The 263,735-nt window shown below is 38.5% G+C and overlaps 1 protein-coding gene and 1 long non-coding RNA gene across 2 annotated transcripts; one reads left to right on the forward strand and one right to left on the reverse strand.

The window, feature by feature from the left end:
• Positions 1-5,497: 5,497 nt before the first annotated feature.
• Positions 5,498-9,088, forward strand: LOC135409542 (uncharacterized). Its single transcript, XR_010428256.1, has 2 exons — positions 5,498-7,168; positions 7,521-9,088. It is a non-coding gene; the product is annotated as an uncharacterized LOC135409542 (long non-coding RNA).
• Positions 9,089-83,262: 74,174 nt separating this feature from the next.
• Positions 83,263-233,277, reverse strand: GUCY1A2 (guanylate cyclase 1 soluble subunit alpha 2). The gene is made up of 8 exons (XM_064645213.1): positions 232,914-233,277; positions 220,558-220,619; positions 219,943-220,064; positions 205,879-206,597; positions 156,043-156,528; positions 143,370-143,513; positions 111,640-111,794; positions 83,263-100,870 (listed from the first exon to the last, which is right to left on the reverse strand). The coding sequence occupies exons 1-8, from the start codon at positions 233,166-233,168 to the stop codon at positions 100,663-100,665; spliced, it is 2,151 nt and encodes a 716-aa protein (XP_064501283.1). The 5' UTR covers positions 233,169-233,277; the 3' UTR covers positions 83,263-100,662.
• Between the last annotated feature and the right edge of the window lie 30,458 nt (positions 233,278-263,735).

The following is a 263,735-nucleotide window of genomic DNA, read 5'->3' on the forward strand; positions in this document are numbered from 1 at the left end:
TCTGTTGTGGAGTTTTGGAGACTTGGCGGGAAGCCAGCTCCAAACTTGCACACAAATTTATCTTATTCTCCTTCAGTCTTTGATTTCTTCTACACAGATATATTGAAATTATTTTTCTCTATGCAACCTATCAACTCTTAACTCCTATTTTTTCTACCTACCCAGTTCTTTCTCTTTGTCCGGTTTTGAGCAGGTAAGATGCAGGATGGGCAGAAGAATTTTGGGTCAATTTTCTCACTCTCTGCTCTCTCCGAGCGTTAGCAGAACTAAGTCTCATATGTCTACCATGAACAAATGAACATCTCTTTAGCTATGCTCTCTCACTTGCACTGTAATAGGAGCGGTTTCATAATGCATGAATGATTCAATATTAACTGGTCTAGAAGCTGACTGTAGTCTCAGTTCTCATGGCACAACTTTTGACAGAACAGTTGCTATTAGACCCCACATTCACAGAGACTGTGTTGCTGTGGTTTTGGGTACCCTCATTGCAGAGGAATTTGGACTGGATGATCTTTAAAGGTCCCTTCCAACTCAAACCATTTTATGATTCAATGATAATGTTGATTCATCTGAAATATCTACTGTTCTGGACAGAAGAGTCATATAAAATCATGTTACTCAGTTATTTTCTGCTACTCCAGATCTAAACAAAGAAACTGCCTCCAAATGGTTCTAGTATTCCTAAGGGTAGGCCAATGATTTTGACTTTAGTGCTGAGGGTTTTTTTAAAAAAACTAAGGCTTTAAGCATTCTCACAACCAGAAATGCTTTTGAATGTGCTCGTGAAGGAAAGGAACACAAGGCCCCAGATACTTCTTAGGACAATATTTGAGACCATAATGTGTGTCTGCTAAACTACCTGCCTTCAGTATCAGATCTCAACAACAGAAACAGGAGATCTAAATATCTCACTAGCAGAAACAGGAGTGCATGAAAAGGCAGATAGTGCATCTTTAAAACACCTAGACAGTGCTCCCAGTGAAGTCATTCCAACACGTGCTCAGATATGGAACATTAAAATATCATTGGCAGATCCAAATGTATTTTATCTTGGCCTTGAAGGTTCTTTTCCTTCACATCCCTAAGCAACTACAATGTTTTGAGAGCTCCAAAACTGAGCAAATAGAGAGATTAACCAAGGTTTTTTTACTTCTCTGCCTTCCCAGATATGCCAGGCTGGGTATATGCCCATGTGTGAGAGGCTACCAGCGCCCACGTATCCATGAGGGTCTGAGGTGAGTGGCACAGGCATTGGTTAGTGCTCTCTGCTGTGAGACAATCTGCACAACAATGAAAATACTGAGTCATGGCTTCTCAAACACCACCTCACATGCCCTGTTCCTGTTCCCGTGCAGAGAAGGTAGCAATTTTTTAAGAGAAGAAGTTAAGAACACCCTTATGAACTTCACTGAATATCTCACAAGCCATGAATGACCTGCAATTTTTCTAAGGAAATCATGTCAGGGACAAAGCTGTGTCTCTAATAAAGAGTGTGACTTAATGCACTAATAAAGAATCTTGAGAAAATACAAAATTAAGAAATCCAAAGCAACAGAAGAGGAAACAGGTGATATAACAATCAAAACCAAAAAAAAAGAAAGGTGAGAAGAAAGGGTTAATGTGTCAAAGTCTTCATTGGACTAAGGGATTGTTCCTGCTCTTACCCACTTTCTTTCCCAGAGTGGCTTGTGATGAGACTTATGTGTCCCCTCCAATGAGCTCTCTGTGTGTCACATGGAGATTAGATTACTCCTTCACTCAGCAACCTCATCCAGGCAGCTGCCATGGCCCACTACCCATAAAAAAGCCCTGTTTTCACTCTTGCTAGTGATGTTTCCCACGCTGGAGAGTAGTAGAGAAAGTGAACAGTAAAAAACTACTTGGAGTGTCTCTTTGGAGACAGTGGGCTATGTACAATGGTACATGGGCAAGAGAGATTCCTCTTACCTTCATGGGCTCAGGAAAGCTAAAAGATGTATGGAAGAGCAATTCAGAAATATCCTCACCTTCAGTAATCAAGGATCCCACTCCCACAGCCACAGAGGAAACTCTGCAGGGAGTTGCTGTACTTGCCATCTGCATGCTCCACATGCAGCTTTCAAACCTCTGCCACCTCCTCCTCAAGTCCACAGCAGGTTTGCTAGACTTAACTCTGTGTACAAAGTGTACTTCTTTTTCTGGTTCCTCTTCCAAATATCTTCATTAGTGGGACAAGAATCATCTCATTCTAACTTGCTCTTTGCAAAATTGAAATGCGACTTTAGCTGTATTTTTTTCATACTGAAATAAAGTTTATGTTTTTTTCAAAAGGAAAAATACATCAGCTCTAGCCACCTACTGAGCTGCCATATTTCATGCCTAGAGGACTCATCAAGCACCTGGTGATTTTTCAGAAAGACAAGGAAACCTACTTGTATTTTCATCAATTTTGAGTGAAAAAAATCCCAACCATAAACAGTTGAAAATCTGAGTCCCAAGAAAGAAAAAAAAACTATGAGAGAGTTTTAAAAATCCATGTTTCTTTAAGAGGCTGGTTTTAGACTCCTAAAGAAATTTTTAAGACAAATTCCAAACATTTCTCCTCACTCTAAAGGCAAGACATTGCAAACTATTACATCGCCTTAGTAAATTCACAGATGCTTTTGTTTGTGTTGTTAATGTTACTACTTAACAGGATTCACGTGAACTTCCAGGAAGCAGGTTTACATCTACTTCACTTATCAAGAGGAAAGAAACTGAATAAAACCCATCTTGCTTTACCTCATTCCTTCAGGTTTACAGCCAGGATATTATGCAGCTTTGTGGTTTCCAAGCTGTAGTGAAATTCAGAGCTAAAACCCACCAGCTATATCCAAGGAGACTTTTGGGAGCATCTTCAGCTCCTGTGGGAGCTGTTCTATCCCATTAAGCAGGATGCTTCAGCAGAGCTTCCATTCTCACCCAAAAGCTGTCCAAGTCTTCATACTTCAGTACCTGTTACAGGGGGGTTTTGTGCATGTAAAGATGTGTAATATCTGCAAGCATATTTTTAGTTCATTTTTACTTCAGTATTTCCTACAAGTTAAGCTTCACATTATTACTCACTAACTCATCAGTAAACTGATGCCTGATCAATTTACTGCTGGTGGGTAGGCTAGGTAATTCGTGAGAAAAATGGAGTCGCTCCTTTTTTAAATGACTTAAAGTAATTAATGCCCACTGGAGTATCCACTGCGTCTCTAGGTAGTGGTTCTGGTGGTAAGTAATCCTCCTTGTTAAAGATGTATATCTCATTTCCCCTCTAAATGCATTTGCTACAGTACCTAGCTATTTGAATATGTTATGTTTATATGGACAAGACTAAAACCCTCACAACTCTTTGTCCCCTTTTGCCCATTAAGATATTAGGAGATAGGCCGTAGTCACTGTTTGTTTTCCTTGCTTGATAACTAACGTTCTTCAGTTGCTCTCTAATGCAGCTCAATGTCAAAAAGTCAAGGCAGCAGAAATGGCTCTGAGTTACCAGGAGTCATTTTCCCCTCAGGCCAAGGAAGGGAACAGGTCCATCATGTGTTGTCTAATGGCTGTGCAGGTCTGTTCATTACACCAGGAAGATCAGTACTGCAGTGCTGCCCTCGGTTCTAGAGTCCCCTATCTGGAAAGGATGGGATGGATCACAGAGTGAGTAAGTGCTTGGGATTCTAAAGATATACCTGCAGTATTACATTTTCACATATTATGATCTTAAATTATAAGAAGGGTAAGAAATTATTTTATTGTGGTATAGTAGGAAAAGTGTTAAGGAAAAAGTTAATTGATAATGGTGTTAACTTTTTTCCTTTTCCCTGATGTGCAAAGAAATAACAAGAACCAGCATCTTGGAGCTGAAGTCATACACATTCAGCCTTGAAATCAGATGTAATTTCCTTGCAATTAAGTTAATTTCCAATTGGAGAGATTACATAGAGAAGAGATACATTTTCCATTGCATTGGAGTCTTTTAAATGAGATTAGATGTCTTGAACACAAAATTCTTTCATTTGGCTTCTGGGAAAAATATATATGCATAGATTACATATAAAGGAAACTAGATAAGGTATTTAGAACAACAGGTTCTGGTCTCAGAGTTGATAAGTACAAATAAATCATTCCATCCCATTTACAATTTTTTTAAGAGGATGGCAGAAACACAGCAAAGGCTGTGACACTGGAAGCAACATCCAAAAGGTTGCCAAGCAGTGTGGAGGAAGCAGTGCTTGCATCTATTAAGCTTTCTTTAATTTATCCCTAGTTCAGATTTCAGTGGTGTTGGAAATAGCTGTATAACAAAAATTGGTTTTGACTTCAGTGCTTGTGATACCATATTAGACTGAACTACTTTTTAAAGACAAATACTGTAATCCTTTACAATTTGTTTTCCTTGCTATAACTTCAGATGATAGACTTAAATTACTTTAATTGCTCAGCTGTGAATTCACATACTTTATTTTGTGAAATTTTTCATTTAAAATTTATGACTGTTTTAGAAAAATTACTGCATTCTTGATGCCTGTCTTTTACCTGACATTGCTGGTACATATTCTCAATTTTGTAAGGCTTTTTTTGTCTGGATTGGTTTATTTTTCTCAATTACATCTTATTGTGGGCATTCAGTAAGAGCAGGCTGTGAAAATTTTTGTAGCAGATCTGGTAGGTTTACTTTCAAATAAATTAGTTATAGAATGAACTGTGCAGTAGTGCAGTCCTCTGTACTGAGAACTGATCTATGAAAGCAGTGAAGTCAAATTTAATTGCTGTTTATGAAGAAAACTGATTTGTGCTCTTTCAGGGGTCTGAATTCCAGGGCCTTATTAGTAGTCAGTTTGTTTGCCCATGTGCCACACAACTGTAATATCTCTTTTACAAGTCCATTTTCCTCCTCAGCTAGTGTCAGAGACATGGAAGTCTCCAGTCCTTCTTGCTTCCCAGTGATCCCTAAATAGCAATGCACTGTGTAGGAAAAAACAATTTTGTGTCTCAGTTACCTAAATTTCATTGCAAGCTGTCTGAAAGGTTTTTAATTTCCTCCCTTCCTCCTCCTTGCTGAAAAGCATACTGTGGTAATATGCTATGTCCGTTCTACAAGTTAAAGTTTCCTACCGCTCCATTTCTTTGCTCCTTGAAAATCAGCCATACCGTCTTTGGCAGAATCATCTGTCTGTAAAGTAAAACATTTACAGCAAGCCCTCAATTTTCAAAATACTCTGCAGCCTTTTATCCACATCATATCCATTAAAATCAATTCCTGAATCAAAAAACATGCTCTTATTGTTAGGAAACCTCTCTCATTGAGTGATTGTTCTGGATACACCAGCTTGCTACGCTGAATCTGCTATTTGATGTATCAAAATCACCTGTAAATGATAATGCACTCACTGAATATGTTATTTTCCTCTCTACTTTCTGTCAACACAAAGTGTCTCTTATTTAGCTTCCTCTATGCCTTTTAAGACTCCTGCTAGTATGATATTATTTTATTTCTTACGCATTATAAATACCTATATTATATAATATATGAATTATGTAATATTCTACATATTTATTAAAAATATATGATGGTAGAAATCACAGACATGCACTCATATATATATGTATATATATCACATAAAAAAGCAGAAGGCTAGCTCTACTTTCTTGTGACCACTTAAAGGCTGTGAGCGCTCAGTGCAGTAGGAGATGTTTGGAGAAACATTGGTCTTTAGTGCCTCCAGTGTCAGCACTGAAATTTAACCACCTAAACACCAGATCCTGCACCTATGACAGAGTAACACCTGGTACAAGTACAAAATGGGAGGGGAGTGGTTGGAGAGCAGCCCTACAGAGAGAGATCTGGGTCAGCAGCAGATCTGCTGGTCAGCAGCAGCTCAGTGTGCGTCATCAGTGAGCCCTGGCAGCCAGGAGGGCAAACACCATTCCTAGGGTGCATCAAACATAGTATCACCAGCCAGGCAAAGGAGGGGATTGTCCCACTGTATTCAGCATTAGTGTAGCCTCATGTCAAGTACCATGTGCACTATAAGCAAATTAAAGGTTATAATGAAGGCCAAGAGCATTGAGTCTTATTTTATGACATAGTATAACCTCTGACAGAAAACTGCCATTTAGGTAGCATACCTATACTAGAAACTGACATTCTGAATGCAGTTATAATAGTTAAGTGAAATTCACACTTATTCCCAGATGTATCTGCAACCAAGGTATACAAATACTCTGATTTTTCTTTTTATTGACAAAAGCAGAAAAAAATATAATTATTTTTTTCTGAAAAGACGTAGTTGAAATTAAAGGCAAGGACAAAAAACTATTTCTTAGCTTTGGTAAAGGTATCAAATGGTAGGCTTTTTCCACGAGGAAAAATGTCCTTTATAATAGTATTAAAGGGTCTTAAGACACTGACAGCAGAAGCATCACTGATGTTCAGACAGACATCTCAGCAGAAATAGTTGCAAGAGATTGACTTACTGTAACAAGAAAGGCAACCTTCTGTCTTGAAGCTGTATTATCAAGGTCAGCCTTTTATCAATGTTCAAAAATTCAAGCATCTTGATGAAGTCCCCCCTTCCTTCCAAATCATGACACTATTTAAAAGATATTCTATGACATAAGACCAGCTACCTTAGGGCATATTAGCTATATGTCCCCCTCCCCCTGCCCAGTGATGTTTTGTGCATGGTTTGCCACAATTTCCCCCCATCCCTTCATCTGTGTTTCTTATTGTTCTTTCAAAGGCAGCATGGAGGAGACTGAAAATGATTTAAATTCATCCCTCTCCTCCTCCTCCCCACACCTCTTCCTTTATATACACTGGTGTGTAGATGAAAGTTACAGGCACTGTTTGCAAGACAGGAATTTACAGATTGACTGTAAGAAAGCCCCCCCTTCACCTGCATCCACACTGATACTCACTGGCCACAGCCTGAAACTAAGAAAACATTAGAAGTGCAAATACTGAAAGGAATAAGTCTGCTTTTTGTGTTTTGCCAGGCATAGATTCAAAGCAAAATGAATGTACGCTTCTGAAAGAACAATTGCTAAAATCAACAGTGAGAACTGAGAATCTGATTGACTTCAGTGAACCCTCAGTAATGCCCTTTCTGCTTAAAGATCTGCTATAAAAATAAGATCTCCTCAAATGCATAAAAATAAGGTACTTGCATTGTATTGACTTAAAGTTGCCTCAGAAATATTTCCTTTTGAATCTCAGTCCTGATTATAATTACACTATACTTTCACACTGCATTTATTTCTGGTATAGCAGCATTGCCATGACAACCCCAAATTATGTCAATATATATGCATGTTTGAGCTAATTCTTTATGAAAGAATTAAAAAGAGAAAAACTGAATCAAGAGCAGGGCTAGAGAGCACTGCCTGTGTCACACAGACTGTAGGAAATCCGTACAAATTCTAGAGCATTTTTCACTAGAGTTGCAATAAAAACCACAAAATTTTATTTCTTTGTATTTTTTTTTTAATTCCATCTTTCTTGTTTCATTTAGCTACAGTCCTAGAAGAGAGCTTGGCTGAAGTCAGCTGTATTACAACAGGTCTGGATTTCACTCATGGGGAACATAGCTTTTCCTTTACACTGAACAATCAAATTTGCCAAGCTTGTCTCTGGCAGCCAGACTTGACCAAGTGCAGTTGCTGCAGTACGGAAAGAAACAGTTCGAACTCAGCATTTATGGCTGTGCAGAGATCCAGAGACTGTCACAAGGAGATGAAGAGGAGCCCCCTTTCACCATTTTGTTCGTCTCCCTCCCCAAGTAGCTACTTCTGTCCCTGGAGTTGTCCACAATTCTCCACCGTAAACATCAAGACTGATAGACCATCCCTATCTCTTTGTGCTGACTATATGAAATTTTATGGACCATCAATGCTCTTAAGAGCACTCTGGAAATGGAATAGTATCATCATTCAACTCCTTGCAGGACCAGTTGTGAGAACAGTTTTGAGCAAAACTGGATGAAGCAGTAGTTTTAGTCTTAGTTTAGGTTTCTGGGGGCTATGCAGCAGTCTTGCAGACATTCATGACTCTTCAGAGACTAGAGGAAAAAATATAGATGATGATGATGATTAATAATAATAAATTAATAATAATTATATAGTCAAAATATTAAAAAGATTGCTTTTATTTCTCTGTGAAAATTGAAATGTTGACCTTTCCTTTAGTCTGATTTTGTAAAAGCCAGCTTTATTTGACTCAATAAAGTGACTAAACAGTAAGTAGAGTAGGGTAACTGTACACTAAAGTGGGAGGAAAAATCAAATGTCAGATAAGAATTGCCTGAGCAAAAGAATGTAAGACCATCTTTTAAGTCATGAAAGGAGTCAAAGTAAGGTTGCCAAGGAAACCTTAACTTTGCTTTTCCTACGTTTTTGTTTTTTTTTTTTTAATTGTGAACTTAGCCTCCTCATTGTGCCAAAATTAATGGGAATTTTGAGTCCTATCAATTAGTCTGTGGGTTTTGTCTTTCTTCTTTGTCTCTGTTCATTTGTCATATGATATATTAGAATCTGAACATACCTTTCTGAACATCATGTATGCTATGTACAGGGAAAATGATAAGGTTAAAGAAAAAAGACCTCTCAATAGTCATTTAAGGAAAGAGAGGCCCATAAAAAATGGAAGCACGGCGGCCTGTCTGTATGGCTTTGAATAACACCCTTCCCGAGATAAAACCATATTGATTGGACTGATTCTAGATAGCTGGCTTTGCAGCACCATCTGCATGCTGTGACAATCTATGATTCTAATTATTTGGAATTGTTATTCAGGCTGATAAATTGTATGAAGGATTTTGTTTTCCATCAAGTCATTCTTCATTCAGCACTGATAGCATCATAATTAAGTAGCAGTTGCTGGCTCTGAATGTGGATAATTCATAGGAATTATTTCTAATAAACAAACAACATAGAATGTATCAAAAACCATCCTTAAAACATAATCTCTTGCTCTGTGTGCTGGATCTATTCCCTCTGATACAACCCAATCAGACAAAAAGCAGAGGCGGTATTTGCACATTTCGGCTTTCCTGTTCTGTGAGCTTTGTTAGGAAGTGTTAAATGTATTAAGCTGAGATGCCTGCTCTTTATTAACAAAGAAATTATATGCTGTAGGAACACATGGAATGAAGATAACCAGGACACTGGGAAACACAAATGTGTTGGGGTCATACACTAGCAGTACTTATTAAGTAATCAATTTATCATGAACTGCATCATACACTGAAAGTCAGTGTTCACTTTGTGATTGAAGTATTTACAATAGTAAGAAGTATTTACAGTAGTAAGATTATTCAATACCAGCTACACAGGGGACCATTAATTCCATTCAGTTTCAAAGGGCACAACACACTAAATAACTGGGAAGTCCAGAACTGGCCAGTTGCCATCATTAAGGTTGTGGGCACAAGGAGTTTAAAAGTATAAAAGACCTTCTACATGCATTGTATCATAATAATTTCACACAGCTTTCAAGGGCCATTTAATGATCCTTCATTATGAGGTAAATATTGGTGTTTTGTATGAACCTCAATAGACAGGCACTATGAGATGGTGGAAAAGAATCCTTTTTTTTCTATAGCATCTATGAACTGTGGAATTGGATGGTAAATTTTTTCTGGAAGTGGTTTGTTTAAATAAAAGTGCAATTTAAGAGCAACATGAGCAATATTGTCTTTTATGAACTTTATAGAGATAGTAGATTTAGTGAATTTTTCAATCTTGAATACTTTCTGGCTTCAAAATTCTATCACTCACTAAGGAAAAGACAATATGCCTATGAAACTTGTATAGTCTAGGCTCCCGTAGCCTTTTAGCCTATGTAATGCTTCTAAATATTGCGTTAAGTATTCAGGTCAGTAGCACATAAGCATAGGCTGTTTCTGTCCTTGATTTGATCTACAAGGCAGTTCAGGCCAGTGAGTTGTATCCATATTTGTCATATTTACATTTATTCAGTTAATTCCACTGGAGAAAATGTTGACTGTATTTAGCCCTTCTATTTAAATTCAATCGAGCTAAATAATACTGGATATTATGTGGCTATATGGGTTCATACTGTCAGGCTATTAAATATAATGTATTGGATTATTAAACAGCTACAGCAAAGTGATTTGTAGCTTACCATTGCAAATTGTGTGCAATTTTCTTCCTACAGTTTATTAAAGGAGAGCACTCCTTTCTTTATGTACGTGTGTATCTTATTTTTCTGGTATTTTTGGACCTGGTGCTTATCTTCTCCCCTCCTCTGTTCTTAAAAAGATAAAAAAAGGGGGGGAGCTAGAGAAAAGAAGAGAAAATGTTTAACTTCTTTCTTCTTTGTGTCTTTTCCTCCATGCAGGTAGTTTGGGACTTTAAACCACAAACTGTCATTCACTAACCTTCATCTCATTAAGCAGGTTCTCAAAGGATTGCTTTGTTTTGCAGAACACATTCCATTTTCCACCTTCATTAGCAAACTGCTAAATATTTTACTTTGTCACAAGACTAGAATGTATAAACAGATGCATCTTCCTTTCTTTCTGACTCTGTCTCTTCAAAACATATTCTGATAATCCTCAAAGAAAACCTAGATTGATTTCATCAATTTATTACTGTCAGTTGGCTGAGAGGTAAGATACAGAGTAAGAAAAATAGAAAAGGAATTTTTTTAAAGGAAGAGGTTTTATGGGTATAAATATTGCATTTAGGGGGAAAAAGCAAACCACAGTGGCAGTTCACCATGGCTATAGTAGTGTTGGAGGTCTGCAAGTATTTCTCTGAAGCATCATGCAGAAGGTTCCTCTTCCCACCCCGTGGCTGTTGAACATACTACTTTGCAATGTGCCACCTTTCCTTGTAATACATAACATGTCCTGACAATTTTCAGTATTGCAGGCAAACAGATTTACTAGACTTACTTTACATACGAAATGAGATAATGAATTAAAACCCCAAACCATTTTCCATTTGAAAGTTAAGGGGAGTATTTTCATTTTTTTCAGCAGAATATAGATCAGGCTTTTTCTTTCAAACTAAAAAAGCTTTCTTCTCATTGAAAGACAAAATTTACCATATATAATGTGATTAATGCCAAAGTCTGTGTCTGCTGGAGGGGTTTCAGTATCTGTCAAAGCACAGTATTTCATTGAAAGGTAGGTGGGCCTGGTGGGCCTGGGTTGATGGTCTATTCTACCTCCCATTTACAGGCAGGACCCATTACCCACTCCTAGTCAGGTGGCACTGGGAAAAGTGCAGCATGTAAACACAGAATGGTTGAGTAAAATAAAATAACAAGAAAAATATCTTGTTTACATTTTGCAATAGGCCTCCAAATTTTAAGACTTGAGAGACAGCTAAAGGAATGTGGAAAATAAGGACAGTGCTTATGCATTTTTAATATTTTTAATACCCTGGGTTTCTCATAGCCATATGTCCTTCAAATGCACATCACTCACATTGTATGTCCAACTGCACATTGCCCTGCATTTTCAATGATTGTCCATCACTATCCATAAGTGACATTCCTGACACTTAGAACTGAGAGAAACAAGGTTCACTCTTTATCCCTCTCTTCATGCTTAACTAGCAGGTTTCTTAAGTTTCTTCTGGACATCTGAGAAACAGAGGTAGTTTCTGTGCTTGCAACCCAGGCAGCTTGACCTGACAAAGGGGAGTAGGATATTATTACTCTGTAAGGGCTGGAAGGCATTACTATGGGTCCCAAGCACAAACACAGTTAAACCACAGAAGATGAGGAGAATGAGCCATGTGAAGTAAATGTTTCCTTTTATTCCTTTATTAAGCAAGCTCTTGGGAAATTCCTTTTGATTGCTTGAGGCTGCCACTTGATTCAAGAAAGCCCACTGAGCCTTTTATTATCAGGTTCATTTTAACCAGCATTTTGCTTCAACAGTACTCCAAATGCTTTATTATCTATTTTTATTAAGCATTACAATGAGAAGGTAAAACTGATTACGCCTCTCCCATGCACTGCAGATTGGCTTGGGCTCGTGCATTGTAATGAGCTCATTCTGCCGGCCTCCCACAGTGGCCGCAGCTTTGCCAGTGAGTGGAGCAGGGGTTATAAACTTTTTGTTTTATTTTAGGTTGATTTGCACTGTTACTGAAAGCTGGAGTGATGATTGTTATAAAAAGGAGACAGGCACTCAGGAGATTAATACGCAAGTAGAAGTAAAATTTAGTAAACCTTAGATTACCATCCTAACAACATTTTTAGCAGGGGATTGGACACATTACTACTTGGAAATTTAAAAATGGTGGGGTAAACTCTTTACTGATAGTCTTAGCACCTGTGGCCTCCAGGATAAAACATGCTTTTACTGCAGGGAGAACCTGCTCCACAGTCACATCATGTCCCCTTATTCTACCATTTTCAAAGCAGTGAAAGAAAAAACCCCAAAAGCTTTTAATGAATGTGTTTGATAGTTGGAATAGTTTTCTGAAGGGTTTTGACAAGTTTTATCTACAAATCGTGTATCATTTTTTGCTCCTCATTGTTGATCAGCAAATCTTCAAACTAAGAGATTTAGGGATTTCCTAGCTGTAGCCCAGTCATATTCAGCTGGGAGCTGGCCTTCCCAGGCTGCAGGAAAAAGGATCACAGGTCTGTCTGCAAAGGTCTTACCCATGTGTCTGTGCACTACAGCCTGTAATGCAGTTCAGAGGGGGGGAAATTTGTTAAAATCTTTGTGAACAGGGAAATATCTTCTGTGAATGCAGAAAGAATGCACACAACTATGACACAGGCTGCACTGCTTGCTGTACTAGCAGCAGATGTCAAACTTTCTTCATCCCTCTTTTTGTAGAAATAAAAATGCTGCTTTCATGACTACAAGATTGTAATTTTTTTAAGCAGTCACAAGAGGGTTTTTACTTTGGCTTCTGCATTTTCTGTAGCTGATAATACAGTTCAGCTAAACTCTCATATATGCTTCGTAATGTTAGAAAAACATCTTTACAAAAGCCTTTTGATCAGTATAGAGTTTATTAAGTGATATCTTGCCACCATAGTGCTCATTGTTTTTCAGTGCATTGTGGATGGATCAAATTTTTGTAATAAATCATAATATCAGTTTACCAGGTTCATGCTTCATTTACATATATTCTTTGAAACTTTGCCTCCTAAAAGATTTAAGGGCAAAACTATTTTGGAAGTCTGAGGTAGATACACAGCTTTTAGACCACACATTTTTTTCATCAGTGTCTTAATAGATATGGCATGCCTGATTGGCCTTCATGTTAAACCTGTGCCTTGGTATCAATCAGTCTATTTGCTTCCCTTCTGTCCTTTGCTTTAGCTCATACCATTATTTTCATCTGCTGAGTGATATCAGTGTTTCAGTGCTGTATACTCAGATCACTATTTATCATCTCCAATTGCGTATATCTTCTTTCCATAAAATACAACTGCTCCCATTTGATCATGGCATCTCATTTAGTTTTGTATATTCAATTTATCACGTGCCATTTGCTTTTAATCACAGTTTGTGCTCCAGTCTAATACATTCTGAGTTTGTTTGGCTGCTCTTTGAGAGCTAGTTTTGAACACATTTTTTTCAAAACATTGTATGCTATACAATGCCTTTAATGTCCTTAAAAAATTCAATATAAAACAATGTATTTTAAAAGGCAGGCTCTTAACTTCCCTTCAGCTACGCCTCCTCCGGTCTGGTCTCAGTGAATATACCTACTGAAGTTGAATATGCAATATGAGGTAAAAGGCTAGACAAATGTCTCATATTTTGATACCAGGTATTTTCCTATTGTATTTTAGTAAGGAACAGTAGGAGCCTGTGTGTCTGACTGAATGGCTCTCATCTGTACTGGGGAGGGATAATGCTACTGGGAACATAATGAGACCTGGTCAATAGTAGGGGAATAATTACTGCTCCTGTTGGCTTCTGCTCACACCATTGTGACACTGCCTTCTCACCTGTGAGCAGTATAGGAAAGAAAAAACAAAGTTTCTGAGTTTAATGCATAGTTTGTTGCTGTTAACACATTAACACATAAGCTAAATTATTCTTCTCATTGTTTCTTCTGTAATGAGGGTTGGGATTCAACTGCCCACAGGTGACCTTTGGTTAATCTGGAGTTATTTTGGTCTTTCCTATCACAGAAATTAGTAATAGAGATGCAGTTGCCCAAATACCTGGGGCCATCCCGTGAAGTCACTCAGCACTCTCTGCTTCATCAGATAACCCTAACAGGACAGTCCTTGCTGCCATGGGAACCATGCTTTAGAAGGAACTCAAGGTATGGTAGCTTACACTTTTATTCGAATAAGTCTAGCACTGGAAAGCTCCAAATCGGTTCAACTTGTTGATGTATACTAAAGTGCTTTTCCTAAAAACTTTGAACATCTGCTGTTCTTGGTGGAAGGACCTAGACTAGGATATGTGCTGCACAGAATGCATTTTTTTCCAAAGTTAGGTTTATAGATAAAAAATGTTGTATGAAAGATAAAATTCTATAATAATTTCAGGCAAAAAGCTACAACAAAAATTTTTTCTGAATTATGGTGAAGTGTCACCTGAGACGCAACAGAGCTGCAGAACTGAGAAGAGGAAAAATGAGTATGAATAACAGGAAAATATGACCTATCAAACTATGGAAAATGTTAGTCCTGGTACTTCCATTAGGGAAATCAGATTTGACAAATAATCATTAGAACTATACTGTATAGATCAATCTTTCTCTGGCCTTGGGGGATGTGGTAAACCCCAGACCATGGCTACTGCTAGGGCTCTATAAGCAAGCTCTGTTTTCAATTCTCTTTTATTGCCTTTCTGAATTTCTAAACTAATATAATGGATGTGGGGAGAGCTGAATACTGATGGGGTTTGGTATTTCTGGTACTTCTTTCAACCTTTTGCATTTTGTCAACATTTTATATTGAGGTGGGAAACAGCAATATTATTTTATGTTAGCATGGTGCTTTCTAAACTGAAACATGCTGTGAGCTCTTCATAGGCATGCACCACAATTCCCTCCCTCTGAGGGAGATGCAGCAGCCTCTAGCACTGATGTGGGAAGCCACACATAAAGCTTCTACTCTGATATGCTGCACAGCAACAGGAGGTAGAAAAAAACTTGCTGCAGCCTGCGACAGTAGGATAGTTCAAAAGTATTGTTACAGTCTTGTAACAATACTGGCCGGGTTCCATCACCTCAAAGTTTAAAGGGACATTTATGTATGAATGTCTTCAGTCCTTAAGATACACCCTTTACTGCAGTACATGATAATCCATTTCTTTATTCTGTAGCTCAGCTGTCTACATGGACAGCTTATATATAATTTAGGAAGGTTTTTTTAAAACTTAGTTTATTGAAAGACCAATTGAGTCAATACGTCATAACAAGAACCTTGCAGGAAGCTCTGATCTTTCCTCTACAATAATGGTGGTGTTAAAGGGGAAGGGAAGCATCTGGATGAAAAATGACCTTTCCCACAGAGCTTAAAAACAATTATGATAAACACCACATAGGTATTGGATTTTGTAAATATTTGTTGACACAGCAACATTTACATAGGGTAAGATTTCAGTGAAAGGGCCTCATTAGGGCCTTATCGATCTGTGGAGTATGGTGGGTAGTCATGCTGGAGGAAAGAGGGAGTCCGAAAAGCCAACGGAAACATGAGGGTCTTTCAGTATGGCAAAGATCGGCTAGGATGGATGCCCCCTCTAGTGGATTTAGCATTTTACTATAGAGGAGAGGAAATCTGTCTTATAATACTATGCAGAGATAACAGAAATGCTTTGTGCATTATGAAGGGGGAAAAGTGTGAGAGAAAGAAGCAGTTCTAGGACATAGCTGAGTAACAGAGAAATGGAAAACATATTGTGGATGAGTTGTTTTCTCTTTGGTTACAAAAGAATGAAAAATAACCCCCCAAGCCCCTGACTATGTATCTTCTGTAACTCAGCTGTTGTCCTGAAATGTTTATCAGCACATGAATGAAATAATTTGGAAACAACTGGGAAATACTTGGTCTCTTGCAAGATTAGAAAGATTGCCAGAAGCCCTGAATGTCACTTCTTTGTTGTGTTGTTGAGAGAGCTGTTAATGTCAGCTTTCCAGCAGTTTCCCCTTCTCTCATGCTGAAAGGATAACTGCATTAAATATCCTACCGCTGCCTCTGTAGAAATACCATATTAGCCAGATTCTCTCTGGGAAATCTTACATCCAAAGGAACCATCCTGCACCTACTTCCTCTTATGTGTTTGCTAAGGTGCTGGAGGACATAGGGATATTGTTACATGCAGGCAAAGGCTAAACCAGGCACTGGGCAGGTCAGTCTGTGGAAACCTAGCAGTCATAAACTTTTCCTACAGCTTTCCCAAAAGACAAGGAAGCAGCAGTCAACAGCTGAGAACAAAATACCTCAGACTTTAACTCATCCCCAAGTACTTGCCTTATCCTCCAGCTTCATCCTTGTCAGTCTCCATTTGGATCTCACTTCTCTTTCCCCAGCTCTTTCTGGCTTTCAGTCCCATCATTCTAATTATCACAGAACCTCTGTCCAAGCAGTTACTCTTTCTACTAACAGTTTCCTGATGCCTTTATCCATCCACCTTTAATATCCTCTTGTCAACTCTTAAGTTTCTAAACCAAAATTCAGTTACCAGGCTGTCTGTTCTTTTTCTTACCTAGCACCACTTCTCCTGCGGCTATTGATAAGCTCTCTGCTGCATTTATGCAAAATTTCTGAAGAGTTTAGCAAACAGCTCTAGGTAGCATCAACTGAGTAGATACCTATTGCAGGTTTTGAAAACTGCAAAGTGTGGCCAAATGTGAGTTGATATTGGCCACACAAAGTGAATCACTTAACTGAATAAGGCACGCCTACTTTGAAGCTCAGAGTGAGAAACAATTTCAAAGCAAAGCTTACCTGAGTTGTTTTAGCAGAGCCTGGAACTATATTACTCCCACCCCTAGCCCCCAAAGTGTACTTCTGAAGAGTTCAGGTAAACTTCAATGCCAGACAGAAGCTTCCTTCAAAATTTCAGTTCCAGTAGCTGCAGAGCTGCAGAACTCTTATGTACTAGAAAATGTAGCAAGGAAATGATGGGAAGAGTTGCAGGCATTGAAGTAGTATCTCTGAAAAGTAACTGCTATTCCAGGCTGCTTAATCTTACACGACAGGAAAATATGAACACTCCTCCTGATATCTGTAAGTTTTTACATTAAGTCACAGAAAACATCATGCAAGTCACTTCCACTTCAAACAGTCTGGAAAATCTGTTTAGTGTGTTTTTGAATAAAATGTGGGCTGTGAGACTGTAAGGTCAGGTGTTGGTCCGTAGAACTCTGTTCTTTTCTATGTTAAAAAAAAATGCTTGATGTTAAGAACTTTGTAAGAAATGAAGAAGTTTGATGCCTCTTTATAATCTAAAAATTGTTTACTGTTGTGCTGGTTTATCGATCTTCCATTTTGGCAAATACATTTTGTTTTGCAGTGTGTTTTTATGATATTTTTGCTGTATTTAACCTGTCATTTTGATTGATCCCACATGACCAATCACTTGTGGGCTGTTAAGTGTTTTTTCTTCTTTATTTTACTTAAGAATGAGTTTATCACTCTAAGGCAGATGAAACAGTTCAGGAGAAAGAAGTAAAGAGTAAGTTTGAAAACTGAACTGGTTTAAAGGCCAGCATTCCCCATCCTTCCCATCTCCCTGGGAGGGTAAGCAGGAAGCAGCACAAGGGATCAGCATGTTGCCCATGGAGGCAGTGGTGGAGCTACTTTGGCACCAAGTATTTTCTCAAAGCTCAGTAAGGCCCCTATCTTATGGTTCTAGATCAGTGATTTTGCCTGTTCTCACTCCTTTTCTGCTTCCCCAGTCACATGTGAACTTGCCAGCTCCCAGCAACTACAGTAATCAAAGACCATTTCCCATGGGTATTAAACCAAAACTCACATTCTAAGTTTTAATGGATGTTATTTTTGAAAACTTCCAAATTGTGAGTTAAGTTAAAACATTTCTTTGGCTTTGAAGGACTCCACAATGATCATCCACTGCCAAGGCTGAGCACTGTTGGCCGCTGAGTACTTGGTCTCCCTGTTCGTAGCAGAAAGAATCAGAAGTTGAAGACTGGTGCTCTCAGAAGCTGCCAAGAAGGAAGGGTCTGTAAGGTATTGTGCAGAAATGCCAAGGGCAGCAGATCTGCAGTTATTATCTTAACAACAGGCTCTGTTATCCAATTATCCTTTAGCTCAAAGGGGAATTAATTTCTCCAATTTTTAAGGTTTCTCTCACAGGCAGAACAAAACATGAATTATATCTGTCTGGACTCTCACACAATGAGCCACATTGCCCCAGATTAATGACAAAATACCATTAGGTTGCCAATTAGAAGAAAATATTTTTGTGTGGTTACTGTGACCCTCTTCAGACAATCCTGTCAGATGCCAGTGTCTAACTCCACAATAACCAGGAGTCCCAAAGAGCAGATCCAAGACAGATATCCCTCACCAGACCACCCCTTCTCAGTCAGATTCTAAGGAGACTGAAACCTGGGTTAGCTGCTGTTCCCAGTCTGGCTTGGCTCACAGGTTCAGGCACAGGGTTCTGCTGGCACTCCTCTCCTGACTGCCTCCACAAGTGCCCTGCTAACCTGGATCTTCCTTTGGCCTTTTTGTCAAACTGATGCTTAATGTGGGGTCCAACAAGGCAGAGTTGAGTGAATCCAGCTCTAACTCTTTTCCGGTCGTCTTCTATGTGAATTACAGACCAGTATTCTGCATCCCCTACTGCACTTCAGAGAATTGAGTTCCTGGTAAAGCAGAGAAGGGTGAGAAAAGGGATTTTGTTCATGGAATGAAGCTTCTGTAGAAGGACTAGAGTGAGCAGGTTTTGAGGAAAAGAAAAGGAAATGTCCCCTAGAGCCTACCTAACAGCAAAATCTTCCTTTTCTAAAAATAAGTTTGCTCTTTCCTGAGGGATGCTTTTTCTACACTAGATATTCAGTCATGCTTCTGTGCTAACAATGACTTCCAAACACACTTTCTGAGGCATCAGAATAACCTCTTTTTACAGCTGTAGAAGAGTGGTCGTTTAATGGGTTCTCTTTAGACACAAGAGAGAGCAGGCATCTGCTGCATGCTAAAAGCAGCTTACAGGTGCTGGGGATGGACAGAGAAGAAAAGTCCCAGGGCAGATACTCAAAGAGAAACCTGCCACAAACTCATGGGTATGGTTGTCACTGTGTCTTACCATTTTCAGGTGGAAAAAATTTCCTCCCTAGACAATGAAAGGTCCAGAAACAGAAGTGGTCATACTGCTGATGCTCTGCTACATGTAGCTGTAGATACCATTTACAGTTTTTATGTCAAATTAATCTGCAGTGGCACTTAAGAATATCAGATACTGGCAGGCAAAGTCTGTAAACAACTTGTCTAATAACTCACAGTAGAAATGCTGCTTTCTGGAGGTGCAACCATGGCCCCATTAAGGGATCTTTGAAAGAACTTTTTTATTGATGGAAATTTTTCTCACTAGAAACTCAGTTCAGAGTCAAAGGAATGTTTCTTTGACTTTCCACAAAAGATCAGGAAGTGTTTGTTGTCTCTCTCCAGTGCAGTATAAGTAATTTTATCTCTATTTATTCCCTATTATTCTCTGTTGTGTGGGGGAGGTAGAGAGGTGCACCAATTTCTTTGGAGTTCTTGAAATACTTCCCAAAACTCCATGAAAAAAGCTGAACAGGAGTGTCAGCCTATTATTACTCTGTATATTGAAAAATCACTCAGTCTATCAATGTATGAAGACATATATATACTTATAAGATATGTATAAACTACCTTCTAATTTCTTCTCACAAATCCATTGTTTTTACTCTCTTAACTTAATGATAATGAGTTTCTATTCAGGACAGCTGGAGCAGAAAGCTTAGAAAATTCTAGTTGCATTTTGAAAAAAAAGTATGTGTGGAAAAAAAACCAAACCAAATGAACCAAAATGCCAGGTCCTCCCAAAAACCAAACATCTTAAGCTTAAGTATGTTTTATAAATTGTCTTTCTTTTTCTTTATTCTCAGAAAAAATTCTTTAAGTATAAAACTGAGTTGATGTCCTCTGCTGCCTTTCTAGTTATCTACCCAGCCATGGGGTTACTCCACCATTGCTCTAACCAGATGAAAATATTCTCTGCAGCCACCTGCTTGTGCTCTATTGAGTGTACTATGTCTAAGGAAGGACCACAGCACCTAGAGTTAGAAAATGCAGGACATAGTTATGTCCTTCTTCCCTGTGGTCAGTTTTCTTACCCTTATCCAGGGGAAAAAGTCCAGTCTCATGATTTCGTTAATTCGACCTCGGTCATTTTAAATAGTTCGACCTCTATTGACTGAATTATGGCTTATTGCCACTACCAAACAGTGTACTGAGTAAGGAGCATCAAAAGCCAGTAGAGAAGAGTCTTTTTCCTAAGGTACATAAATGAACCCCAATACAAATGGGTTTCTCATAACTCCCGCAAGCTGCCAGAGCAGCAGTACAAGAGGAAGACCTTCACACAGCCCTATACACTTGCTTTGTGCAGCAAAGCCACATCAACTCTATGCCATGGTAGACTCAGATGAAATTGCTTCCATGCCCATGATGGATATCCTTCATGGGTGAGGTGTTGAGAACCCCCAGCTGCATTAGGCTTCAGTGCTCAGTACAACCTGCCTTTAAGACAGGTTGAGTTTCAGTAGCATGAGTGGGGATGGCACTGTATGTAATTTTCCATTGTTAATAATGCCTCCTTTTACATATGCTTATGCTCTGGAACAAACGCCACAGAGCACAGCTATGCTTTTTACATTTTCAATAAAGAATTCAGATAATATCAACTTTCTTCCCATCACATAAGTTTCTCTAAGTTTTTAATAAGGAACTAAGACAAAACCCTTCCCTGTCAAAAATCCCACTTTGTCTAAATCAGCAGCTGAAATATCATGATCATGAAGTAACTTTTACAGCTTCATATGGTGATGCATCCCTCACCACATCCCATACCTCCCCCCTCCTGACCACACTATGGTCTCAGGAATGCTCATTAGGCCTCAGCTTTGATTAATTAATGGCACCTGGGCAGTTACCTCCCTTTGAACTTATTAGAAACTGTGCTCCCAGAACTTCTGTGGTCTAACGAGCTCATTTCTAATAAGTAGCCTTGAGACTTTATTTTTCTGTCTGAACAACAGATTGAGTGACATAATAATTTTGTTACTGAACTTTTTGAGGAAAATTCCAGTTCCAGACTGTGGCCAGGGTGGAAATTTACTGATAACTGAAGCCCAACATCTTAAGACCCTACAAACAGTCATGCTAAGTGAAGCTCTTTGAGCTCTTCTGGGGTGTCATGCTGGGAGTGAGACAACTCTTGGAGCTCTTCTGGGGTGTCATGCTGGGAGTGAGACAACTCTTGGAGCTCAGCAAATCTCTAGTTTGCTGTATTAGGAGGACTGTTGCTGAAAGCTGATGATGAAGCCTGGGCCAAAACCTCCACTTCTTGAAGCTCACCCCTTTGCCCATTGAAAAAAATGCAAAGGCTTCTGTATTATAAGTATTTCACTGAACTTGAGGGAAATTTTTCATAGGTATACCTTTGCACATACTTCTTTATGTCTGTGTACATGCATATTGTGAATGTTGCCTTTTTAGATTCATAATAAATTTTATAATTAAATATTAAAACTTAAGTTGAACTTATGGTTAAGTTAGACTTCTGGCTAAATTACTGTTATGCTTATGGAAAATTCTATTGAATAATTTTTTAAGTGTTAGTCAATTGATTAAGTAGTGTTATTATGGTGTTGACCGGATATTGTTATGATTAAGTGTTGCTAATTCCTTTAGACCTAAACCATTGAGACTAAGTTTAGCAAGGAGGTCTGTTCTGAACCTTGTGACTCAATGGGAGGGTCTCCCTTACTCTTTTCTCTCCTTACCCTTTTTAGTGCCTGGTCTCCTCATAAAGCATGCAAACTAAAACCAGATTAAAAGCTCTCTACAATGATTTATCTATATAGCAAGTAATAGAATGAGCATTGTCATTGAACTGCCTTGTGCTTCTGCAAATTTATATTAAACCTGTTTTTTGCTGATAACTCACAAGTGATTTTTTTAAGCAACCTAAACCACTTATTCACAACATCTCACTCCCAGAATATCATATTATATAGTCTTTACAAGGCTAAACAAGAACCCTGTAGAGTAGAGGCTTTTGGAGGCATGAATGTGAATAAATTTGCACAGGGGTTCCTATATAGCTCCTACTGGCTGGTCAGTAAGCATTGCCGTGTTTGAAGCCAACCCTGACTTGCCAAGTCTTCTTTCAGTGAGCAAAACCCAGAGTCTTCCCTTAGATCTGTCTTATTGTCATAACGAATTCTGGAAGTGGGCCAATCAATACCCAAGAGAGTGCTCCAGAAACAAATTTTCTTCCAAGATGTTTTGAGAAAGAGGGGAGCATGTGCTGTGTTTCTCCTCTTTACTAAACATGGCACAAAGTCACCTCTCTGAGACTCTTCGGGCTGGTGTGGAGAAGAACAAAGCACAGAAATAGCTTGTGACTGCTTTGCTCATCAGTCTGGTCCCCATAAATTTCATATATGTCTATTTATATGATCTGTTTTTCATTTTTATGTGTTTTCTATCTTTTCAACCTTTTGCCCATCCACACCATCCCAGTCCATGTAATGCTGGCTTTCAGCTAGGTTATAATCTGTAACGTTCAGCCCATGGAAGACTTCATTAATGGAAAACCCAGTCTAGAATAACCACTGCAGCATATTTTTCTCTTCTCTGCTTCTCTGAAGTTGTGAGCAGAATAACATGACAATCTTCAGGTAAGAGGAGAAAATTCATAATAGAGTTGTCCCAAAGCACTTGGCTAAATTTGCTCCCTCTTCATCTCCTGTGGGAACTGTTGGTTATTGACTCTTCCCTGGCCTTATGCACAGAAGCCCATGTCAGGAGAGGTGGAAGCAGAGCCATGCCTGCCTCCTGGATAGCCTTGATTTAGCATCCTAAGTACTCAAAAACATGGGAGAAATAATCAAATATTCTTGATGGGACAGAAGATCTAGTAAATTTTGGAACTTGTGGAGGCTTTGCAAATAAGGTCTGACAGGACACCAAAAATGATATGAATTTTCAAATCTGGCAACATCAAGGAGCTCCCTGAATACATGGATTGTATTTATGTCAGAATTTATAAACCTTGTCCAAGAAGATGACAACACCTTCAGTCCTGAGTTCTTACCTGAAAGCCAGCTATAAAATGATTTGTGAACTTTTTTGGGTTAATTTTGTTTTCAAAACTGACTGTTTTCACGCAAGTAGAAGCTGTTGGTATCCTCATGCTGTGTGACAGTTTCAGCTTTCTCTTTGCTGGTAAAAAACAAACCTTAGCTTTTCAAGGTAACAGATGCAAGTTTAGAACAAATGTAGCCAGAAGGTGAATAAAATGTTTCATTATTTATATACTCTTTGGGCTTATCAAAGAGTATAGTGGCATCATTGAGCTTCAGTTTTTCCATAAGATTTTTACTCAGTCTCTGAATATTTCTATTCCATCCTCTTTGCGCTGAAGCTATGAATGCTGCATCTAAAATTACACCACCTTTGAAAATAATTTTATGGGATTATTTCGTCCTTGTACAAGGTCCATTTCAGGGTTTAGTAGAAATGCTGACTTTGAAACAGGAAGGAGAAATAGTTATTTTTCTGAAAACATCTTTATTTTACCCCAGAGGACAGTGCTTTGAGAAACGAGAAACTTTTAGGGCTATTTAAGATAGCAAAAAGTCTTCCTATCCTTTCAAATTCTGCAGGCAGAAAAGGGATTTTTGTTGCTGTTATTCCTTTGGAGAATAGAAACACAGAAAATGAAGAGTAAACATCCAGATTCTCTATATTGGAGGTAAAAATGAAATCTTCAATCCATTCATCAAAGAGCTCTGAGTCCAAATTTCAAGGAAATCAGCCCTGCTCCATAGCAATTACCCTGAAAGTGGCACAGTGACACTTTTCTTCTAGCATTTACAATCATCCATTAGCATGTAATACATACAGTATGGGGCTAGATTTGCATATCATCAGGCAGTACAACAGGAAGCATGACATCTGCCATGCTGTTACATTTGTCTGTTCTTTCAGACATTCAGAGGCTATCTTGTCTTTTGAGGTCCTAGCCATGGACTAAATATGGGAGTATTCTTTCATGATCATTGTCTAAATGTTTTAAGACAAGCATGAATGTATGCATCTTCTGGACCAAACGTCAGTTCTTACACACTTTGTGCCCTAAAAAAAAAAAGTCATAGCAGTCATTCATGGGGCCTGTAGTGCAAGATTAAAAAGCTAAGATTAATCTTAAAATAAACAATTAAAATCCATTGCACATTAATTTCTTACTCTTATATTGGGTACTAAAGTTCTGAGAAGTGCTGCCAAACTCTGTGACCACTTGAGAATGTAGCAAGTATTGGACCAAAGAATTCTCTAAGATTTGGTACAAAATCCAAATGACATCTGATTTTTTTTTTTAATGAAAAGAAGGGGATTAAGACAGTTTCCACTTCCAATTCTGCTTTCAAGTCAAATTTCTACTAAAAATCTCATGAGATTTAATAACAGTTCTACTGCGACAGTAGTTGCTCTCACAGTTTGGTGTTATGAGACCTGCTCACTAAATTGTTTTGCTGTTGACAAATCCAAACTTTAGCTGTAACTTTCCAGAATTCTCCTCATCTCTACATGAAAGAGTAATATCACTAAGATATCCAATCATTGCAGCAGTTCTTATACTTCTTTCATTCCCATCCCTGTCATATTGCTTTTCTCTTCTATAGAAGATTGAAGTGTGATTGTTACTCAACCCTGTAGACTTTTATTCAGCACTTCCTGGCAAGAGGGACCTCTTTTATGTTTCCATATTGGAACTGACATTAAAAAAGAAATTAGAAAGAAAACAACTATTTGCAACTGTTTTCCTTGCCTGTTTTTCCTGAAACCTCAACAAGCTGAGGTGCAGCTCAGCTCTTGATGGTGAGCAAAAAGCTCAGTTAATAGTTTATTTAGGACTTTTCTTTATAAAGAATATTCTTCAAGACTAGCATAACTTCAATGGCTTGGACTTATCTCCTCTGGTCACCCAAAATACAGCCATCAGACCCAATAAATTTTTTGAGATTTTCAAAAATAGAGAGGCTGAGGTGGGAGGGGACCTCTGGATATCATCTAGCCCAACCCTCTGCTCAAGCATGGTTACCTTCTGTAGGTTGCTCTGGCCTGTGCTCTTGCATGTTTCCTTGGTATTTCCAAGGAGTAGGTCTGTGATTTTCTCCATAATTTATAGTAAGTGACAGGAATCTCCATAGGGAGGTTCCTCTAAGTGGGAGACAAATCCAACTGAAAGACTAGGAAGAGGAGATCCTGCATCTTGACAAGATACCCTCAAAGATCAAGGAGCCCAAAAACTGGACCCTTTCCTTTCTGACCCAGACTTATTTTTTCAAAAGTTTTTCACTGGTCTTGCTATGTAACAGGGCAAAGCAAAACTAATTACACTCATGGCAACTGACTTCGTTGGCTGGTGAGAGGATCTATTGGCTCTTGTTCCCATGAAGGGCTTGAGTTAGGCCATTGAAAAATAATGATGGATTTTGTTTATTTCTGAAGGTGAAAAGCATATAGCTTCATATGGGGTAGAAAAGCAGGAAAAGAGAGGAAAATTAAAGAGTATTTATTGATGATGTTTTTAAAATAAGAAACACCAGCACTCTCAGAGTTAATCTCCAGTCAACCAGAGAGAGAGTAAAACATCTTTCCAACTATTTATTTAAACTTGCAGGAGCTGCTCCTTCCTGCACCTCACTCTGCAGTGCACTCTCTGTGAGACGACCTCTATTACATCTCCTCCCTCCCACAATTGCAATCTCATTTAAAAGCTATTTAGCCATGCCTCTGCCTAGTTACTCAAGTCCATTTCCATTATCTGCAGCTACACTAGTTCTGCTACCCTCTGAGCTGCTTGCCTGAAACACAAACTAAAGAGATAGGTAGCTTTCTAAGGGTCAGCAAACACTTCTTATCATAATTAGACAATTTATTTAATGAATGTTGATGAATCCATCTATACATTGAGCAGCCTACAGAAGGTTTTGTAGGGAAAGTGCCTTCTTTCAACACAGTGTTAATAAATGGCGTTTGTATCAGGCTACTCTATGTGCCAAAGTCAGTAAAAGTGATATTTGTTCTTGGATTTTTCATATTGTTCCTACTTTCAATCTATTGTAAAAAAAATCCTCATCCCATTCTCTGTCCTTTGAATTTGTGTATTGATTGCTATTCTATTATTTGACATTATTTACTATGCGTGTATTGGCACTATGTGTCTGCTAGCACAGGCTGAAAGCAGCTTCCCATTTTATGTTTCTTTGTGGGGTTGATGGACATCCCTACGCTTATCTAAAATTTTACTCACAATATGGAATAGTGAAAATTCCTAAACCAAGATATGCTTTGCTCTTGAATTTGATCACGGTTATTCTTATGAAAGCTATTTGGAAATTTTTACAGTTTTCTGCTCTTACTGGTTTTATCTTGACTTAGCATGTGATTCAGGAGGTGAAATAATTTAGCCATGAAGACAGTTTTTCGATCTTAGCATCTGTCCTAGTTGATGTGCAGGGATAGAATATGCAAGAGAAGCCTCATCAGAAGTTTCTAACAGGCTCCAACTCATCACAATGTCTCCCATCCTGGAGAATGAATGAACAGAAGACTATGCAGAAATGAAATAGACAGTGGCTGGTAATGAGTGTCCTGAAAGGTAACTGCAGCTGTGCTGCTGACTGCCTATTGCAAGTGACATGCTGCAACATGCGTAGAGAGAAAACTAACATATTGTGTGGTAACTGGGAGAATTGAAGCTCACTGAAAATTATTTTCAAGAATGTTAATTTAAGGCTATTTGCAATTAAATACTTATGGTATAGCTTCCACTGTGTTTACTTGCCTAGTACTGACTGCTGGAAAGTGAGACTGTTTTCTGCTTCAACTTCAGCATCTGTAAGTTTCCCAATTTAGTCAAAAACGGCTACTCTAGGAAAAAGATAACTACAGGAGGATGGCTAAGCAAGTTAACAGGCATATGATTAGTTGTTCTCTTGAATTGCTTGTTTCTCTCCAGGAACTGTGGCAGTAGTGGCAGCAGTTTACTGCACCAGTAAAGTGAATAGTGTAGAATGCTGGCTTGAGCCCTGACTTGCTATCAGCCTTAATGTGGGTTCATTACTGCTGCAGTACCTCAAATTTTTTTACATTTATGGAAGGGAGAGGGAGTAATGACTGGTAGGAAATGGAAATGGATAGGAAGACAAGGCATGAAATATGACAAAAAGGTAACAGATGACTTTATTAAATGTGTACAGCGACAGCTACAAGGTTTTCTTTCCTTTAAAGGCCTCAAGCACTTCTATAGAATAGATAAAAATATAATAAAATAATTTTTAAAAGAGGCATTAGAAACTTCACCTATCTCCCTGTATCTGCAGATATTTACACTGACTAGTCTGGAGATTCTTTTTTGCAGATTTGTCAATAGCTTCTAGGGGTTAATGGAAATACATTGGAGTTTTGTCCTTTGAAGATAATCTGAAAATAAAAGTTGTATTTTTCATTTTTTGCCTTTTAAGTAGCAGAAGTTACTCTTAGTTTTCTGAGTTATCTGTGTTTTAGTGCCTCACCTGCCACATCTCTGCTGTTTTGAAAGAATAGTTTTAACAACAGTTGGAGCCAAGATCTTGCCAGAGTTGCCTCCTTTAGAGGAGATATCTCACCCTCTTCTCCTAAGGCTTCCAGTGTGTTACCCAGCTGCTAGTGTCACTTGCTGGAGAGTCAGTGATCATGGCCAGGGAAAGATAGAGCTCAATTTGTCTCCTCTTTAAGTAGATACCTGAAAAGGGGCAGGAGACAGCCTATGTCCTAGAAGTGTGATTTCCTCTCTATGAAGTGTGGTTCTGCTATTGCTAGCTGTGAAAAGACACCCAAGTATTTTTCCTTGAAGTGCTCTTCTTGTTCCAAGGTCAGGATATTTACTACAGTCTACCAATACTCTGAATTAGTTTTACTTTTGGAAAAGTTGAGCATACAAGATAACGCAGCAGCTCAGAGTTTTTTGCCTGCTGTCTCCAACTAAATTGGTTTTTTTTACCTCTGTTTGGAGGTGCCGGTGAAGTCTGAAGCTGTCTGGATTTGACACTAATTCTAGCATCTGAGACATTCCTGCCTGTGAAATCAAATTAGATTGCGTATATAATTTGTAACTGTCTTCCTGGAGATGGATTCTCATAAAAATTTGATGGTAGTCTTTGAAGTCACCAGGTATATATGACTAGAATAAAAGGAGTGGAGAAATTGGGCTTTTTTCACTTAGCATTACCATCTTAATCTAAAATGAAAGCAAACTTTGAAGAAGGAATGGACCAGATTCCAAGTACTTCTGGGCAAAAGCTACCATTACTATGAGATTGGAACATCATCATAGAAGGTATGGTCCTTTTATTGTGGTAGGCAGACAGGATCTAATGGGGGACCAAGGACTGTCTGTGTTTGGCACCGTTCAATACATACACAAAAATTATTTGCAAGGAATAGGCTGTCACTTAATATACTTTAGGCATTATTCTGTTAAAATATAAGACAGTATAGAATTTTAAATACAATTAATTTAATAGGTTGCCTCGTGACGGTTGCAAGTTATGTTTGGGAAGATATTATCCCCGTTTAGTTTGCTGGCCGACCAGTCTTGCTACACCTGAATGCTACTTCTTACTGCGACCTTTAAAAATCTGCAATCAGTGCTGTAATTGGAGATGATCAATTGGCAGAGAACAAGAGAATACTGATAAAGTGGTAGAGGATTTGAGGTCAAAGAGAGTCACCAGTTTCTTCTGAAAATGAAAAGAAAGGAAATGCAAGAATGTATAGGCCAATTAATGGTGCAATTAATAGGTAGATACATAGAGAAAAGAGTCTGAATACTTAACAGTAAACAAAACCATACAAAACTGGTATAATTTTTGTTCAACCAGCAACTCTAGTTGGTGATGGGAACATAATGACAATTTTCATTACATGTGATAGGTCATTAAGAGGTACCAAAGGCCAAATTCCACAGTGTTTTTTGTCATCACCCTTTTTGCTCCTGCAATACAAGTAAATTTTGAATAAATTTCTTTCATTACTCTAGACCTCATTAGCATGAAACACAGTTTTGGTAAGAATAATAGAGTGGGGCATTTAAATTTGATTGTGACCTTTCAGAGTCACTGCTTTACAAACTGATAGGTGTCCATTTAAAGCTGAGAGAGAATAAAAGCCATCTGGGTACTTAGCCTTGCATGACGGGTTACAAAAAAAGCCATCGTACTGTGATTGACAGACTGAGTTTCAGAGAAGCCTTGCAGAGGGTTCCCCAGGAAACAACTTCACATGCAGCACTGTTTCCAGCTCTCTGAAATGACCATCCCCAAAAAACAAATGTTCATTGATCATGACACTGAAAGAAATGGAAAATATTTTCAGAGAGGTTAAATTAGGGGATGAAATATGTTAGAAAAATGGGACCTGGTTTACTTTCTCCAGGAATCTAACAAGCTAAGGCAATACTGAGGATAAATGTACTGAAACTGTCCCTTTCACAGTTGTCGAGTTGCTGTCATACAACTGCAGCCAAAATATCCAACTTAATGAGCTCATGGGAGAAAACTAACCCTTATCTTAATTTTTGGTTTGGACACTCTCCTGCCTCCACCCCCCACCCTCCACCCCCATTCATTTCTGGATGTATTTCAAGTTTCTGACTCACTTTGTTATCTGTGGCACAGTAACTATCATGAGAACATCTTTTTGGGGCTTAATATAATCAGGAATGTTGATGTGACATTTGGGGTTTTTTTTTCAGACAATCCAATCTACTGTGATGAATAGTCTTGCAGCTGCTTTTAATTTCTTCAGATTTTTTTCAGTTTGCTTGTTTTTTTCTTTTAAATAAAAAATATTACTTCAACTAATATAATAATAGCATCAGACATATAAGTGCTTCAGCCCACCCTGGTGCCTGGGGTTATTCCCCCTGAGGTGCAATTCTTGGCATTTCTCTTTGTTGAACTTCATGAGGGCTCACCTCTTCAGGAACATAGTTGTCTAATTAACAGACCCAGCACCTTGTACAGAACTGGATGTAGAAGTATCTCAAAAACTGCTTTGGAGAGCAAGTGGCTGCTGAAAAACCAGACAAGCCAAGGGCATGGGCCACATCACAAACTGGAGAAATTATCTCTGGAGGATCAGGTAGGTTCAGAGGGAGGGTTTGGCCACCCAAGACTCTGGCTACAGGGGGTACCTGGTGCTTCTGGGACTGGAAGTAATGGAAACATCCTCTGGTTGAGGAACTGACTTGCCAGCTGAAGGAGCTGCCACAGGAGGTGAGCAGGTTTAGGAGGACTAACAGGATCTGCACAGAGACCTTTTAGAGCCAAGAGACTGAACCTGTGCCACACCAAAGGAGGGATGGCCAGAGGCTGTAATGGATTCAGGGGTGAATGACAGAGATGGAGGAGGCTGGAGACATGAGACTTGGCAAGAGAGGAAGGCTCCTATTCCATCTGCAGACTGGCAGGGACAGGTTCAATGCCCTGAAAGGTGACAGGGGGAACAAGCTCCATCATGAGAGGCTTCAGATTTGATCAAACTTGGACCAAACATGTGCACTAGGAAGAAGCAACAGGTGAGAGTGGTTGGGGATTTCCCTTTGTGGAGGACAGAAATGTTCATCTACCATTCATATATGTTATCTTATATGAGCCTAATACAACAAAATCTCTAATCAGACAGAGGAGCAAGACTGGATAGAAGAATTTTAGAGGAAACAGCAGTGATGTCTCAGGCATCTAGAGCAGGCTAAGGGCTGTGTTTATAGACTGTCTGGTTAGAATAAGGTATCTGTATTCCATTAATGTGAGTTTCATGCACCTAATATCCATTTTAAGACCCAATACCACTGGTCATAGTATGCTGTCATTATCTCTTTCCCACGTGTGGTCAAAGTTGGTCATGGTTGTCCTGTTGGTTGTGCTTCCTGAAAGGAGCAGTGTACTTCTCCAGCACACAAATGAAAAGATGTTCTCATAACCAGGCTATAACCTAAAGGTCATTTCATGTCCTCTTTCTTGGCTCTCCAATGCAAACCAGACAAATCTCATGAAACAACACAATGTATTTATTGGGTTTTTAGAGTTGAGGAATGTGACTTTGCTATCAGTGCAGCCACAAGCAGAATGTACACAAGCCCTGGGAACATCTTGGAGAAATTAATTTATCAAGGGAATATTGAAGTCATAACTACTCCCAGAGGAGTACCAGTCAACATTAAAGAGTTTGTACTGTGACTGGCTAGTACTGAGGATGGTGTTTAAGCTTTTCCTTTTCCATCCAAGTGCACAGAACTTTTAAACTAAACTGGATTTCATACATGCCACAGGAATATTTCATTTAACTTGCCTTTTTTAACTTCCCATTTCCATTCTTTCCTGGAATGCTGCACATTGTAATTGCATAGTTTCTCTGTAACCATGTAAGCTCCGTATACTTGAAATTTACTCAGATTATTTATCCCTTCATGGCACATACATTTCAGAGGATGGCATTAAGTATGAAAAACTGATAAACCCCTCTTCTGCACTCTCTGGACCCTATCCAGCTTTCTGTGAAGTGACTGGAAAGATTCCCGTCAGCTTTCAGGAAACCCGAACTCTTAAAAGATCTGTGAGGGAGGTGGACCACTCTGGGAATTGTTCTGCTCTTCTCATAGCAAATGCAAAGACAGATTTCTGTGTGAATGCTGAACATACTGTGCAGAGTCTGTGAGCCTCTTTGGGTCCATTGTTATTTATAATAGCTGTTGATTATACTTCATTTTTCTCCCTGAAGGTCCCAAAGGACAATGCAAACATCTGGTTGAACAGCAACCCCTAGATCAGCGACTGTTGCAATCCAGCTGCTACCAAACTAAGATGTGTCAACTGCTTAGCACTCGAAGGCAGGGAAAATTATAGCATCTTTAATCCTCAGACTTGCTGCTGTCTCCTGTGCATTTTGCAAAATTTCCAGTACATTTTCCGAGATTTCAGACATCAGATACCTCAGATGGAAGAGCATTTCTTAAAATCAAAATCTTAATAAATCATTGAAGAGTGGCTGCTGTCCATTAAGAACCTGGAATAAGGTACCTATCCATGGACAGCAATTTCATCACTGGTCATCACTAGAATGTCTGGGACATTCTAAAGAGAAAGAACTGATCCTGAAGTATGCACCCAGATGGACCTGCCCCTCCTTGTTGGGTTGGCCTTATGTCCACCATTCAAACTCTGATCTTTCATGCGACTCAGAATTTTACACAATGACTCTTGTATTCACCTTGGAGTCCTTGGTTGAGTCCTTGCTTTCAGGAAGCTGTCCTGTACTGCTTTCAGAAACCTGTCCCATATTGCTTTCAAGTATTCCAGTAAAAAAACCATCCCACAGTGGCTGATGCATTGTCCCAATAATTTATTATACTGCCTCTTAAAAGGCACAGCTCATTCTTGCATTAAATTTTGTTAATGTCTTCTTTCAACCATGAGTGCACTGAATACACAATTCTCAGACACTAAGTTTATGTACATAAATCTGCTCCAATAGTAAACTTTTGGCATCATGTTTTCTTTTTCTAGGAAAGAGATTACAAATCTGTTCTTTTCTGTTTTAATTTATAATCTATTCTTGGAGTCCTGTTGTTAAATGAATTTTAAACTTTAAAATAAAAGATTTTCTAGATTAACTTGTGGCCATGACTAAAGTTCCTTCCTTTCCTAACACATTTGAACAGATTTATGGCAACTTTGCTATGTCTTTATAAGTAAACTGAAGAGAGTCTGGCCTTGGCCTCGAGCACGTTTTATGATCATGTGTGCTGATAAATATTTAACACTCTGAATTGCATGAGTTTGGCTTGAGCAAACTGATTTCCCCCCAGAATAGATCAGGGAATATTGATATTTCAGAAATCCAAAGGTGACCAGGAGTAGGATGCCCACAGTGCATATTTGTTTTGAAAGTCACTGAGATGCACTCAGTGAGGCCTCCCCAGCTGGGTGTTCAGTGTTAGCTGTGCGAGTATAATCTGTCCTCTGAGGCAGAGGACAAGCAATGTCTTGTTATTTTAATCACATAATATAAACACAGCTTTTGTGCAAGCTCAAGCAGGCATTATGGAAGTAGTCATTAGGAAGAAATTCTTTACTGTGAGGGTGGTGAGGCTCTGGAACAAGTTGCCCAGTCAAGCTGTGGATGCTCCATCCCTGGAAGTGTTCAAGGCCAGGTTGGATGGAGCCCTGAGCTCCTAGTCTAGTGGAAGGTGTCCCTGTCCATGGCAGGGAGCTTAGAACTAGATGATCTTCAAGGTCCCTTTCAACCCAAACCATTCTATGAGTCTATGATTCCATGATTATGACAAACAACTACAGGGGTGTAGTAATAAAACACTATTAGACTTGTTCAGAAGGAAGGGAAGACTCTCGACACCTTCCCCAGCTTGCATGAGCACCTACAGCCCATCCAGAACAGCTGGGAAACACCTGGCTGGAGCTGTTGGATGGCTGGCAGATGCATAGATTATTTGTCCACTGAATGAGCAGTTATATGCCTCCAGGACAGATCAAGCTCCCTCCCTGCACACTTAGGGTGCTTCACACTTCTATCTGGGAAATCCCAGCTGTTTTTGTAGTAGCCATAGGGATGCATGCAATTGTTACCATCTATAATGCCTGTTGACAGGATGAGTCAAAACATCCATTCTGTTTCAGTGCTGTGTTTTATATATAACACCCTATTCAGCTGTGTGCAGGAGACATATCCACAGAGATATGTAGGCGCTTTACCATTTTTAGAATCCAGACTCCCTCAGTTTCACAGGAATAGGTACCTAAATGCCTCTGTATTGTGAGTAAAGAGGTCTAGAGGGAGAGTGGTTAATGTTTTTAAAACTCTTCCTACTGTCTCTTTGTTCTTTCTTTCCTAATTTCTATTGCATTCTTCTTACATGCAACATTATTTTTTTTCTGATTTTGAATGAGTATATATATATTACATTGCTGTTTTATAATATTATTGCTGTAGAGATTTATTGGGCAAGTAAGATTGCCCCTACACAATATGATGAAAATATAATACATTTTAGAATTCATCTGAGTCAGATTTAATTTCTTGACAAACTGTATATTTAAAAAAAAAGTTATTTCATAAAAATTAAACATAGTGCTTATTCAATCATCTGTTGCAACCATCTGCTGCTGATATATTATTTTGATTTATCATCCGGAGCTTGGCAGGACCCCATCCTGTCCCCAAGGAAGTCAACTGCAATTTTATTATTCCCTTCACTCAAAGCAGAATAGAAACTTCATTCAACTTACTACCCAAAGTGAATTATAATGTAATCTTCTTCCACTACTCTGCAGTTAAGAGTTTAAAATTTCTGCACCAATGGCATTGTCATATTGTAATTTTTAGCAAATTCTATTTAAACATAACAACCCTGTCACAAGCTTTTTTGCAGTTGTCTGTAGGTTAATGATATTTTAAATTCACAAGAAAATGTAGCAAGTACAAGTAGTTTGGAATGTACTGAGTTACAGACACTGGTCTCTTTAAGAGGCCACTTATTTGCCACATCAGCCACCAGGTTCATTAATTTTTCTCAAAGAGGTATACTAGGTTTACATTCATGCAGTCTCCCTGAAGTATATTAGTATATCTTTTGTATTTTCATATTATATAAACCATATTTTCATGTCTTATTATTGACAGCTGCACTCTAATATTAGAAACTAAAACCCTGTGTTTGCAAATGCAACCTGTCCAAATATTTCAGATAAGATGTTTCAAGACTAGCTATTATTTTTCTAATAAAACAGCAGAGGTATTTTCTATTTAAATATTTTAAAAATCCCTTATTCATATGCACATACCCTCTTTCTATATAAAGATTCTTTTTAAAACAAATGAAACAATACTTGAACTGTCCTTTATATATATGAAATACAGCTGTATTACAGGCATACATACATACACCCCTGCTGAACAGATTGTATCATTAAATACCTAAATAAATATTTTTATTTTGACAGCGATACATAATATTTTTCTTTAAGCACAAATATTAGGTGTTTCCTGGCTTCAGAGACAGCGTGTTGGAGATCTGTCTTGAAATTAGGCATTTTTAATCACAAATACAGTTTCAGCCATGAATATTGAACAGCTACAGGAGCCTGACCATTCCCAGAAATATTTATGGAAGCCACCAGGTTTAGCAGTGAAGAGGCAATGCTGTTAACTCCCATGCAAATTTCAAAGCACTGGGCCTAGGTAAAATTAAAGCTAAGTATAAAAAAAACCAAGCACATTAAAGTACTTCTCTGCCCTTTAAGATATTAAAAATTACTCAGACTTCAGTATGTCACACCTTCCTACAGCTGGAAAAATGAAGTTGACAGCTGTGTATAAATTAATGGTTATTCAAGAAGTTAGTGTAAGGTACACACAGATATTGGCTGTGGTTTATGCTCAGAAGTACAGAATGAGCAGAATGAAACTGAAGCACAGTCAGGGTATGTGGCTAAAGCTGATGTGGTCTCAAGTGACACCCCTGTGTCAAGTGTCAACCTTGGGGCAGATTATACTTATAATTGTGATTAAGTGATTATGATCAAATTATGGCTCTCATCTTGAATGAGTCGAATTCAGCAAGTTACTCTTAGTATTTGCAAAATCCTTGGAAAGAAGGTATCCTACAACAAAGATGCATCTAAGCTAGGATAAGAAGAGTCATTATCTAACAATGTGATTTGGGGATCTCATGGAAGCTGCTCAGTAACTGCATTTATCATGCTTAGCAAGACATTCAGTCTGCATGTCCAACTCCTTGGCCTCACCCTGTGCAAACTGTCTCTATAGGTGAAGTAATTGTAATGAAGTCCTTCTACTCTGAAAAAGAAAAACAAATGGGAGTAAAAATTATTATGATTTCTGAGCATGTTGATAAATCCAGATAAAGGTCACTGGGCAGAGGAAGGAACTGCTTTTTCATTCTATACAAGTCTTTCATCTCATGGTGTCTCTGTCCAAAAAAATGAGTTTTATTTATTTTTCCAAGCAAGTACTTTAAAATAAATAAGTTTGTTGGGAAAAAAAGCAACCAAACCTGCCTATTCTGTTCCATTGGAGCATATTTCTGACAACAGAGAGGAGAAGAAGGTGACTCAGAACAGTCAACATGGGTTTGCCAAGATAAATCATGTGGGACCAACATGATTGTCTTCTACAGTAACATAGCTGGGTTCATGAACAAGGAAAGAGTGGGGATACCATTTGCATCAACTTTGGCAAGATTTTTGGTAATGTCCCCCACAATGTTCTAGTATTCATGTTTGGACACCACAGTCAGGCCAGGTGGGTAACCAGACGAGTAAGAAGCTGGATAGTCAAGCTGATCAAAAGAAAAATACGCACTGCATCAAAAGTTAGAGAAAAGGTAGTAGGTTTCTTCTTCATGTCTTCTTTTATTTTCCTGCTGGAACATGAAGATGGTGACTGGAGCAGTAACTCTCTGAGGAGAGGCTGGAGGAGCTGGACTTGCATATCTTGGAGCTATGGATTTGCAGGGAACTTAACATCAGGTACCAGTGTCTCTGTGGAGGTCATCAAGGATATGTAGCTGGGCTCATCACAGTCATTCAGGGACACGTCTATGCAGGACAAGGGACAATGAGCATTAACTGAAGCAGGAGAAGTTCATCCTCAAGATAAGGAGAAACTTTTTTCCACAAAAGGACAGTCAGGCAGACTGCCATGTTTTGGAGTCTTGGAGATTTTCAAGTCTCAACTGGAAGAAGCTGGAGGGGCCTGGACTGGCCTTAGAGCTAAACCTGCTGTAAGCAGGAAGGTGGACCAGAGGCCTTCTGAGGTCCCTTCCTGCCTGAATTATTCTGTGATTCCATCATCCTCCACTATTCAGTATACAAAGCAATGCTAAAAGGATCTTTTCTCTGACTTGACACCATCATTCCACTGTTCTTCACAAATAGATGATGAAGAACAATTAAACATGAAGGTAATTTTTTTAATGTAATTTCTTCTCCTTGCTGGTTCCCTGATCCATGTATCTTATTCCACAGTGTTCTACCAAAATGCCGAAGAGTATATCAAGGAAATGTATTTTGGGTTAATCACTTTTTTGGGGAGTCTCAAGACAAAAGTTCATTCGTGCAACATGGTTTTCTTACACATCCTGCCAGGTGCTTGTTGTTTACCCTAAGAAACAGTGTTAGTAAGAATACCTTTAGAATATTGAGAATATTTTTAATTTCTCTCAAGAAAATAGTATGCATCTCTTCCAAACTGTTTGACAGCAACAGGTACAGATAAAAAGTCTTAATAAAATGTCGGATGATCATGTTACCAATAACAGGCTGAAAAGTAGATTTAAGGAATGTACACTTCTTCTGATACCTTTACTCAGAAGTTTTAAGCTTTTTTGAGATCTAATTACTCCACCCTTAAAACAAACAAACAAACAAAACCAGAAAGGAAAAATCCTTCAGGCTTAACACAGTCACTGGCCTGCTGCTTGTATTAAAAGTCTAATCAGAATTTAACAATTGTGAATGAAGAAGGATGGAAAGAATTGAAGCCTCAAATGCTATTTCAAATATTGGGAAAGGCTAGATGAATCTCAACTTTGGGCACATTAGGTAAATGAGACCTAGAGGCTGATTTTATCTAGAGAGCGGGAACTATAATAATTTCTAATGTAAGTGGATGTAACTTCATTTCCATAAATGAAGCCAGAGCTGTACTCTTCCCAATCACCCTCTATATCATAGGCTGTTTTAGATTAATGTGCTGCTTTTTATTTCCTGTTTTTCCTATGATCTTAGGAAAGTACTTCACCTTTATAGGTGAGATCCATTTCACCTAATGTTGTCTTTTAAAAGTTAGGCATCTATCATAAAATGTACTCATTGTATAGATAACAGAGATTATAAATTGTGCAATTGCTTCTTTTTCTCCTGCAGTAGCATGTAATTCACCCACTGGGATTGGTGGGGAGCAGCAAGGACTCAACCAAGTCACTGTGGACCCTCCAGTCTGACCTCCTGTCACCAGACACTCACACTTGAGGTTCCCGTGTGACCTGGCCTTGCTGCCAGTTGTTCCCTACACTGATGTTCCAGCTCTCAGCAAGAATGCTGAGCACTGACAATTAAATCTGTTTCTAGCTTCTTCTGTCTCTCAGCCCACAGGAGATGTTTTAACAGCTTTCCCACTACCTTGCTAGATAGATTCTCCTGCCCTCAGTGCTTAGACTCCAGCTTTTAGTCAGCAATGCAGTTATTAGTGTCACAAACCACCCTCTAACTCAGAGACTGCCTTTCTCTTCATGACTGTGCAATAACTAGCAATGTCAGATACAATCTTGTTTGCATTTAAGGAACATCAGAGATGTATGCTACACATATGTACCATAACATGTCAAACAGTTATCTCTCCAAAGCTTTATTTTAAATCTGTTTCAAGCATTTTTTTCTTTCATGTTGTTTTAGTGATTTATGATTCTAGACATATGAAAAATCAGATATATACAATGATTTTTTATAAACATTTTCTCATAAAAGACATTTTAAAGTATATATATAAAACAAGACAGTGTACCATTAGGCTATTAGCCTTTGTGCATTACAATTTGTACTTTTTAAGTGTACTTTCACACTAATTGAAGTTAATGATTGAATCTTCTGCTTTAATTACATGTGTCAGAAGTAATTTATCAACAGACAAGTAATTAATCTGTGCTTTAATAAGCAATATCTCATATGATCTATAGAAGAATTTTTAATCTGCTTTTCTGGCCCTTGGAAATCCAAAGGATATTTCAACGGAGATTGAGTGAGAACCATATTTTCTTAAGTTTTTCACTACAAGTTGGTTTTTGATGTAGCTTATTAAAAGGAAAGTGGTAAGAAATCAAGGCATTTTGATAAAAATCAGATATCTTTCCTCAAAAGACACACACACAAAAAGTATTTTAAACCTCTGAATACCCATCAAAATTCACAGAGGTTTCAAAAGAGGTATTTTACCTGCAAAACAAAAAAACAATGCTGTTTACTGTTACAGTAATTTTTATTTGCAGAAGTGAAATAAGAAAGTCATCTCTTCATATTTGAGAAGACTATTCCAAGCAATAGGTTGGACTGCTTCATTAATTCGGTTAATGATAGCTTTACATTGAAGATGAAAGGCATCCAATTAAAGCCAATAAAATGACAAAGTTTAGCAGGATTACAGTTTTCTTAACCAATAGCAAATAGGAATTTTGTATTGTAGAAGACTAATAAATTAAAGCTTGCTATAACACACATATGTCTTTAAAACAGATTTATATCCTAGAGAATTCAATAGAGTTGAGTAAAAAATAAGTGCAATGAATAAATCAGGGATAATGAGTAATACTCTGCCAGCCAGAAAATGCATTTCTTAGAACAGCGGCCTACTTGTTTGCTTAAATATTTCTGTGTCACCTTAAAAATAAAACCTTAGATTTGGCTGAGGGAGTATTTTAACAAAGCATTTCTAACACTCAGCCAAACTATAGAACGTTGTTTTATATCAGTTGCTTTCAAAAAGCACTTACAAAATATGCCTTCTGTGCATTTTCTTGTCAAAACACATTATTGAAATTTAAAGGACACTCACCATCTGACAATATATGAAAGAAAGGTGACGATGGAAAACATAATTTTGGAAATACAGATTTCAATTTTCTGGAAAAAATTGATGAGAGCCAATCAGACTGCAAAAATCATTGCTCTGATGTCCTCTTAACATACTGAGTTCTGTGCATAGTTTAATCATGTAATAGTCTTTTTTTTTCTGAGTGGTTAGATGATCGCCAATTTATTTATAATTGCTTACATGACCACTAAACATTTCATGAAGTTTAGCATGAACAGTTATTTACACTGAGAGAGGGATGGAAGTAATTCACTATTTTTCATAAACTAGTCCCATCTTTTAAAAATGCCAGTGACCAATCATAAGCAGAAATTCCATGCAATTGATAGAGCAAATCACAATCAGCAGGCAGCAAGTAGTCTCAATGAAACATTTTTTTTTTTAAAAAAGATTTCTATAGGTTGAACTTTGTCAGCAATATGTCATCACAGAAAACCCGCCAAAACACCACAAAACCAACAAACAAAACAAAAAACAACAACAAATCCCCACTAAAACCAAACCAAAGAAAAAACCCAAAACACACCCCAAACAAAACAATCCCAACAAATTTGAATTGATTTGGGTTTTTTAATGAATTATTCAATCAGCAGCATCTAAAATGTAAGGTGTACTCTGACCCCACCATTAAAATTAATCTACTTTTTATGGCCCTCACAGATTTCAAAAGGGTAATTCTGCCTAAAGAATTACTGCATAAAGTGTACATGTCGTGATACATATATAAATTGATGGGTATGGGTATATAAGTGGATGGATTTAGATGCAGATTTGGATATTCTCCTTATCAGATGAGTTAAAAATGGCCTCAGAAATTAACTTAATGGCAAATATTTGGGAAGAAAGATAGCAAATCCTTAACAGCAGATGGAAGGAAAAAGTTAACATTGTCGATGTATCAGGCATAATAAGATAATAGTTGTTTCATTCAGTCTGTTTCTAGCCAGCTGGAATTCTTTGTGCAGAGACTGCAGGTTCACTAGCATAGCACCACGCAGTTATAGCTTCCCTTTATTACTGTGAAAGAGGGACTCAGATCTACCCAAGCACAGAACTCTCTCTCCCTGCTGCCTTTGTTCACCTCCTCTGGAAAATCTCAGCATGAGATTTAATCCTTTAATACTTCTCGCACTCTATTTTACCTGCTCTTTTTTATGCATATTAAGTTTTCAACTACCTGTTATATTTGGTTTTTTTACTTCTCTATAGATATTCTTCCAATGTTATTTATATCTTGCCTTTAAATTTGTGTTTTTCTGCATCAACAAATTACTCTGGCATCATTCAGTATTATTGCTATTATATCGTTCAGTTACATTGTTTCGTGCAGTTAGCTTTGCAACTGCTACTGATTTGTACCTAGGATCATGGAATCACAGGATCATAGAAAGATTTGGGTAGAAAGGAAACTTAAAGATCAACTAGACTAGGTTGTTCTATGCATAGTTTTTCATGGTGTGCTAATAATTATTATCCACTTCCTGTTCTCAATATCAAAACTACTACAATAAAATAACCCCCAAGCAGTTCTAGAAAACATGTAACTTCTTTTTTTTATTCTTGCTGTTAGTGTACTTTGAGCTGCTGAGATGTTACTAAGGTGAATAAAAAAATGTGGTACAGCAAACACCCCAGTACTTTGCAATTGCTATACTTCAGTTAATGTAGTTTAAGTTAATTTACAGAGGTTATTTTTTTGCTAAAACTAACTTGTTTGGAAGCATTGTGCTTTTTGTTTAATGATGGATGAGTGGGTGAGTGTACAATCCCTGTAAGATCTGAAGTGCAACCAGAAAGTATCATCTTGAAGAAATAACCCTTTTACTATGAACATAATTGAGTTTAACTAGTTCCAAATTATCTGAAGGAAGGAATTCTAGAAGAGAAAAAAGCAAATTGTTGCTTTGGGCAAAGAAGTCCATTCATCCTGGCCAGACTTAGACATCATTAGTCGGTGCCAGACTTTTACATATTCTCATGTAATAAGCTTTGTTTTATATTAGGACACACTTTCTCTTTCAACAAAAATATCATTCAAAGTTGTATAAAAATATATACACAAACTGAATGCTTGTTGGTTTGTTTCCTTTATCTTTCCACCAGCTTCTAATTGACTTCACATCTTCAGCCACCGCTTCTCACTGAAACTCTCTGAATGTTACTTAAGGGAAGAATGTATGCTCTTTAAGGCCAGAAGGAATAAAAAAAATGCTGAGATGAGGAAAGAAAGTAGATTGTCACAAGCAAACTAGAAATAATGGAAAGGGAAAGAAAAGTAGCAGACAAGGGGTGTTGGGATCATAAATAGAAAGAGAGATTAGAACAAAATGAAAGTAAAAAATAATTTGGAATATGGATTTTAGTTGTCAGCTCAGATACAAATGTTGTGAGGCAAAGGCAAGTTAATTGAATGAGTGAGATGGGAAGAGAGTGAAAATGAGTTTTTCTGCTGCAGGAAGAAGGGAAGGAAAAGGATTATGGAGAAGGTTTACCATGTTGGAAACTGAGAGGCTGACTAAGTGAAAGGATGGACAAGGAGCTGGGACCTGAATAAGAATCCTGCGATGGTGAAGGGACCAGGAAACACCTGGGGCCAGGGGAAATGGTTGGGGTGCATTGGTGGAGGGACTGCACAGCAAAAGTGATGAGCTGGGAAAGGTATGGGGGTGAAAAGATCAATATATAGACAGTGGCAGCCAGAAGAGAGGTGATCAAGACTAGCTGACAAGGCAACCATACATATGTATTTAATTAATGCAAATTACAGTCTTATCCCTTCCACAAAGTGTAAGTTTTGATATTCTGGACCCTGATTTTGTTTGTGCCAAAGGTATCACCTGTCTTTTTTTTTTTTTAAAACTAGTTAAAATTTATTGAAAATTTCACATAACTAATGAGAGAAAATAGAAGGAATATAAATAAAGACTATTTCTCTTGCCTAGATATTGTTCTGCAATTCAGAGTTGGTTGCTCTGGTAACTTCAAAAGATACTTACTCCTCCTGAACTGCGAAACAAGCTGACTTGTAAAGCCACACAACCAAGTAGTTCAAGTAGATGGTGAGTGACCTCAGAAAACAGGAAAAGTGAAAGGATTACTGAAATTGTCTCATATTAGGGCTACAGCATCTGTCTTCCAAAGGAAATTTCTGAAGTACTTCTTTTATATCAGTCACCTAGCAGTTTTCCTCCTAAGTCTGTTATTTAGGTCAGGGAAAAACGGTCCTTCAACATCTTCTAGAAATGATCTTGTCTCAAATATCTGACACAATCTCATTGCAATTTCTCTGCATGGTACAAAATAGGGTTGTTTCCACATGTGTGAATAGAATAGAGTCTTCTTTTTGTGCTGAGATTATAGAAAAGCATAGCATAGAATAGGATAGCATGGCATAGTTTATCATAGAATAGAATAACATGACAGCATGGAATAGGATAGGATAGGATAGGATAGGATAGGATAGGATAGGATAGGATAGGATAGGATAGGATAGGATAGGATAGGATAGGATAGGATAGGATAGGATAGGATAGGATAGGATAGGTGTCGTGGTTTGGACCTTGTTTTCCCCCAGAGGCCAAGAGAAGTGGTAGACCCCAAGGGGTGGAAACCCTTGGAAGTTTTGAAGTTCTGCCCAATGGGCGCTCCTGCAGAAATGTCAACATCTCACAAACCAGACCGGAAGAGATGAGTTGTAGTTGTTGGAGAGGTGGCCATGTTGTGAGCCACGAGGTAGGGGCTCTAAGCCCTCTTGGGCCTCTGGCCCCCTCCCAGCCTCTGGCTGGGGGCTGCAGGGACCTGGAACAGCATAAAGCTGGGCTAGGTACCTGTAGTTATGCCGGGAGAATGTTTTCTCCATGGGCACAGAACAGCAGCTGGGACTGATCAGAGAAACGGTGGCAGAGAGCCAGAGATAAGACCTGAACTGAAGAAGCAGCAGAAACAACATGCAGCACCGGAGAGAAGACTCCTGGAAAGGGAGGAGAAGAAGAGAGCAGCAGAGAGACAGAGTTTGGGGTAAGAGACTGTACCAGATCCCCCAAAACTCCCTTGGAGACCCTCTTGGAGAAGAGGGACATAGACTCCTATTTTAGAGGAGCCTTGGAGTACAGCAGCACTGGAGAGAGAGGAGCTGAGAAGCTCAAGAGACGTCCCGGAGCTGGACCGGGACGGCCAGATGGAATGCGGGGGGAGTTGACCTTGGTTCTCCCCCCCCTTGCACTGCTGCCACGGTGGCAGCCTGAGAGGCAGTGGCACAAAGGCCCTGCAAGCAAGGAGCTGAGTCTCCTGAAGATACCAGACAGTCACGAAGACCCCCCTGTGTCTTCGTGATATGACGTGGTGATACGACCTTGTCTGGGGTTACGAAGCCCACGGAAGACCCCTCGGTTGAGGCGATGGGGCCGGGGGAGGTTGGATATCTCCCTCGTTGAGTGCTGGCAGAAAGCCAGCTATCAGCTGCTGCATGTGGAGAAGAGAGACAGAACCTGCTGCATTAGAAGATCCTGCTGCTTAAGGACTGGAAGGGATCTGTCCTTCTTTCCCTCCTGGACTTTTATTTGGAGGGGAGAAGAGATCTGGTCCATTGTAAATACTATATGTCATGGTAGAGATAGCTGTGATCATGTGTATAATGTGATGTTATATTTATTTGTACAGTCATTGTAATATATTCCCTTTCCCCCACTTTGAGTCTGGTGTGTTTTGTCTGGAAAAGCCCATCTCACATTGGGTTGAGATGTGGGAGGGGGGATGGAACTAGGGAATTGGATTTTGGGACTATCTCAAACCATGACAGTAGGATAGGATAGGATAGGATAGGATAGGATAGAAGTGTTTATATGTGTTTTGAAGAAGATAGATGACAAAATTTCTCACGTAGCTCCAGTGTGTTCATAAAAGTTATATCAAGGTAGAAAATATGCAGCACACTTTGATTTCATGTAAATGGATATTACAATCCTTGCTGACTATTCCCAATAAACTTCTTATCTATATGTTTGGAAACAGCTTATAGTTGCTGCCAATTCATGCCCAAAACCTCCCGGAAAGCTTATGCCACCAGTGTTTTCCTTCCAGCAGATTTCATACCAACAGGAAATTCTCTCATGAGTTCTGATAGAAAGGCCTCCCTCCACCTTTACCATACTATTGTACTAGCCTTTTTCATTATGATTTGTTAGCCCTTTCAGATCCTTTGCTTGCCATAGTCCACTCTCTTGTCACTTTTTGCCATCTGATATTTTGTGCATCATGCGTATTTACCTCCTAATGACTAGTAAAAATGCTGAGTATCACGAGAATTTATCTTTAGCCTTGCACACCTTCACTAGTTAAAAAACCCTCCATTTGATTAAAAAATTTTCATTTTCCATAAACTTCCATCTTTTGGTACCTTCTCATTAACATTTTGAACATTTAACACCTGGTTCATGATACTAAGCATTTTTAAAAACTATGTCAACTCAAACTTCAATAAGTTTACTAATTTTGCTCGGTTTTTACTGAATAAATCTAAAAATGCATCAAAAAATAGGTGAGCAGTTTGTTCAATAAGACTTATTTTCTGTAATTCCATGCCTGCTGCCATGCTTTATATTCCCCATACATAAGATGTAGTTTATTGAAAACCTTATCATATTTTTTCATTACTTCCATAACTTTGGCAGTAGCTCCAGCTAGCAGAAGAATCAGAGAGTATTTCAGGCTTGTGACTGTGGATGTGTAAGAAATAGCATTGCCTACATCAGATGACTGCAATGGATTAAATGTGTTAGATTTAATTTCTCCCACAGCTGATGGCTTGGCAGCAACAGAAGCACTATCAGGAGCCTTTGTATGAAAATGGAGTACACAGCAAGGATTGTGTCAAATCAACCAAATCTATTAAATACTTACGTGTAAATAAAACCATAGGGAAAAAGTGACCATCTGAAACGGCAATTTTACATGAAAAATATTTGCAACCTGAGTGTGAATAAAAACTGGAAAGATCATAAATGCTAATTCAGAAAAACTAGAGACTGATCAATCAATACCTATCTGTATACAGTTATATTTGGTCTGGCTGATGTAGAGTTAATTTTTGCTGGTAGGCCCCACAGTGCTGTGCTTTGCGTTGGTAGCTGGAAAGGAATGTGTAAAACACCGGTGTTCTGGCTGCTGCTGAGCAGTGCTGGCACAGCATCAAGACTGTCTCTCCAACAACCCCTCTCACCAGCAGACTTGGGGTGGCCAAGATCTTAAGAGGGGATATAGCTCGGAAAGCTGACCCAAACTGACTGAAGGGATATTCCACACCATAAGTTGTCTGCTCAGCAATAAAAGCAAAGAGAAAGGGGGAGGAGCAGGGAGGCATTCGTTATTACAATATTTGTCTTCTGGAGCAACCTCTATGCGTACTGAAGGCCCGCTTCCTGGGAAGTGGCTGGACATCACCTACTGATGGGAAGTAGAGAATAAACCTTTTGTTTTCCTCTTCTTCTGCATGTAGCCTTTGCTTTTTGCTTTATTAAACTGCCTTTATCTTGACCCATAAGATGTTTTTCCATCTCATTTTCTCCCTTACCATTCAGGTGAGGAGTGGAGTGAAAGAGTGGTGTGGTAGGTAGCTGGCATCCAGCCAGATTCAACTCACTGCAACAACCAAATGCTCAATAATGCACAACAGGGGAAATTCTTCTTTATATCTTTTCCCTGCCTGTTGCTGGATCCCTTTCTTCCTCACCACCAAACCACCACCTCTTCTGACCCAAGCATTCCAAAGCACTGCAGATACATCCCCAGAGGTGGGAGTAGTTATGGCATTTTGATAACCATAAGAGTAGAAAAGACATTCCTTTTAAGAACTTCTGATGGTCCCTGGATCAGGAGCAGCATACCAACGACCTGAAATATGCAATACTTTATTTGATCTAGTAAATACCTCCCTACAAGGAATGACCATTTTATTAATTCTTCCTCACTGCAGGCAGTTGCAGTACTTTTCTGGTGTTTACTTTATGCTTAGGCAGTTTATTAACATTAAGCTTTCTGGCATCTGACTTATTATAATTTTTGAGTTTAGTCACAAGTCTCCTTTATGTCTCAAGTTTGCATTGGCTTACAAAATGTTTTATTGAAGAATATTACTTTGAATAGAAAGCTGTACAAATTATTGATGATGAGCAATATTTCCCTGGAAAAGAAGAGCAAAAGAGAAATTACTGTACCTCATCATTGTCTACATTTCTCTTAGCTTGGAATTGCAGCTGGCATATGTATCTGATGATTTTAAATAAAAATCCACATTTAACTGTCTCACCAGAAATGTTTTGAAGTGGTCTGATTGTCTCAGAATGGTAGTTAGTTTACTTCTAGGTACTACTTTCCAGCTTCGGCTTGCCTTTTGACAACTTCCAGAATCTTAAAAAGCTTGAAGGAGTACTCCTCTTGGAAGAGGGAAGAAGAAAAGTTTCAAACCAAGGGGAAAAGATTGCTTCTGAAGACTTACTCTAGTTTTGTCACTTGGGCACCTTCAGGCATGGTTCTCTAATGGCTAACTCTAATCTGAGGGAACTTGGAGCATTTCCCATCTCTCTATGGCTGTGTGTTTTGATGACATCTATCATTCATATCACTGTGAGGTTTAGATATGCCCTATCAGGCAGAAGGGTACCAGTGATGCACTCATACACGCCACCCTATTTGTATGACTGGGTGCACCAGCACTGTAGGACATACATAGCCTTTAGACACTCTGTCAGACACATACAGCCTTTGAGGACATGTATACATTTCCCACTGACACCAGCATATTATCATTTCACCACAGTTAGCTTGATGGGATACCCAAGTATGAATGTGTTGTCAGCAGTGATTAAACATGTTTCACAAGTAGGTATTTGACTTGTATTTGACAGCAATTCCATGTCAGCCTACTGCTAGTGTTACTGTTGCTGCTCTGATGTCAGTGAGAACATCCTTAAATAAATTACACACTCAAATAATCCTTGGGGGCTTTCACAACACGATGCAATTTCTTAGAGTAATGTGATCTAACTGTTGCTGTGGGGTGTGTGACTCTTCCACAGACAAGACCAACCTGCTGCAGACCTAGCCCAGGGAATTATCTTTTCCTTGCAGAGGCTCACACTCTTCTCTGGACATTCCTTTTCAGCCTTTGCTGGCAACAAAAATAATGGTTGTTATATTGTCAACCATAAGGTCAACATTCAGAATTGCTGTAAATTATACTGCTGTAAACCAGTCCAAGTGAGTGTCAGATGTGTTATGATTGAAATTGAGCATTAGAGAAACAAAATGGCAGGACTGAAGAAAAGGAATTGAGCCAAGGATAAGGAGGCTGTTATGCTAGAGAACACTAGGGTATAAATCACTGAATAAAGAGTACAATACATAGTTAGAGATTTATATGTCTCCTGTCCAATCATTTGATTATTAATAAAGCAATAGGTGATGGTTATCAAGTAGAATCTTTTTCCCATCCAGCTTTTCTTCGTCTTCTCTTTCAAGGCAGAACTTTTACCTACCTGATAAACTTCATATTAAATTCCTTCTTTACCTCAACTGCTGACCTCTCTGTGTTTAATAGTAACTTTCTAATGTCCCTAAAAAAGCATTTATTGGCTTATATATGTGTTATGATGTAGTATTTGTCTATACAAAAGATAATAACAAAATTAAGTTTTCTCCAAAATAGCAAAGCAGGAGTATCGGGTATAGGTAGGTTCCCTCTGAAGAGTTTGTTCCAGAGCGAATTTTTTATCCCACTTCTTCAATAGCATCAAGGTAACCAAGACTGTGAGAGTGATTTTTATTTATCTTCCTCACTGTGTAGAATAATCAAAAAGTGCAGGTAATAAAAGCAGAGGGAGCTCTGGATGTCACATTAGACTGAAAAATGAAATTCAAATCTGCACCACAGTTTTGCCTTTTGTTCTGTGAATCTTGCAAGAGACCAAGTATTCTCTGGAGTGGATTAATTAAAATTTCAGAGCCACATGGGTGCACATTTGATATGTCACTTAGATACCCAGCTGTTGGCATATCGTACCCAGGATTTCCAGTAATGTTTGTTGTACTTCAAAAGGAAATAAAAAATCCTATTTTTAACACCTCCCATTACATGTTTAGCTTAGCTCAGTAGCCCAACCTTGGCAGCACTGCATGTTTGTTTTCCCCAATTCTGTCAAGTTATGATTAACAGAGTGAAATCCTGAGGAAAAAGCATCAAAAAAATCTGAATTAATATTTGACAGAATTTATATTTTTTTTCAGCACTGAGAGCTCATTCCAAGGTTATTTTATGCACAGAGCTGATCTTAATCTATGGGCTTTATTTCCCATTCTAGGTCATACAGACCATTTCCCTCGTGAATGTAAACAGAAGTGCTTGACACTACACAGGTTTACAATTTTTAATCAAGTAAAAATGGAAGGAATAAATCTTCCTTGAATATTATTGTATTTGTTGCATAAATTATATTATACATACCTAATTCTTGTTAATTAAAGTGTTTAATTAAAATAGATGTCTGATTATGTTTAGCTGTATACTTTCAAGAAGGAAAATTGTTGGTTTTTTCCAAGTGCCTTTCCTAAGGACTTCCTAGCTTCAGAAGTCATTTTATCAGTACCAAATGCAACATTGCTAAGGGAATTTCCATAGGAAGATTTCTTTGTTGATCTCATTTATACTGGCAAGCCTATCTTATGCCTTTTATGTATACAGCATTTATTGACCTTATCAAGAATCATGAAAAGCATAAGTTTATTCTCTTGTACTAATTCATGTCTGAGAAGGTGGATTTGCTAATATGCGTGCAGACATGTCAACACAAAACTCATATAGTGACTGTGCTTCCAAATTTTTCCTACAAAAAAATAAAAAAAAAAAGACACAGGTTTATTAAAGCTCCTTGAAGTCCAAATGATTCTCTCATTTTACCTGTAAAAGTGCAGTTAAAGGTTTGATCATCTCCCTTGACTTCACATGTTTCTTATAATGCTGTTAGATACGCTTACTTTAATGTTTTAACTGTGATATATAAATAGAAGGGGTTGAATCTTCTGCTGTCTTTAAATTCCTTTTGACCTTTAGGAAGTAAATGATCAAAACCAAAATTCTGACCAGAAACTTTTTCCACTGCAGATATGACCAAGGACATGGCAGAGGAGTTTTTCATCCTGTTAGTAGGACAAGTGCTTCATTTGAGAACATCAGAAACCTGTAGCTTTGAGGTTATGTCTGGGGTACTTCCATGCATGAGATTTTTGACTGAAGAAGTCAACATGAGTTATCTTTATTTTTAATTCTGATCACGCCTAGTCAGTTCAAGTGGCCACAAATACAGTTTTCCAGCCAGCAGGTGCTGAGTGTTATACTGAAATGTACCAGAGTGGGGAGAAATTGCTCTAAAATTTGCTTCAAAGTTGCCAAGGAAACTATCTGCCTTTTTTTTCTTTTTCTTATCTCCAAACCAGCAAGGAACTTCCTGTTTCGAAATACAGTAAGTGTTCATTGCCTTAGACTTCTTCCTCTTCAAACTTCTGCCTGAATTTTAGCAACTGGAGGTGATGGGTTAGCTTTCACAGTCCCCTCAGTTTCTCTTCAAGAAAAGGAGAATTTGTGGGTCATCTCAAGCTCTTTTAATAAGCTACAGATTTATGAGAGTCACAAAACTAGAGGCATGCCTCTGAGCAGAGCACTAGGGCTGCACTCTCACAGGGACATAGGTCCTGCAATGTCCGCTTCCTAGATATCACATACCACCTCCTAGGTATCACATGCTGGTCCCTTAGCCCTGGTTGTATTGTACTGATCAGAATAAGGAAATAGTAATTTAGGTCTTGCAGCAGACCTGCTTGGCACATTCATAACAGTGTGATCCAGGAGGGAAGGGTGATTCATGTGATGAATTTGTCCTATGAAAAACATAACTCTATATCTCAACAAGTATTCAACAGCAGGGGAAAAAACCCAGCCTTAGACTTTGTTGTCTATGTACTGGTCTAACAGATGTCCAGAGCTTCCATGCCTTTTTTTTCTCCCACTTGAAAATCTGTATAACCACTTTGTAACTTGTCAGGCGGTAAATTGTTTAGTTCAGTGGCTGGCCAAAATGAAATACTACTACTATTCAAGATTCCTAACTCCTATTAAAAATAATACGTTACTCTTTCTATTTTTAGTCATAGTCAGTAATTTTAAACGAGGACTACTGTACTAGACAAACAAAAGCTACTGTGCTAGAGACCAAGGGGAAAAGCCACAATGATAGTCCTTCCATGTAGAGTGCTGCAAGGTGATAAGGCCAGGGAGATGAAGAAATAGATAAATGTTGGACAGAAGATGGGAAGATTTACATAGATCAGTTGCAACAAAGAGTACAGATGTTGCATTCTACAGATGTGGTATTCCTTCCTTCTAAGAAACCATGCTTCTTCACATTGGCATGCCCCATCTTTCAGTAGTACCTTATGCCTACAGACTTGAAGAAATGCTAAATGCAACTTCCATATTATTTCACAAAGATTTTAGTTCTGATGAGTCTTAATTCATTAGAAAAATGCTGGCTTTCATTCCTCCTTCTGTCCCACTCTCACACACAAAATGATTCTCATTTCTGCAACTTAAAAGTAAAAAGTTGACTCCATGTAAGAAAAGATGGAAGCATTTTCTGAAGGTCGTTTTTGCTGCAAAACTGATGTAAACAACAAAGAAATGCAAATGAGCAAGCATATTCAGAAGTGTCTCCCAAGACTTCTGATCTTCTTTCCTGAAATTAAAGCAAAAAAAGCTTTTCTGAAAGGGAAGGTTATTCCTGACAATCCACAGCAGATATCATAGCCTGAACTGTTATTGTCCAGCTACATGAAAAATCAGGCACGGGTTCACATGTACTCTGTACAGCCTACAGTGAAGTCCAGAGGTGTGGTTCAGTTGCCATGGGGACAGAAACTTTGTCCAGGCACCCAGATATTCTCTGAGAAACACTAGAAGAGAAACATTGGGTCTGCACACTCCAATAATGTGAACAGAAGGACTCTGCTGGAGTTTGTCTGGAACAACTGTGCTCAGTTTGTCCACCAGATATCTCGCCTACCTCCATCGCATTATTACATGGCTGTCAGGCAAACAAGACAATCCTGAATGCTTTCTCACATAGCCCTAAAAGTGCAGGCCAAAGGTCTACTTCGATCTTTAGAGAGATTGATGTTTATATACTGTGGTAAGGGAGTGATTGGTGATGCAGGTACCAAGGATCCATGTTTGTATTTGGGAACATGCTAAGATGTGAAGTTCTGTCTGGACCAAAGACAGTGCACCGAAGTTAGTTCCTAACTCAAACTAGTTTATTTAGAGTTATACTCTTCTGGAATGGTAATCGTTAAAAACAGTGCTAAAACAATAATTAAACACTGGCAACTCAAATGCAGATATTAAGGTTAAGGGAAGCCACCTTTATGTTTCCGTCAGTTTGTCTCACCATACTGAGATTTTCTCAAATGAGTTTAATGAAAGCTCACTTTCTACACAAAAGACTTTGAGTTGTATGAATCATCATCACCTAGAAGATACATTCATACCATTACACTAAATTAAACAAAGAACAATGAACTATGTTAGACTTTGGGGACCACCGTATGTAGTGTCCTATTTTTGCAGATGAGAGTTTAGATGGGCTATTCTGTCTTAATATAAACTAGTGAAGAGATAGGCTGCAAGTTCCAACAAAAAGAAAAATTTTAAAATTCAAAAAAAAGGTAACATTATTATACAAGGAAAAAATCTCAGTAGCAATAATGATGCAGCTGCACTTGTTATCCAAGTATTACCCTGTGTGTACAGCACCCCTTTTCTTGGTGCTATGGTCATGCTACCATTGCCCCACACAGGTGGATGGTGTCAGTCCAAAGAGGGTGTAGAAGGTTTAGCAAGCTGTCAGCATCCGGAGTCCTTCACTAGGAGAAGTGATGATGGTTTCTCTTTCTTCACTCTAGGATCCACTTGGGGTATTTTCATATGATTGTTAACTCACCTCTACACTTTCTTTTTCTTCATTGGTCTACAGTATCATATTACAGGTGAATTTACTGTATAAGGTTCATTTTAGATATCTTACTCCTTCGTACTCTTTGTTTCTCCTAAACACAGTTTTGTCTTCATTGTTCTACATCTGCATTTCTTTAAATAACTGCTGGTGAGAAACCCTATTGCGCTAGAACCACAGGGTCTCTAGTGCAAAGCCTGTACCCCATCCCTTATCATTTCATGGTTGCAATACTTTCCACTGCATCCTGCAAACACATTTTTCCAGGTATCTGCTATCTGATGGACTGGAATTTCTCTACACCACATTATTAAGTCACAGGCTTGAGTATTTCATTCTACATGGAATGCCTACTTACTACTAAAATCTATATAAAAATTATAGTTGCACCATTTATAGACAAGCAACAGTAAAACAAGTCAGGCATAGTAGTTATCATTAGAGAAATTATTGTTGTAATTAAATGAACCCAAAACTGTAGGAGGGTCAAGAAAAATGTAAACAAACCTTGCCAGCTAATACAAACCCTGTAGCCTGTTACTAGTAATGGCAATACTGTATTACAAAACTGCTGGACTAGAGACAAGACAATCATGATGGGACTTCATTGTCGGTCTCAGAGATTTTTTTTATTTGGCATGCCAGATAATTGCGCTATTCTCTACTTCAACTGGTTTTTTTCCATTGATTCACTTGTTTGGGCTTTTTTTTACTTTCATGGCAATTTAGATATACATGTGCATAGATGTAAAATGAATACCTGAATAATGAAAGAGTTTTTGAAGTGGTAACAAATGAATCTATTGCCAATGAAAGAATTGCAGTGGTAAAGAATTTTGCTGCAGAGGTTTTAATTTTAGAATAATTCCTTTCATATTAAGCCCCACTGGAAATAATATTGAAATGAAAATGGAGTAATGGGTCTTGTAGAAAGATCTAGGGGGAAAACATAATTAAGTTAAGGACAAATTAGTGGTCCAGTTTTGATGAACACATGGACTTAATGTGATGAGCAAAGATCAGAGGCTTAACTCAGTGCTTTCATTTGAGAGTTAGAGAAAGGAAAGCTTCAAGCTACATTACATGCAAGTCAATCCAATCTGCTTATGGAAAAAAAAATTATCACATTCTGTCTGTTTCCCTGAAGGAATGGGTCTTGCAAGTGTTTAGTGTACACGTACATCTCAACCACAACACACAGAGAATGGAAAATGTAGATATATGCTTATTTATATAAGGAGGAAGAAGAGGAGTAGGGGGGAATTTTTGTCTCTGCTTCCAAGCCTTTGACCTGGAGGTGTGAAAGCCCAGTCTTTGTGGGCATGTCAAGAGGAACTAGGAAGAGCAGTAGATCTGCTGGGTTTAGGCAATGGCAATTTGCTCCTCATCTGTTGTTTCTAGTACTGACTGATAATGAGCTTAGATTTCAGTGCTTTCTTCTACCTGCAATAAAAATGCAGGTATTCAACCTATACCAGCATACTTAGAATTAAGCATAGAAGAACCTAAACACTTCCTATTCTCAAAAAAACCCCACCAAACCAAACAAAAATGAAAAGAAATCCGTGAAAAAACAACAAAACACCCAGGCTACACCAGATTGACTCAGGTCATGGTTATGTGAAGATTTAGGTTCCATAATGAAATATAGATGTGCTGCAACAAGTGTTTCCTACTAGATAATAAGCTCTCCAGCAGCCTCCTCCTTATTTGAGTTGCCATTTGTCCAAATAAATGATCAGAACCTCAGTTTTGTTACCACTGACAGAGTATGCTGTGGTCTTGTGTTTTCATAGTTATCCATGGGCCACAGAATCATTTTATTGTGGAAGGCAGTCCACAAGAATCATAGAGTGGTTTGGGTTGAAAACAATCTTAGAGATCATCTAGTTCTAAGCCCCCTGCCATGGGCAGGGACACCTTCCACCAGACCAGGAGCTCAGGACTCCATGCAGCCTGGCCTTGACCATTTCAGGGATGGAGCAACTTCTCTAGGAAATCTGTTCCAGTGTCCTGCCATCCTCAAAATCAGACTCATTAAGTACATTTTATCCTTGGCAAATCCATGCTGATTGTTTCCAGTTATCTTCCTGTCCTCCATGTGCCCAGCAGTGTCTTCCAGGAGGGCTCACTGTGATTTTCCCATGGACTGAAGCAAGGCAGAACAACCTGTAGTTCCTGAGGGTGATCTGTTGGCCCACTCTGAATATAAGTGCAATGTATGCCTTCCTCAGGTCACTGGAGACTCTTCTCCTATATATACGATCTTTCACGGATAATAGAAGATTTGCAAGGGCACTATCAGCTCAGTCAGCACCCTTGGATGCAGCCTACTGAGCTCAATGAACCCAATGCAGCCCAAGCCCTTGCAAGCATTCCCCGACCCAGTCTTTATCTGCCACTTGTCATACTCCTCCTCACTGAACCTCCTCACAGGAGAACTTGGATATGCTGAGGAAAAGAAAACAGTCAATGTTTCAGATTTTAAAAGGTTGGTTAAACATCTACTGTAATGTTGTTGTGTGTTCCACTAGACATTCCTCTTACTTGTGAAAACACTTAAGAAATCTTCAATAAACATCATCTTTTCAAGACAGTCAACTTTGTATGATGTTAGCTCATGCATACAAATCGTACAGATCTTTCACTGCCTAAGAACTAAGCCTGGCAGAGGAATAGATAATGAGTTTGGAAGAATAATTGCAAGGTGCAGGTACATCCATCAGTATCATCCATTTTCTTAGGCATGCATTTTGTAGCACAAGAAATCAGAATCATAGAATCACAGAATGGTTGAAATTGAAAGGCCTCTCTGCAGATGATCTAGTCCAGTCACCCTGCTCAAAGTAAGGTCACCAAGAGCAGGTTGCTCAGGTCTATGTCCAGTTGCTGCCTTTTGAATGTGTCCAAGGATGGAGACTTTACACCTCTCCGGAAAGCTTGTTTCAGTCCTTGATCACTCTTAGAGTAAAAAAGCTTTTTCTTATGTTTCAGTGAAAAAATCAGATTGAACTATTTTTAGTCTTACATGAGGGGATTCTTGTTATCTAATTTTACTCTGTGAGAGGTGAACATCAACTTAAGATTCATTTGACCTGTGATGGAATAAAATTAATCTTTCAAAATCCTTCTAACCACTGATTATGGAATGACATAGACAAATAAGTTTAAACATATAATTCAGAAGTCATGAATCCTACCAATTGTCAGTTTTCTTTCATAGAACCACACGAAGTCAAAAATTAAACAGAATAAAGATCTAAGGAAGAAAAATTCTACTTTTTCTGTAGTCCTCTGCTTTGAAAAGAATGATTTCCAGTAGCTAGGATTTTAAATATTCAGCTACTCTGCTTTTTTCTTTGCTTTCCTATGCTTTGCTTATCCTGTCTCCTCATGGAAGCTATCTTTATGTGATCTGCTGTGCTTTGGGAATACAATTTGTCCCACTCCACTTGCAACCTGCAAACCATTGGTTAACTTCAATTACAGTTAAACTGGGAGAGGCATCACATGATAGCCCAGAACCAACAAGTTTTGTGAAAATCAACAGATGGTTGATAATGAGAAAAGGAGATTAAGATTCAATGTTTATCCATTTTGAGAGTTAATAGACAATGGACCAACCTGCCATGAGTACCAGATGGCCAGTCAGTGCACCTGTAATTCCGTCCTAGCTACAGGACATGATCGTTTCTTGCTTTGAAAACAGAAATCAAACAGGGAACACAGTAGCAAGGGAATAATATTGGAGGAGGGGAAGCAAGAGAGATACTGGGCATGTGATAAACTAGATAGTATCATGGGAATTCCAGGAACACAGAGGACCTGAGGATACTGCAGAGGGAGCAAGTGGGGGAAGGATATGAGATATAATCTATGAGAAGTGAGTTTCAGTAGCTGTTAATCCACACAGACCTCATACAGTCAGGAACTGAAATGCAATTGGCCAGGCTTCAGCCTGACAGCAAATGCCCTAATAGTCAGTTTCTGCTCTCATTTATAGAGCTATAAAAGTAGAATAACTCCCCCATTTGTTATTTTATTCCTTGTTATCACAAGGTGACACATCTGTTTATATTTTCTGATGTGATGCCTGGTGATGGCAAATTGAAGTTCCCGTCAAATGACAATACTTTGCATATACTTAGAAGCATCTAAGAAACCAAGAATTTCACAATGTCATATCCCTAGCTTGTCAAATAGAAGACTACCATCTGATTAACATTTTAAGTGTCAGAGTTGCTTGGATGACACATTTAGCAAGACGCAAAATAACTTCAGCCATATGCTTTAAAATACCACAAGGGAGAAAAAAGAATTAAGCAGAAGCAGAAGCCTAGTCCATGGCCAAGACTAAAATTATGAGTGCCTACATTTAGGCCTCGAAATCTGTAACATTTTCTCAACTGAATCAGTTTTCAGAAGAGCTGGCAAATCCAGACTACTCCAGACTCTCACATCTGCAAATTTAATGCACGGAAAGCAATCTCATTTGGGATCAGAATCCTTCTTGAGAAAATTTGGCAGGTGTTGACACATATAATCTGGGTGTCACCTCTTTGCTTTTCATCAGGTGATAGAGAAAAGTCTTACGTTTTTTCCTAGCCTGAGAACCATTAAGTGGGAACACATCCAGTAAGAAGTAAATAAACTGAATTCTATTCACTAAAGTACAAAATCTGCCTAAAAGTCAGAGTTAGTTGGTCTTTGAGGATGTTATAGTAAACAACAACTGCTACTGTCAAAACAAACAATGTCCACTGCTTTCCCCTCATATACCAAGTTGTTAATTTCACTGTAGGAGATGATGGTGTTCCTAGAGCACAAATTATCCCGTATCTCCATGCTGACCACTCCCAGTCACCTTCCTGTCTTTCATATGTCTGGAAACAGGACTGAGATGAGGCTTGCCATTCTGTAGTTCCCAGTATTCTCCTTCTTGTCTTTCTTGAAGTGGGATTTGCTTTCTGCCCATTCCAAACATCCTCCCACGATCACCACAATCTTTCAAAGGTAATTGAGAGAAGTCTCACATCAGCCAGTTCCCACAGCACTTTTGGGTGTATTCCATCAGATCCCAGTGACTCGCATATGCCTAGTTTAAGTGTTCCCTAACCTAATTTCTTGCTTCAGACTTCCTCCTTGATTTCAGAGGATTGGGATTCCTGAAGGAAAATACTACCACTGAAGACCAAAGAAAAAGACGTTGAGTGGCTTGGTATTTTCCATGCCCCATTCAGCATCAGGCTTACATTTTCCTTTATCTTCCTTTTGCTCCTGAGGTACCTGTAGAAACTTTTTCACATTGACCTTCATGTACTTTACGGTTTGAACTCCAGGTGGGCTTGGGCTTTCCTAACTTTGTGAACTCTTGGACAGCGCCTCTGTATCCCTTATGGGTCACCTTTTCCTGCTTCCAAATCTTGTATACTTTCTTTTTTGTGTTTATGTGTTGTCAAGAGATTCCTGCTCATGCTAGACTTGTCTAGCTTGATGCCCAGTGTAATGTCATTTCCCCCTCCACCTCTATTCCTCCTGCTAGAGAAAGACATGGAGATTAAGCCATTTTTCCCAATAGTTTCAAGCAGCGAAGCAAAAAACAACTCATGGAGTCCTAATTCTCTAGGCTTTTAGCAATCCAGTCTTATATGATCAGCTTTATTGAGCTGTTTGGAAAATAAATGCATAAATCTCATCATGTACTCATGTAGGAAAATGTTCCAGTGTTTCAGTATAAGTCAAGTAGCATATTTGACAATGTTATTTCTGCAGACGTGTAATGCAACATGCTTTTTCAGGCATTTGAGCAATAGTATTTTTTACACCGTTCTTCAGATTTTTTAAAAGGTTGCACTTATTATTTTTCTTTCTGTTGTCACATATTTATGTCCTTAACTGTAATAGACATGTTGCATCGTATTACCAACATTTCACATTACTATTTAATAAACAGCGAAAAAAGAAATATCAACAGGATGATTATACTTTCACATTTCACTGTACCAGTGAGGAATAATCACACTGCAGCCCAATAAAATAGAACTGCTAAAATAGGGAATTGAAAATACAGGGTGACAGCCCAGAAAAAAAAAAGCTGTATTGCTTTTCTGCAGATAGTCCAGACATTTTTTTTCAAACAAAATAGAAATTTCTAGTTTTCTTAAAAAAAAATAAAAACAAAAATAGATGCATCATATATTTGAGAGGGGAAGTCAAATATATATAAGCAAAGTTCACCTTTAAGAAATAGCTGTTTGCATTCAAGCTGATACACTTCTGCTTTTTGGAGAAACAAAGTGAGTCCTGTGGTATTCAGGGGAAAAACAGAGACCAAGGGACAAACCAGTAAGAATTAGATTAAAAAGGAAAGAGAAAATGTGAAGGATGAAAAGATGAAAATAAGAAATGAGCAAGAAAGGACATAATTTATTCACCTGTGAAAGAAGACCTTGTGATTGACTGAAATGTCAGTAACGCCTTAAACATTGTCAATACCATAGAAAGACTTTTTGTCAAACTGCAACGAAGCAACTGCCTGTTTGCGACCACCAACCACCGAGGTACTGTCCCCTCCCAATCTCTCCTGACTGGAATTTGGACTGTAACTGGGAACTTGAGATAAGACTATTATCTAATCATCTCGAGCCTGAGGAGCAGTAAACAAGGCTCAGGAAAGAAGAATGTATCTGTGTAAAGTATCAGCCCTAGCTGGGCTCCAGGGGTGGTGGAAGAGCAGGGTTTTAGGTGTGTGATGGCGAAATCTCTCCGCACCAAACCAAAGGAGTAACCCCACAGCTTTGGGAAGACCACGTACACATGGGTCATTCATGTGAGAAGCAACTGAGAAGGGGTCATAAACCATCAAAGACCCCCAAAGTATCCCCTCAAGTCATTCCTGAGGCCTTCTACCACCAAAGGACTGCATGTGTTCCAAGTGACAGGCCAAATCTGGGATCTGTTGCAAGAGACTGCAAAGCTTCCTCCGCTCCCTGCCAGGGAGGTGCCTGGGCATCTCCTGAATGTATACTAATCCACTGGATTCTGTGTTTTTTGGGACCCTCAGCACCAAGAAGACCAGAAGAACCAGATCAACGGGTTCCACAGTGGTGATACCTTTTCTATTTTAATCTCTCTGTCACTTTCTTTCTACATCCTCCTCCTTTTTTGTATTTCTTTCTGTCTCTCTTTCTCTGTCTCACATTTACCATTAAATAAAACCCATACTATCGACTTTGGTATCTGGTCTGGTTTGCACCTTAATTCAGGCAGAGGCACTTCTAATAATTTTAATAACCGGATCGTAACAGGGATGAAGAGAGGCAAAGCAGGACATTTCCACAAATGTACATCTTGCCACCTCAAAAAAGTGACGACAGCAGACTGTTCAGATGAATTCAAGTGCAAAGAATTAATACAATTTTGCAAGTATGAAAGAAACATTTTGTTCCACTTTTTTTTTGTTGATTCTTTGGTTTCGCATTTACAGATCTACTTACAGCACTGATTTTAAAAAGTGATAGCTGCTTGAAACTGGGACTTTTCTGTAAAATCTACAAGCATTAATGAGTACAACAGCTTCCACTCTCTTCCTGGGACTTTCCAATGTTACCAAACTCCCCTTTAACTTATGCTCAGAAAAAAACAGTGTATACTGCAAGGAAAAGTGATTTTCAGAATATTTTATGTCAGCATGTCTATTTCATAAATAAATGTCAGACACATTGCAGGTTACTAAATTCAGACAGTTTCTCTGAAGATTTAGGTACCTAAATTTAGGTATCCGCATAAGCCAGAAATTTGGCCTTTGGTAGCCAGTGGAGATCTGGCCAGTACAGATGTGGACTCCAGAGAGCTATCTGTCTATTCTAAAAGCAAGCACCTACATTTGGACAGGCAAATATCTCTCTACACTCCATTAGCTGACAGGATTAAATCTCCCTTGATTATAATGGGAGCTTATATGCCTGACTCAGAGGTTAAAGATGTTAATAAGAATCTTTGCATTATAGCTAAAGAGAGAGCAGTCCTAATATGTGGAAGAACTGGAATATACTGAGCTGTTTTAATGGCTTTTCTAAAATGGACTTGCATTGTGTCACATATCTGCAGATGTCTGTACCTTTATCTAAATCCTACACTTAAATACAGAGGCAAAAGAGAATATTGCTCAATACTCCATTTAAAAAAATCATCTAAAAATTTAAAAATTAAATGAAAACTACATCTCTAATTCATTATGGCCATGATTAACAGTAATGACTTCTGGAGAAAGGAAAAGGGGAAAGGGAAAACGAACTGTGAAAAAGAAAGACCTTTCTAGATCTGGGGCCGTTATCAGAACTGGTAGGGCAGAATCATCCTTCTGTGTGGATTTTGGAGGAGGAAAGGGTGTTAATTCTCCAGTTTCATCCATTTTTTTATGTGTCTCCTAATGATTACTTAATACAAAGCTGTTGACACCACAAGATGCTGGTACCTGGCATCATTTTGCTGATTAGTCATGGATTTGACTGACAGCATAGCGTTAGACCTTAGCAAAAGCATACTTGTAAGTCAGACACAAAAAATACACACAATGACAGTCCAGATACAGATAACTTCAGAAGAGCTACTAAACAAATTCAGAATAATACATTTTTACCATGCTGTAGTGCCTTCTTCCTTAATTGTCATGCAGTGAATTTCTTTCAAGTTACTCTGAATCAACTAGAAGTCTTTTTTAAAGCAATCTCTGCTTCAAAGAACCTTCAATAAACTGCTGTAATTATTTTTCTAGCTGAAACAATTACCAAATAATTGAAAATTAATTTTTTTATGCCTTTCGTAGTTTCAATCATAAACTCATAAGTGCATTGTTAGTTCTGGCAGCTCATGATGTTCTCTCTCTAAAAGGGTTAGTGCTCCAGTAGGCACTAATCAGGTGTGAGCAATCAAGAATATTCACTTGTCAAAAAGAAAAATATATGAGTGTGGTGGGCTACAAGTATTTAGGACTGGTGTGAAAACATGAGGCTCTGAGTGTCAGTCTTTTCCCTGCCCCGTCACTGAGTGCTTTTTGAGTCAGGCCTGGCTTCATCAAAGGACATGCTGATCATCAGGGTTTTGCCACTGAGAGATACCTGACCAGGTATGTGAATGATATCAGAAGATGAGATACCATATGACAGTGAACACAGTACGTCACAGCTGTGAAATAATCATGGTGAATACTAAAAGAGAAATTGTTATTTGAGGGAAAGAACCTCCTGCTATATCAAGCTGAACAGTGTCAAGGTTTTTTCACTACTCAGAATACTTTTTTCTTTCCAGTTCAATCCTTAAGAAGTTTTGGAAGATTATTTCTAACATCTTTTGAGATACAGAAAAGAGATGAGGCAGCCACTCATCTGGGAAGTAAGATTTCATTGACAGTAAAAAAAAAAATTTAAAATGATACCTCAGTCTTGCAACAAATCTGCAGTAAGCCAGCTAATTACTTATTTAGGGTTTTTGTTTTTAATAAGAAGACAGCGAGATCAAGGTCCAGCTTGCATACCAAAGGTTTGAAAGTCAGTATGGTGGCAGAAGTCTCTCTTCTCAGAAATAAATCAGGCTGTTGGATTGTGTGGTTTATCCCATGAAAGTCAATAAATTATTCCCTGAAATGAGTTTCTTTCCTGGGTTCATGCAGGTCTGTCTCTGGCATCCAACTCAAAAATTCCTAAAGTATGACTCATTACTTCCCTTAGTAGAAGGTTACCTTTCCATATGCACAAAACAGTACCTTTTAATCCATGCTGCAAATATTTTTATAGGTGCTTGTATGGTAGGGAGTCTTAGGAGAAACTCAAAGTAGCTGAAGAGCCAAGAATTACAACAAAGTGGGCTGCAACTTTCTTATTTCCAGCAAAAAGAGGTTTTCACTCTTTCCCTGCTGTTTACAAGGTATCCAAGAGAAAACAGTGGGGCACTGGAGAGAGACTAGTTCAGAAGGCATCAACAGAAGGCACTAGAGGGAGGTGCCCACTAGTGCCTCCAGTAACTTTTGTCAGCCTCTGCTCCTGAGCCATCGAAAAGAGTCTTGATTGATCACAAAAGCAGCATCTTGCAGAGTTGTATAGTGCTAATGGACACAGCTTGCTGTGGGGCTGTTCTTCCGATGTGAGGACTACCCTTGTCATCTCCACTTTGTCTCTGGCATCCTACTCCCTTTGTCTCTGGTGCCTACTCCTCCTTGAAACTTCTATTACATGTCTGAAAATGGGCACAGTGCCACCCAACAAATGGGCATAAGTGTAGGCATTGGGGGAAACCTAGTATGTACAGATCTAAAGGCAGATTTCTCCTCCAAACAGGAAAGTTGTGTAGTGCTTCTGCATTCTTTGTTATCTAAAGTCATCTCTACTTTTAATATTAACAAATACTTTCCAGCACAGTCAGAGTGACTTTTGGGCTCTAGTATGGAAATACAAATCATTCCTGAAGGTGAGGAAAGAGATTGTGAGGAATGTCTCTGTGCAACAAAATTGATCTCTATAAAATATGGGATGTTGAGTGGGTTTAAAGTCCCTCCAGGGGATAAGTACACATGAAGTGGATGAAAAGGTATATCTGGTCATATGTGAAAAACTTGTCAGTTATCTCAAGATTTCATCTCCATTGTTATTATACATTCCACTAGTCTCCTTCTTGCTATATGATATAGCAGGAGGCTTGCTCCTTTCAGATCAAGTATGATATTAAACAGGTTTTTGCTTTTCATGGCTCAGAAGATGTAATCTAATTTATGCAATGCATGCAAAAGATAAACAATAATGTTATTTTCCAGTGACAACCCAATAAAATCTACACACAAGTTTTTTTCAATACAAACAGCCATTGCAGGGCATTTCATATATCTGCTACACTGATAACATTTCACTTATAATGAAATCTTTTCTAGGAAACTAATCTAAACTCTTTCCTTCTGTCCCTGGCCTTGCTTTCAGTTTTTCCTCAGAAGCTCATAGCACAGAAAGTCATTTTCCTGTTCACTGCTTACTGCCATCAGCCTTGGCTGTTTTATTGCTTTTTTTTATCTCCTTGTCTCAGTACCAGTATAAGATAGCTGCTTCAGAAACAATCACAGGTTCTACATGCCTTACAGGTTTTGTTTTCAGTTCAAGTGCCCTTTTTGTTCTGCTAGCTGTCTGCACTTCACAGCACACGTAGTCTCTTTCTCAGATGGATCTCTGTGATTTGATTTCCTCTGCTTTACTACTCTTCGTTGTAACTGGTCTAATCTAATGTCAAGTTCTCTTGGTGGTAAATTGATTCTGTCGGGCTGCCTTCAAGGGGTTTTGAAGAAGCAAGTATGAGTAAAAAGGGCAAGAGAAGAAGTCAGGACTTACAAATATTTGGATCCTAAATTGCTGTTTCAAAGCATTTTAAGGCAGAAGAGATGGAGCATCTTCTTAGAGAATAATCAAGACTCCATGCTAAGGTTTTAGTATTTGTATGCTTTCAACTCTGCCAGCTCAACTCTGAGGGCAAAGCAAAGACACTTTCCTATATTCCCTGACCTGCTATCAGAGCCCCACCCAGCTTCTTTGTCACTCCCCTTCATCATCAAGATAGGAAGAGAAAATAGACGAAAAAAGCTTGCAGGTCAATATAAAGACAGGGAGACACCTTACTGATTACTATCATAGGCAAAACAGACTCAATTTGGGGAAATCAACTTATTGCCATTTAATAACTATTCCTGCCAGCAAACCTGCTCCATCATGGAACCCTCTCTCCACAGGGCCACAGGTTCTGCCTGTGGAACCTACAAAAGGAACATACGAAAGGAACCTACTCCAGTGTGGCATCCTCCATGGGCTACAGGTGGATATATGCTCTACTGTAAATCTCCAAGGGGTAATTTCAAAACCTTTCCATGATTTTTTTCTAAAAAATACACAACTGGAGTTTTATGATCCTAAACCACCACATAGTACTACATAGAAAATCCTCATAACTGTTGCTATCAGATGTTTTAATTTTTTTTCTTTCCCTCCTTCTCTTAAGGTCATATTGATGGGCTTATGCTGTACAAGTCATAAACAGTTGAACACAATGCTTGAGAAATTTTTTTGCACTGAGTGCAAGACCTAAGTTGCACCTGACATTGCCTACATTTTCAGGACAACATTGTGGTTCTCCATGTACTCCAAGCCTCCTTCTGTACATGGAGGTTTTTTCCTGAAAGCCAGCTACATCATGCTTCCCAGAAAACTCACCACAGTGTTTACTGCAGCCAGATTCAGATGCACTGTATTAGTTCAAAGGGAACCCAGATTACCCCAGTCTGGAGTTTGGATTGAAGTTCTGCAGTGATATGCAGAGAGATCTGCATAGTGCTGCACACTGTCTTTTAGGCATTATCCCTATACACACAAGCTTGAATGTGGGAAATGGTGGCATGATATTTTTTCATCAGATCCTGCTTGCCAGTCTGAGAGGAAGGCTGAATTAATGCCATTGTCCTATTTTCAGCAATTAGTTAGTTCCATTATCAAGAAAAATACGTTGCTATATTGCCATATATTTCTACTTCCGTGGGTATTTTCATCTATGAACATGGAAGAAGGAAGAAAAGGAAGATTTTCCGTAAGTCTTCTCATATATTATTAGGTATATGGAGCCTCCACAACTAACAGGTGAGTTCTTCGTTTTTTCTATAGTGAATGACAGTCCTCAATCAAAAAAAAAAAAATAAACAAACATATATAGTTTTGTAAGATATACTTTGAAATTATATCCCAGTGTGCTAGCAATGCCTTTGAATGGGGCTGCTCATCATATGAATGTTTTTCAGAATTTTTATTAACACTACAGGTAAAATTCCAAATTTTAAAAAGCTTCACAAACTTACCTGGTTTTCTGTGTGTTGGGATGGGAGACAGAATGAAGGACAGATGCTTTTGTAGACAGCTCCTGAATTAATATCTTCTACATGATAATCTGAAAAGGCAGGGAACTAAGCTGGAAATTCATTTAACTTCTTTCATTTATTCCTTTCTCCATCTGTGATTTGTATTATTTGTGGGTGAATCCGTGGAAAATAGGAAATGAAAGAAGTTGGTAGGTCTGCTTGTTTTAGGAGGAATATAACATCCCTAGCACAAGAAGACCAAAATTGAAGTCGTACTAAGTACAAGAAAAAAAACTATTATCACAAAACAAGAATGATACAAAAGAACTGACAGAATTCTACCTACAGAATATGTCCACAAAATCCGAAACCTGATAAAGTTATTTAGCCTATTCAGAACATGAATATAGGACAAAGAACTTTACAATACAGGACAGACAAAACATAGACAAGTGGAATCTGAGGTTGGTAAGTATAAAAAATCCCTCCAAACTTCTTGTCCTTCAACAGTTGAATTAGAAATCTGTTGGCTTTACCACCTCAGGAAAGGAAACTGCATATCATTATAGATAAAACACTAGAAACTCTAATTAATGCATCACAGAGCTGGAAAAAAGCAAATGGTATGTTAGACTGCACACAAAAATGCACTGAGTAAGAATACTGCAAAAGTAATGCAATTGTGTTGCTAGTTACCCAACACTAGCCACAATTTTTTTGAGAAAAATTGCACAGAATTATAGAGGGCTTGAGAGAAGGGCATACTTATTAAAAACACAGAAAAAATACTTGAAGGGCGATTGAAAGGAGCAGAATTGTTACCTTTAGAAAGGAGATTAATGAGAGGAGATGAGAAATAACTATACTAAATAAAGGAATGTGATGGAAAAGGTAGATCAAAAATTTCTGTTTCCTCTGTCTCGCAATGCAAGAACAAGGAGATATGCTAGGAAACTCGAAAGCAGAATGAAAACTGATAAAATCCATCTCCTACAACAGATGAGTGTTGAGCAAATACATTGATAGAGGTGTAATTGAGGTCAAGGATTCTGCAAGGTTTAATGAAACATGAATGGTTACATGAAATAATGCCAGCAAGAATGTCAGAAAGAAGATAAAGCCTCAGTTTTCAGGGCTAAACCCAGTCTCTAGCTTCTAGGAACAGGTAGAAGTGTTTCAGTACCAGGCTTCTTTATTTTTCGTATAAACTGTTATTAGTAAGTTTCGCACAGTATGGCCAATGGAATTTCTCACATTAGTCTATTTTACAGTGTTGTTCTGATTGCATTTTAGGTCTGTTCACAGTAACATGACAGCATTGCAGATGGCGTAAAGGCCTGTCTCCAAAAAACAATTCAGTCAGCACTTCCATTTTCAAAATCCAGAGATGAGTCATTCCTCTCCCACAGGTAAATGTATGAACATCAAGCTCTACAACTTTCTGTATATATCCTCACAGTGAAAAAAAAAATTACGGCACGGTTCTTTTCTGTGTTGACAAAAGGCAGGTTTTAGCCCACCCTTAACCACTCTCCAGTTTAGCAAGTGCTCTGTCAAGCACATGTAAGTCAAAGTACCCAAATGGGTACAACAGTGCCACATCAAATTATGGTAAAAGGGATATAAAAAGTACAATTTGTAATTGAAGGAATGAGAAAAGGGTTCTTTGGAGACAGCAGGCATGCAGCAGTCAGCCATAGTTCTTAGAAGACCAAAGAATCACAGGATGATTCAATAATTTCATTAATGATGGGGCAGAATGTACCACCAGCAAGTTTTTTGGTGACACAAATCTGGGAGGAGGGTTGTGCTGTCTTTGAGAGAGACCTCAACGGGCTGGAGAAACAGGCGGCACAACCTCAAGAAGTTCAAAAAGGAGAAGTACAAAGTCCTTCACTTGGAAGGGAACAATCACATGGCCCCTGTACACACTGGGGAAAGCAGCTTTGCAGAAACCGCAGTGTAGGTTCTGGTGGACACAAGTCAGAATTTGATCCTTGCTGCAAAGAAGGCTGCATTAGACAAAATATTGCCAGGAAGCAAGTGATCCTTCCCCTTTTATTCAGCACTGGTAAGGCCAGACGTGTAGGACTGGACTTCTTAGTACAAGAAAGACATGGGTGTACCAGAGAGAGCCCACTGAAGGGCCTCTGACCAGATTAAGGAACTGGAGCATCTGACATATGGGAAAAGTCTATGAGAGACAGATATGTTTAGCCTGAAGACAAGGAGGCTCAGGGAAATCTTATCAAAGTGTATCAAGGTCAGCCACCTTGGAGATACTCAAAAGCCATCTGTATACAGTCAAGGGCAATTGGCTCTAGATGGCCTTGCTTGTTCACAGGGGTTGGACCAGATGACCTCCAGAGGTCCCTTGAAGCTCAACATTCAATGATTCTGTGACTTGTTACTGGCTCATATCCTGCTTGCTGCCCACTCACACTCCTGGGAGCCTTTCCCACAGAGCTGTTCCCCAAGCAGTGAGTCCCAGCCTGCATTACTGAAGAGGACTCTTCCTTCTCTGGTGCAGGGCTGCCATTTGGCTTTGGTGAATCTCATGAGATTCCCATTGGCCTGTTCCTCCAGGCTGTCCATGACCCTCTGGATAGAAGCCCTGACCATGTGCAAATTGTCTGGTTCCCCCACTCTGGTGACATCAGCAAACTTGATGAGAGTTCACTATCTAATCCTCCAGGTTATTGATAAAGATATTAAATCAGAGGAGTCCTAGGACAGACTCTATGACACTCCACCTGCAACCAGTCTCCAGGCAGAGAGGTTGCACCAACTAGTAGCTTCAGGTAAGCCTGACCACCCAGACCATTTACCTCTCTGCTGGTCCACCCACCCAGACTGCAATGTCCAAAGAGGAATACAAGAATATTGTAAAATGTTTCAAAAGTCTTACTATAGTCAAAGTAAGTAACTTCTCTCCCATTGTTCAAAAATCCAGTAATATTATCATGGAAAAATTTAGGTTGGTTAGGCCAAATTTACCCTTGGATATCTGTGCTGAAGGTGACTCTCATTCACCAACTTCTCTTCCTTGTTCCCAGAAATATGTTCAAATAGGACTTGCTTGATAATTTTCCCAGCTATCTAAGCGAGGTTGACCACCCTGTAGTTCCCTGAACTGCCTTTTGTTGAAGACAGGAGATCTTTCACCTTCTTCCAGATATCAGGGGCCTCTTTCACGATTCTACTATTTATTTCATAGTCTCTCTAGCCAAGACTCCCATTATCACATCTCAAATCACAAAATCATAGAATCATAGAATATCCTGAGTTGGAAGGGGCCCACAAGGATCAAGTCCAACTCCTGGCCCTGTGCAGGACACCACAAGAATGCCACCATGTGCCTGAGAGCATGTTTTCTAACCTCTGTATGGAGCCTAGGTGCAGATAAATCCAGTTTCAGTCTCAGACTTGGACAATGGTTTATGTCTAAAGGAAATAACTACATGGATTCCATTAGCAATAATTTAGCATGCTATCAGTTACTAACCGAGGATCTGTTGTGAATGAGGGGTCTCTCCACCTTGGATAAAGCAGGAGCTCTCAGTCTAAGGTAAGGAATCTTAAACCTTGTGAGGTATCAATTCATTCTGATTAGCAAATAGAGAGCTTTCCATCCACATTCACTTAATAGAAAATAGGAAGGACACTAGACAAAGAGCAGTTAATCCCCATTTGTAAAGAAATGGTTAGCCATTACTGTAGTTAACCCCATACTTGAGCATTTCCAGCTAAGTCTGGCATAGTGCTGCTGTCCTGGCTCCTGAGGTTTCTTTATTTTATCTGCCCAACCACACAGGGTATCTCTGTAAAGCTGAGAAATACGTTAGCAAATATCCTTAGTACCACAATGTTTTAAAATCCACACAAATATAACATCAGCAAGGATGACTGCCAAGCCACAAACCGGGGATAGGAAAACTCATATATCCCTTTCTATTTTTTTTCAGCTGTCAGAAACCTGCGGTGCACTTCCAGCTCTGGCTTTGCTGGTTGATCTGCCCATAAGTATGTCTTTTGTGGGTAGCTTTTCCAAACCCGCGTTCCTACGCATATTTTGCTCAAATGAGGACAAGCAGAAAGAAAACCGGTGCCCATTACTAAAAGATTTTAGTTGACTATGTTGCCAACCATTTGCCTTGGACTATATGAGAAAAATTATGTATTTGGTACTTAGCCAACATAGGAATGCTCTGCATTTTGCTCCAGATATGACCCATGTAGGTAAAAATCACAGTTAAAGAACACTGATCAGCCACAGTTGTTTGAAATCATTGGATTAAGTCAGGAAAGGAGCTGGGGGAAGTAGTGTATGTTCTTTGGATAAATAATATTTTGTCTTAACACAATATTACAGGAATTGTCTTTTTTGATTGAGAAAGCCTCTGAGGCAGATGAAATGCAGTGGTGATTCTGTAAATATAAGGTTGACTTGGTAACTGACCTTGTATTTCTCACCAAGCCACAAGAAGCTGTGGGAGAAACAGAAGAAAGATGACAGCAAACTCATCACTTTAAAGAAAATCTTCAAAAAGCTTTGAATATCTTTTTTCCTGAAGACATCAAAGTTCATTGAAATTCCTCATAAACGCTACAGCAGTTGCGAATAACCTGGACTAACACAGAGATGTGTCTCCAGTTCTCCCACTCGGCAGAGGAAATGTCAGCACAGCACTATCAGCTCTTATGAACCATTTTTTTACAGAAAAATCCTGTAAAGCTTCTTCATATTGATAAGACTGTCTGTAGATCAAAATTATGCAAACATATCATATAGGAAAATTTTCACAGTTGATTCTGTGCCAGTTCTGTCTCTTTCATTTCCTTCTTCTTCCAAATTAAAACCTATATGATTGTGTTTCTTTAAATCCAATATATTTCTTCCCTTAGCATTGTTCAAGTTGGTGAGGTTCTAGGACATTGGTGCAGTATGCCAGCCTTTATTGCTACTAATACAGAAACAAGTTAACCCAATTTATATCTATGGCACAACTGCTGATATGTATGTACTATTTTCATATAAACTTATTTTATCCACTATGGTTAGGCCTCCAACCTTTCTTCAGCTGAAGGAGTGACAAATTTTAGAGGACTAGCAGTTTCCTGAGAGCTAAGCATATGAATTTCACCCCGAGTGTATGAGAAGATACTGTGATGTTTAATGGGAGAAGAAATTATAAAGAATATGTCATTAATAGACTTACTAAGGAACTGTCTCTGCTGTAAAACTCTACAGCATTGCTTAACAATCTGTGAGGAACTAAAGCACCCACTATTATTTAGTAATGCTTTTAAAATTAATTATTTTAAGATTATTATTACATTTCTGAGAGATACCAGTTATTTTTAGGTCTCTACCATAATGACTTCATTGGTTTTCTACCTGTGAAGATAAGGCTTCTGCCACAGTGGTGCAGACACTGACAGAGAATATTTTTTAGATAAACTGGTTTATTGAGATCTCTACATAGGATAATAGTCAGAAGGGAAATTGAATCTCTCAGACAGGGTGAACAATTGCCGTCTCATTGGTGATGGGATTCTGTGGGGGTTATGGCAGCAGTGTCCTCAGCTAGATCAAGTGAGACACTCCAAACTGTACTCATGGGGATTATTTTCATGTCCAGCTGGGCTATGGTTCTACTCATAACACCCACACAAGCAAGGTGAATTGTTATTGATTTTCTTAAACTGTGCTGAAGGTTTTCCTGTCTTCAGTACATACTTTCCTACGTGATCATTCCTGCATCTGCAGAAGCAGTTTCTACCGACCATACAGGTGTCCTGTATCTGTATGATCTGGTCAATTCTTCTGCAGATATGTGCATGAATGGCCTCAGGGCATCTCTGGGATGGCTGGAGTCAACACCCCAGATGTTAACGCAGCAGGCAGAGGCAAAGCAGCAGTGTCTACCCGTTGGCCTGTGCACAGCAGCAGCTGCCCAGGGGGAGTCTGCAGGGATGTTCAGCGCCCCTTTAGAGCAGCTGTCAAAATTGGTCAGACATTTCATAGTGAAGCCAGTAGTTCAGCTGAGCACTTCGTCACACATTAGTCCACTGAACCAAACCAGTCCTGTGACTCATCTGTGCTGGGGAGTTTCTCAAGTCCCCAGGGAAAAAGTGACTAAGTGCACTCGGTGTGCACACAGGCAAATCCTTGCTATCAATGTTACAATTGCAGGGCAAGCTACAGTTTCATTTTTATGTCACACTTACAAGTTACATACTGTAACTCTCGCCATGGTAGATATAATTGGTAACCAGAACTTTAAAGGAAGGACTGAGATCGGTATCTGAGTCTTTTGTTAGACAGAATCTATTAAATTACTGATGCAATGGAAAATCAAGTAAATATTTCACTGTTTTAATGCCAGGGTAAAATGCCATTTACTTCCCTGCACAGTAAAATGCTGTTTCTTTCCCATCCACTTTTATTTGCCTGGTTTCCTTTTTTCTAGTTCAGGCATAATTTCACACTTGCAAAAATTTTGGAAGAACTAGAATTTTGCTTATCAATTTAAATAATAAAGGCATACCACCTGGAGAAAGGTGCAGACAGTCATTTCACAGGCCAAACTGAGAGCTCCTGGGATGTTTATGCTAGTGGAGATTTCCCTTTTGCAGCCTCCTGAGAAGCCTTGTGCTTTTAATAATAATGTTAAAAGATTCACAAAGCAAAAATCAAGTACATAAACCCCCACAACAGATAAGAGGAAGAGTACAAAGAATTTAATTCACTAGAGAAGTACAAACTGTGAGCACGTCCTTGATGAATATCGGGCAGTTTGAAGCGAAGGGCTCTTCTTATAAATCCTCCAAGGGTGATTGTGATGCCTCTTTCCTCCAGTAGTCTGGGTACTGTACAGAGGTGGTGCCCAGTCAGGCGCAGCATGGGTTACACACAAACCTTCCTTATTGGATCCTACCAAGCATCCTGGTAGCAGTTCTTCGGGAAGGCAGCCAGCATCCAGACATGGAAAACATGCTTTCCTTATTTCATGCCACTGGCAAGTAAGTCCTACTGGACACCCAGTGATGCTGATAGGCAATAGATAGTTGTCAGACTAGAGACTGAAAGGAGATAGATCACTCACTAACAGAGAATGATCAAGGCAGCCCTGTAATCTCTCTGAAGATTTAACATTACAGAGATACAAAGTCAGATATGTGCCATTATCTTCCCTTAACAGAAATAAGGATTATGTTGCTAGAAATGGGCTTTGCCTCAGGCTGAATATAGGGTGTATCTGTCTATCTCAGCTCTGGAAAATGCTATTGCTGTTGGTTAGAAGGCAACAAGGGGTTTGAAGCAGGAAAGTTATACTAGGAATCAGGGAAGAAAGGATGATCCAAAAAGCAGCTGTGCTCCCAGAGATCAGCTAACCTAACATTTGTCTAATAGCTTGCTGATATTATGCATTGTGTGCAAGACCATGCTCTTCAATTTCCAGCTGAACATGTTTGATGCAGTGCTGTTTCTCCAAGGATTGGTGCCATCCCAAAGAACTAAGTTTATTCCCCTAGATTCAGGGCTATTGTCAAAGGCTGTTAAACACCTAAGCAGCTTTGGACAGAAAAGTGTAGCCTTTGAGATACTTTCCTGTCTGTCAAATTGTAAAGCTGTCTAGACTGTCCCAGGAGAGGGGGTGGAAGTGCAAATCAGATATATGTGTAAATACAGAAGTGTAAATCAGATTCTATAAGCATGCCTATGTAATAGGGTATAGGGAAAAAATTGCCCATTATCAAGACGAAAACCCAAGGACCGTCTTGAAGCTCTGGTAATAAATGAATCTTTCCTTCTTTGGGATTAAATGAATGGCTGAAATCTTCTAGGACCTGTGTTCAACAGTTCCATGGCTTTGATACAATGCAGCTAATACTGTGCTGAAGTAGGATCATGACATGCAATACCAGCACAGCACACCACATGAGGATGGGTCACGCTATTGCAAAATAATTTATGCAAGGAGAAGCACTGGCTTCTCCATAATTACCATGGAGGTAATTATGTTTATTATCTGTGAGCCCATGGTGACAGCAAATGCGCCTGGCAATAGCTGTATCTCACCAACACAGTAGTCACCCACACTGCTAATGTACTCACGGTCATTTTACGAATTACAACAAAGTAGTATCTGAGGAAAGTTATTAAACCTGCTAATGTAACAGTGCGTGGTACATGGTTTTAATATCCCACTATTTATTATTTTAGTTCTTTGCGATAAAAAGCCTGAAACACCATTTCCCTACCAGGGCTTCTGGATGTGCCTGGGTTTACTGTGGTCCCACAGGGAAGGACAATTAAATGTTCCAATTTTAATAGCTGACAGACCTGAGTTCTGCACGCTGTCTTGAGATCACAGAATGATTGCATTTCTTTGCGGTTGTTCTGTTGTTTTGGGGTTTTTTTCAGTGATCCAGTGTCATCTTGCAGTTAAGATTATGCAGAAATTATCCAGCTGTACTACAGGCTTTGGATTATTGTGTTTATGCAGGTGCTTTCTAGAATAATGAACAGGAACCCGCAGAGGTCCATACTAGTGGCTTTAAGACAAACCTGGTTTTCTTTCTGTAAAGCCTTTGCTACTGAGAAAAGAAATATGGTCTTGATGATAAACTATTAGAGAAGGATTTATGTACAGAATTATGAAAATCAATTAAGTGATATGGATTCTTTTGGGGCAAGAATCAAAGAGGATGTCAAAGCATGTACTGTCTTTGGGCTGTGTTCATATCACCTGCTGCTGCAGCCACCCACCTGCCAAGGCTGCTGCTCTGCCTCCTGGCAATGAGTGGGCAGTGAACAGGCAGGGTAAGGAATTGCAAAGAGCCAAGATATGGTTCCATAAATTCCATACTGGTCTGCAGGCAAAGCCAGAGGGAAAAATGAGTCTGCTCCCAAGGCACTAACACTTCTTGGCAGATGCTAGCAAGTGAATTCATACTCTAGACCTTATTTTGCTTAAGATAATTTGCCAAATCATTTAGGCAAATCAGCTCTTTGGACAAAACTTGATAAAGTGGTGTATTAAATTCTACAGATCACAGGCAAAGCCTTTAAACTGATCGCCTCCTTGGCACCTCCTAACTTGAAATTCCATTTTGAAAGCAGCCAATTGTGATGGGAATTGTGTTGTTCTTTTTTTCTCTTGACATAGTGATGTGGTTTGCTTATCATTGTTCTGTTATCCATGCGAGATCCTGGCATATTATGCTTATATTTTTCACTGTCTGAAGCCATATATGTTTGAACCTTATTCTCTAGTTCTTTTTCCACTTCACCCAAGTACTTCCCTGAATCTCTTTTTTTCAGTTTCCGAGTATGCCAGTAAATGAATCTTTATCTTTTCACCACTGTGAAAATGAATTATCAATGGTAAACAGCCTTTGTAGCAGAAATGGTCAACAAACATGTAAAACTGAAAAAAAATGAAGTCATGAGTCATGCTCAGTAAATAATCAGGAAGCAAACATTGAAATAATAATATAAATAATGTATATATTCAGTGGAAGTTGCTACAGAGAAATCTGAAGAAAATTCAGCTCAACCAAATCAGGACCATGCACAGAAAAGAAAAGCTAAATTATGAACAGCATTTTTCTGTGTGAAATGGCAAATGAAGCTGCATTAAAAAATAATGAATCTGTACAAAAGATAAAAGCACTTTTCCTCACACCAGGAGGACAGTGTTCCCTGTATTTATGTCATCCTCCCCGTTACTTTTCCTCAGTCTGAGATGACTATGGAATAATCTTTATGCAGAACAGGCTTTTCCTCAATTACTGTCTGTACTTCTTGTAACCTGTTTGCTTTCTTAGCCTCTTCAGCAGGTTCTATTAAAATAGTTCTGAATAGTTCTGTATACTTTAACTTTGGGTAATTAGAGCCTTCTCTCCTCTTTTTTTTTTTCCCCAACTATTTTGTTTTCCTAGCCTTTACTTAATTTTTTTGCTTCTTATCACAGTTCTCCACCACATTTGTCCTTCTAAGACCATTTTCTTTAGGTCCACTTCTTCCATTTACACCACACCCTCTACTGAGGTGTCCAGGGAGGGAGGAGGAATTCTCAGCATGCCTAAAGTGCAAGCAGTGAGTCATTTCACTCATCTATTCATTCCTGAGATCCCACATTTTTCAAAATTGACTACACTGGAGCATAATTAAGGAATTAAGTTCCTAACTGTTCAGAGTGACACTGGAAATTGCAGCGCACAGATTAAAGAAGGAATGTATTTTCATGGCATTAATAATTTACATAAGGGAAGAAAATGAGCTATGATTAAGGCAGAGAAGTTCTCATGGGGCAGTGAGATGGGCAGCGAGCTGAGCTGCCCGAATTCGTTAACTCACAACCACTTTGATGTGATGTGTGATGATGAACAGTTGTTACGACAGAGATTTACTCCAGCAGCCAAGAAAGAGAGACAGCACTGTGTAAAACAGCAGCACTTACCCTTGCACCCTCCTCCTGGTTGTGCCTGCTGGGTGCTGTACAGGAATGGTGAACACTAATGCCACAATCCCTCTGGGTCCTTGTGACAGTAACACTTCAGCAAGGTGATGTGTGGGTTTGCCCAAAGCCCACTACGCAGTCTCCACCAGGCATGTCCCAGGTAGATGAGTAGTATGGGAAAACCTCTAGTGGGGTTTTATTTAACAATTTGCTGACAGTGAATTTACCGATGAACTAGTTAAGTTTTTATAAATTATGCTCAAACTAAATACACCATCCTTCTCTGACTAGTATATAATTGCCTCAAGAAAATGTAATTAAGAAAATATTGATTTACCACACACTTCCAATGTCACAGATCAGTTATGCCACTGACATTTACACAAGCTCCTTTTCACCTGGAGCATGCAGCAAATACTCAGCCAAGTAGTAATCTATATTACACTTCCTGGAGGTAATAATCTGCTATATACAATTAAAATGGATTAGGTCTTGATTTTCCAGAGTATTGGAGAAATTCATAGCTTTTTCTGAGACAGACAAGAATTTTCCTTGATTCTAATATAAAATAAATCCAAGCCTAAAGCAAAGAACAAGCCTTCCTTTTTCTACCAATAATTTTCTCTTCAGTGGTAGAAAAAATTGTCTTCCTCCCTTGGATGCCAGCACAGATATCAAGAGATTATTCTTTTCCCCTTATAAACTACACTCTTCAATGTTCAAGCTAATTTTAAACTCCCGCTTCTCCTGGAGTTCAAGATTATTACTGCTATTGATGGGATTTCAGCAGCAGATTTATATAACGGGCTACAATATTACTATTTCATGATTTAAACAGAAGCTCAGCATCTCCTGATAACAACTTTCTGAAAAATCCTCTACAGGTAACAGCAGCATCTCTTTTCTTCTTTTGCTCTTAGAAAGTGCTACTCAGCCTAGCTTATACTGTACCTCCCTCCATCTTCCATTTTTTGTTAGACTGCTATTTCAGATGGATTATACTAATTTCACTTTCAGGTCAGTTCTAGATTCTAGCTTGGATTTGTACTCATTTCACTTTCAGCTCAAGCTGAAAGCATTTCTAGCTTAAGCCTGATTTCATGCATGTCAGGAAGTTATCTTCCACACACTCCTGGTCTATTTCCTCTCTGCTGTGTTTAATTTCCAGATATATGAGATTTCCAGATATGTGAGAGGAAGATGTGGCTCTCAATCCAAACTAGGCACTCTTGCCTCAGATACCATATTTCTATTGTTGTAGAATCATAGAATACGCTGAGCTGGGAGGGACCCACAAGAAACACTGAGTCCAGCTCCTGACTCTGCACAGGACAACCTCAAGAGTCACACCATTGTCCAAGAACTTCTTGAACTCTGTCAGGCTTGGTACTGTGACTGTTTCAGTGCCCAGCCACCCTCTGGATGAAGAACCTGTTCCTAATGTCTAACCTAAACCTCCCCTGACACAGCTTCATGCCATTCTCTTAGGTCCTGTCACTGGTCATCAGAGAGAAGAAATCAGTGCCTGCACCTCAGCTTCCTCTCATGAAGAATATTTTCCCAGTGCATTCAGGATTTTTTAAGGCTTCTGTGCATTGGTAGGAGAGGTGGAGAAGCTCTAAATCCATTTGGAGAAAGAATCTATTAAAGTCTGAGGTAACTAGTACAAGATTTTGGAATTCTGATAATAGAGTGCTTAGTAATGCAAATGAAAAACCTCATTAACTTCTCAAACCCTCTGGCATCTTCAGACCTGAAAAAACTGGACTAGTCAGAAACTGCAAATACATATAACACTCATGAAAAAGAGGTGAGAAATGAAGCTTAGCACTTTGTCATATCCAGGTTAGCATTTCCCCAGGCAGGTACCTGTTACCTAAAAGACCGAGACTCCAGGCCAAATTAGGTAGGAGATAAGAGATAAGAAAGCAGAAGCTTCAATGAGCCTCCAGGCCCCAGGAATACAAACCATCGCATGTGCCTTCCAACCCACATGCTACAATTTTATAATGATGTCCATCCAATCCCCGCTCGTCCACCCCCCAGTTCTGCCCCATTCTGCTCCTCGGCACACCCCTTTGGGAATTGAGTCTGGGAGAGTTTGGGACCCCTCTTTCATCATCTTCATCCTCCTCTCCTCATGTTGAGCCCTTGGAGGACCTCCAAAGTTCCAGGCTTGAAGGTCGTTGTGCCCATGTTTACATTCCCTGGGGTGCAGGCGTTAAGGTGCTTTCTGCAATTTCATGTTGAAAAGACTAAACAGCTAACAGACTTTTGAGGGATTGATATGGGAAGGGGTTTGGTATGTGCAAACATTAGGTTACTGCTGTTACTTCTACTGGAAAATGCTGGTAAAAGATATAACACCATGAGAAACATAATACAGCTACATTTAAAATCTACATTCACTACATAACTACTTCTAAAGTCTGTAAAAATTAAAAAATCAAAAACTCTAAGGCATCATACCCAGAAGGAAAGGAAAAGTAAAGAAAGAAAGAAATATGCAACATTCAGTCCTAAAACTGGGAAGAAGTATTTATGGGTGTATTGGAACAAGGAAATGATATCAATAACAACCTGTATGACCTGCCCTATAACAACTCAGGTGTGTGACAAAAGGTCTGTGTCTTACCTGACACATCGTGAGGCCGCTGTTGCTGTGGAGGGACCATCTAAGGTTTATGAAACTCAGAGCTGAGCAGCCACATCCTGCCAATCACAGAACTTTGTGACAGGGAATTGTAGATTGGCAGTAACACAATCAAGAGCAGTTTTGGCTGAAGAGCATTGCATTCGGCTTTCCATACCACCACAAAGTGTGATAAACTCTCAGCTCTAGACAGGCAACTGAAATAAAAACAGGATTTGTTCTTTCAGTGCCACCATAGGACAAGCAGTCTATCTGGATTTGTGCACTATAGGATTATATTGATTTTTCTGAAAGTATTTGCAATAAGGCATATTATACAAGAATTAGCAGCCAGAGCAAGGGACAAGTATTTGTAGAAATCACTGGGATGGCAGGAAAAATGCGAACTATACAATACTATGTCTATTTCCATGGAAATAAAGAGATATTTTAAAGTACAAATTAAATAAATCAAATCATAATTCTGCTTTACTTGCTCATAAAAGTATTCAAATCATTATATCACCACTTTAAGCTTATTATTGAAACTTCTATTAATATATATCTGGAACATATGCAAAGCTTTATTTTATCATTTGTGAATGTATGCTAGTAAAAGAAATCATATACACTGATAGAAGAAGGCCCTGTGATCCTAATCTGCTTAGCTAGTTTTTCCTTCCAACAGTGTGATATTTTTATCTGTGAAATCAATTATCAACTCAGTATCATTTAATTAATTCAGCTGCCTGAATACAGGGCTGTTTTATGGCATCTAAGAGATCAATGTGGCATTGGTGAACATGGTCCAGGGCCTACAGAAGCTCTTTGGCCATGTCGGAGCTAGAGGCCAAACAAGGTGAACTAGGGCACCTCAAAGGCAGAAGAAGTCTGTGTTTAGGAAGCTGAACCAAGATGCCTTGCAGAAAAATGCGTGTTTAACTTCCTTTCCCACATTTTTAAGAAAAATCAGGAGTACAGGCAATGGCTGAAGATCCTTCACCTGTTCATTCTAGCCCCACATAAAACAGGAAAAACTAAAGACCACAACTTGGATCTGTCAAGAGATACACCAGTTGGTAACTCAGCCTCCTCTATCTCTTGGCTGTATTTAGCTGCATCACTTTGTGCCTCCTTAACCTGTTCAGCACTTTGAACATTTTTGATGGTGCTATATTCTCTATCCAAAGAGAGAATACTTTCATATTAGGAACATTTAAAATGTTTTATGTGTAAGTCCTTTAAAAGACGCATAGTCCACTGGAAAGGAAACAGGTTAATTAAATAATTATACTTTCCTTAGGCTTTACCTTTCTGTCAGTCACAAGAATGCAGTAATTTTCTGCATGCAAATAATTAGAGTTACATACAATATTCCAGATATGATCCCCTAAGTACCTTATGCAATGATGTTGATATTTCTCTGTACCTATCAGAAACAGTTCCCTCATGGTTATATTTGTTTTTTTTCAGATGACATTAGTGAGTATAATCATATACTTCTTGGTCAATACCCATCTGTCTCTTTTTCTTCTACTGTAATTTCTAAATTATGAGTTTTCAGTTATTAGAGGAATAACTGCAATTAATCCTGGCAGATATTACTTATCCTTTCATCCTACTTCTATTTTATGTAGGCTGAAGGCTGCTCCTTTCTCCTCTTACTTCATTTGGTTCCTGTTGTGTCGATAACTCCCTGTTTTGTGCCATAACAGGTATATTTTTTCCTCTGCACTAAGGTCTTTAATGAAAATACTGAATCAAAGTGGTCCTCAACTTCAGTTTCTGTTCCACTTAGCCTGTGCATCTCATACATGCCTACATCTTAGGAGGCTAGTAGAACAGAATTAAAGTATGTGGTCTGCTCATACATATACCATGTAGACCTACAGGAATAGCTTCTTTATTCAGTACTATAACCTATTTTTCTCTGTCTCTGTACTGAACTCAAGGAGGAATATTACACGTAAGAAAACTTAACAATCCTTTTTGCTTAAAGCTGTTATTGACGATTCTCAGACTACCTCCCACAATGCCTATGCTCCTGGTATTCAGGTAGAGTCAACACGCAGTGGAGTGTTTTTCACATCAAGATGATGAAAGATCTCCAAGTCTTTCTTGTAACATGATCTTGGCCTACTGTTGGGTCTTCTTTTCTTTCCTTGGTCCACGTATTCTTTTCTTTTTCCTAGGAATAGGGAAAGTGCTGTGAAAGTTCACATGAAACCTGTTTGGGCTGAGACATTTCAGCAGAAATCTTCCTTTTTGATTTGTCCCCTAATGAGGAATTGCCAGGTGGCTTTTCCTGTTCCAGGCAATATCTTTTTCAGTCTATAATCCTTACCTTGCATATTTGCTACCAGAAGACAGCCCACCTCTTTCCCCCCAGACCAACTCTGATGTCCAGACTGTATATGAACAGCAAGTTTCCCATGCATTACATTATCTCCCCCTGATGCTGGTCTGACATTCAAATTCTTTTCCTCTCATTCTTCCCCCAGCCTGCAGATCATCCTGGACTCTCTTCTTCCAATGTCTCCCAGATAAAAATATAAACCCAGACTTTTTCTTGAAACGTCCATCTACCCAGTAACTTTTCTGCAAAAATATCCATAGGAATGCTACACAAAGAGAGGATTAAAAAGTATTACAAGACCCCAGGCTGGGACACTCTCCCAACCCTGCAACAAAGGATTAGTGGCATCCTGAGCTGATGCGGTTCAACATGTTTCCAACCAGCTGATGAAGCTACCCTCCATCAGCTTTTCTAATTGTTCCTATTTTAGTCTCTTAAATGGCACTGAGAGCCACAATTGATTACACACTTTATAAAAAAAAAAAGTACTTTCCCTTGCATTACTTGTTTTTATTCTGCTGCCTGTAACCTCATCAAAATCCCTCTAATTCTGCCATTGTGAGAAACACAGATTAATAATTTTCTATCCCCTTTCACTATAGCATTTAGAGATCTTTTATCATAGTCATGTCTTTTCAAACCTGAGCAATTCTGAGGTTTCATAATTGTTGTACTTACCTGCAAAATTTTTTATTCCTATTGTATTCTTCTGTGCTGGAATTATCTGGACTGTATATGGGCATTAAGCTGAAGGCATTCTTTACATTTCTTCTGCTCTTTATATTTATACTGTCACATAAGCAAAATTTACTGGAGAAAGTGAGATCTCAAAATGTACTGTTATGTCAATAGAAGAGCAGCTCACCCATCTAAGAAGACTCAGAACTGTCTTTATCATAATTTCCTGGTTGACACACAGTATTCTCAAATATATTGTGGACCAGAATTTACTCCCACATACCAGACTTATTCAAATTCACATCTAAAAATTCCAAATAATTTTCTGGAATAACTGAAGACAGGAATAGGCAAATTATACATCTCCTTCTCAGAAAATGTTCACCAGGCTTAAAATCAGTTGTGGCAAGGGCAAAAATCCCTGAAATTCTAAGATATCTTAGGCTTTCCTTAACTTTAGCTTTAGACACATGAAATCCAAGCACAATTGGTACAAAAATGTAAAAATCAACCCCCCACCATCATTTTGAATTAATTGAAATTCCATTTTCTCCCAGTAGCATATTCCACTGAAAAATATTGCAACCAATTCTAGTTAATGGTCTTCTATATAAAAAGAGCAGAGCAAAATGGGTCATTTTCTCAGTTGGGGATACAGAAAAGATGAAGAAGGAATGAAAGAGTGGGAAATGCGAGCACCATTTGTACAACTGATGACACTACAGCATGCCAACTTCCCTTGTTCTTGTGTTGGTAGCAATGTGCTGAGATTTCACTGCAATATCACCTGTTTTCTCACTCTGCTCTCTAGGACTGAAATCTGTTTTTGCTCTGTTGTTCTACAGAACCAAGAACTGAACAATCACTGAAATCAGCTGTCATAGTTACTCAAACCAGATATTTTCTTTCCAACAATCTGTTAAATTTCTTAAGAAGCTCTGCCTCAAAATTCCGAAAGTTCAGTCAAGAACAAAGACTTCAGTAAGGTTTTTACATGGCAACATCCATCAAAACCAAAGCTTAAGTATCAAGAGATATACATGAAATGCGTTTTAAGCATCTAGCATTTTCTTGTAATGTATTTTACTGGTTTGTTTTTTAAAAATAAATTTGGATTTCGGTTATAAGGAAAGGTTTGAGATCTAGGAGCAAATAGTTCTTTTCCACAAATATCTTCACTGACTTTTTGGACTGTATTGCCTGAGTTGGTTTTAGTATATTTAAATTCTGCTCTCCATAGGTAAGCCATCAACAGAAAAAGAGAAAATTTCAATGATGCATTATGACTTTTAATAGACTTTTACATGATTTATTGATGTAAATATGCTGCAAATAAATGGTTGAACATTAAAGGACAAATAAATGTTTTTTCTTTAACAGACAATTTGGAAATGAACAGTATAAATAGAACATAGTCATCACCACTTTATGTCATTCCAATCTACTGTCAATTTCTTTTCATATACAAATTCAACTTTTTTTAATCTTGAATACCTAGAAATCTTGCATAATGAAACATGTTATTTACACTGTGTATGAGTCACAAATAATTACAAATAAAAAGTATACAAAATAACTAAAATGTATCATTACATGAAAAGCAAGGAAGATATAGTAGATGTTCTGATTAACTATAAATGCTTACATATTTGCACATATATTTCTAATCTGAAATTGCTAGATGATATATCTGATGATTTTGATCAGAAATACTAGTTTTATGGCTGCACTACTGGAGAGGAAGCAATATTTTCAGACATAATGAGCCACTTAAGAAACATTTACGGGTCTGCATAGGATGAAATGTAGTCATTTTAAAAAACAAAAATAAAATATTCGACATTGCAAAATATAAGCAATTTAATTCATGCCATACAGATACATTGTATATTAAACCAATACTGTCAGATGGCATTGCAAATAAACCATAACAGAGTAGTAACATTTTAAAAATAAGCAATTCACATGGCATTTGTATTATAAAGTGGCAGATGTACAATATTATTTACATTGCAAACCAAAGAGATAATAACCCCATGAAACTGCAGCAAACGAGTTGTTCAAAACATTGACCACAGACCTGATTCATAAAATACGTAAGCATGTGTGTAGAATGTATGGAAAAATAAATCCTTAGTTATTTGGAATGCTGCATTAGACACTGGGTGTGTGAGTCCCCACTATGACCACCCGATGAGGTATGGCCGCAGTGTCCCACCCCGGCTCACAGCATCTGCACTAGGCCTGGCATGAGGCCCCTGGTCCTTTGTTCACTGTTCACCTGAGCACACGTGGAACTGCAGCCTAAATGGCCCATGTAACTAAGCTTTAAATCCAAATGCATGTCAGGGAAAAGCACTGTCCTGTCCCTAGATGGAAAGAGCTACACATTAACGTACTGGACTGTGGTCCTGTTTACAGACTGTGCGTTACCCAGCAAAGGTAACTCTTGCAAAATCAGGCCAATGATAGTTTTGCACAGCAAGGAGTGTAGGATATGGTTACAGAGTTCTTTGCAGACTTTTAGCCCAAACAAGGACTCCTATTCTGGAAAACAGGAGCCACATCGTTTTGTTTTGCAAGGATTACCAGGAGGTAGGAAGTCTGCAATTGTTCAGAACACGGGGTTTCTGGCATGGCAGTACTAACCAGGAGTTTGACTGTGATGCAATAATTTGCTTTATTTGTGAAGGCTTAGGACCACCACTGATCAGTCCTGATTCACAATAACATTCAAAGTTCCTACCACAAAACCTTGCTGGAAAGAGAACCCTACTTGCCATGTCGCAGTAGGGTTTTTGGGTATTGACCATTTCAGCAACCAATTTTTAAACAGTGGTTATTAAAAAGGAATGTCACCTCCTGCCCCATGGCAGTATTATATTATATCTACTCAGTAAAAAATTTATCTATGGAAACAGAAATGCAGCTCCTATGAGATGGACGATCAGCGTTGACTACTGTGTTTGAATGGTGTTAGTTCCACATGTGGAACACGAAATTTGATAAATGAGCTCTGCCTCACAATTGACTTAATTTGTTTCTTTTTTTTAATTCTTATTTTCTTATAATTTCAGAGAGTTTCATGACACAAGAAAGAGTAGGTAATACAAATCCTGTACTCCTGCCAACATCTGAAATTCAAAATGCTGCAAATTTAATTTTTCCTTGAGATTTACCACACTGAAATGCATGACCACGTGTTCTGCACTAGCTGAGCAATGTGTCAACGTGTGTTGTGCCCATACACATCAGCTCTACAGCATAAGGTGAGCCCAGTGCATTTGAAAAGTTGGTCTGCCCCTAGCAGTAAACATAAAATATCCATACAAAACTTATCTCCTGATATAAACAATTGTTCTGCACATGTTTAATGTGGTCTTTTATCCAGGATTTGCAGGTATTGAGCAGCCCAAACAAAGCTACTGACATGGTTGAAGAGAGGTCAACAAATTCCAGACAGAAAAAAAAAAGTATCACAAAGGAGATAAACCATCTTCTCTGTCATGGGAAAACAAGACTGCAACAGATGCAGTCTTCACATATGAGAACTTGAATAATGCAAAGACACAGACTTAAGCTAATTATTTGCCTTTTTAAGCAAGGAGAGAAAAATAATAAATAGTCTGGGTGGTATTTTGGGCAGCTGGCGATGTAACTGAACTGGAGCGCTTCATATTGTCTTATTACAGTGCTTACAAAACCAAGCTCTGTCAATGACTTCCAGTGAATTAGCTACCTTTGTGACAACTGAAATCAGTCTGGATGGACTTGGCATCTGGGTGGACTTGGCGTCTGGATTGCATTTACTAAGGAATTCATACAAAGTAATCAAGTAACTTTTTTTACTTTGAAGCTGTCTTGGCTTCAAAAGAAAGATTGTGACAGACAAAATAAATATTTTATAAGCAGCTCTTACATATATCAGCAAATGTTAAAGAGGAAAAAAACCAATAACTTCCCTGTTGTAGCACTTTTATAACCATATACACACATTTTTTTGTGTAAAATTTCTCGATTTGTCTTAATATTCTGCCTTCTTTGATCACCTCTTCAGTGACTTAGCTCTGAAATAGAGGTATTCTGGTCACAATTAGGAAAAAAATGTTCTTCAGTGGAGTTTCTCTGGAGAACATTTTTATGGATATTGTGTTACTAATATGACAAAAAATAATTAAAGTGAGCTACCTACCAGAGGACAAGGTCAAATAAAGTGAGAACTGTCTTGAAGAAACCTTGTATGATTCTTTTTTTTAATCCAGATAATTGCTCCATTTCAGCACACTTCCACATAAAATGGGAAACAGAAATTAGAACAGTTTTTTATGAAGACTGGTGCCAGTGTCTGTGGCAAAGGTTTCATCAAATATATCCATTTTAATGACTCAAGAAACAGCGAAACTGAATAAGCAATGCAAGAGTTCCAGAACTTACTCAGTTGAACTTCAAAGGGTTTTTGTTGTTTTGCTGATCACTAGTAACTCATAAATGAAATATTGGATCTATTTCTTTATGAATCAGGTACTGCGCAAAGGTCATGCACTGAAATAGCTCATTACTTTTCCATTTCAAATGCATTAACGAGGAATCAGTAGGATGGAGCCCATCACAAGTTAACTAGAAGCATGAGAAAAGAGTGTTACTGTTCGTATTTAGATAACTGTTCATATTTAGACAAGGCAAAATTTTGCTTGGTCCTGTGAAGAACAAGAAAACCTGTATTTTGATTATAAACATTTATATGAATACTAGCCTAAAAGTAGAAGCATTGAAATAGATGAGAGTATATTGTATATTGCTTTTCTTATAGAGTGCACATTGTGTTTCTAATATGGTGACAAACAAGTAAAATCTTTTAGAACAAACTAAAAGGACCTCATTGTAACAAACACCATTATAGTAGGGCACACTATGAAAGCAAGATGACAAGTCACAACATAGTGCAGGCATGCTGTTAAAAGATAATCTGGAGTACTCTTAGAAGGCTGTTTTATCCTTCTGCTATCTGCTAACAACATACCTGCATGAGTTTTGTAAAGTTCTTTCTTCTTGTTTGAAGCCTTTGGTGGCTTTGAAAAAGGAAGGGTAAAAAAAGGCAAACTGTCCTCAGCTACACTTTGGAAGAATCATATCACCAAAGTCTACTCAAAAGGAGGCAAAAAGATAAAATTAAGAAGTATCAATAGAAGCAGAACAGAACAAGGCCATTTAACAAATTATTAGTTTCTTCTAAGGAAGGCCCAGACTATTGGCACTGTTTGCATTTGCTAGAAAAAAGAAGTGGCTTATCAGGAGGAGATTCAGGAAAGGCGTTCACTGATCTCTGTAAGCCTGCAAGATTTACAAATAGCATCTGCTTTTCTATTTCCCAGCAACATATGAAGAAAGACTCCTTGCTGTATGCAGGTCTGTGTAAACAGTTACTCACAAAGCAGTGATTTTAAAACAAGAAGAATAAACTTTAGATTACATTTTTTCCAGAAGCCCGTAAGGTCACAGCTATCAAGACACACATTGTTATAGGAAGAGCAGTACAAATGTTAAAGCTCTTAAGACCATATATAGTTCACTGCACACACAAATTTCCCATGGCCTACACATATGGCATATCAATTTTTTACATAGACTCATATTACCACGGAGGGATTAATACTGAATTTGGATGTGTTATACTGCTGCTGTGGCCTTGAATAACCTGCTCAATGACACAAAACAGGCTTGGTTGGTACATATATCATGCACTTCAACTGCTCACAGTTAAAGACACAAATGACAGAACCAAACTTCATTGGTTTTTGTTTGGTTTTTTTCAAGTAAGTAAGTCTTTGGTTGCTTTGGGGAAGCAATAATAACTGAAATAGCAACTTTCAACCAGAGGTACTTACTGGAACTTCCAGACCATTAAGTCTGCCAAATGACTCCCAGTAAAAAAACTGAAATGCAGCATGTGATAGTTTGTATGGACTCTGCTTCCATTGACAGGTGGATTCCTTAGCAGAACACCTAGTTACAGGACAAGTAACCAGATTCAATTTTGCAATTACTCCCTTGGTTTCAGTGTGGGAAGATCTTGGCTTGTATGCTTTCTGACCTTTTCTGTTCATGCCATCTCACAGCAAAACCTAAAAACATCTAACCTGCCACATCCCTTCCCAGTAGATTGCAGGCTGATGTTTTAAAATAATGTTCAGATTTACAGAGTACTAGAATTAATCTCTTAGCCCCTAAGTTGGCAGAAATGTCTAGAGACACCACCTTATCTCCTCTGTGTATTACTAAAATGTAAATAGCGTCATTAATTAGATTATCTTTTATCTGTAAGAAATTTTATACAAACAGCTTCGTTTCACAAACATCACAGTGCTCTAAACCTTGATAGAGCTTTAGTAGTCTTTAATGGCATCCAAGACTATTTTAATGCTAAGCATCCATTGTTGATAGCACAAGGTTGTAATCTTGTTAGTGCAGAATGCTTGTACATCTCTTCAGAGAAGCTTTATAAGACAACACTAAACCGGTATTACGGAATTACACAAAAAGCATTCGCACTGAGGGGAGATTTGGCATTCCACAGGAGTGCAGACTTTGAGGTGGTCACTCACATTTTAGGAGGACCAAATATTTTTATCCAGCTTCCAAAACAGGGAAGTTTGAAACAAGACAATGTGCAGCTCATAATTCTTCCTAAAATTCCCACTCCTAAAACGGAGCATCGTGAACTCAGGTGAACATCCATCTTCCTACAATTATCCAGGCTATCTTCACATGTCTGTCTCTGTTATTAAAGATGTTTTTGACCACCTTAGACATGACTGAGCCCTCAGATATTACTTTGGCAACACTGAAATTAAAGGGAAAAGTTGAAAGATACAACTCTAAGGCATCAAAGTTAATTGTTCTCTAGCATTACCTGTAGAGGAAATGAAGATGAGCCTGAATGAATTGCCAGTTAAATCACCAATTTCAGAATTACAGATGACTCCTGGAAAAAGTGTTTAAACAAGTGTCAGAAGTATGAGATTTTCCATTTTTTGTTTCATGAATTTCATGACTCCTGATTAGATGGGAGAGCCAGGATCACAGTGACAGACAACTGGAAATTTGTTATCAGTTCTTCTAGGCGAGATATTGCATGCAAAGTTCAATTTGCTCTCAAAGGCTTTGGAGAGAGACTGAACTATGACTTTATGAGCCTAGGCTCTGAAGTTCATGCCAATAACACTAGCTTGTTTTGCAAAAGTTTCTCCTTATCATGAATTTATCCCATTGAAATATATAAATATGAACCACTAGATAATTTTTAGTAATATTCGGTTCCTTCTTTAAAGTTGGCCACAGAGGCAGAGCAATGTGGCAAAAAGAATTAGGGAATTATATGTGGCTGTGAAACATGGGTTGGACTCTCCAGAATGGTGATCTGAAAATGCCTTAATATTTGTCTGTTACACCAGTAATTACACAAACAGAATACACATAGCCTCTTCAAAGCACCATGGGATTCTGCAAAGAAGAACTTTAGCAGAATTTTAGTAAACTGGGAAAGATTAATATCAAATCAAGAAGGAATGTGAAGTCAGTCCTAGAAGTGGAGCTCACCACAGTTACAATTCTCTTAAAATATTAACCCAAACAGTTACTATTCTCTTAAAATACATGGCTGAAAAATACCAGTGTCATTAATCTCTGGGCTCTAAAGTAATTGAAATTTAACAACTAAAGGGATGATGATGGCAATGCCTTTCACTGAAGTAAGAATAGATGCCAAAGATACATGATTTGTTCAGAGCAATCCCAAGGGTAGATGATAACATATCCATATCTCAAGACAGCTATCAGGGAATGTCCATATATTTTGTATTATTTATTCCTAACTATTTTTCTACATATTTAAGCAGTCATATCATGTTCTATAAAATAAAAAGTATGCCATAGAATGTGTACCTAATGCGTAGGATGTGCAATGCAGATAACTGCTGGTGCTGCTTATCCTGACATTTCTGTTTCACCACTGAACCTTAATGCCACGATAATAATGGTACACAGTGAATGCCAGATAAATGGCATTGATGCTAATTAAATCCCAAAACCAAGATTAGTCTTGACCTCTCTTACAATGATGACCAAAGGCTTCTGCAACAACAGAATTTGCAAAAAGGACTCTAGCTTATAAGAAATCTAAAAGAGAATGAGCATAAATACTTTGCAAATATTTTTCACAGATATTTGATTTGCTGACATACATTATTATTTATACCCTACACTTGTCAATGCCTCAGATCTGAAATGCAGAGATTTTATAACAGGTGTGCAGAAAAGACACATGCTACAGAAAGAATTTCTAAAGAAAGTGGTGAAGATTATTCCTGAACTTCTGAATACATAAGTAAAAAGAATTACTTAAGTCATAGTAGAAACTGTATGAAACTAGTACCAACCCTGTCTTCAGCTGAGACCCAACCTATACCTTGAAGAACTTTTCATCTTCACCAGACAGGCTGAGGTTCCCTATCTGCAGTGCACTGCTGCACCTTCAGGGTCATATGCAGAATTGTGGAATTGTTCTGCTATGGAAAAGAAGTAACTGAAGAAGAATGAAGAACTGGTTTGTTTTGTTTAGTTTGTTAAATCCAAGCAAGTAGCAATATAGCAAAACGAATTTTCAAAATCATGGCACAAAAGAGAATTCTTTAAAATGCAAATGTTTGAGGCAATAGAAAATAATTACCCACTTTTTAGTAAAGATGCTGAGGTTTAGAAACTTGCTTTCTCTGTAGCTCTGTTATTAGATTTGGGTATGGGGATTTTAGTTTTTATTTTTCAGTTGAATACATTTAGCAGTAAATTATGTCCCCCTCCCTCCTGCAAAGAAGATAGAAATGTCAAGCCAAATACTCTTCTTCTCCAGTATTCAAATAATGGCTTTAACATGACTTTCTTGAAGTACATGACTTTGAAAGGTCTGTGGCCAAACTGATTCAGCTGATAAAACAGAAACTGCAAGGTGGATTTATAAGGTGAATAAAACAGAATGAAGACTAAATACTGCTGTTCTCTGCTTTGTGATTCAGACTATTTTTAACGTAATTTTATGGGTAACTTGCTTTCAGTTGAGCATTTTTTGCTGCTTTTTCTCCAGATGTTACAATATTTTGATGTACCTTCACCTTTGTTACTGAATTAATCCTTCTCTGGCAAGCCCATAGTGTCTATTTTTGGCTCCATGAGCTACTAATCCAGTTTCTCTGACAACTGCAATTTGTCGGAAGAAATGAATAGCGTTATGTTTTCTCAGAGCTATGAGCCCGTTTGAGAAATTAGCTTCTTAGCTGACCTTCAAAGCAAGTGAGAATAATGTGTCTGCAATTCCACAGGGTTTGGATTTCATTATCATATCAGTGTGTATGAGATGGGACAACCTGCTGCACAACCCTGACTCTCTGTTTTGTTTTCCTGGTAATTATAGAAACTGTTTATCTGCAAGTTTTCTCAGCTCTTGAGGACAATACTATTTCTAATCCCTCTTCTCTAGAGAGTGACAGTTCACACTGCAGAGGACTGCATATTATTGATTCTTCCCAAGAAGTTTCCCACAGCCTCCATGACCATGATTGTGGTGAAAACCACCACAGATGTCTAAGGATCAGAATGGCACTTGTAAACAGAAGAGAGAAATATGGGAGCAGTATAGCAGAGTGGCAGCCCTGGATCTTTCCACTTGTCTGTTTCAGAGCCTGACACAAGATCCTGTCTGAGAATCTGGCTACTCCAAGTGCATAACAACACTAACACAATTTAGGGCAGGTCAGATAGAAGCTTTAATAAATATGATCATAGTGGGAGAATGTTCAGCCAGCACCTTGCCCTCTGCTCCCCTGTTCTTTATCCAGCGATTGCAGAGACCAACCTATATACTCTTTCAGGGTGGAAAAAATGGTGAGGAAGAATGATCATTTCAATGTTAAAAAAAAACAGATATCCATTCCTCATACCAATGGATTCCTTAAGTAGTTTGCTAACTGCCACCATTCCAAGAAGGAATCAAGCAGTAAATAACATGATGATTTGGAGAGATGGCTCTTTGTTTCTATTTCACATCTAGTTTTGCATTCAGTGGTGAAACTCACAAGGAATTCTTAGTCCAACCTCTAGAAAAGTCAAATAATACAAAAAAACAGGAGACTCTTTGCATTTAAACTTCTTAGACTTTCTTTTTCTGCCACAATTTTAGTATGCAACTAGAAATTCAACTATTATTAAAAAAAACCAAACAAAACCAAAACAAACAAACAAACAAAACCCTAAAAAAATTGTTCATTTCTTATGCAATTCCACTAAAAATCTAATGTTTATGGACTCTAAAATTCATCTTTATGCCTTGAGAGTTCATGGCATTATGTACAGTACTTTCTTGCACTATGTATGAATAATCTCTGGGTCATCCAGCTTCCAAATAGATGCACATCAGCTGCACTTCTATATACAGCTTCTCTCTTCTACACACATACTTTGCTTTCTTCAGACACTTTCTCTCTGTAAGATTCTTCCCTATACACTTGCAGGACCTACAAGAAGTTTCCAGAGAGGAATGCTTACACACTTAAACACGGACAAGTACGTAGGATTAACTTGGAGATGTAATAAGAAAGTAAATCTTAGAATCACCTGACACTCCCTCAGTGGATGAGTTAAATTGGATAGAATTGGCTAACAGTGCTTTCTCCCTTACAATCCCTCAGAATATTATAAAGGTCGGTAACAAGCCTCATCCCCACTGAAGATCAGAACATTCATACACTCACAGCAACTCATCTGGGAGCATCACCTTGAAAAAAGGTGTAAAAAACTGCATAGATTAGAAAAAATCCACATTTCATCATCTAGGTTAGCACTAAAAAAATGTACCTTTGCTGCTGGTTGGTATTTAGAATTTGCTTTCATACATTATCATGAACAACACTTCAAAGAAACATAAATGATACGGATTTATAATCCACATTTCCAAAACTTATTTAGGCACTCAGAACCTCAGAATCACTCAGCAAAGTTTGGTTCAACCTTCAGAAAGAGATTGTGTTTAAGCAGAGAAAGTGGGATTGAGAGGTATGTCCCTCGTGCGACTTTAAAAACTTTACCTTCTCCTTTTTAGCAAATGCAAATAATCTGAACTGGGCAGCCATGCTTTAAGTATACAGTTTCAGAATGATTTCAATCAACCAGAAGTGCCATAGAAACTTCTAAAATAAATATACCTGTCAGTAACTCTTTTTCTTTTCCATATGATCTGTTCTCTCATGGAATGGCTCACTTCTAAAAAAATCTCTTCTTGATAGTTATTTACTCCTAACCTTGCTCTTTTGCAATGAGTTCAGAAACTCTGATATTGATTTAACAGTATGGTCCAACCTCATTAAGGAAGGAAAAAATAACACCTTAGAGGTGTACTGGTAATAACAAATGCCAGAATTGATTAAACAGTATTTGCTCTCTCTGGGTATTAATCAGTTTTAGTATCTGTTTACTGTTGTGTATAAAGCAGAAGTCATCCATTATATATACCTGCCTGTTTTATTGCTCATATTTATCATTTCTGGGTATATCTTACATCTCTTACCGGTACTGTTTTTTCTAGGATGTGAGACCAGTCTTACTCAGTGGGCAGACTTTTAAAATGCTCTCTTTACAACCAAAATGCTTTTCTAATTCTGATCTACAGTTCTGATTTTGCTCTTCCTTATTTAAGTAGCAACATATATTTTTAGAAAACTAACAAAAAGACACCATCTTGTAAAATCAAATGATTCCACTACATGCTCTTCTTCTGTGAGGAAGAGGATAGAAGGACAAATACATGCCAGGGCATTATTCCACCATTTAATGTTCGGCTAGAAGGTGGTTTGTTAAGGTGATAGGTGTTGTACAAGACTCTACACAGAAGAGATTAGCATGGCTTTATTTATTGCTTCAAGTGTAGTCATTAGAGAGTATTGCTAAGGAATAACTACCTAGAAAATGAGTAGCTCAATGCGAGACCTTCTGCTAATGGAAAGTTAATTCTGGGCCTACAAATTTACAAAAGCACAAAAAATGTATGCTAATGATAACCTGGCAACTCTCTCTCTGCTCTTAGAATATATATAATTTATCACCATCTTTATTACAGGACAACTAACAAGGTTTATGCAGGCATTCTAGCATACAGTTCAGGTGAACTTGGCACAGAGGTTTTGCATAATTGGGCTAAGAGCTAGAGCTGAAAAGCTTTTCTAAATCACAATCCTAATGGTATCCAGTAGTTGTGATTGGCAATGCTGGCCTCATCTGTAAAGGGTTCAGACACTAGGAGTAGAGATGTGCAGACCTGCAGCAGCACATGTTCTTAACAGTCACCATGGTTACCATTTAAAACTTTATTTATTCTGGAATGTGCTTATCTATCCCTCTGACACTTAATTTGATTCGATTTATTTTGGCCAATGCAAAATGCGGGAAAGCAGCAAGACTAGATCTGAGAAACAGCACCTGGGCTGAAAAGAATGTAATTCAGTGGGATCGATCTCACTTGGCCATCTTAAAAAACAGATTTCTAGTCTAGATTTGCATCTGTGGTCACTGAGAAAGTTAAGCACGCTCAGGGATTCAGGCAGCATCATGCTGTATCTAGAGCAGATGGGACAAGTGCCTGAAACACATATCTGTCCCCCAGTCTTCAGAGGAAACTTGATTCTTGGAATGCCAAAGTGGGCCAGAGAGCTGAAGGCACTGCTGCAGCCAAGGTAGCCAGTGTGTTGCTCTTGATTCACTTTAAATCTGCTGCCTCCCTGGTAAACACTTGTTTCTCTGAAATTCTGTCTTATCTTTTTGTCCAAAATAAAACATGTTCTGTCTTACTTTACCTTTGGAAACTAAAGTCCCTGGAGCAAACAGCTGGTTTAACATCTGCCTCCACTGATCCTTTTGCTAAGGCTGCCAGCAAAGTTGCCACTTTGCATCACATGCTATATTGGCCTCTTTAATGAGAACCCCAGCCCAGGGGGAAGCACACTGAAATGCTTCATGCTATTTTTCATAGGCCATTTCGTTGCCATAGTGACACAGTGATACTAACCTGGACCACAGATAACTGGAGGTCAACCTTTCTAAGCCACAGGAATAAGTAAGCATGTGCAGAGGTGAACGACCTGTTGCCTGTGACTGAACTGTTGCCTTCCTCAGTTTCACTGTTTTTCTTTTTTTCACGTGTGATTAACAGCCAAGCCACAAAAAATCAATCATGTTTATGAGGTTAAACAGTTTACAGATTTTTGTTGTAAGCCTGCTCATGCATTGCAAATTAGTAATGTTGTTAAGGAGTAACTCCTATCTGCACAGATAAAACATTCTATTTGCACAGATAAAACATGCTAAGAACACGCCATGGACTGTTAATGCACTAACTTCACCCAAATCCACCAGTGACAATTTGCACTGCAGTCTTCTCCCTCTCTAGGGATGTGCCTGCCATGTCATTGTAACAGTTTTGACTTTGCTGCAAGGAAGAGAAACATCAGCCCCTTAACACCAGTTATTCTTTAGATATAAGCAGCCATGTCAACAATATATGCTAATAAGAAAAATAATAGAAATTATTCACTATCTATATCACACACAGTGTATTAAGGGAAGGAAAGTGGGGGTGTTTTGAATAGCAGAAGCCTGACCAAGAGCAGGACATAGCATGCAGGATGATGGAATTATGAACAGTAGCAGAAGCCAATTAACTCCTGCCTGTTGAATCTCCTGCACACTCAGCATCTTCAATTCATCCACAGCCTCTACTGTCACTGGCACCCTCAATCCTAGTACAGTGCTATGAATAATGTATTACCTTGAGGGAAGGGAACCAACTGTTTCTGAGTTTGACAAGCTTTTTTAAGCTTCTTGTTTTGTTGCTAATTTAAGCATGTTGCTATTTCCAATACTACACATGTAAAATTTTGGAAGAGATCTCCAGAACCCAAAAATGAAGCCAGAAGCTCTGAGACTGCATTAGGATGGGGAACTAGCTCTTCTCAGTGAGCTCTGAGAACTCAGCAGAAGAGAAGTAGTGGCCTGAGACCTGAAGAGGAAAACCCAGAAAATGTCCTAAGTTTGCAATGCTGCTGTTGGATTACAGATTTCTTGGCAGGATGGTCTGCATGAGCATGCAAGTGTGACAGCTTGTGACAGCTGAAGAATTTGAAAGCTGTCCAGCAGTTAAACTTGCCCCAACAACTGATGCAGGTTTCAGACATTTGCAATTCAACACAGCAGATTTGTTGGTATTTTTTCCCTTCATTTTTAAATGGCTAGGGAGAAAGATCTCTTCAGAGCAATTGTGAAACTGGTTATCAGAGTTTAAGCCACAGTGCAGTGCTGATACTTCTAAATACATGCAACATGTCGTGATTTTGCACTGCTTGATTTATATAGGAAAAACTGAAAGAGGGCTGTTAAATATGCCTGATCCTGCTGTTAGGCTTGGTAGGGAACACCATAAGCACAGGAAGAGATAGCATTGTGAAATGGTATATGCATACATGAACTGCAGTAGGACCTGTTAATGACTCAACCACAAGCATTTCTTCAGAACAGACAATTCCCATACAAGATTTCCCAGGTTTTAAAAGCTTTGGTTTTCTGTTTGCAGAGGCATGCTTCCAGACTTCAAAAAGCCTTTCTAAACAGACTCAGATCTGAAACTGGTTGTGGGAATGAGCAGTGAAGCCAAAACCACAATCACAGTTAATGACTATTGGCTCTCTGGAATTAAAAAAAGAAATATCCTTCGGGATCCTGCAAGAAAACCACACTTGTAGAGTCCCAGCTTAGTAGCAATTCTCCCATGCAGAGGCTTTTGTCTGTGAATGGCAAATATTACCAGAGTGATGCAGAACAAAATTTATCCACCACTCTACCACTTCCATCACTATTTCCTTCTTGCTCTGAGTTCCTGACCTCCATGCACTGCATCACAGAAAAGCCTGTGTGATGGGGAGCTTCAATCAGGCAGAAAAATCTGACACAAATCTGTAAAAAGTTCTCTGGGGGAATGACTGTTGGCTCTGTTTACTCGGGCCTCATGATTTTTGTACAAAAAAAAAGGCCACTGGATCTGCCTCTGTGATCAGTTCATGGTCTCTCGTCTCTCTGAGATTGGAGCAGAGGGAAGCTGCACAGAACAGGTTTGCAGCAAAGAGACCAATGAGCCCAGATAGGGTCCTCACATCAGCTTTCCTTTGCCTTGTTCAGGCACCATGCAGTAGATCTCCTCCCTCTCTCTTCAGAGGGGTGGATTTGTTCCAAACAGAAACTCAAGACAGCAGATGTGGCTACCTGCATCTATGTGAAGAAACAGAAGCATGTACATTCTTACTCAGAGGAACAAAAGATCATCTGTTTTATAGGAAGGAAAATATTGAAAGAAAGTTTTAACTACAGTATATGATTTCTGCATCCATTTCAGCACCTCTAACTTCTCCTCCTCATCATTCCAAGGTATAACATTCTGAGAATTTTTTTATTTATGAAGACAATGCCAGGTAAATGAGAACACTTTCCCTATCACTAAAAGTAAGTGTTGTTGAAGAAACATTGAATCTGACTACCACCTATTTGGCATCACAGCATCAATCTTGATAATAAATTTCATTTAACTTCATAAAGGTGTCCAACAAAAAACACTTGCAACCTAAAATTAAAGGCAGCTGATGCAACTACAAAGTTAAAAAGTGCTGAGAATTTGTTTTACACTTTTCTCACAGTAACATAGAAAAGTGTCCCTAGATAGCCCAAATTTTTTTATTAACTTCCCTTGTCATAACACAGAAACAAAAACATAATACTTAGCATCAGTGCTGAAGTTCTAGGTATGCTACCTTTACACAAGCTTATAAAAAGCAGAGACTATATATTCTTATACAGTAAGTCTGCTCTAATTTGGGGAGTTAGGTGACTTATTTGCAAACACTGTCATTGTCTCCATGGTGATGCCGACACCATGCATCTCTGTGATTATGAATTTCCTTATACAATAAAGAGTCTCTGAGAGGATGAGGATGGTGATACAATCTGTTTTAGATGGCTTCTCCAATTTGCTAGCAGAATTAGCATTTATCCACCATTTCCTATGAAAATGTTTCCATCAAACAAGATCAGCTACAGAATTAACCTAAGGCATTTCCTATTGGCAACTGTCAGAGACAAGTTGAGCCACAAGTTTTTGGTCCAAACCTCTATGTTTGTTCTCATCACACAGGACTGTGAGTGGTGAGAAGAGAAAAAGAGCTTGGCCAGACAAATTGGCACTCTGACATCAGCACCTACTGAACAATGAGGATGTGCCAGTGAAGTCAGAATGAAATCTCAATCTACTGACAGGTATTTGAAAAATTTTCACTCTAGGGAACTAGGTATAGGTATCAAAACCACAGATTTATTAGCTAGGAAATAGTGTTCCTCTTTCAGTGGTGAAACATGAACTTTGATCCATTTATGATTCTTGCATGTCTCACTGGTGTTCCCAGGGAAAAAATGCACGCTACATCCTGTGTCTGTGCAAACTAATAGGCTAAAACTTGTCATCCTGGGCAGAAAATTCTCAGATCTGTAGTTTGGGTGGAAATTCTGCAACCTCAAGCTTGAATAGTTTTTGTAAGTCATTTTTCAGACAGGCCATAGAGCTGCAGATGCTGTTTATCAAGGCAGATAAAAGATTAACTCCTCCAATCCCAAAGATTATCTAATATCAATGTTCTAACATCAGTGTTGCTCTATAAAGTGAGTGAATGTCCATTTAAGTAAGTTTCTGGGCTAATTCCAATGCACCTACCCTCCTCAGGCAATAAAAAAACCCACTCCTGCATAATAAGTTCAGATGTCTTTGACAGGCTGAAGTCTGTACAAGTTCAAGACAGAAAGATCTAACTGGATAATCTGGACATATGGTGAAAGTTATTTACTTATTTTCATAACATGTCTCACATTATGGCTACTAAATCCATAAGCAAACTCACTTCTGGTCTGGATTAGATAAATGCAAAGTTTCTCATGCCTTCTAGTGCTGTTGAGTCTTACCTTTGATTACATTGGGTTTTGATTAGGCTCACGTAAAGCAAAGCCACTTTGAATCAGTGAACAAGTTTTAACTAACAATATGCAAGCGCAGAATGACATCAGCCCACATCAGTACAACCCCAAAGGCAGTACACCTACAGAGGAAAACTGTCTGCCATTATTTTGAAAAGAAAAATCTGAGAAATAAGCAATGTTGAAAACGTGCCTATTAGGGGACAGATACACATCTTACTTCAACTGGATTAACTGAAGGAAATAATACTATATTCATTTACAACAGCAAAGAACTGGACTTTTTTTTTTTTTCAATTGACCTGGATTAATCTAAATCTTGAACTGCCATTTGCACTAACCAGGGAAAGTACTGCCTTCCTATTTTTGGTGGTTTTTTGATCTTCATTAGATAAAGCAGGAGACCTTCAAGCCAATCCAGCAATAGAGGAAATTTCCATATGAGCAATCATTATTAACAGATTGGATTTGAAATAATCAATCTGGACTAGAAGCACAAGTCCAAACAAAAAATGTGGAAAACTAGTACCCAGAGAGCTTCCAGTGTCTGCTGGAATTCCTCAGAATAAATTTTCACAAGACCAAATTTTTAAAAAAAGTTCAGGGCTTCTACCAAAATTCATTTTGACTGATAATTTAGAGGGCAAACAAGCCCCACTGCAGAGAACTTTTCTGTTTGTCCACATATTGATCTTCTGCACTTTGTTTGCATTGTTCTGGAAAGACTAGACATACAGCACTGTACGACAAATACTGAACATTATTTTATATAAGAAGACAATGCTCATCTAAAGCTTTAGCATAAACATCAGGTAAAGAGATTTACCGAAGTGGGATCTTTTTCCTGTAAAATATTGGTATTTTTGTTGCCAAAAAAAGTCAAGAAATGCCTTCTTCCTACTTGTATAATAATACATTTGATTGGTAAAATGTATGAAATACACAGCAACTTCTTCTGAAAAGCTATCTAAGCTCACTCAGCTTACAGTATGTGGAATGTAATTATCCAGAAACTGAAATATGTATAAAAATAGGTAAAATTCCTACAATATTTGTATTAAATTATAATTCCTCCTGCCAGGAAGGTTACAACAGCTCTACAGTACATGTATGAAATGCTTGTTCATAAAGTTAAAAAACATCATTACCTTACTGAAGAACACATTAAATGTAGGAATGCATAATCAGAACTGACTCTCAATTCTGCTTAGCTGGTGCAAATCTACAGAGAACCACCATCATTTCCGCACAAAACAAAACCAACCTCTAATTTGAGAGTTGGGGTGTTGTTTCGTTTTGTTTGCCATAGAGGGGCCAGACTGAAGTTTATGAAAGAAATTCCTCTGGAAGTGGAAATAAATTGCTTAATATTTTTTTTCCTATCTCCACTTTGTTTACTGGCAGCAGTCACCCACCTTTTAAAATGATTATTGCCTGACATTTCATGGAGCGTTTACCGCCTGTTCAGAACAAAGCAGAGACATACAAAGAACTTCCAACTCCCCTGTCATGACCCAGTTCTGGGCTTGTGCTTTTTTGACGAGTCTTTGATCTGCAGCAGGCCTCATAGGCTAGTCTCCCGGAGGAACATGGTGCCAATGTTGTAAGAAACCTTTCTCACTCTGGCAGATGTGATGGAGGGTTTTGGCGGCTTCTGACCACTTCTGACCTCAAGGAAGTAACAGATCCCAGGAATTTCCTTTGGAAAGTTTTCTGGAAGCTCTTCACGGGAACGAGGGATAAAAATAAAATTTTCTTCCTTTTTCAAAAGCCTAGGGGAAAAAAACAAAACAGAACAGAGGGGTATAAATAAGTGTAAAACACATTCCAGAAACGTCTCTTTGGAAAAGGTTGATCCCATGTAGTATCAAGTGAAAAATGAGTTAACAGTATTATGTAATATCTAAAGAAATCCTAAGTCTGGATCCTTAGCTGATATATATGTACTTATCATCGTGAACTTCAAGGAGCTGTTGACTGAGATCAGCTGCAGGAATGGCCCCCAAAAAACATTGTCTGAAAATTAGTGTCAGCATTCAGAAAATAAAGTACCAGAAAGGGAATTGAATTCATAATGGTCATTGTCCATAAAGTATCATTTCACTCAATTAAAACACTCCAGTCTGGACAAAACTTAACAGAAATAAACATTTCAGAGTGATGACTACCACCACACTTCCTGCTAGAAAGCAGATATGAAGGTGGCAGTGCTTGGGAGCTCTCACAGATTAAAAAAAAACCAGAATAAAATCTGACACTATTCATCAAAACTACCCGTGGGTTTAATCTATGCCATTTGGTTGAGGTCAAAAGGGGATATAGGTTCACAGGAGCCATGAAGCCATCCTCCCGGCACACCTGCTCAAGGGGTACAACATCACAGATCTGACTATACTGCCTTCTATACCCACAGCTTTGTCAGGGGCACTCTGTGCTATGTTGGAACTGGCTGGAGGGCCGGGCCCACAGAGTGGTGGTGAACGGTGCTGCATCCAGTTGGCAGCCGGTCACTAGTGGTGTCCCCCAGAGATCAGTGTTAGGCTCAGTCCTGTTTAATATCTTTACTGATGATCTGGATGAGGGGATTGAGTGTACCATTAGCAAATTTGCAGATGACACCAAGTTGGGGGGGGAGTGTTGATCTGCTGGAAGGCAGGAGGGCTCTGCAGAGGGACCTGGACAAGCTGGAGAGATGGTCTGATTCCAATGGGATGAGGTTCAACAAGGCCAAGTGCTGAATTCTGCCCTTTGGCCACAACAACCCCTGAAGTGCTACAGGCTGGGGACAGAGTGACTGGAGAGCAGCCAGGCAGAGAGGAACCTGGGAGTTTGGATTGATAGGAAGTTGAACAGGAGCCAGCAGCGTGCCCAGGTGGCCAGGAAGGCCAATGGCATCCTGGCCTGTATCAGGAACAGTGAGGCCAGCAGGATCAGAGAAGTGATTCTTCCCCTGTACTCAGCGCTGGTGAGGCCACACCTGGAGTACTGTGTCCACTTCTGGGCCCCTCAGCTCAGGAAGGATATTGAGGTGCTGGAGCAGGTCCAGAAAACAATGAGGCTGGTGAAGGGACTGGAGCAGAAGTCCTATGAGGAGAGGCTGAGGGAGCTGGGGTTGTTCAGCCTGGAGAAGAGGAGGCTCAGGGAAGACCTCATCACTCTCTACAACTCCCTGAAAGGAGGTTGTAGCCAGGTGGGGGTCAGTCTTTTCTCCCAGGTAGCTATCAGTAAGATAAGAGGGCATGATCTTAGGCTCTGCCAGGGGAGGTTTAGGTTGGATATTAGGAAGAAATTTTTTATAGAGAGAGTAATCAGACATTGGAATGGACTGCCCAGGGAGGTGGTGGATATTCACTGTCCCTGGAGGTTTTTAAGATGAGACTGGATGTGGCACTTAGTGCCATGGTCTAGTAACCACAGCGGTGTTGGATCAAGGGTTGGACTTGATCTCAGAGGTCTTTTCCAACCCGGTTGATTCTATGATTCTGTGATTCTGCCATTTGTCATCTTCTCCATAGTGGAGAAATCTCTATCTGGTTAGATCTGAAAATTTAGGGCTTCTTTATCAAGTATCTTCCCTAAAACTAGCTTGTAAAATAAAGAAAATAACTCTATACATTTTGTTTCCAGTAAATTAAGTTAGTGGTAGTCAATCCCTTTCTGCGTTGAAAAGAGCAGTTTCGAGACAGAGGTAAATTCTGAGTACAGTTGGATATATGAAAGCATTCTTCCTCTTTTCCTCTCCCAAGACATTTATTCTTTCTCTCAATCAAACTGAAGGTCAAAAACATCATTGGGAAGGACTTTATTAATTTTGGTGAATTTTGTAATAGGTGGTTTATTTAGTGTGTGTAAAGTTGATTTCTGGGAAGTAAATGAATGAATAAATCCTGTTGCCAGAAGAATTTTCCAGGATTCTCAGCACATATAATGGCACTTCCATTATTGAGTACTTTTCATGGGTCTTGGCTGAGACAATCTGTGTGAGGTCATCGAAATACAAAGGCATTTTCTTTCCAGCTTTTAAATAATCACTTGGTTATAAATCCAACAATGGTTTTGCCTTTGAACTTCGGTGGCGGTCTTTGTTAGCATGTGGTTTGAAGGTCATAATTTATTTTCCAGATTGTCAATTTTATGATCAAAATAATGTAATCTCTTCTAAATTACACAAATGTTTGCAGAAGCCCCTACAGAGGCTTCTCTCTTTTCATCTCTTCCAAACTACAGGCTTAATACACTGAAACAACTCTTCACTTCACTGCTTCCCAAACTCTATTTCTGCACACAATGGCTGAAATCTTAGAAGTTTCTGAGCTAAATCTGTAAGCTTTCACTGCAGTCACTCTTCTTCAAACTGACTATTCACAGTGGAGCATCTGGCCTTGCTAAAAATCAATCGTTTCCTTCTCAGAGCCTAACATTATCTAATTTTAATGACAGTTACACAAGTCCGAAACTGTAAAATATATATATTCATTGATTCAGGTCAGGGTTGGCACTGAAATTAATTGATATTTTACACAGTTTTCCTCATAGAACAAAAGTGCGTGATATTTATTATTAATCTTATTTTCATTTGTTTGCTGAATTGTAATTTGGTTACAATGAAATGCTCGAGGACTGATGGATGACTAACCATTTAGTCCTTTCAAGATTACTCCACTACTGTGGCTTGTGATAGACTCCACATCCCTGTATTAGATGCACTGCTCGATTCAGCCTTTCACCCTCAGAAATTCTCTAGTTGACCTTTATTGGAATAACACTTCAGCTCTCAAGCAAGCATGGCATAAAACCTTCTGTATCTTCATAAGTAGCTAATGGAAGCTACTTGTGATCACATTCTATCCTAATAACTTTAGTTTATACTTCTTTTAAAAAAAAGACATTTCTGGTTCATGGAACAATGCTATTAGAAAGATTTTAATCATGATAAAAATGGTTTCTTGTTAGCATTCACTTAAAGAACAGGTTCTTAAAATTCCTTAAATACGTTGGTCCTGAAACTTGGTTTCCCAGTCTAAGAATGAGATCATGGTTCAGAAATCGCCTCTGATTTCTTACAGCTTTGTGTATACACCAAAGAAACAAGTTATCTGCATATTCTCCGTTCACAGCAATAAGAACATTTTTCTGCAGGAATCTTCCCTCATATTTAGGGCACTCTTGATGTTAAAAAGAAAACAGTAGCAGCTGACAGCCATAGCCATTTCTAAGTTTCCTGTCTTCCTTTTCATGGGTACAAAGAACCCCAAAAGATACTTCTGCCAAGCAGCTGAATGAATAGTGCACATCCTCAGTGAGGACAAGGCCCAGCCACAGAGTGGGGGCCTTGGCTGGACACCAGGTGACCACCAAGTCACGTTATTCCATGCAACCATTTTTACACTTCCCCTTTGGCTCAAGGGAAGATCCAGAGTAAAACCTGGTCTGGAACATCTCCTGGGTGATGGTTGGTTTCCTCACCTTGTGGACCATTCTCAGAGCACTTTTTTTGTGATGAAGTCGGACTGCCTGTTGTGAAAGTCTTAAAGCACAGTCTTACCCTAAGCGCACAGTCTTATCCTTCACCCTCAAGAAATTATGTTCCAGTTTAAACTCTACCAAAAATGTCCCCAGACTGTCCTATATTCACTCAAGTGGTTGGATATACAATTTACAATTCAGTGAGGGTCAGGGTACTCAAGCATTCCTATAAATTGTCTGAAACTAGGTTTGCCCTCAGGTTATCTTCTTTCTTGATGATTCAGGGGAGGAAGAATTTCTTAAACACTGATTTCCAGCTGATTAACGTTGACATTATCCTCTCCTAACCTGATATCTTCTAAAACTGTCTAAATTCTTTTTCCGTCCCTTCCTTGGTGGAAGTGCTATTGCTTTCAGACAAAAGAGTATCCGAGAATTATCCCTTTTTTTTAATTTATTTTCAATTCCTCCATTTTAAAAAGGTCAGAAGGTCTGTGTGAGAATGGGATCATACTTAGTAGGAACCTTGAAGAAGCTTTTAAAAGCTGTAGCTCTTTTTTTTCATAGAAAAAATCACAGGGTAATATTTCAAAGTATTTTGGCAAGAAAAAGTCTCATCTTCATGAGTGAGTTCCTATATTCAGAAAACTACAGAATCATAGAATATACTGAGTTGGAAGGGACCCACAAGGATCATCAAGTCCAACTCCTGGCCCTGTGCAGGACACCCCAAGAGTCACACCATGTGCCATAGACTGTCATCCAAATGCTTCTTGAACTCTGTCAGGCTTGGTGCTGTGACCACTTCCCTGGGGAGCCTCTTCCAGCACCCAATCACGCTCCAGGTGAAGAACCTTTCCCTAATGTCTAACCTAAGCCTTTCCTGACACAATCCTTGGGTCCTGTCACTGTTCACCAGAGAGAAGAGATCAGTGTCTGCCCCTCCTCTTCCACTCACGAGGAAGTGGTAGTCTCCTCTTCTCCAGGCAGAACAGCCTCAGCCACTCCTCATAAAGCTTCCCCTCCAGATCCTTCACAATCCTCGTAGCCCTCCTTTGGACACTTTCTAATGGCTTAATGTCTTTTATATGGTGGTTCCCAAAACTGCACACAATATTCAAGGCGAGGCTGCACCAGGGCAGAGCAGAGCAGGACAATCCCCTCCCTTGACTGGCTGGAGATACTTTGCCTGATGCTTTCCAGGACGTGGTTGGCCCTCCTGGCTGCCAGGGCACTGCTCACTCCTATTCAACTTGCCATCCATCAGGAATCCCATATCCCTTTCCGTGGTACTGCTTTCCAGCCTCTCATTCCCTAGTCTATACCCACAACTAGGATTGTCCTGTCCCTGATACAGAATTGCTATTGTAATGCCAAAAATCAGTGCACTTGGTTTTAAACTTTGGTGGGTTTGAATTTCTCCCTCAGTTTCTATGCATGTTAGAAAGACCAGGAGACTAGAAAAAAACCCCTAACTATGTCTCTGTCTAAGTAATTGCACATTGTATTTGTTACTTTTTTAACTACAGAAGTTTATGTATTGGTGTTATCAAAGACTAGCCATGATTTTTAATGGAACATATTGTATACTCCATGTAGCTCAGCATGGTGAGTGTCTGTCTCTGATCTTAAATACTTTTGTTTCTCACCCATCTAAGCAGAAAGAATACTGGGTCTCTGCCCTCTGTTTGGGACATTAGAGAAAAAGGCTCAGTGCACAGGATTGCACCATCACTAGGAAAAGGCCTCAGGCTTTGCATTGATGTAACAGCGCTGGCCTCAGGACTTGCCTGGATTTGTCTAGGCTTGAGCTTTTTGTAGTTTTAGCAGTTGTGTACCTGTCAGATGACTATTGCCTAAACATGTTTTAGCTTTACATTAGCTGTGTGAAACTGCGGGGTAACATACACTGTTAACTAATGAACAGTGATCTCACACACAGATTATTCTGTGTAGAGTGAATTACCTATGGACCTTGAATAAAAATACAAGCACAAGCATGGCTGGGCAGCAGAGGCCCCAGGACCATAATCACACCCACTACGGGGGAGTGCAACCTCATGGAAGCAGAGGACACTGGGAACAAAAACCCAAGAATAAACCAGCACATTTTGTCTACACTTTTAATACTGTAATTAGACTAACAATAATTTTTTCTGTCCATGTATAAGGCGTGTACCAGTTCTGTCCATAACTAAATTGTCTTCCCCTCAACATTTCTTGAAAGCATACACAGTTAATTGAACACCATAAAAACAAACAGTTTTTTAAAGAATGCTCCAAAATAATCTGAAAAGACTGAATCTGAATCAGAGTCTGTATAGATCAAATTTGAACAATATTTCTAAAAGAAATAAAACACACTACAGCAAAGGAAACTATGCACTGCCTTCCTGGAGAGCAAACCCATTGGTTTGTCCATACAAGGCAGAAAAATATAGATGTAGATATAGATATAACCTGTAGGAAAAGTAATATATATGAATAGACATAAGCTGTAAGAAAAAGAATTTGATTAGAAAAAATCTATAAGGAGTTTATAGAAATACTTCTCTAATTACCTAAAACTTCTTTCATACAACTTTCTCTGAAATAACTATTAAAAACATATATAAATTCTGCAGGGTTTAATCAATTTTAAAGGCTGAGAAGTAATTTAGGCAAGTGAACACACAGTGACCTCACCCAGCTGAATAGGGAGGTACACTTGGGTTGCTCTCTCTCCTAAATCAAGATAAAGATACGGGATACAGGCTGTTCAACTTTGCCTAAGCTCAGATCCCAGATGTATCACCCAGCATATGATAATGGAAAGTATCTGTATGCAACACTTAATTTCAGAAGCACATTCTCCACAAGGGAAATGCATGATGGAAAAGACCAGAGGTAGAAAGATCAGGAAGAAAAATAATTTCTTTTTAAACTTGATAAATAGCAACAATTGTGTTTACCTGCTTTTGATAACTGCTTTAGAAATCTCAAGACATTACATTGCAACATAACTAGGAAAACAAGATGAATGTTGGTATATTATATTAATATCCCATAAAAATAATTATTCAAGAATGAAACAAAGAATAAAAAAAATTTAATCTCTCTTCTGTGCTCAGTAGTTTTATAAATCTCATTGTGCTTCCTTCCTGAGTATGGAAAATAGGGTAATTCTATTCAATTCAGGATAAAGTGGATGAATTAAATAAACCCTCAGCTGATTCTTTTCCTATTCCTTCCTGTCCACATGTTTAAACAGAGACCAGTTTGAGATCTTCTACTTCCTCTCCAGCTTCCACATGTTCCACTGGAAGTTTTACCAGTGCTGTTCCAGTGATTTCATTTCACAGTGCTCAGTGATTCAAAGCAAACAGGGCTCTGTGATCCTTCTGTCAAAAGACCTGTCTGAGTTTAGAGAACAAGATATTTCAAACAGAAGTGAGGTTTCAGATTCAATAGATTCTAAGTTTGCCTTTTTAAAAGGTGCTGTTTCACATATTGCAGAGCTCTGCCCAGGCAGGTGTAACTGGAGTGAGGCTGCCCCAGGTTCACTGTTGCTGCTAGGCAACAAATATCACATCTTGTATTTATAATTTTAGACTATGATTCTTACTTAGGCAGATTACAGGCTTGCAGAGAAGTGTCTGAAATCAATAATAGGTATTCCGAAGTGTGATTATTATTTGAATGCTAATGACTCTTTATGACGCATAAACTTTACTGTAAAACAAAAGCTGACAAGAACAGGACAAGTTTCTAGTATCTGCATACTTTATAAGCACAAAACTTGTATGCCAGTAGTTTCATTTAATCGAAAATTCTCCTATTTTCATACTGATTGCAGAATTATGTACTGTGGAAAACATTGCTTCCTAGATAATAGAAATATTAACTGAGTACACAGCAGCATAGTATAATAAATATAAGCATTTAATAGAATACAAAGTCAAATATAAAGGCATTTCAGTTTGTGATGAATCACTTTATTTGTGTACAGTGTACACAAATTATATTCAAGAAAAGTAAAATAAAGATGTATCAGATCATGGCTGGGCTTCGCAAACGAAGATTTGGGAAGGCTCTATCCACACTTGTACAAATGTGGATGTCAGATCACTACTTGTTTATTTGGACAGTACCAGGATATTATGTTCAAACCTCCTAGATCACTTTCACCAGTTCCGAATAATTCTGCTCCTTAGAGTATTTTGTAATTGCAGTCTCTCCTGGCTGCTGTGTCAGCAGTGTCATTTTTTTACTTCTTCCCTGTCTGTTTTCAAGCTTTCAACCATGCCAGAAGGTATGATTTGAAATAGCCCTTTCAAGTTGCCACATGCACATTCATTTTATCTTCTCACGTAATCTCTGAAGCCTGTAATATAAAATTGCTCCTAGCCTGATCATCACTACTTTTAGCCATTTACCTTGAACGATAACTGCCTCTTATTCAAACACATTTTTTTTGCATTTTTTCTTCCTTTACCTGTAATCATGTGTTTAGTTTATTACTTGCACTTAAAATTCTCTGAACCAAGCACTGAATTTGTTCAGCACATAACAGTAGATTGTTTACAGAGTACAAAAAATGCAGATAAATACCAATAATTCCATATTTTGCTGTGTTTTGTTTTGCAGTTTTATGTTACAGCATTATTACAATGCCAATTACTTTTCTATTGTCTTCTCTTTTAGAAGCAACAGTCTAAATTTGTAACTTTCTGGAAGATAAGCATAGACATAATAGTCATATGAGGTGAAAATTTGACCATCATGAAACAAATGGTCATATTCCTACTGGATTTCTAGGATTAAAGGGAAGTGAAAAAACCCTATAGCCCTTTTTTTGACGCAACCTGGAAGATACACAAGGTGAGAAAATCTGACTCATATTATGCTATCTAGGACCTAGTAAGAATGCTCTCCAAACCCAGGTTACCCACATTTGACTTGCTATGGTACAGTATGACCAATGGCAGCCAGGTAGAGGTGAGAGAATCCATCTTCTCTGTGCTACAATGCACTAGGAGTCAGATAAAGGGCAGCATAAAAGCACAGATTTCTAACAAACTCCATATAGAAGCCCACAAACTAGATTTCAGAACAAATTTTTTATGTGATGAAAAAAAAAAAGCAACCATGGAGTCATAGAATAGTTTGGGTTGGAAGGGACCTTTAAAGGCCATCTAGTCCAATGCCCCAGCAATGAGCTAGGACATCAACTAGATCAGGTTGCTCAACAGTGACCACAAATCTGTGTGTCACAGAGGACGTGCCATATCACTCATAACCAAACTCTACAGAACTGGCACTCGTACACTGAAAGTGACTCTGGCTCCAGCATGAAAAGAAGGGAGTTTTGTGATCGTTAGTTCCCCAAATGTACATTCGTTATATTTCCACAAAACTGCCTAACTCACCAATTTCTTCTCTCAGGGACAGAAATATGAGCAAGCAACACCATAGCCTTGAGTGAAATCACCCCCCTGAACCACATTTGTGAAGTACTACGATCGCTTCTGAAAAAGTATGCACTGCACTTTTAGAATAACTTGAAGACCACCTCAGGTTGGAGAACATTCCTTTTTAAAAACTGATCCTGTTCAAGGAAAGTTCAGGTCCCTGTCATAGGGCCTTGGTTGCTTTTTGCCAGAACACGTACCTTCATTTGTATAAAATTAACACCAAAGGCCCTGCTACTTTGTAACTTTTATAACTGGCACCCACCTGGTGAACAATCTCATGCTGATTATTCAAACAATGTTTTACAGGGTTTCTCCTATCCCACAGTGGAAGACCAGAACCAAAAGCAGTAGAACGCTATCTGAAAGGTCCCAAGGACAATTTCTTTTCAAATGACACCAAGTTGCAAACAGAAATTTACTATATATTTATTGAATTTATTTTTATTTAAATGAAAACATTTTCTATAAACAATAGTAGATTGGGTCTTTCTCTTGCATGTTACCAGACAACTCTATCAATCTATGTCTGTTCACTTTATGATAGAAAGCCTATTCAGTTATTCTGCCTCTTGTTCAATTTGCTACACTTGCTCCATTCTCAAAATCTGATCTCAAGTGAATGGGATCTTCAGAAGAATGCCATTTTATGCACTAGTTTAATTACTTTTAACTTTAGTTTCTGACTGATTCATATTTTAGCACACTAGACACTTTAATTCTGGAAGAAGAAATCCCATTTGAAATTTTTATTTACGTAGATAAGTATAGGAAAAAATTGATATTCACAGTTCTGAATAGGGAAAAAACTAAAGAAAAGCAATATTGTTTCAACAACTGTATACAGATTTACCACACAGTTTCAAAACTTGAGCAAAACCTTACTTCAGAAAATTACTTTGGATATAAAACACTGAAAAAGAGCAAGATTGAGATCTCCTGCCAAAAAAAAGTGAGTACACCAGTTGTATTCCAATCAGTAGAAACTCTAATAATCAAACTGTCAAATTTGAACAATAAGGAACACTTTATTTTAGGAGCTGTTCCTCATAACCAGATTTAATCAAGCCTTCTCTGTATTTGCATAATTTTTTCAAAGAAATAGGGATAATGCTTTGCCATTTTCAATCTTTTTTCCTACGTTAAGAATATGTCTCTTTAAAGTGCTAAATAAGAAATTTTGTCTTCAAGAAAGCATAAAAACTCTTTGAAAGTTTGGCCTTACTGGTAAAATTAGAGACTTTCTTCTGAGCCAATGGGAATATCCTTACTTTCATGAACTGTGTTTAGTGGGTGGAACTCAAATCCTTAGCCAAAAGCTGTAATACTGCACAAAACTATCATGCTTTGGGAAATATCTCCCACTTTTTCTGTTACATGCTATTTTAGGCAGAAATGGCTAGCTGTTCTGTTGTGCCTCCTTGTCTCCCCTGCCTGACTTCTTTGCACATTCTGATGCAAACCTGCAAAAGAAAGACGAACATCCCCATGTAACACCTCTTTCCAGTTGTCCTGGTGCCTTGATGACTTTCTGTTGAAGGTCATCTGTTGAGGACAGAGCATGTTACAAGATCAATCTCAAAACAGGCTGAAAGACAGATTATGAAAAGGCTAAGAGGACTTACTGGTACGTGGTGGGACTGACATTGATGCGGCGTGGGTGACTTCCTGACTCGAACTTGCTTGCAAGGGTGACATTGTTCCCAAAGAGACAATAGCGTGGCATTCTTACGCCAACGACACCGGCCAGCACTGAACCTGAGTGAATGCCTATCCTCATCTGGAAAAAACAGGAGATCCACGTCAGTCTCTTTCTCCTGTGCTGCCCACAGTTATGTCATTAGCACTTATTTATAAGCCAGTAACAGTAACGCTTAAAATTAATAATAAACCAAAGAAGAAAGAGTGAAGTGGAAGAAAACAGATTCTTCTATTCTTCTACCTTAAATCAGACGCAGTTAAAAGAAAAAAGAATGAAAACATGATTATCTTTTTACTAAAATTATTTTCTTCTTCTGTGTGCATTTGCTGGAGACTATGACAGCCAAAACAGGAATCGTGAACAGAACAGGATGGGATCATCCAGTTACTGCAATATCAGACATCTAGTTACACAAATAAAACATTACTGAGGGTTATTTTCACCACCTCTTCTAACACAGGCTTTAAGTAAGACCCAATTTTTCTCGAACTGGCAGAAAGAGTAGTAAAATGGAATGAACGAATAAGGTACTTTTATCTTCGTATTTTTCTTCCAAACTCTTCAAGGTCTAAGGTCTTTCTCACTTCATCAGACAGATATTGCAATGGTGAGAATGCTGAAGATTGAGGCACCAATGATTTTTAAAGTAATTGTATCCTCAAAATAAGAAGGAATAAATCCCCAGCAAACTAAAAACCCCCGTGTGATTATTCTAGCAATCATCCCCTGCAACTGTCTGAGATGTGGCGATTACATTGATCTGTAAAGCTCAGAGTCACCATCCACGTTTCTTTCAGAGTGAATAAACAGAGATTTATTCTGCATACATTTTAGCTACCAATTGTGTTTGCTAAGAAAATATTTTTTACAGATAGAAGGGTCTTTTTCTCTTGTTAACTTTATAATATTAGAAAAATGAAAAGATCTTTTCTCATGATTGTTTCAAAAAGACACTGGGAAAATAAATGGCCTTTGTGGTTATCACTTTTCTGCTCTGAAAGTGCCAAGGAAACCAGATATTACACAATCAGACTTGCTGAAAAAAATTCAAGCTGATACATCACTCTTAATATAAAATATTTTCCTTTGCAAAGTTAGGTAAATGAAGCTAAACCTATGTCAACTTCCATGGAAAAACTGCGTCGGGGAACAAAAATACATGGACATTCAAAATTTCACTCAGGAATACCCAGGTTAGATCTTCTGTGAACTGCTTGAATTTCAGAAGGGATGAGAAAAAAAAAAGAAAGGAAACAGCTTTTTATGTAATATAATGTGTATCTAAAGAGATTTTAAAAACTCTTGGTTTGAGTGAGTACATAACATTTTATCTTCTATAGTATCTTCAGAGATTTTTAAAAAACATGTTCGTACAATAAAAAAGGTAGATATTCTCACAAACACAGGTTAAACTACATAAAGCAACTGATGAGAGTGCCAGAACCTGATGTTTTCATTGGGTGCAAGACAGTTCACATACATTTTCTCATTAAACCATAGAGATAACTGCCTGATACAAGACAAAATTACACCAAGAGTGGCTTAAAATAAAACTCCACTTCTGCTTCATTATATGGTTCTCTATAAGAAAAGAGCCTGCAACACTGATGCTATTGCTGTGAAGTATTCCTTAGTGTGCCTTCTTATACTGAGAATAACCATTATATTGGTCATATACTACTTTTTAGCGAAATATGTTTTCACAAAATTTTCTTTTCCAGGTTTGATTTTGTCTGCAGATGCATTGTTCTGTCTTTTTCCTCATTGAGTTGATAAGTGTTGTGTTAACAGTTTAAGGCTCTTTTTTACAAAGGAAGAAAATGTGTGATCAAACTATTAGCAACAAGACACTTATTGAGGCACATCAGCCTTTCACATTACCTTTGCAGAAAAAGAAAATCTGCCTGGAGTATATAACTTATAACAATAATAACAGTTATACGTGTATAGTTATAGTTCCCAAGCCATATCAAACATGCAGCCCTTACCAGTGCTTTCCCAGAACATTTACCATTAAAGATTAGTAATAGCATATAAAGCATAAATTAGGTGACAACACCAGGATGCATTATTTGTCTGTAATAACTTTATTCCTTTTAATGTATGTGTAGTATACATTTATATATATATATATAAATTATGTTATACTTAAATTGAGGATTTTTAATAAAATTCATGCTTTTCATTTGTACCAACTGCTCCTTTATACGTCGCTAATTATTGGGCTAATGATAAAAGGATTCGGCTAATGATAAAAAGGCAGCATGTAACTGAAATTGAAAGTTCAGAGGCATTATGCATACAAAGAAATACAGCTCTTTGAAAACTATCATAAAGAGAAGACAACCATGAATAAAAACAACCAGTAAGTAACAGTCCCCCAACAGTTAAGGAACAGTGAAGTGACAAGGCAAAAGATATTTCTAGAACAGAATACTGGAAGGCACAATGGTGAATGAAACACGAACAGGTGTGAAAAAGAGCAAGACACCTGTGAGAGATCTTTTAGATAAAGAGGAACAAACTTGAATTGGGTGCATTGAAAAGATTTAGAATGAAAAATGAGAAAAAAAGATTAACAAATCTGACCTTTGCAAGAACTGTGGTAATAGTGAGGTGGGGAAAAGCTGATATGTCAGAGTCATAAAAGAAAAGCAAAGTACATTGATCAGCGTAGGATGGGAGAAAACACATAGCTATGTGGAAAGCAAAAGAAGCTACCAAAACTTGTAAGGAAGAAGTAGCAGTATTTGGATATTGCTTACAGGATGAGGCACAGAGAGCAGAAATGGCTAATACCTGAGTGACAGCAAGGATAGTGGTTTTGTTTAACAGTGATAAAGAACCATGGAATCACACAGAATGACAGATCTGCTGAGTTGGAAGGGACCCACTAGGATCACTGAGTCCAACTTTTAGCCCTGCACAGGACTATCATCAAGAGTCACATCATGTGCCTGAGAGTATCATCCAACACTTCTTGAACTCTGTTAGGCTTAGTGCTGTGACCAATTCCCTGAGGAGCCTAAAAGATAAGGAGCACTAAAACTATGGCCATCATCTAACAGGGAAATGAGCCAGAAGTGGTATCAATGACAGCTGATAGTCCAGACTGGACTGTGAGAGAAAAGTCAACAAACAGGAACAGAGATGAACAACACAAAAATATTTGTTCTTTTTCTGAACTGAACATTCTGTTCCTGTGTTTTTCCGATATACTGAATCTTAGAAGAGTTGTATGTTACCCCTTTACGCCTCCTCATTGCCAAATCATGATTTTCCTCTTCTATATCTAAAAAAGCTGGGATTTTTGTTTTGTTTAGCTTTCTTTTTTTTTTTATCTGATACACCATTTCAATTACTTTCAATAACCTGAACGCCTTCTTAGGCACCATAGTGAAAACTGCACTCTTCCATCACTGTTCCAAGTTAGATGAGAGTAAATGTCACACTGAAAATTTGCAGTCCATCTACACTCAGTTTACGGTTAAGAGGCAAGAATATTTTAATAGCAGTAAAGGAAGACATTGGCATGCCTGAAGTAAATTTCCTAATTGCTTGTTTATTTCTTAATAGATTTTTCTGTTAATCAGTGCACTCATAATAAAAAAAATGAGTAATTTTCTTTAAGTTTAAAGATCTTGAACTTTTTCTCTTTTGAATCCCTATTGAAAATGCATTCTCCTTCCCTCTCCTCATTTCCCCATATAATTTTCAAGGCAAAAATTAAAATGCAAGTGGAAAGACACCCTTCTACAATCTGATCAGTAGCACTTGTCTACTCAAGAACTTTTATAAAACCTCCTCAAATCTTAAAGTTTTTTACCAATATATGTCTGCATGTTGATAATCGATAGAAGACGTTAAAAACCTTACTTCCAGTCAGTCAAAACTGAGACATTGCATTACAAGACTTAAAAATACTTCCTTTATTAATTAGACCACAGAACAATGATTCAAGCTGTAATGATTCCTGAAAGGAAAATTAACTGGTTTTTTAATTATTCCTCAAGCTTCTTAAGTACACGGTGTTGTGTAAAAGTATCTGCAGTCTTTGTTAAGAGATTACAAATCTATTTTAAAAAGCATGACCTGTGCTTAATTCAGAAGAAGAGAAAAAAGACTAATAGGCAACAGCATGACAAATTGCATAAGGGTGTGACTGAAGAATGATTTCTGAGTTGAAAAGTCTCTTGTGGACAGCATTGAAAGGCAGAGTGGGAAAAAGAAGAGCCAGTGGGTACCTTTCTTTTTTGTCTGCCAGTAAAGAGTAATTGATATCAAAACGTGTAAGCAGACTTTCCAATTCAAACCAAAGGTTAACCTGTAAGCTGTCTTCTGATAAGCACAGGGCAAAAATACATGCTGATTTCCAAAATTCTCTCTCTGCAACCAGCAATTTTTAGTTCAGGGATTTCCTGAGCAAAAAGAAATTCTTTTTGTAAAGAAAAGGTGTTTGTTTTCACAGTTCCTCCTCAAATATGAACTATGATAACATTTCAGCACACATTGTTTCTTCCCACCACACACACGGAGAGAAGGACCTTAATAAACAGTTCTCACACTCTGAAAAACATAATTCCATGCTAGAAAGAGAAGTCTCAGATTGCCTTACACGTTAACTGCATCCAGGACACAAAATCCATTTTCACAGAATTGTCTGCCTTACGCAGACACGGATGAAAGAGCAAGGGCAGGCTGGGAAGTAGGTGACACAGTCTGGAAAGCTGCCACAGGCAGAAGTGATCCCCCACTCCGCAAGCCTGGAGCTCTCCAAGCCTCAATAATGTGATGGACTGACAGCCGCTCAAGGCTTTGTGCTGAGCTGGTGGAAGAGCTGAGAGCTGGTGCAGGGCAGTAGCTGTATGAAAACAGTTCCAGGCACACGGATGTCCCAAGCCAGCAAAGCATTTAAGTACAATAGGAACCTGGATCAGGACTTTTGATGTCAGTTTTAATAATGTACATGGATATCTGTACAGCAGTATTTCTCAGAAAAAAGCACTCCTAACTTTCTGCCCTAACACACTAAGTGATACTCTGTGTTTCAGTATAGACCTTTTCCCTTCTGTCCTTGCAGTGTCCTTTAGAAAGGAAAAAGTCACCTCTTCCAGTGTCTTAGCTATTAGTCCATGATGCACTGCTAGATCCTTTCAAACCGAACGTGCCAAATTCTGTAAGATGTTTTCTGCTCTAGTATTTTCTAGCATCTTCTACAACAGTGCTATCTCTAAATCTCAACATATGCCTTACACAGGGACATTTACTTGTGAAATATATTAATGTAAAATAGACTGTACATAGCTCAGAGGTCTAAAATCAGGGCCACACACTGGTGAGTCAATGTGCCTTTCTGCTCCTTCAAAGAACAGGACTGACAGCTATGTCCTGACATATGCTTTAGTGTGTGGGTTATCTGTATTCTTAGATAGATTTATAAATATCACAGTGTCTTTCTGGAAGGGGACATATGACAGTATAGCTCACTACAGAATTGTTGCCAAGGAACAGACCTGCTCGGAGAAAAATTTAGATCACTTGAATTTCAGAAGGTGTTCTATAGAACTAAACTACAGGATATATTTTCCCCCTATTTGAAAAACATTTGGAAAAATGAGCATTTAACTTTTCTAATGAGAATTTCCTAGATTTCTTACTCATATAATTATTCAATCCATCTGAAGCAAAAGATACAGCAAATTATACAAGGACAATGAAAAATAAAATAATGAACTAATAAATATTGAATGCCTTGGAATCAATAAATCTATCTTAAACAGTTACTGGGTAAAGCAATCATGTGGTTTGTGTAAAAGACATACAATTAAATTATAACCAACGTGATGCACATTACATACATCCCTGTACTACTGTCTTGGCATACAATCATTTCTACTGAATGTGGAAAAAGGAGCTATGAAGCATTTCATATCTACATAAAGAAGTTCTAGTCTTGAAGGATGAAATTCTTTCTCTCTTTCCCTTAAGTTCTTCCACTATGATCTAAGTTAGCCCTGCTTCGAATGGTGGTTGAATTAGCTGACCTCCAGAGGTTCCTTTTATTTCATGATTCTATATTTCATACCCTATGATGAAAAATTACACACCTGCGAGTCTTCATCATCAGTATGAGGTAAAATTAAATTAAGTGAAAATCAAAAACAAAGACTCAGACTAGTTTCTGGGGCTCCTTAGTTCTAGCATCAAAGGAAAAGTTTATATTGGGGTAAAGTTTTTTGAGCCAAATTCTGTCATGGAGCACCATGTCAGTTCACTATGGCACTGTGCAGGGTCTAAGTTAGAAGAGGATTTGGGTCACCTGTAAGAAAACATCTGACCTGAACTTATTTACTGGGGGGCGTGGGTGTGGGTGTGAGTGTTGCATGATGTAAATGAGAATATTTAGAGTTGCTAAAGAAGAATAAGACCTACATCTTTCCCCTAAGATTCAAATGAAGAAACATTAAAGTTACTGTTCATAAACTGCTTCTAACTCACCAATAAACCATTGCATTTCACTTCTGAGGGAGCATTTAATCAAAAACACTTTTTATTGTTTTCTTTAAATAGTAATTTCCACAGTAAGAATTTAATTACTATATGAACCCGTGTGTTCAGGCACTTAAAAAAGAGCTAATCATTCACACAAGCCCACATAGCAGTGGAGGATTTTTCCCAGCCTCCTCTCCACTGACACTCAAAAAAGAAAAAAAATCATCGGAAAGTTCTCTTTGATCCCTAGTGTAGGAGGACATCTTTGTCTCACAGTGCCATCATATGACACATACTGAATGGATTGGGTGATACTTTAACAAGGATAAATGACACATGCTCAAAATATTTGAAAGAACAAAAAAACTGTATTAAAAAAAAAAATTTGACCTAAGGGTTTTAACCTTAACAAACAATCTTTGATACTTTTGCTTATTTAGTAATTTGAGGTAGATTTCACCTAATTTCAACCACCTAGAGGTTATCCAGCTCATTTAAGTTAGATTTCTAGACTCCTGCTAAACCAAGGAGGTAAATAACCTCAAGGCTGCAACTCTTCACATTCTAAAATTGGCAAGAGAGGCTGAATCAATCACTCCTGAAGCTGCTTAACTTTCCTGGTTGGACAGATAGGGACATTTAATGGTAAGTTCAGCTTGGACATCTCATGCACAGACAGGTAAAGAAAGGTGAGATGAAGCCAACTCCCAGACTGGCAAAGTTGACACACTTTCATCTTCTTTGCTTAAAACGAGCTACACTCCTGTGCGTAAATCATCAGAGAAACAGGTGTTGATGGATAGGATCCCATCAGAAGATCACTCTCTTTGTAGAACTGGAAAAATTTCTTCATATATCTTAAGATAATGATCTTTAAATCTAGCGTGCAATCTTTTAAATTGTAAATTGAAATGACCTTTCAATGGAAAAGTCATGCTTCATCTTTTGATCATACTATGTGCTTTTATGCATAGATGAAAGTCAGGTTTTTCAGCTTTGGGAAGAGCTTGAAACTAATCAACAAGTATCTGCTACATAGCAGCTTTAAAATATAAACACTGACCTATAAGAATCTTACAGATTTACTACTAGAAGTAACCTTATCTAGCCTATGTACAATAACAATCAAGATTCTTCCCAAAGTTTCTACACTATCAATGAGACCTAAATTGTTGCCTATGCCATTTAAACATCTGCCACTTCAAGGTGTTTTAATACCTTTTGCACAAAGAGGAGATACCTTTTAAGTGTGTAGTTTCTACTGGATCCCCCAAGTTCTTGCAATCAGCACCAAAGCAAACATAATCAAGATTAAAAAATTATTGAATTCTCTCCTCCATATAGACACTGTAGACATGAACAAAAAAAATAAAAAGAATCAATTGAGAGGTTTTGCAAATATACCTGTTATTAGGTTGGGAAAAGTGGAGAGACTAGTTCCTTTAGCACCTCTCAATGTAACAAACAATATATCCAATTAAGTTGTTCAAAAAACAACTGGACATGGCAGTGAGGGCTATGGTCTAGTTGACAAGGTAGTAATTGGTCAGGTTGGTTGGACTTGATCTCAGAGGTCTTTTCTAACCTAATTGATTCTGTATGATTCCATGACTCTGTGATATAGACAAATACCAGAAACAAGTCAACATATGCCCTCTTTTGAAATAGAGTAAATCAAGGAATGACCACATGGAAAGATAAAAGGCTAAGAAAATCCCAAGCTATGCATAAAGAATGTTAAGCGTTACAGGTTATAATAGCTAAAAAATAGTTTGCTTCCTTGTGAAGAAACTTAGAGCACTGTTACCACCATAGAGACTTGAATACTAGATGTGCAGGATGATCACTCTTCCTCATGCTCAGCTAAAGGATAAATTAGTTTGTAAAATATTGAAAGTTCCCACATGACAGCTGGGGCATACAGATGCTTTATACCATATATATTGCAATGTTTGAACAGCTCACTCTATTAGATTATGCTTAAACATCTCACTCTAAAATGGTAATGCTGATGCGTTCCTTTGCTAGTTCACCAGTTTTATTTTAAGAACTTCAATTTCTATGGACTGAATGCAAAACAATGTAAGACCTAGATCACAACAATGATTTTTGTAGAATTTACCCTATTCTTATGCCTGGAGCAAGTCTCCACAGCTGGCAGGTAACAATTAGTCGAAGAGGCAATGGCAATTGCATATGAAGAGAAAAGAGGCTCTGTGACTGCATGGATCCTATATACAGGAGTCTAAGACTTCACCTCGGCTACAATTGGGAAAGGGTTTATTAAAACTCCTTATTGGCCTCTGTATTTCACCATCACAGAGCTTCAGATTTGTGCAGGGAAAGTGAATTTCCTCCTCAGTGAATTCAAAACACACATTCACATAAAACAATTTTTTGAAGTCTTTCAGACAGGCAAATCCACTGAGTTGAGAATAACTACTTCATACAACAAAGGGAATGAGCATGAAGTGAAAGGCTGTTGATTTTCACCGAACTGAGGATTTTAGCAAAGCATTTACAGTGTCTCCTGATTTCTGTATAGATGGCACTTCAGTAAGTCAATCAAACTTTCTCGACACAAAAAACCAAACCAAAACAAAACATAACAAAAGCTAGGATCAGAACTCAGATAGTATTCTGTACAGCTCTGTTACCTTCACTGAAAATCTAGGTCAAAAAAGAAATTTGTAAATAAAATGGTTAATGAAATCAATAAAAAAACCGCTCTGTAACTCATTCAAAATGTAAGATTTTCTATTCCTACATTTAAGATGCAAATCTACAAGCAATATCTGATTATTACTGAACGTCAGATGCACCATGAATGGAAATGAGATACTATTTTACTGTTTGTTTCAATTGCTTCAGATAAAATTGTTATCTGCTCAGCAATTTTAAGATGATGATTCAGGATAAGTTTAAATGTTCTAGTAATTCCATGACTAGAAAGATTTTGACCTTATTTTCAAAGCAATTAGCAAATGAAGGCCTGATGATGTCAACACTAGGACAAAATCCAAACAGAGACAAATTGCTCTCAGATGAAGGTGAATCACTCACAGGAAAAAAAGACTTCAATGTTCAGTCCAACAACTTTCCTTCACTTCATTCAGTGATCTCTCCCACTGTGTGTCACACTAGTTCCCCTCTCAAAGACACGCTGATAAAGAACAAAGTATGAGAACACATACATTTGGTTTTGGCCTGTGCATTCTGTTAAAAGTAGCAATCTTAAAGGGAATTACTATAATATATTTATTATGTACATTATGCATTTTGCAACGGCAAAAATTCAAGCATGTTAACATTCTTAGTCAAGATTATCTCTGCCCATCTTCACTAGTTTTTATCAACTAATTTATATTACTGTAATCCAAAAACATATAGACACAAATTAAAGCATATTTGTGCTATTGTTTTTGTGGGTAAGAAAGACCAAACAAAAAAAAGAAAGAGACTTTAACTCTCAATTATCCTCGCATGTTCTTTTGAAAATTAAACACTAATTAAATAATTAAACACATCTAGTTTTGGATGCAGTAGCAGATGATAGTACGCCATATCCATAACTTCCTTGTTTGTCACTGCTGCCCAGCCAACCTTTAATGACACTAATTGAGTGCATTTGGCAGCTGAAGGACACAGATGCCTAGCCATGGATTTTGCTTATCCAGCATTATAATTGCATGCTTTTTTCCTGATGGTGCTTTTGTCTGATTATGCTTTATTTGAAACTTTTCCAGTCAACTTCTTCACCCAAGAGTACAACCTTTGCTGACAAGAGCAAATGCATGCAAGATGTGTTATTTTGGAAAGAATCCCTTTATTTTCTGGTGCTTTGTTCTTTATCAGTGTGTCTCTGTGAGGGAGATGAGTGTGAAGATTAGATCATGACAAATTAATAATTTTTATTTGCATTTAACTTTAGTTGAAATTTGTGGAAAAATGAAATTAAGTAAATGAAATCTCCCTCATACTTGTATGTAATAAATAAAACTCATCATAACTTATTTTTATTAACTGTGTTTGTTAATGATCTGCAATAAACAAGACACAATGGAAGTTAACCAAACAATTTGAATGCATCTAGAAATATATTCCAAACTAAAAATATGCAATTCAAGAGAGAAAATTGGAAAATTCTGAGTGAAGACCAAAATTAACTTGAGTTAACATGCAATCTGTTCACATAAAAAATGTAATCTGGGGCTATGAACATCATGTGACAGTCATAGTTCCTTCCTACTATCTTCTAGTCAACCACACTGAGACTACTGTTAAAACCTAGATATTGTCAACAATCATGATTTCTGAGAAGATCAAGAATCTCTTCAGAAAGGATTTGTTTAGGGGGAAACTAAAAATCTGTACTCACAGATTGACCAATGATTACTCAATAGGGAAAGCATGATGATAATCAAATATCTGCAAGGTGTTAACATCGAAGAGGGAGATACGGCAGATAGGGACACAACTATAAATAATAAAATTTAAATGAAGACATAGGTGAATATCCAGCTTACATAGGCCTAAATAGGCTATATTAATGGCAGTGACAGGCTCCTGAGGCAAGTGTGTTAAATTACATCATATAAACTTTTTCATTATGGCACTAGAAAAACACTTGTAAACACATCGTAAGGATGTTGATAGGAAAATGGACAGGATGCATTAATATATATATGTCTTTTTTCACTCTAACATCATACTGCATTTAAGGACAAATAATTAGAAAGTGGTGATACATTTGAGCGTTTCAAATCACTGCTGCAAAGTCTGTTTTCCTGTCATCCTTAAGAATAGATGGGGTAGGAGAAAAATTTTTCATGTCCTGAAACCACTTACAGAAACAGAAATTTGAATTTCAGTTTTAAATTAAGTGTAACTCAGTTCACATGGTCTTTAGAATTTCACTAAAAGTAAAAAATTAAAGAGTACAGCGACTATGTTGAACCAATTTTACTTACAATATAAACTCAAATTTTTAACTTATTTTTCTTAATAATAACATGATGATCTATGTCAACAACATACTCTGCAGTATCAAGTACAGACCATGCATAGCAAATCAGTGCAATCTTGGCAGAAAATGTAGCAGGATTTTTTTATAGAGTCATCCTTTAGGGATGGGACTATCAGTTCTGTTAATACACTGCAACCACACCTAGTCATGTTATTTTGGCACTGGCCTGTTCCTCATCACAAATTATCACAGCTAAACTATCAAATCAGACCCTTTCATGGGAAATACTTTGGCAGCTGTACTTTGGCAGCTGTACATTCAGCCTCCATGAGGGTGAGAAAAAGGATCACCTCACTAAAAGGCAGTAACCTCCAGTGTATAACAAGGCTACATTCTACAGTGGTTTTGACTCAAAGATACAAAGCACTTTTGAAGCACTTGCCCCAATTATCCCTATTTACTCTATAATGCTTCACTTTACAAAATGGCTTGGTCTGCATGAACTAGATCCCTGTCAGGGGAAATTAAAGCAGTAGCTGTTCTCAAAATGTACACCAAAAGTCAAGACAAACTCTTATGGGCATACTAGGGTGTAAATCGACATTTGATCTTTCAGATCCGTGGAGTCATTTAGCATGAGGAACAAAATCAGTCCAAATAAAAATCTCAAAACACATGAAGTATAGAAGCACAGATTCCGTCAATCCACCGATCCTTTTCTGTTGCACTGATTTACTTGAAGAGCTGGCACACCTATTGTATCATCAGTGACAGGGTCAACAGAGTAAAACTAACTATGTTACATTACCCATCCCAACCCTTGATCATGCATTTAAAAATTTAGCTGCTAAAATTTTAATCAGTGATTGACATTCTATAGCAATAAATTCACTACTAAGCAAAAATGTCATGGCTGCATTAGAAATGTTCAGGACTGAAATGTAAAATGAAAACAATGACATCTTTAATTGGATTGGTAAAGCCCATAAAATTAACAGATTCATTTATATAAAAACACTGTAGATGATCCTTGAATAAAATTAGTCAAAACATATTTAAAATTTCTCATTGTAAAAGTGTTTTAGTCCCAGAAGCTTCCCACATTAAGGGTTTGGCTTCATACATTTCAAAGCTGTAGCACGTTACATTCCAATTACTTCATAAAAGGTAGGCAGTGTGTGTACAAAAGATACTTGGAACAAAAGACTGCATTATGGTGTGCCTCAAAGCTCATTATAAGCAGCTACTACAGTGGACTGTGTCTGATAAATCACCACAATTTTTCTTCATTTAATCTTACTTAGAAATTGATCTTGGTTTGTAAGCAAATTCAGAGAACCTTAATGTACTTCTAATAATCCCCATGGGAAAGATGAATAATGTTCAGACTATGTGTTCCACAGATATCATTCCCCATTGTAGAAATGTGGGAAAAGTAATGTGGAAAAAGGAGTTTTCCCTTTCCTTTTCTCTGAAATAAATTAATAATTTTCCATAAAAATAAACAGGAGCTTTCTTCATATCAACAACCATAGAAATTCATGCAGCTGAACTTATTACACAGATTTGAACAAAGAGAAGCAAATCTTCTCCTTTAAAGTCTACATTTCATTAATGTCTGTCTACATCATAGAACAGTGTACCTCAAAAAGCATGCAGATTTTTTAAAAATTATGCCTATGTGTGAAGAACCTGCTAACAAGGAAGTACACTTTCACGTTAATCATGAGGAAATGTTGTCAAGCAAACATAAGTTCTTTGTATCTCTAAATTTTTCCAAATCAAGAAAGGCTTTTTTTAAATTTTAAATATCTTTAAAGCTATTTCCTGCACTGTATGTTTCAGTGAAGCATATAGACTCCATGCTATGTTAACCTAGGTTTGTTCAATATGGCCATAGAGGCACAGCAATGCTACTGGGTCAGTCCAAGGGTCCATGAGGTTACTGTTCTGACACAAAACACAGCAGTTTTCAACACCCATAAAACGCTGTCAGAACATGACAAATGTAGGTGATAACTTTCCAGCCTTCCTTGCTTCCAGCCAGTTCTGACTGGGTCTTCTGAGGCGAAAATGCATCACCTTCTGCTGAGCTTCATGTTCTGTGATGCCCTCACTAGATTGTTACGGCTGTTCGAACTAACTGCTGTAAACCTGAACAGGTAACTCCGATATTTTTCTCTCCCTTAATTGTTAGCATATTTCTGGTCTTCTTTCTTTGCTAGATTTTTCAAAGCAATGCAGTGGGTGGATTCCTAAAATGTTCACTGGACTGAAGGGAAGCTTTGTTGTAACCCTCAAGCACTAATTAATGGCAGCTTACTTGACTGCAGCTCCTTTTCCCTTGGTTTGCCATCCTGGCTGTAAGAACAAGGCAATGATAAGACTGACCTCTAACTCAGCAGCAAAAGTCCCTTGTCTTTATGAAGTAATTAATTAAAAAATTGGCATACAATGAATTTTTAAATATTTTTCATAGGAATGGAATAAGTTCTGCTTAGCCTGGAGACATCTGGAAACCTTCCCCTAAAAAGTAACAGTTCTGATAATGTGCCATTTCTGTGGAGGTCACAAGTGGTGCTTCTGACATCACCTCAGTACAGTCCAACAGAGTTTAAAGCAGAAGGTAGCATGAAAGCACATGATTTAGCTGACTGCTTTCCACCCAGTTAGCCTTGTGCTGACACCCACAGCTGACAGCACACTGCAGCAGATCTGGAATACACACAGAGCAGCATTCAAACCTTTTTAATGAACTCTCACTGACTCAAAGGCTGCTTGGAAAAGGATTTGGGTCAAAGGTAGTGTAGGACAGTAGAGGGCAATGCAAGCTGGTGAGTGAGTAGTATGCTGTGAGATGGTTAGGATGCCTAGATTTGAAAACAACAGCTATTGGGAAGCGGAGAGGGAGCTGTGGTAGTTAAGAGTGTGATAGAAGATAAAACAAAGGCCTCTTTCAAGGCACTCATGGGAAGGACGACGATATATGTTTATCCATATTAATCTGTGGGGATTTAAAAAGCTGTAACTACCAAATACCTAAAGACTATAACCAGTATGTCTGAGTATAACCACATGGAGTAAATGAGAATCTTGCTTATAGCAAATGACTTAAAATTCCAATACAAGACAAAACAAAGGAATAGGAGAGGAAGAGCATGGAGCGAGGGGACTAGTGAAAGATAAGTTTTGGTACGCAAAGCCCATAGTGAAACATGCCCACAAGAGACAAAGATGCACATCTGGTTTTCATGCACCAGTGAGAATTTCAGATGTGTCACAGCAAACATGGAAAAACTATAATTCACGTACCAGTACTGGTCTATAAAGGTATCATCTTCTGTTAGCCCAAACTAATGAGAGAACACAAGTCACATTCTCATTCTGGAACCTTGTCCAACTAAGTTGTCAATATGCTCAGGAAGTAGTTGCATCCAGAGGTGAGGGCATTATTCATAACATTGTCATTACAGTGCAAGATACATTAGGAGATGGACTTAGAAATGTTTGCAAACAGAATTAATTAAAATAAATGCTTTAGCTAAATGACAAAAACCCCTCCTATATTCACATCTGCATAACCACACATTCTGCTGAGGAAGCCACAATTCCAGTTATAAATTTGCTCTTTGCTGGTGTCCTTGCAAAAAAAAAAAAGGAAATCTGGTATCACAGACCTCTCAGAAATTTCCACAAATGTCACTGCTTTCTACAGCTGTAAACCTGCTGTTTGGTTCTTATGCACATGGATTTTCTGTTCAGAGGTGCATGACCACCGCTACAGAGTTTATGGGCTTTTACTCCTTTTCCTTTTTTGGGGGAGGAGAAGGGTAGAGTACAGAGAAGAACTTTAAGGAAGCCATCAGGGTTCCCTATTGCTTTCCAGTCTTCATAAGACCAAACTAAAAGCAGTCATCTGATGCAATCTGGTCACAGCTCCAAACAGAGGCATTTATAAAGTAATTTGGGGGGGTCAAGTCCACTAAACATAGACAAAGTTCTAAAACATGCAGTTATTTTTCACTTTTCAACTCCTTGAAAGAAAAACTTTTGATTCTTCTCGCAAAACATTGTTTAAAGCTTGGATTTCATTCTAATACTAGTTTTACGTGAGTGTGCAATGATGATGTTTGCTGTTAGGGTTAGAAAGAAGAACTGTTTAATTTTGTATACAGTGCAATTTTAAATATCTTTTCTGAGAAACAAAACTGAAATGAGAAAACGATGACAGTCTCAAGAACAGCCATTATCCTATTTTGGGCTTAATGGTACTCCCTCATATGGAGTGTGGGATGTTCACCTTTTTATCATGTAAGCCACAGAGACTAAGCTTGGTTTTCCTCGCTCCTCTTAAACACTGGCTGCTCTTAATGCCTTTTTGTCTTACAGGAAATGCCATCCTAATCTTTTAAAAGATCATTAAAACTAATGCATTTTAAAATAAGTCTTGATTTAATATGTGCAAAACATTTCACCAAAAACAAACTAAAAAGAAACCTCAGATGGCTCTACTTATGGAACTGCCAAAACAAGCAACAAGTGTAACATATACCTTACTCACACTTCTAAGTTAAAGTAAGTGAAGCCCTATACTACCACTATCCAGCATGCAATGGTTAGTCTCATTGAAAACTAGACTGGAAACTCTGCACTGTTTTATAGATTGCAGTTTGTAGAGTGTGGCTCCATAAGTTTGTGAAGACATAAGCTGAGAGACAGTTCTACTACAAGAACAACCTTCCTCTGTTCTGCAAATGATATATTTGCAAACAATCGCTTTGATTCTGAGTGGCTGTTCATTTCTTTCTAGTCCTCAACAATCAGGCCAAAAAACTCCCTCACTGAGTTCACAATGGAACAGAGCTTTGCAAAATTAATCTCATCTCCTGTAAACAATACTTTGCGTGTGAAAAAGAGTTGGCTTTATTACTTAGATATTTGCCATTCATTCTCATGCCTCAAAAGTTTTTCTTCTGTCCAGAGAACCAGAATGTCACATAATTTAGGTAACCAATACACACAATGCAACAAATGGCAAAAATCAAGGAAGAACTCATGAAAAACAAAAAGGCTAAAAATTTTTTTGGCAAATGCTCAGAAGTAATCAAAGCTCTGAGAATAGAAGGATGTCACAGTCTCCTCAATATGTTTTTAACTAGCAATTTCACAAACTTCCTATGAGTTTGTTGGGGAGCGAATGGCACGAGGACATGGTTCATTGGTGGACTTGGAAGTGCTGGCTTAATGGTTGGACTTGATCTTAAAGGTCTTTTCCAACCTAAATGAGTCTATGGTTTCTAGGATTCTGTTCTATAGAAGTTGTAGGGTAAACAGACAAATATATACCATGGCCCCAGTTATTGCAGACAGAATTCTTTTTTGCACTCTCTTCTGTTGCCTTTGTTATATGAGCTATCCTAGCTACCAGAAAAAGGAGTTGACATTTAGCTGCAGAGATCTGTGACTAGGAACAGACAATAAATTAGATCTGAATGTAAGGACAACTGCATTGTATCAGACCAAAGGACCATCTAGTCCACTACTGTAGCCTTGGAAGCAGGCACAACACTTGAACAGAGAGCCCAGTATACAGTAGATCGTACCCTGGAGACAAATGGAGTTAAATGAAGGACTCACTGAAGCCTGTGAAAATTTTACTCTAATAAATAGAGAAAATTTCAGAACTTACAATATCTTGTCCATGTTAAAATTAGCATGTATTGAAATTAGGTTAGTTAGTGGTTAAGAGTTTATATAGGAAAAGGGAAAGGCTCAGTCACTAATTTTCATGTTGTCTTGGTGCATATAAGCTAAGAATTTAAACTGACATCCTTAGAAAATATCCAGCAATATATTTACAGAAATCTTAAGGATTTCTCAGGCTTCCACAGGCTTTAAAGCTGAAGTTGTGTTTATTGCAAAAGCTGGGTTAAAAAATAAAATTACTACCTAAACTCACATTCTCTTGAACACTTCTGTTAATAATTCGTCTTTCAAAAAAGTAGCTACACTAACATATTTTGAAGTTAACTTTTTTGTAATGATCTTTTTATCATGAAACACCTGAACTAATGAAAAAAACAAAATTACCTGTTCAGTGATTATTCTTAGCTTTAGTCATAACAATAGTGTGTAAAGCTATGCTCATGTATGCAGGTCAATCACATGTGGATTTGCTGAATTTGGTCTTTCACAAAAAATACATGTATGTGTACACACACACACATACATATGGAAAATTTATATATACATAAGGAGAGATTTCAGTTTGTTCTGGTGATTCAGCATTTCTGTCTTTATTGCTTAAAACTAAATATAATTATCTGCAGTACATGAACTTGCTATTAAGTAATTTGCTATGGTGAATAGCTGTCAATATTTCTTTCAGTAAGTCTAGACAGAGTTTTCTAGAGAGTCAAAACCAGATCAATTTAGGTCTTGCAAGCATCAGCTAAATGTACAGAAATTTGAAGGTAATTTTGTAGGTTTAAGTCTTTCACTTTGTGACTCAACGCAACTAAGGTAGATCCTGTTTCTTACATGCATTAATAATTGAAGATACAATTGCTAATTAAATACAATTTATTTTTAAAACTTAATACTTCAAAAAGCCAAGTGTCCTATAAACAAAAGCTCTCATGGATCTGATTAGACCTTCGGAACCCTCCACCATTTTCTAAAGTCATTCCATGAAAGTAAAATATATAACTCCAGAGAGATGCTGAGCAGTTAGAGCTTGTGTTGATTTTAATGCCTCAGAGGCACTGCACATGCTTTTGGTTTTACAAGTTGGTGCAGTGGAACCACCTTGAGCAAATTCTTGAAGACAAATAGGTTTGTAATAAAGAGAAGAAAACATTCAGTTTATATATATATGTGTGTGTGTGTGTGTGTGTATGTATATATATCCCTTCCAGTCTCTATAATCTGATGGTCAGAAATGACTGTTTCATCTGAGTTTCACTCAGAAAATCAAAGTCTGAACAAAGGTAGCTAAATGCAAAATATTTTCTACTCAAGTAAAGGGACCTGAGCTCAGCTTCCAAACCACTTAGGTGTACAAATGTGTAGTTAGCTAACCAAGTTTGAAATTATCTATAAAACCTGGAGTATTTTTGATTAAATGAATAGGAGTTTCGGTCGAAAAGATATCTGAAAATGAAGCTGTTCTCTAAGTTCAAGCAACCAGTGTGCTGTGAGATGATCACATTTTCATAACACTGTAAAGAAGGTGCAATAACAAAGTAGTGAAGATGGCCTATACAACCAACTCTTTAAACTAAGATAAAAAGACACACATAAGATGCAAATAGAAATCATAAATAAATAAAAGATCAAATTCCTATAACCAGGGACTATAAATACAACTTTTTTAATATACTACCTACTTTGAAGTTTGTAGTGTGTAGCAGTTTTCATTGTCCTACTTGAGATGCCATATAGAAGCCTGATTTTCAGACCACAAAGCTCAGTTATTTTCTGACAATCATAACACCTTGAGATCACAACATTTATTTTCAAAAAACACAGACACATTTATTGGAACAACGGGGAAATGTTTGTGTCATTTCATGTTATATATTTGTTGTCACTGCCATAGATTAGTCAAAAAAAAAAAAAAGAAAATACTTCTTTAAGGTAATGTTTTGTAACAGTCTGTTTCTTTTCAGTGAATCATATTGATGCTCCCAAAAGAAATGGCAACCTTAATTCTGCAAAGTGTTGTTCGTGGCTACAGAGTGGGCGTCACTATGCAGAAATAACAGTAGTAAAGCAATAACCACAGCAGTTAGTCCCTTTCCCAAAGAACTGAGTGGTAGTTAAAAAAATCTCCCTATATTTAGGATACTTTTTCTTCTGATAAAGGCTTTTACTACTTTTTTTCATTCATTTTCAAAACGCAGCACAAATGGAGCTAATACAAAGTAAGCTGTCACAGAAAGAAAAACAGGTATTCTATAGAGAGATGACAGAAAAGATAATTTTTTAGAAAGGGACATAGGAATTTAATTACTCACTTTCCATTAAAATTAATGTAAGAGGTGTCACTACTTCCACAGAAAAGTGAAAATTTATGCTGTTGTAAAGAACATTTTATGTCTCCCAGATGAACATCAAATTTTAACAATATAAATATATCATCACATTACCTGGGACAGAATAACTGAAGACCTCAGTATAGGTTCTGATCTCTGTGCTGGGGAGCAGCAGGGATCTCGGGGTCCTGGCGCACAAGCTGACAGGGGTCAGCAGGGCACTGCTGCAGCAACAAAGGCACATTGGATCCTGGGCTGCCTCTGCAGGGGCACCTTTAGCAGTGATGGAGGCATATCATCACACTCTACTCAGCCTCTGTCAGGCTGCACTGGAGCTCTGTGTCCGGTGTCAGCCCCCACTGTTCCAGAAAGACACAGACAGACTGGAGAGTGTCCAAAGGAAAGACACGAAGGTCATCATGGGGCTGGAGAACCTGCCCTATGAGAGAAGGCTGAAGGAGTTAGGAATTTTCTCCCCGGAGAAGAGATTTCCAAGAGGGGAAACTCATCACAGTATTCCAGTACTTAAAAGGCAGCTACCAACTGGACAGAGGATCTCAGAGGCCACAAGGAGATGACAAGGGGCAAAAGGTACAATTTGTACCAGGAGACATTTCATCTCAACAATAGAAAGAAATTTTTTACAGTGAGAATGATCAATCACTGGAACAATCTCTCCAGGAATGTGGTGGACTCCCCAACACTGGAAGTGTTCAAGCTGCAATTGGACAAGGTGCTCAATAATGTCATATAGTCTTCCTCTCCCAATCTTCTGAGATCCTTTCCAGCCTTAAAAGGTTGTTCTATAACTCTATGAGTTTCCAGAAACTTTATTTTAATCAGTTCTTGGCATTTTAGAAATTAAAATGATGGTGAAGGCTTTAACCAGTATTAGAATATTTGGCTAAATGTCAAGAATTACCTTGCTCACTCTAGGAAAGCTATATCCCAGCAAGAAATTAGCCAGGGCCCTTTGTTTTATGGTGTGGAGATTTTGCAGTAAGGAAAAATGGGATCTCAGAAATACATCTCTTCCTATTTCCCTCTTCAGGGTTGATTCTTTTTTCCTGGAACAAAGCTCCAAAGCTAGACTAAAATCAGATCTTCCTTCAGGATAATCATCACTTGGACCCCTCCAAGTTCTGCCAGGTGGTAGAAATTCCTGCACATCCTAATCCACTTTCCCCTTTCTTTTTATTGACACAATCAAATAGGTCACATACTAGGACTGAACATCCTCATATTATTTGTGCCTTGTTTTCCCTTCTTCTCCATTCAAAACTAATGCTTTTGCCTCTCTTCTCATTTATTTTTAAAATGTTAAAGCAAAACCAAAATTCAGTAGAAATATGGAGCTTGTTTTGTTAAAAAAAGAATTTGAGATTATTCAATACAAAGTCCCTGAAGATGATTATTTACATTGACTTACTTTTATCCTAGTCTAGACTTAAGGGAGATATTTGAACAGAAAAGGCTGTTGCAAATTCCTCTGAAATATTGGCATTTTTTCCAAAATACTCTATGTCTCATATGAAAGGAAGTTGAAATACCATTAAACATTCGGTTTATGGATTTATTTATGACAGGAAATGCATTCTTCCTTAGGGAACTAAACTATTCTGAAACAGTTGAACAATGTTGCTTGAACTTGTCAGCTTCAAACAGAAGGCCAAGTATAATCCTCCAGCATCCACCCCCCATCTGAACTGTTCACTCAAATATAGCACAGTGTAATGACTCACTGTTTAGCTCAGAATAATGACAACAGTTATGTGATAAAGATTTTTAACTGGTGCTTACAACTGCAGACTTTGACTTTTCTCCTAAGAAGTGTGCACGCTGGACTGAATGGAGGAAGCAAAGTAGAGAACTGCCATTGACAACTACACTTTCTTCTTAACCTTGCACAGTAGATGCTGGCAGCTGCTTCCAAAAATCCCATAACTGTGTATGTCAGAGTATTGAGCAAGATCTGCATAAAGGTTACCATGTCTACAGGATTACCCAGTGGGGCTGCAAAAGATGCTGATTTCAATGAGGCAACTCATAGGCAGCTCCTCTGGGACTCTATGCAAGGCCCTGCTTGCAATCAAGGGTCAGGACTACTGAGGTGCTCTTCCTTGCAGCATGAAAAAACTTTGCGTCAAGCGGGCTCTTTCCTCCAGTGAGCATAATCCTCCCAGCAAAATTATATTAAAGGGACAAGAGAACTAATAGGTCATGGAGAGGAGAACTTTGTCCTTTAAATGTGTAACAGAAGTCATGAAGTATAAAACAGAGCCCAGCTTCATTTTTTTTGACTTTTTTTTTTTTTTAATTTCCAGTTGCACTTTATGCAAAACTATTCATGCAGTAGCAGACTAGGGAGAATAGAGGAAGAGTAGATGGGATGAGGCCCTTTCTTGAATCTTTTTCTCCAGTCTGCATCCCAGTGAAAGAAGAAGGAGCTATGATACCTAGCCCATGTGGAGGGTCAGATGAAAGGAGGAGGTAGATTTCCCCTATTCGCTGCCAAAACCTGCAATTTATGGTACACTCTGACTCCAGAGAAAGTAAACCATTTGGATTAGGGGACTTCACTGTTTGGACCCTTCAAAGAGAGATAGAAATTTGATATTATGATGTAAAGGTGCTTCAGAAACAAAAATATTGTCCAGTTTAAAAAAGAAAATGTACATAATTGAGATTACAATAGTAAATAAATACCACTAGCACTGAACGGAAGAGGCTTTCTTATTTTCAAGCAGTCAGAACAAAAAGCAGCTGCAGACAGCTTGGTCACAGTACAGGGCAGCAGCTTCCTGACAGCATTTCAGCAGCTGGAAACACAGTCCCTGAGGTAGCAGCCACCTCTGCAGCTGCAAAGGGCATGGCATTTTCATCTCTACACCTCCCTCAGAGGCCTCTGGGATCACCTGTGCATATTAACCCAGTAAGGTAGCAGTTCAAGCCCAGCAGCATTTTCTGGTCAAGCTTAAGTCGTGATACTGCATGAAAGCCAATAAAGCACTATTTTTATGCATAGTCTGTGCTTGTTTCTTAGTGTATTGCTGCTTATCTTCCTTGAGTCCTTGTAGGTTTGTGTATTATATCACCTTTTTAGTTTTTGTGTAATGTTTTTCATCTCTTCTCCACCTCAGGAGATAATAAACAATAGCCTTGTAGTCAATAGTTGAAACCTGTCTTTTTAATTTTTATATGACAGGAAGACATACTGATGGAAGAAGAGAACATATATTTAGGACTTAGAAGAAATAAAATTTCAGCACTCAGCTACCCTGGATTCCCTAGGCTAATTCTTTAAATATTCATGAATAATTTCAAATTATATGGTTTTATTTCTCTATTACATATAAACAGATAACATCATTGTATATGCTGCAATTCTAGCTTTAGATTTTTGTCCATTGTTCCTTTTGTAAAGATGCAACAATGTCAACCTTCTGAAACTCCTGTATACACCATAGATTAATTATTTATTCACCTCATGGGTTGCGTTTCTGTTGTTATTATTGCTTACTTTCTGTCTGAATAAAGAATCAATGACAATAATAACAACAGAAAATTTCAGCTTTAGCATCAAAGTCCTCCACTGACTGTAAAAGTCAAAGCCAGGATGTGGCAGCTGCACAGTGTCCCAACACCAGCCCAGAGGCAAAACAGTATCATAGGATACCTTCCATCCTAGATAACCAAGATCCCAGGGGTTTTTTTCTTCATGAAAAACACAACTTAAATACTTTACTATGTTTGTCTTTTTTTTCCCCTCCCCCAGGTCATTGTCCTAGTAACTACCAGTATTTAGCATTCTGAAGCAAGTTTTGATCAGAAATTTACCAAAATCTGGTAAATTTGCCTGATGATTTGTTTTTCAGCATTCAATATTCTCAGCCAAAAAGTGTTTTCTATGGAAAATTCCCCAACCAGCTCTACTACTAGCCAGACATCTGGAGTATTAGTTGGAGGCGTTTGTGCCTGGAATGACTGCTGAACCGTGGGAGATGTCACACCATGACCTTAAATTTAACCCCACAATGCAGCTGCACATCCTGTGGCCACAAATCCCCTGCAGGGATCTAAACCTTGAAATCCTTGCTGTTTTTCCCTGTGCATTTCCTTATAGCACCTGGAGAAGAAAATAAAAGTGTCTGTTCACTGTGAGGCACCAGTACAAAGTTATGAGCTAGGTGAAGCCATCAAAGGAAGTTTTTGTCTCCCTTAAGGAACAGGAAATATGATTAAATTACAGAGGCGTTTCTATACTTAGACAAATCTAAATACTGTGAGTCACCAAAAGTTGTGAACTAATAAACAGTGGAAAAGTTCATAAGGTGTCCTGGGTAACTACCCCAGTTTCTACAAGTATGCTTTATCTCTGCCACAGAGACAGGGATAGATAAAATGGTGCTTGTGCTTCCTACTTGCCAGAAAGTGAATGTAAAAGAACATAAATGGCCATCCTCACGTTATTAATTAGCTCTCTGCTCATCTTGTAGGTCTCTTTCTTCCAGCAATAAGAAAAAGAGTATCTTCACAGCCTTCTAGTTTACTCAAGTTAGGCTTACATTGGGTTGCCAATCCTGATATCATCCCTCTGCCTGGGCAGGCTGACCCTTATGTTATACAGGATCAATCCCTAGTAGCTTTGAAAATCTACTGCAGACTTTACCTAAGTACCTGAAATGTATGCCATACGAAAGAACAACCAACCTTTTGGGAAACTACCCTCTCCAGCAGAATAAAGATCAGTCTAATTTTTCAGATCAGATTCTTCCACAAAGCTGCTGCTGTGCACCCACTAGTCATGTAAAATCCCACTTAACCTTGTTACTGCAAGACACATGCAGCAACACTGTCCTACAGTGGGTGTAACATATAACTGGAGGTGACAAAGTCCCTTCAAAAGAAAATAAGTTGCAAATAATGGGTGTGGGTTTGTTTTCTTAAAGCAATTGGTGATTATTAAAATCAGACAACAGGAAGCACTTGAGTGAAGATGACTGGAGGGCTAAGGAAAGTGAATTTTCCCTTAGAGTAGCCTAAAATAATTGGTAATTTCCCACATGCCATGGACAGATGTATTTCAATCAGCTCCTCTCATTTTGCATTTCCAAAGGCACTGGGCCAAACTGAGGAAGTGCAATCATGAACTTTCTTTAAGTCCAGGGAACTGTCACCAGGGCTGACTTTGAGTCACCATGTCCCACCAGGCTCTCACGATAAAGTACCAGGCTTCCCTGAGGCATGTAGCTCTGAATGCTCCCCAAAGTTGTTGTGCTGTCCAAATGCTGGTAAACTCACAAAGCTAAGAACTCTTCCAAATCTCTTAATGGAGACGTTTCTTCTGTGGAACTCTGATTTTTTCTTTTAACACAAGAATATTTCCAATTTGAAGTTATGCAGCCTGAAATAGGATATCATATACCTTCTAGAGACTGATGCAGGCATTAGGCACGAGGCAAAGTTGCTAGGAGACCACAGATGAAGCAAGGAGGATTGCAGTAACACAGCAGCTTTTCACACAGGGCTGATGAGAATGCCTGCATCAGCAGTCAGCCTTTTACAACTTAAAGCAAACCAGACAACCTTTTACTGCTTACATAAACATGTACATTTGGTGAGGACCACTGAATTGTTATAAAACTAGCATGCCACAATCTGAATAAAAAGCAAGACAATAAACACTGAAAGGGATTACACAAACAACACTCACTACTCTCCCTCATTGTTTTTAGGAACAGCCCCTTCTCTTAGAAAATAAAAATCCCATATATACCAGCAAATGTTGGCACTTTCTACTTGTGTTCTGGACCCAAGTGACATATTAATGGAATGCAAAGGGGAACACTTAATGACCCAGCAGAAGAGTACACTAAAATTCATTGCCAATTTCTATGTTATTTAGAAAAGTGTATCACTCTCACTGTGGCCATGAGCCATTACAATCCACACAGCCCTTTTGACTCTTCTGTGCCCTTACTTATAAGGCAGAGTTCATTCTAATTAAGATTTACTACCTGGCAAGCAGAGATTAGAGATTTTATCAGAGTCAGGCTTTCATTGTTGCAGTCCTCGTCATCACAGGTATTTAAATAGACAACATAAACCAAAACTAATGCAGTTGTAATGGCTACAAAGTCCCACAGCATAAACAGGTTACACTAAAGGCTCTATTTTTAAAGCATTATTTGTCACCTATATACAGAGAGTTGAAGCACAGAAAGTCTGGATCACATCTAAAATTCAAAAGGAAAGCCTACGACCGAACAAAGTTGTAAATCTGTGTTTCAGTCCAGCTCCTTTCAGTGGGATCATGTATCCTGTAAGGTATTAACCTGTTCACCGTTTAGGTAGGACTTACCTGACAAATACTAATTCATATATTTCATTATAAAGTAGACATTGAAAGCATGACAGACTAGAATAGCTTTACTCTCTTAAAGAGGGAGCTACAGTAAAAAATTTAGCTGTACTTGTTCACACTGTCAATGCCTGAAATTAGATTATGTTAATCCCACTCTTCACATGAAATGGTCCTTCTCCTATGGTGTTTCATCTTTCTCTAGGTGATAAATGAAGACTGAGCACTATCAGCTCTCGAGTTGATAGTGCTGATATCAGACTACACTGTTTGAGCACAGATTACAAATCAAATATTAAAATAGCTTTGGAAACACACATCTGAAAGCTGGAAGCTCCAAGTGTGTCAAGCACTGTATTGTGATAATAAAGAAACAACTGAGTCGAGGACCACACTACGTAATGCAAATACAAGGTCCCATCTACGTCACCTGAGAATAAATTAACTGAATTCAAGACAGTATCAGCTAGAAATTTTCTGCACTACTCTATTCGATTATTTCATGAACTAGTCATTAGCAAGTGAAAAAAAGGAAAGATGAGGATAAGTATTTGCTTCAGTTTGTGATTACAGTATTTACAGGCCTATCTCTCCTGTTACTGTATCATAAATCGTTTGAAAGACACATGACATTTTTCTGCTGTAGCAAAACATTTTAAAATGTGTTTTGAATTACTGTGATAGGGCCCAATTTTTATGTTTTAGATAGGAATACCTGTACACAACAAATATAAATAATTGTAGTTAATTTCAGCAGCTTTATGTTAATCGTTTATTTTTTCTCTGTGCGTTCCCAGTTCTGTATCTCTTCACAACCCTGATAGGACCACCTTCATACACCACAAAAATAAGCAAATAATATTCTCTTTGAAAATCTCATTAGTCAAAAATAGGTATGTTCTGCCAGAGCAGACCTTTTTAACAATTAAATTATCAGGCAAGATTTGAAGCATGACAAAAAGTGATCCCAGCAATAATATTCTATGGGTTTTAACACATCAAATGAGAACTGCATTGCAACTTTTCACTGAAGGTCAATGCCATAGAGAATTTTCCATACAGCACTACCTCTAGCTATTAAAATTCATGTAATTCCACTTAATCTAAAAAAAAAAAAAGTAGTAAGATACGAAGCATATTCTAAATTCAAGTAAAAATCACATGTAGGAGGTAATTTTAAACCAATATTTTCAGACTACCATCATAGAGCACTACATATAACTTGTTGTACAGAACCTATATCAAAGGAGTGCTTCCAGAGCAAAATGTTTTACTGAAAGGATAAAAACGCATATCCAATTCTACAGGCAGTGTCTGTGGCAAAAGTCCTTCTTTTGTACTAAGGCCTTAGCTCATTCTAAAATAGCAGCATTTTGCCTCAAGTAGAACTGAGTTTAAAAAGATCATACACATGCCTGAAGCCTTCTCCATCACCCACAGGGGAATAATCAGTCCATTTTCTGTTACCAATATTTCTTTCTTACAACACTGATAACAGGATTTGTGGGTGTTGCTATAATACAGTTTGCTCTCTCTTTCTCCAAAACAACAGTTTCTCACTACCCTTCAAATCACAGGCTTTTCACGCAGGTATGAGAAGTGCAGGGTCAGGGTCTCCATTCTGCTCATGCATTTCTGCTGCCTTCGGCTCTGCTGGGAGTGCTGAATGTCTGAGCGTGTGTCAGCTGCACACCATGGTGCTCTCATCAGCATGCTATGAGCCATGACTCAGAAGCAGGAGCATCATCTGGATATAAACCAGACCTGCTTCATAGGCCTAGTCACCATCCTGAGGTCCATCACTGTTTGCTGACCACACAAGCATTGCTCTGAAGGGCAGATTTTTCATAAAGTGTACATAACTTACAAAAAAGTTACTATTGTGATCAATATAATGAATACTTTCATATGATAACTGTGTACCCAGATAACAATCTTTATTTGATTATCTGCTAATGCACTTTATAGGTGAAAATCTTATCCTAAATTCCTTCCTATGTGATATGGCATTTTTTAATTCATTTATTTATTTTTTCATCCTAACTTTCTGAGACTTTGTCACTTAACATCCACTGCTATCACATGGATGAACATTTCAAGCACTACAAAAAATAAATACTTGCATTCTGGTGAATTCAGTCCTCAGATAACAACAAAATATATTCATCAAAGTAATTGAGAAATTAAATATATTCCATAAACCATAATCATAAAGGTAGACTTATCTGATCGAGTAACCATCAGTAACAGAACAGAACACTGTTGTTTATTCCTGAGATCAGGAGGTCCCTTATTTTTAGGAATTATGTTTTGAAAAATTGTCTCAGTGATGCACTTGTCTCTTTCAAAATGGCTTCTAGACTATCCTGAAGAATAAAGTCAGAATTTAGTCACAGCAACTCATGAAAGCTGTCAAAGTTATTAAGCATTGGGCATGAGGAAAACTGGCCTCTGATTTCAAGTTCTTTTCAAATATCCAAATACTGATGTAGGTTTTTCAGTATAACAAAATAAAAGATGCATTAGGATTCTTTATCCAACACACTTGTCAAGGACTCAGAAAATGTGACTTGTACTCGTTAATATGAATCACAGATAAAAATTAAGGTCAAAATATAGTCAAAACCCTGCATTTGTTTTGCCATCTGTAGCAACAGGACCGTCTCAAAGTAACCACATTATAGTACAATATAGTTCACTGTTTATAAGTCAGGCCACTTATAAATATCTTATAGACCACATTGTTTACTGTGATTTTAATATAAATTAATATTTCAGTATTTTAATGACAAGGCTTAATTGTAAAGCATGTCGTGCAGTAAGTATCCTATTAATGGCTCTGAACTGAGTCCATAATAACTTTTACAGATACTTAGGGGTTTCTTAAACTTCAGGTAAGTCCAACTTCTGACTTCGCGCAGGGCAACCTAAAAGTTAAACCATGTATTTAAGAGCATTGTCCAAACTCTTGAACGTATATGGGCTTGGGACCACGACCACTTTCCTGGGGAGTTTGTTCAAATGCTTGACCACATTTTCCTTATATCCAATCTGAACTTCCCCTGACACCGCTTTAAGACATTTTTATGCATGTGCAGCATTCGATGTAATGGGAATCTGTGACACAACAGACCCCTTCATGGTTTTTAAAGTGAAAAACTGTCAGCTAACAAAAATAGGGATCACTCTGGCCAATTTAACGTTGGCCAGAAGGTAAAAGTCACATGAACTGAATTTAGAAATAACGTATATGTTTTTAACTGTTTTGATCATTGACATAGCCACTAGGAAAAACTATGCATTCTTTGCCATTTGTAGGAGGACTCATTTGACAGCGTGTAGAAGCTTACAGAGTAGACATCCATAGTTAGGCTAAGACCATAGATTTCCCTTACAGACAACAGAAAAAAATACACATTTTTAGGGTGTGATTCACCTCATCCTAGAGTAGACACCTGAACTATGACAAACTAAGTGGACTTCTCCAAAAGTCCTTATTTCAATAGTTTTACAGGGTAAATAACCATGTGAGAGGAATCCTTATCTTACTATATTTAAAATCAAATCCGAATGCCTCTGTGAAAGATAAGCCTTATTTTTAAACACAATTTCTAGGTTACATACAAAGGTAACAGCAACATTCTGCAATATTACCATTCCTCCTGTCCTGAAATCCCTTACATCTAAAACTGAAGACAGGATAACTGCTGACGAGTTTCTCAGTACCCCTACTTTCAGTTTAAGTATGATGAACTTATTTTTTTCTTCGGAATTCTAAAGGAGATTTACTACCACTATTTGAAAATATTTGGTTATTCCTAGCATTTTATTCTATGCAAGCATTTTTCCACTGCATTGTCTTTACAGATTCTCTTATACAGTCAGTGAAAACATGAGGAATTTTCTGAAAAATAAAGAGTGGTAATGAAAATGATCACAAAATGTGACTGTCAGAATAAAACACCTTCAAAATTTCCTTACAATTACAGGAATTACTCAAGAGAAAGTGAAAAGATAATCTGGAAGACCACTCTCCCAGCATGTGACAGTATAGCTAGCACATGTTAATCATCCATAGTTACTGGAAAAATAGAGAAATAAAATCAATCAATCAAGAAAATATATTTTAATAAGATTAAATTAATACCCATTCGAAATAATCTTTTATCAAAACTGAAAATGCTACATCTTCTGGTATCCTCAGAAAAAATTTGTCTTTTAATGCTTGCTCTGTGTTCAATGCTTTAAAACCATTTTTCTTCAAGATCCATAGTCCAACATATTTTTTCAGAAAGCTATTCTTTTGAATATGTGGACATTTTTCAACACTCAAATATTTTATTGTGACATTTTAAAAAATTCATAAGCATCATTAATACTTAAAAATATTTTATCCAGAACTCTATATCTATTTATTTGAATATCGTGTTGCCATATTTCATGGAATTGCTTAGTTTGGTTGCCTTGCATCCATACTTTCCTTTCTGGGTAGAACAAATCATTTGGATTAAATCTCTCTTGACTCACCATACACAAAGAGTTCAAGGAACATAGTTCAAGATATAACCTAACTAATAAATCAGGAAGATTTGGAACTCATAGGTATACAATTTTCTTGCTCAAGAAACATCTTAACAACACCTCTGAATACATTTTTTAAAAAAATGATCACTTTTTTTTTTTTCTGTCAAGTTTTAAACCTTCAAAACTGTCTTTCCATTTCACAGGGGGAAAAAAGGACACATTTTTGATGTAACCTTCATTTTAAACAGACTAAAGGAACTGCAGTTTACAAAGTTAATTTCAACCATGATATAAATCATCCTGTGGGAAGTCTGTCTGGCCTTCTCATCCAGCCACATATAGCTTTTGTGAAAGGCTTTAGACAGTGTTGAATACTGTTCTACATATACTCCCATAATACTCCCATTCTCTTTGAAAACAGAAGGTTTGTATTATGGGAAGAACAATTTAACCAAAAAGATGAGTGAATACACATAATAAAAACAACATATAACCTGACACTTGGAAAAGAAAGGCACATGTCTATCTCCATGGCTTTTCTTCCTTGCTACATCTCCATCTCTCCTACCTAAACATTACCAAGTCCAAACACCAGCAGCTACAAAGTTGGTATAGGATCAAAAGAAGCAGAACAGCAGTGGAACTTTAAAATGGTATAAAAGGACATCTGTTTTTCCTCCTCCTGCTACCTTCATACCAAACTTAGGGAAAGTAACTGGAGTAGCACAGGAAGGAAGCAAATTAACACTGAGAAAGAACAGATAGTCTACACATTCGTCTTTTATGCAGGTCTACAACTAAAGGAAAGAGGCATGTGGCCTCTCAAAGCTGCAGAACTTTCTGAGAGCCACTACACTACTGCTGAAGTTCAGATCAGGTGCTTACTCCTGAAGTGAATTTCTTTGTTGCCATTGCACGCTGTGCTTTGCTTGTAGCATGGGACAGTCCTGAATCATGGGAATCGTCTTCTTCTCACACGATACTGAATGGCAAGAAAGGCTCCAGGAATGCCCTTCAGCCACAAATAGGCATTCAACACATACAACAAGGCAACAGCTTGTCCGTGTGGTCTACTGTGCTTACTAAAATAGGGCATAGCTTACATGACTGTTGATGAGCACCAGTGAAATACATGTACACCAAAAAAGACTGTGACATATTGATGCAATTGTAAATTCTCCTAGCAATAAACAGGTTTCTACTGACAGAACACGATGTAATGAATCAGGTCCACGTATCACTGACTAGCTGAGAATAAAGAGCAAAGAGGTTACCTTAATAGGGCTTCCATCGGGAGTGAGAACCTCTTCTGAAAGCTCCATCATCTTCAATGCCATTAGGGCAATGGCTTTAGCATGACTAAGGCTTTTCTTATGGAGCCCTGCTGCAACACAGTATGCATCGCCTATTGTTTCCACCTGCAGCAATTAGACAAATCAAATGTTAAAGTATGATAATGAGAAGGGAACCCTACCATTAGGGTTGCAATCAAATAGCATTGCTTAAAACATGTGAGCAAAATATCCATAAATAAGCAATTAGACAATGGAGCATAATTACCTGAGTTTGCAAACAGGTGCAGTCAAAACCTGACTTACAATTGCATAGTGGTTTGTCACCATTATAACCAAAGAAGATAATCTAGACCTGTGTATATCATCAGCTGAGATACTACAACATTTTTCCATAGCAGTAACACAGAAAACTGCCTTTTCTTAAATGAGAGATTGCTTGCAGCTTTGTTTCACACTATCTTGGCTGAGCTTGCTGTTGGGTAAGAATAGTGCTACATAATTATAATTCATAATTAGTATTTGCTGTGCTAGAAAATTATATCAGAAAGATAATTAGAAAAAGCAAAACATCACCATAAAAAACACTGAAGAGTATATAACTTCTCATTAGTGGGTAGCTCTTCCTGCTGTAGGGATAATTTACAAATAGATGCTATTGCTACAGACTTTTGACTACACCTTTCTCTGTTATTTTCAAATAAAAATTGATGTCCCTCTTACTATACAGGCTATCTGACTCTGAATTCCCTACATGAAAGGCATGAAGTTAGCAGACTGATCCCTCTGGTCTCGTCAGACAGGCCTTACCTCTCTCTTATCCTTGATTTTCTTTAAAGAAAGCTGTCCCTCAGGAGGAAGCAGGAGCAGAATGAATTGCAGAAGCCCTCTGGCTCTGGATAAAGGCAACCTGAGAAATCTTGAGGCCCTCAAGCTTTATTGACAGCATTGTGTTGTGCAGTCTGCTTGCCCATACATCTGTAACATTCTCACGCACAGTCCATCAACACATGCCCAGCCAGACCTCAAGAATTAGTTTGGGTTTGCTACATAACTAATCTGGCTTTCAATTGAGGATAAAGAACTACGGTCTATACGTTCCTGGGTGCCTTCATGTTATACACAGATGATCAAGTGAACACAAGATTACTTTGGAAAGTAAATATGTATGAATTGTATAACTATTCTTTGTTCAAGGATGCTCTTCCTTGAGAAAAGGAAGCCTTTCAGTCATACATGTTTGAGGAAAAATATATCTTGCTGCTCAAGTTTATTTTTTTTTGTTTATTCCACTGACAAATATAGATTATGTATATAAATGTATCATAAACATAAAATTTAGACATAGTAATCAGATATTCTTCAGCCATGTCTTGATTTCTTACCCTCCTTTTCATAGAGCAACAAATGTTTCCTCCAATTCAGCTGTGGTTCCCTATGCATCAAATCCTGCTTGTGGTCTCACCCATTTCTGTTATACTAATCACCAAAAAGATTTATTTCTGCTTAAGTAAGTATGCGGTCATAATCATTGTAATTTTAGGTTGGCAAGAAAACTTGGAATATTAAACATTTTCTCTACATTCCACACCCGGTTTACGGGTACTGTATAAAGTGTATATGCTATATTTAGCTGAAGAGAAGATCATTGCTAAACTGTTTCTGATCACTTATGAGTAAGTGATCAGAGCTTGAAACCATCCAACTGTTGTGAGGATATAAAACTTCATTTTACAATATTGAAATAATAACGAACACCGGTTGCAATTATATCAGTTTCCTCCTTAAGAGCTTGAGAGTGAAAAAAAAAAAGCAGAAATAAGCAGCAGGTAACGGTTTATGTAACTGTAGTTTAATGCTCTTTGCCTTCCTCACTTAACTTTTCTTTGAGAAAAATAACTTTCCTGGTTTGAGTGTGTTGGTTTGGGGTTTTTTAGCTGCACTGAAGAGTGATATTTTCCATCTTCACCTGCTTCTCCTTTTGCCTGTTGCCTATGCATGTTTCCGCTCTCCTACCCAAATACAGACATATTGTTCTAGGTGCATGCAATGTGTACTGAGTAGTAAGTTAACACTTTTCAAAATACAAGTTTGTAAAAAAACTATCTAGAATTTTTAGATATTTAGATATATTTTACAACAAAATCTGTGCTTCTTTCTCTGATAATAATATTATTTGCACCCTCATCAGCATACAGTTGACTAAAATGGGGGGAACAGTCAATTTGCTCCAGGGCAGGGCTGCCATCCTGAGGGACATGGAGAGGCAGGATGAGTTGGAAGCTCATGAAATTCAATAAGGACATGTGCAAAGTCCTGTCCATGGGAAAGAATTTCTCTGGAACTGATACAGCCAACTTCCTGAGGGGCAGCTCTTTGGGAAAGATCCTGGGGGTCCTGGTGGGCAGCAAATGGCACATGGGTCAGCAATGAGTCTTGGGAACAAAGATACCCAATGATAGCCTGGGCTGTAGAAAAAGACATCAGGGGAAGGGCTTATCATCCCCTACTCAACACTCATTAGACTTAGATACCACACACAGTTTCGGGCCCCTCAGTACAAGACAGAGATTGATAAACTGGATCCAGCTCAGAAGGGGCCAGCAAGACAGTGGCAGCTAGAGCACCTGAGAGAAGAGTTTGGGAGAGCTGAGCTTGTCCAGCCTGGAGCAGAGATGGTTTCAGGGCACGGGAGGAGATTGAGGCGGGCTCTTCACAGTGGTGAAGGGTGAGAGAGCAAGAGAAAAAAATGACATCACCATTCTTATGGATTAGGAAAGAGGGAAATCTGAGAAACTTACTGACAACAAGGTCTTACTCAGATAAAAAAGAATTTTGCAAGTTTTTTAAAGCAATCAAACAGATCTACAGACAGTAAGGATTTTCATAGATGCTTCAGCAAACACAGTGATAAAGAACATAACCCTTGTGTTTTACCATGTAGTCTCATAATAAAAATGCTAGAAAGTAGACTGCTGTGTGTACCTGACACTTCATAAGTAGCTCACAGGGCTTCTTGTGCTTCTTCAAGTACCCACATTCAATACTATAAAACATGGACCATTATAATGCACTAGTTATGGCAGTTTCTGCTGTAACCCAAGATTTAACTATATGGTATGCCTTGTTCTCCAAGGAAATGGTTTCTTAAAGAAAAAAGACAGAGTAAGTTCTATATGTACTCCTCAGCCTAGACTTAACAGAGCACATCTTAGCTTCCTGCACACCCAGGCTGTATTTCCATGGGAGCATTAAATATATAAGGAGATGGTTTCTTAAGTCTCATCCCAGCACAAATTCAAGATTCAGGATGGGAATGGACCTTGAACTGGAAGGTATCAGGTACTACAGTAAATACCTCTGCCTTCACAAAATTTTCATTATCCTGTTTATCCATGTTTCATTCCATCTCCAAGACTGAACTACATAGTACCTCAAAACTATATATTTCTTTTATGAAAGCTGAAAAGCCTTCACTCTAAAGGAATACAGCAAAATTCAGCCTTAAGATGAAATTCTTGCAAGTATAACTCTAAAGGAAACCTTTGAAGTTACTGGTATCTCTCAAAGGGCTTTTCTTTCATCCATTTTCTGCCCTACAACAAGTTGTACAGTAGGAAAATAAGAAAAAGGCCATGGTATATGGCAAAGTAATGCTTCAGACTTATTTGGGCTTCCTTATTTCTCTCCATGACTTCTAGTTCAGCAGCAAGCAGGATACTTTTTCAACTGATATATGACAAAGACTGAAGAAAATTGAGATTCTCTACATTTTATTTTTATTTTAGGGCAGCCATCTCAGCCCTCATCACAAGGAACAATTTATTTGATATCCATATTCTACTTCAAGATGTCATTGACATCTCCCACATTTAATTCTACCCAAATCACTCTCCAGATATATCACTGCATATCAGTAATAAGTTTACAACATTGTCATTCAGGATGGAACTCACATTATCCAGTGTCAGTCACACAAAAATGAAGCCTCCAATTTGATCTACTCATCTCTACATCTTCTATACTCCTTCTACAGTAACTAAAGAGAAAAATGAACTTCCAGAACATGATGTATTCCATCCTGAATTCTGGAAACCTCTTTTTTTTTCCCATTTATTACAGCAGGATGCTAATGTGTGTATCTTTGCTTAATTGCCTGTTTCCATGCCCAGACTGTCATTTGATTTGCAAGACCCCTCCCATGCAGTCATCAGCATGCTTTTTCTGAGAAATGGCTGAAAACCAGCAATGGCCACAGACTGCAAAGCCTTAGTTTGTGAAATTCTCAGAAGACTCTGGGTGAGCTCCATGCCTTTGAAAGTGCACCCCAGCGTGCATGTTCCTGCTCCCATAAAGTACACCAAAACAGGAGAAAGATTGCATGAGTGTGTTGACTGCTAGTGCTACGATACCATTTGTCAGCACAAGATCCTGTTAATCTCAAAAAGTCCTGGATCTTGGCATGCGTATTTTGGCACACAGGTCAGGGGATGTTATTAATCACTAAGCAGAGGGAGAGCTGACATGAAGTATTTTGTGCAGCTTACGGCAGAAAGACTTGAACAAGTCATTTAATCTAAAATACAGATTCTAAGGAAAGAAACAACTAATGAACACGACAGAGAGAAACCAGATAAGGTTATTTCCCTAAGAGATAAAGTGTGTGCGCTCTTTCTCTGCAAGTGGTGCAAGTGCAGTTCGGAAAAGCCTACTCTGAGCTTGGCTAAGTATACCTGATCCTGAAGTAGCTCTAGGTCTACTTTTCTGTCTCCATAGCTACTGTCCTTTTTAAAATTAACTAAAACCTATTTGTTTTCTTACTGTTGTGTGAATAGACATTAAGACTCAGTTTAGTCTACATTTTGAAACATTCTATATGTTTTTCCACTGCACAAATTTGTCAGAAAAGCTTTGAAACAGTTGAATTGTGTGACACTATGAAGCCTAATAACATCTGTCAGTTTAAAGCACTTAGGTCTGGGGCATTTTGCTGAAATTAATTCTACATGTGGGATACACTATTATTTATATATTTCCAAATTCTCTGGGATATTATAAAAAACTTCCTTATTTTGAGAGGATTTTAAAGTTTTCAAGATAGGATTTCAGAACACAACTGTCTCCAAATGGACCCAAGAATCTCCTTCAGTTTCTATTTAGTGTTTCACTCCCTTAGCTTCTGTCTCAACTTTTCAAAATTAACTCCTAAGCAATGAAACCTTGTGCTCAAGTTTCAAAGTAACTTTGCAATACTTTTATGACATGATATTCTGCTTTTGAAAACACTTCAGGAAAACTCTTTCCATGTGAACAGGAACAGATTCCAAGTGTCCACCTATGAAGTTCAGAAATCTGTTCATCTCGTAAAGCTCATTTTTTAAAAGAAATTACTTACTGTAAAAACCAAGCTCCTCTCCCAAAAGCCTAGTTATGAAATCATTGGTCTTACTGGGCTTGAGGACATCTTATTTAGTGGGTTTAATGATGCTCCATACTGGCAAGTTCAGGAGCATTTTGCAGGAAAAGCTGTTTGAACTCTTTCTATTGCATCTTCATCCTCATTATGGCCAGGTTTCGTGAACGAAGATTTGGGAAGAGCTCTACCCACATTTGTTGCAAGTGCGTTGGTGGCTACTTAGCAGTCTTAAGCACAGATCTTTCAGTATGTAATATATGTAGAAACTCTTTCATCTGCACTGTAATTCAGAGTGCTATTTTCTTTATGGAAGAAAAAAGAAATAGTACTTGCTGTGTAGAATTATTATCTAGTATTTTGAAAGATGGTGGGGTTTTTTCAGTAGTTAAAAGAGAGACATGCTTAAAGACTTGCAGTTTACATGACATCAGCATCAGATTTGCACACAACAATCATGGAATACAGAAGTCAGAGTGCATAAATGATTTCTCTCTTCTGTAGGCAAGTATGAATTTGCAAAAATCAGACTAAATATGTCTGTAAGAAAACATTAAAATAATCATGTATGACTTAAGACACATGTTTGAGTTTAATGTGACTGTCCTTCTCCAGACATAAGAGTGGTCTTAATTTGGTATAAGTATCCCCAGTATTTAAACTACTAGTGAACCGTAACACCTTCCTCAAGGTTACACAAGTTTTAATTTATTTGTCTTGAAATTCATATGTTGTCTAGATCCTATTAACTTAAGTATACTCCATATTCATTTAAATAATTTAAAAAATTAAAGTACAATTATGAATGTTATTTGCATGAATGAAAATGTTGCATCTTGGTATATGAAGGTCCACCCATATGCTGTCATGGCTGTACTATGTATACTTTAAATCTGGTACAATACCAGACTGTTTAAAAATGAAACAAGCCAAAGCTAATGGAAAGTGAAATTCATTTTCTTAGTCCCTCAGAAATACTAAAATTTAGAAGGCGGAAAAGCTTGACAAGAAAAAAAGGATTTAAGTATTAATGAAGGTATTTTACAAAACATAGATGCAGGGAGACCCATATGCTGTAACAGGGCATGTTCTTAGCCATGGTTCCTGTCTAGCTGCAGTGTGTAGGCTTGCTCCTGAATATGGAGCCAGGAAGATATCCTGCTCGGTCCTATTCTAGTTAAAGGTCAGCTTATGGTCAGGCCTAACACACAAACTGCGGATGTAGAAAACAATCCCAGGACCTGTAAGCTGGATGTAGATTCTAAAGCTTACAAACAAATGTGAGCTTTTCAGATGAAAGAAAAGTGAGATACAAAAAAAAAAAAAAAAAAAAAAAAAAAAGGAAATATATACAAGTATAGTATTGCTGAAGAAGAAATTATATATACAGAAACAGAAGTCCTACACTCTTTAGAGGATTCCTGGGTGATATATTGCAGGGAACATGCACAGATGTTTTAGTGCTTTGTGCAGGACTCTGTGTTTATAAGGCAAAGAATAACTCTTCTGGAGCCTGCATGTCTGTTTGCTTCATTTGCAGATCTCCCTAAAGACAAAAAGTGTAAATCCTTCACAAGGCTGGGGAAAAGTACATGCTTAAAGTAATGAAAAGTCTTAAAATATTCTTGGGTGGTGATACACCAGATCTGCAGGGAAAATCCATGGAACCCTTTTTTTCTCCTCCTTAGCCCAAAAAGACTTCTGAGTTCCCCAAAAAGTAGCTGCCCCAGCTTTGCCCTGACTTCATATTGGAGTAAGACACACCAGCGTGCCAGCAAGTCCACATACAGGCAGAGAGTTCAAGACAGGAAAAAGTCAGTGTCATAGCCTGTTCAAAGCAAGAAAAGGAAGAAGGTTCAGGAACCCTCTGTGGTGGGACCAAACAGAGCCATGTGCTGAAGGCAGCTCTACCAGGCTGGGTGGCACCATGGAGAGAGCAAGCTTCTGGGCAGTGGAAACTTTTTTCTATTACCCATTTTAATCTACTACACATTCAAAACTCACTGACTTTAATATATCAGGAAAAAGCAACACCTAGAACACTGGTAATTCCCAAAACTGCACTTATCCATTTTAAAGAAAAGGTATATCACAATATTTTATGTCTATCATATTGCTTACGTAAGAACACTACTATCGTTTTACATATCTTAATTGCATTTTCTGCATTTTGCAGATGCCTGAGCTGAAGTTTAGAAATTTGAAACCTTTTCAAAATGGCCACATAGTTGCACTGAATTTAAAAGGTTAAAATTGCAGAAGTGATGGAAAGAAGATAAAAATAGTGGCCATAGATTTTGCATTAAAACTTGGAGACTATGGTTTTTAACTTATGAAACATAAAGCCTGAAAAACTTCCAAATAATCTGAAGCTCATGACCCTGGTCATTGCAGTATTCTTTAGTCAATATAGTACCGACAGTAAGCTTGAGAACATATATATGAACATGTACATGTATCAGTTCACAAGAAGGGATAGTCATGGCACTGAGAATGTACTGGTATCTTCTGTAAAATGAATACAGATTTCTGTAACTTTAACGACGAGTACAAAAATGTAAAGTGATATTTTCAGAAAATCTGAGTTTAAAATCAGGTTCCTAAAAGCATTATATCACAACCTAAATATAAACAACATTTTTCAAAATTGGTGAGTATCAGCCTTGAATTGTAGGAGGCGTGTCCCAGGGGCAGGGAAGCCAAGGGACATGTGCAGGGACAGACAATCCCATTGGTTACAAGGTCACGTGGTTTTAGGGGATAAAAGGGAATGTGAGATTTAAATAAAGTCTCTTCGATTTCCACCTCAGCGAAGAGCGGACTACATTTCTTTATTATATAAAGACCCCCATGCTACACTGAATGATTGCAGAGCAGCCCAGACTTCCCATCCTTTTTTCAGTCTCAAGTCTTTACAATGAGCAAAAATTGAGGCTGTAGCCAGAGTTAGACATATAAAATCAGAAATGAAGATCTAACACACTAACTGTATCGTGTTGCCAGGAATAAAAGCTCAGGGAAGCTGGTAAAAGACTTGGAGGCATGTGTGTGGCACCCCTCAGAGAGGAGTGCCAATTTAGCCAAACAATGAAACCAAAAAAAAAGCAGAAATTCACACAACAAAATTGTGGATTCTAACTATAAAATCAATTGTAATTATATTGTCTTATTCAATAAATACTCAATAAACTTTCAATTAAAGTTTTGAAAACAAAGTAAAGAAATTCTGGCAGTTGACAATAGTTCATTGTCAAAAACACTTAGGACTCTGCTTAGACATGGAAAGTGGGACTTAGCACTTCACAGAAAGTGAAGTTTATTGTCTGGGAAAATCTGCAAATGTCTTCAAGGACAAATGCTGCTCTGTTCAGAGAAAGGACAAAGAGACTAACACCTACAGAATCAGGCCTGGTTCTGCTCTATTTGGCTTGACATTACCCAGCCAGCACGAAAAACCACACAGCCAGTGCACACACAGACAAAAACCCATCCACAGAACATGCTGCCTTTACTCTACACAGTAGTTAAAGGAAACTGAAGGGAAAAGAGCTGAGAAAGCAGGCCTACACAGGCCTACAAGAAAAAAATATTTTGAATGAACCAATGTCAAAGATATATTATGTGGAGGAGAAACAGAAGCTACAGGAATCCTAAACAGGGAAGATTTCAGTTTGCGAGGTTAAGTTTTAAATGCCATCAGACATGGCTGCAGCATATCTAAATAGCTTATTTGACAAATAGATGGTTTAACTGAAGCATCATTTCCCAGCACTTGGCTCATAAACAACAGGAACTCAGATACAGAAAAAAACAGGCGAAAACAGTCAGGTCACCCAGTACATATTTTACCCAAAGCAACAGCTTTCAAAATTTACTGAGAACTTTCTCCCATTACTTCTACTCCTTGAGTTCATGTTTCTACTTCCATGTCCACAGACACTAGCTTGCCAAGCCTCTGCGTCTGCACTGCTTTGACTTGCACTCCCTGCTTGACAGCATCTTTTTCTCCCATTCCTCAACTCCAAGCTGAATATAATTAGCTCTGATAGCAGCACCAATTTCCAAATGCATTACCAGGTCTCAGTTCTCTCACCTCTTCTCCCTTCTGTGATTACCATAAGAGTGTCCCTCTTGATCTTTTCATCAAGACTGTATGTCAGCAGATTCCTTCTGAAGTTTCACTCTCTAAAACACAGATTGTCACCCAGGCTCATAACACCACGCATCTCAATTACTGCAATGTTCTCCCTCAGCCTGAACAAATGTAATGTGTCCTGATTTGTATCCTTTCAAAATGCTGCTGTGAAATTCACTTTCTGAGTCCACCATCTGTATGTGTCACTCTTACCTGTGCATCCATCCATTGGACAACCTTTCCCTACCTCAGCAGTGATAGCTACTTACTTTCATTTACAAAAAATTTCAAAATCTAATTCATCATTCTTCTGCCTTCTCAAAGCATTTCTTAGTCTATATCCACCAGCTCATTTATTTGCCCTCTATGTCTGACTTGTTTAATGTGAGGATCTTTGTTCTTCTTTCTGTGTCATATTTCTCTATAAACATGTCTGGATGAACAGCATGAGACAATTGAAAGTATTGTATTCATTGTCTGAGTCCAAGATTAGAAGTACTAAGGTTCTGAATTCCAAATTCTGTAACAGTAAAGCTGGGTAAATAATTTACAGCACAGAATTTATTTAATGAATTTTGCTTAATTTTCTGTTTACAAAACAGTGAATTTGATATTCAGAAGTGCTCACCAAATAATCTTTGCAAATTATTCTTGCCATGCTGCTTAAAAACAAGCAAATTTAAAAATTGATCTCTTTTGATGTATATTTAGGTCACATAATAAATTTCTGTAGCCTAGTTACTCAAGTATATTTTTGAGGCAGGCTGTGAATACAAATAGTGGTGATTATGTATCTAAAATTCACCGCCTGACAATAATTTCTAAAATCATAGCTGTTGTGGTGGTGATCATTCCTAGTAATACACTTAGCTTTCAGAATTTCATCTGAAACAAATGGAAAAGATATAAACACACAAACTATTTTCATTTTAAAATGCAAATTTTTTTTCAAAATAATTACTTTATTTTAAGCCTGATTCTCTAAGGAAAAGAAAAAGAGTTCATTGCCTGAGTTTTGTCTTTCTGTACTACTCAATTGAGTCACTTTCACTTCATTTTTTACACAGTAGTTTTTTCAGACTTCTGGTTAAAAAAGAAAAACAACAAACTGAAAAGGATTTGGGGAGGAGAAAAAAAGTACATGCAGCCACAGTGAATGCTGCCTTGCTCATATGTGGGCTGTGGTGGGAAGCAGGGGAGGGTCAGGGGACATGGAGGAAATAAGGAAAATCCAGGATGAAAGGATCTGAGAAGGAACTGCCTATAACAGTGGAGAAATGGTTTTAGAGGTGTAAGCCATTCTTCCATAGAAAAACAGGTTTTATTGATACCTTTGCTCATAAACTTGCATGGCAGTCTCAACATGGGAGTGCTTATTCCTTTTTTTAAATGCATATATTTTATCTTGACTAACTCAGCAATGATCTTTTTTCACTGATCAGGACAGTATTTTCATACAGTAACTCATTCTGTCTGAAGTAGCACAAAACTAGGTGAAAGGCAGAAAGCCATGGTCTAAACGATATAATATTCATGACCTTCCATAAATATTCCTTCTTGTTGTTCTCACAGGATTCAACCAACCTTCCTTGCAGTCTGGTCATAGAGTTTTGCATACTGTATATCCTATTCCCTTGCAACCATAGTTTTCAACAAAGAATGTTCTGAATATCTCAGAACAGCTAAAATTAATCACCTGGGAACACACTGACTATGTGAAGCATGTGAACACATAGCATGTGAAGCAGGGTCACTCCTGACTGTGGGTGAGAGGTTCTATGAGTCCTGTTCTCAGAGCTGGGTCATAGTCCAGTGCAGCAACACCAGACTCATACAAACTGAGATCAAACTTCCCATCTGTTTTTGATTGTATCGCTGTAACAATCATCTAATGAGGGCTGGTATCTTCCCTTGCAGTCCTCTCCTAACACAGCCTTTGGCTTCTGAGCATTAGTAATACAAACCCCTAGCCCAGGAGCACAAAACAGTGTGATCGTTTACTTTGGTATACTGCCCTACCAATCTTTATCTATACCATTTTCAGCTCTATCTGTAGTACATATTGTAACTTTTCAGCCATGATTATTATTTTTCAATTCCTTTTAAAGTGTGTTAGAGGCTAAAAATGAAAGGGACAGCACTCTTGTGAGACCTTTTCTCTACAGCCTATCAACAAATACTCTATGAAACATTTTGAAAACTGTTAGTTTGCAAACCTCAGAGAGAATAAAAAAAATCAATATACGATTTTGCAACACATTTTTTTCTTTTGTGCATTAAGATATAAAAAGAAATTTGCTCTATCTCTCCTGTCTCAAAATTAAAGGCATTCCATATACAAAACACATTGTAGATTTCACAGGATAGTTACACAGATAGTATCTTCACTGCATTTATTAAATTGTACCTCCCCTCTTTTTTTCTCTCAAATACATACTGGACACCAGATCCACTCAAAAGAAGTGAAGATGATGAGGTCTGTAACAGGACCAACATGTGTGACATCCCCTTTTCTGCAGAGTAGTAAAGGAGCATGGCACACCAGTGCTAAGTCCCATTCATTACATTTGCTATGTATGGACATCTGCTGTCCTCTTCTTGTTTTTCAGTGGAAGTTGAAGTTTCTTACAACAATTTTTTCAGTGAATGCTTTGCTCTTTATGGAAAATTTTAATTCTTCCAGAAGAAAGCTAAGTGCCTAAACCCTAAACCATTCACATTTCAGCTGAAACTGAGTGCCTCTCAGGAGCTGCAGGGGCTAAGATTCATCACTGTGCACTTCTTCATCTTTAGGATGATGATCTTTAGGTGGCCGATGTGTCACCTAAAGGAAACCAGGCTATAATACAGGAGATGCATGTTTCTGTAGGAAAATGGGAATATGAGGACCATATTCCCATGGGAGCACCATGGTGACAGTTTCACATTAAAGTATTTGATTTTCAATGGGCACATTTCAGATTTGGGGTTTTTCTCACTTAAAACTACTGCCTTCATATTTTTATGAAATATGAGTGCAAGTTTGCAATTTAGGAAGAAAGCTACTGAGATTTTTTTCCTGTCTCAGTTTCCATTAGATATTGCTAACTTAGGACTTGAGCTATTACCTTGTAGATGTCCAGGAATCCGCACTGATGGTCAAACCGCGTGTAGAGCTCGTTCAGCATGCTGATGACCTGCATGGGCGTGCACTGAGCACAGATGGCAGTGAAGCCAACAATGTCTGAGAAGAGCATGGTGACATCATCAAACTTCCTGGCCTGAACCTGCTGCCCTTGCCACAATTGCTGAGCCACTTCTTCAGGGAAAATAGAAATAAGGAGATCTACTGTCTTCTTTTTCTCCTCTTCCAGGGCTTGGTGTGTACATTCTAGTGTTGCCTTCAGCTTATCCATTCGTTTTTTCAAGCCATCCTGTGCCTTTGCTTGTTCCCCAACCAATATGACATCACGAGTAGCATCATGGATAGGTATGTCTGAAAGATGGAGGCCTCGGCCCATCAGTTCATCCAGCTTATCCACACATGGGGAACCAAGAAACAAAATCGAATTTGATTCTGGTACATGAATCATTTGTCCTTTAATTTCCATCACCTGTAAAATAAAAAAAGTTCAGAAAAGGAGAAAAATTAGCTGACAGATGTGGATCCTCATTCTACTTTCCTCATCTTTCCTTTTCAGCTAAAATGATAAACACAAACTGTAGCATTTTATACAGAAGCCTCTTACACTCACCTGTTCAAGCAATGAGACTCGCACAGTCTACGCACCAAATTGAGTCAGAAAATGACCTATACTGACACAAAACTATTCTCAAATCAGATATTGGATTCTATTTGTACCCAATTAAATAGGAAAGCAACCACAATAACATGTATTCTCAGAGTGCTGTCTAAATAACACTTCTGGAATGTACCTGGCATTAAAAGCAAATTCCAGGGTTGCTCCTTCTCTGTTACTTTGCTGTAAATCATAAAAAGCACAAAAATAAAGCAAAATTACAACTATCTGAAAGCAGGTTAGTGAAATGGTGAAGCACCATTTTTCAGCAAAGCATCTATTAAAAGTAAATTGTGTCCATTTTATAGAGGAATCAAAGAAAAACAGATGTAAGAAACAGCACTATAAACTAATAAATGTCATGGAAAAAGAGTTCTAGTGCTCCTATATCTTATTTCCCTTCTCATACATGCAGCAGAGTTGAAGACTGACATTCTGTTAGAATCTGTAGATTTGTATTTGCAAAATAGTAGAAGGAACAGTAGGAAAGGCACAGCAGATGGTTCATCACACTGGTTTATAGGTTTTGCGTGTGTCTGTTAAATGGCTAGATGCTGTCCAGGGGTTGATATCAATGACGCCACGGATTGTTACCTCTTGCTCTGTGATTGCAGTCAGGCACAAAAATACCAGACTGAAATGGACATTGAAAGCTAAATTAAATCAGACAAACTGTACCTCTTTGAAAATATAGCCTGCCATAGCCTCTGCCATGAAAAACAGTCATTATTAATGTTTTCATTCCAGGACTACACACAGACCAGGGCAGTGTTGTCCTAGGTGATCTAAAAAACCCACAGTCCTTACCCCAAGGATGTCATAGTCAAAACAAATACAACACACAAACCTTATGCAACTAAGAACAGTGTGAGGAACCATAATGCCCTATATCTGTGTTTTTCTATTCCACACAATCCCTTGAAATAAAAAGTTCTCCTCCTGACACCCTTTTTTTTCATTGTGTAGGCGTTCACACACTGTCATATGATTCACTTTATCATTTAATCCTCCTTGCATCCATAAACCTACCAAGTAAAATAGGAAAACCTCAATCACGGAATCCAGAGGTGACTGTAATGATGTTGTGATTTAAGTGTCCAGAGGCCTGGAAGCTCCTGCTGAGCTGACAGCTAACCCTACGTGGTACTTTCCATGTTTGTGGGAGATAGTAGGAAGCTCCTGTTTCTATTAGGGTTTTTTTTTACATCAGATAATATGCTGTCAGTGCAGATTCTACTGTCAACACGGGAACTGAGACTATCCTGTCCCCATCCCCTCTGCCTACTCTGCTAGCAACCCAACAGATGTAGTTTCTGATGTCAGCCAGGGAACTCAGCAGGTGAAAGTAAATGCAAGTAATTAAAATTGTCAAATTTTCTAATTTATGTCCCCACACACCTACTAATATTTACACTTCTAAGCTTTGTTTCCTCAGCTTTGTTCTGGGATAATCATCTCTGTGAGAAAGCTAGTCAGCTACCTAGACGGGCAGATTTAATGCTCCAAGGCTAACTGTTCTTTTTCTGCTTTTGAAACATATGGCTCCCTGCTCAAAACATAAGGGAAATGGGTGCTTTCTTCATGCATGCAGCCTCGTGCTTTCAAAAGGGCACATGCAAAATTGTTTTAACTCTGAAGTATAAGTTGCCAAATGTGAAATACATGGTACAGCATTTCTAAATTCTCTTCTTATTTTGTTCTCCTTTGTCAGAGAGTTTTCTGTCTGTAGAACTTCTCTCTTGTGCAAAATAAATATATCTCATATTAACAGTTCTCTCTTCCACCTCCAGGTGAAAATAGGGTATCATCTCAGGAGGAGAGAGCGTGACCACAAGACCCTGGCTGAGCCAGTCTGGCATGGGGGTGGGCTGCTTGTCAGCAAAGCAAGGCACCTGGCTTGGAGTCATGTTTCTCCTGCTAACCTGCTGTGAGACTAGAAGAAAATTAATGCATCCCTCTGTTCTCCTGCTTTGCCTTTGTCAATTTGAGGTGTTAAACTCTTTGATGTGATCTCTGTTCACGCTAATATACTGTACCAACCTTCCCCAGGTGGATTTTTCTCAGGAAACACTGACTGAGCAAATAATGTACAAAACAGGCACTCTGGAGTCCTCTGCTCTGCTTTTGGGTAACTCCAGGCAAATTAACAACCCTGAGTGCTTATTTGGCCCTTCAGCACAGCAGGAACAATGCTATTGACCACCCTATAACACACTTCGAGACTTATGTGTGAGAAGCAATAGAAGACAGACAATTCTATAAAATGCCTAAATAATAATCTGTTCTGCCCAAGTGAGCCAAGCTCCTGCTTCAATAAGGTTGAGGAGTTCTAGAACAGTTTTAGAAACTTTTGCATAGATATTCTCCCTACACAACTGATTAGCTTCCTAAAACTGACTAAAGGTTCAGTGCTACTTCAGCTTTATCCTCTGAATATTACTATCATTTTCTCTGCTTAACAGGAATTGTTGATGCTTCCTATCACTCCTTTCATGTTACATTACTGATTCTAATATTCTGCTCTCTCTTGATGATTGATGGGTAGTTTCAGAAAATGGCCTGCCAGTCTCTCCAAGTTGCTAAATCAGGGGACAGGCCAGCAGACGCAAAGCTGCCCCAGCCTGCCTGGGGAGAAACACTTAGGTCTTGTAAAGCACAACAGTAGAGAAGACCTAAGACTGTATCACTCTTCCAAGTTGATGCAAAGCCCCTTCCATTCCAAAGAAGTTTCTGAGATGATTCAGACTCCTTCTAGCAGACTTCAGTCTGCAACTGTTATCCAGTTGAACCTCTGTCTCTTTTCTTTGGTTTCTCTTGCCTCTTGGATTCTTCTTTGTATCTTAAAGTACAGCTCATGATATAGGACATCAGGTTTGCCTGAAGCTTGCCATGCTTCTGGGCACCTCCCCAGAGCTGGACTGCTTCACACATGGACCATAAGCCTACATCATCCAGCTTTCTTTTAAGCAAGGAAAGATCGAAACATTTCTGTCTTTAGTTGTATTTAATTACTGCTATATTTCATTGCCTTCCTGTCTCTTTAATTATATTCTCACTGAGTAAAATGAGAATAATTCCATAATTTTCAGAGGACATTCTCCTGATCTACAGTGCTATAAGACAACACTTTGAAATGAGCAATTACACACCATATTTTACAGTATTATGTTGCTGTGAAATGATGGTGCAGCCTAAGTAGCTCTGGGACAAAAAACAAAAAATCTATCACTGATATTCACTGCAAACCCACTGCAGTGAAAGGAGAGAAAACAGTTCCTGATTCTTAGGAATTCTTCAGCCTCTCTCCCCAAAGAGAAAATCCACCAGACTCTAAATCTGCTGTTTCAGAACATGAGAGAGTCTCCTACCGAGCAGTGCCCCAACAGCTACTTCATGACCTTGAGATTAGCTCAGTTGGTTAGAGCATGGTGCTAATAACATCAGGATTATGGGTTTGATCCCTGTATGGGCCATTCACTTAAGAGTTGGACTCGATGATCCTTGTAGGTCCCTTCCAACTCAGAATATCCCATGAAATTAGGGACACAATATCCAGTGCTCTGCACACACTCTGGATGCAAGCCACCCTAGGATCAAAAGCTTATGAAACAGATGCCAACTCCACAGCCTAGTCTTTAAGGAAAAGCACAGGGAAACCCCTCATTTTTTGCACTGAGGAAGGATACTTCTCTGTACAAATAGGTGTATTTTGGAATACTGACAGAGAGAAGGTATACACATCTCCTGGAAAATATTAAGGGAAATATGAGATGGTATCCTTGAGAAATAATTAGGGGGCTAAAAAACAATTTTCTTTCTCATTAGGCCAGACCATATTTTCTGCAGCCTCTTCAATCTACAAATTTTAATGGAACTGCTGCTTTTACTTTGATCAGTGCATAATCCTTCCCAAATTGTGATTATAGTCTTCTTTTTTAGTTTTATTTATTGGGAGTAGGTTAAGAAACTTACAGTGCTAGGCCACACTTTCATAAAGTTACACATGCATGCTTGACTTCATACAATGAACTAATTCAATAAGAATAAACAAATCTCCTTCCTTAACAGGCCCATAGATATTTAGAGGATGGAAAGACTGGGGCAAAATCAGTTTATGACAAATCAACCTGGACACCATCATCATCTCAAGGTACAAAGAGTATATGCTGACTTTTAGAAAGGTGGTCCAGCTGCTAGCCAAAATTTTAAAACAACTGGATTCACTTCTTTGAATGTCCTACAGGATACACGGCAGTGTCTCAGGAACATTTACAGCAAGGTATTTCTAAATATTTAGGGATTTAGGGTATTTTGTGAACACTTCACAAGGCAACAATACACTTCCAGAAAGAAATGCAATGACTCTGCTTTTAATGTTTCCATGACACATCTAAAAGGGCTGCAGGTATGATGGACAACACTGTAATTAAAAAAAAAAAATCTCTTAAATTGGAAAAATGGGCTAAAACCATTATTCAAAACAAAGGCAATTAATATGCTTAGGCAGAAATAATCAAATGGAAAAAGTACAGGCAAGCTAACTGTTCCGAAGAAGGTGGCCCTGAGTCCACAGAGTGGAACAAATGAATGTAAGGCAACTTGTCATGCTGTCATTAAGAAAGAAAACACCATAAACGACTATGTAAACATGAATAGAGCTTGCAAAACACAGGAAGTAATCCTTATGCTCTGACCACCAGTGTTCAGGCCCCAGATGGGCAAATCTGTTCCTGTTTAGTATAACAAAGAGGTGGATCGATTGAGAGTCTGTTGAAGAGCAAGCAATGAATGTGGTGAAAGGTCTAAAAAACATGACCTACAAAAAAAATTGAAAATATTTGATGGTTTACCACAAAGAGGAAAAATCCAAGGGTAGACATACGAAACTCTTCAAATACACTTAGAGCTCATGCAAAAAGGTCAGACTCTTCTACAAATCCAGTGGCAAAAGCTTTGCAGAAAAGGACTCGGTGGTCAGTGGACACCAAATTGAACGTAATCCAGCAATGTACCCTTGAGTCAAAGGCTAAGAATACTCTGGGCTCCATTAGCCCATCAGGTGGTGGGAAGTGATCTTTCACTTCTGCTTAGAACTAGTGAGGCCACACCTGGAGTACTGTGTCCATTTCTAGTATCCCCAGTATGAGAGACACATGGACATGCTGAAGAGAACCCAGCAAAGGTCAATAAACATGATTAGGGGACTGGAAGATCTCTCCTATGAAGAAAGGCTGAGAGAGTCGGGACTGCTTAACCTGGAGATGAGAAGGCTCAGGACAATCTTATTCATGTACATAAATACCTGAAGAGAATACCTGTGCAAAGATGACAGCCCAGAGCCAGGACCAGAGGCAATAGATACAAACTGTCACAAAGGAGGCTCCCTCTGAACATCAGAAGTGACCAAGCACTGACACAGGTTGCCTGTGGAGGTTCTGGAGTTTCCATCCTTGGAGATACTCAAAAAACACCTGGACGTGGGCCTGGGAAACCAACTCTAGGTGACCCTGCTTGAGCAGGGGGGTTGAACCAGACCTCCAGAAGTTACTTCTAACCTCAACCTTCTGTGACTGTGAGATGAACAAAAAGTAAAAGGCTCAAATTGGACTGAGTTTAATATGGGATATTCTTCTATTCATAGGGACAGTGAGAATGGAAGCATTAAGTAGTGAGGCTCTGGAGCCTGCATTACTGGGGATAGGATAGTAGGGTATCATTTTGTGTTCAAACAAAAACTACGCAAGTTATTTCTGAGATAATTAATGCAGTGCAAGTGGAGATCATGTGGAATTCATTGCTTCACTCAGTTTTCAACACTTTCTACAGGCAACAACAGAAACAGGTGCTTCTAGAATAAAAGTCATATGATCTACGAGCGACATCTAAGTCAAGGCCAAATGAATTGTGTCCCATGTGTAGAAATACCTACATTTTTCTGTTGTAAAGGGAGCACAAGGCTTGGATACAGGTGCCTATACTGGTCGGCTAACCCTGCGTTCTATCAGAATAAACCAGCTTCAGAGAAGTGAAGGTATTTCTGTGTGTTTAAAGACACCTAAATGCCATTATGTAAGTACCTTAAGGGAAGTATAAGTTCTCTATTGATCTAACAGACCAATATTTTAAATTCTCCAAGCCTCAACTCAACTAAACAAAAACTAGATATTCCCATGAAGTTAACGCTGCTCTGTGGCTGGCTAACCACCAACACAGGCTGAACATGTCTCTGATCTTAAAGAGAGAAAAAGGAACAGCCATTACAACCTTTCTGGTACTCCAGCTCTGCTTGTAGGGTGGAGTAAGTTAGAGCCACAGTCAGCAAAATTAGCTGTGGAGAAAGTTTTCATGAAAATAAGAAAAATTTGTATTCTAATGGAATTCTAATTTGCTATCTTATCTTTAGACAAAAATAAGAAACCACCAGCTTCCATTACACCTATGTTTTATTGAAAAAATATAAGAGAAATACACATCATCTCTACAGAAATGAAAAATACCCTATGTGTTCCTCAGTCGGCTCCCCCCCCAGATGTTCCAAAACAGAGTGGATGAACTCAACACATATGAATAAATACCTTCATATACTTAAACATGGCCTGTCAAGGTCCTGAAGACACCGTTGGCCTGACAGTCCCTGCCCAGTCCCCCAGGGCTCCTTCTGCCCTGCCCAGGGCTCTGGATCCCATGTCAACCCCTGGGGTGTCAGTCCCTGCCTCAGCAATGCTGTGGCAGGACATATGTCCCTCTTCCACAGCCCTGACCTGCCCGGCCATAGGACCATCCAAGGGCACCAGGCCCAGCCCAATCTTGGCCTTTTCCCATCCCCAGCCTCAGGGAGTTGCCAGTGACAGTGCTGGGGCTGCCCCCAGGCTCCAGGTCTGGGCGGCTGGGACCGGTCCTGGCTTCCAGGCCCTGCCCCTCCACACTGGGGACTCCTACGGCTCCTAGCACTCTGGGAGCCCTGGCCCCTTCTGTACCCTGAGAGCATCCAGAAAAGATTTTACCTAAAACACCTCTCAGAGTTCAAGGACCATCTGGACAATGGTCTTGGCCATATGGTTTAGTTTTAGGTAGCCCTGTGAGAAGTAAGGAGTGGGACTCAATGGTCCTTATGGGTGCCTTTCAACTCAAGGTATTCTATGATTTTTTTGTTTTTCCTTTAACTGCAAAACCTATTTAACCTCTTAAGACTGATTTCTGGTTGCACACACTTTGATTAGTATGCTAGATTTTTAGGTATTAACAATACATCTCTCTGCGGCTTTATTACAAAATCAGGATACCCTGTGCAGACATTCAGCTTCCCACTTTACTGCAGCAACACGGAAATACAAACATACAGCATCAACATTAAAAAAAAATCTGTTTGTTTAGGTCAGGAGCAGAGCATTGAAAACAATTTTTGGGGAAATGCCCATTTCTTTAGAGTCATAGAATGATTAGGGTTGGAAGGGACCACAAAAATCATCTAATTCCAACCCCCCTGCCACAGGCAGGGACACCTTTCACTAGACCATGTTGTTCAGGGCCCCATCCAACCTGGCCTTGAAAACTTCCAGGGATGGCGCACCCACAGCCTCTCTAGGCAACAAGCTCAAGATCTGTGAACTATGAAACTGGTGGTAGCAATAAATATGCTCCAAATGGAGGTCCCCAAGCCACGCGCTTGAATTAATTTTGCATTTCAACCAAAGCAAAATGCATTTTTGTACTTATGACTCCACCACAGTTTGATTACAATATATCAGTCAAAGTGTAAAGGAAATTTCCCATATTTAATATTCTCTCTGTGTTTGTGAAAGACAAATTAAAGAGATTCAATTTACAATAAAAGTTTGTTAAACATCTGGTTAAAAATAAATGCTATATATATATTTACATAATCAAATCTCTATCTCATGCCTGCACAAACCTTTATAATTGAAAAATATTATTTGTCAGTTTGTTAAAGACAGGTGTTTTTATTTACTTCTATCAATGTCAACAAGCAAGACTACAGAGGAATGTGTCAGTATGCTGAAGGAAGTGGAAAGGCTCCCATTTTCCACAATGTTATTACTTTTTGGATTAGTTCCTATTGTCTTCATCATAAGATTTGTGCAAGTGCATGAATCAGTCTTACACCTAATCCTTCTACTAGTAGTGTTCACCTCCTAGCAACAGCTTCTCCTTTGAACGTGATCTGTTCCAGCTGCCTGAGATGACCTGCTAGCAGAAAGTACTCAGTCATTACGTGATATTTCTCGCTAAGTATTTTTTTTTCTCAGATACAGGTTCATTCATTTCTTTGTGGAAATTGGTTTTTACCAAAATGCAGTGAAATGGTTAAATGAGTACATATGTTTATTCATGAGAACAGCAGGCAAAGAGCAGCAGAAGCAGCTTTCCCCTTTGATCTGTGCAGAACCGATATATATATATAGCAACCATTAGGAGATGTGACATTTTATCACTAACCTAGGTATCTTAAAATTCCTGTGATTAAAAGATCTCTTAGCCCATGCACTAGCTAGTTTGCAGAATTTTTCTCCTTTAGGACTTACACAGTGCAACTCTTTTCCTATTTCATGTTAAGTATATAAATCTGCTCCAAATTCCTGCCAGCTCCACAACAAGGAAACTGATGAGAATTGGAGTCCTCTGTTGATATTTTTACTTTGCTTTTTTTTTTTATTACCCCATATGTCAAGTACTTTTGCAGCTTTGATAAAAGACTCTATCATTAGAATTTGATATTGGGATTAGTCAATTCTGATCTCTTGGTGCAGTATTTTCAGAACACCATGAGAAGAAATTTCTTCTTTTCCCAGTCCAACCATTCTTAAGTTAGATATAATTAGAAAGAGCCATTCTACCTCTTACTGAAGTAATTGCAAATATATCCAGCTGGTTTAAGTGGGAACTGTACCAGAACTCTAAAATGAAATTTTCTGTATCTTTCTTTAAAAAGTTGCATTTCTTTCAGTATGTTCAACACAATACATTACAGCATTAGGAGACCTTTCATCAATATCTTTCTATAAACTAGCATATTTGACATGTACCAGTAAAATACAATCTTCATGTGGAGTCTCTTACAGGCTATGTTAGCATTCTTAACTTAGGAAGAATGCATTGGCCTCGTTCAGTAGTCTCAGGTTAAGAGTGTCGTTTTTAACTAATTCCACTGTGTATTTATTTTACAACTCATCAAGAAACTAAAAGCAAACAAAAACACTAAAATGCCTTTAACTTCATTATAAATAGAATACACATAGAGTGTGAGAGGGAACAGTCAGATAAAGTCAGTATTTTCATATTTCTGTGTGCATTAAAATATCTGTTTAACCTCTATTTTCTTCACTGGATCTAATTAATTTTTCCTTGAAATGACAACAAAGAAAATGAAATATGAAGGTAGAAGGTGATATTTTAAAAACAAAACATGGTCAGTTTCTGTTGCCTTGAATTATTCTAGCACAAATTGAAGAAAGAAGTTAAGTAGGTTTCTTCAGTGACCCAGGCTGACAAGAAACATGAAGTTATTCCCAAGTTCTTAGCTGCTCACCACTGCTACGGGGGCTACCAAAGCTTGAAGGGAGTGTGGAGGGATGGGGCAAGGGTAAGTGTGGATGCAAATGGGAGGCCCAGCTGTTACAGGGAAGAAGGACAACGGAAGTGATCAGTCTAAAACTGTTGAGAACTGCTGCCTCAGGAAGCTCCCCACCCAGCATGCAGATTCCAGTCCTCAGATACCTCAGGGGAGTTTGCAAAATTTTTCAGGACTTGCTGTGGGTAGGCAGATCACAAGCCAGCCAGCCCCAGCAATCACAGGACTGCCTTAGCAGTGCTCTGCCTTGGCTGAAGCACCCTGCTGAGAAGCAGAAAATATTTGCTCAGGCACAGCATGATGCTAACACAGCCACCTTGCTTTTGGATCAGGGCCAGTTTACCCATGACAGACTGAGAGGCTGAGCGGAGCTAATGAAAAGCTCTTTGTACACACATCGACAGGATCAACTCCAATCAATTTCTGCAAATACTGACCTGAAGCTAATTTGAAGCTGTGAATTCCCTAAAGGGCAGAGCACTTAATGAGCTTCCCAATTTTTCAGCATTTTGACTCCTACAGTTCATTGAATATTAAAGCTTTTACACCTAAAATCCAGATTTCAAAAGTCAGTTTTAAGAACAATATCTAGATGCCTTTCAAAATTTCACTCTTTGTATATTTACTCACTTTGGAAGAGTCAGAAGGAGGGGAGGAAGTAGAGAACTCAGGAGTGGTTAAGGACTGGAAGAAGCGTAGTAAGGGGTTTTTAAGATTTGGTTATACTTATCATTATCCTACTCTGATTTGATCGGTAATAAATTAAACTAATTTCAACAAGTCAAGTCTATTTTGCCCATGACAGCAATTGGCAAGTGACCTCTCCCTGTGTTCATCTCAACCCACAAGCCTTTTGTCATATTTTCTCTCCCCTGTGCAGCTGAGGAGGGGAGTGATGAAGCGGCTTTGATGAGCATTGGGCATCCAGCCAGAGACAACCACCATGACATGCAAGGGTGTTACTGTAGAAATACAGACCCCTAATGCTGTCCTTAGCTGTAATTCAGCAGTGTGTGTTTTGTGGTGTCATGGGTAGGCTTTCTCCATGGACTGTCCCCTCCTCTTCTCAGTCCCTCCTGGGGTTATTAAGGACCTTGCCTGACACTTGGTCAGCAGGAGCAGGGGAGTTTCATGATGCTCTTCCTTCAGTATCTCCCGAAAGAAAAAGGGAGACTGCCTAGACTGTTCCATGAAAATGATCCTAATGAAAGAGCCAAAAAGAAAACACTCTGTGGAAATGAGCTTATCTTAGTTTTTTCAGGTTTTAACCGGAAATCTACAGCCTCTGGGGTGACGATTCACCATAAGACTAAGTTTGATTGAGCATCTGTAGTACTTACTTCCTCCAGCACATGTGTTTTTACTAGTTGTACTGCATTTTTATATTTGGCTTTCCATGGCCAGTCATTGCCTCATACATTTCATTTCCATACACCGACTCTCATAAATAATCTCTTCCTTCAGCACAAGTCATGATCTACTTGGATTCGACAAGCAGTGAGACTACTGTGGGGCCTAGTAATACATGTTACGTGTACGTGTGTTACTTTAAATTATTTTGCAGTGATACCAGATATTGCTAGAGTGCTGTAGTGTAGTGTAATATGTAAGTTTTTCCTGCACATTTACACTGGAAATCCACTGTTTTGAGTATTATAACTTTATGTTTCATAGCACTCAAACTAACACAAATACAAAACCCAGGAATCTTTCCCTAGTTTTCAAATATAACTTGCAATATTTGGCTACACATGGTGTCCTCAGAATGTTTTATTTTTATTGCATTATTTTTCATAATCTTTTACTGAAGTATTAAGAGTATAGGGAGTACTTCAAGGAATATTAAATGTTATTGCATTATCAAGGTAGTGATTCTATGAAATAAAATTCTCATCCTCAAAATCACACTGGTTGCTATGCTGAGAATACAGAATATTGGGTCTCAGCTTCTCATGTGTGATTACATGATTGATTTATAAAGTTAAAAAAGTTAAAATAACCCAATTCTCCCAAATAATTTATTCCTGCACAGTATTCCATCGTCCTAATAATAATAATAAAAATGACAGTAAAACTTAGAAGTTCTTAATCACACTGCAACAGTCTTTTGATTTAAATCAATGGTATTATTCACAGATCAGTTGATTTCTTTAAAAGACAAAACTATTCTTGTATTTGCCAAGGAAATGAGAGAAAATGATGATGATTACCCAGCTTCAGGTAAGAATGGCACAAAAAAGCAGACTGATGATTGCCTATTTCTGTGTTAAGACACAAATTCTCTCAGAAGACAGTATGATATCTTATGTTTAAATAAGTTTTCCAGTTGCTTTAAAAATGTATGGCTCTCCAGGAGGGATGCTCTTGAGCTGTACCAATGAAAAGGCCTAATCTGAAATCGCATGAAGTTAATGGGTAGGCTGTTTCTGAGAGCAGCATGCTCTAGGACACAGGGTCACAAATGAGTGGAAAATCCCTTCTTTCTCAAATGATAGAAACACATTTATCTTTTATTGTAAGAAACAAAAGATTCTAGGCTATATCTACCAACATATACATGTATACATGTATCAGTTTATTATAATAAATGGAAACAGTCTGGCATAAACAACTCTCTGATGACATTTGTGATTTCTCAGTCATAGCTAAACAGTGTAACTAGCCATTTTCCCCAGTTTCTTCCCACACGTTTGTTAAAGGAAATAACATCCCTTGCTCAAGAGGAAAGAAAATAAGGCATTGTTTACCAAAACCCATTTTGATGTATTAGTGACTCGTGAAAAGATGGAAAAACTAAATCTTTTTCTCTCCTGTTTTGGTTGATGGCACCTCAGTCAATTTAAAACACCTTTGTATTTCACACACAATAACCCAACTGAAGTATGCTAAATGACCACAGATTACCAAGGCATGTCAATTACTTTGAAGTCCCCAGAGTAAAATTCCTGACATAGTGAAATAAATGGATAAACATCCGACTTCACTATGTGGAGAACTCCACTGCAGCTGTTTTTTTATGCTCTGAAATTATGTACTATATGAACACTGATGATCATATATAAAATACAGTCTCTGCTTATTGTAAAGTTTCACAACATCTTAATGCTTATATTTCACAAAAGCAATTAACAATTAAAGTCAAGAGACAAATTAAATTAAAGCTTATTCTGTGAAAACTTTCCAGAGATCACCTTCCATATGCCCAGATCTGTCTTGCTAACTTCAAATGACTAACTGCCTAAATTCTGCAGAGCTCAGTCAGATCTCAGAGTTTCATATGTGTAAATCACCAAAGTCACGAAAATTGTCTTGGATTCACAGAAGAGAAAATGACAACAATATTGCTGCCTCACAGTGCCTAAACATTTAACCTGTTTTATCACAATATTCTTGTTACAGAACTTAAAATTTCTGATTTTGTATTAAAATCAGATCACGCAAGACATGAAAAATTTCAGAGATGCAAGATTGTTCCAAATGTTTTAGTAACAGAATAAATCTTCCAGCAATAACTCTTAACACTGAAGTTAATTAGTGAAACAACCTCTAAAATAATTCTTCTGGAATGAGAATTGAAATTTGTTAACGTGAAGAATTCTGGACATACCTTTCCACTGGATATTCTTTATCAAACCTAACTGGCATACTGCTAACCAAAACTGTTGCTAATCGCAACACCAAAGCAATTTCCCACTCTTTGTCTTCATTTTGACCTCTGTACACCTACCCAGGTAATATCAGACCATATTTTTCTTAGTTAGACTAGCAAATGCTATATGTTATGCTTTCTCACACTGCTGCTGTGCTATTACTCTCATTAAACAACCAATTCCATGAACAGCCTGTCTTTGGCAAACTGCATCAGCTTTATACATTAATTGAGTAGCCCAGCTGAATTTCATGGCTAGGCTTCGCGTACGAAGATTTGGGAAGGCTCTATCCACATTTGCTACAGGCACGCTGGTGGCTCATGAGGCCAATACGTGACAGACAAATACGATTGCAAAAGGCACAGCAGAAAGACTCCTTAGATGGCGTATTCTGCGTTGCCTTTTTTCCTCGAGGGTGATCCTGCGTGTGTTCTCAAAGGAGACAGCTGTGTTATAGATGGTGTGTCTCCAGGCCTCCCGATTTGAGGCCAGAGTAGACCAGTTATGTTGATCAATATGGCCAAGACTGAGATGTTGTTTCAGGGAGTCCTTGTATCTTCTCTTCGGGGCTCCTCTCATGCGGCAGCCAGTGGCAAGTTCGCCGTAAAGCATTACTAACACAGAAATAATGATTTTCCTTTGCTTATTCACACATCAACCTTGGAATAGAACATATTCTTTTTAAAAGAAGTTAATAGTGTACTTTTGTACTGGCACAGTGATAACACTACAAGTACAGCACTAAATTTGCTGTGTTAGTCTAAACTATGGTCCTTCTGCTCTCCTGCCTTCTCTCTGCTGTTGACCAAAATCAGATAGCCCAGGCTGAATCACCAGGGTGGCTGATGTACTTTGTGAGTCATGTTTTTATAGGGGGGGTTGGAGATGGTTTTGGAGGTTTGTTTGGTTTTGCTGTTTGGTTTAGCTTTTTTGTTTGGTTGATTTTGCTGTGGGTTTTTTTCTGAGAGCTATCTTGAGGAAGTCTAAAAGGGTTCTGCTTGAGGTGAGGAGGAAGAGATCAGGATTTCAAAACGACCTAGCTAGAAAGCTAAATATCCCACATGGGATGCTAATGACAAAATCAAACTGGGAGCTCAGAAACAGCAAAAGCAGATCTCTCTCATTTAGGCAGCTTTGCTATGAGAGATTCTCAGCTTTGTTTCAGTGCAGCTAATTCTTGTTTTTCTGTAATCTGTTTCTGATTTAGCCACTAATTCCCTTCCCTTTCTTATAAAAACAGATGGAGAACTCTTTGACTGGATGACTATCATTAGTCTTTGTTCAACAGTGAGAATAAAGGGTTTTTACCCTGGCCTGTAGCATTATGGGTTTCCTGATGCCTCCAGAGAATCTAGTTTCATCTCTTTGGTTGCTAAATTTTCCAAGTCATCTGAGGCCAATTTCCAAATATCTTCTCTCTCATTATACTGGTAATCAACAACAATCTGTTGTCTGTATCATCTGGCAAAAACATCTTTAATCTGAAAAGGGAGCTTGCTTTTCTAACACTGTTCAGACATCATACTTGTCTCTAGACAGCTTTGATTCTTTTTTTCCTTCTTATATATCATTCACAACAAATTGCAGCGCTTAAACCTAACAAAATAAGACTAAGAACTAAATAAGAGTCCAAATCTATTTACTGTAATCTCCTGACATTTAATTCTAACATGATTTTTTTTTCTTCTTTTTTTCTTTTTCTTAGTGAATTCTGGCTTTTGTCGTAAACTTTGGCCAGTGATTCCAGGAAACATCATATTCTCATTTTCAGTAGTATAAATTTAAAATAATTTCCACTGCAATAACCCAAATTATTACAAATGTGCAGCAATATAATAAAGTACTTGATTTACAGCTGCTTCCAAAAATTGACAGTTTACTGGTATCAAACTTCATGCTTTTTCATTTCTTCATGGCAAAGCCAAAATGAACAGCTTTTTTTCAAAGTTTCAATTTGATTTTCCTTAATCTTTCTAAATTTTAAGTGTTCCAATAAATATACATATATTTGAGAACTCTTGACATTTTACAGGTTTCTACTACTTTCTAATTCCAACCATAGAACATAGAAAGTCCTTTAATTTGATGGATGAGAAACTAAAACACACAAGATCTATTGCATCTCTAGCCAGAAATTCTCACTTTATTTACTCTAAAAAGGTCTCATCTGTCTCCAAAAGAATACAAGCTTCTAAAAAAAGGTAGGCATGTGTACTACAATAAAAAGCAAACAAACAAACAAAGTGAGGAAATCATCAAAATTCTCAAAAGCGTCTGCTTCTGGCAACCAAGACTGGCATTTTTAAGAGAAATAAAACTTCATGGGATGAAAATTAGGACCATTCAAATACTTCACATTCAGCAACCACCATCACACCCACGTCTTAGTTCTCATATTCATTTTTTTAACCTTTTAAACACAATGAAGACACAACATTACCCACAGTATTGCGTGCCTTTAGTGGATTCAGTCTGCCTCAAAGCTATAATTTTTTTTATGATGGATCAGATTGTGATGTAATATTACATTATTACAGTAAACTACTCTGAATGTGTACTTCAGGTTTATATTCTTCGTAGAATCTCAGTAGTGAATTGTTCATAATAACATACATAAAAATAAATAGCAGAAATTAAATTCATCCTTCGTCTTGGAGTGGAAAGAGTGCCTTATTCATTTACAAAAAGAAGATAAAATTACTAAAATGGATTACTACGGTATATATATAAAATAAATAGTTTTGTATTTCAAATTTTGTAATCTGCAATGTAATTTCAAGTCAGTAACATTTATTCATTTTCAGCAGGTATGACTGTTTGTTTTATTCTGTTTTGCATTGAAGAGGTGCAGGTACTACAAAGGAAAAACAGATATTGTGTTTAAAAGAAATTGGAGGAAAAAAATTTTTAAATACAATAGAAGCTTCATCCTCATGTAGCTAGAAGTCTGTTCCCTTCCATCTTGAATGATTCAACTCTCTATATAATTTGTTTTCCTAATCTTGCAGTGTAATTCCCCCTTTTCTGGAACCTATGCAATATCAAGTGTAAACAGATACACTACTAAAATGCAGTTTCTGACGCACATGCACAACCACATAACAAATCTAAACTTGGCTTGATCATCTTTTCTTGCCATGTCTTTGCGTATCTTCCTAAAGCAGCCTTGGTAATTACTGACATCATGTGGAACAATTATGGACATTGAATCAAAACAAAAGGCAGCAGATTGCAATAATTTTAGATGGTAATGAATCTAACATTAGATTATCAGAACCATAATGAGAACCAAGGTGGTTTGAAATGACATACTAGAATCAGAATTTAATTTTGTATTTCTTTTGTAAAGATGAATAATTTATACTTCCTCAAAGTGTTATAAATGACGTGGTGTAAAAGCTCTTGCCTCAAAAGTAACATATCAGATAGGACATACATGCTTAAGTTATATTGCATGAATTCTTCGAACATGTGTACACAGGTGAAAAACAGATAGTTAAAACATATATATGCATAAATCTGCCAAAATTTAAAAGAGGAGTCAAGCACATAAATTAGTGCTTCCTTTAGCTGTTTTGCGTATCAGAACTCGTAAAAACAAAATTATCTTTTATCCTCTTTTATTGTTTGAATACATTCCAGATTTCTAAGCACAGCCTAAGCATGGTCCCTGCTGGTTTGGAAAAACTGCAGCAAAAATAAATATGTCAAGGGTCATATAAAAAATACATGCCAAAGGAAGTCTTGGCTCTAAAATGTAATAACTCAGATTGCTTGAGAGCTCCCAGATTATCAAAGCAACCACTCAAAACTGTTTTTCCACAAAGTTAAACAATTTAAAGACTCCTTCCAGATTTTGTATTAAGGCTTTTCCATTTGTCTAGAAAAGACCCCCTCCTTATCTGTTTTCTTACAACTACACTAGAGAACATTTGTTGCCTCAACTACAACTTTTTCAAGCTAAAATCCTACTCTCAATGCAACTATGAGCATATGAATTTTGTTGGGTTTTGCCTTTCTTCAATTGTTATCTTCCTATTCTTTTTCATTAACTCTAAGTTGACTAAGAGTCAAATTATATGTTTTCTGATATTCTATCTACAGCACCTTGTGGGTGCTATAAATAATAAGCAGCCCCTTGTGCACTTCCTGCTTTAAGATCCAACCCTTCAAACAGTTGTGATTCTGTCGGCAGTCACAACTTCTAGACAGTTAAACAACAAAAAATGAGCAAGGGATAGTGATACACGTCACTGTTGTTATTTTTAAATCTCAAGATATAAGATTCAAAGCCATAGCCAAATAAAAACTTATTTTTTCCATGACACTGTACCTTTTGTACCACATAGAGACTGCGATATATTCCATCTGTTTCCATACATATACCGAAAAAAGAAGTCAATACTGGGAAAATCTTATTGATAGCGCCAATTATATAGTACATTGCCTCACTAACAAGAAGCATGAATCCAACTGGGATAAATCCTTTTCTCAATTATACTGATCTCTACAAAAATAAGCCCATTGAGTCAATGCAGTTAGAACAGATTTACAGCACCGTGATTGAAAGCAGAACTCTTTGCCGTCTTGGATGAGTGAAAGAGAATCTGGCAGGAGAAAAGAAATAATCATGAAGCAAATTCCAACTCTCTTCTTACTAAAGAAGTCTCTCTGACTTCAATGGAAATAGGATCAAGCCAGCGTTCAAGCTTGATCAAACTGCTCTTTTTTTAATCTAGCAATTATTGTCATATTGTCTGGAAAAAAACAGCTATTAAAAGATTATAAATGTTCAAAGGGTAATCATAAAATACGATCTCTGCACTCATATGAAGGAACTATTAAATTTCTTTAAACTAAGTCTCTTTAAAAAACAACTAATGAAGAAAAAGATCTGGTAAAAGAACAAAAAATTAGTTTCTGTTGGATGCTAATATTGTCAATGTTTTTCCTCTTGGCTGAATTCTGCAGGTAAATTTGCACTTAGCAGATATAATAAAGCAAAAATGAGAAATTATATCATTACTGTTAGCCAACCATGTCCAATTTCATCCTAGTTGTCATCCAGCAGCGTATGCCCCTTGAATTAAAGAAATGAAGTTAATTTGGCACAGCCTGTAGTATGCCTTTTTCTCATAGGACAATGCTGAGAAGCCATCTATTCCATAGTCAAGAGATTTAAAAATCCAGAGACTGAGGCATTGTAGTTCAAATTGAATAGCCAAATAAAGGAGTTAAACTGCATGACAACATGGAGAATGCCTTTCAGTAGCCTGCCATTTATAGAACAGATTGCATGATGGGAAAGATACTAAAATGTACACTGATTTTATTGTGACATCCCTTAGTTGTTTTGTTCTTAATGATTTACAGAACTGAACCAGGAGGGTGTTTTTCATCAACGTACATTTTCCCTCCATTCTACAAGACGTGCAGCTTGAGAAGTGATCTACACAAAATCATTATCTGTGTTATCTCAATTGTTATTGCTGATTAGCCAGAGAGAACCAAGAGTCAGCTCCAAAAAAGGGATTTAGACACCTAAAATAGCACTGCAGTAGCCTTTCTTATCACAAGTCCTAAACTGCACAGGGTCTCACACAGTGGTTAGGGACACATAAGTTCCCTGGGCATCTCCCTGCTGACCCTAAACTGTACTGTAGGTACCCGTACCCATGCCACAGAGGTACCCCAGCAGGTTCTGCAGCAGCCAGCCTCCTGCCTGTTTCTCTTTTCAGATCAGGCCTGGGATTTTAGTCCTCTTCAGCAGGTCAGAGCAGGTCCGGGCTGGCAGACCCTACTTTGCCATCTCCTGGCACGTGTCACTGGCCCTCTCCCATGACAGACTCGAGGGAACTTGCTCTGACTGCTGGCACTGCTCCCATGTGAGGCACTGCTCCCATGTGAGCCTACAGGTGAGGAAACCTGCCATGAGCACAGGACACGGAACACAACAGAGGGAGATTTGGATCATTGCATGGTTTAGGCAATGATAATCTCTTTCTGAATTCACTAATGAGACAGTCATCATGACCCTGGCAGAGGAAAATAAACCAAATAAGTGATACCTGTTCCTAGCTGACAGATATACAATTCAGTTTGTAATGACTCTTGAGCATGTCATGATTTTTCTCCCTTTGAGTCCCACCTAATTTTAGTATTAATTTCCTCAGAGCTAATCAGGACAATTCATCAAACTGGACTGTTAACAAGGAAAATTAAAAAACCTTGGGTAACAATGCTTTTATGCTACATTTAGCAAATGTATTTCAGATGTTTCCTCTAAAAGAAATCTGATGTTCCAACAGAAAACAACAAGGATTCATTAGGACCTCTGCTACTCATATCAAGCCTAGATGGTTTTGTAATAGTATTATTGCAAAAATATATTTTTTAAATGTCACCATTATTAGGATTTGCTGTGGAAGTGAAGTATGCTGCAAATAAGTGTCTCATTCTATTTGCTCTTTGCAGAAAATGAAACATGCTAGGTGGACAATTTCCAAACGTTCTGTAATATTTGATTCTGTCATTAATAAGAAAGATTGACTAGGAATTTAAGCTTATCATTTGCTACTCATAATGAAAATTGTATTATCTTCTCTGCAGGAAATAATTTAAACGTTCTGATCTGACCAGTTGATGAAAGAGTCAATACACCTCCTTTCTGTACCAAATATATCTTCAGAGAGGAAATAATATTATCTGTGGTCAGATCCTTGAGTTTTGATGCATTTGTGGCGATTCATCTCTTTTCAGAGAACCATTTAAGCATATGCCAAGCTCTAAGAATGCACTTAAATCTAACTGGTCTTCTGATGGGTAGCAGTACTTGACTAAAATCAATAATAGACTGAAGGAAAGCCAACTGAAGCAAATGTTCTACTCTCAGAAAACACACGTTAAAGATCCAGCATGTTTAAAAACTTTTAAAAAGCTCAGTAACTTATCACAGAATCACAGAATCATTCAGATTGTAATAGACCTCGAAGACCATGAAGTCCATTGGTTGAATTATAAAACAAATGTCTTACATATGTATTCTAATTTTAACAGAATTGTAATATTATTATATCAAAACATAGATTTATAATGGAATAAATCCTTTTCTTAAAACACTAAGCTGATGACAAACAGAAAAAAAAAATCAACAAAAGATGTTGATGAGACTCAGAATCTTGCATTAGAACTGTGCAACTGTGAAATATTGACTTTGTAAACTTACAACTTTGTGAAGGCAAAAAAATTTGAGAGATTTCTTTAGAAAAAATCAAAACACAAAAAACCAAAACAACATAAAAAAAACCAGCTAATGGCCACCAAAAGTGGATGAAAAAGGAGTAAGTAAAAACGACACTCCAATAGTCATGAATATCACAAGTCCCTGCTAACTACTCATTCAAATGCATGGTGAACCATCATCGTCACAAGGTGTTATTTTATGATACAGTCACGTGTCTTATTATTTCACAGTGGAGCATTTCTGTTGTATTAATAGCATTTGAGGTCCTCTGTGGTATCGCTCTTGAGTTCCTACTGCTGCTCCAAAAGAGCACAGGTCTCCCACACTTCCTGCCAGCCCTGTAAGACCTTCTCTTATGCTGTAGGGCATCTCAGTCAGACCAAATGAATTCAGCGTAGAAAACTGTATCAAGGCCTGGGTTCCCCGTTTCCTGTACATTGCCTGAGGAGATGTGTGCCTCAAGAAGGTAACTGAAAATCCCATATGTTCAACAGGCAGATAGGCTGCTAGAAAAGGGTCAAATCTGAGATTTAAGATTTCTCCTTTTGGCAGATATGCCAGAAAGGTGTTTTCAGGATTCAAAACTATCTACTCACAGGTTGTCTTTAAAGATCAGGGTTCATTTGAACTTACTTGCTGCACATTTCACATTTACCTTAGAGCCTGCATAGAAAGAATGAAAGGATCATACAGCTCATAACACAATAATTATGATTGAATCATTTAATTGTTTAAGCAAAGTAGTAGATTCACATGAGATTCATCTATTATAGTGTTTTAATTTGGATCGGGATCGTATTACAGAAGCAAAGCCTGGCAGAGCAGTCTTAGCATACTGCTCTCCAGGAGTTTCCCTTCTGAACTCCATGTTCCAAAGGGCAGACAGCCCGCAGGAGCAGACTAGAGCCTGTCCACAGTCAAACCCACAGAAATACAAATGTCAGTGCTGAGTACTCAATAGTTACTCTTTTGCCCCCCAGGTCTGTTCCTAGTGCTCACCAACAATGCTTGTTAGTGTAGATACAGCCATCTCTCATGGCTGTGTCTGTTTCTAATTCAATGTTTATATAAAGTAAAATTAATGTATAATTTTGGGAGCTAATCTCATGTATGCCAGTCTGTCTGATGTGCCCTTTCTGACATGCAGTTTAGGGCTCTTGAACTATGCCAGCTTAAATTTGTGCCAACCTGCTAGCATACGTATCTAAAGCTAAACTTGGAAACTAGCTATGAAATTGTCATGACCCAATTCCTCCTTGCCTAGAAACTCAAGCTGTCATCTCGTTCAAATACTAAATGAATGCAGCACACTCCTAACAGACTGAATGTCACTTTACCCAGGTTTCAATGTCCATGAGTGATCTGCAGCAGTGGATGGTTAGCCACTGCATCATTTTAGCTTCTCAAATAATCACACAGTTGCCATTAACAGGTGCTGCTTATCTATCACAAATATGTAACTGCTTCAGAAAACAATCCATTTTTGTGATCACAGATTCCTATTTGTTTTACAACATAAGACTACAGGTAGGATTTTCAAAACCATCCAAAGTGTTTTGGAGTCACAAGTCCCATTAAGTATCAGTTTGGTCTTTGTTCTTAACAGCTTCTGAAAATACTGTTGCATTGCCATTGTAAGGTTTGGTCCTTACCTCAAGTATCAATTTGTCACACCATGTTCTATGGATGTAAATAATAAATAGAGTTTATTGCAAAGCCAGCTATTTCTGCAATTCCTGAATTACAACGAATACCATTACAAAAGTGGTATTCAATATTTCAGCCCTTTGGCAAGGCATTAAATTGAGACACAGCACAGGATTTTTCCCAATCACATACAGGTTTATTTTTCAGTAATCATAATCTAAGTTTTTAAAAACTTATTTATAGAACAGAAGTTACAATACATCATCAGTCTCATATCTTTTTTTGCATGGTTATGAAGTCAGTCTCACCGTGTATTTCACTAAGGCAGAGTGGATATAAAATGCTCATGGCATTTTTGTGCACTTTTCAGTACGTTTCATTAGTTTGTTTCACAGGTCATTAAGGATCTGCCACTTAATTCTGCCTAGTTTTCTGCTGCTGGAGACAATCACATCACATAGTTCATTTTTCTAAAGTATGAATTGCCGTTGTTGAAGAAGTTAGTTTTTTGAGCACATGCTGCATGTCAGTTGCACCTGCTGCAGCCCTACAGGAGACCCAGGCGAGATCAGACATGATAAGGCTTCTTGCCACCTTCATACCAACAGCCAGGTATGTCCAGATGGTAGGCAACTTTCCAAATCACTCAGGTGAGTTTCTTTATCCTCTTACACTTCTATTTGTGGAAGGAGCAATGAATTCATAGGTCTCCCACACCAGCATATGGTGTAAAAAATATGCTCTTCGCTAAGGAGAGTAAGGACATTTTCAAGGAGGTGAGATGATGTCTTTGTTGAAATTTTCTTCACACATAGGAATGCTAAGAAGCTCTGATTAAAGAGGCATGGTTTGAGAAAGATATGTCAGAAGACCTGGAAAAAACTGGATGTGATCACCACTGTGAAACAGCCAGTAGCCTGGGAAGGTACTGAGTAAGGAGTCTGTAAGCTCTTAAGATATCAACGTCCAGTTGAGTTCAAGAAGATGTTGCATTATTTTTTTTCCTGTTTTGCTATCAGCTCAATCAGTTCAAAAGCATCATGTCTGATCATGTGAATCTTGGGTGAGTAGAACATTTACTCGGTCCCAACCAGTTTGTTCATTATGAGATGATTGAAATAATACTATTTCACACCTTGGTAGGTATAAGAGAAAGTAAATAGGAAGTACATCTGTTGGATAGGACGAGTTCTGTCAGTTCAGAAGCAGGGTAAGGGAAGGAATTGTGAACAGAGAGTGATCAGTTTTTCAAAGGAGGGCTGTTAAGATATGATGTTTAAAGGAAATGCATTTGTTTTTTCCTCGATGATCTAAAAAAAACCACCAAAAAACCCAGAGGCATACTGAGATGGCAAAACTTAAATGTAACAACTATAAAGTAAGCAGCCAGAAAGGCTGGAGGGGATCTGTAATATAGACATTAAAGGTACTGAGCTTGTAAGTTTAATGATCCTCTCTCATAATGAAGGAGGAAGGCAACATTCAATGCAAGAAGAAAGAGAATTAAAAGCGGGACAGGCAATAGTCTTTTTATTCAACACTGAAAAATAGCCTTCTTCAACTATTGGAAAGATTCATCCAAGCAAAGGATTTAATAAGAGCTAGAAGACATTTAGCTCTTTTATATGGATAATAAAACATCCCAAGTTAATCCATAAAAGACAGCCTTCACACCTCACACTAGACAGAAAGTCAGAAAAAAAATTTCCCACCAAATATGTTAGTGTGCATTCCACCTTTTAACTACCTCCAGTTATATTCTGCCAGTCACCAAGACAAGATCCTGGATTAAATCAGCCAGGCATATGGTACAAATGATTCAGAAATACACATCTCGCTTTTCTTCAGACCGTTATATTCCCCTGAACAATGGGTAATGCAGATTGTAAATACAAATATCTGGTAATCTTTATGTTTCAATAACTCAGACATCTTCAGGCATCTTCTTGATAGTTAGAAGAGAGATTTAAGGCAACTTTGGAAATAAACTCATTGAAAGAGGAGGAATCCCAGGAAACTTGGAGTGCTTCAGAACTGTCAGAAATCTAGACATCACAACCACAGAGATTTGTGTCACAGCTGCATAATCCAGAGGGGACCAAAGAACATGCATCCCACCTCACACTAGGCACCCCATAACATTGCTTAGCATCAGACAACAGATTTATTGTCTCTGGCTCTTAGGTCTTTCCTAAAATCCACAATTTTAGGAAAAGAGAAACAGAGGTGGAGCCATCACCTTTGCCCTCAATTTTTTTGTCCTCTTTTCAGTATCACCTTTTAAGTCATCTTTCCCATCCCAGACAGACATTTTAAGCTAAGCTCAGAAGCACTGACAAAGCCACCACAGACTCAGGTATGGGGCTCACTGAGTATCTTCAGAGAATTAAGGCATTTCAGCGAATATACTACAAATACATGACATATACATGCCTATGATGTTTTTCTGTTGCCTTTTTTTTGAGTGAAGAATTTCAAGTATGAATGTTCACTCGTGTTTTTCTCATAAATGTAACTTAAGCAGATGGCAAAGGCCACAATCTATTTTATTAATTACACCTGTAAAGAACTGTTTAATGTCATAAGCTGAAACCATCTAAGCATTTCAGATGCATTACCCTTCACATCCTGAGAAAGTTAAAAAACACCGTGACTAAAAGCTGTTCTGTCTGCATCATAAGCAATATGACAAGCCTCTTTACTACTAAAGGTGACAAACATTTCCCATTAACAGATCTAATTTTCCATTGCTCATAAATTTGTCACATTTGAACCATCCAGGCTGAAATTTTCCATTTCCAGTGTTTCCCTCAGGCTGTCATGACATTAGAGAATTTGCACCAAAATGGTTTGGGCCCTTTAAAAAAAAAACTAAATCAAACATAAAGTCCTCATGGTTCAATCAAATCAATCCTAATATAGTAGGAAATAACAACCTTTACATTGGTGACTTCTAGTACTTTTGTGCATAAGAACATGAATTTGAAATTTCACGTCTGTATCAGGCATGGGGTTATGCCATTCTGTCAACTCATCCAGAGTAACAGATGCAGACACCCTTTAAAAATATGTTTATCAGACAGCTGGTAGCACATTTCCTCAGATATATGGCCTGTGTTGCTATAGTTCGGGGCTGAACAGACACAGTTCCAGATTAAAAAAAAAAAAAAGGTAAAAAGGTAAAATGCGAATAGGATCTGTTTTATCAGTATACAGATAAGGTAAAACATACCTTTTCCCAAGGATGTATTTTAGGCGTATTTTTCACTTTTTGGGAGCAAAGCTATTTTGGATTTGCTCAACAGCAAGCTACTGTTCTTACAATATACAAATATTATTTATATTTTTGATAGTTAACAATTCAAAGCTTTCAAATTTCTACCGTACCATGAAAAAAGAACTCCAGACCTGAGTAATTTATTGACAACCTTTGTAGGTAAAAACATGCAAGACTTACTAGCAGTATAAAGTTAAAAATTTAGAGCTGTTAAGAATATTACTGAAGATGCAGTAAGGACCTATGCTACTTCCAAGATTTTGACTCCAATTTTCAAAGAAGTTCAGTTAATAGACTTTATTTACAGCAAAGATACAGCTGAAAATACTAAATCAATGACAACCTTTCATAATTTTGACAACTTCCCTGTATTTCTAGAGAAGATTTTCCCTATGCTGCAGATAGACAGCATGCCTCCTAGTACTAAATTCTTGCTTCTGAATCGTAGAAATTATAAAAAATATCAGCCTTATATTGATTGCAAAAGTGGCAATTACATAGTGATACATACTTTTTCCAACTGATCTATGAAAGCTGCTAGCAATTCAGAAGTCCAGAAGAAGTATTCATGCAGAGACTCTTCTTCCAACTAAATCACAACCACCCATTTCTGTAATGCACAATCTGCACATTACTTTTAAGATTCTTCTCCATATTTCATCTACTGTATTGAGGTTCAGCAAACACACACACAAAACAAAAAAAGCAAAGCTGGAAAAATTCCTCCCAATTGTAAGTCAAGATAGCACTTTCACTGAAAAGTTAACTGTACTACATGTAAACTATTCCAGAGCTGTTATGCAGGAGTCAGTAGGAATAACGATTTACATGTGCAATGCTATTAGCACCACAATATATCTTCAGTATAAATCATGAATGAAAGCTGGATAAATAAAGATCTCACCAGAATATTTTGCTTAAAAAAAAAAAAAAATTAAAAGAAAATGGAAAATCTCAAATTGGTATAAATACAGCAAAGGTGAACTTTTCTATGTGAGGAACCAAAGCAGCCTGTAATAATTCCCAGGGCACACCTTTATTTAACAAGCTATAAGTAGACAAAACTGGCATTCGCTGAAGGAATATTCATATTCCCTTTTAAAATCCATACAAATTCACAGAAATGTTAGATTTGGAACCAAGTCAAGTGTAAGAATGGCTATAGTAAAAATATATCATGAAGAAAGCAGCTATAACCTACTATAGCCTACACTGCAGGACACGCTTTACTTTGCAATAATTCTAAGGTATCACACTCAGAAAAAGCTGTCCAAACTACTGTACATTTCCCAAAGAATGTCTAGATGTACTGTTCAGTGGGCATAGAGCATGCCCTATAAATAATACTGGTACCCTTACAGAAACATTTTCATGAAGCTGATTCTTAACATCATGTAGCTGATCCTTGTACCTTTTTACTAAGGTCTCTAAAGTAACATAAATATGCATGAGTGCAACACTCACAAATATGAAGCCATTTACTCAAATTGTAATAAAGCCTTTGAAGCAATTTAAAAGTCAAGAGCATGGCCATCTTCTGGAGGCTGCCCTTTGCATTAGAGATGTCAGGTGGTGCACGCAGAGAGCAGTTATGAAAGTAAGTTCTACAGAGGTGAAGAAATATGGCCAGAGCCACAGACAGAGAACAAGAACTGCAAGTTCATGCATACTGCTATTTAATTAAGAATCTCTACAACTAAAAAACCTACTGAAAATGCTCCGTAGAAAAACCATACCAAAAAAGTTAATTCAGCTTTGTTATAAAGGCAGTGTGGAGGGGATGTCATGATGCCACCTTTTTTTCTGAAGGCAAAGATGACAGAGGGCAATGCAAGGCACACAAAGAGGTATTTAGCTGTGTCACCATAGGAACCATTCTGCAGAAGCATGGAGGAAAAAGAGCTCGAGTGATGGAAGCATTTAGTGAAGGAGAAGAAAACCAACCAAACAGTACCAAAAAACCTGAAATGTAAAATCAGCTACAATGTACTATGACTGGAAGACAGCTGAATCTGTGTGATACCTGAGTAAATCAAGATTAGAATGGAAGCCTGGTTCAATTCAACGCAAAGACACTGCAGATGCAGACTAAAATATGCAGTAATCACAGAAGGAAATTTTAAGGCAATCCAGAGAATTATACAGTGTGAAAAACTATGTATCTTTCACACATAGCAGGGGAAATAAGCTGTGTTTCCTTGGAAACATCAAAACAAAAGTTATATGACTTTCAGTCAGCAATATTTTCTGCAACAAAAGTAGGACCTATATTAAAGGTTTGATCTTAGTATTCCATACATTTTAGGTAAACCAGAGTAATTGCTCCGAAATGAGCAGAGTAACTCCAGTGTAAAATCAAGAACTTGTTCTTCAGATTGTAAATATGCAATTAGTATTATTTGCAAAGATTTATTTACATTATTATTTGGTTTTGAAAATGGGTCTATTCTGAGCCTTAAATTTTGTGGATAATTGTAACACAAATACAAACCAGAACATTCAGCACATATACAACACATCAAATCAAATATTTTTGTTTTTGAGCCCCTTTGAATGTTATAGACTTGAAATGTCAAGGCAAAATGTTTAAGCTAATTCCTATTAATAAAAAAAGCCTGTGTATGGAATGTGGCTTTTGAAAAACACAGTAGTAGCAGCTGAAGAAACAACATAATCAGTCACACACTTTAAGCAAAGCATCTAGAAAGGTAATCTCATGTAGTGAACATCAGCTTCAATACATGTCATCTCAAACCTTTGAGCTTTCAACAGGCTTACTGGGTTGTGATATAAAAACATATGATTAAAAAGAAGAAGAGAAAGAATGTGACCATTCCCACTGGTCTAATATGTCATCTGGCAGTCTTTTACATTAATGAAATCTTCCTCTGCCTAGGGCATGGCAATTTATATTGCATAACTCTTAAGAAACCACTAGGACCTAGATTACTCTGGTTTAGGAGTACCTTCAAGACTCTCTGCACAACAATAAACATACAGAAGCTAACAACAAACAGGAAGATAATTACTCCAACCAAAGTATTGGAAAATTCTTGGGAGAAGGCGAACTGGTGGCAAAATAAAATCTATAAACAATTTAAAATGTCACTTGATCATTTTATGAAAAAGTTAGCTGCAATCACGGGAAATTGGAGCCTTTAGGGTCCCAAAAATATGCAGTTACTGGGATTATAATGAAAAACAGACAACAGAATGAAAATTTCATTTAGTAAAGTCAGAAGAACTGAAAAAAAACAAAAAGAATTGTTACAGAGGATGAAATGGAAAATGAAAATACCTAGAATATTGAAAAAGGAGTAAATTACGTATTGATGTAATAGGAAGACTCCATAAAAGTACTAAAATAGTTGAATATAGCTAAAACAATGAAGAAATTAACTGAACATAGTGCTAAAATCTTTTAGATAAGTTACTTACTCACCTAATAGCTGTGAGCAATTAATTTACTCTTTCCAAATTATGTCTTCGTTAAGCACAAATGGGACTGATGCCTATTTCACTAGACAGAACTGATCGGAAATGTAGCTAATGTTTCTAATGCATCCCATTGGTCTCTAATTTGCTACAGAGTGACTCTAAACCAAAACTCTACATTTGACAAGGAAGTATTATTAGTTACGAGCGTTTAAAAAAGCTGGGTTTTCTCTGAAAAAGAGAAATATAGTGACATTACTAAAACATTAAATATAATTTAAATCATAAAGATTTCCATGGAAAGGGTGTTGAGTGTTTTATCTCCTACAAAGGAGGGAAAACACTTACTACATCAACTGATATTATTAAAAGCAAAGCAGTACTCTGAAAATGTGAAGGGATGAGGAGCAAAACGGAGACTTTTTTAAATGTTTGCCAGGCTGTATAGCTCCTGAGATAATGGCATGAGGGAGTCATAACTACTCTAATCAAAACAGATTCAAATGCAGGTACACGTGTGATAAAATGAAATCCGAATAGGTGCCTTCAGCAGAGCAGCAACACCCTCATGGGTATCCCTAGTGAGAGCTGCTTCACTCAGCACCCCAGAACATTGCTTCCTGACACCAGCAGCCAAGAAACAGCTTGTGTAGAGATTATTTATATATTTTGGTATGTTGACGTAAATTCCAAAGAACAAAGTTCATGAATGATAAATTCCTTGATTCTGGTAGAGATGTGATTTTATCCATTAAGATTATTGCTTTAACATTTTAGTGTGCCTTGGAAACTAATTAATTAGACTGGTACTTTGCTGTGCTAATATAACAGAGAAAAAAGATGATCCCCAAACAGTATAAAGTCCATATTAAGTTTGAGGTGTTTTCCTCTGCCAAATATCAAGGTCAGACTTTTATGTTAAATTCCATTTCTTCCTTTGTATTCTGTTCGAAATTGATCATGCTTCATACAGTCATTAATTATCATTCATAAACATTATTTCATTAAAGCAATTCAACTTGAACAAAGAATTAAAGGATAGATTTTGGTTCCAGAACTTCATACTTATCCTGGTAATAGCTATAAGCAGAATTTTTTTGTGTGCCTCTAAGACTCAACTTCACTGTGAGAACAACACCTGAGGAAGAGCAGAGATGGGGGCTATATCCCAGGAGGTCCCTTCCCATAAATCCTGCAATGAGCTGGAATTAGACCACACTATTTGCATTCTCAGTGTAAACTGAAATTTAAACTACCTTAATCCATAAACAAAAAGGTATTTCTGTTTCTTCATCTTCTTCATCCCCATCAAAAGATATGATATTTTAAGAAAATTCCAAGATCCAGATAATCTAAATGTGTTATGGTAATAGTTTTACACTGCAGAAATGGTGAATCTGAAAAACAGTACATCTAGACAATAGATTACAAGCTAAATTGTAAAAGGGGATGAAAAAGAGATGCACACATGTGCTACTCCACATATTTAATGCCTCACAGTAAAGCAAGAACACAGAATAGCACACTGATACACTGACCAGGATTTCAGATGCCATTTCTGGTTTTAAAGGCTTGCCCTTGCAGACAAAAGCAAAATAGAGAGGCTTTTTTTGCTTTGGATTTAAAAACCAGTAGGTACAATTTTATGACACAGTTTTATTTAGTCTTCTGTTGCCTTTTCTTCTGACAGATTCAGCTCTAAAGAATGACTCTGAACAGCCACCCTGCTGCCCGATTGTTCAGAAAGTGTTCTGCCATTGCCGCGCCTGTCTTTGGCCAGACTTTTGCTTCTCTATCTGGTATCGTTTTACACTTGTGCTTCCTAGGTCTAGCATTGTCTTACAACAGGTTTTTTTCTGATACTCATTTGCCAATAAATCTTGCAGACTTTTCAAAAAAAAATCTTACCAAGTTTAAATTAGTTATAATATTTTCTTAGCTATTCCTAAGGGCTTTTAATTAGAAGGGCTTTCTGCTGTCCCAGCAGATGGATTCAGCTCAAGGTCTTTGTTGACTGGATCTGAGAACAAACTATAAATGGTTTGGACTGTGAAAATGGTATCGAGGCTGCTGGTTTGGACTAATGTCAACACATAGCATGGCTTATCATGTGATGGTGTGTTTAGCCAACAGTTTCATACCAAAGCAAAGAAAACATTTTGTTCTTATTGGATATTTGAAATGAAGATCAACTTGCTCAATCCCCAGTATCATATTTATTACTATAGCTTATCTCCCCTGTGAAAGAGTCCATTAATAAACAAATAATATTTAGACAGTCACATCATAAATGAAAAAAAGCACAGAAAATGTCAAATATTATAACTACACTCTAGTCGTCAAGTTATACAAGAAAAATTTACACCTTTTTAAAATAATTTTTCTCTGTTCCTTTTTCCCTTCCTACTTAAAGTGTTGATGATTTTTTTTTTTACTTGAAGAGTCAATGAAACTTCTAAGTTACACCGCACAATGAGACAGCTTATGGCAAATCAGTCTCTTAATGGACATAAGGCACCAAAAAGAAAAATATTTCACATTCAAACAACTCATCACATCTGCTACCTTACAGAACAGGAAGCCTGGATGCTGAGCTTCATGAGCAAGCTCAAAGAGATAGAGCTTTTCTCTCACCATTTCTTGTTCAGAAGATAGCAGGATTGGCAGATGTACAAAATGGATTCAGGACTTGCTTTTCATACAAACAGTATTTGTTTATATCTTGGTTCAAATTTGAAGATAGAGTCAGAACATATCCACTCTATTTAGTACTGTGCAGTGTCTAATATACACAGCCTCTTACTGATTTACATAGAATTCTATACAGAATTTGAACACTTAAATTTTACAAGAAAATCACTCACTAACTGGACTGATTTGAAAGATTTGTATTTTCTAAAACAACAGAAAAAAAACATTTTAAAACTCTAATTAAAAACTATCTAGTAAAAGCATTAGGGAACTTTACCAGTCATTAACAGTAGCATCACAAACCAGTCTCATTTACCAAGTAACAAGGGCAATTCAAGGGCAATCCTACCCATCATGGTTGCTTCCTCCAAGGCCTACTGTTCTAAACAAAAACCTAAAGTATTGGGAGGTCATGTCTTTTTTTATCTAAAGAAAACTTTTAATGCAGTGTATCTCATATTGCTTTTCATGTTCTACATGAATACGAAATAAATAAGGGTTTACTTGGCAAGATGGATTCAGAGAAAAGAACTGTTTCATTTGACACTGATAGGTAAACACTTCAAAAGAAAAATTTTGAAAAATGCCTGACAGGATACAGGTACTCTACACACTGTTGCAATGTGAACTCCTAAAATACATGTTTATTTTTCATTTATCAGTGTTTTTCCCAATGCAAGCATATATAAATAATTATATATATGGCATCACTGTCTACCTGCTATCAGAATATCTATGCAAGGTACATTCTGTTACGATGTACACATTATGAGTAACTAAAGAGCATGGTATAAACAAGGACTACAGATATTATGCTCCTCTAAAAGCAAAAATGGCTACATGCCATATTTTAGACCAATTAAGATATAATTTAAAAATATTATATTATTATTACTATTACTAAAGTTGAAAGTAAGAAATTCTAAATTTTTAAATATCAACAGTGGTATAATCAAAATATGTGCTGATGACTACTCATGTTTTCCTATTTACTTAGCAGAAATCTTTAAAGTAAAAAATGAAAACACTTCAATGAGAAATAAAAAAAGAAAATCAAGCAAACTAGTACTCTCAAAAGTAAGTACATTAGTGGATTATCAGCTGCATTACATTACATAATTAAAATGTATTTCTTCACCTCTTCTTTTCAGACTCCTGTGCCAAGCAGATAAGAAAGGCTACCATAGAACTGTTCTTTCTCTCATAAACAAAAGGCAAGGCAACAGAAAATCACACTTTCTGAATTTTATTTTAGTTATATGGTATGGTGGTTCTGTAATTCAAACAATAGGGTACTTGAAGGAATATATTTTTGTCTGATTTCACCTTAGTTAAAATCCTGCCTGCCTCTTTTACAGAAATTTTCACAAATCCTGTTGATTTAGTGGAGACAGGACTTTTCTTCCAACAAAGATCAGCACTACTAAACATTTGAGCACCAAGCTTTTGTGCAAGTGCAGTGCCAAGTACAAGATTCTGTCTGGCTATCTCAGATGGCCTCAGAAAAATCCCCTTTGCCTATATAATAACTCATTTGTTTCCTATAGCTTTTTAGCTTTTTCCAAAGCCATATGTTTTGCAAAATTATATCTGTAACAACCATTTTAGCACTAAATGGGTCCCAGTAACTGGGGCACTCAGGTAAACTTTTCAGGATGTTTCTGATCCCAGTTTAAAACAAACTTTCCCCTCCCACTCCTCTGGGAGAGGTTATTTTAAATCTAGATCACTTTCATGAACAAGAGCAGAGAGTTATATTATTAGGTTCTTCTCACAGATCTACAGTAGCAAATTGACAAATACGCTTTACTTATACATTTCTTCAAAGGGAATAAACATACAAATTAAATTAATTTCTCAGTCTTAATTCTGCTAAAGGGAAGACGGGTTTACTCATGTCCCTTTACTGTGGGATATCAGTCCTGCCCAGCAGAATGCCTTATTTCTGTTAATTTTCTCTAACTCAAGTGAGAAAGCATCAGGCAGCCTTTAGGTAGATTACTACCTGAAAAAACAAATGCTTGAAGAATTACACAGGGAAAGATCTGTTAAGCTTAAACTCCCAAGGCATATTTTTTTGTGATTCACACAGCACTTCTTTCAAAGAATTAATCCTCACGCTTTTTAATCTGTGAAGGGATCAGAAACTTTCTCTTTTTTTTTTTAATTCCACAACGTTATCAAATACTGATCATCTGTACAATTTTCACTTCGGCAGATAAAATTCACAAACACATGCAGATACTCTAAAAATGTTAATATCTCTTCAGCTTGTTAGAAAACAGAATCTGTTTTTCCTTCGCATGTAATCCTTCTGCTTTCCCAGTCATGCGCAAAAGCTCTGTTAGAACAGCAACCACTAACACTTGCTGTATAATCCACTATGTAAAGCAATTAACAGAGGGAAGCTTAAGGCCACCTCTGATCTGGAAATAGATATTTCTGTCTTAAATTTGAATATTGCATAGCTAGGAAAAGTGTTACAATAAGGTCGCCTTTCCAAAAAGGATCCTCAGTAGGAAAGTACTCTTGCATCTGCTTAAAGAAGCCTCCTGAGTATCCACTTCAGTGAACACTATTCACGGGAGTAAAAATTTGCACTAGTATGTCCATTAATTTGGATGACTCACTCCCAAAATTATTTTCAAATACCAGGGCTACCACGGCTGAAGGGTTGAGGCTTCTCACCAGGCAAGGACCTTGAGACCCTGAAGAACCTCAGCTGTGATTTGCTCAAGGAGAAGCATATTGCACAAGTAAACCTTGTCCACAGAGAGAGAAGGAGGATTCCCCCTGCTCCAAACTGCTAATGAAACACAGATAAGCTGAAGGCAGTTATAGACAAAAGGATCAGAAGACAGTCAAACAGAGAGGTACATGTCCCAGAATAATTTTTTTCAAAAACATCCAATCTTCACAGCAAGTGAAGAGCCAGGGTCCTGGTTTAGACAGGTGGTCATACAAAGAGAAGTGTATGAAAATAGGTCAGAGAGAGGGCAGAAACACTTCTATAAGGTCATTAGCTCTTTTACAGCCACTCACTCTGGGAGACATTTGGACAACTTCCATGCCCATCGACCCTCATGAGGTTGCTTTCCTAGGGATATTGATTAGGCTGTTGACTCACTGTTGGGTAAAGCGGCAGCACTGCTCAGCCCACAGTCCCTGGCGCCAGCATGGCTCAGGTCAATGTCACACCAGCAGCCGTGACTTGGCTCCTCATTCACAGGCCAGGTTGCACCAGTTTAGAGGTGGATGGAGCTCATCCACATTTTCCAGCAAAATACCACACAGGGTATTCTAGAGTTATTTGTGTGTCCACTATATTTCCTGGCCAGTCTTGCAAATGATGAGTTCAATATGTGGGAGCAATGGGTTAACATGTCCTTCAAAGTTTCGCCCAGCAAGACCATTCTCACAGAGGCACCTTTTATTCTTACCCAGTAATGACTCAGATCAGCACTTGACAACTTCACTGTAACATGGGCTAGTAAAAGGAGCTCAGGAATTGGCCTAAAAAAGTCACTTGTAGCTGAAAGCAAACTCAGAAATAAACACTTAGGATGGATGATCAATCAGTTCTTTCAACTCATAATTGTGTAGAGCTGTATTTTGGCACAGGTGTAAAACAATGTTAGTCACTTCTGATTATTAATTGGTAATTTTTTGGACCTTTTCATTAATTAATACTACAATCTCTACTTTCACAGTGACTATAGAAAGAAATCTTAAAATGTCAATCAAATTAACACATTCAAAAATATAAAGCTTTTACAACATTTTAAGTCACGAGTTCTTGAATGGTAAATTCTTCTTTTAGACAAAAAGGCTTTTCTAAAAAGGAAAAGAAGAGAATTATTTATTATTCCATCTCTTTTAAACTAAAAGAATACAGCACTACAGTTTTTTAGGACATTAATGACTCCTATATAGAAACAAAAGTCCAATTCCCTGAACATGCCATATGGACAGCTTCTGTTACCCAAAGAGTTTCATACTCAAGGCATTTGTAGGAGCATTCACCAAATACATTTTCTCCATTTCATCCTCACAGGAAGGTTTGGATTGGAAGGGACCTTAAAGATTATCTAATTCCACCTACCCTGCCATGGACAAGGACACCTTCCCCTAGCCCAGGTTGCTCAAAGCCCCATCCAGCCTAGTCTTGAACACTTCCAGTGATGGGACATGGACAACATCTACAGGAAACCTGCTCCAGTGCCTCACCACCCTCACAGGAAATAATTTCTTCCTGATATCTATTCTAAGTCTATTCTCTTTCATTTTAAAGCCATTAGCCCTTGTCCTGTCAGTGCATGCCCCTGTAGAAAGTTCCTCTCCAGCTCTTTCAAAGTCCCCTTTAGGTACTGGAAGGCTGATATAAAGACCCTACTTGTCCAGGCTGAACAGCCACAACTCTCTCAATGCCAAATGAGACTTTTTTTCCTCTTCTTGCTCAAAACAAATACCTTCTCCCAAAGTTGCAACTGGGCTGATGATAACTAGCAAGACAAATCAAGACATAACATCTTACTTATCCTGAACAAAGATACAGGCTTTCGTCCCAGAGTAGCAGCATGATGATACACTTAGTTTAGAATTGTAGCTTGATCTATGTCATCAGTTAGGGGTCAGGAGATCCTGACCACATCCACTAGTACTTCTCTTTGGTTTTATACTCTCAGGCACATCTGCACACCTGACTACCCTAATACTCACAGAATGAATGGGGTTTTTCTATTGCTGCAGGTGTTTCAGAACATTTTACTAAAAAAAATTGTAATTTTTGGACAGTGTAAACAATGGGTCAGTAGGATGATTTTTCAAGTCCTGCTAGTCCAGTAGAGTACCCTGCTGTGTTCACAACATTCAGTGAGCCCCTACATAATTACATGACACCATGGGAAAAAAACAGAATGAGAGCAGTAAGCCAGCTATTTTTAAATACTGTTTATGGATTTGTTAGTGTTATTCCCATGTCCCTAGAACTCTCTGTGGAGTTCCCCATCACCCAAAATGGTTCCAAAAGCCTTTCAGGACCCTCTGATGCTGCTGAACATAGCTAGGAAACCTCTTAGATGTTTCTGCATTTTTGGCTGACAGAAAATATTCTCTGTTATTTTATCCTCCTATTCCCAGGAACAAATGCCAGAAACTGAATGTTCAAGACACAGAACAGAAGTTGTCCAATAACTGAATTTGAAGCCTTCCTGAGCAAAGAGGAAGTAGACTGAATCAGCAGTCCACTGAGATGAGTGAGAAAATTTGATGCCCTTTTAATGATATGTTCCATGCTTCTTTCACATGAAAATTAAACAACACTGCTTGTCTGCACAGCACTCACATCACTGCCATAGACAATATTTTTATAGCATATTTTTCCTTTAAAATTAAAAACTAAATACAATTCAGTGAAGCTAGAAAATCAAAGTTCTTTCAATATGAAGTATCTCCTTGAATCTTTGCCAAGCACTGGTATTTTTCCCTTTGGGTCTCAGTGGAGCTCAAATTAACATAGCCTCGTCTGTTTTCTTGGTAGCTCTCCTCTATCGGCATTAACAGAATTCTTGAAAATTGAGGATCTCTTCATTACTTTTGCCTGACTTCTACCAGGTGCAAAGTCCATGGAGGCAGAAAGTACTTTTACAGAGGAGTCATCCAAAAGTCGGTACTGCAAAGGACTCTGAGCCACAGCAGGCACAGCTGAAAACAATCGTCAGGCTTCATTAATCCATTCAAACATTCCCTCTGCTGAGTGTTTTTGAAGTAACCAAGCAGAAAGCATCAACAGTTTTACAAAAAAATACAACAATTCTTTTAAGTTGAACATTTAAAATATAATTAATTTAGCATTCACTAGGCATTCCCCATGAAAGTGTTACACTAATACAAGAAATCAGCATGTGCTGTATTGTGTAAAATCATTTTGAATACAATCCCTTTCTAATTAAGGTCATCCAGATAAGGAGAATCTACTTGATGACTGAAATAATCCAGCACTTTCTGGGGCGGGTAAGATCAAAAAGGTGAATTTAAGCTGCAAAGATCCTTAGCATCAGTGGAAGGAGGGGGCATAACTGCACCCCCTGATTCACATCTCATGCCTATTCTGCAGCCCATGTCGCAGCGTCACTGAACTTCCCTTCTCAAAAAACCAAAACAGCACCATGTGCCAACGTGTTGCAGAGGCACCTACCCCCATTACGCACAGAACCAAAAAGAAGTTAGACTGCCCAGTTGCTACTTTCTTCCTCAATTCATTGGGCATGACTTCACTTTTGTTTCGGGACAGATGCATTGGCCCTTCAATAGCCATGACTGAAGACTTTAAAGTTATCTCAGTTTGAATATCTTTACCCATTAAAATACCTGCTTAAGAAATGGATTTATTAACAGATTGTTTGCAAATTTGAGGTCATTCTTCAAATTCTTTCAAACACAGCACTAAGCTTTTATTTTATGAATTTTCAGAGGCAGCCATCTTTGTAACCTGTCAACGTAAGCCATATGTTTTTTAAACACTTCAATATATTATCTGTACTGTCTTAAGGGGGATCTCCTAGACCTGTATTTTCATTAGAACAGACATTTTTAAAGCTACCAGTTCAACATTTGAGGAGGAAGTACTAGAGGGAAGCACTGAGACGGTACAAAATCAGATCCTATCAACACCAGTCACAACAGCAATCCAGTAAAGCCACTGGAATATTCCTAGGGAGATGCTGTCAGAAAGATACAGCAAACAATAGCTAAAATCTTTATTATGCAGATCACACAATAGGTTCATGACAGTCCCTTCTAGGCACAGGGTAAAAAGGATTAAACCTTTACGTTCTCAAAGAAAAAGAAAGGTAATGTGAAAATTAAAATGGAATATGTTTATATTTCTGATATAGTTGCACAAACCCTGCTTTGCCAGTGAGCCCACAGCAGAATGAGAATCATTACAGAAAAAAGCTGTGCAGAATGAACAAGAAGATCAATTTCTGTTCTTAGAAAGAAAGAAAGGAACAGAGTAAAAAGTATTATAAAATACATAAAACTCACAAGGCAGACAGAAACTACATTAGTCAAAATGTACAAAATAATATTTAAATATGTCTTCACCTAGGACTGCATTTTAAAATGTTTACATTTTTTTGAGGTGTTGAAGCACCTCAAATTGTTATTTGTTTGCAATCTGCAAAGAGAAAAAAATTTGTTCTCTTTTAAGTAAAGAGGAAAATTATGTGTTTGGAATATCTTACGTGCTTGTCTTGTGTCTGTGAAAAAAAGAATATTTAATTCTTTTCTCGGATACTCACTAAGTCCTCACTTATAAAAGCCAAAGGTCAGTGACAGGAACAAGTCATATAAACATTATTTTATGAGTTAAATCATTTCACTCTCTTTAGTTATGATATGAGGTGGGTGCTATATACTTTTAAAAGGAAATGTATCCTAGATAGTTTAGCTGGAGGGCACGTGAATATATATATATGGTTATAAAAGGTATATTCAAAAAAACAACAAATGAGACAAGCTAAAAATTTGAGAAATCCTCAAGGCAGCACATTATAAATCTCTAGATTATTTTTTTTTCCCTCTGACTGCTTAGCACTGGCAGAAGAACCTGGGCACATCCCTGTGTTCCTTCTAAGCTTTGTGGCTTACATAACTTCTACATCTAACATGTTGGTTAGTGAGGTAACTCCTGCCTTAGCACGTCCTAAAAACTCACAAGTGACAAAGGGTAGCAAATCCACAGTTATCCAACCACTGGTCTGCCTGGCTGGGCTGTACGCTTGAATTGTGACTCCATCCTCAGTAGTGTAAAGAATTGCAAAACACATGCTGAAGTGATGATGAGCACTACTAGCATGGGTCACCTGCCTGGCTACAGGTGATCTGCTGTTATTGAGACTCTCAGTCTCTTGGAAGACTCTGCAAAAAAGAGCAAGGGTAAATATCACCCTTCCTTGGCAAGAGCAAAAGGCAGCAAAATGTTACCTATTCAAACTTATTCACATCCAAGACTGCTCAGAGGTATCAGAAACACTGTACCTGGCTAGGTATTAGCAAATCAGCACCTGGCTTTAGTGTCTCGACTTTTTCAAATCACTAGTATCTCACTCTTTCATACTACTGCTCGCTATTCCTAATGCAAAATCAGCTAGGTGTTATTTCATAGTAGCATTCCCTTTGATTAGAGTCTTATGACCTACAAAATCTACAATGACTGATTCAGCTACATTCCCAGAGTATAAATGGGTCAAACACAGATACAAGTCATGGTCTATTTTGCATGGGTCCACAGCCTAGCAAAGTTCCTGTTTCATAGAGAGTGTTTGAACTTCAGAGCTTTGCTTCCATGGACATAAAGCATGAAGAATCCAGGACAAGATGCATGCCTAGTGAGCATGAGTAAATTAACATATTTAGAGTCACTCCATGCTGTCAATTACAATTTAAACTCAAAAGACTACATATTTATGAGATATGAATGGAGGAAACAAGACAAGTAGTTTAAAACTGGTCCAAAACTACTGAGCAACACTCAAAACCAAATAGGAAGGGTCCTAATTTGAGGTTTGAAGACAAAATTTCAGGTGGAGAGAAACAGTGCTAAACTTTCTCTTTCATGTGGGCTCTTTGGCCATGCAGTGTCATTCTGCAAGTAACCTGGGGTAACTCAGGCACAGTGCATGTCCCAGCAGTAGGGTTAGCAGGAGGTTTGGCATTTGTTGGGTAGAAATGACGTTACAACTGAAAGCTGACAACACACATAGTGCCAGCCCTTGCATTCACTGCTCCTCACAGCAATAAACTCAAGTGTTTATGCTCAGAGGCACACCCACATGTTCTCAGGGACTCTGACTTCCCATCCATGTGCTTTTGAGAGCTCATGCACAAAGCCCACTCAATCCACAGGGAGACACTAGGGCTTTCCCCCATCTTTCTAAGTCCACTTCAGCCTCTGCAAAGAGACACAGAAAAGAAATCTTAGCTTGGCTTCATGCATTGCCCAGTTGCAAATGCCAGGACAGGAACTAGAAAGGTAAACAGTGACTGAATGTTTCTGCTTTGATTCAACCATCCCAGGGAAAATGGTGTTTTATTGACATTGCACTTATTCAGATTAGATGCCATGAAAAGCATAGTCACTTAGAAACTCAGATGAGCAAACGAGGAAAAGGATAAAAATGTATTGTGAATAATCAATACTTAATTTTAGTCAGTGGAAGAAAGAGGTAGGGAAAAAAAGCATTCCTGAAAATCAAACTGCATTGCATCTGAGTATTCTCACCCTTTAATGTAAAAATTAATGAAATGTACTTTTTTGGTTCTAGTTATGACTTACTGTAATTTAGAAACCCATTCAAAAGCTTTCAATCAAATAGAGAAAGATGGACATTTTCATGTCCAAGCAGTTTCTTTATCATAAAAAATTATACAAATCATAAGAGGGAAGAGCTTACCATGGAGTCAAATTGTTTTAATAACCACTTCAGTCAACAAAACTATTTCCAAACAGCTTCTCTGGTTTTCAGCTAATGGAAATGAGAAGGAAGTATTTTACCTTTAGATTGTTACACTTCAGTCTTATCACTGACAACACATTTAAAATGACATTTTCATTTACCTGTCTTAAAGAAGAAATATTAACAATCTTGGGCCAGTTTCACAATATTAAGGTTCTCCAATGCACAATTGTTCACGAGATAAGAAAGTCATGTCATGTATTGTTTCTCATAACCCATCACAATCTCTAGAAGCAGTCAAGCCAGCCAATCCAATCCATCTTGAAAAGCATCAAAGTCCATACACATTTTGACAAGCAAACAGGTGGGATATTAGCATTAGCAGAAACAGAAGACACAAATTTGATTCTGAGAGCTCTATGAGCCTGCCAAGCAATAGGAGCTTAATGTCAAAAGCTGACTGACCATGAATAAATCAGCTCTAGGAAAAAACAGAATTCCTAGATCATAAGTGACAGATGCCCCTTATGCTAGAATGACTTTCAGGCCATTTTGCCTGAATTTTATTAGGAGAGGAGGAAAAACACAGTTACTGAGAAAAAGCAAAACACAAGACTGTGTGCAGTGGGTTTTAAATTACTCTGCCAGTGTCAGGACTGCTCATTTCATTCAGCTGGTCCAGAGCAAAAATACAGAAGTAGCAGATAAAGAATAGACTCTCAGTATAAAAAGGGGGACAATGTACTTTCTGGTATTAAAAAGCATTATTTTTACACAGTTTCCAATGATCAACAAACACAATGGGAAAGTGCTTTGCTTTTGCAATGGGTAATCAGGCTTGCTTCATAGCTGCTCCACTCTGCTCACAATGTCCACACAGACCTGGCTGAAAGTGGCCAGAGAAGTCTCATCTTCACAGTTTCTAGTAAATAGTGGACCTTATGTCCACAGGATGCCACTGAAGCTGACAGTATGAATTTCCCTGTTTCAAAAGGTGCTAGAGAAAATAATGGAGGAGTGGTTGGGGCGGGGGGCCTATTAGGTGCCACATCCTGGATACTACTGCAAGAGGATGTGCTTTTATTCTCAGAGAGCTAAAGCTAGGAGGGAGTTTTACAGAAAAGAACATAGCAGGCTTAAACTTTTTCTTACGTATTTCACTAAGGACTTTTTGTTGGTCACTCTAAGAATCAGCATGCTGGTCTGGGTGGACTTTTCATCACAGAATCATACAATATCCTGAGTTGGAAGGAACCCACAAGGTTCATCAAAGTCCAACTCCTGGCCCCACACAGGACAGCCCCAAGAATCACACCATGTGCCTGACAGTGTTGTCCAAGCACTTCTTGAATTCTGGGAGGCTTGGTGTTGTGACCACTTCCCTGGGGAGCCTGTTACAGTGCCCAACCACCCTCTGGGTGAAGAACCTTTTCCTAATATCTAACCTAAGCCTCTCCTGACACAGCTTCATGCCATTTACTCAGATTGTGTCTCTAGTCATTGGAGTGAAGTGCCTCTGCTTCCCCTTGTGAGGAAGCTGTGGCCTGTGATGTGGTTTCCCCTCAGTCTCCTCTTCTCCATGCTGAACAGACCAAGTGACCTCAGCTGCTTCTCATGCAGCTTCCCCTCAAGGCCATTCACCATCCTTGTGGCTCTCCTTTGGATGCTCTCTAATGGCTTAATATCTTTCTTATTTTGTGGCACCCAAAACTGCACACAATATTCCAGGTGAGGCTGCACCAGTGCAGAGCAGAGCAGGACAATCAACTCCCTTGACTGGCTGGCGATATTTTGCCTGATTCCCCCCAGGACACAGTTGGCCCTCCTGTCTGCCAGGGCACTGCTGACTCATGTTCAGCTTGCCATTGACCAGGACTCACAGATCCCTTTCCATGGCACTCATTCTCCCATCTGTATGTACATCCAGAGTTGCCCCATCATACATGGCAAATACACAGCTGAGTGACTGAAAGGAGTATTTGACTTAGAGGTGGCACGCAAGTATGCTATGGAAGAAGGACTAGATGAATAACTACTCCGTTGAACAAAACAATGAAAATGAACAGGGGAAACTCCCACTGGCTTCCACTGAATCAGCCTACCTTTTAAAATGAACAGTTGTTACTATATGTCTACCTAAATACTTTAGAATCTAACCTTTCAGACACAGGGTTAGTTGGTTGTTTTTTTAATGTTGGCTTTGGTCTGGATTATTTTTATTTATTTTGCATCTATCTAAATCAGTACATTCGGACAATTTCCTGCTGGGGCAGTCTAGCTCATCCACCACAAACCTCTCCTCCCCACTGACAACAAATGAGGCACTGGCTCAGAGAGCCTGCACCATCAGCAGAGCTATAAAAAGCCTCCTCTACTATTCTGCTGGACATTTTATAATTACAGAATTGGTGTTTCTTGAAAATCTGAATTATATGAGGCATTTAGAATTTCTTGCAATATAAAAATTTCAAAGGATTATTTTTGTCAAACACAGTGTTTAATATTTTAAATGTTGTATTATAATTTATAATGTAAAACTTTTTCCTAATAAAATGTATTTTATATCTAAAATTATTGAACAAAACATTTTGACTCACATATATAAACAAAGTAAATTTTTTGCCAGAACATATTTTGCTGAACTGTTAACTAGGAGGTTATTATTTTAATAAAATGGCATATTCAAAATTAATACATTCCACCAAAAAAAGTCTGGATACCTCCAATACTGCAGTTTTAGGTGCCAGCTTTATTCTTAGACAAGTTCCAAAAGTGTTCACAGGCCTAAGTCAAAGGCCAGTGAGTATCCTTCTAAAAACTGATTTATTTCAAAGGTGGAAAAGGGCTGTTAGTCTGAGCAGAAGAGCAACAATACAAAGAAAATACAGCTGCACAGTATCTGGCGGGGAACCAAATAATTTCTTTCACAATTCACTTTCAAATTTCTTGCCAAGTGCATGCCAAGTCACAGTTTCAGAAAGGTGCCCACAAACCAGTGCTAGTAGGGCTCATCCTGTCAATCCATGCACCAAGAGGACTGAGTCTGGATCGAAGCCTCAGGGACTGTGGTTCCCTGTGAGGGCAGCCCCACCTCCTCTCAATCTGCCCAGCACTTATGGCACAGGAGTGGCACATGAGGAGGACATTAGCCAGAAGCGGAATACCAGGAGAGTCGTTCCTTGTATTCCCATTCAGCCAAAAATTGAAGCAATTCCAGCCATCTCACTGTACTGTCAAGGAGATGAGTATTTATAACATGTCACAGATGGCCTTGTTCATTATTATAGTCAGCAAACGACTGCACTCAGGAAGTACCTATCAGGAGCTTCCAGCCCTTGTCTGGTCAAGAAATGTTGGGAGGGACATCAACCTCTCCTCCTGTTACATTCACAACTTACTACTGGGTTATCGGCTCTCTCACGTTAGTACCTTCATGGGAAGGAAACCTCAGTGGATCGGCTTGACATGGATTTCAGAACACTCCATCAGATGAGTTCAGACCTAGTCCTCTCAATTTAAATTATTTCTTATTCCATAAGTGATTCCACTAACATTCTTTGAACTACTGTGAAGTACTGTTATGTTAAATATGTGAGGCTATAAGCTATCAATCCCAAATGGTGAACTGTCTCAATAAATGTATTTTTGATTGTTGCAATAAGTAATTGCTCCCAGAGAGGGAGGCGGGGAATGAGTTTCCTTAGGGAGGTGAAATAGCAAGATTTGTGACCTTGTTATGTAGGGATAATACCCAAAATTTGGAAAATCTGACCAGATGCTAGTGAAGCACTCTGGTTAAATGCACAAAAGAAACCCTAAATAAAAATTAGTGTGAAACGTGAAAAACAACAGAATGTTTCTATAAGAAGTAGAGTAACGGGACCCTAATAGTCCCTTCAGCATCTGGTTAATACCATACTACAAACAACAAACAATAACAAGAATTTAGCTGCATGGGAAAACTGGAAACCTCAGAAATTCAGCATTTATATATCTAAAGACCTCTTTACTAGGAATCCTGATCTAAAGACAGTCATTATTGTTACTACAGAAAATTTTCAACATGTAGAATAATCAAGAGGAAAAACCCAAAGCATCAGTGTGGGTAACTTGATTACTGCAGAAAATAAAATTGAAAGACAGAAGGATGGAGGGAAGAAAGGATGGAAGCAAATCATTACATCCTGTCTTACTCTATATTACTTTGTAGAATTTGATTATTCACAGACTTACACGTGGGTTTAATTGCAAACTTATAAGTACAGGTAAAGTCAGGAAGAGTAAAGACCTAATGCTTAGTACTTTGTGAAATAAATGCTTGCATTGTCCACATGTGTCTATTGTATAATGGAGACAGACATATCAGCCAAGCAAACACTAAAACATTAGAATTATGACTCAGAAGTAAAAATAATGTTGAAAATTGGAATTAAAGCTAGGTGTCCATATTCTTCAGGTGGAGAGTTCTTTTCTTCTGCTTGGTCCCTAGAACAATGGGATCCTGTAAATGCTCTGAGCTCCAATGAATAACCGGTGATATATCAAATTAACAAAACTATCAAATTAACAAAACTTTGCTGAGATATTAATGCATGAGGCTGTGCTTCTGCAAAGATGTACATACAGCTCCACAGGAAGTACTACCTATCACCCAGACCTCATAGGACTTACATTAGAAATTTAGGATAGTGTTATTTATTCCAGTGATTCAAATACCAGTAAATTGAAGCACACAAAAGAGCCTTTAAATTAATGGGACAAGCACTAAGCACCCTGAAAGTCAGGACAGGTGGGTTTTTTTCATTTTTCTTATGGGTGTTTAGTTAGGAAAAGATCATGATTTGTGACTTACTTTCATCTTAACATAGAGCTGGTGTGAGTCTTTCTTACTGCAAATCTGAAAAAAATATATAATTTATGTATTGAAATTAAGACAAAAGTCTTTTGAAGAGAGATTGAAAGGTCTTCTGTTCATTACAAAGCCTTTTAATTTTATTTTTTTTTTGAGGAAACACTAAGCTCTCTGAACAGCTTTAAAACTGCAGCAGAGCTGTCTGAGTCACAGGCCTACAACTGCCATTTAAGGTAACCAAGTCTGAAAAGTGTTGGTTATTGCAAAGTCAGAATTCTATTGAAAAAAAAAAGATAAACAGTTATAAGTGGGATGCAATTCCAGCATGAACTGAATAGAGATGTGTTACAGAGAAATAGGTAAATAGGTAAATACCTAAGTCAGTTTCTCATGACTTCTCATGCTTACAGCCACTGATCCACCTGCCTAATATTCAACTTCCAAACAAGTGTTTGCAAATTGGAAAGAATTCCTAAACAAGCTACATGAGTGACATGAGCTATGGGAAAATAATATGGCATGCAGTTCCCAAGGCTCAGTCTACTTTTTTATCCATAAAGGACTTGAGCATGACATAAGCTGTACTGCTGTGTCTCTCCTCTCAAAATCTACGTAAGCAAGACAATCACAGCTTCCAAAACTGTGAAACTTTTCATTTTTTTAAAAAAGGGAATATCTAGCAAAATGCATCATATGCTGATCTTTTTGTTAACTATTCACAAACAAAAACTTCTGTAAAGTGCTTATAAAATGGGTGAGACAGAAGAAAATACCTCTTAGCTAAACTGATGTTATCAAATTAATTCCCGTGCCTGCAACACAACATTTACCTTAGCTCCCCTGCACCTCACTATCACCCTTTTATGTTTCATTTACACCTTACTCTTCAAGAGACAATTTTTCTCCTAACTGCTGGCAGACAAAGGATTTTCTTTACTGCTATCCCCTTTTTCTGTGGTGCTAGTACTGACACTTGCTGTCCAGGGTCTCACTCTACACATGACTTTAAGATACAGAGGGTCACTCTCCCAAGTGGTAAGTGGGCCCACCACTGATTCAATTCATTACCCATCTGTAATGACACATGGTACAAACTACAGCAATGACACAAGGATGCATTCAGAACTGCACAGCTTGATGGTACAGAATAACCATTTCAAGTGAGAGTTGCTTCACAAACTGGCTACTAAACCCTGCCTCTAGCAAGCTCCACTCCTGCCACTTTTCCTAAGAGCAAGCCACAAGAATATGAAACCTCCCCAGGTAAGAGAATATATTGTGTTTAACTTGCAACTAAAAAGGGAAAAATGCTTTAAAAGCCTCCCTCCCAGATCTAAACTTTCTTCTTTTTCAGAGTGATTTACAGCAGATTCATGAAGAGCAGAGGATGGTTGAAGGGCTGTGACTGCCCCGGGGCAGGGGAAGGTGTCTGAGAGGGATAGGCAGGCTGCACAGGAGGAAGGTGCATGAAACGAGACTCTTTCACACAAGAAACAATTATCTCAAACTCCCTTTTGGTTTTAAGCATGTTGAACTACATCAACTAACACAAAATGAAAAGCACTATTTTGCTTCTCTTGGGGGAACATGTTGTTTCCAAAGGAAAATGCGTCAGAAACATGTTTATTGTTTCATCCAAAGAGTATTGCCAAAGAGGAGATGGAAATCATTGCTGCAGTAAGAAGTGGCTATATTTTGAACCACAGAAACATAAAATGGTTTGGTTTGGAAGGGACCTTAAAGATCATCCAGTTCCACCCTGCTCTGGGTAGGGACACCTTTCACAACATCAGCTTGCTCAAAGCCCCACTCAACCTGGCCTTGAACACCTTCAGGGATGGGGCATCCACAGCTTCTCTGGGAAACCTATTCTAGTGCCTCAACACCCTCACAGTAAAGAATTTCTTCCTAATATCGAATCTAAACCTACCCTCTTTTAGTTTAAAGCCATTCCCCTTTGTCCTATCACTACATGCCCTTGTGAAAAGTCCCTCTCCAGCTTTCTTGTAGGCCCCCTCTATGTACTAGATGGTGCTATGAGGTTTCACACTCCCTAGGGCTGTCTTTTAGGGAGTAGATGTGACTGCTGCTACTCCTGGCCCTGCCTACACCTCAACAGCCACTCTGGTGAAAGCTGCCAGCTCCTGGTGGTTCTGGCACTCCCCTGGGGTTCCCCTGGCTCAACTGCAATCCTCCACTGCCCTGTGGGATGTGCCTCCACTGGAACTATCACCTCAGTGAATTGAAAAGAACCCAGAACTCAATATGCAGTTACCACAGGAGTTTTTCTGAAATGCTGGCCCAGTGCAAGCAGCAAAACTGGGCTGGAGTTTCTCAAGCTGTATCCAGACCACCTAAATGGTCAGTGTGGCACCCATAGGCAGAACCTAGGTGTCTAGGGGGATTGAGATGAGTATTCTTGGGGGCTACCTCTTAAAACCCCTGAAAATTAATAATTTGTTCAATTAATGGCAGCAGTATTTCCAAGGCAGGAAGCCTTTCAAGCCTTAAGCAAGCCTTAATGTTAGCATTATGTAGCTTGGTGCATAAAAGCTGGAACCCAACTTCACACCCAAAAGCATTCCCATAATTCAAGGATAGGCAGTGAGACAAACTCCATTCAACCTCTGGAGAAGTCCACTCTAAAGACACGTTCTCAGCTTACTCACCTAGAATGCACTGAACTCAACACAGGGCTCACTAGTTAAGGCAGCTTTCTCCTAAAACATTGAGGTGAAAAGGTAGTGTAGGAGGACAAGTGCCTATTTAAATGACTGGAAAGCATTAAAACTGGTGTAAGTGATGCTCCATACCACTTACAGTTCTTTTTTCCTTGAGTGCAGGGTAAGAGGTAAGAAGAAACATATAGGAAAGCAGCATTCCAAAGTAGGAAAGATATAATAAGGTGGCAATGTGACTCCTGCAGTGGGAATCTTTCAAAAAAAATAGCAAAAGCTAGTCTCTAGTAAACATCTTAAAAACTATTATTGTTACCATAATATAGCTGGAATGAAATTAAGGATTAGCTATAGGTATTTTGTAAAATTCCTCATCCTTTTGATTTAAGCTGCACTATTCAACTCCACAGTGCAGAACTTTCTGAATAGTGCAATGTCACAATTTGCTACAACATCACAGGCAAAGTTTATAAATAATTTAGGAAAATATTCACTTGGTTGGGGAATATCACTTAGCCCCTGTTTGCAAGGCATGAGTGAGCTTTCTAAGCACACAGGACTTGAGCTGCTTTTCTCTGAGTAAATAATCCTCTCCTATCACACACATATAAGCACATCCCCTTGCAAATTAATGTTCTTACCTTATCTTTATTTTCAGAGTCGGAATCCTCAAGTTTGGTCCGAATGACAAAGGGAGTAGATAATCTCAGGAGAACTCGTTCAAATGTGGCACTGATTTTAGGAGAAACTATGTCGAAGCAGTCTTGAAATTTCAGGGTTTTATGAGTGTCACATCTGAGCTGCTTCCTAAGACCTTCTCCAAGCTGGAGAACCAGCATGTTTGGATCAAACATCAGGTGAAAGGGGAAAGCTCTGCAGAAGGTGCTGATGCTAATCCTCAGGTCTAAGGGGGACTGGGAAGTTCCTGGTGGAAGTGCTTTTGTGATATTTGCATTTTCATGTTCTTTGATAAGGAAAGTCAGACAACTGCAGTTACCTGGGTTTGTCCCCTCTGAACACAACTTATCATTTGTGACCTGTTCTACTTCCACTTCCAAGTGGTAAATCTTCTTTGCTGCTGCTTTTATCATTCCTGTCATTGCAAATCCCACAATCTGATGTGGGTGAAAGTAATGAAGCATGAGATTGCCTTCAGGGAGTTCTTTGCATAGGAAAGAAGGGGATTCCAGGGTGGCCTGTCTTCCAAATGAAGTTCTAATATGCTCCAGCAAAGCATCAAAGCCATTGAAGAAGTCTTGAAGGGTCCCACCTACAGCTCGAAGAACTCTTTCATTCTCATCAAAGCAGATATTGAAGAATTCCTCCCCAAACTTTTCTTGCATTTCCTCAAACTTCAGACCTATAGGACAAGGAGACACTGATATCAATAACAAATGTTACTGTGTCACATTTTGCCTTTGTCCTCTATTTGCTAATATTTTTCCAAGTCAGTGAGAGTGGCTTTTTCACTGGATAACTAACCCATAGGTTTTCTGTGGTGGTTGGGAATAACCATAGAAGCCATTTTTGCCTGTCATTTTAAGTCCTCATGCTTTCAGCTTGCTGTCTCAGTTATTTGTGGGCCTGTCTCCCTTTCCCTGCTGGAATCCAGGATACGTTACAACTTCCCTGACTTTCACATGTCACATGCAGTCCACTGTGTGAATGCACCCAGCCATGGCTGCAGCCCTTCCACTGCTGACCTTCCTCATTCAAAAATGAGGCTTCTACTTTTATAATCCCTCTGTTCACTGCCTCTGTGAGGGATCCAGCTCCCCCCAGGTTGAAGAATAAACTACTGGAAGAGCTCAAAGTCAGGTGTTTGGCTTTCCATAAGCAATGTAAAAACCCTGCAGTCAGATGACACTTTAATAGCTGGTAGAGTGGTGTTGTGCATTTTGGGGTTTTTTTCAGTCAAAATACTTCTATCATTATAGGCATTAGGCTCTGCCAGAAGATACAAAGGAATAATTACTTCTTTTTGGTTGCCTGCAAAGGAGAGCAAAACTTTTCCATTTTAGGCTTCTACCTACACTTATCCATCCTTAAAAAACCCTGCCTCTTAGAGCAATCTAAACTGCTAGACAGGACAACTCTGTGATATCTCACAATGTCACTTCAAGTTTCCATCACAGAAATTCAAAAGGTTTTGATTTACAGAGGTGATAAGGCTGGTATTGCTGAAGTGATGAAAAAATATCAGTAATGGAAATGTATCAGATCCTGTTCCAGTTTGTTATTTGCCATTTTAAGGATAACCTAGAAAAATATTTTTGAGATGGTTATTAAACATTTTCCTCTGTTTTATTTCAAGTTAAGTTTTGCTCTGTTAAGTTTTGTCAGTATATAATCCCTATATCGTAGCAGAGTTACAAAATTCATCACATATGTTTGCATTCTTTTAAGATGTAATAGAATAAAAAGAAGTGTGAATCAGCTGTATGTGAACTACAAACATCCAGCAAGAATTTTCAAAGGAAATTAATATAGGAATTAACATAGTTCCTTCAATGTATTACAATCAAATCACATCACATTTCAATCAGCTAGTCAAACACCTTAATATTTATCCTAAATTCAAACAGAAATGAAGGGCAGTTATTTCTTTCCTGAGGGCACAACAGGCCCTTTATTTTTATCTGTATTCAGCATTCTTTATAGCATTGATAATATCCCTGCAGATCACTGAACTTCGCATTGTTTAGATTGCTTGGATGCTTGGGAAGAACAGTGTGATAAGCGACTTTTATGCCCAAGAGGTAAAATGGGACAGAAGTAGTCATGTTGTTTGCAGACTATAACCTTTAATAATCTCAAGGCAGTGTCTGAACTGCCTTATGCACACAGGCATAGTTATAATGATCAATATGCACAAGGGATGTGAGTGTTCCCCAGCTTTGCAATCTCCAATGATAGTTTTGTTTGGAATTTTTATGATTAATAGCCAATTAAAATTCATAAAATTACATATATAAATATGACAACATGAGAACATGACAAAGCATATTTTATAAGAGCAGTAATAGTAGTAATTTGGGAAAGTTCACTCAAATGCCATTACTCATAATCAAATTTGGTCACTAAACTAGGTTATTACAAAAATATTCCCAGGATCTTTTATGACCACAGATGGTCAGCTCTGCAGTTAAGCCAAAAGAAAGTACCTCTGGTACACAATGCCCCCTAATATCCTGACTCAGAAGACTGTGTGCCAATTCCTGACTCATTGCCACTACGTCTGTATAACATGGTGCTGTAATACCTTACACAAATATATTCACTATAGCCCAAAAATAATTAAATTCTAACCCATATCAATAATGTCATAACTGAATATTAATAGCAAGAAGCTAAGAAATCATCATATTCATATTCATACACAAACAGATATTCATATTTTAAATCTCATTGTTCTGTAGAGTGAACTGGGAGCAGTTTTAGTCTGTGTGTAAAAGTGAGCAGCCTAGCAAAGGCACCCAAGGCTGTAAGATTGCAGAGGCTCTGAAAGCATGGGAACAGAACAGTATCAGAAACCCTGGGGCTATTCAGACAAATGACCAAATAAACCCCACAAAGCTGCCCAAAACAACAGTATAGGTGAACTGTCTTTAAAGTTCGCCTATAAAATTACAGTAAAACAGTGGGTTGCCCTGGTACCACTAAGTGAAAATAGGGTTTGCAGAACTGATCGCTCCTGTACTTTACTGCTACATATGCAAGCCTCATCTCATTATCATTAATTGGAATCTCAGTATTTGGCCCAAGGTTTTGCTGATTGTTTTAGCTTGGTCTTGTCATCCATCCTGGAGGATTGCCTGTTCAATCTGGATGCAACATACTGACTCCAAGCAACATGAATTATACTATGAAATGCAGGTAAATGACCTGGCTCAAGGACGTGCTACTACTTTTAAAAACAGTTTAGCTTGGAATTGAGTTACACACAGTACCAGCAGAAAATTAGATTAGCTCTAATAGAAAAATGACCAAACTCAACCAAACTGCTGGTCTCCTTAGACAGGAATTTTCTCTCTAACAACAGACACTAAGAGATACTATGAGAAACCGAGAAAATTTAAATTAAGTCAAACAACCCTCTAAAACAAAAATGCATAATGTACCTATCAGGGAAGTTTCTTCCCAAGCCTTACCAACAAGAGATTTTTTTGCTTGAAGCATATTTTTCCACTAAAGCAAAAATATCTATTTAATAAATTCCTATTATACAAACACACATATTTCTGTACAAGGCTATTTGCTTCAGTGATGTGTTTGTGTGAAGTGGCACAAAATATTTTGTATGTATTTCTTACTGACTTATTCCTGCCTCTCCTATTGAAACAAATGATGAACAGATGCATACCTAGCATTAACTCTGTAAATACTTCATTATAACATTTTCATATAATCTTTTCATTATAAATGATGAAACATATAAGTGATCACAATCTTCTGAATATCTTATGTGGGTTTTCTCCCTACACATATCACTACACATACCTATTGTAGTTTAAGCCCAGCTGGCAACTAAGCACCATGCAGCCACTTGCTCACCCCCTTATCCCAGTGGAATGAGGAGAAGAACCAAAAGTAAAACTTGTAGGTTAAGAACAATTTAATAATTGAAAGAAAAGGAAATAATAAAGAAAAACAAGTGATGCACAATACAACTGCTCACCACCCACTGATTGATGCCAGACCTTGTCCCCGAACCCAAACTGGCCCCCCTTCCAGGTAACTCCACCAGTTTATATACTGGGCATGACGTTCTGTGGCATTGAATATTCCTTTGGCCAGCTATGCTCCCTCCCAGCTTTGTTGTGCCCCTCCTCACTGGCAGAGCATGAGACACAAAAAAAGTCCTTGACTTAGGATAAATACTACTTAGCAACAACCAAAACATCAGTGTGTTATCAACATTATTTTCATGCTGAATCCAAAACACAGCTCTGTACCAGCTACTGAGAAGAAATTAACCCTATCCCAGATGAAACCGGGACAATACCAAATTGGGAGACAGTTTTATTACGTATAGAAAAATGTATTCTTAAAAAGAATAAATTTATTCTTAAAAAGAATAAATTCTAGAATTCATTGTCTCTATAGTGCATACTTTTGTTCTAGTTAGAACAGCTGGGATCAGTTCATCACTGTATGGCTGTAACCCAAAACTGTGTATTCTATAGCCTTCCATGCCATTTCCCAGAAACTGTTATCAATAGACCATTTACACCATCTGCCCAGAGCAGGCCTGACTCCTCAGGCTATAAACTGGGTGTTAAGAGGCCTGCGAGATAAGAGGATGCTCCTGTCCTCACACCCATTGTGGAACTCCCCGCCTTGAGGGAGATACTGGGCATTCCTGCCTGAACTGGACAATATATAATCTTGAGGTCTTGGGACTTTTTTAACCACTCATGGGACCCAGAGGAAGACTGCAGATCACCGCTCTCAACCAGACTGCAACCACCACTCTCGACTGGACTGCAACCACCACTTTTCAACCAGACTGCAATCACCACTCTTGACCAGACTGCAACAGCACTCTCACCAATGGGTTTTCCCCTCTCCTTTTCCTTTGGACTCAGGGGGCCCAATGAACACCACTCTGTTCATGCTCCGAGGTGCTGGGTTATACATTTGGGTTTTGTGGGTTAAAACCAATTGTTTGTCTGTATAATCGTACTTATTGTATTATTTTATTAAATTGTTATTCTGATTTATAATCTCTCTTTTGAGTTGGGTTCATTTCCCCTGTTGGTTTACCTTTAAACCAGCACAACTTTATTACATTTGGAGACCTCTACAGCATAGTAACTACCTTTAAAAATTACATTTGGCATGATTTCCAATTTCAGAGTATTTGGTATGTTTTTCTTTTTCTTTTATTCTGCGAAAAGGCAAAATCAAAATAATCTTTTCTTATAACCTTCAGGTTATACACCTACACAAAAAGTCCAACCTTTTCAAACTCATCTCACATTAAATTGTTTCTCTGTTTAATTTTGCAATGGAATAATTCAAATTGAAGATGGCTCTGAAAATGTGAATCAACTTCTGTCCAGCAAAATTGACAATTTGCTATTCCTTTCTGAAAAGCAGGGATTTCCATTCTTTCTTTTTCACTGTGGACCTCTAAGCAAAATTTTCATTCAGCTGCCCAGAAAAAAATAATGTTTGAGATCTTGTATGGGTGCTCAGCACTTCCAAATGCAGAGGCCACTGCGCTCCCACATCACCTCATGTCTGACCCCAATACAGCTTTCTAATGAGCCCTTGCTTGCAATTAATCAGTAGGAAAAAGCCTTCCTTAGTTTCACCAAGACACTCCACTAAATGGTAGTGATACAAAAAAAGCAAAAATCATCCTAACACTCTGCTGTTACCCAGCCGAAGTAATTTATTATTTTGAGCTTCTGCTATTTACACACATTTACATATTTACTAATACACTAAATGAAATTCTAAAAATTCGTCAATCTCAGTTTGCTTTCCTCTTGGAAAGGGATGTACTATGTTCCTACTACTTAACCTACTTTGAGAGAACAAATCACATGTCTTAACCCTAATTTTTTTTTCTGAGTAGTTTCCTTTTGCTGCTTTTTCTTACAATCTCATTTTTATTGTAGCCCATACTGGAGAGAAACTAAATATGCACATTTGCATATGAAATTGAGTAAAAGAAACCATAGAATGAAAATATTGCTATGAGTCTCCACTACAAAACACTTTGGGACTATGACCAAAGTACTATATGAGGTCTACTACTATTCTTTGAAAAAGTGTCTCAAAATATTAAAAGAAGATATCCTGTACTTGTGGGCCAGATTCCAAATTACCTAAGTCTTTAAGAACAGGTTCAAAGTACAAATTAAGTATTTCACTGAACTGAAGCAGAAATAGATGACTTCATTCTGTAATAACATGCTAGTAAAAGGTCTTCACTTTCTTTTCAGCAATTTCTGTGAACTGTGAACCCTCTATAAAATGTCAAGGAATTAATACAGTATTTCTAAGTATTTTGTACATTATCAAGAGGGAAAATTAGATAGGAATCTGTTTCCATAAAGAAAATCACAAATCATAGGCTTTTCAGAAACAAGCAGAGATGAATAGTGTAATAAATACATCAAAGTAATCCATTAATTGGTAGAGTATGCAGAAGCAGGTACAAGCTATCCATTTCTTCCTAAAAGTGAAAACAATGGCTGCAGAGCAGCCAGCATCTGATTCCTTTGGCACGGAAAGGACTTCTTTTTTTTTTGGAGTTACTCACTAAGAATCTGTAAATATCATACCTTAAGGGGATGGAAAAATTCAATATGCAATTCCACACCTCATACTGTGAATGGAAGAAGAATTTTCCACCTTCAGATACAGCAAATATCTCTTAAATGTTTTTGGATTATGAGATTTTTGGCAGGAATAAGATCTTTTCCTTAAACAGCCTTTTGGACAGAAAGACAGGTAGCAGTTCAGAATTCCAAAGAATAATTTCAGATGGTAGGGAAAGTTAAGTGAGCTTAGTACCAGTATGTAATTACTGTATAAAAGGCTTTGATCTTAGTTCACTATGATTGTGAATTTATCTCATCCTGGGAATCCAGATGGTATTTTTATATTACCTTTTATACAAATTTATACAAATTTATTTATTTACCTTTTATATAAATAAAATAGCAACATTTTATGCCTTTACATATGATTGAGACACTACTGTAAAATTTGTACTACAGTTCTCTTACAGTGACATATAGGGTCTGAATATCTTTCAAGATTTCATAGAACATAAATGAGAATTACTGTTAAAAATAATTCCTCACACTTGTTCACCTATAATATTTGTTTTATTCACTTTTAATGAGGTGCTTTCTTTCCCTGTCCCCTGACCAATCATAGAAATATCATTGTATTGTCGCCTCTTGGGGAGGACCTGATCATCTGAGCTAAGCATATGTATAAAAGATTCTGCTCCAAACTGTTGACATAGGAAGCTCAGATGAGATATTAAGAACAGGAAATGGAGGGGGGTTTTTCCCCCATATAGTGCTTTCAGTAGCAGCCAATTCTGCATGCAAAACCAAACTATCTGAAGCTAGACTATCATCATTTTATGTCACCCACCACATCTTGGAAAGCTCACTTCTTATATTTGCACAGTACCAAGTACCATTATTAAATGAAAACTGCAATCACTAGGTTGACAATTCCCAAAAATTAGGCAGATCCAGCTTGTTTCATGCTAACTTGAGAGATCAAATAGCACTAAGAATGGTGTGTGGTTTTTTTTCATTAAAATTTAAGCATATATGTCTTTGAATTGACATAGGGAGCAGAACTTCACCTCCTAGAATTAATAAAATTGTAATGAAATCTAAAAACTCTACCCATGAAATGCAAAATTATCTCTTGTAATTCCTCACATATATAAAAGGCTCAACTCAGCTGGCTAAACATAGAAATCTAATGCTCCTTCAGTCTTCATAAGGCATGCAAGATATCTACAAAACAACTAACAGTTCGTTTTATCTGCCAAGGCATGGGACTCAAGGGAGACCTACACATTTTTGAAGGTTTGACAGAGGCCACAAGATACCTCACAACACCTCAAATGACAAACACCTACATTCAGTCAATGAATCATGGCCAGAATGTCTTTATAAATAGGCTTCTACAAGATGCTATTGCACATCATAACTTCAAACTGCTCATTATCTACTGGTAGTTCATCTGTTTTCTAACAATAAATAGCTCTGATTTGAGAAGAGTGGGATGTCTAAGGCCATTTGGCATAAACATTTGTCCTTTTCTAATTTAGATCTACTCATCTCAGCTTTGAAATCACATGAATTATATGATTCTTGTTTAGATTACTTTTGTGTTGCCAGTGCACTGTAACATCTGCTAAATAACAGGAGCCCTGTGTGTATAGCTTAGACCCCCCAGGATAAAGTATTATTAAATTCCATTAGTATTGCCAGTCCTCTGGGCCATGTAACATTTCCTTTTACGTCGTTTGTAAACCAACAACTTTAATTATAAATCAGGCTGTGTATTCTAATTTAGTTGCATCCTAATGACTATCTGCAGTTCTTAGCACAAAGTGATAGTAATTTATATACTTTCAATATATAAGCATTTACAGTTCTCCTGACACCTCCTGATCAGTTAGTGTGCCAAATCTTTGTCCACCTTCTGCAAATACATCACCTAGTCTAACCTCATGGTATGCCAATATCTGTCCTGACACTTCCTTTTCAATTATTTCCTACCTCTTCAAATGTAGTATTTCTCAGCAGTGATGTGCTGTTATTATTTAACAGTTACCAGAATGATACCAAATTTATTCCTCTTTAAAAATGCAATATCAAGAATCACAGAATATCCTGAATTGAAAGGGATCCATCCAACTCCTGGCCCTGCACAGCCCCACGAATCTCAACGTGTACGTGACAGCATTGTCCAAGCTCTTCTTGAACTCTGGCAGGTTTGGTGCTGTGACCACTTCCCTGGGGAGCCTGTTCAGTCCCCAACCACTAGGTTGAAAAACCTTCTCCTGATATCCAGCCTAAGCCTCCCCTGACAAAGCTTCATGCCATTTCCTTGGATAAGAGCTGAGATTTTCTTAGTTTCATAAAGGAAACACAAGTCTTCAACTTTGATAAATGTACAGAGAACAAATGACTTTTATACAATTATGCCCTTTGCATTAAATGTAGGAACAGCCCTGCAATATATATTTAGGCATGAAGTGATTTGCCCTGTTTAAAGCAGCCTGCGGCACATATTTTCTTTGGTAGTGACAAGCAAACGTCACCCAGAGGAAGAATTCTCTATAACCCTACACTAACAATGGATTCCACCTCCTCCTCAGTGGCTTGAGGAGGTTGAATCCAGAAACATGATTTATCTCCCTGATGGGACAGGACTCTGGGCTGGGATTCCACATAACTTATCACCAGGGGATTAGGGAATCCTTGCTGCTGTGCCATATCATCCTCCAAACAGAAGATGCCCAGAAAGATACTCACTTAGAAATGACAGACAAGCAAAATTCTCACACCACTCTCAGAAGCAAAAACAGGAGAAGGAGCATTATTAACCCATTAGTTAAGAATGTCTAACAGGAAAAATTCTTGCAATATACTTGAGACCACATGCAGAGTTAACGTAGCAGTCATTGACATATGCCATGCATTTTTTAAGGAAAATGAGGTAATTGTAGTAAAATTTAGGAGCCAAATTTTTATAAGAGATGAAAAAGAAATCTGTTGTATAAATTAATTCTTTGAATGAAAAAAATGGAAGAGAATTTTTTTTGTATCTTAAGCAATGGCAAATCAGGTAAGATTATTTCTCTAGGCCTCAGTGCTGAAACAGCTATCTGACAGAAATGCATTTGCAATTTTGGGCTGTGTGACCAAGGTGTTGCAAGTGTTATTTATACAGTATATCTAGCATGGTGCTGCAGTACATGCAATTTAAATATAGCAGTCTAATACACAAAAGGGCTTTCAAAGACAACAATTCCATGTCATTAAAGATTGGGTATGAACAGCTACTTCTCCTTTGCAAATTCTGTACAACAGTTCTTTTTGTAAGTATTTATGAATTTAGGTTACTTTTCATTAGTTTTACTATCAAAGTTATGACAGATCAGAGTTCCTCAGAAAGATGCGAAGAGGGTCCAAAGGAAATATAAATGCTGTTAAAAAGAAGATAGGTAACCGCTGTAATGAAACTTTTCCTTTTTTTTTTTTCTGTGAAGGATTAAAGAGTGAAAAATAATTTATGTCCATAAAGGTTACATTAATTGCGTGCAGCATCTGAAAAGAGCGTTTGGAGGAGGTGAGGTGAAGACTGTACAATTTTTATCTGGCTTGTGCATCTGTGACATGAGAAATATCATGTGATACGTCAGAAGTACAGAGTGGGGTTCAAAAATGGAAACTCTGCATTTCACTACTTCTTTGTAAAGCTCAGTAGCACAGACCTTGGAATATCTGCCAAAAAAATAAACAGGAAACAGGTCATGAAGACTTCATGTCCTAAAATAAATTCCTTACAGTAGTAATCACAGACCAAGAAAAAAAGTTTTCATCCTTATATTCCTGTTGCCAAAGTTTTAATTTGCAGCTACATGAAGTTTTTCTACTTTATTCTGACCACAATTAAGTAAAAATGCACACTCAAATCTTACTTGAAATCAAATTATTTTAAATTATGAGGACAAAAGCAGTTCCAAATAAAATTTGCTGTCATTGCTCAAAATGCTGAATGTACCAGTGGTATGAACATGTCTTTACTTCAAGAAGGTTAAAATCTGAACAGCACTGACATACAGTTTAAAGGATTAAAAAAATCCTGTTATCTCCATTATACAGATGGGAAATCGAGGCATAGAAAGAATAAAAACTTGCCCAAGGTCAAATAAGAAATCTCTTCAGATACAATGTTTCACTCTAACGTACCTCAGTATAAATTTATAGTTACCTAATAGAGAAATGTGGTAGTCATCTATATAACATACTTCATCACAGGAATCTTTTTCTTATCATGATTTCTAAAAAAGTTCAAACTAACACCATCAATCTGCTGTGAACACAGTTTGGCTAGCCAGCTAAAAGCTTTATCTGTGTCAACAGGCTAGAATATACCAGTGCATCTTGTTTGAAATACTTTATTTTCCAACTAGAAACCTTCTAAAGGCTCCCTTTAGAAGCTGTCTTTTCTCTGTTTACCAACTTCCAGTGTATTGTCAATTGATTTTCCCTTGGATGATAGGACTGGGGCAGTGATCATCAGTACTTGGCACAAGTGAGGCCACATGTCAAATCCTGTGTTCAGTTTTGGGCCCTTCACTACAAGAAAGACACTGAGGTGCTGGAGCAAGTCCAGAGAAGGGCAGTGAAGCTGAGGAAGGGTCTGGAGCACAAGTCTTATGAGAAGCAGATGAGGGAGCTGGGGTTGTTTAGCCTGCAGAAAAGGAGGTTCAGGGGGAACCTTATCACTCTCTACAACTACTTGAAAGGAGGTCGTAGCCAGGTGGGGTTTGGTCTCCTCTCCCAGGTTACAAGTGACAGGACAAGAGGAAACGGCCTTAAGCTGCACCAGGGGAGGTTTAGATTGGATATTAAGGAAAATTTCATCGTGGAAAGGCTTGTCAAGCAATGGAACAGGCTGCCCAGAGAAGTGGTTGAATCACCCTACCTGGAAGTACTTAAAAGACATGTAGATGTGGCACTCAGGCACGTGGTTTAGTAGTGGACTTGGCAGTGCTAGGTTAACAGTTGCATTTGATGATCTTAAAGGTCTTTTTCAATCTAAAGGATTCTATGATTCTATGTTTCTATACGCTTATGAAGGACACTCTAAAACTGTGCATGCACCAATTAAAGAGAGCAGAGTCCCTCATAAAGCTGTCTGGACTATTTTTGAAAGGATAAAAAGTTAAATTAAATATTCCAGCCTCCAAAGCTGTGATCATAAAGGAAGGCTGTGTGATTGATCTGGTGTCAGACATGGTTCACAGCATGTGAACATGATGGACATGGCTCCCTTTAACTACAGTGGATTAAAGCAGGAAGAGTTCTGTTGATGTCTAGACTTGTAGCAGGAGCAACTCAGCTCCTGAGTTGGAGAGACATGGAGAATCCTTCCACTGCAGGAAGAAGGTGACACAATTTAGTCATGACTTGGTAAGAGGAAAATTGCAGTATTCATACATGAGAAATCACATGCACCAAGTTGAGTGTACAGCTTGCAGTCAGTACTTTCCTGTAAGCAGTGTAAGCACCAGGACCACAGTGTGAAGCATCTGTTCACAGTCTTCCAAGCTGACTAATGATCTCAGCACTTGCAGTGTTCTGATGAATAAGGAATGCCAAATGACTGTTTCAGAGCTGGTTAGAGGGTCAGGAGAGGTGAATCATGTTGGCATTATCTAGGGTCAGAGAGCAGAATCTGCTTCCAAGCATCTTTATGAAAACATTCTTCCAGCACTAGACAGTAAGTGCTTCTTACTGCTCATATAAAGAAACTAAGAGCCAGATTTGGTTCAACAGTTTTTCTAGCCTTCATCACAGTCAGATTCATGCTTGCCTCCTGCCTCAGCAATGCCAATTGCTCTAGGTACACACCCCAGTGCTTACATCCTTCTTTCATAGAGGTAGCTCTCACCAATCCTTATTCAACCAGAAAAATAACTGCATATGTGAGAATTAATTACGCAGCCTCCATTAATTATTTACCTGTTGTGATAGGAGCTACAATTAAAATAAAGAAGCTGGGTTTACTGCTCATTCCCTTAGGTTCCTGTCCTAGATAGGGAGAAGTATTATTTTTAAATTATCTCAGTGTTTTGCTCACACTGAATTTTTTTTTGCTAAAAAGTCAAATTCATTCTTCAAGAAGCGAGCTTTTCCAAGACTAAGTGTCTTCAAACTAATTTTCAACAAAGTCAAATTTAATAATTTCCAAGTCAGTAATGCCCAGACATTATCCCTACACTTTGATCCCAAAAATCCAATCTACCCTAATGCACTGTGAGGATACCACTGAAGAAACAGGTTGCATGTTACTCAGGAATTCTAAGGTACTAGGACTATTATATTGATTTTAAAGCACTATAAAGGTGAAAAAGTATTCATAGCTGTTTCTTAGAACACATACTTTGTGTCATAATAAAATATGTACCGAAAGTCTAGTTTTGTTTCTTATAATATTAATATGCACCTGATAACATGAAAACTCTCTGCTTTGCATGAGTCCTGCCTTATTGTCTTAGCCTTTGTTTTGGAGAATTAGCATTCCATTATTTTAAAATAGAAAAAGGTAATTAACCCTGGACACATTTACAATTTAATTTGTTCTAAATTCCCTCCATGACCAAACAAGCAAAATACCAAGTACCATCTCTTCCGAGCAGCAGTTACAGGCATGCAGAACATCCCTGACAGCACCTAGCATTTTGCAGAATAAGGCACCTGATTCAAAAAAAAAGAATTTTGAATGACGGTGAAACACAGTCATCTCTCAGCTAGAAAATTTGCTGTTTCACAGAGTGTACTGTCTGTTTAACAGTTTGTGATAGAATAGACAGATATGCAATGCATATATCTCCAAAAGGATTTTAAGTCAGAAGGATACAATGGCCCAGACCAGAATGTGAGTAGAGTATCACCTCACCATATTCCCTGACATGGCAGTTAAATTATATCTTAAATTATCATACATGGCCAGATTTCAGTGTTGTGCTTCTTGCTGATGAAAATCTCTCTAAGATTCCAGAACGTTTTATGTCTCAAGTACATGCTACTCTGTGTTTCTCAGGCCCTCTCTCCACCAGGCTCACAGATGATAAAAGTATCTGTTGTTCTGCAGAATCCCTATAAAAACACTCAAGCTAATTCCAAGGCCTGTCCAGAAGTAAGTCTATTTGCACTGAAAGCCTTTGAAACTTCTTTAATCATTAGGTATTGCACAATACACCTTCACTGGCTCCACTGAAAATCAGTCTGAACTGTCTTAAAGGCTCAAAATGTAGGTGGAAAAGGAGAAAAATACCAGGGCATTGGTATGTAGCTGCCCACATCCTAAATTTCCTTTGTCGGACCAAAAATTTCTTGTTTCATTGTTGCCATTATGACAGGTGGTAAACTTTCCTTTCAATGAAAGGAAACAAATTCCCTTGAAAAAATACGTACCAAGTACATTAGCCGTACACTGGAGAATTCCTGAGACATCCTCAGTTTCTTCATTACCAGAGCAGTCTGTATAGGAGCATCTGTTTGATATATTGTGAAAATTCTTCTCTGCATCCCTGTAACTACAGGAAAAAAAAAAGGTAACAAAGTTATAACATCTCCTTATACAAATGCAAAGTCAACAAATGTCTTTCAGAAGTGATTACAAAAGGTTTAAACCTCTCAGTGATGGACACTTTTAAGATTCAGCTGGACAGAGGGCTGGGCTATCTTGTCTAGACCGTGCTTTTAACAAGAAAGGTTGCATTAGATGATCCTTAAGGTCCCTTTCCAATCTGGTATTTTATTATTCTATGACTGAAAAAGATTGTCTATTCTCCTTGTTTAAGAAACATCACAGTTCATTAAGCAGTCACCTTCTGACGGGATTGTATAGAAGTAGCACCGAATAGATGTTTATCATTAATGTCCAGAGTATGTATTGCTGCTTCAAAGCACCTCTAAGAATTTGAGAGAAAAAAATAAAATTAAAATCTTATCATAAAAGGCTGTGACTTGGGAGGCACAGAACAAAACGTTACCATGCACCTTTCACTACATCACATTAACACTTACCCAATAACTTGATGCTCAAAATACTGCAGTGTCTTTTGAAGAGTTTGCCGAATAGTCTGAGGCTAGGAAAGAATAATTTAAAGTATTGTGAGATTAGGGAAGCATAGCACAATTCAACTAAAAGATCTTTTAACACACTATTTTTCTCCAGTTTTACTCCTCTTCATCTTCTACCTGCCATACACCCAACACAACAATGGATATGAAATATTATTATTCATTCCTTGTATGTTACTTCATTTAAACAGGAATGAATTTTACAATGTGACATAATTAATACTGCTTATGACTAGCTGCACATAACAAAGGAACCACTTCACTATCAGCTCTCAAAAACTATCACCCACCAATTATCTTACTAATTGAAAATAATTTGAAATAGTCTGCCAGAAAATGCTATTATTTTGTGATGAAAGTATCACCAGGAAAAGACACTGAGTTTTTAAACTCTATATGCTCCCTGGGGCATTTTGTAATAAAGAATATTAAAAGATGCAATTTATTATGGCTTACTTTCCTGACAAGCTATGACTCTTCAGTCATCTTTCAAATTATCAGGAAAGTCAAGTTCATCAAAAGAAAATCATGACATCCTTCAAGCATTTCTATGCTATTTCATTTTAATAGATGTTCACCAAACTACATATGTGCATTAATGTTTTTATTTGTATTATTAATACTACTACAATGTTCGCCAAAATACTTATGTGCATATATATGTTTATTTTCTGAATTACTACTGTTGCTAAGGGTATTATTATTTTGAATGAATTCATGAGAGACCTTTGGGAAAATAAAGCAAATGTGATATCCATGCCATTCTCTTTTGAATTTTCCAAGTCACTTTTGGCAAAACATTATTCTTCCAAAATGACTATTTTGTATGAAATCTGAGAGATTTATAAACTAAAATCATCTTTGAAAGTCTCAGATTTTGTTTAGTGACCTACAGATTCAGCAGTTCAAGAGCTGAGCTTTCTACCTACTCTTACTCATGAGTTTGCAGAAGGAGGTATCTTTCTGACAACGGCATGAAGAAAAATGTGTACGCCAGGCTATGCTAGGTTTGTACAACTGCAAAAACTTCTTTTCTAATACCAAACTATAAGAAATTATCTACCTTTTTGAATTCACGTGTATGGAAATGCATGCACTTAACAAGTGCATAAGAGGGCTTATAAGAAATATGGGGACAAACTTTTGGCAGGGTCTGTTGTGATAGGACAAGGGGTAATGGTTGGAAACTAGAAGAAGGTAGATTTTAACTAGATATAAGAAAGAAGATTTTTATAATGAGGCTGGCAAAACACTGCAACAGGTTGCCCAGAGAGGTGGTAGATGACTCATCCCTGGAAACATTCAAGGTCAAGTTGGATGGGGCTCTGAGCAACCTGATCTATCTGAAGATGTCCCTGCTCATTCCAGGGAGGCTGGACTAGATTACCTTCAAAGGACCCTTCCAACTCAAGCTATTCTATGATTCTGTGAACAAAAACAAGCTCAAAATAGATGCAAACCTTGAAAGAGGTTTTTCTTGTTAACTCTGTAGCAGATGATTACTTTACTTCTCTGTGGGAGCTCAGTTACCTGTGCCAAAAGGCTTTAAAAGTTACATGTTCTCTTGTAAAACACAATGGAAGCACCACAGGAATGAAACTATCACACATCAAAAAATTATCCCCTTCTCAGGGGTACAGCAGGTGTTGAAGTCTTTAGGCCTAATGGGCTACACATGTATTTCATGGCATGTTCTCACAGTGATTCAGAAGCTTTCTTGTGCTCAGCAGGCAGAAAAATCCACTCTTCACACACAGAAAACATGTATTTTCCCACACCAGCAACAAAGCAAAGCAAAATAGCTTTAAGCAAAGAAGACCAGTGAGCTGCCTTCTCCCATCTCCCTACAGCATCTCCCTCAGCCCCACTCCCTACCCACAAAACATTAGTACTCCATCAGTGACTCCTCTGACATGAAATAAGGAATAATAAAAATGTTCGAATGCTAAATTAAAGCTCCCTTCTGGTTCTCCCAAAGTGCTTTTACAGCAATATGGAAGGCAGCAATGCTTGGTATGACAGCAGAAAGGAAGGAAAACAGCTTTTTGTTTTCTTAGGAAGTTTTGCAGCTTACAGCACCTGAGCAATGGACTGTTTTTGCCTTTCTCATTTCTGAAAAACAGATGCTGCACCCCTTACCCAGGAAGAAATGGTTTTGAGTACCTCAGGATTTAACTGTACAAGCAATTTCCTAGTCCCGAGCTTATTTCATCAGTAAATCCCCCTTCTTCTGCAGTGCTGAATGGAAAAAAAAAACATAGCCCATGTTAACTTTCTCCTCTGAAAGCTAAATCGACTGCCTAGCAGTTGTCTGAAAATTTCATACAATCCCATGAACTCACACTCCTTTTCACTGGCAACTCCTATCAAATCTTGGAAATTAAGTACAGACAAAAATAGGGTTTACTATTAAAACATGGGTCATAAACAGAGCTCTATGTAATGTGCTCAGAGCCAGTATGAAAACTGATCTGAGGAGTCACAAATTTTTTTGTCTCTGACATGGATTATTATGGCATGTTGCTGTGCACAGTTAAAAAGCCACTATTCTCACCTTCTCAGTTTGCCATATTTCATCACTGATGAATGTCATTTTGCTGTAGATGTAATTCTGTAACCAGTGCCATGACTAAACAAAACAGCGAGAAGAGATACGACACCTACTTACAGCTGCTTGCAAGGGCAGTTTGGTGTATTACTTCTTCCATTACTGACAATGCATTGCCCACAAGAGAGAGAATGAGCAGGAAAATATTTCCACTGGATGGAGGCAAAATAGCTAAACCTTCTTCTGGAAGCATGACACACATCAGCTCTCCAAGAAGTGTAGTTCTGCCACTCGGGGAAGTAAAAGACAGCTTTTAACCATACACCTCCTGTTGACAGCAATCCTGACGGTGGCAGCCCTGCCATGACAGCCACTGTCACTCCACCAGCTGCCACAGTTTACAAGATGCACTCCTAAAAAAACCTGCCTTTCTTTCTAGATCTCACCTTGCTTTCCAGTAGTGCAAAATCAGTTCAAGTCCTGAAGACAGAGGAGTAATAACTCCTCAAAATCACTTCTGTGACTAAGTGGAGAAAATATTTATGAAGATATTTGTCTAAATGAACTCGGAATATTTCTAAATTTTTATTTTTTTTAACTCAGACAGTTTCCTCTGAAAATGGATTTTAGTTTAAACATTGTGTACATTTTTTTTCTTTTTCTTAGTTCAATTTTCCCTTCTTGCAGATTCATTGCCTCAGTTTTGCAGACAAAGGAAAAGATCTTCCACTTTAATTGCATCCCTTGTTATAAATGTCTTTCCTAAGGCAATCAAACATAAGCTTTCCAATCTTCTTAGAGGACAGAGACTTTAGCCTATTCCCTAGCCATTTTCTGTTGCCTGTGAAATGTCTTTCACTTGATTGTAACACCTTTGGAAATAAATGGTAGCGTTCATCTGCCCAACTGTAGGCACCCAAAGTGATTCATTTCATCCTACAGCTGGCATCTAATACACGCCTGAGGACTCAGTCTTTATAAATACCCATTTCTTTCTTTTGTCTAGAAAAGACATTGAGTGATTGCTTTAGACTTCGACATCTTTTAATGTTTAAGTGAGGACAGACAAACCCCACCCTGAGGTGACAGAACTCCACACAGTATCCCAGATGACTCAGTCTAAATTTACATAAATGCAGTTTCGAATTCTCCATTCCATTCCTTCTGCATCCTAAGAATATCTAGACAGGATCAGGGAAGAAAGAGACTCTATGGAACAGGGAGGTCCAGAGCCAAGAGAGCAGCCCAGTGAACAGACAATTCCTCCTTAACCCTAACAAATTTTCAAAGATTTTTCCTTGTAAAAGCTAAATGATTCCTTGCTGAGCTTCAAAAGAACTTCAGCAATCACGCTGTTAAAAACTTGAGTGCTTAAAATTTGAAACATGGAAGTTGAAGCACCAAAGAGCATAACAGGCTCAGTTAGAAATCACTTTTTTCCTATCAGAATTTCTTCAAGTAAGTCCGTCTGGTCAGGAGGCTCCTCTGGCCTACTGTGCCCTGGGGAGTTGCAAAGGCCTTCTTAGAGGAATCTGCACCTCTGTGTACCAGAGAGGCAGGATACCATGGATCCCAGCCAAATCAGCGCTTTGAAGCTGAAAGTTATAAATGCTTCAAATTTGAAGAGTTCAATCACAAACTCAGCAGATGCGTAAGACTTCAATTGCCAGTTCCACTGCTGGTGATCATTCATTAATGAAAAACTTTTTGTTTTTTCATATTTCAAAACCAATTTTAGTCAAGTCTTTGTGCATAGGCGATTACAGATCTCTAAGCACACATGAGCAGGTGTGCATCTGGCCCATCCAAAAGAAGATAAATGGCAAAACAGTCATTTTTAGAATGGCTTTTTTAAATATTTATCCCATGATCATGTAAGCAGTGAAAAACTTTCTCTCCCTGTCCTTCTGGTCACCAAAATATTGAATTAAAGTGATTTTAAACAAAGAATCAAGGCTCCAGCTGAAGACAAACACTTATCAACATTCCTAAGTGTCAGGAGTGGAGAGATAAGCATTGAAATTGATGCAGCTAGGGAAAAGCAGAATGCAAAAAGAAAAGGAAGGCTCCTTTGGCATCCAACAATTTTCTGATGATGCAGAAAAGAGGAAGGTCTCCTAGCAGGTCCTGTACACCCAGGATCCCTCCCTTTCCCATTCCCAATAGCTGGAGAATGGAACCAAAGGGAACAGAAATCAGAAATGGAAAGCAGACTCAAAATAAGCAATTGTCTGAAAATATAAAAAATAAATAATCTTTGGGGGGTTAATTTCAGTCTTTCTGATAATATAATCAGGAAAAAATATAGCTTTGCTCTCCGGCTTCTGAATAATTAGGGTGCACTCATTTTTTCTCTGCAAGTATATGAGCTAAAATGTATTTTTTCTTCATGAACACCAGCTTCCCAATTCCACATGTTTGTAGTTTAGATAAAAGCACCAACTCCTTGCAGATCCCCATGACTAGCACCAGATTTGGTATCAAGAGAGGATGATGCAGACTCCCCAGGAGGGGACTCTTTGGGTATAAAGGGCAGTATGACTGACAGCTGGAGACAAAACAAGCTGCCCTGCAACAGCTCACGATGATCTAGATGGGACCAGGTGAGGATGAAGTGCCTGAGCTCAGTACCACTGGCAGATTAACCTGAGATCATTCTGCTCCTCAGTTCATGCAAACAGGGATACTCTTCACAGAGAAATACTTGTGCACATTTGAGAAAATGCCCTTAATTTAATAAATAACATTGAGACTAATAATTTTACCCGATACTATTTCGTAGCAACAACAATGCAAACACTGTGAAGAAATAAAGCAGAGCTAAATAATAAATAGAAATTATAACTTCTGCATCCCCAGCTGCCTTTCAACTAGAAGAATCACAGACATTATGGATGGAAATTGCCTATTAGATCATCTAGTCTAACTCCTTGACAGTGAAGAATAAATATCTCAGGGTGCTATCCCTTATAACACCGTCTGGGATCACTTTTTTCATCTTTGAATTTCTGCCATGTCTGAAATGGATAGAAGATCTGTTTTGTGCTGCAGAGAGAATGTGTTCAGTAGGTAAGAATATAACAGGTGATCTACTGCTAATATTATATGATCATCTTTTCATGAAGATAAGATCTACTACATAATAGTGTACACTGTATAATAATTAGTGCTACTCCAGCATATTGATAGGAAATGATAGGCTTTACATGGCAGTCCTTCTCAAGGAATATCTTCGACTGAGACAGAGAAAGAACCAATTTTCTCAGTATAACTGGACCTAATTTCATATGCAGATCTGCAAAGGTATTTATCCCTTTGAAGCCTATGGACAATTCACAGAATTTTTGGCTTAATTTTAAAACTCAGTCTGAGAATTAGCAAACAGACACATCTAGGAAGAATCTGGATATGAGATGGAACAATTTCTTTTACTCAAAGCACTTTATAGCAGCCTTTAACAATAGCACAAGAGGTAGAAGGAAAAAGAGGGCTTTCCTCTGTGTTAACATTACACATTTTACCAGAGTACACCCAACCACTGCAAGGTGGTAACTGGCTCTGCTCACACAATTTCAAATGAAGGACATTCACCCTCATTTTGATGTAGCCATGAGGGCACACTGCTTTTTGAGGGGCATATATTAATGATCGTGACATTCTCATCTACTTTATGTCTTTCTCTATCTGCACCTGGACACTTTGGCCAGGCTACAGGCAGAGAAGTTCAAAACAATTTAGATCAATTTTGTGGGATTAACACTGGTGCTGCCACACTCTGGTTTGTCAGCCAGCGGGTCAGTTTTGTCTGTGGGCAAGCCTGTTCTTCCACAGGGATTTGCTCACAGCTTCCAGGCAGCAAAGATGCCTGCAATGTATGAATGTTACTGAGACACATTTTTTTCCCAAGCACTGTAGGGAAGTTAAGATTTCAGCCTGGAACGGCACAAACATTAAGAAACCCAATATTGCTCTAATCAGTCTAAACACTAGATGTCAAATATTTAAATTCACCCTCAATGAAATGACCTCTAGGTCAATACTGCAATACTTCAATGCTGCAGGCCTTACGATGCAGCTAAATTTTTTTTAACATTTTATTTGCCAAGGCTGAATTTTCCTTGCATGAGATGTTAGAATACTGAACAAGACAAACAAAACCAACCATGATGCTTATATTGATTAAAGTTTTCCAGAACGATCCCATTTAAGACACCACAATTCTATTCCATGCTGTGAAATAACAGATTGACTGGCTATTGACTGCTCGTGTGACTTTGTTTATAAATTAATTGAATGATACTTAGCAAAAGTCTGATTTTATTAAAAAATCTGATTTAAAAAAAGAAAATCATCCTGTTTGCCTGCTGGAATTGAAAGTTTCTTATTGGATGTGCCTTTCTTAACCACTTTCATGCTTCACACCCACATTCTTGAGAAGGATGTTAGTCGTAAAGCTCATCCAGCCTGGGCTATCAGGCGAATAAGCTCATCACACCACTGATATGGAATATCATTTGACGTTACCTTATTTCATTCATAAAGATAGGTGGAAGTCATTTCTACAACAGCAGAGTTTAGCTATATCTGGTGGGTTAATGTGAGTCATAAGGAGCTCAGAATACTCGTGCAAATTTTTTTCAAAAATCTTATGCAAAATCAATTTGCTACCTCTCCTTCTAGTGGCAGCAACTTGTTATAGCTTCTAAAAGAAGTAGCATTCCTTGAGACTGAGTGGTAGAGGCTTATGATGGAGCCAGGTTAGATATAAGCTGCTATATTGTAACTTCTCTGCCAAAACCCCACCTCCACTCACTGGAGGATTCACCTGCCATTAAGCAATTTGAAGTTACAGCAGTTCTGTGACATAAGTAATAGCCTACACCGTAACGCAGATGACTGCCTTTAGGTTCACTTTTCTCCCACTGTCGGGAGGAAGGCCGTATTCAAAAAGACAATTCTTGAATTCCAACTATTTGGCGGCATCCAGTAGCAGCTTCCTAAATTAAATAGGAAAAAAATGTTCTTACTTTAATGTGTCTTCAACTGGGCCTTTAAAGAATAGCAGAAATAATTCTAGATGAACAGAAAAGTATAACAGAGGTGATTTTCACTTAATAATATTCACAGTTCAAGAGATGCGTTACATAGACCATTCAGAAAATAAAATCAAATGTAGATGTTAGTCAGTTTAAAGCTGTGTCATGCTGTAATTCTCATTCCGGAAAGATCAGTATAGCACTTGGGGGTACACAGTCTCCTCTAAATGAATGCCCAGTCACTCCCAGCTCCTCTAGATAGTCCATGCCTCTTAGATGAGAGCAGAGTATTTGACTTTTCAAATCAGTGACAAATTATGTTTTTCTGATTTTGGTTCTATTTTCAGCCTGATACAAGTCAAGATAGAACTGGAGCAAATGTTAAAATTGCTGCAAGGAACTGGAATTCAGTAAGATACTAAATGGCATTTCTGAAGAATCAAGCTATGTCAACTGGTGCCAGGATACCATTCCCATATAGCAGAGTTCTTAAGGGCAGAAAAAAATTATTTTGATAATGAATAGCATATAGTATCATCTTTTCCAGTTATAATTAATCAAAATTTGTGTCATTGTGGGTGTAAAATTCATCCTTTAAAATGGAACACAGTAACAAAGCTGGAATCAAAAGTAAAATGTATCATTACATTTGCTTGTGATATACATATAATTACTGAGTTATTTCTTAAAAACAGGGTTGTAAATCAACATCCCTATTAGGTTCCCAACATTTTATTATTTATCTCCAATAAACTGAACCCTGTCCAGTGACAAGGGCAACTGTGTTTTGACAGCAGCTGGATCTAGCTCCAGATTTTCCTGATCAGAGTGCGTAACCAAAGACCCTTTGACAGTGGTTCAGATGAAGGAGGACAGAGGACACCCGTGCTTCGTCAGAAACATGGTTTAGGAACACCTTAGAATGGATAGGAGCTTTCTTCACAATTATGAGCTCAGCTTTGTGGGAACATCACAGGGATGAAAGGCTGTGAGAGGACAGAGCCAAATGTGGGGCAATATGCATGGTGCACTGTTGGCCATGATCTCTTGAGCTGAAGGAGTCACAAGAGCTGTGTGCAACACCTGAGGTTTATTGCACTGAGCAGCCAAGTTTGGTCCCACAAATCATCTTCACGCTCTGGTGCTAAGCATTGCCCTGGCTCCATACAGTTCCCCCCACCCTACGGGCTGGGGAGTCTGGCTGTGCCCAGCTGCTGGCAGAGCCTTGACCCTCCTGTTGTCAGTGTACCTGATTACTCAGCAAACTTGGTGCTTGGTGGGGCAGCAGGGCAGAAACTTGATGTGATGTTCAGTACATGCACAGTCTGCTGAGTGCAGCTGTGACAAAAAGCTGCCTCTCCTTGAGTTGCCGCTGCTCTGCCTCCCTGCCCAGTGCATCCTGTTTCCCAGACCTTCCCCAGCATAGCCAATGGAAGGGTATGTATGCAGGTCTCATCACTACACACTTTTCCTCAAAATACTCAGCTGTTTTGGTGGAAGGTGAGCCCTATCAGCCTCCTAGTTCTGGCTGTCATAAAACAGAGGGTTTGCGGTAAGCAAGTTCCAGATGAACAGTATCAATCCTTCACCCATCCAAGCATGTTCGGAAACATTTACAAACCCACAGGAACATAAAATGAACCTGTGCTGATTGTGGATCAGGTCCCTACATCCTCTAGTATAACAACTGCAGGAGAAAAAATCTCCAAAAATCAATTTAAGAAAAAAGTTGCAAAATCATGTGCGCTAGAAAGTGCTAGAAGTTGTTCTGTGGCAGCAAGTAGAAGGGGTTGCATTCACCCCTTGCTGCAACAGAGCAAGATTCACTTTACAGTTTTTTCCCACGGTTCCACTAAAAGTGGTTTTGTGCAAAGTCACACTTAGCTAAAATTGAGACCAAGTTTACAAGTGACAAAAAATGCAATAACCTATTTTCATTGTATTTGACTGTATTTACAAATACTTGATTGCTGCACTTTATTCTACAGAATCTCTTAGCACAGTCCAGCTGTACTAACTCATGAGTGCATTGCACAGAAGATACTAATATTCTCATACACAGTTTTGTGCTACCACTCATAAGATGCAGCCTGCCTGCACAGCCTTCTTGCTATTCTGCCCCACAGACACTCCTCTTGAGTACCCACTGCTCTTTTGCCCCTTGGATGCTTTTTCCTGCTCTGTTCAAAGCTCTCCACGTGCCCAGAGCAGCTCTCCGTAGCCCCCCGCTACTGCCACATTGAAACAACATTGAGCCCTCTCTCCATGGCACAGTAGTATTAAACACACATACAGAATTTTTCCTCTGTGAAAGCACAAAAAAAATATTTTACTGAGGATTTTGATCCTTGACATTGCTGAAGGCAAGCACAAAACTAAGGCTAAGTATAAACATCAGGAACCTGTAGCATCCTTCAACTGTTGGGATGGGGACAAATTACTTCTGCATTCATGTTTAAAAAGAAAACATTAAACCTTGCAGGCTAGATATATAGTATATACTTTTGTATGTGCATAAATATGTTTATATACTTAAGAGAGATCCATATTTATAATATTATGGAATGAAGGTCAACCTACATCTATAAAAAGTATTAAAGCTTTTTGTTTAGAAAGAACATTTGTCAATGCACCTTTCAAACTTGCCTTCTAATTTTACAAACAACAGAAATTAGTCCCATTTGACACCAATTTCATAGGAAAAGTATGTTTTTTATTTCTAATTAAAGTTATTCCTGATTTATACCAGCAGATGTGCAAAAATAATCAGATCCAAAGTGTCAGACATATGGCACTTGTTGCATGAAGGCACATATTCAATACTCCAGAACTTGGTAAGAATGCACCAAAATAACAATGCGTCTGAACAGCAGCTTCTCTGAGTGAAAAATGAAAAGGCAGGAGACCTGGTTCTTTACTTATACCAGGACTGATAGATCTAATAGTCTTCTTTCCTTCCTGCTCCCAGAGAAATTTTGTTTAAGAATACAAAAATTTCATCCAATCTGGTTTTGATGTCCCAAACAACAGCTTCCATGGTTTCTTTGGGACGTAATTATAGCAACTCTTATTGCCAAAAAACGATGTTATTTTTAAATTTTAATGTGATACACATTGCTTAAAATTTCCCTTTTTTTCTTGGCATTGTAACTACTGCTTCACTCCCATCTTACACATTTTGGCACAGATTAATGTCATTAAGTCTAAAAGATCATGTCATAAAGTTTTCCTCATCTCTTAATTCAAAGAATGTGTTTATTTTGAAAATATATTTGACAATTCACCACAGCTGTAAAACTGAAATTGTCTTTAATAGCAAGCTGGAGAAATACAAATACTAAGGTTATCTAAAAATACTGCACTGAGCTACTTCAGAATATTTCAAATATTTTGGGTAACACATGCTCTAATTATACCATTGTATCATTATCAAATTAAATAGCTTTTTTTTTGTACTAAAACAAGACAGGTCACCTTAGATATCATCTATTAATACCAGCATTACAAGACCAGATTCTCAGTGGAGAGGGAAAAAAAATTAATGGGAAAGAAAAGTCTTAACTTAAACTGGACAACTATTAGGTATGTAATGCACTGCCTTCTCCCATTTAACAGGTTGTCTACTCCTATCCAGCCACTTAAATAAACAGCAAACACAAAAGGGTATATTAAAATTAACACAAACTGATAGTTGATGGTGGTGAGACTAGTAAGTAATTTCCAAAGCTGGCTAACAATAATGCAAAACGATGATCCAATGCCACAATATCAGATACAGTTGTCCTGCAGATTAAGACTACTTGTTTCAATTAAGGTTTTATGCCTTAATACATTAAACTGTTCCAGAGACCAAACAAGCATTCAGTTGCAGCTGAAACTTTATGCGGAAATTTTAGTGATGATCACAGAGGTACGTACAGGAGTGTAGCACAATTGCAACAGAAAGGCTGTAGAAGAATCTTCTGTTTTACACTAATCTACCAGAACTCCTGAGACATGGATTTCAGTCTTACAAACTGATATACCATATGTTACCGGATCAACCTGAATTCACTCCTTATTTTAGCACACAGACAATGGTTCACAGACTCTCAGCTACAGGTGTAGCTATCCAGATAATCATTAAGTCATGGATTTCGAAGTCCACTTTAAAGAAACTGATCTCTCAGAAATGTCTGCGCATCCAGGAGGCACAGGGAAATCTGTTGCTGAAATATTTCTGAACACATAGCTAGAACTTTGCTTTACCCTATTCAGTACGGAGAAGCCCTACAATGAAGTAAGTTCGCATCCCCTCGATGCTGAAGGAAGAATGTGCACGCCATGCATCACAGAGATGTAACTTTTTATATATTAAAAAAAAAAAAAATGTTGCTAGGACCTGTGATAAGCACTTTACCATATTGTTTTCATTCAGAAAGGGACTCGGCAGAAATGATAAACCCAGCCAAGGCGGCAGCTGCGCCTAAGCGTGACTCCCGACCCGATTTCCAGCACCGGGCTGCCGGGAGCTGTACTCCCGCAGGTTTTGCGGGGCTGGCAGCCGGCAGCCGAAGCGGGCACGGAGAGGCAGCGAGCTCCAGCGGCCCGGTGGGACTGCCCAGGAGGGGGGCGCGGGCACCGTCGCCTCCTTCCCGACAGAGAGCCGACCCCGCGGCGCGGCCGTGGGTCTGTGCGGGGAGCGGGTGGGCCGGGGCCAGGCGCGGGGCACTCACCGCGGGGGCCGTCAGGCGGCGGATGCTCTCGCCCAGCGAGTCCAGGTTGACCCGCCGGCGGCGCGGAGCGCGGCGCGCCCCGGCGGTTGCCGCGGCGGCGGCGGCGAAGGGGGTGTCGGCGGGGCCGGGGGGGCTGCGGCTGCCGTTCCAGCAGAGGCGGGACAGGGGACACTCGCCCTCCTCCTCGGGGCTCGTCTCCGGGCAGTCCGAGCCCAGCGAGCTGAAGGACTCCGACGAGATCTTGCGGCGGGACATGGTGCCGCGGGGCGGCGGCGGCGCTCAGCGCGGGGCGGCGGGCAGCCGCGGCGGGCAGCGCCGAGCTGGGCGGCTGCGGGGACGGCCGCCTCGCATGGCCGCGGGTGCCCCTGGGCGGGCGAAAGGCAGCGGCGGAGCCGCCGCGCCGGGGCCGGCACAGACCCCGCTCCGCGGTTCGCCGCGCCGGGCCGGGAGCGCGGATGCCGCGCCGCGCCGGGAGGCTTTAAAGCGGCGGCGGTGGCAGCGGCGGCGGCTGCTGCCCTCCTCTGCCTCGGCCGCCCGCCCCGCTCTCCCCTCCCCCGGCTCCCTCGCTGCTCCGCGGGGATCACGTGTTGTTTGGAGCCCTTTCCCCCTCCTCCTCCTCCTGCCGCCTCCCCCGCGCCGCTCGCCTCCTGTCGCGCCCGGCCCCGCTTGCCGCGGCCGCCGCCGGCCGCGCTGCCCCGCTCCGGGGGGATGCCGGCACCGCCCGCACCGCCCCGGCAGCTCCCGAGGGGCGGGCCGAGGGCCGGGCCGGCGGCAGCCCACGCTCCCCCCGCCGCCGGCTGCTAGTAGGGCGGGAAGGGCGCTCCGCTCTCCACCCTGCACTGTGGAGCTGGGCGAAGGGGAAGGGGGAAAGCGCGTGGGTGGCCCGCGGGGCCCCGCGGGGAGCGGCGGTGCCCGTGTAAAGGGCTGGGGTCGATCCCGGCGTCCTCCCGGTGCGGCCGCCCCGGCCCCGCCGCCGCCCGTCCCGCCGCGCTGCTGGACAGCTCCCTGGCAGCTCCGGCGGCCGGGGAAGCCGGTCCGCGCTCCCTGCCTGCCTCTCACCGCCAACGAACTTTTGGAATGGCATTCGTGGAGCTGAAGCTTAGAAAATAAATCGTTTTGAAAACTGGGAAGGCAGGATGCCGGCCACCGGCTTTCAGAGCCAAAAGTTGTTCTTGTCCTTGTGCAAGCACTGCTCCTGCTAACACTGAGGGTCTGTCCAAAACAGAAAAGAAGAAACTAAATTCATTCCTCTGCTACAGCCTTGGCAAGAGGAGAAAGGACTGGTTTAAAGGACTCAAAGCAGAGGAGCTTGGATCCTGGATGACAACCAAGGTGTCTCCTTCCCAGCTTTCCCTACCCATGCTGTCAGTTTAAAGACACTTTGAGAGTTTCATGGCAATAGTGATAACCCCATGTAGTTCTCAGCAAAAATGCTTCAAGGAAATGTGATTTCAGCTGTAGTGGCTCGTCCTACCATCAAGGAAGACAACTTGTCATTACTTTGCCTTTGTTCAAATAAAACTTATTTTAAAAAGCAATGATTTTAAGATAGCTTTTACTCTGCCTTTTCCCTATATTACGACATGTTTTACAACCTTATCCTTTTAAATGTCTGAGTGCAGTCTAAACAAGAAGTCACTAAAGAGACTAGGAAGATTTCTACAGGAATGAAAGAGTTTTTGAGCATGGCTCTAGGCAGCCTAAGCCAGCGTCTGCTCTCAGAAGGGGCACAAGTCTGTGACTGAGCATGCTGATTTTAACTAGGGCACAACAACCCTTGCCAGGATGTTGCGTTCAGTGTTGTCATCCCTGTTTCTTATGACTCACCTAGTGTCTATTCTTTTTTTTTTTCTGTAGAAATATATATAGAGTAAGAGAAGCGATGAATCTTTTCTCTTGTTATATTTTTTTAATTTCTGGTGCTTCCCGTGGCTTGGAAGGATATATAGTAAATCCAGAATGGTCCACACTACCTTCTGTTGCCTTGTGAAACAGTACACTTGGGATGCACAGACTTTCTTTTTGTAATCCTGGTGGTACCCTCAGCAGCCCTAGGACATGAATCAGACATGTTAAGTTAATTCACGCATGAACCTTCAGATCTGTTGTCCTCCTCTGTGTTTCCTCCTCTAGTGATTAACATTATTCATCAGTGCCTGAGTGTAGGGAGATGAAACAGTTACTCTGTCTCTTCCTTCTTCCCTCTAAAGAAATACTTGTTTTCATGGGTTCTTTGAGACCTGATGCACAAGTCCCTGCTGGCCCTCAGGCCAAGCTTCTGCCATTGAGGGAACTCAGGAATTAAGGGGTCTGGAAGGTGCCCTTTGGTGCTAAACATCATCCCTAGCACAGGGTACTTTCTTCACATGTGCTTCCATTTCCATTAAATTTACTTCCTTCTCATAGACCATTCTGTACAGTCCTCAGTGAAGCAAACTTCCACTGGTTTCTTGGCTGATGCAGTGACAGTGACAACTGGGTAAGAGCCACATAGTTTAGCATGGAAAATGTAAATACATATTTATAAGTCTAAAGTGCTAAAATACCAAAGAGTCAACTGGTTCCATGTGCTGCATTTCAGCTGTAGGGCAAGCAACTTGCTTGCAGGCAAATTTGCATTTTATTCAGCACTAGAGAAAAAAGATTTCAACATGACAAAACTGACACTTTTTTAGACTTCAGTTTCCTCTTTTTCTTGAAGTTTAGAGTAGCACTTCCCAATGCAACTTATTGCTAGCATTTGACCATGCTCTTGAGTTACCCATGCAGCATTAAAAGTTGCTTTCCTCATTCCCCTCATGGCCATATTCCTTTTGTGCCTGTGGTAACCCTGAAATGGGAAGGGAAATTCTTAGCTAAAGTGACTACCCCAGAGGTCAGGATTATTATAACTAAATGTGCTTGTATACCAAGTGAACTCTTTTCAAAAATGTAAAAGACATTTTCCCTCAACATCTAGATGGTGAAATTCATGACTTAGTAAAAATGCCATTAGGTTCTTCAAAAAATCTTTACTTCAGCCAAAGTAGTACTTTGAGTAAAGCCAGACTCAGTGTTGCTATTCATTGACTATTCTGATCAGCTACAAACTTTAAAACTTGTGGAAGTAAGCCTCAAATCTGCCTGGTCCAGTTACAAAGATGTTGGTAGTCTGCGTGCTGTAACTCTCTTCGGGATTCATGATGTGAAGTACATGGAATTAGATAGAGGTGCCAGTTGGAAAACTACCAAACACCATCCTAAGGTGTCTCAAGCTAAATAGAAATGGACATCAAAAGATCCAAGATGATTCAGGTCCTGGAGGTGAGTCTGGTGAGCCAGTTAGTCATTCAATCCCTAGTTAATTATTCTCATTTTATTCCTCCTGATCCAGACACAGCCTTGGCAAAAGCTAAGTACCACAGAAGTTGTTTCATCTGACAATCAAATGCCATTGACATAGACATTTACAGCACATAAGAGAACAAGTGTTGTTCTTTTATACGTCTCATCAACCCAAATTTGCAGTTGACACATTATTGGATAAATAGCAGAAGTGTCTGTATAAAGTATAAGGTTCACCAAAAAAGAGCCTATGTAACATTTCTATCATACTATAACAGAATGCAATGTATGTGTCCCACGTGTATTGCAGACAGGTCAGAGAAAAATATGAATATTTTTAATTCTTTTACAATTTTTAATGTAAAGTTGCCTTCTCATTAGACAGCCAGCTGAACATGAGCTGTCAGTGTGCCCAGGTGGCCAAGAAGGCCAATGGCATCCTGGCCTGTATCAGCAATAGTGTGGCCAGCAGGACCAGGGCAGTGATCGTCCCCCTGTACTCAGCACTGGTGAGGTCACACCTCAAATGCCGTGTGTAGTTCTGAGTCCCTCACTACAAGAAAGACAAGAGCATGTGCAGAGACGGGCAATGGAGATGGTGAAGGGTCTGAAGCACAAGTCTTATGAGGAGTGGCTGAGGGAGCTGGAGTTGTTTAACTTGGAGAAAAGGAAGCTCAGAGGGAACCTTATCATTCCCTACCTGAAAGGAGGCTGTAGCCAGGTGGGGATCGATCTCTTCTCCCAGGCACCTAGTGACAGGATAAGAGGATATGGTCTCAGTCTGCACTTAATGCTATGGGTCAGTTGACAAGGTGGTGATCGGTCAAAGGTTGAACTTGATGATCTTGAAGGTCTTTTCCAACCTAAATGATTCTGTGACTCTGTGATTCTAAAAAAAATATTTTGAAAATCACAAATATTTTATTATTTTTTATATTCCTTCAAATTTTTATCTTAGTGCTAGTAAGCAAAACTCACAATACTGAGTCCAGTTCTGACACAAAATGCATGGTCTTTAATTTCCATTAATTACAATGTGTTGGTTTATTGATAATTGTTCAAACGTTTCTCATCAGACATTATATGCTGGAGTTTTGATGTTATTATTTTTTTCACAAATGCTGTTTTTCTGAAGCTCACACAGCCTTGGAAGATTAAAATAACAAAAACAATTTCATCATAGTGCATTGTGTTGTCCTATCTACCTTTGTTGAGAAAATGTTGGTCACAAAGATGCTGAAAGAAAGTATTTGAATTAATCCAACTTAGTTATTAGTTGCATGTATCACATACATCACATATATAGTTCATATTATTTGACCTATCATATTATATGGCTTTTTATAGTGAACTTTTTATAGCACTGATGAACCTATAAGTAGTTAATTTTCCCTGAATAGAAAAGATTGTTGTCATGGGATCAATGTCTCCCACAGAGAAAGTAAACATCTGTTTTCCAAAGCATTTCTAAAGCAGCAGGAGATTGTTATCCTGTGACAACATTCTATTATAATTATTTTATTGCAGTCAGGCAAAATGAATGATGTGTAGCGAATTTATTCTTTTTTCACATTCTGTCAAACCTTCCTGCTCTTTATCCAATGACTTCCATCTGGAATAGTGCCTGGAAGGATGGCTGGGGCATTCTGCCATTTGTCATTAATGATCTGTTGAATTACAGCTGGCTCAAAGAACAAATCCATTGTCTGTTTCAGCTACTCAGAAATAAAGTTAATGTGCAAGGTACAGCAAACGCACATTGGTCAAAGTTGATGTTCTGGTCATCAGGTTTTTTTTGAGTCCATCATGTTACACGATGTATTACTGAAGCAGTAATGAATCTATTTTACAGTGCAAGATGAGATATTACATAATGAAAGAAGAAGAATCTGTCTTAATGCTCATAAACTTTATTTAATCTGTGACCCTCAGCACACTTCTATGACTTGTTCTCATGGATGAGGAAAGCAAAGCACAGGTGACTGATACCACAAGTCTCACACTACATAGCAGATCAATAGCAGAATCAGGAATTCCTTGTTGCCTAATCTAACTTCAAGACAACTTTATTCAGAATCAATTGGCTTGAAACATGAATGGCGAGCATCAGATACATTTGTAAATTCAGGGATTTCACTATACTAACTTGCCAAAGTAGGATCAAAACAAGATGTCAAGGCTGTAGAAAGAGATATGTTACATTGACATCATCACTATTTCTCAACAAAAAATGGTGATGGAAATGACTGATGGAGTGAGAAAAATAAGAATGCCCAAATAACAGTGCTTTGACTCAGATGATTGGGTCAAACTGAGATTGCAAATCTCAGGGAGAAGTGATGGCATACAGCTTTAACTAATTGTCTAGAATAAACACACAGTTGGCTAAACATTCAGACTTAAAAATTTATAAATCACAAAAGCAAAACTATAGCACAGCACTCAAAACCTCCTATTTCTGTTTCACTTGCACAGAGAGATAAATTTACCGAATTCAACAAGAGGTGAGGTAAATAGAACGTTTTCTTGATCAGCATTTCTTCTGTGTCCTGAGTGTTTTACTCTGAGGAAAGCAGATAACAGAGGTGGCATAAATTCTGCCTCGGAGTTACCTATAGACCCCATCCAAATTCATTTCAAACACCAAAAAAAAGAAGATGCTGATAGGCATCTTATATGGTCTAGAGCTACCTCACCCCTGCACTCTTTGCAGCTTGATCTAACCACTATTTATAGAAAAACATCTCCCTACAGAAAGACAATTTATTTTCACTCCTGCAGCCATATTTATCCCAGGGTTACTTCCTGCTATAAGCAGGTTTTTTTGTAAGGATATCGATGTCATCAACAAGGCTAATTTGAAGAAAATATAATATTACCTACATATGAAATAAATTTAATTCACTTTCAATCATCCTTTGTATGATTGTAGTGGGGGTTCATGCAGACATTTTCCCAGACTTCTGAAAGAGCTTCCTGCACTGTTCATACAACATGAGGATCCAAAATGGCAAGGTCTTTAAGAGCTTCTTGTATCCTAGACAGAGGCTGAATTAAACCAGGACCCTTAAATTTTCTGAAGTGTCTGCTGGGACTGCCTTTTCTCCTGAGGGGAGGCAGAATTGATGCCCATGAGGCAGGGTGTCTTTCATGTCTCTCAGTACTCTCACTTGCTTGTAGAAATTCCCCTTGGTGATCTCTCACGTCACATTCTAGGCAGCCCTGTGGTGCTCACCAAGTTGGGGAGGCACTGGGAAAGCATGTAGCAGCTCTGGAAGGAGTTAGCAGGTAAGTCCTGGGAGAATTAGGGTAGTCATAAGATGCTGACCGGGTTTGACTAGGTTTGAACCTGACCTATTGGAGAAGTAGTCTTTCAAGGCAAGTAGTACTGCACTGCATCTGGGAGATGAACAGCCTGCAGCAGAGCTTATGTGAGGAGCATTTTCCGTACTAGCTCACCCAGGACCTGGTTGGGAGCAGGACAGCAGGTTCTATCAAAGGAGGCCAAGCCAGTGTACATAGCACATAGTGTTGTACTGCATGTTCTTTGTTCTTGTCTAAACAAGATGGTCCTTTCCACAAACATTACGTACTTCTATTACATTTCATCTCTTCCCAAACTGATACCTTCCACCAGATGACTTCCAATTTAAAAATTCCAAAACTTAAATCATTGCTATCAATGCACCTTACCAGCTGGTCTAGGATTAATTCACACTGACATCTTGTCAGATTAGATTACCTTTTCCTATTTTACCTTAATGACAGGAAATCCCACAATATTTTACCCAGACTTGATGAAAAGTGAGACCTTGTATCATATAACGAGTGGGAAGAGTCTTGGAAGCTTCTTTGCATCTTTTAGTTGTCTGTAAAGACTAGCTCTCATGAAGCCCAGAAAGGAATAAAGATATTTTACTTACATATAGTTTCAGCAACTGGAGAATGAGAGCAAGAACAAGCTCATACCTATAGATGTAGATGGTAGGAAACCATTAAGACAGTACCTGAGCAAATAAAAAATATCTACAATTTTTCACCAAACACAGAGTCGGCCAAAATGTTGTACAAATGAAAGATCCTATTGAACCTCTAAATAAAATCTATTGTAATAAAACCTACTCTATTTCACCCAGAGATATCAAATGATCTTGTTGCAAAAGCAACTCCTTCAAGCAGGAAAATGTCATGTGCATGGCTTTAAAATGTTGGTACAACTGTCCCAGCCTCTTTGCACCAGATGTATCTTTGACATGAACTTCAGGCTGTCTCTGCCTAATAGCACATAGTTTTAATATTATATACTATACTTAATAGTGTTCAGCAACCTTTCCAGATGTTCAACTATCTAACCTGCTGTCTATGACTATGTGTATCAAAAGAATCCTAATATTCCAGAGAAATATTTGAAAGCATTGCAAAATATAATGACTTAAGTTTTAGCATCACTTCAGAATCCACTTTTCTGTTCCTTCCATTTTTCTTCTTTACCTTTAGTCCTTGAAAACTTAATTGATCTTTTTGCTTCATTCTTCACTGTCACTTGGTTCCTTAAAACAAGGCTACAGGCAAATATGAAGGTAAATTATTTTCCTGTCATTTAGTTCCTGTTACTCTGTTTTGGTGAAGGAATACGACTTTCAAATATGAGCATTTGTGCTACTCAGAGCTCTGTCACTCTCGCTGATGTTACTTAACATCAGGATACCAAAGTTTCATATTCCAAAGATTCTTGTGCTCTTTGAAAAACAGATAGTTTCTATGCAGAGATTAGTGTGAATACTAGTACGAAAGGTTTTCACCAAGAGTTATTAAGTCAATATATTTTGTAATGGTGACATAACTAGAAACAACTATGTATCTGTATATGGATTTCAGCTCCAGAATTTGAGCTGAACCTTTTCTAAAATGTTCTGTTGAGAGGGAGAGGAAGGAGACAAACAGGAGACAAACAAACAAAAAAAGAAAATATCAAAAAAAAATAAAAGACAACTCCTTTTCTCTATGGAAAACTCCTAATGAATTCTGAAGTTCTCTTTCATGTCAACATGTTTTATGCAAAAATTTCCAGCAAAGGTAGGTTACTGTGAGGTAATCATGCACCTGGGGGAGCTTGCAATGTGTTTGCCATAACATCAATATTTCGCTTTTGCAGCACGTTTCACTCAAAATTTCTCAAGGTGTTTTGCAAGCAATTACAGAGCAAATGTCTGTAATGTGAATAAGCTTGAACAAATAATGATTTCATGGGGGAGCTGAGAGCAATGTGGACCAAATCCCATAGTTTTCATCCCTGCTGATATGGGCTGAGGTGCTCAGCACCCTGCAGAAGTCCTCAGGACTTCTCTGAATCTGGCCCTGGGTGAATGAATCTCAAAATCTTTTACCAAAAAAAAAAAAAAAAGCCACAGGAAAGTTACATACTGATATAATGGGAATTTAACTGCTTGTAGCAATGCAGAAATAAATTCTAGCTACCAACAACATTTGCTGCTAAATGAATAATATTTTAAAAACTTGTCTCTTTAGATAAATAAGCAGACAGATATGCAAAGTATTTTTACAGAAAAGTACCATTAAAATCCTGAAACCATGGAAGATTTTACTATTAAAGCCAATAAGTAAACCATATTTTTGGAATATTTCTTTTAAAAAGACGATGTAAATCTTAGCTCTCACTACAGTGGTGCAGCCAAGTGCCTGGTTTGCAAAGAGAGTGAGTGCTGCAATTCAGGTCACTAGTAAAGTTTTCTATAAAATCAGTTTTTCGCATCATTGTTCAGTTACAAGAAAAATCAGTTTTTCGCATCATTGTTCAGTTACAAGAACAATAAGAACAACTAAAGCTAAACCACAGAAGCTTCTGTAAAGCGATGAGAATTTGTTTCCAGAAAGGTGAAAGTGCTAATAGTGTTGAAGTATTTTTAATACTAATCACTGTACAATACAAAGCTTCTGTAAAATTTTTTTCCTGTTTTTACCATGAAGTAGAATGTATGCCTGCTGTATCATCTCAAATTGACAACACGGTTTTTTCCTTCATGCATGTGGTTTGTCTTCAACTAGTGTTGTGGTTTCCATCCACTGACAATAGTTTAATGCTTTACATGACTCAACATGAACAAGGTGTCAAAAATGTTAAAAAGCAATTTCTTTGTCGGTTGGATACAAATAGAACACAATGCAAATGCATTGCAGCAGAAAGAAGCAGGTTAACACTGGAAACATCCATACTACCTCAAATGTTGAACACTTCCCCAGATTTTGAGAAGCACCGTGAAGTCCTTGCAGGTGAAAACTAAGAAAAAGTGCATGGAATTAGAGTGCTACCCCATTCAGTTCATCGTACAGCAGAAATTAATTTGTACTTACCACAAAAGCATTAAAATGGCTTAATGCAGACAAGATTTAAAATGAAAGAGAAAAATGTGAAATCACATTAAGAAAAATTATAGACACATGAATAAGAAATGCTGAATTTATTGGCACTTGTATTAAAATAAGGAACCTGAGTTCTAATATTAGTAAAACCAATAAGTTCCTAAATAAACAACTTCTTTGAAGAAATCCAGGAATAAGTAACAGAAGTACTGTGCTACTGTCTGTGGTAGCTTCTTTCCTATCCTCTCCTGTCCTATTCTGTTTATCCTTATTTATATTAAAAAATAGCTCATTAAATATTAAAAACAGTAACTTTTTTGTTCAAGCAGACTTGTATAAGTGTACAGATATAGAAAACAGAAGCAAAAGCTCTTGTTCTTCTATTAGTAAGGCAAGTGTACCTTCTTATAATCAAGCAGAGCAATTTCATCATAATCCAAACACTTGAGAAATAGCTGGAAAGAGAAGGATTTTCAGGGTAATTGGGTTTTAAATAGTGTGACAGGTCTTCTGAGGAGTCTCTTTCCTGAGCAAAGTCTCATCTTTGGTTGAACAGAAATATAAGTGTGAGACACAGACAGAGAGATAGATTTGATGTTACAAGGGGCAAATTAGAAATGGATAGGTAAAATACTCAAATATATTTTATTAAGGGGAAAGTTCTGCTAATTTAAACTTGCTGATCTTGAGCTAATTTCTCTTTTCTTCTTTGGATTTTATTGGAAAATCCCAGTTCTGGCTTTCCATGAAACAAGAAACCACTCCAAGAAAATCTCTACTTCCTATAGGCAACCTATTGTCTTTTATTGGCCTAACCAGAAGCTGAGTAGCTGTTAATAATTCCACATTAAGAAATTTAGCAATGTAAAATGAACTTTGCTAGCAAATTCTGGAAGAGAAATGGGTCTCTCCAACCAACATTAAAACTCTTCCTTAATTTTCTTTGACTTAAAAAGATAAGTTATAAAGGGCCACAAGATTTGTGTTCTTCATTTCTTCTTCTGAAATACTTTGGGTTCTTTTACTGTTGATGAGAGAACAATGTGCATAATGCATGCATATGACTCTACACTGAAGACAACACAAATAATAGAGTTTTACTCTTTTAGAGGACTGCAATTTATAAGGTTTGAGTGCTTTTTTTTCAGGCTAAGAAGCTGAAGATGACTAACAGGAGGAAAATCAGGCACCACTGAGAACAACTGAACCATAAACATGAAAGCAACAAGATTTTAAAAGATGAGGTGATAAACGTCTTAATGCTATGGAGGTTTTGCATAATCTTGTTGGAAATGAAAAAAGCAACAAGCCACTATGTTTGCAAGAAAAAGTCAGAGGCAGCAATATTTACCTTCAGTCCTGGAGAAGTGAGTAGAGTTGGTGGAGAGAGGAGATCCCCTCCCCAAAATATCAGGGAGCACCACTGCTCACCTCAGCATCACAGCCCAGGACTGGGAATTGAGTTTGGTGCCAGGACTCAGTGGGACAGATATAGTTGTTCCTGCTTTCATTGGGCTCCTGGCATGCAAGCCCACATGTCTGCCCCAGCACCCATCACCTTCCAGCCAGCCACCCCATGCCCTTGCAGGTGCTGCAGACCCCAGATGTCCTGTTGGATGAGTCATGCTCCCAGGCTCAGTGGAGCAGAAAGAACAGAAGGATATTACTGAGACTTCAGGGGCAGTAGGGAAAATATCAGGATTTCTACCTGTCTCTGCTCAGCAGCTTTTCTGCACCTTTGTTGACTATCAGATGATTTCACACCATGTTCCCAGGAAGACTGTCCAGCAGTGTGAGATCCACAGCCTTCATGTCTCTGTAGGGTTCTATAGTGGTATCATTCAGTAATTTCAATGGGGAAAAAAAAAAAAAGATATCTCTCTGTGGCAATGGATATACCATATGTAGGATGGAAAAAATCCTGTCAAAGATGGACTGGTGAAGAGAAAGAAGAAAACAGCTCAAATGTTATAGAAACAGAAGTTTTTAATGTTGTTTAAACATGTCTTAAAATGGCTTTTTGCATTTCTGCAAAGTCACTGCTCCTTCTTTCCGGCACCCCCTGTGAAGGACTCTTATCCCCCATACAGGAGTGTCCTGGGAAAATGTCCTGAGGTGTTTCTCATTGGCCTTTGTTAACCCCTTCCTATTGGCTGTTAACTCCTTACCTGATTGGTTTTTCTGTAAAACCCTGAACCTGTAATTGGTCCCCTTTTAACCCTCCTAAAAGCCTTATAAACCCCTACCCCACAATAAACTTCCTCTGTTGTCCGTCCCTCCCTGGTGGTCTGTGTGAGCTCCTTACAGGGTCGCCGGGCCACGTGGCAGGGGCAGGGGGGAAGAGCATTCACCTCTGGGTAATGGGCTGGCACCCAGGGCCTGAAGGTTCCCCCCCCAATTAATCCGCCGTATATCTCATTTTCAGACTTTACATTTCCTACTGAGAAAGAGACTGAAAATTTAATTAGAAAAATGGCCCTGCACTGGCTGAGAGGGCCACAGCTGTGGCACGCTCTGGTTATCCTATGAAATACATTCCCACTAAATCCTCTTCCCTATACTGTATCCTCTCCCCTGTCTCACCAGCACACAGATGAGAGTCCTCAGCAGAAAGAAAAATGACAGCACAAGGTACAATGTGGCCCATACCCACTGAGTTTAAAAGCTTAGTCCCTCTAAGCAGAGAGCAGCTAAAATCCAGGTCCAAAGTCAACTCCCAGGTTTGCAGCAAGGCCAGGATGTAACCTCATCAGTCAGCTCAACAAAGGGTAAAGAAAGAAATGTACCAAAACTATAGCAACTTTAAAAAATATGAGTGAAATAGGGTGTTCTGGAATTGACATTATCGAGCAAACACACTGAGCAGCTCATCCCTGGAATACATTTTTCTGAATGCAGTATATTTAGTGTAATGTTAAGGACTCGTTCAGGTTCAGAACAGCTTAAGCTTTTATTTTACAATGCATATTTCCAACCCTCCAGGCTGTGAAGACAGCCAGATAACCTTGAAAACCTGACCAACACAGGAGTTCTGAGAGTTGTGTACTCTCTTCCCATTACTCCTACTGGCATACTACCTTCAAAGTCTTAATAATATTTTAAGGACTTATATTAATTATTTCATTAAACACAATTTCAGGAAATAAAACAAGAAAGGACCGGAAAGTGCTGCAGAGAAAAGGAAGAGACATAGAAAGACAGGGGAGAGAAAAGACAAACAGAAAATGAAGATATTTTAGAATAGATAGAAAATAAAATAGAAAGACAGAGATGAAAGGGGCAGAAAAAGAGCAGTTCTTGGTGTGATCATATTGGCCCAAAACCAATCATTACTATAGCATAAGGGTCTGAGCCAATAATAAGTAAACATAAAATCTAAAGATCCACTGATTCATTTGGCCAAAAGCAAAAAACCTACAATGTAGGCATTTACCCTTCAGCTAGTACCTTTACTGCTCTTTACAGTCAATGCACAGAAATAGGCAGTTGGCAGGTGGGGTGGGGGGTTGATCATTTCATCCTAAAATAAATGGCTACAAATAGGTCAAGTGAATCACTTTTTGAAAATACCTACTTCTCTCAGTCAACTCTGAAAGGAACCTAGAGTGACTTATGCTTATACCATAGATAACTTTAATTAGATGAGATGATCCTACTCTCCAACCACTATGCAAAGACAAGATCCTTCACTTAATCTTTACATGCATCCCTCATGACAATAGTAGAAGCTCCTCTGTGGACTCTTATATCAGCTCACAGACTGGATTTTGGTCCCCTCTACCAAATAGATTGGATTAAGTATGTTTATTAGGTAATACAAAATTATATCTGCTGCAGTTACATAGTAAATTAGAACCTAACAAAATTAGTATAATGCCTCAGAAAATCTTCAAGATCATTGCAAATATTAACTACCCAATCTTCCATTATTCACATGTAATGAGATTAATGTAAGCACTACAAACACAGAGAGAATTTTTGTGATTGATATTGAGAGAGGATAAGATTTGAGACACAATCATATTTAAAATCTCTATGGAGGTGGAAACAATTACATTTTGTGAGAATACCAAACAGTCAACCCTTGGTAGGTGTTGCATTTTGGCAGAGACTCCCAAATACAGAGTCTGATGAGAAGGCTGCTGGGGTACTCCTACCCTGGGCTACCATTTGTGCTTACTGAAGCGTAAGTTTTGGGTACCACAATATAAAAAACACATTGAGCTATTAGAGTCTATCCAAAGGAGGGCCACGAGGACGGTGAGGAATCTGGAGGAGAAGCCTTATGAGAAGTGGCTGAGATCACTTGGTCTGTTCAGCCTGGAGAAGAAGAGACTGAGGAGAGACCTCATTGTGGTCTGCAACTTTCTCACAAGGGGAAGCCAAGTGGCAGGTACTGACCTCTTCACTCTCATAACCAGGGACAGGACTTGAGGAGATGGCATGAGCTGAGTCAGGAGAGATTTAGGTTAGATATCAGGAAAAAGTTTTTCACATAGGAGGTGGTTGGGCATTGGAACAGGATCCCCACGGAAGTGGTCACAGGTCCAAGTCTGAGTTCAAGAAGTATTTGGACAACACCCTCAGGCACATGGTGTGATTCTTAGTGTGTGACCCTTGTGGGTCCCTTCCAGCTCAGTATATTCTATGATATATTCTATATGATATTCTATGATTCTGTCCTCTCTTCCCACTTCAGACTCCCCTTGAAGTGAGAAGCTGCTGCTGCCTGCCCAAAATTCTGCTGATAATCCCCTACCTCCTGCTGTCACCCCAGGCTCTTTGTCTCTGCTTGCAGGGCAGAGGGGCTAGTGAGGGGAAAGAAGAAGAGCTCTACCTGCCAAGGGCTGCAGGGAGGGTAGAAAGCCCACCACCAACAAAACTACTGACAATCAGTGAAACAAAGCACTGCCAATGCCCTTCTGCTGCTAATAGCACTGGTAAAGATCCCTCCAGAAGGCCTTCAGATGGAAAATGCATTTTGTGTCAGCATAGCAGCAGGCACCCAAGCCCCAGCATTCGCTTCTCAGTCTAATTTTCCCTTTATGGATCCCACAGCCATGAACTAGTCTCCAGAATGGCAATTATCTCTGTCTCTTGGGTGTCTTAATGCCCCAAGATCTGCTGTTATTTGACTTCTGTGCTGACACATTAGCAAAAACATGGATGACAGCAAGGGGAACATGCTATCTCTGCTGTAGGAGAAGCCCCAAATGGTGACACAGGGCTGTGCCTGGCATGAGCTCTGGTACCGGTGAGGAAACTGCTCTGCAGCTAATCCATCCAGCAATAGCATTTTATAAAGCAAATGTTGGGTCAGGAGGTGCTTGGAGAGAGGGGCGAAGAAAGCGCAGACCATAGTGGTGGTACAACAGAAGACTGGCCTGACCACACAGACAGGCTGGCACTGGCTTTTTGAGAGAATTAGTGAAATCAGATTAGGAGACAAATACCGGGTATTCCGAAGTGGAGACATCTACCAACTCCTAACCACATATTACATAAATTACATAAATGAAGAATTGTTCATTTGAACGCTAAGGAGAAAAAAGTCTTGAACTAGAATATTCCCTCTCAAAACCGGCCTGAGAGCTTTTCTTGATGCAGCAATAGCATTTTGTAGCCTCATTTTCAAGGAAGATGGCATAGAAGGTGTTGACCAGAGAAGCTGTCAGTCACCTATCCTTGGAAGTGTCCAAGGCCAGGTTGAATGGGATTTTGAGCAACCTGGTCTAGTGGAAGATGTCCCTGCCTGTGGCAGGGCAGGGGGGTTGAAACTGGGTGATCTTCTAGGTTCCTTCCAATCCAAAACCATTCCATAGTTCTATGATGTTTTGATATGCTATTGCAATGTCTATGTGGGGTGTGAACCTCCCTAGGCCTTCCTGGTGACCTCTGAACCCAATGGCCAATACTGCTCTGTAGAAATAATGGCTCAGTAACTCTGATCAGCTCCTCACTACAGGCCTCTCCTGTTGTGCTCTGTTGATGTGCAAAATGACCAGCAGAGCTTGACTGGCATCTTTATCAGAGATTGACAGAGAGGATGTGCAAAGGGGCAGACCCTTCTGCAACTTTAGTAAAGAAAGTCTGCTACTGTAGACAATCTTCTGTAAATGAAATCTGACTTGACCTAAATGCACACACTCCAACTAAAGTTGAAGAGATTTGCACATCCCCTCATTCTGAAAACATAATACTAATGTAATCATAAAGAGTTGTCTTCCCTGAACTGCTGCTTTTCCTCTTGTTTGGGGCCTATGTTTGTTCACATTTTGAATGCATAAATGTACCTGAAAAAAGAGTACATAGACCATTTCCAAATCAGTCTCCAGACTCCAATTAGCCTTTAACTTCCATTCAAATAATTGAGCAACACTATTCAATTTTGCAGCTTAAAAAAATCCTAATCCCTAGTTCATGTCTCTGCAACTTTTCAAATGCATAATTATGTTCTCCATAAGAATTTTAATACATCTAAATGTGAATAGAAAAATGGTTTTTCCCTGAAAATCCAAGTGTATTTGTTAAGAATGACTTTTAGTCCATTCTGAAAAATGGTTACATGTCTTGCCTCAGAATTAATTATATCCTCTTCAGTAAATTAAACATTTCTGCGCTAACAAAATCATCAATAACAAGAATGATGGAAACAGTTGAAGAGCAACACATAAGACGTATTGGGCTCTGTTCTCACCCCAGCTGAAGAAAAGAAATCTTGGAACGCCTTTGTTGGAACCAGTGAGGTTATGACTAGGCTATTCCTGCAGTCCACAGGCTTCACCTGTCATGATTGCACACATTTTGCAAGCAACAAAAGGTGAGCAGTATCAGACTTCGTTCTGCCAGCCTCATGTGTTCTTATTCATTTCCTGCAGCCAAGAGTAACACTAAAGAATCTCTCAGGAGACACACTGCTCACGGTCGGTGGGTGGAGTGCTGTGAGCCAAGCCAGCATCCTTAAAGTACTACAGTATTCAACATCTATATCAGGCTTTGGGTTTGCAGCCAGTAATTCACCTGTCTGCTCTTGGCATGTGACTTCAGTGGAAGTCCTGCAAACTGAAGGGGAGGTAATCATGCATGACTTAAGCAAGGCTCTTCTCAAGTTGGCCTCTGTTGAATTTCTCACAGACACAAGGTGAAATTTGTGCTGCAGTAGCTGCAGTTAAGTGGTTGCATAATTTGGGACTATTTTCAGAACCCCATTCAATATTTTTACAACTCTCCACATTTTTACACACATACAGACATACATATGCAGCCACTATCAACTTCAGAGGATTTAATAGTGGTTTTTTGTCATGGGTGCTGGCAAGATAATAACTATAATAATATAAAAATTCCAATATAATTATAGCACAAAAAGTACAGATCTCTGTAGGCTTTTCATTTTGTCAAACTTTCTTACAAACCTGCATGTTTTATTTGTGTTAAATGTGAACTTAATTAGTAATCAGAATGCTAGGTCTTTCTTCTCAGTTCTAACCCTCCAATACCAAATATTTTAATATCCTTCTTTTCCTTCTTTGCAGCATGCTAAATGAGGCATTGAAAATTCAACTTTATACTTGATAGCTCTTTCTTTAAAATATTCTGAGAAGGCTATAATTATTTAAATTTTAGTTTATAAGTATTTAAACTATTCAGAAATAAAAGAACTCAAACATAATTAATAATATATTGAGTAATAAAATACTTTAAAAGGTGATTTTTGTTATCTGCATATAAATGGATTTAGTGGTAATTTAGGATAAAGGGATGCTTTGCTGTAAGGATCAAGTTTAAGGAGAACAAGCAGCTGAGAAAAGGGAAAAGGTAACACCTTGCAGTCACCAATAAGCCTTGTATTACTCAGATGCTCAGCAACGTGGGCTCAGCCCATGGGAGAAAGGGGATCTGTCGTGAAACCTGCAGATGATTCCCATACAAATGCAAAAACAACAGGACCACAGTTAATAATAGGGCTAGTGTGCTTTGACCCTATATGGGTAGCTATTCACAGGCTGAAAATCATTTTGCCACACTCATTCCTTAGTCATCTGTGCTGGAATGAGATGACAGAGCACAGCAGCTTAGCAACTCATTCATTCAGAGAGGAAGATTAGAACTTTTAAATGTAATTTTAAGAGACACTTTCCTGTATCACAAAGCCTTAGCTGGTAAGGGGGCTGTGACTGGAGACACAGGGCTGGGTGCCCAGACCACTGGCTGCTCCACTGTTTGCAGCAAGGCAAGAAATGCCTAACTCTAGTTAAACACTGGAATAGGCTGTCTAGGGAGATGCCAGGGTCTCTGTCAGGGAAGATTTTTAAGAGTAGGTTGGAAGTCCAGAAGCCAGGCAGGGTTTAGGCACAGATAGGCACACACTGGTGCAGGAGACTGGAGAAGACAACCTCCTAGGTATCTTTTTCTGACCATGTCACAGTGCTGCTGCTCAGGAAAATGAGAGGTATAGCATCCCATTCAGAAATATCCCATGCAGATGCTTAGAGCTCTGCAGGCCCTCAAGGGAACACGAGCAGAAGAGCATCCCTGTGAAATAACAGTAAGGGCAATGACTAAGAAGAGTTGTTATCCTGCCTGTAGGAAATAATGACTTCTGTACAAAAAGGCTATTTTCAAGAAATGTCTCAGTTTAATGCTCCAAGTGGCCAAAAATATCTTAGGAGAACATTTTGGCCATACTGCCTTCTTCTCAGGAACTCAGTGAACTACTGCTGCAGAAATCCCTGCTCCTAACAATTATGTAGGCTGGATAGAACATGTGATTCTACCCAGAATACCTCTAACTCAAACTTCTCTGTGAAGGCTCAGTCAAGACTTGATGAAAATCAAGTCACACAAGGAACTTGTTAATTATGAATGTTTATGGTGGCTTCAATTTGAAAAATGTCCTGAAAATATCACCAGCTCAAGTTTGGGTAGACCAGGAAGGTCATGAACCACAAGGAACTTGGCTAATCTCATAAACAAGGGGGAAAGCTGTGTGTGCCGTAGGAGAAGTCCAACCACAGATTTGGGGGAGATTGTAGAAATACCAGCTCTACAAACTGCGAGTCATGAAGATAACTATTGTATGATACAATTGGTCATTTTTCTCAGATCTTTTCTTCCCATCCACCACCCCCATCCCCATTTCATATTTACTAAGTTAACACATCAACATCACTCTTCATTACTGGGTTCCTATGATATCTAAAATGCTCCTTTTTTTTTTTTTTTTGTCCTATTCTTTGGAAGACATTCAGCCTTCTGCTTAGGCCAATTGTGTTCCAAACAATCCATCCCTATCGACCTCCAGCCACTCAGCTGGTCTCCTCCTGCCTTCCACTGGAAAGAAGAGACATTGCTACCCTCCTGTCAGTAAGACTCACATTCCCCAGGCACCATCCTTGGTCCAGCATTAACACTGTGCACTCCTAACCCACCTTGCACACATACAGAGCCACCTCCAGTGATTCCCCAAAGCAAACTCCCCTCTGTCAGACCAGTGAACACCCAAGACTTTGTGTGAGGAACAATATGAAAGACCGAGCAGTCTGTCCAGATGAAATTTGTCCTTTGGTGTTCTTGTCTTCATATGGTTAAATGCCTGATAAAAAATAAATTATATTGCTGCTGCAGCTGACAAATGATTAATAGTCATTTCCTTAGTGCTCATCACTATGGTATTTTGAGAGAGAGATAATGAAAATTCTCCACTAGCTTAAGTGCTTGGGCTGCTCTTATTGGATCTGAAGAGCCATTGGTCAAATCGGTCCCAGCAAAGAAAAATTCTTCATAAAGAAACTCACAAAAGAAAACCTGAAGGCAAATAAAAGCAGCCCATTAAGCACCAATTGCAAGTCATGTCATTATTTTTAGGTCTAATTTGGCATTCCTGATTTTAGTCCTCTAACATTAACTATAAGTTTGTGTAATTCTTTAACTTTGGAGGGGAGGGAGGAAAGGAGAAGGGCTACTAGTAAGTTACTTACCAAAACTGCACTTTTTTGTTCTTATCAACATGAATTATTTTAGAAAGAAAATCTTTACTGTGAGGCTGGTGAGGCACTGGAACAAGTTGCCCAGGGAAGTGGTGGATGCCCCATCTCTGAGAATGTTCAAGGCCAGGTTGGATGGGGATCCGAGCAACTTAGTCTAGCGTCCCTGCCCACAACAGTAGGGTTGCAACTAGATGATCTTTAAGGTCTTTTCCAACCCAAACCATTCTATGATGCTATGATTCTATGAATTATATGCAAACTGAGGTGTGGGTGGAATTTTCTTCACATTTCCCTCCCTTGTATGCCCTCTTTTCCTCCAAGAGAGGGAAAATGCTTTGGAAATGGACATATTTTGTAAATGGCATTTTAAAATGAAGCATTTTATGTTTCCAGGAGTGTGTAAGTAACTGAGCACCAGCTGAGATTCAATACTTAGGAAAAAAAAAAACCACCAAAACTTTTTATAGTCCCTTTTTTCCCCCAAACACCTCTCATTTCAGGGCCTTTCATATCTAGAATATACAGGAAGCTTGGGGTACAATCATCTGAAACCCACATAACTAATCCAACTCTTTTTTATTGTCTGAGGTTAGCACCAGACTTCTTCCTTCACTAGTTGTGAGAAACGGCCTCACTGAGAATCAGCTTTCTGAACACAGACATTATGGAATGTTCAACCACAGACGTTATGGGACGTTCTGTCTTGTATATAGACAGATCTGTCAGAAAATAGGGTGAGTACAAGTTATCATTCCCTTTACCCCGTCTGAGTGCCCTATGTATGAAGTTTAGTGAGTTAGATATTCTCATTTGCAGTCTGGCCCCAGAGTATTTACATTTTGACATAAATTGGAATGGTTTCAACAAGACAGATGAGAAAAATCCACCCCCAGTTCTGACATGGCTTAAGGATGTGGTTGCCCTTCACTGCAACTCTGTTCCAGCTCAAACAGAAAGACTTGTTCCCAGACTTCCTCACTCAAAGTCATGGCCATCTTTGTCATACTAGGACACTCCATTTCTACAAGATATATGATTGAATTGAATTTACAAGACTTCAAAGCATCATGGGACTTTACCTAAAACTGGAGGAATATGAGTCCTGGTCTTTGCACCATGAAGCTCTCAGTTTATATTACACTATTTTTCATTTACCCAGCTACTGGATAATAATAATAAATACCCACTTACCAGGTAAATTGTACAAACACATCCTTAGTGCAGAAACCACACCTCTCTATGTTAATGATCTGACTATTTAGCAACAAAGCCTTCCTTACTTACATGTTCCAAGGTTTTGTTCCAATTAGACTATAGTGTCTTCTTGTAGAGAGGTATGCATCTGCAGGGAGCAATGGAAAGTAATTTCCACAACCAAGCTTATAATCTGGTAGTTAGAGTAGTCTCCTGTGAAGGGGAAAAGGCAGATTGGATCCCACTAAGGGAGATCCCTTGTGAGCAAAAGGTCTGTGCAGAAAGCAATTGCATAAGTAAAAGACATTCCTTGATCCAGAAGGAAATATTGCCCGCTGCTGAATTTAATATAGGATGCAATTCTGATAATTTTGATAGACATGATTTATAATGACAGGGTCTAAGAATCTTGCTAAACAGAGCCTCTTATGGAAATCAAACTAAGGATCACCTGTATCACTTACATTCCTGTACCACTGCTGTTCCCATGTTTAGACTTTAGTTTACCCAGGCACTTGGCTTGAGTCACTCTCCTCTGATCTGTAGCAGTTGGGTCTCTACCACTTTTTGACAGGAATAAAATTGTGTTCTCTAGCTCTCCTGGCTTCCTTTCCACACCACTTTTACAAGCTATTTCACTTTACTGGCTGTCCACAACCCAGCACAGCTCATATCTCCCTCTCAGCACACTTCATATAACAGGCTCCATCGCAACTAAAGCAATCAGATTTTCATTTCGGTATCAAGGCCAGCAGATGCTACCAGGCCTAGAAAAAAGAGTTAACCAGAAGAAAGGATAAGTGTTTTGAACAGTCACTGATATGACCAGAAAGAAATTCCATGTGTTTGGATTTCTCACAGAAGTTGTGATCACACTAAAGACTGTGTTCACTAAAGTTTTCTGTTTCTACATAGCCACTGCATGCTCCCTCCATAATCAAATGAGATAAAGGCCTAAACATAGATGCCTACTACCATTGCAGATATCCCAGGACAAGCTGGCAAACTGTAAGTCCTGTGGGACACACATCCTGTTGAACTGGCACCTGGAGGGACAGAATGTTTACTTAGGGCAACTCCAATTATGCTAGATATCTCCTGTGCTCAGTTAAATTCAAACTATACAAAATTGCTGTCCATTTTTCTCCCTTGACGGTAAAGGCAATCTATGCCTTAGACTTAAATATAAACCTCTGATCAGGTGAATCTCATCCAGTATATGGGCAGGCAAGAAAAACATCACCATTACATCTTTCTCTCTAGCTGTCAGGTTACATGCTAAGAAGTAGTGAAAAAGTTACAATCCCAAAACCAAACTGAATAGCTCAGCAATTTCTCTCTGATCTATCCCATGTACCATCAGGTAGAAAATACACTACTTGCATGTGTTTGTGTTTATCTGTAGTGATGAGAACAGGATGATGGATAGGTTTCAGAAATATTTGGATGATGTTTCCCACAGCCCAATGCCATATTTTTAGCCAAGACAAAATTGAGACCCTTTGTGTACTTTAGAACACCTTTTAATATGAAAAGGCTCTTTTAAAGTCTTATTGTATTTCTGGAAAGCTGGATTAAAAGAAAGGTGACATTCTTCTTAGTGTAAGGTCAAACAGCATGTTTATACGTTGAGTCAAAAGCAAACTTGACAGACTTTACTACCAGGTACTCAGATTTTCTTCCCTTCAACGGAAATAGAATTAAATACATAGCACGTATCTCATGGTAAGCTGTTGTCTCTGAAAGAAGCATGAAAGAAAAGGTGTAGGGGCAGAAGAAGCATCATAAAGGACATTTAAAACTGGAATTGCTTCCACTGAATGAGTGGTAGTTTATATTACACAGGCTGACAAGCAACATTTCCATTTTCCAGTATCTATATCCCAGTTATAATTTTCACTCAGCACTTCACCACAAAGAGCATCAAAATCTAAACGACAAACATGAGAAGAGATATACAGCTTCTCTCTGTTTTATAGCAATAAAAGGGTATTTTTAGCTCATCCTTTCCTTCTGTGTTTTGATTTTAAACTTTACCAAGCATTTAAGCCAAGCAGTTTAACCCAAAGTTTGGCAGCTTGTACCTACTCACAGAGGGGCTGAGAAAGTTCTCTCTCAATTATTATTCTTTCTTCTCTATTTCATAAATTTTCAGCCCAGCTTGTACCAACATGTACTTCAGAAAGTGGGATGATAATTAAGAGAGCTATTTCTTCTCCCTGCTATGCATCCAATACAGCACATGTTCCCAGTAATTTGAACATATCATCCCTTACTAGCACAGCATGAGTAAAGGAATGTGATTTCTCTTTCCTTAGGGACCAGTAAGATTCCCCAAACTGAACAAAATGACAGTCAGACTGATAACACCTACTCTATTCTGCCTATTTAAAATAATTTCCCACTCAAGTACTACTCTCAGTGGGGGAAGGAATCATACACTGATTAATTCACCTCTAGAGCTTCCACAATCATTTTAAAATGTTCTCCAAGTCTAATATTTAGTGTAACAAAGACACTGAAACTCCTCTATGCTATGACTCCACATGTAGTTGTTTTCAATTAATCCTCTTTAGAGATTGTCAATTAGTTTTCCCAGGGCTTTGTCATCATAGACATAAGAAGCAGGCAAATGTCCTTGGGACAGATACACAGGACTTCAACACATGACAAGGACTAACTCCAGGATGTGGTGTGCACTGTGGAAGAGCAAATAAAGATAAACCTCATCTTGCCTCTTTTCCAGCACCTGGAAAACAGTCTTTGTGGGAACATGCACAAAACTGAAATCATTCTCTAACATGAATCACCTGATCTTTGGAAAAAGCCACGTCTTTCCCTCTTGACACAAAAACAGCTGGTCACATAAGGGATAAATATGACTGTCCTCTTGGTGATGCCAGTGGGTGTCCAAAACTGCTGATGAATCTTTGTGTTTCTAGCAGTGACCCACAGAGTCTTCAATTTTGCAAGCATAAAGAGGAGTCCAGAGGCATGTCTGAAGTCCAAACTTTGCCTTCCTGTCCAGTCTACTTCTCTTAATTTATATATATTTGTTAGCCTTAAGGAAAATAAGCCATTCCTGAGGATTTCTTCATACCAATATGTTGTTTGGATAGCTTTCTTAACTGCAGCTTTCATTGTCTTATGTGCCAACAACAGGTCTCCCTCCTTCAAGGACTAGTGTGGTCTCTGAGGCTTTTCTCATGAATATCCTTTAGGCTGTAGCTCTAGACTGAAGTTCTCCAAGTGTACATATCATGTCTTTACACTTATTTGTACAGCAACTTGTACAAATAAGATTCCATTCATATAAAGTGCCATTTCCATTTTTGAAAACAACTTTGGGGCTCCTGTTTCACAATTTCTTCATAATGTTAAATGAAGTTATAGGTCTTAAAAGATAAAGGAGAGAGAGGCAATCCAATTCATCATCAAGTAGAAGTGTTGATTCTGTAAGTGGCACTATGAACCAATGCTTCCACACAGCATTTGTTACAGTGCCACACAAGGAACCATCCTTCAGAAGAGGTGCATAGCTGAGGTCATGACAACTTTGTGGGTATCAACAGCCTCAAAACACTTACTGCAGGAAGAAAGTTGTTTAGGCAAATGAGTTCTCCAAAGAGAATCAGCCAATATCCACTGGCAGACATCCAAGGGGATCCAAGCCTCTTGTTCATCTTTTATTGGGTGATCATGACTTCTCTCGCATTTTTCCCAGAGCTGAATCTAACAAGAGCAAGATATAACTCATATCACTTTCATTCACTTTTTATATTGTGCAGATACTAACGAAGAAGGATTTATAAATATACAGATAAAGAAATAAAATTAGGTGGTAGAGGAAATAAATTTCTTTCATCTGGCACCTTCTAGTTGCAGTGGATGCTCTTTGCTATATCTGGAATAGAGACTTACAGGATGCTCTGTTTCCTTGGAGAAGATCAAGAACTGAGCTTCTGCAGAAAACAAGGTTTCTGATTTCTTTGAGAGTACTGCTTTTGTAATCTCTATGACAAGGAGAGATCTGTAGGGAGCACCAAAGGTTACTGGGGCGTCTGTCTGAAATAGTTCTGGCAGTTCACTTGGGAAAAAAGTGACAAGAAAGTCTGTGTGGTATGAAAAAGCTGAGATTTCTGGGAAATGTCACCCATTCTTATGCTGCTTACTTTTCTGTGTGGTTTTCTAAGGTCATTTTTTTTTTTTTTTTTTTTAGCTTGTCTATGGATGAGGCTGAGAGAATTATGCCTGTTTAGTAAAAGGAACTGGTATTTTGTCAGAATTTTGAAGCAAAGTCTTACACATATAACAACTTGACATATACCAAACAAGCAGATATTTGGTGACCGAGCTTGCCAGTGGGAAGGTGCAAGGGTATCATTTGGCCAGATCCTGCCTTTTGCAGAATGAAAGTTAGCAAATCAAGAATGAGCAGTTTGTCCTGGTACAGGTAAATGAAGAAAAACAAATGTTGTGCCACACCCAGCCTCAGTTACCTTTAGCATGTGTTTACTGCACAGTGAACCAATTCATTTCACTGAAAACTGTCACATAGATGGAAAAATGAAGACTACTCAGAAAGACAAAGCTTTAAAGAAGTGGACATTTTGACCAGTCTCAAAAGACTGGGTCTGATTCAGCTGCTCAAAACACATTGGGCTCTATACACAGAGCACTAAAGTTACCAAAGAGGAAGAATTTCTTGAATTCTTCGCATTTTACATAGTATTATTTTCAGGGGATGCATGTGTCTCCATGGGGTGCTTCACATAGGAAAATCCCCAGAAGGTGGTAGAAGAAGTGCTTGCACATGGTTATGACTAGCAAATAAGGATGAGTGAACTTTGAAGACTGCCCATTTAAGAGGCCCTTCCTTAGGAAAACAAACAAAACCAAAAAACCAACCACACAAACAGAAAGCAAAACAATCCCCAAGAAAAAAAAAAAACACAACAAAAACAAAACAAAAAAAAAAACAAAGAACAAAAAACAAAAAACAATATTTTGGTTCAGCATAGAATTTGCTAAGGGTTATCTTTTCTCTAAGTAGTCACTAACTGATTGTTCTGGTAGGGAATTAATCACTTGAAGAGGAATTCCCAGCAAATGATAACTGAGCAGGATAGTAGAGATGAGGGATCCACTTCTGAAGAAATCATAGAATCTTAGAATCAACCGGGTTGGAAAGGACCTCCGAGATCATCAAGTCCAACCCTTGATCCACTACCACCCCGGTTACGAGATCATGGCACTAAGTGCCACATCCAGTCTCGTCTTAAAAACCTCCAGGGACAGTGTATCCACCACCTCCCTGGGCAGCCCATTCCAGTGTCTGATCACTCTCTCGTAAAAAATTTCTTCCTAATATCCAACATAAACCTCTCGTGGAAGAGCTTAAGACCATGCCCTCTTGTCCTGCTGCTGATTGCCTGGGAAATGAGGTCATTTTCACTGTGGAAACAGTCAAGGAGGGAGGAGATGGGCTACAGGAGACGTGTGTGACTTGAAGAAGCAGCCATCTGCAGTGGTGCACTGTATTCCCCAGAGGACTTGTGAAGGAGGAGGTAAATGAGGCATTGAATTGTGTACAGGTGTTCTATAGCTGAGTCTCAATCTGTACAGCTCTGAGTTAAAAGCAGGACTATTTTTTTGAAAGAGTCTACAAAGCTGGGCATTGTTTGCTCTTATGCCGCTGTCCCTGGAGAGAAAATTGTAAATTCAGACTGCTTTTGGTAGAATTCCTTGGAAAAAAATGTATTTAAACTTCTGACAATCTGAAGAGACAGCTTCAATGCAAGCAGTCTAGGGCTGCTGGGCTGCAAACCCTTATCTCGTGAGGAGAGAGGCAAAGAGCCTATTCTAGGCTGAGAAGCCAAAAGGAGCAAAAAAACTGCAGTCCATTCAAATGATGAAAAGCTAAACAGAATGTGGATCCAGTCTGCTGTGACCCAAATGCAGCAGCTGAGGACGCTTTTCCAGATGATTTTTTATCACCAAGAAGTAAATGTTCCTGATGAATCTGAACTTTATCTTAGAAGTTGTGTGAATTAATTCATATAATCCATTTCTTCTGAGTCATTTTTAGTTGGCTGATCATTTGTGTTGCATGTCAATGGATCTTTGAACTGTGTGATGGACCGGGTAGGGCAGGTGATGCCAGAGTGCTCTCTGCATGATGTAAGAAGAAGAATGGTGAATAGGGACTAATGGATACAAAAAGCAAATATTCTTGATCAAGAATAGATTTTCTTGTTTTCATATAATGTACAAAGCAGATATGTTCTTAGAAAGTATGCTACAGCAATTTCTTCTATTTCATAGAAGATTATAAAGACATAATAGCTGGGATATATATTTCTTAGTCTGCAGAATTACAATAACAAAACCCCACCCCCATTCCCTATTCTTGCTTTTTTCAATGCAACTTTAGATTAAATAAAAATACAAGGTCCAATCAAAGGTCCTTCTGTTCCCACTAACTTGACAGAAATAGTGATATGCATCCAGTGACCCCTATATACTCTTCTGACTTTCAGCAGAAATTGAAGAATTCAGACTGAAGAATTTCCCTTCTGGATAACAAGTGATAACATTAGTATTGTCATTGGTTTTAATGACAATTTTTCAGTAAATGCTTTCGTTTTGAAGGAAGAAAAGCAATGCTGAAGGCGAATATCTCTTTGTTTGGAATTATTTTTACTTTTGTTTACCTCTGTCTCTGTGTGCTCTTAGGAAGTTATCAGGAGTGAAGAGCCAGACAGACCATAAATGGTGAGATTGATATACCAGAATTACAAGACATGTGAAATAAAACATGGAACTTTTTATGTTCTGACTTTCTGGTAGAATCATTCTTGTAAATTTTATATATTAGTGACTGTTTTCAGGTGTCACATTCCGCAGGTCATTAAATGTCCAGTTGGAAAGTAAAGGAAACGCTCAAGAATATCTAATTTGTGCTTTCCAAAGGGGACAATAATATAGCTATACAAGCAACACACTCCATTTAACTAAGATTGAAAGAAAATTTTCTTGTACAAAGCTTGCAGTGCCAGATTAAATAACTTCTTACTTCATGTCAGTCAAATCCTTATAAACAATCCCATTTACAACAGACACACCTTTCCCTGGTTTTGATAACAAATCCCAGGGTACATCACAACTCTAGGTACACATTGCAGGCTGCTTCAAACTAATTAATTCAATGCAAGCTCCTTTTAGCTTTTCATTGATAAGACCTTGGCTGGGTAAGAAATGTGAACAACATTGGAAAATGCTCACAGAAGAGAGACAAAGAACCAGTGTTTCCTGACTTGATATTAACTGTTTTGATTTTTAAAAAATCATGGAACTATAAGGGGAGGGAAATCAAATTTTGCCTGACACTCAAAGGAAAGATCCTCCTGCTGAACCTCTCAATAGAAAAACTTTGCACTGACAGCTGAAACCTTCTGTATTTACATCCTATGATCTAGAAATATGGTCTGCATTATCTTTGTTTCATTTTTCCTAAAATACCAGCATCCTAAATTTCAGAGCTCTGTTGCATTATGCAATCAAATTATAAAATTCCAGCTTTTTTCAGCAAAAGGTACACAATACAAATGGTTCATCTGTCAGGGTTTGCTATCATCTGCCTTAGCAGTCCTATCCAAAGATGTTTATGAGACATGCCAGTGTGCATAATATTATACTTCCGTGCATGAGAGCTTGATTTCTGTGTGCTGTTGGTCACTATTTATTCACTCATGTGTCCTTCCATTTTCTCCACTGGAGCAGTTGCCTATGTCTCAAAGAAATAACTAACAAAATATCAAAGACATTTCAAACCCAAAATCAAATATCTATGGGCCAAATTTCATTCATTCACAGCACTAAATGACCATTTTACTCCCCAGAGTGACACTGGTGCCTGCAAAAGGAGAATTTAGTATTGGGTTTGCAATTATATTTACCATTAACTAAGGATTTGTTGTCAGTAATAATTGTATTAAGTGAGAAAATACTATTTGGGGGGATTTAAATGTAACTTAGTATCATTACTGAAAGGTTCTCCATTTACCAAGTGAATGCTCTTTAAGAAGCATAACTGGCACTCCCCCTATCTGCACATTTCAGGTCCTTTAATACAACATTCTTTAGAGTGTTGTTAAACTGGGGATCTTGATTCCAGTTGCATGAAAGGCCTTAAATAGCATGCCTGGTCACCTGTCTTAGGATTCCAGACCAGGACTAATCTTCAGAGATTCCTCTGCAGAGAATGAGGAGGAGAAAGTAGCTAGAACAGGGTTTTAAATACTCCATGTTTTACAAATGCTAAGGTCTGATCTGAAACAAATTTTGAGTTTATTGCCTCTCTACCATGGTGCCTAAGGGAGCCTGAGATGCACCCTTTGAAACAGACTTCTGCTACCAGGTTGTCACCTTTCTGCTGTGCACACAACACTGCCTCATTCTTTTTAAGCTGACAGTGATAGGAAAGTCTGGTGGTCAGAGCAATCACTCAGGGAGAGGGAGACACAACAAGCCTTCCTCAGGCTGGATGAGGGGCTGAACACCCTTTTGCCAAGGGAGTACCCAAACCCATAGGATAGTAATAGGGATGTCACAAAATCACCTTTGACTCCTCTTTACGGTTCTGTCCTCCCAATTCCAAGGGCAGATTTGAAGAATCAGAAAGAAAATGAACAGAAATGAGCTTTTGTAGCCCAGTAATGAGGGTAGAGAACACAGAGAGAAACCGTGATTTCAAGGTGTTATTCTTGTGATGTTTATCTGGATTTACCTTTAACTGAAGCAAGTGAAACACAGAATGTAATGCTGAGAACAGTCAAGTATCAAGTTCTGTATCTAGGAGCAAGAGATGCTGTCTTCACTGTTTCTGAAGCACAAGGGACGAGGGGTCAAAGTGAACAAGCGTGGGAGCAGCAAGGTCTCACTGGGGATGGCAGCAGCAGTGCAGAGAAGCAGGCAGCAGCTGGCAGCTCAGATCATTCCTGTTTACAAAAATTGCTCCTGGAATAATCTGCTCAACTGAAGGATCTGACCAAAAAACTGGAGATTTTTAAAAACATTAATTAAAATTATTTGAGGGCTATGGAAAACACCTCACAAGGCTTAAAGCACTCATTGTGGTTCCTGTATCAAAAAGGAGGCTGGAGGGTGACCTGACTACAGAGATATTCAGTACCACATGGCTTCTTCATCTTGCAGGAAAAAAAAATTGAATTGCAGAAGGTAGAAACTGAATCAGATGTGTTTAAATTAGAAATAAGGCATACAATTATAAGAACAAAGACTTAACAAACAGAACAAATGACCAAGGAAAATGGTATATTCTCTCCTGCTTTGTAGTGTCACATAAAGACTGGATGGCTTTTTGTAACATTATGTGTGGCAAAATACAAGTCCCATTGAGATGAAACACAAACTGCTGGGTGCAAAGCAGAATGATGGGTCCTGCAGTTTGCAGATGGTCAGATGACATACCAGTAGCATTTATTGAACAGCAGATACTGCTAAACATATGTGTTATTAAATGTATATAAGGAGATAATCTCCAGTTGCCTCCCCTGTAAACAAAGAGCACACAGCATTGCACCCTGCTGCTGTAGTCAGGCTTCCTCCACAGAAAAATTAGGGCACAGTCGTTCTCACCCATGCCTTCCCCTGACAAGGAGGTTGGGTGCAGCCTGAACAGATGCCAGCATCCAGTAACATGGAAGTTTAAACATAGTCACTGAAACTACAAATGTCTATGGCATTTGCGGCAGTGAATTTGCAGCAGTAGATCTCAGGAGGTCCAGCCCTGATTATCTTTGTGCTTAATTATGCCTCTTTGAAACAAGAAGGGTAGAAACCAAGCAGGGAATGAGTCCTGTGGAATATTAAGTTCTACATTTGCTTGTTCAGCTTTCATGTGGAAATGTCA

Source organism: Pseudopipra pipra, chromosome 2 (assembly GCF_036250125.1).
Source record: "Pseudopipra pipra isolate bDixPip1 chromosome 2, bDixPip1.hap1, whole genome shotgun sequence".
Taxonomy (NCBI): Eukaryota; Metazoa; Chordata; class Aves; order Passeriformes; family Pipridae; genus Pseudopipra; species Pseudopipra pipra.

Excerpts from the sequence above, each read along its gene's own strand:
- GUCY1A2 (XM_064645213.1), bottom strand. The coding sequence starts at position 233,168 with ATGTCCCGCCGCAAGATCTCGTCGGAGTCCTTCAGCTCGCTGGGCTCG. Across the intron at positions 220,620-232,913 it reads GCCGCCTGACGGCCCCCGCG|CCTCAGACTATTCGGCAAAC; the intron begins GTGAGTGCCCCG and ends ATTCTTTCCTAG. Across the intron at positions 156,529-205,878 it reads ACTCTGAAAATAAAGATAAG|GTGATGGAAATTAAAGGACA; the intron begins GTAAGAACATTA and ends TTTATTTTACAG.